Here is a 288,358-nt window from a genome sequence, read left to right as displayed (position 1 = left end):
TGGTATGCGCATTGAGAGAGACAGATCAAAGACATTAGGAGATTTCGGAGGTCTTTTGGAGGGCCTTTTGGAAGAGAGAGGAAAATAAGCTCCTCCAATGAGAGAAGAGCCTACGTTACGTAGAAAAATAGATTGATATTAACAAAAATATAAAAGGTGTCCCTCTCCTCATTTAATAATCTAGTGGTCCTTGAAGACGAGCACTCTCTTTCATTTAATGCGAGCACCTTTTTCATAAGGTAGATGCGGTGCATTTGATACGGGCTACGTCATCACTAGAACTCAAAAAGTCACAAAACTATCAAGTGGTGGAAGATTTTGAAACTTTTTGATATTGTCAATGTGTCCGGAACGCACATATCTCCTAGAAATGAATGTCTAATTGCCTCGCTCAGACATCCAAAGAGGCAAAAAAATGTCAAAAAGCCCTAAAGGAACATTTTACTAACGGCGCGCGAGGGGCCATTCCAAAATTTTGTAATGCCTCTTCGCGCGCCGTTAGTAAAAAGCCCCTTTTTTCTCTTTTTAGGGAGCTTTTTGAGAGAAAAATGTCCAAAAACTTCTAAAAAGGGGCTTTCTAGAAAGATAAGTGTCAAAAAATCATTAAAAGGAGCTTTGTACTAACGACGCGCAGAGGGGCATTCTAGAATTTTGGAATGCCTCCTCGCGCATCGTTAGTAAAAAGGCCCTTTTTCCTCTTTTAGGGAGCTTTTTGAGAGGAAAATGTCCAAAAACCTCTAAAAAGGGGCTTTTTGGAAAGATAAGTGTCCAAAAATCACTAAAAGGAGCTTTGTACTAACGGCGCGCAGAGGGGCATTCTAGAATTTAGAAATGCCTCCTCGCGCGCCTTAAGTAAAAAGCCTATTTTTTGGGGTTTTTTGACATTTTTTGCCTCTCCGGTTGTCGGAATGAGGCAAGTAGACATTCGTTTTTAGGGTATTTTGGCGTTCCGGACGCATTGGTGGTGTTAAAAGCCTCAAAATCTATCACTATTTGATAGTTTGTGAATTTTCAACTTTTAGTGATGACGAAAGCTGCATTGAATGCGCCGCACCTGCCTCCTGAGAAAGACGCTCGCATTAAATAAAAAAAGTGATCGTTTTCAAGGACGGTTGGGAATATAAATCTACTTTTTAGAGTGTCTGGTTGTCCTTTTGGACGTACTCACAAGGTGTAAGTGCATTTTATAAAAAGTTTCTAGAGAGAGAAATACAATTTCTTACAAGGCCCTCCAAATGACCTACGAAATTTTCTAATGATTTGATTTGGTTATCTCAAACAGAGTATATTGACAAGGTTTTGCAACGTTTCAATATGGAGAAGGGAAAGGCATTGAGTGTTCCATTGCCACCATATGTGAAACTTAGCAAACAAGATTGTCTTGTGTCTGAGGAAGAACAGGCTGAAATGGATAAGATTCAATATGTGTCTGCAGTGGGTAGTTTGATGTATGCAATGATTGCTACTCGCCCAGAAATTGCATTTGCAGTGGGAGTAGTAAGTCGATACATGTCAAACCCATGCAAGAAACATTGGGAGGTAGTGAAAGGAATATTGAGATACCTGAAAGCTACAAAGAGTATGCGTATATGCTATGGGAGTTAGGATCTAAGTGTAAAGGGTTTTACAGACTCAGATTATGCAGGTGACTTAGACAACTGAAGGTCTACGTCGGGGTATGTCTTTACATTGGCTGGTGGAGCAGTATCATGGCGTTCTAGATTACAAGATTGTGTTACTCAGTCTACTACAGAGGCTGAATATGTTGCATCATCAGAGGCATGCAAAGAATCAATTTGGCTTAATCGACTAGTAACAGATTTGGGAATCAAAGAAGAGATGCCTGTGTTATATTGTGATAGTCAAAGTGCTATACAATTGGCTCGCAATCCAGTTTATCACTCAAAGACAAAGCACGTGGATGTGAAGTATCATTTCATCAGGGAAATGCTCGAGGATAAGCAACTTCAGCTTGTCAAAGTTCACACCACAGAAAATCCTGTTGATCTACTTACAAAAGGACTTCCCTCAGAGAGCTTTGCGCATTTTCGCAAGCAGTTAGGTGTAGGGTAGTACATCACTTCTCTACATCCCTTGTATATTAGCTTGTATAGTAGCTTCTCTCACACTTAAAGTACCACATTGGACTTTAAGTGGGAGGTTGTTGGGGTATAAAGCCCAATGTGGTCGCCCATGTAAGTGGGCGGGCCGCCAGGTATGTACACATATTCTTTTGTAAAAGCCTGATAAGAACTCACTATGCTCTACACATTACAGTAGAGCGAGTTCACCATATCATCGTGCTCTTCTTATCGCACTCTCTCTCGCGTCACACTTCCGCTTGTACTCCTTCAATTTTATTGTAGATGTAGTGAGAGCCACGCATAAATTGTCAATCCATGGGACCAAGCCGAATCGACTAGTGCATAGAGGCTACAAGAGGTTGTCAATCTCTTGGAAAACAACAAACAACTAGCATTTAACTCAGGATACACTCAAGTGACTGAAATCACCAAAAGCCAATCGCTCATTGGAAAACAAATCATGTCCGTTATAGCATCAAATGACATTTAAATGTAGTGAAACTTCTAGGACACCTTTATAAGACCTAATCACACATGCTTATGGTATTGAATCTCACTTTAGGTAAAGTGAAAAAATCATGATAATTAAGAGCAGTGGATTTTTGACCTAGTCGTTTTTGAACCAGAATGCATCTAAATGCTTAGCAATGATGCCTCAATACCCTGCCTAAGCTTAGTTATTGATTTTGAAGTTAAAATTCCTACTTATGATGAAAGTAGGCCACAGGTTGGCGACGCCAAAAGCTACAAAATATCGTGAAATTCTTACATCAATGTGTAGAACTCTTACCTGCGATTGCAACGCAATAGATGCAGCTGCAATGTGACAACCGGGGAGGGAGTAGGAAACATGAGAAGGAGAGAAGTGAGCATAGTTAGCTCACGCTGTGTATTTTATTATCCAAAGCTTAATAATAACTTACAAAAATTGGCTTTTATATCTTAGCCAAGGTTTTTGGTGGTCAAAACTAATAATCTGGGAGCTCTAACTAAAGACAAGTTGATACAATCTTGAAGCTTGTAGCCCCAGCTCATTGATTATAAAGTTTATCCGCAAAATAAGAGTTACAATATTCCCAATTCATCAGAATAATAATTTTTTTTACAAAGAGAGCTCCAAAAAATGATATCCAGGTCAGCTTGCTTCTAGCATTCCCCCCCCTCCTCGCTTGTGTCGTCCCTTGACACAACTTTATGGACTAAAATCATCTTCGGGTTGATGGCTGGCGAGGCAGTCTTTAAGTGCATGGAGTGCCTTCTCATATCTGATATTTCTTTCTTTGTCTGGAACCTGCAAAAATTGCAAGTGACTCTGTTCTTGAGCTCGATGGCTGAGTAGCCTACAAATCTGGAAGCTAGGTTGCTAGTCATTGGCCGAAAAATCTTTGTTCGCCAAGTGAGAAACCCTATATAGAACTCTTTCTCAAATGCCAACATATAATGAGATGGCAAGAACATGCAATGGGCGTAGAAGCCATGAAGGACTTCTTTGGAAGTTTGGCCGCTTAGTTCGTAGCATAAACCCTTATTGCCCTTGAGGAACGATATCCACGGGGCCTCTGCTTGCTCTGGCTCATGAAAATCTTCAATGTATGTGAGCAGCATTCGACAAATTTTGTATAGCATAGAACATGAGAGATCAAGGAGACTTTTGAAGAATGCCATGGCGCCCTTTAGGGTTTTCACCATGTATTCCTCTGTCGGCATTCCCTTTTCTGGAGCTGGCAATCTCGAATAATTCAGCCATGTAGGCCACTTCTTTGTCATTGCCTCATGTGCTTGCCACGTCCTTACTCTTGGTACAGGACAAAAAGTCGGGTCTTTCTAAAGTACTGCAGGTGCTCTTGTGAACTGAATCAAGTATCTGGGATTCTTGTTCAGCCAGCTCTTTCTCCACTTGGGGTGGACTTTATTTGTGTCTTCTGCTTGCATGTCTTTATATGGTCGTTCCTTAACCTGTAGCACCTCTACCTTGATCAATGGATATGGCAGTGATTGTTGATGCCATTGTGCATTGATTTGGTTGAGAGTGAGCTGAGTAACATTGACTGAATGGAGAACTCTCAACTCCCAATCCATCGTTGCTTTCCATTGATCATGTGTTTCTTGAGCGACCTGCACCTTAATTGCATCTTCTTCATCTTTTGACAGCTTGGACCATGGGCATTTGATCAGCATCTGTGATTGGTACCTAAAAGTCTTCTTCTCCTCATGGCCTTTCTCTCTGTTGTGTTTCCATCTCAGCAAAAGAGATCGAGGGAATCTCAATGTGAGGTTGTTCTAAAGTACCTGCTTCCTCTTGCATCTCTTGTTGTCTGTCTCATAGTAGCTGATTAACTCTCTTGAGCTCTGCTATCTCCTTAAGAAGCTCTTCTTCTCTTTATACCTGCATTAATGCAAGATCTCTATGTTGTGACTGCTCTAGCTTTAGCTCGATCTTGAGATCTTTATTCTTCTTTTCGAGTGCTTTATAGACTTCATCTGTACCTTTGATCAAGGCAACTGCGGTATTTTCTCTTATCTGTCACAAGAAGGCTGCCTAATCATTGATCCTTTTCTCTAAATATTGTAATGAAGCATTTTCCATGTCGAGATGCACTTGGATCTTTTGAACTGACAGAGTTGTAGTTAAGAGTTCGTTGGTAACCTCTGTCACTTGTTTGTCTTTGTTCTTACAGGCATTTGTTAACTTCGTGAGAAGTTCACCTAGCTCTTCCGTTTCCTTTTGTTGCTTTTCTCTAGCCAGTTGGTGTTGTTCAGCTTCAGCTTTGAACTCTTGGATTTTTCTTTGCAAATCAGTGATGACAGTCATCATGTCCTCTAGTTCTCCTTGTAGAGCATCTATCACCATCTCCAACTCTCTAGCCTTAGCACTACGGCTAAGTGCTGCTGATTGCATTTTCTTTGTCATTTCCTGCATCTTCTTGGCATATTCATTACTTGGAGAATTACTTCATCATTTTTCTGCCAGTCTTCTTGTTTTGTGAGTTGCCTAGATGTTTCACCAGTCTCATGTGGTTCCTTTTGTGGGCTCGTGGTTGCTTCAGCTCCTTTGTCTCCTTGAGGCTTTGTGGATGCCTCGGCCATTTCATGTTGGGTGGTGGTAGATGGGGTGGCCTCTGTTTCTTGTATCTTAGGTTGCTCAAAATTGGCAGTCTCTTGTGGTTCAAGACTTGATACCCTTTCCGGATCTGTCTCTTTTAATTTGGCTTGCTTGGAAGTAGTTGTTTCCTGTGTTCAGATCCCGCTGCTTCTTTTGGTTTAGGATCCTTTTCCATGGTTTACTTGCCCTCAGAGAGTCTAAGTGTTGGTGAAGGTGGAGGGCTTGGAATGGGGTGGTCTTGTTGTTGCATAGTAGGTGACAATGGTCTAGGAGACATCTCACTTTTTTTGTGCTCGGCCTCACTTTGTTGGGCCACTTCAGCTTGTCTCTACTGCTCTCCTGCATCTTCTTGTGCTTTTCTTTCAACTTCTTGAGCTTCTTTTAGCTTTAACGCTTTTGCTTCCACGTACATGCGTTCAAGAAATTCAATGGGGTCCTTTGCCTCTTTCCTTATAAGGTTCTTTGTTCCAAGTCCCTTTATCTCTTTTCATACCCACTTTCTAGTCCTCTCCTACAGCTTGGTGGCTTCTTTCGTAGTTTTCTCTTTCTCTTTCAAACCTTGCCTTTTTTTTGCTGAGGCTCTTCTTGGTGTGCAGCCACTATCTTCTTCTTCATCTCTTCAATCCGGGCTCTTCTTTCTTTGTTATTTGACCTTTCACTACTATGTGCTTCAGACGAGCTCTCTGCAAATTCTTCATCGGATTTATAAACTCTTTTTGTGGACCTTGTGGCTCAAGGAAATGGCTACGCAGACACAATCCATGTGTTTTGATCTGGGGTAAGCAAAAAATTGTTTTCCATGCCGATAGCATGGTATACTATTCTTGTGAGTAGCTCAAGTGCTCCTAGATAGGTGATCTTGCCCTCTTTCTTGGTACCCTTTAGCATGGATAGCACATACTATGCGTAATCAATGGGTTGCTTGGTTGTCGACTTCAACACTTGTGTGAAGGTAGCCGCAACTGCGTGATTGGGTGTTGTGTACCTTGGTAGTCTCTTTGCTAGAAAGTAGAAGTGCTAATGATATAAGTGTGCTAGTTATTCCACCTGTTTTTGGATGAGATAAGCAAAGGTAGGCACAGCGGTTTCCTTGGTGAAGGTACCTGATATCTTCTGTCTCTAGCCCTCATTGTCATCCCCTCTGTTGGAAACTTGAGAGCCTTATCCACAATTTCTTTGGTTATTATCACTTCTACCTTCTACTATTGCTGGTCAGTAATCTGGGTTGATCAGTCTTCCTTGATTGTAGACAAGAGCTCATAGGCTTTCTGAAAATCTACACCACATGTCTCTTAGTCGTAGAATTCTCTCAGTCCAAGCCTTCTGTTAGCTTCTTTTGTTTTAGAACTCTTTTGGAAACAACTGTAGTTCTACCTAATGTCCTTCTTCACTTTTAAAATTACCTGTAAAAACTGTGGTGCTGTTTTCTTCAAGATGTTCTTTGGATAGATATGTTGCCTTGGATGTCTTTACTAAACTGGGGTCCAGTTGGTATGGTGGCAACTCTTGGAGCTTCTCATTTTGAGTGACCCTCTTCTTGGCCTTCTTCGCAGCTTCGCAGCTTGCATTGCTCCTGTTAAGTGAATTATTGCATAAAATTTTGCAAAAAGGGAGGATACTTCCTTGAATATTGTTCAAAAAATCCTTTGAACAAGGGAAAAACAATAGTGAATGTAGTCCAAGTGATACCTAGTAGCTCATCTGAGACTGAATCGATTGTTCCAATCAAGGTAATCACCAGAGCCCAAGCTAAGAAAAAGAAACATAACTCCTCTAATGACTCAGAGAATACAAAAAATTTCTCTCAAAAGACCAAAAGAAGAAGAAACAAAAGGTATGAGATGAGAAAACAGAAACAAAGGGCTGAAATTGCGGAGAAAGAAAAGAAGTTATTCTAGAAAAAAGGTGAAAGAAACTGGAAACAAAATCAAGGAAACCACCTTGAAGTTTGGAGGATCAATTTTGATTGATAAAGTTTTTGAGACTATTAATGCAGCCTTGGAATCTTACCAAGCAGGACTTAAAGCAGGCCAAAACATGGAAAACAAATGGGAAAACTATCCTTCTCCAGACATGGAAGCAACTAAGCTTAAAGCCTATCAAAATTTGGTAAGAATCACACAAGATATGCTAGAAAAACAAAAACCCAAGCTCAAAAATATCGCAAAAGTTGAGGAGCTTGTGGTAAGATCCAATAAAGAAAAATCCGAAGTGGTGGTAGAACCCCACCTTGAAACAAAAGAGACAGAACTTATAGTTCCGGTCAGCGAAGAAGCCTTAGACGGAATTCCATTCATAGAAGAAGACTAGCCAAGACACTTATGGGAAAAAGTTAGAGAGATTAATGATGGGAGCTTAACTCTGAAGTCAGCTCCTATAGAGGAATTTTTGCTAGACAATATAGCTCCTGATATAAACATGGATGTACAATCCTTGTATGGGGATTGCGGATCTGAAGCTTTGGGAAGGTCTAAATCTTTGACCTTGAAAACATTACCCTCTTACTTGGGAGATAATGAAGATGAATCCATAGTGTGTCAAACCACTCAAGTAAAAAGAGTTGAACAGACCCTAGACATAGATAACATCTATTCAATCATGTCTACAGCCATCCAATGCACTCTTACTTTAGGAGAACTCCTGAAAAGCCGGCCATATTTATGGAATGGTTTACAAAAAACCCTAGAGAAGGCGGGAATAACAGGGTTAATCACAAAAAAAGGGGAAATTGAAACATTAAATGGATAACAAAGAGATTAGATTTGTTCCAATGAACAAAGTTGGAGAATACTACGAAGGGAAAGAAGCAAACACCACCCTTCCAGTGAGATATAATGATATAGAAACCATAACAATACTCTATAGTGGGCAGGCATAGCCATAGACACAAAAATAGTATGGGAATCCTAGGGACAACCAGCCATTAGACAAACTCCAATGAAATTGCAATTGGCTGATGGACATATCAAAAGACCCTTAGGACTGGTTGAAAAAGTGATAATTCATGTGGGATTAAATATCAACACACTTTTGCCATAGTAGAGTTTGGGAAAAAACTCAATTACGAAATTATCTTGGGAAGACCCTTCATGCGTCAAGTACAACTCATCCAAGATTGGGGAAACAATTACCTGTACTTGAAACAAGTGGGATCAATAACAGGAGTTAATCTAAAAGTTCACACTTAAAGAGATGTCATGAAAATGTCCATACAAGGATTCAATCTCTTTGGTTGAAACTAAGCTTCCATCTTGGTTGAACAAAGACACACCTATTTGGATTTGCGGAGCATAAAAAAACGGGAGCTTAAAACGAGAAGAATGTATCTTACAGAGGGATTGCACAAATGAAGCCAATGTACCTAACCCCTTTTCCGAGCATTTTTTTGAGCCATTTGAGTGAACTCAAATCTTAGCAACGATGGATGTATGCTTAAATACGTCTATGCCTACTCAATTTTGCAATGAGGATCACTATGACATAATTCCCATACAAATGATTTCAACCCTTCACATTGAAGATGAAACTCATGAACCGAAAGACTTGATGAAAGCTCAACAAGTTTTTTCAAACCTCTACTATGATGCAACTGATGAGTTAGAAGAACATTGAGCTGCCCCAGATGATTTGGGGTCAGAAAAAGAACATGTGAGAGCTAAACTGCTCATAAAAGGTGGAGAGGAAAACTTTTTTGACTTTACAACCCAAAAACTGAGAAAAAAAAAATGGTATAGACGAAAAAGAGACACCAAAAACGTGAAAGCTAGACCTATGCCATCGCTCTCCAATAGAACACAGTTCCTGATGCAAATAGATGCACAGGATTGTGTCAAGAACAAAATCACGGGTAGATATCCTTTAAACAAAGAACATGAAATGACAAAAACATTAGGAAAAACGAGAAAGAAAACTCAAATAAAGCCTAAAAACCAAGACAAGGGTTCAACCATGACATGAGTTGAACGGAAAAAGAAGTATCAAGAGTTGAAAAATGCTCTGAAGGAGATATATACGACAAAAATGGAAACCATAGAAGAGGATGGTACAAACGTAATGAGCGTTCCATCCCATTATAAGAAATATACTCTCCAAGATCAAAAAATCATAGTCAAACAACCTTTCAGGAAACTACAAATACAGGGTGAGTCCTATGAAGAACCTGAAAACACAAAAAAGATAGATCTGGCCAAGCCAAGAGAAGATCCTAGACCAAACTACATTGAAAATGATCTTACAGAAGAAGAAGAAGAGAGTTTTTTAAGCTTATTGAAAGAATACCACAATATCTTTTTTTGGTCTTATAAGGATCTCTAAGGATGTTGATCCAGAAATCTGTCAACATACCATACCCATGAGAGACGATACAAAACCAAGTAGACAAAGGCCATACACATACAATGAAACATTTACCAAGAAGATTAAAGAAGAGATCAAAAAACTAAACGAAGCTAAATTCATTTATGAAATTGAACACATAGATTGGGTGAATCCATTGCGGTAGTACCCAAGAAAAATGAAAAATTAGAGACAACTTTCCTCTTCCAATGAATGTAGCTACCATTAGAGACAACTTTCCTCTTCCAATCACTGAGCATGTTTTAGAACGAGTTGCACGAAAATAAGCTTACAACTTTTTAGATGGCTTTTCGGGATACAATTAACTTTTGGTTGACCCAAAAGATCATCATAAAACTGTCTTTGCAACAAAATGGGGTATTTTTGCTTATCGGGTTATGCCTTTTAGGTTAACTAATGCTCCTGCCACCTTTCAAAGAAATATGAGCCATGCTTTTAAATAATATCTTAGGGATTTCTTGGAAGTATACATGGATGATCTATGCATACATTCATCAATCCGGGCTGATCATTTTGAACACCTCAAAAAGGTATTCGGGATCAAATTCATGTTATTACTTATTTTCCTAGATCAACAACAGTCAACGGTGTTCAAGCCTTCATGGGACATTGTGGATATTACAGACGGTTCATTTACATGTACGCTATAATTGCAAAACCCATGTATAGCTCAATTACACACTTTGAAGAATCCTTCATGAAGCTTAAGCAAGCTCTCACCCAGCTCCAATATTGAAAGCACCAGATTGGAATAAAATATTCCACATACATGTAGATGCTTCCAATTTTTCCATCGGATGTATACTAGCTCAACCAGGAGACGGACAAATTGATTTTCCTATTTCTTATGCTAGCCGACAATTGAACATGGTAGAAAAGAATTATATCACCACCGAAAGGGAAGGATTAGGAATGATTTATGCCATAAAAGAGAATAGACATTACCTTTTAGCAAACAAATTTGTACTCTTTGTGGACCACCAAGCCTTATTGTACTTGGTCAACAAACCATGCAACACATGTAGAATAGTGAGATGATTCATCATTCTTCTGGAATTTGATTTCACTGTAGTTGTAAAAAGGGTACTACTCACCAAAGAGCAGATCATTTGTTGAGGATTGTTTCAGGAGAACCATTGAAGAGAGTTGACGATGATCTACCATATGCATATCTGTTCTCCGTTGAAATGATACCTTGGTGGTCGCAAAATATGGTATCATTGATTACCATAGCTCAAGTGGATTCGCAAATATCACTTTCTATTACAATTGGATTAATTGAGCAATTGTCTATGTATCAATTACTAGCTGGAAGGTTACACAAAATAAATCAAGATGGAATATTGTTGTTGTGCATTAATCCTGAGGAGAAAACCCAATACCTAAGTCAATCACATATGACCATAGTAGGACTTTACTTTGCAGAAGACAAACTATGCAAAGGATCTTGATACTTGGAGTATTTTGGCCAACTATGAGGAGGGATGTTCATTATTTTGTGAAAGGTTGTCCTCAATGTCAAAAACAAACACCCATCCCTCATGTAACATTGTTCCAAATGTCACATGTTCCTAAGTGGATTAACTATCTAGTTACTTACATATCGGGCCGACATTTCCTGAGGATATGAGCAATTAAAATGGAATCAAGATACTATGCTTTTATCGAAAACCCATTGTATTGGAGAGGTAAGGATCAACATTTGCATCTTTGTACAAATGAAGATGAATACATTCCTATTATACAACAAGCACATGCTGGATTAGCTGGAGGTCATTTTTCTAGTGAGACCATTGCAAGAGCAATCTTAATGGCAGCATATGGTGGCCAACACTTTTTGTAGATGCCAAGGAGTATGTTTGGAGGTTTAATGCTTGCAAACGAGCAAAAATGCCAACCCGTGTTGATAGCATTCCCTTCAGACCAATGATGGGAGCTAGAGATTTTTCAAAATGGGATGTAAATTTTGTTTGGACAATACAGGCACCAGCTTAAAGAACCCAAGCTCAATATATCATTGTAGCTACGGACTATTTGACCAGTGGACCGAGGCTAAAGCAAATCAAAAGAATGATGCCAGAACCACTGCCGCATTCTTATATGAGTATGTGTTTACAAGATATGGACTACCAATAGAAATTGTCAGTGATAGGGGAGCTCATTTCCTAAATGAGGTAATTGAGTATTTTCTTAATGAATTTATGGTCATCCATAACAAATCAGCTCCCTATCACCCACAAGCAAATGGACAAGTTGAGCTTATGAATAAAATTCCTAGATCGGTATTGACTAAAGTGGTTAGTTTAGAAGGACAGGTTGGGAAATGAATCTCCATGCAGCTCTATGGGCTTATCGAGTTTCATTCACAACAGCTTTAAATGCTACACCCTTTAACCTTGTTTATGGTCTTCATGCTATACTCCCAATAGAATTTCTATTGCTGACATTAAGGATAGCTAAGGATCTTGAGTGGACTGAACATGAATTGTCAGAGATACTTGAAGATTTAGAAAAGCTAGATGAGAAAAGGCTAATTGTTGTAGCTCACATCTATGCAAAAAAGCAGAAACAAAAACAATTTTCTGCTTCCCATCTAATTACAAAAATCTTCAAAAAATAGGGACTTAGTTTTAATCTATTCCCTTAAGCAACACATTCCCATGTTTAAGAAAAAGGAAAACGGACCGTTTTTCATTGAAGATGTGTCTCCAAGTGGAGCAGTTAAGTTTTTTACCCTAAATGTTGAACCAATGTCCAATTGGATTAGTGGATGTCGTTTAAAGAAGTGCAATTTGCCACTAATCAATGAATTACTAGAAAGGATGCATGCAGCTAAGGAAAGAAAGATAAAATGACAGCAGGTTATTGATGCAGCCCAAGAGGAAGCTCAGCTTTGGGTACTAGAAAGAAAAGTTTCTCTCAAAGATCAACAAATACCTATTCCCATCAACACTCTGGAAATAGATGACCGACAATAGGAATTGTAGAAAGATGCAGTGTCAACAGATGATGAATGGTTGGATGGAATGGACCTTCGCATCAAAGTACAGCTCAACCATCATAGCACAAATGCATTGGTCAATACAGGAGCGCGAGTAAATGCAGTCAGTTATTCCACATACAAGAAAGCAACAAGTCAGTCATCATTGACAACATGAATAGCGACTATCAAGGGATGAAACAAGAACCCAACACCAACATTGGGAATAGTCAACTTGAATGTGATAGTACATGGATGTTCATTTCCTCATCAGTTTGTATGCTTACCAGATGAACACATGAATGAAGAGACAATGATTCTTGGAATCCCATGGATGCAGACTTACAAGACAATACGATATTGGGATACCAATCAGCTCAAGCTATCACCTAAAGGCGGACAACTCATTATTCCAATTGCACCAAGCAAGGAGGAATGGAAAGGAAATTACAAGGAGAGCAAACCATGAAGCAAAAAATATTGTCTATCCTATTGACAAGGAAATGCTAAAAGTAGCATGCAAGCAGTCAGGTAAATTTGGGTACCAAAAGCACAACTTAAGGATAAGCCGATTTAAATTTTGGGTGCCCAAATCATCATCGACAGTACCAAATACGGGTCCAGGGTTCAAAACACAAAGAGGAGCATCTTTGAACGGGATCCCTAACATGAAATGGATTTGGAAGAAGAAGGAGCATTTAAGTTCTCCGAAATTAGTCAAACCGATCAAGCAATGGAGAGTAAAGTCTCAAAAGACTCCACCACACCATTCTGCTCAAAGCAAACCAAGATATCAATGGCGGGTAAAAGCTAAACAAGAATCATAATTGATAACAATAGCTCACGCAATCAGCTTGCCAAAGCATCTTGATGGTACAATCAAGCAAAGAGCACACAAGTTACAGGATTTTCTCTTTGGAAGACAGCATCAGAAAACCTCGACATCAGAAACCATTGAGTTTATTACTCAAGACCCAACTCTTGCACATCATAATGGTTTGAATTGCATTGACCTTCAAAGCATGGTAGAGCCAACCAAGGCTATGCATAGACACGCTTGCTCAACCCATGCTCGGAGTATGCCATCTAGAAGGGGTGGAAGAGAACCAAGTAATTAAGGTCAATGTTTGAAGAGGGAGGAAAAAAGTTTGATGTTAACATGTGATTTTTTGCAAAATTACCTAATAATGCCCTTATAAATTATCAATAGGGGAAATTTAACTAATAACATCTTCTCGATGAGTGTAAGTAGTGTATATACTATCAAAGAATCATTAAAAAATAGTCTTTTTTGGTTAGTTTTTATCATTTTTCTTGATATTGGGACTTAAAAATGGAGAAATCCAACAAAAAACAATAAAGTTGTGTTTGTTAATGAATTTTCTTAATTATTGGATTTTGACTTTGCTTTTTTAGCACAATTTATGTTTTCTTTGATTTTATTAATAAACAGGGCAAAAATTAATAATAAATAGCAAATGAGCTCAAATGGAAAAATTGAAGATACATTGATGATCAGAAGGACAAGGCGGACAGGCACAAAAAAATTCAATCAAATCGGCAGATGGAAGCGAGAAGCTTAAATTAGGCAGCCATACCTACTTTTGCAGAATCCTTGCAGAATGAGCTACAGGAATCCGATTGGGGAAATTTTGAGTCTAACATGGATTTCACGTCCTAGTAGGACTGACCGAGGAATTTGGGGAAAAATGGTTCGGGAAGTCCGAGTATAGATACCCAAGGTAGTCTAAAATCACCTCATTTCTACTTGGCGCCTTTGGAGAGGGAGCTTTTCGACCTTCTTTGCGTGCATTTTTTGGAGTCCATAGTTGCTTGCTTTTAGCGTCGTCTCACACGAGACATGAAGAGTAAGTTCCATACTTATCAATGATCCATTATGTACGGCCGGTAGCTAATCTTAACCCCAAGGAAAAACCCTAGAATCCGAGCAGTGCACGAAGACCTACAACCAAAAATTGACTATAGCGGCTTGTCAGCTCAACCAAATCAGACGAGACTTGAAATGTACCATGCCCCTAGATGACATAACACTTCTATATCAACAGTTGACCATTCCGCAAGGGTCGAGGGGGGTTCCATGTAGAAAAGCTAGGTTTTTAGCAAATGCCAGAATTGGATTCTGGCTCCAAAGACAGCTTCTAGACTAGGTCTATACACAATGTATATGGTTGGTTTTTTATAATTGATCAAGGAAATCACTCAGAAAGCAGAAAACAGCTCAAAGGCTACAAAGCGTCAAATCTGAGATACGAAGTCAAATTGACTCCAAATGGGCCAAAATTGGATGAGCTGCTCAAAAGTGACTAACCAACTCCACAAGATATGTAGTCACAAAAATCGATGATTTCAGAGTCAACAAAGCACAAAGTGATGCCGACAACACAAAACTTTACCAAATTCAATTTAGGACTTGTTTAGGTGTATAGAATATGTTTAGGTCAAATTTCTCAAGTTTTGCAAGAAAAAGTTGACTGCTGTAAATAATCGCGATTATTTACTTCTGTAATATTTTGACTTGAAAATGATACCATCACTTCACCTATCACTTGTGCACACCTATTACATGCCACATTTCATGTATGAGCTAAATTGATCAATGATAACTTGAAAAATTGCCAAAAAAATGCACAAAAATCATTTCAAACCAATTTCTGAGTTATCTGCCACATTTTTTGATTCAAATCTCATACACAGGGTCTACATCATGCCTAGAACCAAGTTGCACAAAAAATGTACATTTTAATGAAAAAGTTAATAATCGCGATTATTTACTTTTTTGCCTAGATGGGGAGAAAATGCAATTGTGCCTTCATGGGACCAAAGCACATGGTGTCCTAAGCCCAGTGACCAAGTTTGAACAAATTTGGAGCTCAAAATCTCAAAATTCCTTTATAGCTACTGTTTCAGAGACGGAAAGACTAAATTTGGCATCATTCTCACCCTGTGCACTCAAATGAGCCCACACTTCACTCAGAGTATCTATTTGATGCCTAGTTTAAGCCCATGATGCCAAAATTGCAAAAATTTAAAAAAATTCACCACTTGTTAATAATTGTGATTATTTATTTTTGTTGCAAATTTTTGCTTGGACTTCAATAATTTGATCTTTACATGTTTTATGCATCTATGCATGTTCAAAAATTAATTTGAAGAAAATTGTACTCAATTTGTCGGCAATTCAGACAGAAGGACATTTCATAGCGAAATCTGCCAAATTTTCTAACTTTGGTACTCTATGCACTTAATAGGAGCCATGCAAGCTGCGAAGAAGGCCAAGAAGAGGGTCACTCAAAAAGAGAAACGGCAAGAGCTACCACCATACCAACTGGACCGTAGTTCAGTAAAGGCAGCCAAAGCAACCTATCTGTCAAAAGAACAGCTGGAGGAGAACAACACAGCTATTTTCACAGGTAGATTTAAAAGTAAAGAAGGACATTAGGTTAACTACAACTTCTGCCAAAAGAGGTCTATGATGCCATGGCAAAGCCCGAAATGAAAGAAGATAATAGAAGGCTTGGACTTAGATAATTTACGAACAAGAGCCATGTGGTGTAGATTTTCAGAAAGCCTATGAGCTTTTGTCCACAATCAAAGAAGATGGAACAACCCAGATTACTGACTAGCAAGGGCACAAGGTAGAAGTGGTAATTACGAAAGAAATAGTGACTGAAGCTCTCAAGTTGCCGACAAAAGGGATGACCATGAGAGCTAGAGACAGAAAAACAACAGGTACCTTCACCAAGGAGACTACTGCGGTAACATTTGTTAATCTCACCCAGAAACAAGTGGAAGAGCCAGCACGATTGTATCACCAACAGTTCCACTTTCTAGCAAAGACACCGCCAAGGTACACAACACCCAATCATGCAGTTGGGACTACATTTACAGAAGTGTTAAAGTCGACAACCAGGAAACCCATTGATCATGCATACTATGTGCTATCCACATTGAATGGAACAAAGAAAGAGAGAAAGATAACCTATCTGGGAGCACCTAAGGTACTTACAAGAATAGCATACCATGATATCGGCCTGGCAGACAATTTGACACCTGCCCCAATCAAAACACATGGATTGTGTCTGCACAGCCATCCCCTCAAGCCACAAGGTCCACAAAAAGAGCTTACAAATTCGATGAAGAATTTATCGAGAGCTCTCCTGAAGCACATAGCAGCCAAAGCTCAGACAATGCGGAAAGAAGATCTCGCATTAAAGAGATGAAAAGAAAAGCAGTGGCCACACATCAAGAAAAACCTCAACAAAAAAGGCTAGGTTTGAAAGGGAAAAGGAAACCCACAAAAGAAACCGCCAAGCTACAGGTGAGGACCCTAGAAAGTGGGTACCAAAAGAGTTAAAGGGGACGATAACAAAGAACCCTGCACGGAAAAAAGTAAAAGGCCCAAAGGATTTTTTGGAAAGAATGTATGCAAAAGCAAAAGCATTAAGCTAAAGGAAGCTCAAGAAGCTGAGAGAAAAGCTAGGGAAGATGAATCCGAGCAAGAAAAACAAGCTGAAATGACAGAACAAAGTGAGGCCCAGCACGAACAAAGTGAGTGTGAGGTCCCTGCCCCTTTTTGAGAGGAGCGGAGTACCTTTGATAGGTCTCCAATCTTGAGAAAGAAAAACCAACGGACATTGCCTTAGCTACTACGTAGCCACGGGCATGAACCGTTAGCGAAGGATTGCTCCTATCTCGCTATGGCGGAGCGTGACCACCATAACCCTATCTAAAAACTATCTATAATCAATTATACCTAAAAGTATAAATCTTAGAGTGACCAACCTGTGCGCTTTTTTCCCCATGTTTCAGAAGCACAGCCGCCGAGGTTTGTCTCTTTTAAGATTTATGACTAATAAAAAAACTTCTAGCGTTGGAAAGTTACCCGACTCATCGGGTCCACCCGTCCATAGAATGATACGATCCGGGTATCATTCTCTCACTTTCCACACCACACTCACCCTTATTTTGTTATCTAATTACTACCACACTGTTAAAACATACATGTTCCTTTATTTTATTTATGATACTAGTTCGTTAAAACAGTCCTTCAAACAGTATTACAAACAATTGTCAAACAAGAAGTTGTCCAATTTTAAACCAACAACCCTTGGATTAGGTTCACTCAAGAATCTCTACTGGCGCTATTATGTCCGATCGGTATATACATTATTTATAAAAACCCTTGTCCTCATGAGCGTCCCATACCGCTCGACAAGTACTCGTTGTGCTAATCTGGACGTACTCCCGTCACAGCAACAACGGTGCCAATCTGGGTGTCATCCTCACGCCACGGCAAAACAAAACTGCAGTATCCAGCTGGGCTAATCTGGGTGTACTCCCACCACAGCATCAGCGGTGCCATCCTGGGCGTCATCTCACGCCTCGGCAACTGCCACATAATACCAGCGCTAATAAGTAGAGAGACTTGAGAAAAACCATACCGAAGGTTTTGGACAAACATTCTTTCCTATAGCAACCAGTTTAACTAGACAATCTTTCCTACTTGTCAAACATATGACAAGTTTCTTGGGGTTAAGCCCCGTGGTTTCGGTCCGTGTTTTCTTTTCATAAGGTAAATAATATATTCCTATGGTCTCGCATATGCAATGATGCATAACTTAAAACTGCAATACTAACCTGTACCATAGCTCCGATTGGTCTGATTGGTGGAGACATAGCATTTTCCGCAGGGATTCCACCGTTACTTGTACCAGCTTCATGATCATTAGCGCCTTGTGTTCGAGCACGCTTTGGAGCCATTTTTTTATACTACACTTATGTTATACACTTAGAACTTTAAATTGGTCAATTTCCCTAGTAATCTCCTTGTTTTCAAAGAGAGTCTGTAATTTGAACCCTCGCCAACTCAGATTCACACTTAGTGTTATTGTTCTACATCTAATTTCTATACATCAAATATTTGCTAATCTTAATTAATCAAAAATTAAGTGTGTAAATTACGAGTGAAAGTTTAGGAATGCATTACTTTTATGCATGACATTTCTAATCCAATTCTAACTTCATTTCTATACTTCAACTAAATCAATTTTTAGTATTATTCAAAATTCTATTTAACCTAATTGACAATAACATTGGTGAATGAGAATTTCATCATGTATAATAAGAATATGATGAGTTCTCTTATGTATTAACTTTCAATTAAAAATATATAAGTTAATAGTGAAGATGTACTAACTAGAGAGAGTAGGTATACTTAGAGATATTAGAGTAAGAGAAAACATACACACACATCTTTTCAAAGTTAATTGAATCTTACTATCCATTAGAAAGATTAGAGTAAAAGAGAACACACACACATACTTTTCTAAAGCTAATTGAATCTCACCAATCTATCAGAGAGATTAGAGTAAAAGATAACACACACACACACACACACACATATCCTTCTTAAAGCTAATTGAATCTTACTAATCTATTAGAAGATTAGAGTAATAGATAGAACACACACACACATAACTAATTGAACCTTACTAATCTATTAGAGAGATTAGAGTAAAAGATAACACACACACATATCCTTCTTAAAGCTAATTGAATCTTACTAATCTATTAGAGAGATTAGAGTAATAGATAGCACACACACACACATAACTAATTGAATTTTACTAATCCATTAGAGATTAGAGTAAGAGATAGCACACATACACATAGCTAATTGAATCTTACTAATCTATTAGAGAGATTAGAATAAGAGATAGCACACATACATCATTCCTAAAGTTAATTGAATGCTTAATTAATACGCACCTTATTAGTCCACTAGAGTTTTTGCTCTCTTAGTGGTTTGTGGACGCCTTCTCTCTAAGAGAAGCGGCAGCACTTCGTGAGCGCTATAGAGACAATCTCTATGTCTAAAGTGTGAGCATGGATGCTCTATTTATAGCAGAAAGAAAAACGTCCAACTTTTTTTTTCAATTTTTTTTAATAAAAAATATTTTTTTATTTTTTTTATTTTTTTCCAAAAATCATACCCGCGTTTTTGGTACCCTTGTGGTACCCATGAGCTTGACCACTTTGTCATTATCATCAAAAGATAAGGCCACACAAGCCCCCGCTCATTAAGATTAGTCAAGAGTAGCCTCTCCTTTTTCATGTGACAGTGTGTCCCACTTTGTCCCCTCCTATGTGAGTCCATGTGCCTTCATTTGTCATCCCTGTGTATTCTTTTTTCTTTATAATTATTTTATTTATTTCCTTAATGATAATTTACTTTACATTTTTAAGTTAAACTTTACAGTCTTATATTAACTTTACAGTAGTAAAAGAAAATTCTACAATCATTAAATAAGTCTTGCAATAAGTTAGTTAGTGATTCATATAGCTAAACATGTCAGAATTTTGTAGCGTAAATTTTAATTTCTAGGTTTTCTCAACCTACGATTCATAATTTGAACTCGAATATCTTAAATAAAGAGTGATGGTTCAAAAAATACAAATGCGTAATAGAACTTGTGTGCAATTTGAAAGTAGAGACCTTACAATCTCCCCAACTTAGAATTTGAGATGCCCTCATCTCAAGAACAGTGAAGGGTAATCCTTAAGAAGGGATGTCTCATCTTCCCAAGTAGCATCTTCTATAGGGAAATCCTTCCATAAGATAAGATGTTCTTTGATGGATCTATTCCTAAGCTTTCTCTCTCAAGTTTCTAGGATAGTATCAGGTTGGAGTTGTAGGACATCTTGAGCAGGTAAAATGATTTGCTCATCATCAAGGATATGATCAGGGTTATATACATAAGGTTTTAACAGACTTACATGAAATACATCATGCACTTTGAGATGAGAAGGGAGTTTTAGTCTATAAGCTTGATCACTTACAACCTTGATTATTTCGTAAGGTCCACAATATCTGTAGCTAAGCTTCTTATACCTTTCGAGAGATAGATTGCTCTTTTTGGGTTTTACTCGTAAGAAAACTTTGTCACCTTCTTTGAAAATCCGATCAGATCTTTTTAAGTCGGCGTACATCTTTTGTCGATCTTGAGCCGCTTGAATATCCCTTCGAATAGCTTTGGTTTGAGCTTCCATTTCTTCAAGCATTTTCTTTGAGGCTTCTACCCTTATAGTGGGGTCAGAAAAGTTAAGAGGTGATAAACATTCTTGACCATAAAGAGCATTAAAAGGTGTCATTCCAATACTTCTATGAGTAGAGGAATTGTATGCATACTCTACCAAGGGTAAGTATTGAATCCACTTGCGAGGTTCTCTATTGCAGTAGGCTCTAAGGATGTCTTCAATTACTTGATTAACTCTTTCATTTTGGCCATCAGTTTGAGGATGATAAGTAGCACTAAAACATAATTGGGTTCCAATAGCTTGAAATAATGATACCCAAAACTTTGAAGTAAACTTGGCATCACGATCACTGACAATCCTCTTGGGTAAACCATGAATTCTGAAAACCTCCTTCAGAAACAAACGAACCATATCTGAAGCTGTAAAGGTTGTCTTGACTGGGATTAAGTGAGCCACTTTAGTAAGCAAGTTGACTATGACCATGATTGAATCATATCTAGCTTGGACAGAAGGAAACCCGGTGATAAAGTCCATGCTAATACATTCCCATTTCATTTTGGGAATATCTAAAGGATTAAATTTACCTGGAATCTTTAGTCTCTCTGCCTTAATCCTTTGACAAGACAAACACTGCTTGACATAGCGAAGGACATCACCCTTCATACCTTGCCAATAGTAACTTCTGTGAATTGCATTGATGGTTTTGGCATAACTTGGATGTCCTGAAGTTGGGCCATCGTGTGCTTCATATAGGATAGCATTCCTTAGGGTAGAATCCTTAATTATGCATAATCGATTCCTATACTAAATTTTCCCATCTTCTAAGGAGTAATGTAGAGGTTTAGGCTGATTTAATGATACCCTCTCTTCACGTAGGATACTAGCAAGCATCTGGTAATCTGTATCTCTGACAGCAGCATCCAAGAACTTGTCTAGAATAGGGTTGTTAGCCATGGAAATTGCCCCCAGAAAAGCTTTACGGCTTAGGGCATCTGCCACAACATTATCCTTACCTGGTCTAAATTTAATATCAAAATCATATTCGTGCATGAGCTCTATCCATCTCCTCTGTCTCATGTTAAGGTTAGGTTGGGTAAAAATCCACTTAAGACTCTTGTGATCTGTTACCAACTGGCATTTGCGTCCCAATAGATAATGTCTCCATAGCTTGAGAGCATGAATAACTGCTAGCAATTCTAAATCATGTGTAGCATAATTCACTTCATGAATCCTAAGCTGAAGTATAAGCTACAGGCCTTCCTTCTTGAGTAAGGACTCCTCCTAATGCAAGGTTACTAGCATCTGTGATCACCTCGAATTCTTGGGTGAAGTCTGGAAGTTTTAAGAGAGGTTCTGAAGAAAGATACTCCTTAAGCTGTTTGAAGCAAGATTCATGTTTTTCTTCCCAAAGTATCGTTTCTCCTTTCTTTAGCAAGTCGGTTAGTGGTGCAGCTTTAAGAGCATAGTCCTTTACAAAGATCCTGTACCACCCTGTGATACCTAAGAACCCTCTGACTTCGGTTTGTGAAGTGGGTTGAGGCCATTCCACAATATCTTTGACTTTGTCAGGGTCAACAGAGACTCCTTCAGGTGAAATGATAAACCCTAAGTAACAGACCATAGGGGTAAAGAAGGTACATTTGCTCTTCTTTGCATACAACTTATTTTGGCGTAAAATCTCTAACACTTTCCTAACATGTCCTTCATGCTCTTCCTTTGATTTGGAATAAATTAAGATATCGTCAAAGAATACTAGGGAAAAATCGTCCAAGAATTCTCTAAAGATATCGTGCATCAGACGATTGAAAGTTGCAGGAGCATTCGTAAGTCCGAAAGCCATCACTGTAAATTTGTAATGACCATAACGAGTGTTGAAAGCTGTTTTGGAGATATCAGCCTCCTGGATTCGAATTTGATGATATCCAGATCGAAGATCGATCTTTGTGAATATTTTGGCTCCATGTAATCTGTCTAGCATCTCATCAATACGAGGAATTGGATATTTATTCTTGATGGTAACCTGATTTAAGCCCCTATAATCTATGCAAAGTCGAAGAGAGCCATCCTTTTTCTTTTGGAAGAGAACAGGTGCACCCCATGGAGATGTACTAGGTTGGATAAACCCTTGCTCAATCAACTGTTTGAGCTGCTCCTTGAGTTCTATAGCCTCTGGAAGTGACATCTTGTATGGCGCTCTTGAGATTGGTTCACTACCTGGAAAAATTTTGATTTCATGGTCTACCTCCCTAGGTGGTGGTAGTTCAGAAAGTTCACTGGGGAAAACATCGGAAAATTCTTCTAGCCACATTGGTTTAGGGTTGGAAGAAGATTTTTCTACTTTGTTTAGCTTGACTACAAAAATTTGTTGACCCTTGCATAACCCTTTCAAAAGATGATTAGATTTGACCAAGTAAGCTTTTGGTCGTCCATTCTGGCCTTGAATAGTGACTTCTTGACCTAGGTTGTCCACAAAAGTAACACTTCCTTGGTGACAATGGATATTGGCACTATGACCAGCTAACCAATCCATTCCAAGAATTCCGTCATAGATTCGTATGGGTAAGGTTCGAAAAGTAGCAGAAGTAGAGTATTCTCCCAACTTGAAATCTATTTTGCCCACAGTGTACTGAGATAACACCTCCTTTCCATTGGCTAATTCAACTCTCATCTTTCTTGTAGGATGTTGATTAAGTCCTAACCTCCTTAAACATTTTGGTGACAAGAAAGAATGAGTACTACCACAATCAATAAGAAGCTCAAATTTTTCACCTTGGTGATTTGCAGGTGTTTGAATGACAGCATATTGTTGTCTTTCTCTTGGGTTATCAATTGCAGCATGTAGAGTTTCTCTTTCCTCTTGTTCTTCTCCCAATGTTGGTTCTCCTATGATAGCATTGACTCTGGCAGCCATTCCGCGCCCTCGACCTCGTCCTCCATTTATTCCTCCACGATTTATTATTTGGCCTCGTCCTCTAGCTCGATTAGGTGTATTTGTTGCGGAGACTCGCCTAGGACATACATTCCTGAAATGTCCTAGCTCGTTGCATTCATAGCATCTAAGATCTGCATTTTGAGCTCCATTTGCTGAAGCTGCAACTATTGGATGAGTTTGGTGAACTGGGTAAACTTGCCTTTGGTCCCACATCATACGCCGTCCTCTCCTTCCAGCATTCCTTAAATTTCCATTTCGTACCCTTTGAGAGTTTGACACCTCTTTAGCTAAGGGTTTAGCTCTTAAAAGAGCATCTTGCAAATTTACAGGCCTCATGGCTTCTAGACGAGTATTTAAAGGAGAATTTAGCCCTTGGCAGAAACGGGCTACTTATTGATCTGCAGTCATTGGCGGAGCATAGCGTCTAAGAGTTACAAATTTGGAGTAGTATTCTTCCACTGTAAGATGAAACTGACGTAAGTTGAAGAATTCATTCATCTTAAGGGATCGTGTGCAGGTGAAAGATAACGTCCTTTGACAGCATACTTAATGTCTTCCCAAGTTTGAGTGTTTTGAGCTACTTGATTATCTTTGCAGTGTTGTTTCCACCAAAGCTTGGCATCCCCCGTGAGACGAAACATAGCCAACATTGCTTGGTTATCGGGAGTAGTACTAGCAGCAGAAAAATAATCCTCCATCTCTTTGAGCCACACTTCAGCATCGCTCTCAACTAGGGCTCCTTCCCCTTTGAAAGAGGGAAGTTTATCTTGCTTGAGAAGTAGCTTTTTCTCTTGAAGAGATGTGTACACCGCACTCTGTGCAATATAGATTAAGTGAAACTTTATTGGATACTCTAACTTTAATCCACTTTAAGGCAAGACTTGATCAGACAATAATACAAACAAAAGATAATATTAATCCAAACTTTATTTATATACACATTATTTACTACCAAGGTTGGTAGTCTTTAGGTGCAAGGATTGTAATGTATCTATATTTTGAGTTTAGTGACTACAAAAGGATAGGCTAAAGGATCAAAATAATAAGTTTCTTTTGCCCCTTGAAAGCTACGAGATACACATATGGGTCGAATCCTACCACCATGGATAACTTTTGTAACTTGGTTATAGACCCATTGAGTCTGAGATATCTTTTCTCCTCCCAAGGTAATGGTAGCATCCGGATTCTTAGTACCAATGAAAAGATAAACTTCGATGACTTTTAACTCCTCTGCCCATCGAAGTTTCTTGAGGTTGGTATCCATGCACCATATCTTGTCAGCATCGATGGTATAGATTCCTCCAGATGGAGTCCAGTTGATACCCCATCCTCTATGCACCCTTGGAATAGGTGGTGCAAACACCCTATCCAAAATCATCATCACCCTTTTTCGAAACTAATAATTCGGTGATTGGCATGGATTTTCAAACATGATGGTGAACACCTGGAATTTCTGGTAGGCTGAATGAACATTTTCCTGTACCAGGAAAGTTCAGTCTTCGATACCATATAAAAACTCAAAACAATTTTTCTAGGTTCTTCTATTATTTCAAACATTCGCATCCTTCAATATCCGAACATCAATCTAAAAATCTCCCCAAGCTTTAACCTAGGCTCTGACACCAGTGTGAGGCTGCCCCTTTTTGAGAGGAGTAGAGTACCTTTGATAGGTCTCCAATCCTGAGAAAGAAAAACCAACGGACATTGCCTTAGCTACTACGTAGCCACGGGCATGAACCATTAGTGAAGGATAAAGCAGTACGAGCGGAAGTGCGACGCGAGAGAGAGTGCGAGAAGAAGAGCACGACGATATGGTGAACTCGCTCTACTGTAATGTGTAGAGCATAGTGAGTTCTTATTAGGTTTTTACAAAAGAATATGTGTACATACCTGGCGGCCCGCCCACTTACCTGGGCGACCACATTGGGCTTTATACCCCAACAACCTCCCACTTAAAGTCCAATGTGGTACTTTAAGTGTGAGAGAAGCTACTATACAAGCTAATATACAAAAGATGTAGAGAAGTGATGTACTACCCTACACCTAACTGCTTGCGAAAATGTGCAAAGCTCTCTAAGAGAAGTCCTTTTGTAAGTAGATCAGCAGGGTTTTCTGTGGTGTGAACTTTGACAAGCTGAAGTTGCTTATCCTCGAGCATTTCCCTGATGAAATGATACTTCACATCCACATGATTTGTCTTTGAGTGATAAACTGGATTGCAAGCCAATTGTATAGCACTTTGACTATCACAATATAACACAGGCATCTCTTCTTTGATTCCCAAATCTGTTACTAGTCGATTAAGCCAAATTGATTCTTTGCATGCCTCTGATGCTGCAACATATTCAACCTCTGTAGTAGACTGAGTAACACAATCTTGTAATCTAGAACGCCATGATACTGCTCCACCAGCCAATGTAAAGACATACCCTGACGTAGACCTTCGGTTGTCTAAGTCACCTGCATAATCTGAGTCTGTAAAACCCTTTACACTTAGCTCCTGACTTCCATAGCATATACGCATACTCTTTGTAGCTTTCAGGTATCTCAATATTCCTTTCACTGCCTCCCAATTTTTCTTGCCTGGGTTTGACATGTATCGACTTACTACTCCCACTGCAAATGCAATGTCTGGGCGAGTAGCAATCATTGCATACATCAAACTACCCACTGTAGATGCATATGGAATCTTATCCATTTCAGCCTGTTCTTACTCAGACACATGACAATCTTGTTTGCTAAGTTTCACATATGGTGGCAATGGAACACTCAATGCCTTTCCCTTCTCCATATTGAAACGTTGCAAAACCTTGTCAATATACTTTGTTTGAGATAACCAAATCAACTTCTTTGATCTGTCTCTCTCAATGCGCATACCAAGGATATGACTTGCCTCACCCATGTATTTCATGTCAAACGATTTTTCCATCTTTGACTTCAAAGCTGAAATTTCTTCCAAGTGCTTGCCAGCAATCAACATGTCATCCACATACAAAATAAGGATCAGCCAACTACCATCCTTAGCATTCTTTGTATATAGACAGTGATCGAACTCACTACGTTTGTAGCCTTGAGAAAGCATAAACTTGTGGAATTTATGGTGCCATGCCCTCGATGATTGTTTTAAGCCATAAAGACTCTTTAACAACTGGCATACCCAATCTTCCTTGCCTTTCTCAACAAACCATTTTGGCTGCTGCATGTAAATTTCCACATCTAAATCACCATGCAAGAACGCTGTCTTGACATCCATTTGGTGCAACACCAAATCTAATATGGCAACCAATGCAAGAAAGCATCTCAATGTAGTCATCTTGACCACCGGAGAGAAGACTTCATCAAAGTCAATGACTTATTCTTGCTTAAAGCCCTTGGCAACAAGCCTTGCTTTTTACTTTGGCTGACTATCATGAGCGGTGATCTTATACCTGTAAACCCATTTACAAGGTAGAGACTTTTTGCCCTGTGGTAATTTAACTAGTTTTCATGTCTTGTTTTTATGCAAAGCTGTCATCTCTGATTGCATGGCCAATTGTCAATTCCCGGAGTCCTTCATTTGCACTGCTTCCTTGTAACATGAAGGCTCATTGCAATCAGTCAACATGACATAGTTCATAGATGGAACAAACCTATCAGGAGGTCGTGTGACACGTCCAGATCTACGCACAATAGGTGGCTCAGGCTCAGCCACAACCTGTGGTTCCACTCTATCCTGTCCTTGCTCCTCTTGAGCCCTGACATTTTGTCTTGCACGTGCAGGTCCATCTTCTTGGAAGACAACTCTTCTAATCTCCTCAACCCTCTCTGGTTTAGAATGATATTTGGATTCATTAAAGTGAACATCATTGCTGCGGACAACCTTTCTGGATTCGGGATCCCAAAGTCTGTACCCCATCTCACCAGAATTCCCATAGCCTAGAAAGATGCACTTTCTACTCTTTGGCTCAAGTTTGTTTCTAAATTCCTTTGGAACGTGAGTATATGCCTCACAGCCAAAGACTCTGAGATGCTTGTATGAGGGCATTTTGCCTAACCATACCATCTCTGGCACGGAATCCTTCTGCAAAACCTTGCTAGGAGATCTATTTACAAGATGAACAGTTGTTGATACAGCTTCAGCCCAAAACCCATTTGGCAGTTGTGCATTAGACAACATACTTCTGACCTTCTCTTGTATGGTCCTATTCATCCTCTCAGCAACACCATTTTGAGGAGGATTTTAAGGAGCAGTAAGTTCACGTTTTATACCTTTTGACTCACAAAAGTCCTGAAAGGCCTTTGAAACATACTCTCCACCATTGTCAGTGCGTAAGCATTTAAGCTTCTTGCCACTCTAATTCTCCACAAGTGTCACAAAAGTTTTGAAAACACTAAACGCTTCATCCTTGTGCTTGAGAAAGTAAACCCATACTTTCCTCGAGTAATCATCTATAAATGTCATAAAGTAAGAAGCTCCCCCTAGAGATAGGTTGGAGACAGATGAAGTGATGCCCCTGAGTCTATAATCCAGTCACTCAGTGCATTTCCATCAGATGCTGTAAGAAGAGCTGAGTCCATTGTATTCTTCAAGAAGTAGATGTCTCCGGACACTAGACTGTCATCCTCTGCAACAATGTTTGTCACATTTATTTCTTGAATCTTTATTGAGGACTTGTTCTTCTCACCATGGTCTTCAGCTTTCTCTTTGCCTTTTTCTGCTTTCCATTCTCTGCAGTCTCTTTTCATGTGACCCTTCTTGCCACAATGGTAGCATTCTATGTCACTCTTGCCTTTAGCACTGCGGGACTTTCTACGAGACTGATTCCTCTTTCCACCTTTGTACTTTTCTTTGGTCCTTCCCCTGACAACTAAGGCTGTTCCTTTGCCTTTGTCCATTGTCTTTCTATTGGTTTCTTCAGTAAGCAGACTTCCTTCTACACCTGCTATGTTCAAACCATCTGGAGGTGCAGAATTACTCAAAGCTGTGCGAAAAGTGTCCCAACTTTCCGACAATGTGATCAACAGGAACATAGCTCTAATAGGTTCATCAAACTTGACACCTTGAGCTGACAACTGACTATAGATTGTGTTGCATTCATTCAGATGATTGGATATAGGTGTCCCTTCTTTCATCTTCAAGTCAACAAGCTTCTTAAGCCAGTATACTTGTGAAGCTCCACTCTGCTTCTCATAAAGATCACTCAGCTTTAACCATGCTTGATAAGCCGACATCTCGTCTACTACATTGAAGTAAACGCTTTCTGCCAAAGTCAGTATAATGGTAGAAAGTGTCAATTCACCCATTTCGCTCCATTCATCTTCGTCCATATCTTCTAGTTGTATCCCCTTGAGCTTTATAGGTTTTATCTGCTTCTTTTGTACCAACACGTGCCAAATCTGCTTCTTCCACAATGGGAAATTGGTTCCATCCAGCTTCTTGATATTGCAAAGAGCAGTGTCCTGTGATCCAGCCATAGCTACGCTTCACAGTAGTTTACTTTCCTGGGAAAAATTCAGCAAAGTTTCCCCTGTAAACTGACCTTTGAACCAATATCAACCTGTCAAATGAACCAAGAAAGCTTCAAATTCTGCATAAATTTTGGCAGAGTCTCCTTTGTAAAATGGCTCTGGTGTACTCAAAAAACAGACAGAAAAACAGCTCAAAAAAACACTGTCTCTCTGACACTGTAAGCTGCGGGTAAACCTGTCCTGCACCTGTACTGTCTCTCACTGTCCTGTCACTGTCCTATAAGCATAGATTGTGACAATGCCTCAACGGCAGTAAAGCAAAGATGCAATCCCAACTGTCTAACTCACAGTCAATACATCCTAGCTGCCTATCTAAGGGTGCTCGAGGGATCGCTCCAAAACCTGTATCACCGAAAGGATCTCAACATTCGAGAATCCCCCAGCTCAATAAAACCTCACTCAACCCTCAACAAAGGCTGCAGTAAATCTGACAGTACATAGACTTCCCACAAAGTCATACATCCACAAATTTCCCACTGTATGCTGTAACCGCTACGGCGGTTGTTTGCTGCGTGACTCACAACCAGCAAACCCTCAACAAACATACATCATCTCTGACAATACATCCCATGTGGAAGCACCTGCAATGTCAGGATGAAATCTGGAATATCAAGCAGTAAACACAAGCTACCTGATGAACTAGTGGATATCGCCTACAGTCTATGTGTAGATGCGCCCGTGTCGTATGTGACACGCCTCCAAGAACTGTGAGCCTTCCTTCGATGTGTAGACAACCACAAATCAACACTCTGGGAGTGTCGATATCCTCAGCACCTGCAGTCGTAGGCTGAAAACCCCAAATTTGCAGAGTTGGATCTGCACTCGCTGAGACCACGTAGTCGAAAATGGCATGCGCAGAACTTTGTCGAAGCCGAACGGTGACCGAGATGACCTCAGAATGAAATTCTGAGCACACCAAGCCCTATGGGCTTGCCCACGAGATTTGGGGCCGTGTCTTCGCCTATCGAATTTCACTCCAATCTGAGTTGGTGACTCTAGCCTCCTACAGTGCTGCCTCGAGCCTCGATCTGAGCTCTGATACCAGTTGAAGGAGTACGAGCAGAAGTGCGACGCGAGAGAGAGTGCGAGAAGAAGAGCACGACGATATGGTGAACTCGCTCTACTGTAATGTGTAGAGCATAGTGAGTTCTTATTAGGTTTTTACAAAAGAATATGTGTACATACCTAGCGGCCCGCCCACTTACCTGGGCGACCACATTGGGCTTTATACCCCAACAAAGGATTGGTCCTATCTCACTATGGCGAAGCATGACCACCATAACCCTATCTAAAAACTATCTATAATCAATTATACCTAAAAGTATAAATCTTAGAGTGACCAACCTATGCGCTTTTTTCCCCATGTTTCAGAATCACAGCCGCCAAGGTTTGTCTCTTTTAAGATTTATGACTAATAACAAAAATTATAGCATTGGAAAGTTACCTGACTCATCGAGTCCACCCGTCCATAGAATGATACCGTCGGGGTATCATTCTCCCACTTTCCACACCACACTCACCCTTATTTTGTTATCTAATTACTACCACACTGTTAAAACATACATGTTCCTTTATTTTATTTATGATACTGGTTCGTTAAAACAGCCCTTCAAACAGTATTACAAACAATTGTCAAATAAGAAGTCGTCCAATTTTAAACCAACAACCCTTGGATTAAGTTCACTCAAAAATCTCTATTGGCGCTATTATGTCCGATCGGTATATACATTATTTATAAAAACCCTTGTCCTCATGAGCGTCCATACCCCTCGACAAGTACTCGTTGTGCTAATCTGGACGTACTCCCGTCACAGCAACAACGGTGCCAATCTGGGCGTCATCCTCACGCCACAGCAAAACAAAATTGCAGTATCCAGCTGGGCTAATCTGGGTGTACTCCCAACACAGCATCAGCGGTGCCATCCTGGGCGTCATCTCACGTCTCGGCAACTGCCACATAATACCAGCGCTAATAAGTAGAGAGACTTGAGAAAAACCATACCGAAGGTTTTGGACAAACATTCTTTCCTATAGCAACGAGTTTAACCAGACAATCTTTCCTACTTGTCAAACATATGACAAGTTTCTTGGGGTTAAGCCCCGTGGTTTCGGTCCGTGTTTTCTTTTCATAAGGTAAATAATATATTCCTATGGTCTCGCATATGCAATGATGCATAACTTAAAACTGCAATACTAACCTGTACCATAGCTCCGATTGGTCCGATTGGTGGAGACATAGCATTTTCCGCAGGGATTCCACCGTTACTTGTACCAGCTTCATGATCATTAGCGCCTTGTGTTCGAGCACGCTTTGGAGCCATTTTTTTGTACTACACTTATGTTATACACTTAGAACTTTAAATTGGTCAATTTCCCTAGTAATCTCCTTGTTTTCAAAGAGAGTCTGTAATTTGAACCCTCGCCAACTCGGATTCACACTTAGTGTTGTTGTTCTACATCTAATTTCTATACATCAAATATTTGCTAATCTTAATTAATCAAAAATTAAGTGTATAAATTACGAGTGAAAGTTTAGGAATGCATTACTTTTATGCATGACATTTCTAATCCAATTCTAACTTCATTTCTATACTTCAACTAAATCAATTTTTAGTATTATTCAAAATTCTATTTAACCTAATTGACAATAACATTGGTGAATGAGAATTTCATCATGTATAATAAGAATATGATGAGTTCTCTTATGTATTAACTTTCAATTAAAAATATATAAGTTAATAGTGAAGATGTACTAACTAGAGAGAGTAGGTATACTTAGAGATATTAGAGTAAGAGAAAACATACACACACATCTTTTCAAAGTTAATTGAATCTTACTATCCATTAGAAAGATTAGAGTAAAAGAGAACACACACACATACTTTTCTAAAGCTAATTGAATCTCACCAATCTATCAGAGAGATTAGAGTAAAAGATAACACACACACACACACACACACATATCCTTCTTAAAGCTAATTGAATCTTACTAATCTATTAGAAGATTAGAGTAATAGATAGAACACACACACACATAACTAATTGAACCTTACTAATCTATTAGAGAGATTAGAGTAAAAGATAACACACACACATATCCTTCTTAAAGCTAATTGAATCTTACTAATCTATTAGAGAGATTAGAGTAATAGATAGCACACACACACACATAACTAATTGAATTTTACTAATCCATTAGAGATTAGAGTAAGAGATAGCACACATACACATAGCTAATTGAATCTTACTAATCTATTAGAGAGATTAGAATAAGAGATAGCACACATACATCATTCCTAAAGTTAATTGAATGCTTAATTAATACGCACCTTATTAGTCCACTAGAGTTTTTGCTCTCTTAGTGGTTTGTGGACGCCTTCTCTCTAAGAGAAGCGGCAGCACTTCGTGAGCGCTATAGAGACAATCTCTATGTCTAAAGTGTGAGCATGGATGCTCTATTTATAGCAGAAAGAAAAACGTCCAACTTTTTTTTTTCAAAAAAATATTTTTTTTATTTTTTTTCAAAAATCATTCCCGCGTTTTTGGTACCCTTGTGGTACCCATGAGCTTGACCACTTTGTCATTATCATCAAAAGATAAGGCCACACAAGCCCCCCCTCATTAAGATTAGTCAAGAGTAGCCTCTCCTTTTTCATGTGACAGTGTGTCCCACTTTGTCCCCTCCTATGTGAGTCCATGTGCCTTCATTTGTCATCCCTGTGTATTCTTTTGTCTTTATAATTATTTTATTTATTTCCTTAATGATAATTTACTTTACATTTTTAAGTTAAACTTTACAGTCTTATATTATCTTTACAGTAGTAAAAGAAAATTCTACAATCAGTAAATAAGTCTTGCAATAAGTTAGTTAGTGATTCATATAGCTAAACATGTCAGAATTTTGTAGCGTAAATTTTAATTTCTAGGTTTTCTCAACCTACGATTCATAATTTGAACTCGAATATCTTAAATAAGGAGTGATGGTTCAAAAAATACAAATGCGTAATAGAACTTGTGTGCAATTTGAAAGTAGAGACCTTACAATCTCCCCAACTTAGAATTTGAGATGCCCTCATCTCAAGAATAGTGAAGGGTAATCCTTAAGAAGGGATGTCTCATCTTCCCAAGTAGCATCTTCTATAGGGAAATCCTTCCATAAGATAAGATGTTCTTTGATGGATCTATTCCTAAGCTTTCCTTCTTGAGTTTCTAGGATAGTATCAGGTTGGAGTTGTAGGACATTTTGAGCAGGTAAAATGATTTGCTCATCATCAAGGACATGGTCAGGGTTATATACATAAGGTTTTAACAGACTTACATGAAATACATCATGCACTTTGAGATGAGAAGGGAGTTTTAGTCTATAAGCTTGATCACTTACAACCTTGATTATTTCGTAAGGTCCACAATATCTGTAGCTAAGCTTCTTATACCTTCCGAGAGATAGATTGCTCTTTTTGGGTTTTACTCGTAAGAAAACTTTGTCACCTTCTTTGAAAATCCGATCAGATCTTTTTAAGTCAGCGTACATCTTTTGTCGATCTTGAGTCGCTTGAATATCCCTTCGAATAGCTTTGGTTTGAGCTTCCATTTCTTCAAGCATTTTCTTTGAGGCTTCTACCCTTATAGTGAGGCTTCTCAACCTACGATTCATAATTTGAACTCGAATATCTTAAATAAGGAGTGATGGTTCAATAAAATACAAATGCGTAATAGAACTTGTGTGCAATTTGAAAGTAGAGACCTTACAGTGAGATGTCTCCTAGAACATCATCACTTGCTACGGAACAACATGACCACCCCATGCCAAGCCCTCCACCATCATCGACAAATACCCACAGAGGGCGAGCACACCAAGGAATAGGAGCCTGAACCGGAAGAGGCAGAAGAATATGAACAATAGGTAGCAACTACTTCCGAGCAAGGCAAAGCAAAAGAGCCAGAACCAGAAAGAGCAGCAAGTCCTGAACCAAAGGAGGCAACAAGTTTTGAGAAACCAAAGGTACAAGAAACAGAGGCCACATCGTCTACCACCAACCAGTGGGAAAAAGCCAAGGGATCCACGAAGCCTCAAGAAGACAAAGCACTAGAGGCAAAAGCACAATCTCAAGGTGAGAAATAAACCCAGCCAATGGACCTTGGAATCCGGCCATTGGACCTTAATATGTATTGACCTTGCATGTGCGAAAGCAACTAAGCATGATAATCTCAGCCAAATGGAAGAGAAGTTATCACTCTGTATAAATTTTAAACGAGCACCAATGTACATTCACTACAACACGGTGCGCAGAAATCAGTGCAAATACTGACAAAATAAAGTTAGTTTTAAAACTAAAAGGCGTCGAAACAGGCCTCGAAAGAGACGTCAGTATCGTGATGTCGGTATAATTACCGGTATATTATGCATCGGAATAAACTTTGAAATGTGGATCGAAATACGCAATGAAATAACCGTCGTTAATACTATAGCATATTCCGACGCGTCTATCAAAGTCTATATCGACGACCAAACCTGCAATTTTTTTTTTGTACATAGAGGGTTGGGAACTGATGCTGCATGTACTGCAGCAGAAGAAAACAGCCCTCTCTGCCCAAAGGAAGAGTGCACAAGCAACCACACTCCACCTACAAGCTGACGCTAAAGAATGAGTGTATGGCAATTAGCAAAATTGTAAGAATAACATAACCACAACATCAAAAGCCTGATCATGGCATAACGGCATAAATATTTTATAACCATAATTAAAACATGTGTCGATGATTGCAAAACCATAAACATAACCTATTTTCCATACCATAACCATTACCATAACTTGCTTGTCATACCATAACCATAATAGCCATACCATTATTGCACAACCATAACCATAACCATAACCATAACCATGACCATGACCATAACCATAACCATAACCATCACATGATTTCCATACCATCATAGCAAAACCATAACCTTAACTTGACTGCCAAACCTTAACCATAACATCTATGCCATACTATAAACATAACCATAAACATAAGCACTATAAAAATGTACATATGCAAACAATCACTGAGTGAGAAGACCCTCATGGTAATGCCTCCCAGTCAACTTCCTCTCCCTCCTCCTGCAGCTGGGTCAAAAGGGCCACAAGTCCATGCTTGTACCCATACTTCTCCACTTGATGTGTCGAAGGGCGCTTCACAGAAACTTCCTAAAAATTATGGTTTAATCATTAGATAAATCTTCAAATAACATATATTTTTTCAATAATTTAAAGCGTATAATACTTACAAACTCATGCCGAAGCGTATCGTAGCCTCCACTCCCAAGATGTGATACTCCAACAGACTCCAAACGTGCTCTAGCTGCATCTAAGCTACTGAAATTTCTCAGGATTGTCTTGTGTCTCTTGTGCAATCCCCACCCACTCCGCTGCATCTAACTATGCCGGCTTGGGACTGCCGTCATTGTACTTGTCTCTTGCCTCGTACCAACGGTGTGACATTATGGACTTCTCCACGCTCAAAATGTAGGGGTTTGAGACTGGATTGTACCCCTTTGTCGGCATGTACTCTTTGTGAATCGCCTCGATGATGTAATTCTTTCTTTCAACATTGAGATTATCCCAAACCTCCATCACAGAGTGACCAAATTGAATCGTACAGAGCTGTCAAATCCTCTATCACATGGCCTTTTTGACCCTATCTGCCACAACAGCCCATCCCTGCTCTTGTATACATTGCTAGGATCATGCTCGTGTGATCCCCAAGGTGTACGTGGTGTGCCAATCAATGAACTATCTACTGAAGATGGTGGTGGATGCTCTCTCGGTGGTGTGGACACATCGGTAGAACCGCTACCATAGCAACCACCGCCTCAAGAATGATGCCTACCTCGTCTCGAGGATGAACCACCCGACGATGTAGGGGGCACACGAGTCCTAGGTGTAGGGGGCACACTAGACTGAGGTGTGGGGCCACTCGATGTACGGACCACACTAGTCCCGGGCATAGGGTTGGCCGTAGTAGGTCTAGAGGGACCTGCTGCCCAAAGGTGAGTCCAACTGCTCGTGTGACATGTAGGCCGGAGTGAAAGGAAAACTAAAACTAGGAGAGTATGGCTCATCGTCATCGGCCATGGCTAATCATACACAAACAACACCCACAAAATATATTAGTTTATAGAAGAAATGCCTAATCAATACAAATAACAAATCAACAAAGCAGCTACACAAATGAATGAATCTAAAGTGTATTGTAGATTAATAGAAAGAGTTTTACAAAAGAGTTCCTAGCAAAACTCATTAGTTAATCTCTCATCCTCTATGAGATTTGATGCACCAAAGATATCTATCTCAGTCTGTACTTCTGCATCTTCGTCATCGAACTCTACTTCTTCGTTGCTCTCCACATGAGCTTCAGTATTTGACACCTCATCTCTACATTTAGACAATTTCTCACTGCTGACATCCACCTCAAAATCTAAACTTAAAGTTTCCATCGGTCCTGCGCTTTGTTCATGAACCACCTCTTCGACCTCAACATCCAATCCTTCACACACTTGCTTGCTACGTGGAGCAACTTGAACGACATAGAGCCAACATGGTTTAGACAGATCATTCTCATCATTTTTTTCCCATAGTGGATCGTGTATGAACACAAGTTGTTTACAATGCTGCGAAAGTACAAATGTATCCTGCGCATCTGTCCACACCTGCCTAGAGTTCACTTGAATCAATCCACTCTTGTCTTTATGCACAGTTGCATTAGGGTCGTTGATAATAGCTTTGAACCACTTGACATCAAAGATAAACATATCAAACTTTCTAAAGCTAATCTTCAAGATTTCTTGGATGTAGCCAAAGTATTCAAGTTGGCTAGTCTCTGTATTCTCATCCCTCGCACTACTTCTACTTTTTTGGATGGAGCTTTCCCTAACACCACTATCAAAAGTGACCCTTTGTTTGTCGATCCGTTGCACTCTGAAGTGGTTTCCATGTGACCACAAAGCTCCATATTTGTGATATTGCAGCCACAAAATTGGAATAGACTAAAAGTTATTAAAGCAATGTGATAATGTGGAGCTCAAAAAGGAAGTTGTGAAATATACATGCCAATCACAACCCCTTCACATCTCCTCTTCCTCTTCAATAATCAACACTCCATTTCTCTTGCCTCTGTGATTGTCACATCTAACCACCATCCAGTTGGAAAGTCAGGCAATTTTTGAAGATGATCTCGAAAAGGAAGGTTTCTAGTGGCACAGCTGCGCTTGAATTGAAGGTGATTTATCAAGCGTTATTACTTTTCCCCTTTGTACCTCTCTAGCCACTTTTGCATGATGTCTGAGTCAAGAAGGCAAAATCTCATAACCTTTTCTCGCATTGTGTTGTCCATCTTCCTAACGATGCCTTGTCCCTGCGGCTCGTCCCCTGTCACCTTGACGTTGACCTCAGTAGTCCACATTGGCATCTCTAGATTCATTGAGACCAAAAATTCACTAATGAGGACAAGAGACTCTTGTGCAAGTTATCCTTCGGCCATGCTACCTTTGGGGCGAGCCCTTTGATGAACAAACCCCTTTAAAGTCTTCATAAATCTCTCCTTATGATTTCGAGCTCTTCTATAAGTGGTGCCAAATAGACTTCCATGTACTTTGCTTTGTACTTTCCTGGGATGATCAATGACAACAACAGATGGTCCTTCTTGATAGCGAGCCATGGTGGAGGATTATAATTAACCAGACAAATAGGCCACGTACTCCATGACAAAATCCATAATCCAAATAGGTTTACTCCGTCCATTTCCATACCAAAGAGGATACATCAAATCTTGTTCTTAAATGTAGGCAAACTTTCCTCTATGTGCTTCCATGCACGAGAGTTAGCAGGTACCCGTATCACATCATCTGTCGATCTAGTATTTGAGTGCCATGTCATCAAAGCGGCTATGGACTTGCACCTAAACATGCTCTTTATTCTTGAAATGATAGAAAGTGTCAAAGGACCTTTGCAAGGATAAATTTTCCTTGTGTGTCCTCCCTGTACCTGTTTGATCCACAATTGGGACATTGTTCCAAATTTGCATACTCATTGCAAAAAAGTATACAATCATTAGGTCATGCATGTATTTTGTGATAATCCAAGCCCAAATTAGTAAGAAACTTTTTAGCATTTGGACGGGTAGGGGGCATGTGATTCCCTTTGGGCAAGATTTTCTCATTGAGAAACCTGTCATTACATGAACAAGTCAGCCCCCTGATCACATTATTGAACTCTAAATTTTCACTTTATCATGCTTAGGATACAATGTATTTACCAAAAAAGCTCTGTGATTGAGACGTCAGACCAATCGTAGACAGACTGCAAATTAAGCATTGCCAATGTGGTACAAAGAACTGAGATTTTTGCACCACTATCAAGCAGCATGCGTGCAAGACTTTGCAACATATCGGCCTCTTTATCATTGCTACCGTCAATATGAATGGGATGATTGAGGTTGGTCCGTAGTATTGCGTTCAATATTGTCGTCTTCCATGTTTTCAATGATGGGATCCATGTCAAAGAACCCGTTTAACATCTGCTCCATCTCTACTTCTTGAAATGCCACATCAGGTATTGGTTGGGAGGACTCAGTCGATGGATGTTCGTTTGAAAATCGTCTTCTCTGGGATGAAGTTGAAGCAATATCTACTTGCAGACTTTGACCTTCAGTCTCTAGACCATGAGATCGATAATGCAGGTCTTGTAGTTGCTCAATAGGAAAGATACCGTGATTGCGTATGTGTTGGTTGTAGATTTTTTGTTTTTGAAAAATCGTATGCTTGCAATGCGTAGAAGGACATGCCATCCTACCGTCCATACTTTATCTACCAATGATGCAACAAATAATTAAAACACTCTAGTTGTTATAACTACACACTACTAAGTACATGACAATACATGACAACCTCCCATTCCCGCACACCTCGATCTAGAGGTGCACAGAGATTAGGACCACAGGGGAATAATCTCGTCTTTATTGGTCAATAATTATATATTACGGTTCTTGAAGTATGTATGCACTTTGGAAGTTCAATTGCATTTTTTCAATTATTTGTTGCTAGCTCTAAAAACCTCACATTCTCTAGCCAGGCCTGATCCCCGCACACCTTGGTCTAGAGGTGCACAAAGATTAGGACCACAGGATAATAATCCCGTCTTTATTGGTCAATGACTATATATTAAGGTTCTTGAAGTCTGTGTGCACTTTGGAAGTTGCTGCTAGCTCGAGCTTTAACAATCTCACATTCAACTATTTGTTGCTAGCTCGAGCTCTAACAATCTCACGTCCGAACCTAGCTTATAATCTAACCTAACGTAAACTAACATATAACCTAAGCTAATTGAAGTCCGTTTTCATGTTCAGAAGTACACGAGTCATCTTCGAAGTCCGTTTGCGTTTTTTCTACTATTCATTTGTCGCTAGTTCTAACCTAACGTATAACTTCACCTAGCCTATAACCTAACCTAACCTAACCTAACATAACCTATAACCTAAACTTAACCTATAGGCTAACCTAACTGAAGTCCGTTTGCGTTTTTTGAAGTACACGAGTCATCTTTGAAGTTCGTTTGCATTTTTTTTACTTTTTGTCGCTAGCTCTAACCTAACCTATAACCTAAACCTAACCTAACCTAACATAACGTACAACCTAAACCTAACATATAGGCTAACCTAACAGGAGTCCCTTTGCGTTTTTTGAAGTACATGAGTCATCTTCAAAGTCCGTTTGCATTTTTTCTACTATTTGTTGCTAGCTCTAGCCTAACATATAATCTAACCTAAGCTATAACCTAAGCCTAAACTAACCTAACTTAACCCAATCTATAACCTAAACCTAACCTTATCGAAGTCCGTTTGCGTTTTTGGAAGTAGACAAATCATCTTCGTGTGGCCGCTAATAGATGGACGTTGTGTTTCGACAATTAGAACTTATGGTATGGTGTGTAAAGCCCCTTAGGTTAGGCTGCTTCAAATTGGATTAGGATAGCAATTAGCCATTTCAATCCGCTTAGGTAGCCACCTAGGGTTAATGCCTTAGGACTAGTGTTGGTTTAACCGCTAATAGATGGCCGTATTTTGGAGTGTTCGGGTGCACTATGTAAAGTTTCTTAGGTTTGGCCATTCCAAATTGGATTAGTGTAGCATTTTTATGCTTCAATCAGCTTAGGGCTAGCCGCTTAGGGTTCTATGGATTCTGGTTTGATCGCTAATAGATGGTGCACCGTGTTCGAATGGTGCATTAGGACACACTATGTAAAGCCGCTAAGGTAAATCTCTCTAAAACATATTAGGGTATCGTTAAGCCATTTTGTCTGCTAAGGGTTATCGGCTTTAGATTAGAGACTTTTGTTTTTGCCGCTAATACATTACTATATTTAGAGCATTAGGGTAGGATATGTAAATCCATTTAGGTTTGACAACTTTTGATTTGGTCGCTCCAAATCCAATTAGTACTGTAGCGCTTGGCCATTTCAGTCTTCTAATAGGGTTAGACACTGGTAGATGGTCGTGTTTGGACGTTTCACCAATAAGTATAGATTAACATAAAAGTACATAAGTTCTAACTATCCAAACACAACGTCCATCTATAATCTAAACATGAGTTAACTTAACAAATAATCTAATCTAACTTTTTATATACAACCTATAACCTAACCTAACCTAACCTATAACCTATCTTGTTGCCTAAACCTAACCTATAATCTACCTAACCTATTCTATAACCTATAATCTAACTTATAACCTAGCTAATTTAACCTTTAATTTAAACCTAACTACTTAGAACGTAACCTAACCTAACCTAACATGATTTAACGTATAACCTAACTCATAACTTAACAGATAACCTATATATACCCTAACCTAACATATAACCTAAACTAAGCCTAACCGAAACCTAAAACATAAACTTCATCAAGCGCATAGTTTCAAAAACCACATGATTAAACACAAAATTTCTTCAAAACAGGATGTTTTCATAGACCAAATTTTTCCTAATTCAAAACAAAAATCATAATTTCTTTTAAAGTATTGAAAGTTTAAAGCATGAAATTTTCTTTTATCAATATACAAATTAATTTAAATAAATTTAATAGGCATTAAAAGTACAAGCACTCACATGCGACCTATTTGAGCAAGAAATGGTAAATGTCCTTGAACCTGCAAAAACACACACACACACACCATGTTAAACCCTAAACCTAAACCTAAACCTACAAGTAAACTTGAAAACAATCTCACCTTAGTGCTATAGAGTAGTCCACGAAGATTAGCACCTCCAACAACTTGTTTTGCACCAGATCTGCAAGAGGTGAGGAGGAAGAGAGCAAGAGAAAAGGCAAAAGAGTAAGCGAAATGCGTAGGGAAAGCCCGTGGGTTCATTTTTTGTAGGGTTCAACGGTACAAAAATCGGTATAGGCGTCGGAACATGTGTCGGTACAGACGTTCGAACACTCGGTAGAGCGTTGGAAGAGGCATCGGTATACGCTTTGGAAATTTTAAAATGATTTTTAAACAAAATTGCATCGCCCTCCATACTTACCAACACATATATCGACGCCCGTCATTAGCGCCGGTAATTTGACGTTGGAATTTAAGTAACCTCTTGTAGTGATTGAAATGGTTGAGCAAAAGGTATGGATGACAGAGCTTCAATATAATGCACCATTGGAAACTAAATGGAAATATTTCAAATATTTATTAGTTCTTGTGCCTAAGAATTCTTTTCTATAAGCATTTCCATGTTATCAACAAAGATAGATCGCGCAAAATGTGGCGCTTGATAAAGAATGTCAAGATGCTCAAAAGTCCTTGATAAAGCTTCATGCAACTATGGACAAAGACAACTATCAAAACCATTTGCATACATAGAAGGCATTGTTTCAAAAGAAGAGAAGAAGATGGAAAATAAAGCAACAATATTTTCAATTCCAAGAAAAGACATGTGCATGTGGAAGATTTTGGAGAAACTTGAGGGACAAGAGGGTTGAGAATTCTGGTAATTAACTTGAGTCTTGTGGATATGTACACACATTGTAGGCCACCATATGAGCAACCAAATGCTGAAAAAATGTCATTTAATGGTTCACTCTCATGTATACCCTTTTTTTATACTATTGAGGATGTATGTGATGGGCTTGAAAAGTTGGGCACTCTTGCAAAGTGGGAGATCTTGAAGGTATCAAGTAGGAAATGATTAAATGGATGGGAGATTTTACACATGAGTGATGTGTAATATGTTCAACCTTGTACTTTAACATGCTCTGCCTTATGATTGAAGTACTAGTTGGGTCAATCCTTTGCATAAAGGAGGGGATGCAAAGAATGTAAACAACTAGTATTCTTTGCATAAAGGAGGGGATGCAAAAAATGGACTAACTTTTGCTCGTATAGTGGGCTGATTGTGAATGAATTCAAAACAAAGGTTATGCTTGTGAAATCAACCATAAGGAAAAGCCATGCATTGTGTACAATAATGAGACACTTGAAGTTGTTGAGAGCCTTAAGTACCTTGGCCTTGAGGTTCTGGCCAATCAGAGGTGGCATGAATGTGTTATGCATTGTTTGGAAGCAGGAAAGAGAGAATACTATGTATTTGAGAATATGTGTAATGCGGTAAACATCAACATTAGGAAAAATTTGGACTCTCAAAGGGGCCCTATAAGGACTTTGACTTTCTCTCTCTTGTCCAAAACGAGCACACGGTAAAATTTTCACAAATGAAACTAAAACTTGTCGGACATTTTGGATTTAGAATGTACTCATCAAGATCTATCCATTGATATATAGCATGCCATTACATTCATTATATTCAACAAGATTCCATTTTTTGATGTGGCAACTCCATCTTATAAATGGAATCTCTCCCAGCATTTCAGCTTCAATAGGAAGGCCATAACTTCTACAAATTTTCCGAAGTTTGGGGATTTAGAACCTATTTCTAAGATCTTTCCAATGATATGTTGGTTCATAGGGTTTTGTACAAAGCGTTTATGTACTTCATCGGGTTGCCCCCTATAAGGAGGCAAAGTCAAACCTCCTTATATGGCCCCTTTGAGAGTCCAAATTTCCCCTAGTGTTGTTGGGTTCTCAAGAATTACCTTTTTCACACCTTGGTGACACTGATTCTTCTTATGGAGTTGAAGTGTGGGGTGGAAGCATCTCAAAGTGTACTTGGAAAGAGTTTGAGAATGTCCAAAAGCGTTTTCTTACAAGATTTCTCTAAGTTAAGACACAAACACCATACATTCTTACTTCTTGAGTTAGGATCTCTTCCAACTGAGGTTATGGGCATGGAAAGGGTTGTGGAGTACATGATGAAGATGCATCAAAACCCCTCACAATGACTTCCTACAATTGCATGGGAAGCAAGCAAAAACATTCAAAAAACGCATAGAAGCAAAATCTTGAGCACGGGATGGATGCAGGACATAAAGAAGTGGTTTGGGAGATGGGATGAATTATACTTTCTACACGATGCCTCACAATTGACTTGCAAGTGAATGAATATTTTCTACAATGCCAATGAATTACGGGTTGGGAAGAATCTGATATGGGGGGTCACACTTCAAACATTACACCACCCATATTGCCCTCAACTACAAAACCATGTTCTTTGTTGAAAGGGAAAATCGTACTCACACTTACATGCTTGAGCCTATCCCCTTGTCAGTGATATGCACTATTGCAGCCATTCGGCATAGCTCCCACTCCTTTTGATGTGAGATAGGCCATTGGGGAAATAAAAAAGATTCAAATCGATTGTGCACATTATGCTCACTGCAAGTTCGAGAGTTTGAGTACCACACACTACTAGAGTGCTCAGCTTTTGGTTACATCTGAACTTGCTTCCCTCACATACTACATCACATGTAGCTTTTGTTCCATAGGTCATATTTGACCTCCAAGGACAATAATAAAATCTATCTATCGATCTATCTCTCCTCTTTCCTCTCTATCTCTCTATCTTGCTATCTCTCCCCCTCTCTCTCTCCCACTTTGCTCTATTTCTTTCCCTCTTTCTCTTTCTCTCTATCTCTCTCCCTCTTTCCTCTCTCTCTCTCTCTCTCTCTCTCTCTCTCTCTCTCTCTCTCTCTCTCTCTCTCTCTCTCTCTCTATCCGTTTTCCTCTTTTCTCTCTATCTCTCTCCCTCTTTCTATCATTGCATGAGACCATAAAAAAACAAGGCAAAGACTACGAGCACTTGCAATTGAGAAAGGCACACTAAGGTTACTTGTGGTTGAGAATGAGAATCTCAACAGAACACTTGAGATGCAAACAACACGTTTGATGCAACTTGAAGAGGAAATGTAGGAATGTAAATTCTCTCTTGTGGACTTGAATTCTTTGAAGGAGCGGATGAGAAAAGTAGAGCATGACCATGTATTGAAAGAGGAGAAATTTGACACCATGAGCCTGGATGTATGCGACATGAAAAATATATGCACAAACAAGTCTTGGGCTGATGTATGTGGTAGCAATGTGGTTGCTAATTCCTCACTCATGCAAGATATGGCTCAAACAAAGAATGTTGAGAATGTGGATGTGGAGGATTTGAAGGAACGGGAGAGCGTTCCAAGAACATTGTTATTCGTGGAATTCCCGAAGAGAAGCTAGAGACACCTCCTTCTCTTGCCATTGTTATTAAAGATTTCTTCAAAACCCACTTTGGCATGTCTGGAGTTATGGTCTATGGATCACATAGAGTGGGGAAGCAAGGAGCTCCTCGCTCGGGAGAATGGCCAATTGTATGCACCATGCCGGATGAGACCAAGCAGAAGATTATCCTTGATAATAGTTGGATCTATGTGAGGGATACAAAATGTTTTGTGTGTGAAGATTGCACTATTAAGCAACAAAATATGCATCGCGAGGCATATGAGGAAAGAATAAGAAAAACAAGGAAATCTCTCATGAAGAAAATGTGCCCAAGGAGGAGGCAAGTACCTCGAGCAAATGGGGATGTGTGACCTATGAGACCGAGTTACAATTGAAAATATGCTTTTGGAATTGTAATGGATACCCATGGGGGTTGGGATTGATGAACAAATAAGCAAAGCCGATGTTGTACCTCTTGTTGAAACTTGGGAGCATGATACACAAAGGATTAACCGCTTGGCAAATTACAATGTACATTCATTGATGTGGTCAAAGAATCTTAAGCAACAAGGAGGACAAGGAGGGGTAGCATGTATGGTTAACAAAGGATTGGAAGATTTTGTATCAATTGTGAAAGATGACAAGTACAAACATTATGTATGGCTGAGAATTATGACACCAAAAAGAGCATCCATTTTTGTAGCCGGTTTCTACATTCCTCATCATGATGTTACCATATACATGTGGTAGTGATATGTGTGAACACACTAGGACCGCCGGGGCATTTTTTCCCTCTTTAGGAGGTCTTTTCCCCCGTGCATTGTATATACGCCCATCACTCTAGGGCTATCTATCTTTCCATTGCACACCAAGTAATACATTCTCCATTGTGTGCCTTGAGCTTCCTTCATCTTCTCCAAGCTGTGTGTGTTTCTCTGCAACCCTAATTCCAACAATTGGTATCAGAGCAGGTCACGCCCTCCCAGGCTTAGTCGCCAGCTGCTCCAGCACACGCCTCCTCACTTTCTCCAATTTCAGTGAGCTTTGGCGAGCGTTCGCAGGTCGACAAAAATTTTGGGTGAGCTCGAAGAGCTCGGACTGCTCAGAATTTTGATTTGGGCTCATTTCGGCCTACGTTTCCACTACAGGCAGTACTGCACAGGCTATTTCGTCATTTTGTGCAGAATTTCTGTCAGTGCCATTTTCTGCATAACAAGTGCCTTATAGTCTTCTACGGTTTGTGCTATATAGCACACGTTGTTCCCGCTCCGTTTCTCCTATTTTCGGGCAGTTTTCACATCAGGTGCAGCATTTACCATGGCTGACAACAACAACACAAATGTGTTCAAGATGTTTGCTGCTAAGGACAGGTTGGATGGGGACAACTACCCTATGTGGGCTTATATGATGCAACATGTTCTTGTGTCAAAAGGTGTGTGGAACATTGTGCAGGGCATTGATGTACGTCCTGGTTCTGAGGATGTAGGCGATGTTGAGGATGTTGCAGGTCTTGCTGCAAGGATTGTAGCTATTAGAGTTGTTTTTCCTACGGCAGAACAAGCTCGTTGGGATGTTAAGGATGCGCAGGCTCATGCATTGATTGCGTTGTCTGTGAAGCGCACCATTGTTCCTCACATCCGTTCAACAAAATCTGCAAAATAGGCTTGAGATATTTTAGCAGGTCTTTATGCAAGCCGCAATGAGGCTAAAATTGCTTTGCTGCGTAAAGAGCTGGAGTCGAAGATTATGAATGAGGAAGATGATATGGACACTTTCCTTGCTAGTGTCAAGGATATCAATGAGCAGCTTATTTCTGTAGGTGAAGTCATTTCAGACAGTTCCCTTGTGCAGACTGTTCTTGATGCCTTACCAAATTCCTACCAGACTTTTGGTAGTACTTGGAGACTGATGACCCAAAGAAATCCTGAAGTTGTCAAGTTTGATGCATTATGCACATTGCTGTTGCAAGAGTCACTTTCCAAAAAAAACAGGATTAGGCAGAGTGCAGGTGAACAGGCTTTTATTGCTTCTCAAAGATAGGGTGGTAACAGTAATGCAGCCACTTCTTATGGTTCTGCTGCGAGTAGAAAAACTTATGTTCCTAATGCTTCTGCTCGCAGCACTTCGTCTGGAAATTCTAGTGATAAGGGCAAAAATAAGATGCGTTGCCATTATTGTAAATCCAATGATCACTTGATCAAGTCGTGTCCTAAGTTGAAGGCCAAAGAGGCTAAGAAGAAAGAGGGTGGTTCCACTCCAAATGCTGGTTCCACTACAAATGCAGTCATTGTTGAGTCTTCTGTGAAAGGAGACTGTGTTGCTGATGTTGATGCAGAATGGGCTTTTATCGCAGAGTGCACTTACAATCCTGCTGTCCATGATGCATGCTTGTCAGTTGCTACAGATTCACATGTGTGGTATTTCGACAGTGGTGCTACAAAGCACATTACCTCACATCATGAATTGTTTACCTCTCTCGAGTCAGTCCCTCATGGGAGTTCAGTCACTTGTGCCAACAACGCCTCTTATCCAGTTCAGGGAGTTGGAAAGATTATGCTCACTGCTGCTAATGGCACTTCCTTCACACTTGTTGATGCACTTTATGTACCTGGGATCAAGAAGAATCTCTTGTCTTTATCCGCACTTGCTAGACTTGGACTTGTAGTCAAATTTGTGGATGACAGATGTACAGTTCATGATCTCAGTTTTGGTGATGAAATTGTTGCATGTGGCCTTTTGTTCCGTGGGATGTATAAGCTCACTTTGTATGACTAGTGTGGCTAAAATTTTGCAAATGCTGTTGCAGATTCAAGGGCTATTTCAGATGCAAAACATTGGCATGCACGTTTTGGTCATCTAAATTTTGCCAGTTTGCTGCGTTTGCAGAAATCTGATATGGTGGCTTCTTTGCCACCTCTTGAAGCACCTGTCAAACATGTTTGTGAAGGCTCTATTTTGGGTAAGATGCAGCGTTCTAAATTTCCAAAGGATGGTTCAGTTCGGGCCACATGCAGGTTGCAGCTTGTGCATAGTGATGTTCGTGGGCCCATGCAAACTCCGTCCTTGGGCAATTACCTGTACTTCGTGACTTTCATTGATGATTACTCCAGGCATGCATGGGTATTTCCGCTTAAAGCGAAGTCCGAAGTTTTTATGTGCTTCAAACAATTTCTGGCTATGGCTGAAAATGTCTCGAAATGTATTATGGGCACCCTCCGTTCCGATCGAGGGGGGAAGTATATGTCTCATGAATTTAATGCATTTTTGGCTAGTCGTGGGATAAAACACTAATGTACAGTGCCTTATACACCTCAGCAAAATGGTGTTGCTGAGAGGAAAAACAGATCACTGCCGGAAATGGCACGATGTATGGTTAAAAGTCAAGCTTTGCCTCATTCATTTTGGCTTGAGGCCATTACGTGTGCCACTTATGTACTTAACAGGTGTCCTACGAAAGCTTTGCAGTCTATTACTCCAAATGAAGCATGGCATGATAGAAAACCTTCTATTGAGCATGTGCGTGTTTTTGGCTGTTTGGCATATGCTTTGGTGCCACAAGTGCAGCGCAGAAAATTGGATGATAAGGTTGTCAAATGTCTTTTTGTTGGTTATAGTGCTGAAATCAAAGGTTATAGGTTGTATCATCCGCAAACAAAACGTATTCTGGTTTCTCGGGATGTAGTGTTTGTGGAAGATTCTGTTCAGCCCTTGTTGTCATGTACTAGAGACAGTAATGTAAGCTCACAGGACATTTATGACACTTTGTTGCCTCTTTTCAATGGTGGAAATACGAATGTAAGTTCCAATGAGGCAAATGTACAGCCTATGGGGGTTTCTGAAAATGTTTTAGATCAGCCTATTACTGATGCAGATGTACATGATGTACTTGATGAGGAAAGGGCTGAAAACGAGCAGGCTAGAGGTATGCCAAAATGGCTGGTGCACACTTTGCGTGACAGTAAATTGGATGCACCTTTGTCTAGTCATACTCGTTCAGGCTCTCGCCATGCATCTTATGCATTAGATTGTTATGCTTTGGCTGTGTCTAGTTTACATGATGTTGAGGAGCCTCTATCTTTTGATGAAGCACAGAATTCAGAAAATTGGATGGCTGCCATGCAATCAGAATATGATGCACTTAAAGAAAATGACACATGGACTTTATGTGATTTGCCTCCTGGCAAAAAGGCCATTGGTACGAAGTGGGTTTACAAGTTGAAACGCAAGCTGGATGGTGAGATCGATAGCCATAAGGCTCGACTTCTTGCAAAGGGTTATGCACAGCAAAAAGGCATCGATTATGAAGAGACTTTTGCTCCCACTTGTCGTATGACTACTGTGTGTTTTCTATGTGCATTGGCAGCTCATTTTGGTTGGGTGTACATCAATCAGACATTGTTACTGCTTTCTTGAATGGTGACATATTTGAGGAAGTTTATGTAACGCAGCCTCGCGGTTTTGTCGTAAAAGGACAAGAGGACAAAGTGTGCAGATGTAAGAAGGCTTTGTATGGGTTGAAGCAATCTCCTCGTGCTTGGTATGAAAAAGCTGACACTCATTTGGTCAAACGAGGCTTACGTAATAGTCCAACAGAAAGAACATTGTATGTAAAGCATGAGGGTGATGTACTTCTCATTGTGGTTCTTTATGTCGATGATTTGCTGATCACTGGACCAAATGAGAGAAATATTGCTCAATTTAAGGCTGATTTGAATGCTACTTTCAAGATGAAAGATTTGGGGCTGTTGCATCATTACTTGGGTATACAGTTGAAGCAGTGTGATGGTGGTATTGCCTTGTGTCAGAAAAGTTACATAGAGACATTGCTATGTAATTTTGGACTTGAGGATTGCAAACCTATTGCCACTCCCATGGAAACAGGTTTGAAGTTGAGTCTACATAATGCTGGCGATTCTGCTGATGTCACTCTTTACCAAACTGCTGTTGGTTGCCTCATTTATGTATGCAACACAAGGCCGGATATTCAATTTGCAGTCTCACAGGTCAGCAGATTTATGCATAGCCCAGGGTCTAAGCATTGGCAGGCTGTCAAGAGGATTTTCCACTACCTTAGTGGCACTTTACATCTTGGCTTGTTTTATCCCAAGGGGGGATCATTGCCGCCAGACTTACATGCTTTTTCGGACTCATATTGGGCTGGTTGTTTTGACACGAGAGTGTCCACAAGTGGTTTTTGTTTCATGCTTGGCAGTTCATGTATATCATGGTTGAGCAAGAAGCAACCTACTGTGGCCACTTCGAGTTGTGAGGCTGAGTACACGGCAGTCTTCACAGCTACGGTTGAGTGTGTATGGCTCAGACGCCTTATGGCTGATTTGGGTGTTGGACAGGACACTGTCAACACTATCTACACTAACAGTGAGAGCGCATTGGCAGTTGCAAGGAACCGAGTTTTTCATGCTCGCACAAAGCACATTGAGATGCATTACCACTATGTAAGGGAGAGGCTCTCAGCAGGAGAGATCAGCTTGGCTTATGTGCCAACACAGGACAACCTTGCACATCTTTTCACAAAGGCATTGTCTCGTGAGAAGCTTGAAGCTTTCCGAAAATATTTGGGCTTACTCCCCTTTGTGGACTGATCGTGTCCTCAGGGCATGGAACTTCCCTTTACTCATGTGCCAGCTCTCGTTCACCGCATCACTCCAGGGGGGACTTGTTACCATATACATGTGGTAGTGATGTGTGTGAACACACTAGGACCGTTGGGGCATTTTTTCCCTCTTTAGGAGGTTTTTTCCCCCGTGCATTGTATATACGCCCATCACTCTAGGGCTATCTATCTTTCCAGTGCACACCAAGTAATACATTCTCTATTGTGTGCCTTGAGCTTCCTTCGTCTTCTCCAAGCTGTGTGTGTTTCTCTGCAACCCTAATTCCAACACATGATTCTCCCTTTTATGCTTGCATGGATAGAGATCAGCCATTTTTTGATTTAGAAGAGGACATTGCTTATTTCAAATGTGAAGGTGATGTTCTTGTATTTGGGGATATGAATGCTTGCACAAAAACATTGCAACATGATACTCAACAATTTGATATGCCATACATTTCAAGGGAGTTGGAGGAAGTTCACTTGTATGATCGTGTTTCAACGGATGAAAAAGAGCCGGATCACTATCAAAAGTTACTTTTATACATGTGTAATAGCACGGGTATGCTCATTGCCAATGGTGTATCTTTGTGGAGTGGAACCAATGGATTTACATGTAGGAGACATAATGGGGATAGTGTGATTGACTATATGGACCCCGGAATCTAACCATTGCACCTTATGTATTGACCTTTCATGTGGAGAAGCAACTAAGCATAATAATCTCAGCCAAATGAAAGAGAAATTATCATTATGTATGGATTTCAAACGGGCACCAATATACATTGAAATGGTTGAGAAACATTTATGGATGAAGAAGCTTCAATATGATGCACCATTGGAAGCTAAATGAGAAGCTTTCAAGAAAGTTATTTGTTCTTGTGTCGAAGAATGCTTTGCTATAAAGCATCTCCATGGTATCAACAAAGATAGATCATGAAAAAGGTGGTGTACACACATTGTAGGCAATTATATGAGTAAGAAAATGCTGAAAAAATGTCATTTTATGGTTCACTCCCAGGTATGCCTTCTTTTTTTACTATTGAGGATGCATGCGGTGGGCTTGAAAAGTTGGCCACTCGGAAAGCGGGAGATCTTCAAGGTATCAAGTCGGAGATGATCAAATGGATGGGAGATTTTACCCATGAGTGGATGTGTGATATGTTCAACCTTGCACTTCAACATGGTATATTTTATGATTGGAGTATTAATTGGGTTAAGCCTTTGTATAAAGGATGGGATGTAAAGAATGTAAACAACTACGGGACTATAATGATAGGGTCTCTTATGGGAAAGTTGTTTGGGTGCATAATGGAGATGAAATTGAGTGATTGTGTTGAAGATAATGACAAGCGTTCAAAGGGACAAGCGGGTTTCTGTCGATGCCATAGCACCATTGATCGTCTTGTCACTCTTCGTGTTCTCATGCAGGAAAGTCGGTTGAAAGGAAAGCAATTGTATTGTTTCTTTGTAGACTTTAAGAAAGATTTTTTATGATTCCACGTAACAATTTGTGGAGAAGGATGGAAGAACTCCAAGTGCCAAGTGTGTTTATGCTTGCGGTTTCTCGAATCTATGAGAAGGTGATTTGTCAATTGCGCATGGAAAGAGAAATTTCAGAATTTTTTGTAAGCACTATTGGGGTTAAACAAGGATGCCATTTTCACCAACTCTCTTTGGTCTATGCATCGATCAATTCGAACAAATGGTACTTGACTTTATGTAAGAAGAAGGCATTGAAGAGGTCACTATTTGCAATGCGGTAATCGTGCTTTTGTTGTATGCGGATGATGTAGTGCTTCTAGCACACACTTTAGAAGATGCACAAAACCTTATTGTTGTCTTTGAGAACTTTTGCTTGCATAGTGGGCTGATTGTGAACGAATCCAAGAAAAAGGTTATGCTTGTGAAAACCAACCATAAGGAGAAGCCATGCATTGTGTACAACAATGAGACACTTGGAGTTGTTGAGAGATTTAAGTACCTTGGCCTTGAGGTTCCGTCCAATCACAAGTGGCATCAATGTGCTATGCGTCATTTGGAAGCAGGAAAGAGAGCATATTATGCATTTGAGAACATGTGTAATGCCGAAAACATCAAGTGTTCGGTTCTCAAGAAGTATCTTTTTGATGCATTGGTGACACCGGTTCTTCTTTATGGAGTTGAAGTGTGGGGAGGGAGCATCTCAAAATCTACTTGGAAAGAGTTTGAGAATGTCCAAAAGCGTTTTCTCATAAACTTTCTCCAAGTGACGACACAAACACCATATATGCTCCTACTTCTTAACTCTGGATGTCTTCCAATTGAGTTTATGGGCATGGAAAGGGTTGTGGAGTACATAATAAAGATGCGTCAAAACCCCTCACATCGACTTCCTACGATTGCATGGGAAGCAAGCAAAAAATTTCAAAAGACGAATAAACGCAAGATCTTGACCACGGGATGGATGCAAGACATAAAGAAGTGGTTTGGGAGATGGGATGCATTACACTTGGTACATGATGCTTCAATTGACTCCCAAGTGAATGAAGCTTTTCTACAATGCCAATGTATTACGGCTTGGGAGAAATCCGGTGGGTCACGCTTCATACATTACACCACCCATATTGGCCCCAACTACAAAACCATGTTGTTCGCTGAAAGAGGAAACCGTACTCACAATTATATGCTTGAGCCTATCCCCTTGTCGGTGATATGCACTATCGCAGCCATTTGGCCTAGCTCCCATTTCCTTCGACGCGAGATAGGGTGTTGGGGCAATGGACAATAGTCAAATCGACTGTGCATATTATGCTCACTGCAAGTTCAAGAGTCTAAGTACCACACACTACTAGAGTGCTCAGCTTTTCGTCACATCCGAACTTGCTTCTCTCACATTTTTAGCCATAACTTAGACATACACACTTTCCTCTCTCAGCCAAAGTGTGGGCTCTCCATTGCGACTATCATCACCACAATTTTGGAGCATCGAGAGTCACTCATCACCCATACACATACTACATCACATGTAACTTTGGTCCCATAGGTCATATTTGACCTCCGAGGACGATAATAAAATCTATCTATCTCTCTCTCTCTCTCTCTCTCTCTCTCTCTCTCTCTCTCTCTCTCTATATATATATATATATATATATATATATATATATATATATATATATATATATATATATATATATGTATGTGTGTGTGTGTGTGTGTGTGTGTGTGTGTGCGTGTGTGTGTGTGTGTTGTCTCTTCCTCTTTCTCTCTATCTCTCCCTCTTTCTATCTCATTGTCTCTCTCTCTCTCTCTCTCTCTCTCTCTCTCTCTCTCTCTCTCTCTCTCTCTTCGTCTCTCTCTCTCTCTCTTTCCTCTCTCTACATTTTCACTCTCTACCCTTTTTTTCTTTTTTATAAACTCATTTAGTATTTTTTTTCACTCATTAGTCATCACTTAATGGTCACTTTTTCAATTTCCTTTTCTGAACTAAACCTATTTATTTTCACTCATTCATGTTGGAGCTATATATGGCTCACTCTACTTATCACCTATATATATATGTATCTTGTCCTCAATATGAATCAATCTTTGGGAGTATACATGGTGTGTCTCTTGTCTTGTCTCTCTCCCTCTCACTCTCACGCATGGTAATGGGTAATTGTTCTTAACAATGACCGCATTTCAGCCATGGTAGTCTACGCACATGCACATACTACCATCTTTTTTCTTCACCAATAGGGATAGGAGAAGCCCATGGTGAATAACTCCATTGAATAAACCCTCTGCTAAGATAGTCAGCAAGCTGACCTTCCACCTCAGCAGCCTCATAATGACTCATTCTATAGGGTGGTTTACTAACTGGTTTACTACCTGCAACCACGTCTATGCCATGTTGCACAGATCATGTCGGCGGTAATGTTGATGGTAAATCATTAGGAAAAACATCTTGATATTTTATTAATAAATCTTTTAACTGACTAGCAACCTTTCCTTGTTGAGAAGAGAGAGTAGTAGCCATTGCTAGAAGAGAAGAGAGAGAAGCATGCGGTGTTGAGGAATGATCAACAAATTCAACATTTGAAAGAAAATGACACAATGAGTAGCACAAGAAAACTTCTTCTATGTCATTATTAGAAGTGAGCTTTATAAGCTCTGTTGTATATATCAATGGGGAGGAAAGCACATCCTTCTCTCCTAACAATGACACATGTGCGCCATGGGATTCAAACATCAGACTGTTGTGCACGTAGCTACACTTCAGCGATGGTCCTAAGCTATGCAACCATTCTCTACCAAGGACCACATTTGCCCTCTCCATGTTCATAACCTGGAAATCCAAGGATGTGGACTAGCCTTGAATTTCCAACGGTACAGCTCTCACTTGAGTATCCCACACTTTGGCATTATTGCTACCTTGTAGTGATGGAAACTCAAAGTTTGGGTAAATTTGAGCCTTTTCACTAATGCGTAGTTAATGAAAATGTGAGTAGCACCATCATCTACCAAGATACGCACCTTGTGTCCTTGAATAGATCCTTGCATACGCACTAGTCCATGTGGACCAAAGGTCTGTTGCCACATGGAAGCTATGATATAGCATTCATGTACCACCTCGGTGTATGTTACCTCCACCTTGGATAAATGTGAAGAAGAGTCAAGAGGAAACAGCTGCATCAGGTGCACTGCTTTCTCCTTGCCTTGAGCAACAGATTGCCCCTTGGGACAATCCTTTTTGCCATGACCGCTTCCCAAACATTGAAAACATAACTTCTCATTTTTAGCCTTCTCAAATTCCTCAGTAAAGAGAGGTCCACAAGACCCCTTGGGTTTCTTAGCTGCCTTTGAGTTGGCTACTATAAATTTTCTTTTATTGTGCCCATTCTATGTGCGTGTATTATCATGTGTATTAGCAGGCACGTGAGTACTATGTGATTTCTTATCATATGGATCATCATGAATGTGAGCTTTCACTATGGCCTCCTCAAGTGTATTAGGGTCCTGAGTCTTGACGTGCTTCTTAATCTCTGGCGTCATACCACAGATAAACCCATATGCTTGTTGAAAGGTTTCTAATCCTTCCAACTTGAGGATAACATCCTGATAGTGCAAGATATATTCAAGCAATGATGGGTGTTGGTGCATGGAACACGTGTCCCAAGCCGTCCAATTTCTATCTGCCTCATTTGTGGGCAGGAAACCTTTTCTAAACTTAGCCTCAGAAGGTGCCCAAATCTGTGGTATGATGTTCTTCTCCTTGAGAGACATCTGGCATTTATAGGCCTTCCTTCTAGAGTCATACTTGTCTGCAGTGCCTTGACTGCATCCGGAGTACGCCGTAAGTCATGAATTCTGTCCCACTTGCTGAGAAAGATATTCATTGCATCCTTATTGCACTCTCGGTCCTCTCCCTTAAAAGTTAGTGTCTTTGTATTTTTCAACAACTTGTCCACCTCCTTCGCAGTGAGAGAGTGCAGAGAATCGGGAGGAGGACCCTGTCCCTGATCGGCTACGTGCTCATGCATATGTGTGTCAATAGGACCCTTGGCCTTCTGTTGCATAGATTGTACCACTAAAGTCAATAATTTACTAACATTTTCATTTAGTGATGAAAAATTCATTTCCATCATAACACATATGTGCTTGAAGTGCTCGAAATTCTTGAATATCAAGAAATTCGTAAGCAACATCTCTTCCCGTAGCTTCGCGGATACACTCTGTGAGAGTACCCGATCACGAGCCATCATTAGGAGGATCGTGAATATGGTGCTCGAAATCAAAAGTCATGTTGATATGTGAATCTATGGCGACTGTGCAGTGCTAGGAAAAGAAGAATACCTAGCTTCAAAAGATGTGATGTAAATCCAATGTATTAGTCGCCGCTATCGTGAATCACAGCTAATTAGCTTTGCTATGACGTGATTTTTAGGTACTTGTGTCCCTTCACGTTCTTTCCTGATGACGAGCAAGTCGAAGAGTCCAAAAATTGCCGCGGTTGCAAGCAACTAACCGTGTTAATTGATTCGGTACGTATGAGGTAAAATTCTGAAAATTCTACTTGATGTCAATAAACAAAATCCCCTTTTCTCAACCAAAATTTTTTGAAAATTTTTCTACAGAAAGTTGATGGTTTGCTGACGATGTGTCGAAAAACTTGCCAAACACTCTCGAACCCTTATCGAGCAGCTCTAAGTTGCAGCTTGAATGCCATGGGCACTTGCCCTTAGATCAAAAAAGTCCTTTCCCTAAGACCAAAGGCCTTTGGGCGCTTATGTATGAAGCGAACAATGGCGGTGGCGAGCAAGCCGCACAGAGAGAGAGAGAGAGAGAGAGAGAGAGAGAGAGAGAGAGAGAGAGAGAGAGAGAGAGAGAGAGAGAGAGAGAGAGAGAGAGAGAGAGAGAGAGAGAGAGAGAGAGTTATGTTGCTTCCCGGGCACCCGGCCCTATGTTAAGATTTTCTCCCCCGCCTCCTGTGACCCTCTAGAGGCGCTTTATGAGCTTTGTGTAGTCCTTGGCCCTCCAATCTCCTATTCCACACAGGCAGTCGGCCACCTGACCGGGTCCATGACCCCCTGGGGGTATGCCCTTGGCATGAGAGGTTTCACACAAATGAGGTGCTACAATGCCTGCACCCCAACAATCCTCCCCTTGTGGGTATTATTGTGAATAACACAAAAGAGATAGCACTCACACAAACATCCTCCCCTCTATTGGAGTAAGCCTAGCTTATGCCCTAGTATGGAGACTCTCCCTAAGTGCACATCCATGATTACATATCCAAAATGATGCCCACATGTGTATCTATGACCTGGTTCAAAAGCAGTCCCAAAAAGGTGTGCACGCATTTGGCCACTTGATACTCTCCTCTTGGGCTGATTTGAATGATTTCCCACACCTCATTGATGATTTCACACAAGCTACCACTTTTTATCCTATATTTTGAGCCCGTTTCTATGCTCAATTACACAAGTAACTTCATGCTAGAGTGAGAACTTAACCATTTTAATTCTATACTAATTAGGATTAGCGTTGTCCAAACATGAATGGGACATTAACCCGTCCTCGTTAAGTACGCTAATCTTATCAAGTGGTATCAAAGCCCATGTTTAAAATTGAACCCAATTAGGAATTCATCATCCTCTCCAAAGCTAGATCAAATGACCCTTTATCACTTGATTGATTCAGTTTTATTTGCATTTGCATGTTAGAACAATAATCTAGGCTAATTAGTGCTTAGGTGTGTACCCTAATTGTGTCACTATCCTATACTAAAAAATGCCTAGATGATATTAGGGGATTAAGGTTTTTTAGATTTCATCCATATTTAGTACAAGTAGAAAAGCCACTTGGTCCAAGTTCTAAGGTTGTGCAAATGCCCTTCACCAACATTGGAAAGGAATTCATCAAGAAGGGTAGTGGTTGTATGGAGTCACCATGAACATGTCCAAGATTAAAACCGAACAATGATTATATTACTTATTAGAAGGGGGGAATCAATTAGCGAGACAAGGTGTACAACACACAATGTCTAGCATAGAAAGAATGACTAAATGTGGATCGATTAGTGTGATTAAGAAGTGCTAATCACTAACCACATGTGATACCACTTGAAAGGTTAAAGTGTATTAGTTAGAGAGCCATTCATGGCTAATATATGTAATTAGTATACTAGTAGCACAAGATTAAGGGAAAGAGAGAGTGCTACTGCAAAGTAGACTTGATTTATGGTTGGTACAAATTGTGTGAGCCAAGGATTCTCTTAAGTAGAGCTAAAGAGGTATCCCTACACACACATGGATGACATCACTAAATGCTTTATCTTCCACATTTGTTGTGACCAGGTTTGTTTGCATCATTATCGCATGGCTTGCTACAGACGGGAGCGTAGAGAGCCCTGCAAAATACCGAAAACAATATACTGCAAGCCATAAAACGGAAAAATCTCCATACTTGGCGAATCCACGAGCACATAATTGACGCTATACGCGAACAGAGAGAGATAAAGAGCGGAAGAGAGCGAAAGAACATGCCCAGGCGCACCTCCGAGAGCGGAGTGCTACGCCTGGCATGGCGAGAGAGAAGAGGGGAGAGGAGAGAAGAAGTACACAGGCACTAGGTGCAATCTCCCCCCGTGCAAGAGTGACCATTTCCCTCTTGTACGTATTTGTTTTGTAGATTTCTTGAATGGTCAAATTGAGTACAAACTGGCCGGCCGGTCATAAATGGCCAAAGCTCATAAACGAGCACTTGAATAATAAAATGTACAATGTATATAATTTCATTCGCATAGGCCTAGCTCGGTCCCAATCTTTTTCCACCTGTCAGCTGCAATAAATAATAAAATGTCAATTCTATAACATACCTCTCCGTTGGAAAGCAACTGTCCTCAGTTGCGAATACAAAAATCTGCAAACAATACTTGTCAAAAACAGTGATTAGTATGTTGTGTCAAAAACATCACATAATAAAAGAAAAATTTATGAAAGTAAACAACATTAGCTTATGCCTGCCGTCACCCACATACTACCTATTCTAGTGTCCCATACCACTAGAATAAGCAGTATATGTCATACCCTGATGAATCAGGATATCATTGGTCACACTCATCATTAATCTCATAATGTCAAGTCTCATCACATAAACACTGCCATAATAATCACCAGATATCAAATTCCAATCCAATTCCAATTCCACAATATAAGTCCAAATCCAAATCACTTTCATTATGTACCCGGGTAACAAAATCATACCAGTTGCAGTGGTGGCCATCCACTGCAGCATGATTTTGTGATTGGTGTTGCCTAAATCGGCGAATCTACACCAATAAGACGTGCTACCTAAATCGGAGAATCTGCACTAATGCTGCCTAAATCGGCGGATCTGCATTTTGTATAAGTTTAAAAATCATGAATCTGCAATTGATCAATGTGCTACCTAAATTGGCGAATCTGCACTACGATGAGCATTTACACACTGCCTAGACCGGCGAATCTGTGTGCTTGTGACCAATGGACTAGACAAGACATAAAAAAAAATAAGTATATTTACTACATTGTCGACATCACAGTGCAGTAGCATTGTAGGAAAGAAAAAAGAAGCCGATAGGACACATCGATGATATTTTCTTTACCCTAGAAAGACAGTTGATTCCTACATCGAGCTGCTCTTTTGTCAAATCATATTCACGATATGTGACCATGTTTAGACAACTAAGAGTGGGTTGAGATAGGCAATGACGTAATGTGGGTTGACGACGTCACAACGCTAAGGGGCATCTTGGGAAGGTGGCGCACGAGCATTGGTGGAGGATAATTCCCCGGACCCACCTGGAAGGATGGGGTTCAGTTCTTCATAGCAAGCACCTTGAAGACGCATGTGTTCGGCATCGCCCGCATCTTGTTGGCAGAGATTCAAGAGGAGGGCCTGTTGAATCGCGTGGAGGTGCAATTCCACATATAGATTGCTGGCCTGGCCTCTTTCCTACAATATGTGGCTATCTTGCTTCTATGTGTGCTCTCTTTCGTACTGCAACAAACTCCTCTCTCTGAGCGCCACCATGCCTTGTCTATCTCTCATCTCCCCCTTTTCAGTTCCTTCAGAGCATGGTATGCCATCTGCTCTTTTACAAAGGCCTCCGTTGCACCATCGTGATACAAGTTGAAGGTTTTGATAGCAAGGGGCACTCCAATGGCAGCTTTACCTTCAAGCACACTCCTGTGACACGACCTATAAGACCAATATCTTTCATGTTGTACACAGGCAGCTTGTGGAAACTCTCAGATGTGAAGACATCCGTGTAGCAATTCGATACATCAAGGTGGCCTCTCAAAGACATACAAGAGTGCAGCAAAAGGAGCCCAACAACCCCTCTACATGGTACAGTGACGGAATGCCCAAAATATACCGATAAGCCATCTGACCAAAAATGGGTGGAGAAAAATGGCGAGGCAAATGTAGAGCAGTGTCCTCTACAAGAAGAGGAACATGAAAGAAACCACCCACTTGGGCCACCTCTCTCGGAAGCATCTTATCTCTCTCCCTCTTAGAGCTACGACGCAAGAACAAAGTCTCTCTCTCTCTGTTCGTGTACCTTGCGATCATGAGACCACGTGATTGTGCCAGATATGCCGATTAGCCTGTTTTATATTGTTTATTGTGTTATATCGGGTATTTCGCAGGGCAGCCACGCTCCCGTTTGTAGCAGTGGTATCAGAGCATGTTATAGAATTGACATTTTATTATTTATTGCAGCTGATAGGTGGAAAAAGACTGGGACCGAGCTAGGCCTATGCGAATGAAATTATATACATTGTACATTTTATTATTCAAGTGCTCTTTTATGAGCTTTGGCCATTTATGACCGGCCGGCCAGTTTGTACTCAATTTGACCATTCAAGAAATCTATAAAACAAATACGTGCAAGAGGGAAATGGTCATGAATGCAAAACTCATCAAACAAATTTTAGACACCTCTCTTGATATCTTCATCTGATGTAAAAACTTTGACTCTACTTCTTCTTCGTCATTTGAGTTGATTGTTTCTCTGATGCATGAAGCTTTTCTTATTCTTCGTTCCATGCTAATTTGTATTAATTAAACTCCCAATCAAACTAATCTTATTTTAATTGAATCACATAACCATTTTATGCACAATCATGTTAAGCATTATGCTAATAAAAGAAGTAAAGTAAACAAACTTAGCTGTGGGACGTGATCCATCACCATGCTCATCGTGAGCATGTTTCTAGCACTGCCAAGAGCGTTTTTGCAGGCTCTGATACCACTGCTACAGACAGGAGAGCCCTGCAAAATACCGAAAAAAATATATTGCAAGCCATAAAACGGACAAATCTCCATACCTGGCGAATCCACGAGCACATAATTGACGCTATACGCAAACAGAGAGAGATAAAGAGCGGAAGAGAGCGAAATAACATGCCCAGGCGCACCTCCGAGAGCGAAGTGCTACGCCTGGCATGGCGATAGAGAAGAGGGGAGAGGAGAGAAGAAGTACACAGGCACTGGGTGCAATCTCCCCCGTGCAAGAGTGACCATTTCCCTCTTGCACGTATTTGTTTTATAGATTTCTTGAATGGTCAAATTGAGTACAAACTGGCCGGCCGGTCATAAATGGCCAAAGCTCATAAAAGAGCACTTGAATAATAAAATGTACAATGTATATAATTTCATTCGCATAGGCCTAGCTCGGTCCCAGTCTTTTTCCACCTGTCAGCTGCAATAAATAATAAAATGTCAATTCTATAACATGGCTTTGGCTAATATGGTTGAAAAAAAGGATTGTTGACATGGAGAGGTATTTCACACAAATGAGGTGCCACAATGTCTGCATCCCAACACATACAAGCACAATTCGCATTCAAAACCCAAAACTCTTTCATGGAATCTTGTAGCCTTGCTTCTAATTACATAGTTGTAACTTCAAATTGTTGAAAGAAAATCATGAGCTTCCACCTTCACATCCACCATTTTCTGATTTTGCAAAGATTTAAACTTCCATATGGAAGCCCACACACCATTTTGATTTAAGGGAAACCCGAGTTAAACTCACATGCCTAGATACAAAATAGTAGAGAAATGGGACTACACTACACTCTCATAGAGAAACCATGAATTGAATGCACAGAAGGGAAACAATTACATGTTGTCAACCAAAATCAAGAATCCCCCTCACTTACAAACTCGTGCAAATTGCTAATGCATGTGTCAATTTTTGGCCATTTTTTCTCGAATTGTTTTTTACCATTTTTGGTCCAAAAACGACCACTTTTTTAGCATTAAACACCCAAATGAGCTAGAACAATTTTGTGTTTTTGTGGGATACGTCCCTTGAGCTCAAATTGCATGTTAAACATCAATTTTTCACTTGTTATGGTCACTCGACTCATTTGGCAGTCTCACCTACTAATTACTATTTCTGACAATTTTTGTCCGCATTGAAGTTTGTAAGCGAGACGAGTGTGACATCATGTACTTGACATGTGTATATTCCCAGATCAAATTAAGTATGGTATAAAGTGAGAAAACATGCAATTGGCGCCACATCTAGGGCCATGACTCTCCAGATAGATATGTACATGAGAGCAACCGTAGTACCCGCTTTCATATATATCACACTATGTGCATTATTGCTTTTATTCCCATGCATCAAAAAGTATAAAAAATTGTTGGAATTACGGTTGCAGAGAAACGCACACATCTTGGAGAAGATGAAGGAAGATCAATGCACACAATAGAGAGTGTGTTACTTAGTGTGCAATGGAAAAATAGATAGCCCTAGAGTGATGGGCATATATATAATGCTCGCGGGAAAAAACCTCCTAAAGAGGGAAAAAATGCCCCGGAGGTCCTAGTGTGGTCACACACATCACTACCACATGTATATGGTAACAAATCCCCCTTGGAGTGATGCGGTGAACAAGAGTTGGCACATGAGTAAAGGGAAGTGCCATGCCCTGAGGACATGATCAGTCTACAAAGGGGAGTAAGCCCAAAGCTTTGTGCAAAGCTTCAAGCTTCTCACGGACAATGCCTTTGTGAAAAGATCTACAAGGTTGTCATGTGTTGGCACCCAATCCAAGCTCATCTCTCCTGTTAAGAGCCTCTCCCTGACATAGTGGTAATGCACCTCAATGTGCTTTGTGCGAGCATGAATAATTGGGTTCCTTGCAACTGCCAATGCGCTCTGACTGTCAGTGTACATAGTGTTGGCAGTGTCCTGTCCAAAACCCAAATCAGCCATAAGGCGTCTGAGCCATACACACTCAACCGTAGCTGTGAAGACTTCCTTGTACTTAGCCTCACAACTCAAAGTGGCCACAGTAGGTTTCTTCTTGCTCAACCATGATACACATGAATTGCCAATCATGAAACAAAAACCACTTGTGGACACTCGCGTGTCAAAACAACCAGCCCAATCTGAGTTCAAAAAAGAATGTAAGTTTGGCGGCACAAGCCAAGATGTAAAGTGCCACTAAGGTAGCAGAAAATCCTCTTGAAACCCTGCCAATGCTTAGACCCTGGGCTATGCATAAATCTGCTGACGTGTGAGACTGCAAACTCAATATCTGGCCTCGTGTTGCATACATAAATGAGGCAGCCAATAGCATTTTGGTAAAGAGTGACATCAGCAGGATCGCCAGCATCATGTAGACTCAACTTCAAACATGTTTCCATGGGAGTGGCAATACGTTTGCAATCCTCAAGTGCAAACTTACATAGCAATCTCTCTATGTAACTTTTCTGACACAAGGCAATACCACCATCACACTGCTTAAACTGTATGCCCAAATAATGATGCAACAACGCCAAATCTTTCATCTTGAAAGTAGCATTCAAATCAGCCTTAAATTTAGCAATATGTCTCTCGTTTCGTCCAGTGATCAACAAATCATCAACATAAAGAATCACAATGAGAAGTACATCACCCTCACACTTTACATACAATGTGCTTTCTATTGGACTATTACGAAAGCCTCGTTTGACCATATGAGTGTCAGCTTTCCCATACCAAGCACGAGGAGATTGCTTCAACCCATACAAAGCCTTCTTATATCTGCACACTTTGTCCTCTTGTCCTTTTATGAGAAAACCACGAGGCTACGTTACATAAACCTCCTCACATATGTCACCATTCAAGAAAGTAGTAACAATGTCTGATTGATGTACATCCCAACCAAAATCAGCTACCAATTCACATAGAAAGTGCACAGTAGTATGACAAGTGGGAGCAAAAGTCTCTTCATAATCTATTCCTTTACGTTGTGCATAACCCTTTGCAACAAGTCAAGCCTTATGGTGATTGATCTCACCATCCACCTTGCATTTCAACTTGAAAACCCACTTCGTACCAATGGCCTTTTTGCCAGGAGGCAAATCACATAAAGTCCATGTGTCATTTTCTATAAATGCATCATATTCTAATTGCATGGCAGCCATCCAATTTTATGAATTCTGTGCTTCATCAAAAGACAGAGGCTCCTCAACATCATGTAACCTAGACACAGCCAAAGCATAACAATTGATGCATAAGATGCATGGCTAGAGCCTGAAAGAGTACGACTAGACAAAGTTGTATCCGATTTATTTTCAGAAACCCCCATAGGCTATACATTTGCCTCATTGGAACTTACATTCGTATTTCCACCACCAAAAAGAGGCAACAAAGTGTCATAAATTTCTTATGAGCTTACATTACTGTCTCTAGTACATGACAGCAAGGACTGAACAGAATCTTCCACAAGCACTACATCCCGTGAAACCTAAATACGTTTTGTTTGCGGATGATACAACCTGTAACCTTTGCTTTCACCACTATAGCCAACAAAAATACATTTGACAGCCTTATCATCCAATTTTTTGCGTTGTGTTTGTGGCACCAAAGCATATGTCAAACAGCCAAAAACACGCATGTGCTCAATAGAAGGCTTTCTATCATGCCATGCTTCATATGGAGTAATAGATTGCAAAGCTTTCATAGGACACCTGTTTAGTACATAAGTGGCACACATGATGGCCTCAAGTCAAAAAGAATGCGGCAAAGCTTGACTTTTGACCATACATCGTGCCATTTTCGTATGTGACCTGTGTTTCCTCTCAGCAACACCATTATGCTGAGGTGTATAAGGCACTATAGATTGGTATTTTATCCCACGACTAGCCAAAAATGCATTGAATTTATGAGACATATACTCCCCCCTCGATCAGAATGGAGGGTGCCCATAGTACATTTCGAGACATTTTCAGTCCTAGCCAAAAATTGTTTGAAGCACATAAAAACTTCAGACTTTGCTTAAGCGGAAATACCCATGCATGCCGGGAGTAATCATCAGTGAAAGTCATGAAGTAAAGGTAATTGCTCAAGGACGGAGTTTGCATGGGCCCACAAACATCACTATGCACAAGTTGCAACCTGCATGTGGCCCGAACTGAACCATCCTTTGGAAACTTAGAACGTTGCATCTTACCCAAAATACAGCCTTCACAAACATGTTTGATAGGTGTTTCAAGAGGCGGCAAAGAAGCAAATATAGAAAACTGGCAAAATTTAGATGACCAAAACGTGCATGCCAAAGTTTTGCATCTCTGAAATAGCCCTTGAATCTCCAACTACATTTACAAAAAAATTTCCACACTTGTCATACAAAGTGATCTTATACAGCCCATGGCACAAAAGCTCAGATGCAACGATTTCATCACCAAAACTGAGATCATGATTTGTACATCTCTCATCCACAAATTTGACTACAACTCCAAGTCTAGCAAGTGCATGTTACCATATACATGTGGTAGTGATGTGTGTGAACACACTAAGACCGTCGGGGCATTTTTTCCCTCTTTAGGAGGTTTTTCCCCTTGTGCATTGTATATAGGGCCATCACTCTAGGGCTATCTATCTTTCCATTGCACACTAAGTAACACACTCTCTATTGTGTGCCTTGAGCTTCCTTTGTCTTCTCCAACCTGTGTGCATTTCTCTGCAACCCTAGTTCCAACAATTGGTATCAGAGCAGGTTACATCCTCTTGGGCTTAGTCGTCAGCTGCTCCAGCACACGCCTGCTCACTTTCTCCGATTTCAGTGAGCTTTGGCAAGTGTTTGCAAGTCGACAAAAATTTTGGGTAAGCTCGTAGAGCTCTTTCTAGTCAGCTTTTTTATTCGGGCTCAGTTCGGCCTCCATTTCCACTGCAGGCAGTAGTGCACGGGCTATTTCGTCATTTTGTGCAAAATTTTTGTCAATGCCGTTTTCTGCAAAATAGGTGCCTTACAGTCTTCTACGGTTTATGCTATATAGCACGTGTTGTTCCCGCTCCATTTCTCCTATTTTTGGGCAGTTTTCACATCAGGTGCAGCATTTACCATGGCTGACAACAACAAAGATGTCTTCAAGATGTTTGTTGATGAGGACAGGTTGGATGGGGACAATTACCCTATGTGGGATTATATGATGCAACACATTCTTGTTTCAAAGGGCGTCTAGAATATTGTGCAGGGCATTGATGTCCGTCCTGGTTCTGAGGATGTAGGCGATGTTGAGGATGTTGCAGGTCTTTCTTCAAGGATTGCTGCTATTATAGTTGTTTTGCCTACGGTAGAACAAGCTCGTTGGGATGTAAAGGATGCGCATGCTCATGCATTGATTGTGTTGTCTGTGAAGTGCACCATTGTTCCTCACATCCGTTCAACAAAATCTGCAAAACACGCTTGGAATATTCTAGTAGGTCTTTATGCAAGCCGCAATGAGGCTAAAATTGCTTTGTTGCGTAAAGAGCTAGAGTCGAAGATTATGCATGAGGAAGATGATATGGACACTTTCTCTGCTAGTGTCAAGGATATCGTTGAGCAACTTATTTCTGCAGGTGAAGTCATTTCAGACGGTTTCCTTGTGCAGACTATTCTTGATGCCTTACCAGACTTTTGCTAGTACTTGGACACTTATGACCCAAGGAAATCAAGAAGTTGTCAAGTTTGATGCATTATGCACATTGATGTTGCAAGAGTCAGTTTCCAGAAAAAACAGGACTAGACAGCATGCACTTGAACAGGCTTTTATTGCTTCTCAACGAAAGGGTGGTAACAGCAATGCAGTCACTTCTTATGGTTCTGCTGCAAGTGGCAAAACTTATGTTCCCAATCCTTCTGATAGCAGCACTTCGTCTGGCAATTCTGGTGATAAGGGCAAAAGCAAGATGCGTTGCCATTATTTTATAGCTAATGTTCACTTGATCAAGCAATGTCCTAAGTTGAAGGCAAAAGAGGCTAAGAAGAAAGAGGGTGATTCCACTACAAATGCTGGTTCCACTACAAATGCAGCCATTGTTGAGTCTTCTGTAAAACGAGACTGTAATACTGATGTTGATGCAGAATGGGCTTTTAGCGCAGAGTGCACTTACAATCCTGTTGTCCATGATGCATGCTTGTCAGTTGCTGCAGATTCACATAAGTGGTATTTCGATAATGGTTCTACAAATCACATTAACTCACATCGTGAATTGTTCATCTCTCTTGAGTCTGTCCCTCATGGGAATTCAGTCACGTGCCAACAATGCCTCTTATCCGATTCATGGACTTGGAAAGATTGTGCTTACTGCCGCAAATGGCAGTTCCTTCACACTTGTTGATGAACTTTATGTACCCGGGATCAAAAAGAATCTCTTGTCTATATCCGCACTTGCTAGACTTGGACTTGTAGTCAAATTTGTGGATGACAGATGTACAATTCATGATCTCAGTTTTGGTGATGAAATTGTTGTATTTGGCCTTTTGTGCCGTAGGCTGTATAAGCTCACTTTGTATGACAAGTTTGGACAAAAAAATTTGAATGTTGTTGTAGATTCAAGGGCTATTTCAGATGCAAAACCTTAATATGCACGTTTTGGTGATCTGAATTTGACTGCGTTTGTTGCAGAAATTTGATATGGTTTCTTCTTTGCTGCCTCTTGAAGCACTTGTCGAACATGTTTTTGAAGGTTGTATCTTGGGTAAGATGCAGCATTCTAAGTTTCCAAAGGATGGTTCAGTTCGGGCCACATGCACGTTGCAGCTTGTGCATAGTGATGTTTGTGGGCCCATGCAAACTCTGTCCATGGGAAATTATCTTTACTTCATGACTTTCATTGATGATTACTCCAGGCATGCATGTGTATTTTCGCTCAAAGCGAAGTCCGAAGTTTTTATGTGCTTCAAACAATTTCTGGCTATGACTGAAAATGTCTCGAAATGTACTACGGGCACCCTCCATTCCGATCGAGGAGGGGAGTATATGTCTCATGAATTCAATGAATTTCTGGCTATTCCTAGGATAAAACACCAATGTACAGTGCCTTATACACCTCAGCAAAATGGCATTGCTGAGAGGAAAAACAGGTCACTTACGGAAATGGCACAATGTATGGTCAAAAGTCAATCTTTGCGGCATTCTTTTTGTCTTGAGACCATCATGTGTGCCACTTATGTACTAAACAGGTGTCCTACAAAAGCTTTGCAGTCTATTACTCCATATGAAGCATGGCATGATAGAAAGCCTTCTATTGAGCACATGCGTGTTTTTGGTTGTTTGGCATATGCTTTGGTGCCACAAATGCAGCGCAGGAAATTGGATGATATGGCTGTCAAATGTATTTTTGTTGGTTATAGTGTTGAAAGCAAACGTTACATGTTATATCATCTGCAAACAAAACGTATTCTGGTTTCACGGGCTGTAGTGTTTGTGGAAAATTTTGTTCAGCCCTTGTTGTCATGTACTAGAGACAGTAATGTAAGCTCACAGGACATTTATGACACTTTGTTGCCTCTTTTCGGTGGTGGAAATATGAATGTAAGTTCCAATGAGGCAAATGTACAGCCTATGGGGGTTTCTCAAAATGTTATAAATCATTCTATTACTGATACAGATCTACATGATGTACTTGATGAGGAAAGGGCTGAAAATGAGCAGGCTAGAGGTATGCCAAAATGGCTGGTGCACACTTTGCGTGATATAAATTGGATGCACCTTTGTGTAGTCGTACTCATTCAGCCTCTCGCCATGCATCTTATGCATCAGATTGTTATGCTTTGGTTGTGTCTAGCTTACATGATGTTGAGGAGCCTCTGTCTTTTGATGAAGCACAGAATTCAGAAAATTCGATGGCTGCCATGCAATTGGATGGCTGCCATGCAATCAGAATATGATGCACTTAAAGAAAATGACACATGGACTTTATGTGATTTGCCTCCTGGCAAAAAGGCCATTGGTACGAAGTGGGTTTACAAGTTGAAACGCAAGCTGGATGGTGAGATCGATAGCCATAAGGCTCGACTTCTTGCAAAGGGTTATGCACAGCAAAAAGGCATCGATTATGAAGAGACTTTTGCTCCCACTTGTCGTATGACTACTGTGTGTTTTCTATGTGCATTGGCAGCTCATTTTGGTTGGGTGTACATCAATCAGACATTGTTACTGCTTTCTTGAATGGTGACATATTTGAGGAAGTTTATGTAACGCAGCCTCGCGGTTTTGTCATAAAAGGACAAGAGGACAAAGTGTGCAAATGTAAGAAGGCTTTGTATGGGTTGAAGCAATCTCCTCGTGCTTGGTATGAAAAAGCTGACACTCATTTGGTCAGACGAGGCTTTCGTAATAGTCCAACAGAAAGAACATTGTATGTAAAGCATGAGGGTGATGTACCTCTCATTGTGGTTCTTTATGTCGATGATTTGTTGATCACTGGACCAAATGAGAGACATATCGCTGAATTTAAGGCTGATTTGAATGCTACTTTCAAGATGAAAGATTTGGGGCTGTTGCATCATTACTTGGGTATACAGTTGAAGCAGTGTGATGCTGGTATTGCCTTGTGTTAGAAAAGTTACATAGAGACATTGCTATGTAAGTTTAGACTTTAAGGATTGCAAACCTATTGCCACTCCCATGGAAACAGGTTTGAACTTGATTTTACATGATGCTGGCAATCCTGCTGATGTCACTCTTTATCAAATTGTTGTTGGCTGCCTCATTTATGTATGCAACACGAGGCCGGATATTCAGTTTGCAGTCTCACAGGTCAATAGATTTATGCATAGCCTAGGGTCTAAGCATTGGCAGGATGTCAAGAGGATTTTCCACTAACTTAGTGGCACTTTACATCTTGGCTTGTTTTATCCCAAGGGGGGATCATTGCCGCCAGACTTACATGCTTTTTCGGACTCGGATTGGGCTGGTTGTTTTGACACGCGAGTGTCCACAAGTGGTTTTTGTTTCATGCTTGGCAGTTCATGTATATCATGGTTGAGCAAGACGCAACCTACTGTGGCCACTTCGAGTTGTAAGGCTGAGTACAGGGCAGTCTTCATAGCTACAGTTAAGGGTGTATGGCTCAGACGCCTTATGGCTGATTTGGGTTTTGGACAGGACACTGCCAACACTATCTACACTGACAGTCAGACTGCATTGACAGTTGCGAGGAACCCAGTTTTTCATGCTCGCACAAAGCACATCGAGATGCATTACCACTATGTCAGGGAGAGGCTCTCAGCAGCAGAGATCATCTTGGCTTATGTGCCAACACAGGACAACCTTGCAGAGCTTTTCACAAAGACATTGTCTCGTGAGAAGCTCGAAGCTTTCTGCAAAGCCTTGGGCTTACTCCCCTTTGTGGACTAATCATGTCCTTAGGGCATGGCACTTCCCTTTACTCATGTGCCAGCTCTTGTTCACCGCAGCACTCCAGGGGGGATTTGTTACCATATACATGTGGTAGTGATGTGTGTGAACACATTAGGACCGCCAGGGCATTTTTTCCCTCTTTAGGAGGTTTTTTCCCCCATGCATTGTATATACGCCCATCACTCTATGGATATCTATCTTTTCATTGCACACTAAGTAACACACTCTCTATTGTGTGCCTTGATCTTCCTTCGTCTTCTCCAAGCTGTGTGCATTTCTACGCAACCCTAATTACAACAGTGCTGATACAGACAAAAGATTCTTCTTGATCCCAGGTACATAAAGTGCATCAACAAGTGTGAAAGAATTGCCATTAGCAGCAGTAAGCACAATCTTTCCAACTCCCTGAACCGGATAAGAGGCATTGTTGGCACAAGTGACTGGATTTCCATGAGTGACAGACTCGAGAGAGGTGAACAATTCACGATGTGAGCTAATGTGCTTTGTAGCACCACTGTCGAAATACCACACATGTGAATCTGCAACAACTGACAATCATGCATCATGGACAACAGAATTGTAAGTACACTCTTCACTAAAAGCCCATTCTGCATCAACATCAGCATTACAGTCTCCTTTTACAGAAGACTCAACAATGGCTGCATTTGTAGTGGAACCAGCATTTGCAGTGGAACCACCCTCTTTCTTCTTAATTAGCCTCTTTTGCCTTCAACTTAGAACACTGCTTGACCAAGTGATCATTAGCTTTACAATAATGGCAACGCATCTTCTTTTTGCCCTTATCACCAGATTTGCCAGACGAATTTCTACCAGCAGAAGCATTGGGAACAAAAGTTTTGTCACTCGCAGCAGAACCATAAGAAGTGGCTGCATTGCTGTTACCACCCTCTCTTTGAGAAGCAATAAAAGCATGTTCAACTGCACATTGTTTAGTCCTGTTTTTTCTGGAAAGTGACTCTTGCAGGCTGCATTAGCAATGTGCATAATGCATCAAACTTGACAACTTTTGGATTTCCTTGGGTGATAGTCTCCAAGTACTAGCAAAAGTCTGGTAAGAATCTGGTAAGGCATCAAGAACAGTCTGCACAAGGGAACTGTTTGAAATGACTTCACTTGCAGAAATACGTTGCTCATTGATATCCTTGACACTAGCAAGGAAAGTGTCCATATCGTCTTCCTCATGCATAATCTTCGACTCTAGCTCTTTACGCAGCAAAGAAATTTTAGCCTCATTGCGACTTGCAGAAAGACCAGCCAAAATATCCCAAGCCTGTTTTGTAGATTTTGTTGAACGGATGTGAGGAACAATAGTACACTTCACAGACAACGCAATCAATGCATGAGCCTGCGCATCCTTTACATCCCAACGAGCTTGTTCTGCCGTAGGCAAAACAACTATAATAGCAGCAATCCTTGCAACAAGACCTGCAACATCGCCTACATCCTCAGAACCAGGATGTACATCAATGCCCTGCACAATATTCCAGACGCCCTTTGACACAAGAACGTGTTGCATCATATAAGCCCACATAGGGTAATTGTCCCCATCCAACGTGTCCTCAGCAGCAAACATCTTGAAGACATCTGTGTTGTTGTCAGCCATGGTAAATACTACACCTGATGTGAAAACTACCCGAAAATAGGAGAAACGGGGCGGGAACAACACGTGCTATATAGCACAAACCGTAGAAGACTGTAAGGCACCTGTTATCCAGAAATCGGCACTGACAGAAATTTTGCAAAAAATGACGAAATTGCCTGTGCTGACCTGCCTCTAGTGGAAACGGATGCTGAAATGAGCCCGAATCAGACATCTGAGCAAACTGAGCTCTACGAGCTCACTCGAAATATTTGTCAACCTGTGAACGCTCGTGAAACCTCACTGTAATCAGAGAAAGTGAGCAGGCATGTGCTGGAGCAGCTGGCGACTAAGCCCAGGAGGACGTAACCTGCTTGATACCAATTGTTGGAATTAAGGTTGTAGAGAAACGCACACAGCTTGGAGAAGACGAAGGAAGCTCAAGGCACACAATAGAGAGTGTGTTACTTAGTGTGCAATGGAAAATTAGATAGCCCTAGAGTGATGGGCGTATATATAATGCTCGGGGGGAAAAACCTCCTAAAGAGAGAAAAAATGCCCCGGCGGTCCTAGTTGTTCACACACATCACGACCACATGTATATGGTAACAAAAATGAGGTAAATGTTTTTATTTCACATTGTATATGTGCCACAACACGACAACGTTTAAGGAGTGAAAAATTGCTACTACGTCTAGAGAGGAAGTTGACATGGCAACCAAATTATACTCTCAACGTTGATTCCTTAAAGAAATATTTAAGCGTACTTTGTTGCTTGCATCCCAATTTCCCCACATGCTAAGTCCCTTATGTGAACGAAAAACTCTAGTCATGGAAGAAGCTTGTGCTGCGGCAATGCCGCTCAAAAGCCAGAAGCAACTTTTACCTCTCATGTACGAACCCTTAAAGGATGCCCACTCGGTCAGGAAGTGTTCTCCTTTGAAAGGAGATCATCTTTTGTCATCGATGACTAGCGGTCCACCATCCATGTCCTAAGGCCTCCATCCAACAATGTGAACGCTACCTAAGAAGCGTTCAACTTACTTCCAAATGAAAAAAAAGTAATTGTATAAGCTAAGAAGTGGCCACAATATCGTTCTTTCAAATCACAACCAACCGCCGTAGTAGGTGGAGGATGTTGGACTCTTAAGGTGAGTCTTCTCAGTCGGATAAGGTTGGCCAAACATTATGAGTTCAAAGGTGGTGGGTTGAAGAGTCTTTTGACTGTTGGAAGACATCCTCTCTCTCTCTCTCTCTCTCTCTCTTTCTTTTGGCATAAGCACATAGGCTCCAGAAAGCCGGCTAAATGAGGATTGCAGGTGCGAGCAATGACATGGCAAGCACTTTTTTGTGGCTGGACCATGGCTGGCTGGCCGGTGTAGCCCAAGGCTCACCCTCCCCGGCAGGCTTTCGGCACGTAGTGCACTCTCTTCCCGCGTCGTTCTCTCCTAGCTGTCGTTTTCTGGGCCTTTGATCCTCCGACAAGCAGCCTTGTACTTGTGCTCAAGATCAACACGAAGGCAGCCTGCTTCTCCTCCTTGCTGGCTGGCTGGCTGCACCGGCTCCATGTGCTCTCTCTCTCTCTCTCTCTCTCTAATGCGAGAATTATAAAGAGAGAGAGAGAGAGAGAGAGAGAGAGCAGCCTTGTGAGGGGGGCATTATAGAGAGAGAGTTGTGAGGGGGCAATATATATATATATATATATATATAGATATATATATATAGAGAGAGAGAGAGAGCAGCCTTGTGAGGGGGGCATTAGAGAGAGAGAGAGAGAGAGAGAGAGAGAGAGAGCTGTTCGTGAGGGGGGTATGAGAGAGAGAGAGAGAGAGAAGGTAATGCCCCCCTCACAAGGCATTAGAGAGAGAGAGAGAGAGAGAGAGAGAGAGAGAGAGAAAATCAGTAAAATTTTACAATAATATTGTTGAGAGAGGGGGAGAGATTATTTCAAGAGTGGAGCTTGGAGCAATCCGCAGGAGAAACACCTAGGCGATTGTGAAGCCTGTCAAACTCTACGTGAAAATTCTGCTGCAGCAGATTTCCGACAACCGAGAAACCCCCCGGCGGCACCTCCTGCATTGCCAGGCATGTGATTCCAGGTGTGGCCTCTGTGAAATAATTCTCTGTAGGCGGCTCAAAGACAAGGTCCCTATCAAATACAATGGTGAAACTCGGAAAGCTTGTCGAGCCTGTGTTATTCGTCGCATCTGTCCTGTAACACAGATCGAGCCCTGGAACCGAGTTCTCATCTAATTGTGGCATGCCATGGATTGCTTCTTGAAAAGCTTGCCGGATTGCTTCGTATGCTGGCTTTGCGAATTGCGCTAGCGTCGTGCCTGAATCCACAACTGTGCCTCGATTCCCCCGTGCATCGATTGCCCATATGTATCTCGGGATGTCGAGCGCAATGCCACCCACCCTCACCTCCTGGATACTCACATAGTAGAAGCTCTTTGCATATGGATTCTTAATCAAAGGGGTGTACTTGAGAGTTGTTTGCAACATGGTCTCTCCAAATGCAAGAGAACCAGAGGTAGAGGAAGGGCCAAGAAAGTCTGCTAAGCAGTATGAGAACTTGTTTGAGTAGGCAGACCGGGCAGCCAGCTGCGAGGTTAGCGACAATGAGCCTTGCCCGAGGCCCACAACTCCCCCTGACTTTTCGAAATTCGGCCCTGCATATTGTCGACCGCATCCTATCACCACATTTGCATGCTCGGCCTCGCCAAGTGTGATCGATTCGAATGCAATCGAGCCTGTGACGGAGGATTTGTCAGTATAGGAGTAGGAGAATTCACAATTGCGAGATAGGCCCACCTCGCAAGTGGGTGGGAAGAACCAAGATTCACAGTCCTTTGAGATGCATGAGATTGCCGAGAATGTCGACGAAATGGTCTCATCAAAGCTCTGATTTGTGGGGATTTTACCATTTTTTGTTGATGCAAGCGGAGGCTGTTGCGACGACGAGTGACACTTGACCCACGTTAAGTCGCTCCCTGTGTCTGCAATCAAGAAGAGCTTCTGCGGGGGTGTACCGACCAATACAGTTGCAAAATATTCCCCAGATCCGACCGACGAGCCCGAGGTCACATTCAAACTTGCTTTGCCCTGTCCAGAATCGGGCCCAGATGCAGGTGCTGGGGCAACAGTATCATTCGTCTCCGCTAAGACCCGTCTCTCGAGCTGCACCCGCCTCGCAAGATCTCTCTGTATTGCATTCCTCAAAGCCTGGTACCTGTTTGTGTATGACCCGGGGATCCTCTCCAGCTTCAGCTGTCGAACACCATCAAATTGAAGAAATCTGCGATGTGCCGTCGAGCGCTCGCTTTGACCGAATGTGCAAGAAGAGAGGCTCACACAAGCCAGAAGCCAGAAAAGGAGTACAAGCTGCCATGCTTGTCTACATCTGAGCTTGCATAAGACAAGGCTATGTAAAAGAAGCATTTGTGTGGGTGGAAGGATGCTAGAGGAAGGGATGGTAGATTGATTTACAAGAGGAAATTTTGAGGCAAGATTTGTAGTTGTAATAGATTTGTACAAAGGGAAAGGGCTGTGTGTGTGTGTGTGTGTGTGTGTTCTCTCCCCCTCTATATTATACAACAACCTGCAAATGGGCACTTTTTGATACATGATCCCATGTATATCTACTCTTTACAGAAGTCAAAAACCTTTGTGGGCACTTTGAGTGCAAAAGCAATGCCTTCTCTTGTTGTAAAGGATGAGAATACAAGCTGTCAACAGGTGAGCATGTGAGAGGCAATGATAAGTGAGAACTCTTTGTACAAGATGGATTGGATGGAAAGCCAAAACGTGAGAAATGGGGCGCTTAGCCTAATACACTCAAAAGAAGCAGAAATCAAAGGGATAACAGCTAAGAGAAGGTGAAAGGCGCATTTAGGAAAGGGATTCCTTTAATTAATCATGTTAATACCTGGCTAATTGAGGGGAATAATTAACACTTTGCTTGCTTGCATGCATGCCAGGCAGGCAGGCATTATACAGTGCGATTCTACCCATAGCAAATGAAGGCTCTCTCTCTCTCTCTCTCTCTCTCTCTCTAATGTGCTGTCCAGCTCACCGTCCACTGCTCAATCACGCGCTGCTTGGACGCGGTGCCATGGCATCCGGGCGCTTGCGCATGAGAGAACGAAGTCGCAATTGGGATTAAGGGAAAGGCGGTGGTGCAGCTGCTGGTGGGCGCCTCCTGCATGCCTTCCTTTTCCCACCCTCCCTAAGATTTATTTATTTATAACACAAGGCGGCAACACGTAGGTTAAAGTTTCCACACTAAATAATCTTCTCTAGATTGAAAGCTTGTTGCACGCAATAATTTGGGGACCATAGAATACGGAAAGGACCAAGTCCTATTCTTTTTGGCTTTGTAAAAGAAGCCTTGGAGCAGAGTTTGGAGGAGAGTTTAAGCATACTTTCAATGTTTTCGGTAATGATTGAGAATGTTATTTAGGTTTTAAAATATCAAACGAATCTTTTTATTTCACCTTTCATTTCATATGCTTACTTGGTTTGACCTCTCTTGCATTCCATTCTTTTACAATATTGATTGAAGCTTCACCTTGCATCATTCTCGTAAATTCTATACATATACTTATATGCACACACATATATAAATTAATGATATTTATATATATATATATATATATATATATATATTATTAATGAGTTTTTTATAACGGTCGGTCGTCTTCGACGGTCTCTCTCTCTTCCCTTCTCTTTTTTTTATCGCGTGTAAAAAAGTTTTTTTTAGTTTTGAACTTTAGCTTTCAGGTCGCAGATTGTGACACGTGTAAAGGGCTCCCCCTTCCGTCATATTATGCTAGTAGATATATTAATGAGCAAACCATGATAAAAGGAAGAAAAATCGATGAAATATGTAAGAACTTAGTTCAAACATTCTGCTTGTATTTACAGTGTGCTTCTTTGCGAGAAGAAATCTCAATCCCTTAATAAAAGAGACATTCCCGAACAATGCTTCTAATTCTAGTTAAACTCAACCTAATGATTTTATCACTTTTTTATTGTTTTAGAAAGCCACCGTGTCCCTTTCACTTGTTTCTTTTGAAATTATGTGAAAATATACTACAAAAAAAGATAAAAGTCTTGTGTGTAGTTTTATGAACCCTAGCAAGCAAACTAACGTCAACCTAAGCTTGCCTTTTCCAACTTGCTCTCATTTGCACTCTGATAGCCAATCAAATAGAAAGCAGAATTGCGAGATTGCTTACAATGAACCAAAAGAGATGTTGTAATGAAAATGGCCTATGAACTTTGAGAGTAGCGGAATTAGGAAATTAGATGGAGCACTTTTGTGAGGTTACTTTGTGAGTATAGCGGGTGAACTTAATTAATGGTAGCAACATAAACATGGTACTTAGTTAACTTGGCATGAACAATACTTTTGCAAGAGAGATAATTTAGAAAATATAACAACAGTTGAGGACCGGATTCACACGTAGCCGGTCCCCCCTCCAATAGGCATTTGTATTATAGTTTCTCCCATCAAGAGAGACTTGGTACAATACAATCTTTGTGTTCCTTGTGACCTAGGTGATGCAATGAAGATTCATCCATCACAAGCATAACATAAGCTTTGTAGAAAGCATTAACTATCCCAAGACTCAGTCTCAAGGTCTCAAACACCTTCGAAGGTGGAGAGTGCTAGCGGGGAATGAGGATAGGAAAGAGGAAGAAGAAACATTTCATTGGAGAAAGAAATAGTTCCTCACATATCATCACTCTTCTTGCTAGCATCCATAATAGCACAGTAATGAAGATGGAGAAGATGGCAAGCTTAAGCATTGAAGCATGGCTCTTGGTTTGATTTGCATTCCATAGCCAAGAGTGTTGGTGTAGGCTCTCACTTCTCACAAGCTTGGAGAAGGAGGTGGAGTTCCTCAACTTTCACTAAGTGAAAATGATCCACAAAATGAGTGTGTGTGTGTAGCGTATACCCCCCTAGTACCCCCCTTGCTTGCTTGGGGCGAGTTCTAGCCTTTCCACATGCTTCAAGCTCATTGGACCCCTCTCCCCATAGCCAATCACATACAGCATGCATTCAAGTATATGGGTAGTCTTTGGAAAAGTGTCCTCCTTACCCCTTAGAGAGAGAGAGAGAGAGAGAGAGAGAGCTTGAAAATATCTAGATATTTTTTGGATGGAACTAGAAGCTCATTGGACCCCTCTTTAGCCCAACCAATAGCATTCAAGCACACCATGTGGCTAAGCATAGGGAGACTCTAACATGTGTCCCATGTGCCCCTTGAGAAAAGGGGTGCCCTTTGGGTGAGTGGGAGGTTAAGTTAAAGACTCCCCTAACTTTGGGACTTTCCCCCTCCTTTGTAGGGTCTCTTTTTGACTCAAGCACCTTATGCCCCATGCATGGGAAGCTTCTCAAGCACCTTCCTCATTAAGTTTGTAGGGTCTCTTTTTGACGCAAGCACCTTACACCCCCATGCATGGGAAGCTTCTCAAGCACCTTCCTCATTAAGTATGACAAGCACCTCAAGTACCTTAGTCATCAAGCATGACAAGCACCTCAAGCACCTTAGTCATTAATTAAGCGCGACAAGCACCTCAAGCACCTTAGTCATCAAGCACGACAAGCACCTCAAGCTTAGGTTGGGTTCCCACCTCAAGCTCAGTCCTAGCTTGCCTGAAGTCAAAGGACTTTTAACACTTATGACTATTGGAGGTTTTTAATGAAGCTAACCCTAAGGTCTTTTAAGCTCCATTAGATGTACGTTTCTCTTTGATAGACTACCTGTTTTTGGATACGTATTGAGATGTAGCCATCTCGCCTCTTGGTCCCCTGCTGATATAAGTCTAGAAGCACTTATTACACAATGCTCTTTGGTAGACCATCTCCTTTTGGATCCGTATTGAGATGCAACCATCTCTCCTTTTGGTCCCCTGCTGAGATAGGTCTAGAAGCACATGTCTCTATTCTAACTCTTGTTCTCGTTTATTCTCCCACATTAAATGATCAGTTTAATATGAGAATATCATTTGGGTAAGATAGATATTAGATTTTATGCCCATTACCTCTCTCTTGAATCATAGTCGTCCTCAACTATGAGGTAGAGAAGATAAAGCCTAGTCATTAGTCCATGTTTCTTAGCGGGTAGAGAATCCCTTTTTACCCTACGACATCATTCCAAGATGAATGACTAATCCATTTGGTGCTTGAGAGACGTAGCTCCTGCAAGCATGTCTGCTCATTAGTCCATATCATACTTCCAAAGCAGAGTGACAAGTAAGTTCTACTTGGTGTTTGGGAGACATCGTCACCACAAACATGATCCTAAGCATTCATACTTCTTAAATTGTGCACAATAAAAAGAGAACTAGTCTTATAAGACAAAAAAAAAATGCTCATTTAAAATGCATTTTCATATGCTTATTTTAAGGCATCATTGTAAGTATTGACAAGGTGCATATTATCCTTAAGCTAAGTTCTTTGCATCCATCTAGCATCTTTAAAAGAATAACTCTTAAACTTAATAAGATATCATCAGATAATCTTACCGTTTCTTAATACCTTGTCTTCATGTCATAGGATGGACTCAGATTGAAGGACTTGATCTCCGATTTTTGGAAGGTCTCCAACTATTGCTTCTTTTGATGGTGCTCCTTTGTAAGGCTTACGTAGACTTTCATGGAAAACATGCTGCATGAGCCAATGGTTGTAGAAACTTTAATTGATAAGCCATCTCATTGATTGGCTTAAGAATTTAAAAAGGAACATGATATCTTTTTGCTAGTTTAGCATAGTACTCTTGGTGGACCATACGATTCTTGCCCGTAGTATGCCTTAGACGAGCCTTGACAAACTTTAGCAAGACCAAATCATTTTACTTAAAGGATAAGGCTCTTCTGTGCTTATTAGCAGCAGCTCCTTTTGCCTTTGCTTCGAGATGGATATAACCTCTTTAATTTTTGGAAAAGATTCTTGTGAGTCTCGGCTATATTCATTAGTAGCAAAGATCTTCCCATGTACTTTAAGTAGTAAGGGACTTTTGGATCTTCCCTCTTTAACTTCGAAAGGTGCTTTCCCCATAGAAGTATGTACAATGTCATTGTACGCATACTCTATAAGAGGTAGGTTTTTCTCTCATTAAGAACGTTGATCTACTTCCATGACATAGGCTTTTAGTACATCAAGAATCATTAGATTAGTATTTCACTTTGGTCATCCATTTGTGGATGATAGGCCGAAAGAGAAATTAAATATACTTCCTAGATTCTCAAAGAGATTCTTCTAGAAATTTTTGGTCATTCTAGGATCTTTGTCCCACACTATGGACGTTGGCAAGCCATGATACTTGAAAATTTGAGATCTGAAGAGGATTGCCATTTTATGTGCCTTAATAGTCTTTTTGACAGGCATAGAGTGTGTTTTCTTGTCAAGCCTATCAACTGAAACAATCCAAGTTGCTTCCCTCGATCAAATTTCAATTTTTGGTATACCACGCATTTTGAAACATACTCTTGTATGTTTACTTTTCATGGTAGACCAACAGAAATACATTTCTACTCCTCAAAGAGTAGACTATGGAATCCCTCTTTGCCCCGCATAAGGAGAAGTATGGGATTCATACATGACTTTCTTATTGTATGGGTGATTAACACATAGCCTACTGCCGTTTGCAAGATAACCATCCTTCAAGGTGAATGGTTCTTTTTTCTTCCCTAATGCAAAGGTTGTAATTACATACTTAAAGTCTCGGTGAGTAGCATACTCATCTATCATAAAAGAAGATCATTGTGAGTTGCTATAGACTCCATATTTACCCTTGGTCGTTGTGAAAGTGCATCGACCACTTGATTGTGCTTGCCAACAATGTGAGAAATATGAAGATTTAAATTGCAAAAGAAAATTTTTCCACCTCATTTGTTTGTTGGAGAGATCTGTTTACGTCATGAAGTTCTTGAGGCTTTGTGATCCATTCGTAGGATGAATGGAGTCCCCAAGAGATAGTGTTTCCACGTATTTAGGGAATATAGAATAGCTAGTAGCTCTTTTTCGTATTTGCCCAATAGTCACTTATCGAAGTTGAGTCTTTGACTCTCATATGCTATGGCATGCCCTTCCTAAAGCAAAATAGCTCCAAGGAAATTACCACAAGCATCACATTGGACCTCAAATGGCTTTGAGAGATCTAGTAGTGTGAGCACACATTGAGAGATAAGATTCTCCTTAAGCTTCTTCAAAAGCTTCTTACACTTTTGCAGTCCATGAATACTTAACGTTCTTTTTTTGTTAAGTCATGTAATGGGCTTGCTATTAGCGAGATTTTCTTTGAATGACGCATCTATAGTATGCACACATACCTATGAAGCTTCGTACCTCCTGTAGATTCCTTGGATTAGGCCATCCTTTTATTATCTCTAACTATTGGATCCATACGGGTGCCATCTTTAGAGATAATGTGACCTAAATATTGAATCTCTTGTAGGTAAAATTCACTTTTCTTTTGATTAATGAAAATCTTATTCTCTCTCACAACTTGAAAGATTACCTGGAGGTGTCGCTTGTACTCTTCAAGAGAATTTGAATGGCCTGAAGATTTTTGTCCATCATGAGTTTGAATGCATCTAGAGCATTTGTCAGGCCAAAACTTGTAAATTATCAAATAGATCTTCTACCCGTGGCATGGGAAATCTGTTTTTGATAGTGATCTTATTTACTGCTTTATAGTCGACACACATGTGATATGTGTCGTCTTTCTTTTGCACTAAAAGCAATGGTGAACAAAATGGAGAGGAGCTAGACCTCACCATCCCTTTTTCCACCAATTCATGCACTTGACTCATGATCTCCTCTTGTTGAGATTGTGAAACTCGATAAGCAGGCTTGTTAGGCAGTGAGCCTCCTGGTAGAATCTCAATTGCATGGTCATCATCTCTCATTTTAGAGGTAGCTAGGCTAGGTATGTCATCAATGTAAACATCTTGTGATTAATTTACGAAATTAGACAACTCTAATTCCTCTTGATTCCCTTTATTGCAAGGATATGGTGTTCCCCGACTCATTAGCATCTATGTGCATGCTCTCTTTCCTGTAGGTGAAGTAGATTCTCCTTTCAGGGAACTTCATGCTGGAAGCCATGTGGTTAAATCATGGTGCCCCAATGATAACATTCTCATGTTTGAGAGGGGAGATGAAGAAATCCTTTTGTCCACATAGCTTTGTACATGAAGCCTTAATTTACCAATTAAGGAAGTAACTGAGACGTCTTGTCCCTTGATAGCTCCATTGGCTTTCAATGCATCTCCCATCTCGTGGGCTTGTATGCCTAGCTTAGTGGTCAACTCCGTGGATATGAAGTTGTGAGTTGCACCAGGCTCAAACAATATAAAGGCATCATTCTCTTCCATCTTTCCCCAAGCATAGGAAAGTAGAAATCCTTGGCAATGAGAATCCTCTGTTGGAGCTTCAAACATAGAGGCTCTAGGAGTCTCATTGCGGGCAATTCTCTTGGGGCAAGGATGATAACCATGGTCTTGCTCCCCACACTTAAAACATTTGTGGTCCTTACGGAAAGCTTCTAGCTCTTTAGGAGAGAGTTTATATTTACCTTTGTAAACTCCCTTCTCCTTGGACCAATTGTTGGTGCTGTTGGAATAGCCTTGGTAAGAATTTTGGGCATTGGTTTTCCCCTTGGCATCACTTTTGTCTTTATTTTCCATGGGCTTGACATTCCGTCTAGCCCCTTGTTGGAATGATGCGCGAAGAACCATGGTGTGGTGAATTACTTCGATGATAGAACCAAGCCGTTGTGAGTTGACATACTCGGTCATCTCTCTGGGTAATCCCACACAGAATTGTTGCTTTTGCTCGGCGAAGTCTATCTTTTGAAAGATAGTAGCCTTGAGATGTAAATCTTAAAACTTATCCACATATTTGTGGATAGACTCATGAGAGAGAAGCCTAAAACTCCGCCATTCAATGAGCACTTTGTCCTTTGGATCGCTTGCAAGGAATTGCTTTATGATGGAAACTCGTAGAGTCTTCCATGTTTTTGGGGCTTCGTCGTTGCCACGAAGGCTAGCCCACCACCATTCACGAGCCGATTTTTGAAAGTGCATAGCTACATGGCGTAGCTTGGAGGACTCCATGAAGCTCTCGTCTTCAAAGGCTGCATCAAATTGTTGGATGAAGGCCAATACTTTGTCGGTAGCACCAAAGGTGCCATCATAGGTGAGAAAAGAGATACTCTTTCCTCCCTCTTTGACCTTCGCCATGCAGGGTAAGATTTGTGATGTCCTCCCCTCTTGTATTCTCTAGGAGAATAGCCATAGCTTTCGTCAAAATAGGAGGAAGGACTATGGGTTGACCGTTTCCTCTTGGGAGGAGTTGGCAATCATCTAGACCGCCATCTTCATGGAGCCACATCTTTTGAGGAACTTAGAGATTCATTACTTTTGCGTTCTTTGGATTCCTCCTCTTGTATGGGAGAGAGTCTTCTTTTGGGGGTCTCATCAACAGGCCTCCTAAGATCTCTCTCCTTTTGGAGAGGAAAGGAAATCCCATAAGCACAAAGTTGTTGAGTAACTTTGGGTTGCAAAGCTGGGATGCCCATATCTTGTTGCAACCTAGTAACAAGATACTTAACAAACATGGGGGCATTATCATTAGCACCTTCATGTGCCAAATCAAAGTTATCAATGTTCATTCTACTCTCTTGGTTATTGTCATCCATGTTAGTTAAACTTATGTGTTTACTTAATGTATGCTTTGGCAATTCAAAACCTTAGTTGCTACTCCTCTTAGCCTTTGAAAATAGGCACTTAAGTATCTACACCCACAGCTCGAATTGGTTAATTATAAAGAGTAGTGGAGTGAGTCTAACATAGCGAATTAGTTGCCGAGAGATAGCTCCTTTCGGACTTCTTATGGCTCAATAATGGTAAAGCCGTAGGCAAGTCTAAAAAGACTCCATTATTAAGACCAAAGCTCCCAAGTTATGCACCATATCCCACATAGTGGGCTCAACAAAATTGATAATAGATCCGAGTCCCACTTACCCTAATATAATCAAGAAAATCAGTCATTAATAGGCTACTTAAGGACCTCTCTTCTTAAGCAAGAAAAGAAAAACCAAATGCTCTGATACCAATGTAATAGAACTGGCCTATGAGCGTTAAGAGTAGCGGAATTAGGAAATTACATGAAGCTCTTTTGTGAGATTACTTTGTGAGCATAGCGGGTGAACTTCATTAATGGTAGCAACATAAACATGGTACTTAGTTAACTTGGCATGAACAATACTTTTGCAAGAGAGAGAATTTAGAAAACATGACAATAGTTGAGGACCCGATTTATACGTAGTAGCTGGGATCCCCCCTCCAATAGACATTTGTATTATAGTTTCTCCCATCAAGAGGGACTTGGTACAATACAATCAAGAGGGACTTTGGTACAATACAATCTTTGTGTTCCTTATGACCTAGGTGATGCAATAGAAAGTTTATATTGTAGAAAGCATTAACAAAGTTTATATTGTAGAAAGCATTAACTATCCCGAGCCTCAGTCTCAAGGCCTCAAACACCTTCGAAGGTGGAGAGTGCTATCGGGGAATGAGGATAGGGAAGAGGAAGAAGAAACATTTATAGGAGAAAGAAATAGTTCTCACATATCATCACTTTTCTTGCTAGCATACATAATACATAGTAATGAAGATGGAGAAGATGGAAAGCTTAAGCATTGAAGCATGACTCTTGATTGGATTTGCATTCCATAGCCAAGAGTGTTGGTGTAGGCTCTCACTTCTCACAAGCTTGGAGAAGGAGGTGGAGTTCCTCAACTTTCACAAAGTGAGAATGATCCACAAAATGAGTGTGTGTGTGTGTGGTGTATACCCCCCCTAGCACCCCCTTTGATTGCTTGGGGTGAGTTCTAGCCTTTCCACATGCTTCAAGCTCATTGGACCCCTCTCCCCCTAGCCAATCACATGCAGCATGCATTCAAGTACATGGGTAGTCTTTGGAAAAGTGTCCTCCTTACCCCTTAGAGAGAGAGAGAGCTTGAAAATATCTAGATATTTGTTGGATGGAACAAGAAGCTCATTGGACCCCTCTTTAGCCCAACCAACAGCATTCAAGCACACCATGTGGATAAGCATAGGGAGACTCTAGCATGTGTCCCATGTGCCCCTTGAGAAAAGGGGTTCCCTTTGGGTGAGTGGGAGGTTAAGTTAAAGACTCCCCTAACTTTGGGACTTTCCCCCTCCTTTGTAGGGTCTCTTTTTGACTCAGTCACCTTACCTCCCATGAATGGGAAGCTTCTCAAGCACCTTCCTCATTAAGTTTGTAGGGTCTCTTTTTGACTCAAGCACCTTACCCCCCCAAGCATGGGAAGCTTCTCAAGCACCTTCCTCATTAAGTATGACAAGCACCTCAAGTACCTTAGTCATCAAGCATGACAAGCACCTCAAGCACCTTAGTCATCAAGCATTACAAGCACCTCAAGAACCTTATTCATCAAGCACGAAAAGCACCTCAAGCACCTTAGTCATCAAGCAGGACAAGCACCTCAAGCTTAGGTCGGGTTCCCACCTCAAGCTCAATCCTAGCTTGCCGAAAGTCAAAGGAATTTTAACACTAACTATTGGAGGTCTTTAATGAAGCTAACCCTAAGGTCTTTTAAGCTCCATTAGATGTACGTTGCTCTTTGATAGACTACCTCTTTTTGGACCCGTATTGGAATGTAACCATCTCTCCTCTTGGTCCCCTGCTAATATAAGCCTAGAAGCACTTATTGCACATTGCTCTTTGGTAGACCATCTCCTTTTGGATCCATATTGAGATGCAACCAGATCTCCTTTTGGTCCCCTACTGAGATAGGTCTAGAAGCACATGTCTCTATTCTAACTCTTGTTCCCATTTATTCTCCCACATTAAATGATCAGTTTAATATGAGAAAATCATTTGGGTAAGCTAGATATTAGATTTTATGATAGATTTAGTGGTTAGATCTCCTGTCTCAATTGCAATTTGTTGAGGGCATGGGCATGGGCTCGAGCCATGCCCATGTTTCACGCTAAAAAATGTGAGGACATAGTTTTGTTATGACACTATGAGGCTACCTGCATCTTTGATGGGTTTGTAAACTGCACACTTCACTTTGAACTAATATACTTTTTCCAAATCAACACAACGTCCCTTCAACAATTGATTTTTTGTGCGTTGTGAAACCTGCCTTAGCATGTATGTATACATAGGCATTATGAGTAACCCTTCGATTGACATGCATATCTCTTGGCCAGGGTGTCATGCCCTTGTAAAATCAATGCAAATGGGTTGTGCATCGGACTCGATGTGTTTCAATGCAACAAGTTTGAGACTATGATCCATCTATTATGCATTGAATTGCTATCAATCATAGTCCATCAATATGTGTGGACCAAAGAACTATGACTTGGCGTATGTAAGCAACGTCCATCTTGTGTATTGAATATCATCTACTTTTAATATGTTAGGAATCTGAGAATGGACGTTGGGCTACAATTTTGTAACCTACAAGGTGCATTCAAAATCTACTCAAACTAACTATGGGCTCACTATGGGGTATATGTCCCAAAATTATCTTCGAGTTTCGATATTGGACAAGGTGGGCAACGACCCTCAACCGACGAGCTAGAGGCTGATGACTTGATTATCACAATCATGAACATAGAGGGGCTAGCATGTGATAACATGAAGCATGAGGCGGAGAGACCTCTCTATGAGGGAGGAAGGGTGTCCAACTTCAATATTCTCCTTCTCCTTCTGAACATGCAAGAAAAGTTCAGATGGAGTGACACTAGCCTTTATGAAACTATTTAATTGACTCTCTAAGATTCGTTCACTTCATTGTGCAATGTTATTCTTCAAAGATGTCTTGTTTACTTGGCTAGCCTAAGGCCTTTTTTTAAAATGAGTCCCCACATTACTAAATCTCAGTTGTGGAGCACGTAATTCAATTGTACATTATCTGCTGCAGCGTAATGCTTTTGACCCTCCCCTCAATATAGCCAACTCTATGTCACTTGCTATTTTTCACAGCCTATACAAATTACCTCATCACTGAGTCAATAACATTTTCTAAGGGTTATTCTCCAACTCTCCACAATCTAATCATCACAGCATGCGTTCTATGTTCTCTTATGTAATGGAATTAGGCTAATAACATTGATTGTAGTGGAATTAAAATGACAATAGTGAGCATTTCACTCTCATTTCATTAAGAGAATTCCTAATGAAGATAGAGAGGAAGTACTTGATTAAAGATAGCAATATAAAAATGACACCTAGTTAGCTTGGCATGAACAATACTTGTAAAAGAGAGAGAATTAGAGAAATTGACAACAATTAAGGACTAGATTTACTTGGAGCCGGTCACCCCTCCGAAAGGCTTTTGTATTATATGTTCTCCCATAAACAGAGACTTGGGACAATACATTCTTTGTGTTCCTTGAGACCTCGTTGATGCCATGAAGATGGAAAGCTTCATGCACCAATATTATGCCCAAAACAACAATTAAACTCACTTGCAATAGCATAAACTTGTCCCCGGCCTCAATTCCCAAGACCTCAAATACCTTCAAAGGTGGAGAGGGTTGGGAGGATCAAAATGTAGCATACGAGAAAGAAGTATTCTCCTTACCAAAGATTAATCTTAGAGCTTAGCTTAGCATAGTAATGAAGATGGTAGAGAAGATGAGCATGCCATTGAAGCTTGACACTTGCTTGGATTTGCATTCCATAGCCAAGAGGTGTTGGTGTAGGCTCTCCACTTCTCAAGATTGGAGAAGGAAATGGAGTTCTTGCTAAACACATGAGTTGTGTGAGTGTGTGTGGTTGAGTATGCAAAACATGAGAGCCTCCTCTTGCTTTGGTCGACCCCCCTCTTGAAAATACTCATGCTTGCATCCTATTGGTCCATGCCAAGGCTTAGCCAATGAGAGATAACAAGCGAGGTGTGTATCCTTGTGACAAGTGTCCTTCCTTCCCCTTTAGAGAGACTAATAAATATTTAAATGAAGCTAAATTCTTATCGTACCTCTAAATCAACTAGCGAATAGGAATTAAGCTAGATTATGGGTTGCTTAATTCTCATTGGACCCCTTGGTAGACTATCCAATAGGATTAGGGGGATCTCATTTCTCATTGGTTCTTTTAATAAGATTAAAATGTTAAAGCTCAATTGACTCAAGCTTAATATTCTAACTCTTGCTCCCTTTTATCTTCCCATATTAAATGATCAGTTAGTATAAGAGAATCATTTGGAATAGTTACATATTAGATTTTATGACACTTACCTCTCTCTTGAAATCATAGTCGTCCTCAAGTATGAGGTAGAGAAGGTAAAGCCTAGTCATTAGTCCATGGTTTGCTAGCGGGTAAAGGATCTCTTTATACCCTATGACATCATTCCAAAACGCATGATTATTCCATTTGGTGCTTGAGAGATTCAGCTGCTACAAGCATGTCTGCTCTTTAGTCCATATCATACTTACAAAGTAGAGTGACAAATTCTACTTGGTGTTTGGGAGACATCATCAGCACAAACTTGATCCTAAGCATGCGTACTTGTTAAATTTGTGCACAATTAAAGGAAAAGAGAGAGTATTATAAGACAAAAACATTGTTCATTTAAAATGCATTTACATTTTCTTAGCATCCATCTAGCATTTGTGTTCTTTGCATCCATCTAGCATCTTCAAAAGGATGACTCTTGAACTTAATAAGATATCGTCAAATAATCTTACCATGTACTCGGTCTTGAATGTTCTGACTCTAAAATTGTGTTATCTCTCAATTCATGAGGCTCATAATCAGTTTCACTTTGGGATTTAGTCTCTGAGTTGCATTGGTCAGAGTCTTTTATAGAGTCATCAGTGGCACTGTCAGGTTGGTCTAAAAATTTCTTACCCTTCGAGGATATATGAATTTCACTTATCATGTTTAGGTGTGCAACCTATGGTAACTCTTCCGCCTCTGGTGTGAGCCAAGTGGTTCCTCTGTTTCCCCAGGTGTCTATGGTTGCAGCTAGGTGTATCCAATCAATATTATCTGACTCTGTCATACCCTGTAACACATCCATATAAGGAGAATCTTGGCCAATTTCTATATCCTTCTTACAAATATAATAGTATTGTAGTGGGGTTGAGTGAATTATGGTGTCAGAACAATGATTGATAATGGCTCTACTTTCTAGGGGATGTACTTTATTGGTCACCAAATCCACTCTAATGACAAAGTCCTGGAATTGCATATAGACATGGTTTTTGGACCAATCATGGACCATTTGTGCTTCCCTCCTAAAAGATTGTCCTAAGATCATTTCATATGACATAGGGTGCTTAGAGAAATCCATCAAGATGAAAGTATGTCGTACCCTGTGGCCTAAAACTTTGATTTTAAGATCCCTGAGCATCCCAATAGGTTTTGCAATGGTACCATTGGCCATCTTTACCACAATGTTTGTAATGTTGAGGTGGTGTTTTCCCATGGATACCCAACAATTTTTAGTAACAATGATAACTCCTACACCACCATCAAGGATTCCCTTTACAGTTAATCCCTTTGTAGTGATAGGTAGGATTGCATTAGACTTGTCACCTTCAAAATACTACCCTAATTCATTGATGGGTACCTCAACAACAGGCTCGTGTCCATCTAAGTCAGGTGATTGCACTTGACTCTCCTCAACACTCATAATCAAATCATGCCTATTCATTTGCGGTAATCCAACTTGTATCTCCCCATTGAGGAATGCTCAAAGGGAAAAGAATAGCTCAAGATCTCCATATAACTTTGCTATGATAGTGGTTCGGACCTCTGAAGACATGATGTCTTGTCCTCACTCTCTTCTCAGATGATACTGGGTATGGCTAGCAGTCTATGGTTCATGTGGTGAGGATGGACTTGCGTGGGAAACACTGTGTCAAAAATCTTCACATGTCTAGGTTCTGGTTCTAGATTTCTTTAAGTCTCCTCCACCAAACCTCTTAGGTGTTGAGCTTGCTCAATCTCCTCTATTGGGTTTGGGTAGGTCCCAAACTTTTCTTTTCAATCTTCCTCTTTTGGCCCTCGAGGCTTATCTTGGGGGTTCCTGATTGGACTTGGAAACACTTGTTGCATTTTCAGGGCTTCTTTATGGCTCTTCCTAACTGGGTTTCTATTTGGCTCTGTCTCATCGTGTTCTTTGTTGGCTTTTCCCTTTGGGGTAATGGTTTTGGTTTCCATTGTTTTAATTGAATCTGAATCATACTCGGAGTCGTTCATATACACGGGATTATCTCATGTCCCTATGTTTGTCTTGGAACTCAGTTTTGAACTTTTGGTATTTAGCAATCTCTTCCTTCGTGTTTTCTTTTCTTTTTCTCAGGAAATCGATGCGGTATCTTTCTCTTCAAGGATATGGTTTTAATTTTGGAGCATTGATTGTGAAATCACATTGGTCGGTACAACGGGTGGTATTGTTGATGTCCCACTACCAATTTTGATCAAATTCAAGGGTCTCATCTTGGGTGTATTTGGTTTATGGGGACACTATGCAATCAAATGATCTATGCGACAACAATTACATGTGAGTACTAGCATGTGAGTACTGGCATTGCAGACGTGAGTACTGGCATGTGATTACATGTGAGTACTCGCATTGCAGACATGCTCCCCTAACTGGTTTGCACTTGTGTGGCATTCTTTTGTAGCCTAATAGGACATTCAGCTATCCAATGTGGTCCACCACACTTGTAGCATTGAGGAGGTGGTCTCGTAGCCATGAGGTTGATGTTTTGACCTCTTGCTGCGAGAGCAGATGCTTGATAAATAGGATTGACTTGCCCCCAACAATCTTCCATGAAATGTATAGGACACTCTTCAAGAGTATCCATCCCATAGGAAGTACTAGTGTCTCTTTCTTCCTCATAGCTATCCAAACAAGCATTAGATGTTTCACAACCTATATGATTCACAGGGGTGACTCTTGGATGTGGGCCTACGGTCCTACCACTGGAGGTGGTAGAGGTGTAGCTTGAACAACATATTGGGCTCTAGGGACCATGTATTGCAATAGTTTCTCAATAGGTGGGGCAAGCATCAATGCAAGAACTCGAGGTAAATTCGTCCAAGCCAAAGGTGGTCTATTCACCATCACATATTTTAACATTATGCAATCCTTATCTTGATGATTGTACCTACCACTTGCGTTGAAATTCCCATTGAGTTTTACTCTAAATGCGGGGCATTCACTAGTGCTATGTGGACCAAAGCAAGCTGAGTACCATTGATGTTCCCTTCTTGGATACAAATGATTTTTTTGTGGAGCACGATTATCTCCAAGGCTTTCTTGAATGGCCTTGGTGAGATCTACCAAAGTCATCTCAGATATCTTTGGTTGTTTAACAATAGCTTTATGGTCATTGGTTCATGCCCCGATACTTGTGATCTACTAGACTTTGGCTCAAAGGACACTCTTTCACCTGCAATCATTAAATTGTCCTCCAATTGGATTGCATTGGTAGTGACTACCTCCCAAGTAGTAATACCTCTAATGACTAGACCATTATAGATATTTTCATGTTTCAATCCTTGGAGTAATCTATCAAGAAATTGGTTATTGTTGAAACTCTCATATATGACACCAAGAGTTTAAGTACTTTAGACGGTTGATAAAGCCTCTCACTGACTCGCCTTCCTCACGTTTGGCCTTTTGTAGCTGAGATGCTACACCCTAAATCACACCTTCTTGTATGTACTCTTTTAGGAACAATCTCCAAAGAGTAGGGTAAATAATTTTCTCTTCCATCCTTAAGGTCCTATACCAATCCCCTTCCCACTCAAAGTTAAGCTTAAACTATTGCACTTATGTAGTTCATTGTGTTCTCCTAGGAAATCACATACTTGTTTAAATACTTTGATGTGATTTGGAGCATCTTTTTCCCCATTGAATTTTTATGTAAGCTTTGCAATTTGTACTGCTTTACTCCTAGGTTTTCTCTCAGGTGCATGACGCATATTCTCTGCAATAGATCAACCTATCGTTTGAGCAAATGCTACCAAATCACCTATGTGAGGAGGTATGGCCGGTGGACGCACTCCTGGAATCATATGTGGGGCGGGGGTAGTTACTGGCCCTGGCATATATGTAGCCGATGTAGGATATGGAATATGACTTGGCATAGACGCACTCAGATAAGGGCTCAAGAATGGAATATGACTTGGCATAGACGCACTCAGATAAGGGCTCAAGAATGGAATATGACTTGGCATAGACGCACTCAGATAAGGGCACTCGTGGAGCATATGCGATTGGTACGATTGGTTTAGGAGCCATGTGTGCATAAGTGTCTACAGGCACATATGATTGAGGCCTAGTGGTAGGTACTACGCCACTAGGTAGTGGTATTGCACTATCCCTAGAGGTCATTGGTGCATTCTCTGTCAGGTCCATCACTGGAGTAGGCGTTGGGGTTTCTCTGAGAGGAAGTTGAGCCAAACTGGGAAAATTAAAGTTGTTGTTCGTGGGCTCGGACTGCATCGGGACTCCAGGCAAAACGACATATGAGGGGTCCATGGGACTCATCATAGGAGTCTCCATTTGTGATAGAGTAGGTGGTTTGGCCTTGCTTGTATCCAAAAATCTCATGGGATCAGTTGAGGGTACGTTTATGACTTGATTTTGCCTCTCCGAGTGGATGATGTCGTGGATGACATTACACATAATTCTTTGTTTCTCCTTGATATTAATGGTGCTAGATGTGAATTGTATAATCTCTATCCAACTTACATGGTAGGAATGTTTAAAGTATAGATCCTTCAACATATCAATGTGGAGGTCATATTTCCAAGTTTCATTAACACTAGGTTGGTAATGGGACACTTTTATGTCCTGGGACACTTTTATGTCCTGTTAAGTGACCATTTTCCTTGAATTATGTCAAGAGTTTCAAAATGGATTTTGAGGTGCTATCTATCTAGAAAGTTGTCTCATGAGCTGAAAAAAACTCGACATTTTTTTGGAATATCAATTCCATCTTTAACCTAGTCCTTGCACAACATTTCACAACCTAAACTGTGTGAAAAAACGGGTCCTGTTTTTGGCTTTTTTCAACTTTTTGTAACTATACCACTCTAGAATTCATGTTTGTGAGGTCTATAATGCTAGAGAACTATCTTTAGTAGTCCTCAACATGTCCTGATGCTTCTAGGGAGAAATAAATGTTAAAGCAGTAAGCTATAACCAAATTACAAAAATTGTCAAATCCTGTTTTTTAGCCAATTTTAGCTCTTCTATGATTTTTTTGGTGGCTTTCATGATATCCAAATGCAGTTTTGATTTTCTATGTTGCATATTGTAACATAAAGCTATTAATCCTTGAGTTTTGGGGCACCTAATACCCTATTTTGCATAGTAGACAACGATGGTTGATTTTTTCAATTATAGAAGAAAACGAAACATTCTAGTATATCAAGTATATCTTTTTCAATATTATTAGTTCCTTGTGACAACTACATGCATTTTGTAGGTAGTAACCATATCTAGTCATAAGGATCAAATTTGGCTAGATATTGAATAGTTTCTATGGGATTCTGCAACTCATAATGTTGAACCCAGTTTTTTCATGTTTGTTGTATTTAGCACTTCATCTTTGTCCCCAAGATTCCCCTTGGTAAGAGATGTATTATTCTTTTGACATTCTCCATGGCTTCTTATGAACCTAAAGGACAATAGGGAACTAAGAAAACATGCATATATTATTTGTATTGAGCGTGGCTATAGAAACTTTGATGATAGGTTTGCAGAATGGTAAAAATTCAACTTTTTTGTACCTATTTCTTTTGGCAAAACAAAAAATAGTGAGTGAGAAGAAATCATATGTTCTAATCACCAACCCATTGAAGTTAACTAGGGAATTTCTCTCAAGTCCTACAAAAATCCCTAATCTTATTTTTATGCAACAAAGCGTAAGAAATGACTGTTTTGATGAAAATGTACTGGTCCATCAACTTTGGAGGGTTGGTGTGACCAAAAGACGAGAAATTTTACAAGTTTCTTATTTTTTCCATGTGTAGTAGGCCTTGAACTATAACCTCATGAAAGGATTTTACAAAATGAGTGGATCTACTTGAAGGAGTACGAGCGGAAGTGCGACGCGAGAGAGAGTGCGAGAAGAAGAGCACGACGATATGGTGAACTCGCTCTACTATAATGTGTAGAGCATAGTGAGTTCTTATTAGGTTTTTACAAAAGAACATGTGTACATACCTGGCGGCCCGCCCACTTACCTGGGCGACCACATTGGGCTTTATACCCTAACAACCTCCCACTTAAAGTCCGATGTGGTACTTTAAGTGTGAGAGAAGCTACTATACAAGCTAATATATAAGAGATGTAGAGAAGTGATGTACTACCCTACACCTAACTGCTTGCAAAAATGCGCAAAGATCTCTAAGGGAAGTCCTTTTGTAAGTAGATCAGCAGGATTTTCTGTGGTGTGAACTTTGACAAGCTGAAGTTGCTTATCCTCAAGCATTTCCCTGATGAAATGATACTTCACATCCACATGGTTTGTCTTTGAGTGATAAACTGGATTGCGAGCCAATTGTATAGCACTTTGACTATCACAATATAACACAGGCATCTCTTCTTTGATTCCCAAATCTGTTACTAGTCGATTAAGCCAAATTGATTCTTTGCATGCCTCTGATGCTGCAACATATTCAGCCTCTGTAGTAGACTGAGTAACACAATCTTGTAATCTAGAACGCCATGATACTGCTCCACCAGCCAATGTAAAGACATACCCTTACATAGACCTTCGGTTGTCTAAGTCACCAGCATAATCTGAGTCTGTAAAACCCTTTACACTTAGCTCCTGACTCCCATAGCATATACGCATACTCTTTGTAGCTTTCAGGTATCTCAATATTCCTTTCACTACCTCCCAATGTTTCTTGCCTGGGTTTGACATGTATCGACTTACTACTCCCACTGCAAATGCAATGTCTCGGCAAGTAGCAATCATTGCATACATCAAACTACCCACTGCAGACGCATACGGAATCTTATCCATTTCAGCTTGTTCTTCCTTAGACACAGGACAATCTTTTTTTCTAAGTTTCACATATGGTGGCAATGGAACACTCAATGCCTTTCCCTTCTCCATATTGAAACGTTGCAAAACCTTGTCAATATACTCTGTTTGAGATAGCCAAATCAACTTCTTTGATCTGTCTCTCTCAATGCACATACCAAGTATATGACTTGCCTCACCCATGTCTTTCATGTCAAACGATTTTGCCATCTTTGACTTCAAAGCTGAAATTTCTTCCAAGTGCTTGCCAGCAATCAACATGTCATCCACATACAAAATAAGGATCAGCCAACTGCCATCCTTAGCCTTCTTTGTATATAGACAGTGATCGAACTCACTACGTTTGTAGCCTTGAGAAAGCATAAACTTGTGGAATTTATGGTACATGCCCTCGGTGATTGTTTTAAGCCATAAAGACTCTTTAACAACTGGCATACCCAATCTTCCTTGCCTTTCTCAACAAACCCTTCTGGCTGCTGCATGTAAATTTCCACATCTAAATCACCATGCAAGAACGTTGTCTTGACATCCATTTGGTGCAACATCAAATCTAATATGGCAACCAATGCAAGAAAGCATCTCAATGTAGTCATCTTGACCACCGGAGAGAAGACTTCATCAAAGTCAATGCCTTGTTCTTGCTTAAAGCCCTTGGCAACAAGCCTTGCTTTGTACTTTGGCTGACTATCATGAGCGGTGATCTTATACCTGTAAACCCATTTACAAGGTAGAGCCTTTTTGCCCCGTGGTAATTTAACTAGCTTCCATGTCTGGTTTTTATGCAGAGCTGTCATCTCTGACTGCATGGCCAATTGCCAATTCCTGGAGTCCTTCATTTGCACTGCTTCCTTGTAACATGAAGGCTCATTGCAATCAGTCAACATGACATAGTTCATAGATGGAACAAATGTATCAGGAGGTCGCGTGACACGTCCAGATCTACGAACAATAGGTGGCTCAGGCTCAGCCACAACCTGTGGTTCCACTCTATCCTGTCCTTGCTCCTCTTGAGCCCTGACATTATGTCTTGCACGTGCAGGTCCATCTTCTTGGAAGACAACTCTTCTAATCTCCTCAACCCTCTCTAGTTTAGAATGATATTTGGATTCATTAAAGTAAACATCATTGCTGCGGACAACCTTTCTGGATTCGGGATCCCAAAGTCTGTACCCCATCTCACCAGAATTACCATAGCCTAGAAAGATGCACTTTCTACTCTTTGGCTCAAGTTTGTTCCTAAATTCCTTTGGAACGTGAGTATATGCCTCACAGCCAAAGACTCTGAGATGCTTGTATGAGGGCATTTTGCCTGACCATACCATCTCTGGCACTGAATCCTTCTGCAAAACCTTGCTAGGAGATCTATTTACAAGATGAACAGTTGTTGATACAGCTTCAGCCCAAAACCCATTTGGCAGCTGTGCATTAGACAACATACTTCTAACCTTCTCTTGTATGGTCCTATTCATCCTCTCAGCAACACCATTTTGAGGAGGATTGTAAGGAGCAGTAAGTTCACGTTTTATACCTTTTGACTCACAAAAGTCCTGAAAGGCCTTTGAAACATACTCTTCCCCATTGTCAGTGCGTAAGCATTTAAGCTTCTTGCCACTCTGATTCTCCACAAGTGTCACAAACGTTTTGAAAACACTAAACTCTTTATCCTTGTGCTTGAGAAAGTAAACCCATACTTTCCTCGAGTAATCATCTATAAATGTCATAAAGTAAGAAGCTCCCCCTAGAGATAGGTTAGGCATAGGTCCACACAAATCACTATGAACAAGTGCCAATTGTGTATCTCTTCTACTGCTTCTATGCTTATGTGGCTGCTGTGTTTGCTTACCATACAAACAATGTTCACAGAATTCAAAATCATTAAATGAAAAGCCAGGCAAATAACCAGAACGAGACAAGATTTCCATTCCCTTCTTGGACATATGTCCTAACCGGCTATGCCACAAAGAAACGTTCGGCTGCTCGGTTACATTGATTACATTTTTAGAGACATTTGATACATAAATCATGTAAAGTCCTCCAGACTTTACTCCATGTGCTACTCTCATAGAACCCTTGGATATCTTCCACATGTTCTGTCCAAAAGTGGTGACGTAGCCAGCATCATCAAGTAAACCTGTGTTGATCAAGCTCTTTGTAATTGTGGGAACATGTCTCACATTCTTCAGCGTGAAAGAAGAGCCATTCTGAAACTTCATTTGAACATCTCCAACACCTAAGATCTCACATGTCTGCCCATTGCCTAGCCGAACATGATCTTTAGTGGTCACATAAGAGGTAAACCACTCCTTGTTTGGAGACACATGAAGTGATGCCCCTGAGTCTATAATCCAGTCACTCATTGCATTTCCATCAGATGCTGTAAGAAGAGCTAAGTCCATTGTATTCTTCAAGAAGTAGATGTCTCCTGACACTAGACTGTCATCCTCTGCAACAGTGTTTGCCACATTTATTTCTTGAATCTTCACTGAGGACTTGTTCTTCTCACTATGGTCTTCAGCTTTCTCTTTGCCTTTTTCTGCTTTCCATTCTCTGCAGTCTCTTTTCATGTGACCCTTCTTGCCACAATGGTAGCATTCCTGTCAAATGAACCAAGAAAGCTTCAGATTCTGCAGAAATTTTGGCAGAGTCTCCTTTGTAAAATGGCTCTCTGGTGTACTAAAAACAAACCAAAAAACAGCTCAAAAAACACTGTCTCTCTGACACTGTAAGCTGCGGGTAAACCTGTCCTGCACCTGTACTGTCTCTGACTGTCATGTCACTGTCTTGTAAGCATAGACTGCAACAATGCCTCAACGGCAGTAAAGCAAAGATGCAATCCCAACTGTCTAACTCACAGTCAATACATCCTAGCTGCCTATCTAAGGGTGCTCGAGGGATCGCTCCAAGACCTGTATCACCGAAAGGATCTCAACATTCGAGAATCCCCCAGCTCAATAAAACCTCACTCGACCCTCAATAAAGGCTACAGTAAATCTGACAGTACATAGACTTCCCACAAAGTCATACATCCACAAATTTCCCACTGTATGCTGTAACCGCTGCGGCGGTTGTTTACTGCGTGACTCACAGCCAGCAAACCCTCAACAGACATACATCATCTCTGACAATACATCCCATGTGGAAGTACCTACAATGTCAGGATGAAATCTGGAATATCAAGCAGCAAACACAAGCTACCTGATGAACTAGTGGATGTCGCCTACAGTCTGTGTGTAGATGCGCCTGTGTCGTATGTGACACGCCTCCAAGAACTGTGAGTCGTCCTTCGATGTGTAAACAGCCACAAATCAACACTCTGGTAGTGTCGATATCCTTAGCACCTGTAGTCGTAGGCCGAAAACCCGTCGAGACCACGTAGTCGAAAATGGCCTGCGCAGACCTTTGTCGAAGCCGAACGGTGGCCGAGATGACCTGAGAATGAAATTCTGAGAACACCAAGCCCTTGGGGATTTCCCACAGGATTTGGGGCCGTGTCTTCGCCTGTCAAATTTCACTCCAATCTGAGTTGGTGACTCTAGCCTCTTGCAGTGCTGCCCCGAGCCTCGATCTGAGCTCTGATACCAGTTGAAGGCGTACGAGCGGAAGTGCGACGCGAGAGAGAGTGCGAGAAGAAGAGCACGACGATATGGTGAACTCGCTCTACTGTAATGTGTAGAGCATAGTGAGTTCTTATTAGGTTTTTACAAAAGAACATGTGTACATACCTGGCGGCCCGCCCACTTACCTGGGCGACCACATTGGGCTTTATACCCCAACACTACTATGGTTTTGGAGGTTTTTTTCAAAACCCTGAAAGGACACTTTTATGTCCTGTTAGGTTACCAACCTAGTGTTAAGGAATAACCCTTCTAGACTTGACGTGTAGAGGTCCCTTGTGGGGTAGAAGCAATGTTGCTTCCCATGGTTTTGCCTTTTGTGGTCGGTACTTTAGAGGGAGCTTCCAAGGGAGGTAGCTTGATAGGGCCTGCATTGAAGGAGGTAGGCAGAATATCCACATGGACACTCTTAGGGGGTGTGGGCAATGTGAGATGTGAACAAAGAATCTACTTTCCCACCCCCTTCATACGCTTCATTGGCCTCCGGTTCGGAGCGGGTATCTCTACTAAATGTCTCCATAAAACGGCTATACATGCTAGCACTGGGTTGTGGATCTTCGGTGGGTCTATACTATGACTGAGGTATGAGACCTGGGCCTGGGCCTAGGCTTGGGGAGTGATCCCAATCCCGATCACTCTTTTAATACACGCTTTTCTTCTTTTCCTCTTTTATAAGAATTTTTCTTTAGCATTTTTCTTTTTTGCGTTTTTTCTTTTTTTGATTTTCTTCCTTTTTTATTCCGCATATGCCTGCGTGGTCACTGGTTGCACGTGCACAAAGTTGTGTGTGGCTGTGTCCACGCACAGATCTACGTGTCGTACACAAAACTGAGCAATTGCACGCGTGGACCTAGCAGAACTAGGATAGAATGACGGAACTAACAAAACAAAGCTAAAACAAAGCTGATAGAACCAGTGAACAGATCTTAACACAACAAATCTTGACTAAACAAAATAGAATAGAGGTTAACATAACTAAACTTCCTACCATTCCTAACAAACTTGTACCTAAAGCACAAGCACGCACCTCCTCTACCTTTCCTACATGCACTGAGTGACTTCACGAGGCAGTGTAGAGTGCTTCTTGAACGTGGTACAAGGCAATTCCTTGGCAGCGTTGCAAAAAATGTGTGCATCTACCACATATGTTAGAGCTAAGGACTTACCGAACACCTTGTGTGAGACACAGATGGCTGCAAGCACCCAACCAAGCTACCCTAGCAAGCTCAAAGAGAGAAAGGGTGTGTCACTCACTGCTCTACACTCACCATCGTGAAGAATTCCTTGGTGCGAATAAGAGGGAGCCTCCGCTGCCACGCATCACAATGGACCTCAAATGGCTTTGAGAGATCCGATAGTGTAAGCAGAGATTGAGAGATAAGCTTATCTTTGAGCTTGTCAAAAGAATTTTTCTATTTCACACTCCATGTACACCTAACGTTCTTTTTTGTTAAGTCATTTAATGGTCCTGCTATTAGCGAGAATTTCTCTATGGAGAGTCTATACTATGAACACATACCAATTAAGCTTCCTAGCTCGTGTAGATTCCTTGGATTAGTCCATTCTTTTATTACCTCTAGCTTTTGATGGATCCATTCGAATGTCATCTAGAGAGATAATGTGACCTAAGTATTGAATCTCTTGGAGGAAAAATTCACTTTTCTTTTTATTAATGAAAAGTTTATTCTCTTTCATAACTTGAAAGATTACTTGGAGATGTTTCTTATGCTCTTGGAGAGAATTGGAGTAGATGATGGTATCATTGAAAGAATACTCCAGTAAACTTGCAGTAGGGCCAAAAGATTTTCTCCATTAAACGGTTGAATGTGGCCAGAGCATTTGTCAAGCCAAAAGGCATGAGAAGGTATTCATAAATACCAAATGTCGTGCAAAAAGTGATTTTTATACGATATCTTCATTGACTACCCTTATCTCATGATAGCCACTTTTAAGGGCAATCCTACTGAAGTAGGTGGACCCTTATAATTTATCAAATAGATCTTTTACTCGTGGCATGGGAAATCTATTTTTGATAGTGATTCTATTTAGTGTTGTATTGTTGACACACATACAATATATATCGTCCTTCTTTTGGACTAGGAGGACTGGTGAGCAAAATGGTGAAGAGCTAGGCCTCACCATCCCTTTTTCTACCAATGTCAGGGGATTTATGTAAGCTCCTTACATTAGTTTAATCTGCCTTAATTGGCCTGCCAAGCTTTCCTTTATAATATTCCTCTCCTTCGTTCTTCCTCTATTGCTTTAAGATTGTGTGTGTGTGTGTGTGTGTGTGTGTGTGTGTGTGTGTGTGTGTGTGTGTGTGTGTGTGTGTGTGTGTGTGTGTGTGTGTGTGTGAGAGAGAGAGAGAGAGAGAGAGAGATCCCAGGAAAATGATTAATTATGGCTTATGGAAGAGATTTCGGCTTGGGTTATGGCTTCTTTGATTGCTATGGAAGCTTGGAAAAGAGTGGCTATGGAAGCTCGGAAAAGATTGGCTATGGAAGCTTGGCTTAGAATAAGAATGCTCAAAGATTATGCCTTTTTTTCCCCCCCAATACAACAAAGAACAAAAACTTAAATATCTCCTAAACGTTGCAGAATTAGCCCTTGTGTGTGAGACGCAAAAATGCTCAAAACGCCGTTTTCCTTGTCCTAGGAAACCCATGTCTACAAAAAACCTGTTTTACAAAAAATTTACAGACTAAGACTTTTTCAGCCTCCCTCATGCATAGGTGTGAAGTCGCTCACACACTTTCCTTTTTACCATTGACCACATGTCTTCCTCCACCCAAGTTTCCGCGCATGTCCTACGAGCCTTTTCACATGTAGCAACCTTTTCTTCAAGCATGAAATATCTATGCTTAGGCCTTCGTAACCACATAAAACATACACTTCCTGGATCTCCCAACTTGTTCTTGAGCCCTGGTCACTGCTCAATAAATGTGTAAGCTTCAAATAGACTTTTTATGCTTCCCTTTGCTCCTTTTTTCATCATGGAAGCAGAGCTACACGACATCCACCCCCTTGGAACCTGCACAGCCTCTAGTCTATGCCAATTGCACTTACTCAACATCATCAAAAGCATCATCAAACAGATTGTTCGATGCATACATAACATTATCCTCTGGAGGTTGATTTGAATTGAGATCTTCAAGAACAATCTCGCCTTGTGGATTCTTGAATAGCTTGATCCATTTTCTTGCAATAGGCACCTTGAGGTAATTGATATGTTGCATTATCAAAAATATGTAGCACCATATATGGTCCAAACCACCATTTAACCATTTTTCGAAAAGTAGTATATTGATTCTCCAAGCTACTATACCGAGTCGCAGTCTTTGATAGCATGAGGTCGTAGTATGTTTTTTCCATCAAATGTTGCTTTATTCTTCAACCTTGCCTCCTTAAGCTTCTCTTTAGCCTGTTCAATATCTTCTTGACACCTCTCAAGTTGGTGAATACGTAGAGCAAGCAAATCTTCTGTAGACACACCCTCTTCCCATGGCATTATGGTCCAAGTCATAACCGCTTCCTCTATAGGCATACTGGGTTTTACATCAGCTCAAACGGCATAAAACCTGTAACAGAATTGTGTGTAGTGTGATCAGCCCGCCAAGAAAATGGTAAAAGCTTAGGCCAATCACCAATATGTCATTGACATGCCTTCGCTAAAGCTTTAACAATAGGTGGATGTCCTCTTTCACTTTTCCCATTACCTTCTAGATTGTATGATGTGAGAGCCAATTTAATGTCCATAAGAGAAAAAAACTCTCGCTCCTCATTTGCATCGAGCTCTCCTCTATCAGTAGTAATTATGCCAACACATCCATACCTGGAAATAACTTCCTCAAGCAAGAACTTGCATACAAAACTGGCAGCTTTGGTACACAACGCTTTGCCTTCAACCTGGTTAGTAAGATCTTCTTTGGCAAGAACAATATACCTCATCTGCCACACTCCTACTGGCATTGTAATAAGGTCCACCACCCACTTGTAGTGCATAGACAGTGGATAGGTGGTGCAATCCATCTCTATGTCGCACATGAGAATATTGTTGGCATAATAAGCATGTTTCCACAAATTGAGCCACATCTTTATACATACCTTTCCACAAGTATCGGTCTTTAATCTTGACAAAAGTTGCCTAGACTCCTCTCTGTCTAGCCCATTACCTTGCATGAAATTCTTTGATAGCCTACTATTGAGTTGCTTTATCACAAACAACATGTTGCGGTACCCCTTTTCGGCACTTTGGTTGCTTCCATAAATGTCCATCCTTCAAAAAATAGGCGTAGCCCTTTTCCTGATCCTCTTGTAATCTTGGTCACTCCATCCTTCTTGTCTAGTGAGAGTGCTAAGGTAGCGGCCAATCATAAGCCCCTCTCGCTCATATAATTCTTCAAAAAATACCTCAAAAACATGAGCAATATTACCACAATCTGCATGTAGATATGAAGATGTATAGAACTTCAAGCCAACATCATCACTTGTGGTCAGCATCTCTTCTTCATCTTCAAACCTAGCTCTTGATAACATATCTTCATCAGGATTATCTCTCCCTACAATATGACAAAATCCAGGGTTAAGAGACTTAATATAGGCTATCCACCGTAGCATCGCAATGTCCGGAGTAGAACAGTTTGTAATATCCCTATCAATGGCAAGAAATTTTTTTCCACCACGATTGAAGCTCCAATAAAATATTCTTTACCACGCCTTAAAGCAGTAACAACGCCCCAAAGTTCTCTCTTAACATGTGGATAACCTCGTTGACGAGCATTGAGCACCTTGGGTCCAAATTGAACTACATATCTATGTCCTTCTGCATCATCTTGACCTATAGCCCATCCAATACCTTTTAATCTAGTGTCAACTGCTAAAATAGCTGGCCTTCCGCATTTTGTAGTCGACTTTCCTCAAGGTTGGATCCTCGAGAAGCGTCTTCTTTAGTTTCCTGATAGCTTGTGTGTGAACTTCTTCCCAAACAAACCTTTTACCTTTTGTTAGCAATTGATACAGCACCTCTGCAACATGAGCAAAGTGTGGAAACCATATAAGGTAGAACACACACGCACCCATAAATCGATGAAATTTAGTAGCCGAAGAGCATGTTTCCTTTGTCTTTTGGATAGCTTCAACTTTAGTTGGACTTGGCCTTCTACCCTCAGGACTACATATATGCCCCACAAATTAAGACCTCCTTAGCACCAAAAGTTGATTTTTGACCTAAAAGTGTTAAGTTCTTCAAGCCTGGATAAAATAGCATCACAGTCAGCATAAATCGTCGACACCCCCCTTTGATCTTTTACCTTGTCTTTGGATACTTGTTCACATCCTTTAATTGGTAGATCATCAATGAAAGGCATAGTAACATGAGGGATAAAGTCCCTTAATACCTTATTCATGTCATTCATCATATGAGCTACAGAATTAGTAGCACCATGTGGTAGAGTGCACATCCTTATCAAACCAAGAGGAGTACGCATTGTAGTAAGATCCTTGCTCTCAAAAGCTAACTAGAATTGATCGTATCCAGAATAAAGATCACCCATGGAGTAAATATATCTACCTGCAAAGGCCTCAGCAAATTCATCCACAATCAGGCCAGTACCCACATTGCAGATTGTTACCTTATTAACCGGCTGCATATCCTGAATGAGCCTTAATGTACCTTTTTTCTTCGGAATAGTTAACCATCGATTACAATATGGCACACGTGATGGCTCCAAAATTCCCATTTGTATCTTTTCATTAAGCAAATTGATAAGGTTTGGCAAGTGAGCTTTAGGAATCGGAATGGGACGTAAGCTCCATGGCATGTGAGGAACGGTGAATATAACCATAGGTAAAACAACACACACCCAATCTCACTTGGCTCAAAAGCAAAAGATTTACCGTGTTTTTTGAGCATACCTTGAAAACACTTGATTTCCTCTTTGTTGAGAAAACCATCTTCTCCAACCTTCAGCTGTTGCAATGTCTCCTTAGTAAATTTATGCCCAATGTTCTTTGGATTCCTGAGCATAGGCTGCTGAGAAGCTTCTTTGATCACCTTATCACTTCCTTCTGGTATAGGTGTAGCCACTGGTCTCACTTTGTTTGCAACAGTCTTGTACTTTGTCTCTCCTCTGCTTCAACTACTTTACCTAAATCATCCTCAATATGCATAAGTGCTTCATATATACCCAACTCTTCATACATATCCATTGAGTGGACCTTAACCACTTCAGTTCTGCTTTGTAACCTGTATTGTCTCATCTCCAGAATCTCTGACATAGTATCTACATAAGATACCTCTTCAAAGATCCCTGAAATCACATCATCTAATTCAAGCACATCACATCCCTACAATTCACTTTGGATACTTGAACATATTGTTTTTCCCACTTTGGCAAATCATTAAATTTTCTGTAAGATAATGAACCGTCAGATGCTAACCCCAAATATCTTGAAGAGAAAGCTTCTCTTTGTAAGAACTTCTCTTCACTTTTACCACCATAGTCCCGCTTTATAGTGGCACTCCAAGAAAATCCTATGCAAACCTGTGTTCTTTAAACTCCTTGTATATCTTTGGCAGTGGATGATTACATAAACTATCTTTGTTCCTGGCATGATCAACACATACAGTCAAGAATTGAACCACTTTCTTACCATCTCGGCTCCAAACCCTGGCATAGGCTGAGCCATCATCCAGTACCTTGCTTTCCATCTGCACAGCTGTAATGTAGGGTTGTCCCAAAATCAATGGATAAGAGGAATGCTCCTGTATAAAGAAATTTTGCTCATCACAGACATGCCCTACAGTTAACATTTGCACATGCACCATAGAGGTCACCTGGAAGCATGTTGATAGATCGCATTCGTGAACCGTGGTCCACATCAATAGGCCATTTCCCTTTTTTGTGTAAGCATTTTGCCATCAAATTTATCTCCAATCCATGATCTACTAGTGTTAAGATTGATTCTTCAATGTTGCCAAGCTTCACAACAGTTTCAGTTGTTGCCCTTGCCTAATGAGTCCTTGAAAAGTGACTCTTGGGTATAATTTCATTGTCTTCGTCATCATTAAAATTAACATGTCTTACCTCATGTACAATTGGGTTTGCAACCACCACAAACCTCAACTCCTCTTCTTCAAGATCTACCAAATATTCTTCATAATCATCCAAAATTGCTTCAATGTGCCAAACTGTCTAGCTCTTAACTGATTTTGGCTCTTGCTTACTTGGTAGCTGCCGCTTCCTCTTGATAATATCAGTAATCTCCTCATGGAACTCGCATTTGGCAATTCCTAGAATATCACCCAATGTGAGCTCCACTTTGCTATTCAGAATGTGCTCTTCAAATACTTTCTTTAGATCTGTAGCTAATTCAATATCGGATTTAAGCTTATACGAGGGTTCTCTAGGCTTACCTTGCTTTTTGTCCTTGGGTGCCTCCTCCATAACCACTTTAGGAGTGTGCTTAGCGGTAGGACCTTCTTCTTTCTTGCTACCAGATCTCATTGCCCTTTTTGATGTCTCTACAAATTCTTCATCCCTTTTTTTCTTTTCTTCCACCATAGCCTCATTAGCTTGAGACTTAGCAATGAAAGCGTACACTGAGAGGGAATCCACTGGATCATTCCACCTTGTGGTTTCTTGAATAGAATTCCCTACTTTTTGTAGCTTCCCATAAGTTACCTTACCTTCTTATGCTGTCTTCAAAGCATAAGGCCACAATTGACCCTTTTTACTTGCACCATCATGATCACTCTTTCTGCAAACCTGCAGCCCATATGTAGCTACTTCCACAAGAGCATTATTATGTTGTATTTCTTCAACTAGATTTTTCCTGCCACCCTACCAAAGTTCAAGCAGAGCATCTCACCTATTGCCCTGAGGTGAATCTTCTTGTCCTTCCAGAAAACAACATTCCTTTTGTAATCTTCATCAAACTCATCACATTCCTAACATACCTACGGTCTTCACTATTGCACCACATGCATCAATCCCAGCCTTTGCATGGAGGTTGCTGCCTAGGCTCAAAAGTAGACCCCATTACAGCTAACCCTTCAAATCTTACAGCTTTGAAATTCAAATTCAGCTCTCGAATACCTTTCACCAATTTGTCGAGAGTTGGCTCCTCCACTTTGGGTATTGTTGACATTGAATTCTCCTTAGTTTCCTCTTCCACAACATCCATGACATCAGCCACAATCAGCTTATCAACTCTCATATGTCATTTCACAATTATATTTACCACTTTAGTGATTATCTTCCAATCAGACGTTAAGCCCTGTTGAATCCTCCAGCAATTGCATTAGGCTCTTTTGAAACGGTGGATCAGCAGTGTGAATGAATAGTTCAACCTTCGGATCCTTCATCGAACGTTGCTCTGTCGAGGACAATTGCTCGAATTTCTTTTCAAACTCCCGTAACAACTCTCATGCAGATAAATTTTTATTTTTCTTCTGCACCCACTTCATGAAGCTCTGGCTGGTTACCCTTTGTGAATCCTCAAGAAAATATTCCTCCTGTAGTGCCTTCTTACATTCCTGCCAATTTGGGCCTTGCGCCGCCTGAATCTCTTTAATTCGCTCCCTAAGTTCTAGCACCGCAATTAAATGAAACCCTTCCACTGCATTCTGATCATCAATTCCATTATCTTCCATTGACTGCTCGTACCTATTGCAAAATTTGCTAATATTCTGGCCTTCGAATCGCTGTAATTTATCTCTAACTGCTTGCCGAGCTTTATGAATCCGCTCTTACAAATTATACTGTTGCTGGGAAATCTCTTGTTGCTGCATATATGTTAAAAACTGTTGCATCATTTCCTACATGGCTGCCTCTTGCGGTGTCAACATCTTCCTCAACAAATTATTCCCACCACGGGTCAGTTTCACGTTGGGTTCACCCAGAATGTCGGGGTATTTGTGTTCGAAAGGTGAGCCGCGAAGGCGCAGCACCTCTGGCTGTGAGAGGTGTGAGAAAGAGAGTTGCAACAAACACAATTAATGTAGATAAAGCTTAAAACTAACAGCTTGAACAAGATTTTGAAGCTTGATTACCCAAAGCGGACAATTAGTAGTACCGCTGCTTAAATTAAATGTCAATTGTGGAGTTTAAGCTCCTTACATCGGTTTAATCTGCCTTAATTGGCTTGCCAAGCTTTCCTTGATAATATTCCTCTCCTTTGTTCTTCCTCTGCTGCTTTAAGATCGAGAGAGAGAGAGAGAGAGAGAGAGAGAGAGAGAGAGATCCCAGAAAAATGATTAATTATGGCTTATGGAAGAGATTACGGCTTGGGTTATGGCTTCTTTGATTACTATGGAATCTTGGAAAAGAGTGTCTATGGAAGCTTGGAAAAGATTGTCTATGGAAGCTTGGCTTAGGATTAGAATGCTCAAAGCTTATGGATTTTTTTCTCCCTAATATAGCAGAGAACAAAAACTTAAATATCTCCGAATCGATGCCAAATCAGCCCATATGCGTGAGATGCAAAAATGCTCAAAACACGGTTTTCCTTGTCCCATGCAAACTGCGTTTACAAAAAACTTGTTTTACAAAAAATTTACAGACTAAAACTTTTTCGGCCTCCCTCATGCAAAGGTGTGAAGTCGCTCACACTCTTTTCTTTTTACCATTGACCACATGTCTTCCTCTACCCAAGTTGCCTTGCATGTCCTAAGAGCCTTTTCACATGTAGCAACCTTTTCTTCAAGCATGAAATCTCTACGCTTAGGCCTTTGTAAACACATAAAACATACACTTCCTGGATCTCCCAACTTGTTCTTGAGCCCTGGTCATTGCTCAATAAATGTGTAAGCTTCAAACATACTTTTTTGCTCCCCTTTGCTCTTTTTTCCATCACGGAAGCAAAGCTGCACGACATTAGTTCATGGACTTGCCTCATGATTTCCTCTTGTTGAGCTTATGAAACTCGATAAGGAGGCTTATTAGGTGGTGAGCTTCTTGGTAGACGCTCTATTGCGTGATCGTCATCGCCTTGTCTTGGAGGTAACTTTCCAGGGATATCATCAATAAAAACATCTTGAAATTTACTTAAGAAATTAGACTACTCTAATTTCTCTTGATTGTGACCATTTTTATATAGTAAAACATTAGGATCATTTAGAGATTCCTTAACAAAAATCATGTACATGAAAATTGAGCTTTTTATTGACGTTGTTGGAAAACAAGCAAACCGGAACACCTCTATAGCGATGTCACCCAAGAGCATTGAAAGAGCACTACAAGAACACAAAAATATTTGGGAAACCCCTTTGAAATACCACAAATCCAACAAAAGTAATCCCCTTGGGAATTTACTGGCCGTCGTCCACCCAAGAGACTATATCACATAGGAGCGAAACCCTATCAAAGCACGGATTTACAGCACACGCCGACCAATGCATATGAAGACTAGGGCCTCCCCTTTCACAATTTAACATCACAAACCCATAGTTTCAACATCAACTCCACAATTCATAGATACATACCCTTCCAATCTGTCTGCACACAATTTTCCACTAGGCTGCCATAGCCATAACCCTGTAGAGAACTAGTCAAAGAGCACAACTCCAATTGGGGCACTTCAAAGCTTGAGATAAATCTTGAAAAATGACTAGAAAAAAGGCTGAAGATGACCAAAATTGAATCTACATGCTTCTACATGCAAAATTGATGCTAACAAAGAGCTATCTCGACATGACTACACATAGAGCAAGCAAGGCGAGGCAAAAAACTGCATCAAAAACCATCAAGGAGGCACAACGAGCTACAACCTGCAAATTTCTGATATTTTGGTTAAACATTTTTTACTTTTTTACATGATTTTTAGTTATATACAAGTCTCACTTCAAAATACTCACTAACGGGCACATACAGTAACCCGACAGCTGGCGCTATGCTAGTGACTTGCCCTGCATGTACATGTGCTTGCAAAAGCAATCACAAAGACCCACAAGAGCATGTCCAAATACTCTAATGAAATTCTATCTCAAGCCCATAGGTACATTTTCACAAAAAATAGGGTTTTCAAAATACGTGCAACACAGTTTGCCAACCCCCCAGTCTACTAGAGCATTCATGCTCAGCAGTAGCATAGACATGTTTTCCACCTGGATCAAAAGTCCATTTAACATAAACACAAACCTCATGAAAAATCATCAGCCATATAATTTCTTCAAACATCAAAGCATTAACCATGTGTAGAATCCAAATTCTCTTTAGGCATAAAGTACTCTCAACAAGTGTCATATAGAGACACCGCTTCATTACTATAGCATGCAAGGAAGCCTTTAATATCTTATCCAAAATGCCTTCGAGTTTTACCTCATCCATTTGCATATCCTCATGCATATCCATCTTATTATCTCCACTCTTCACTAAGCATACATCCAATTCAACCATGCCATGCTTGATAGGTAAGACATCTTCTACACATAGCTTCCTATCCGCAGCATAAGGATCAAGCAAGGAAGCATCAACCATCTTCACATGAGATATAACAAGATTATTTCCATTGGTTTCCATCTCCTCCAAAACTTCAATATTCCCTTCATCAATTAAGGTAGGATCACCCACACCATCATGCACATCATGAAGTTCCTCATTGATAGGGTCCTCATCTACAACACAAGTAGCAGACTTAGTTGTTTCATCACCCTTTGGCATACATTCAACCATAGAATATTCTGGAGAACCCTCTTCATATGCATCACTCTCTTTGAAAATATTATCTTCCTTGACCTTCATCATGTGATCCTGAACTACCTCATCTACAAGAGAAGAGCTCACAACAACAACATTGGTATCAGAGGCATACTCCTCCCCATTGTAACATATATTAGATGTGTTAGCCATGTGACTTGGACCTTCAAAATGATTATTTATTTGCATTTGAGACTCATTCATGACCATGGTAGCCTTCTTGCCTACATCCACCTTACTAGCATCATCGTCTTTGATGTGAAGGTTGACATCAAATTGCTTAAACAAAAAAGATGGCATACATTGAGCATTCCTTGATCTCATTATGCATATGATATTCATTCTTCACATTCTCAAGGTAATGAGAAACATGGAAGTTTTCATTACATACCTTTTTCATATTCATATCTAGAATGCGAGACACATTGGCCTTCACATCTTCTTGCAATCCAAGCTGTCGCACTCTCTCTAGCTTCCATTCCCTATGCTTTGCAACCTTCACTAAGGTCTTTGGTCTTTTAAGCTCAACCTTTGACCTCAAATTAGCCCTCAAACTTTGCATGAACATAAACTTCTTAAGCATAAGAGGAGGACCATCACGTCCCAAAGCAACACACCATCTCTTCCGCAAATCATTAAACTGCTTCACAAAGGCACCTACACTTTGATCATCACTCTGCACAAGTCCTTCAATGGAGTGCCATACATTTTTTGGGTCCTCTACCTTCCTAAACCTCTCAAGGAAAGCCTTCTTGACCTCATGATAAGTCATCACTTGCAAAAATTGAGATGATTTCAACCAAGACTCATGCTCATCATACCATATCCTTGCATCCTCTTTCAAGCAAAAGAACAAAATCTTGAGCATAATCATTGGATCTTCCTTATTTGCAATCAAACAAGAAAACTCAAATTTTCAACAAAGTTCTCAGCATCTTCATCCACATGACCATAAAACTTTGGAAACTTTGTCATTATAGCCATCAAAGCTATGAATTGAAGGTCACTTGAAGAAGATCCTCAGTGGAGGGTACCAAAACACTGCTAGACAAAAGAAAAAGTGGGACACCTCTATAGCTATATAGCCCAAGAGCATTCAAACTCCAACCTGAGCACCAAAATATATGCCAAAACCATTTGGGATGCAAACAAGCCATAATTTTTTCCAATTTAAAGTACTCACCACCATTAGCCAATTGCATGGTGACTACAAAATCCCTCCAGCATTCCTCGAAGTGGTTGAGGAAAACACCAAACTCCTCGTTCACATCTTGCTTCAAATTCTTCAATCTGGTATCCAAATCAATAGGGGACACCTCTTCACAAAAATCATGTAAAAATCAGGCCTGCAAATCCGGCCACATAAGTCTTGGTTCCCCTTCCAAAGAATAGAACCACGTCTTTGCTCTTCCCCACATCAGAAGCGGAATCATATGCATCTTGCTATCTTCATTTGGCATACGAAAAAATAGCATATACAGCTCAAAATTGGTCATCCACTCCTCCGGTTCTTCTTCTCCAATGAAAACTGGTCCATGGCTTCGTGTTGTCCTCTCTCCTTGATGAAAAAAACCTTCCTTGATCAAACCGATGAGCAATCAGCTGCTCCTCAAAGAGGGCACTAGAAGATGGAGAGGGGGAATGGGGAACACATCCAACACAGAACAAAATGCCTCCATATAGCTCAGGGCATCCACAACACCCCTAACCTATTAGGTAACACCTTCAAATTGGCTAATTTGCACTAATGGAACAAAGCTTGCACACAAAACAATAATCTCTTGCTATGAAAAAACACTACTCAGCCCGAATGCACCCCAACGGCTCAACTCGCCTTTCTCGACTCACACAACACCCCAATTCTGCCCTCTTTGCACCACACTATGATCCGCGGGCACACACCTCCTCACGCACCAACATGCATGCAAAGAGCGAGAGAAAAGGCAGGGGAGGGGGAGTAATGACACAAGGAAGTGGGGCAATGGCTTAGTATTACTTAGCAAAGAGATAGTACAACCATTCCAAAGCTCCAATGGCAAGCTTTAACACAAAAAACTCCACATCGAGAGTCTGTAGGCCTTCCCCATGCAAAAAAAGCCCCCACACACGTGCATCTCCTTTTATAGGGGTGACTAAAGACCAAAAAAAGAAAAATATTTGAGCTTTTTAGCTCGTGCAGTTTATCTTGAGCTTTTTACATGCTCTGCACACATTTGACACCTCAATCTGGGTATTCGCTTGCATGAGGACTTTTGCGGGATGCCCCCCAAGCACTAGCAAAGTTGCTAGTGGGGGATCCCCCTTGCTCTCAAAAAATTGGCGGCCTCGGGCTCGTGGGAAATTGGGCTACCAAAACTACCACGCCATCACAGCCGCTCACCACCATGGCCACAAACGACCACTGCCGTGCCACTGTCACAGGGCGCCTTTGCTGCCAAAAGCCGCCAAGAACTGCCCAAGAGCCGCCCACACAGCGCTCGTAGGGCAACCTCCATAGCCACATAGAGAGAGTTCTCCCTCATCCTCTTGTTATCCTATAATGGGTCTCACGAGCCAGGTATTATACGTTGTCATGCAAGGTGTGAGTTTTGCCAATGGGACAATCTTCCCACCACGTGGCAGTCTTTGAGCGCCCGAACCCCCATGACTTCAAAATTCTCCAAAGTTCTCCAAAATAACCCTTTGTCATTCCCCCCCCCCCCCCCCCCCCCCCCCCCCCCCCTCCACCCACCCAACTTCAAAGCCCTACAACATGATGCATGGTGCTTAGATAGCCAAGCCGATAGAACCACTTGAAAACTCCCCTTTGCAACTCCGATCTACCTGGTCCTCACCACAAATTGATTCTCTCAAGGCCAAAAATGGAGGCCGTGAAAAACGTAAAAAAACATCAGAGCATTCCTAATAAAGGTACCCACTTTCAATCTTGGCATAACTTCTCGCCTGTGCTTTTGATTGACGAGCTATCAAATCCCACTGACTTCACTTGCCATGTACTACCTTCTTGAACTTTGGAAAGCCTCAAAAAACACCCGATTGCATGATTCCCAAGCAGTCAAATTGTCACACATCTAGCCGTTGGCAAAACTCCGAAGCTCCATATCTTGATATCCGTGACTCAGATTGCCGGTCTGAAAAGACCAACTGGATCCACAAATCCATTACTACACATCTATCCACTCAAACTAGCTCTGACTACTTGGCATCACCTACCCTGTCTGTCTCACATCTGCAATGCATTGCACCTTCAAACTTAAATATCTTGGGCTTTGTAGCTCCGTTTGAAGAGCCGTTTGGACCTGGTCCTTTAGCAACTCAAGCTCTTCCTTTATAGGCACAAATATTGAAACTTGAACCTCTTTTATCTTCCACTCAAATTAGCCATTTATGGATTCCCTCTTGGCCTATAAACCGTATCACCCACACACATCCGCTGGTACCTGCGTGCCCACAATCTTTGTAGTTGCTCCTGTTCTTTGCCATGCTTCTTCAAGCGTGTACATACATGCCCATGCCATCTTCTATGGTCAACCAACTTTGGCTGCACCAACGTGTGTGTGTGTGTGTGTGTGTGTGTGTGTGTGTGTGTGTGTGTGTGTGTGTGTGTGTGTGTGTGTGTGTGTGTGTGTGTGTGTGTGTGTGTGTGTGTGTGGCTATTTGAATCTTAGATAATAAGACATAATTGAAATTTACATTCAAAGGACAATTGGCAATGGAATAAAGAGCAGATAAGTACAAAAACAATTCAGTATTAGAATCATTTAAGTACAATGTTTGTAGAAAGAGATACCCTTTCAGTACATAGATAGTAAAAGAACTTCCTAAATCATAAGTGGGTGTTTCATCCAATGTAGGACAGCTTGCCAAAGTCAGAAAAAAACCTCCAAGATAAGATAGAGTCCTTACCTACATCCATCCAAACAAGACAACAATTCAGTTAGCCTTGGATGTGTTTTACAGGTATCAATGGATCATATCAGTTGTTATCCATGTCCATCTTATAAACTTTTTTTAAACTTACAAGCTGAGTCCAAAGTATTTATGTAAGAAATGTTCCTCTTTTTTTTCATATATGAAAAAACCAAAGTCTCTAGCAAAAGAAGATCATTTTGATTAGAAGGCCATCACCCCTTTTAATCCAAGTGCCTGAAACATCCATTAATACTTTTATCAGTTTATAAGTTATCTTTCTAGATTAATAAAAGCTCCACCATATGAGTTTTAAAAGAAGTTTTTTAGACAATTCCATTTATAGTTCTTCAAAGCATCAAGCTTGTTTTAGTTTTAGGTCAGATATAGTTTAAGCCCATCATGGTATATGGCCTCAAATCATCCCCCAATACTTACCTTATATGTCTCTTTAGTAAATCAAGTGGCAATGAGCCCTTAGCAGACCTTGAGTCCAACCAAAAAAAACACCATCTAATAACCGTATGTAGCCCAGCCAAGCCCCGATTTACCATAAGCCAAAAAATAAAAAACCATATCCGCCGAGTGATTTGTAACACCACATCCAAAAAATTCTAACTCCAAGATAAGTAGTCGGGGCAAACCCCCAAAAAAATATCCAATAACCGTTGGAGAGGGGGAATGGGGGAACACGCCCGGCACAAACACAAGGGCCTCTCTATAGCTCAGGGTATCCACAGCACCCCTATCTTCTCAGAAAACACCTTCAAAGAAACACTCTACACTAGCAAACCAGTGCCTGCTCAATTGCCACTGCTCACACACTCTACAAATCTGCCACACAAGACACACGTGCTACCACTACCTGTCTCCACCCTTACACACACACACACAGCCACTCAATCTCACTCTCTCACTCAAAACGGGGGGGCACACACTTCCACACAACCGGCACCGAGGGGAAACACCAGAGCAGGAGAAAGAGAAGGGGAGAAGGGGAAACAACAGCAAGAAGGGGCAACAATGGCTAGATTGCACTTTGCAAAACACGCACACATGCTTACACTGCCATCACCATGGCGATTTTCACAAGAAAATACAAAGGGATTTGACAGGCACACTCCTCTATTAGAGAGCTCCACTTTGTAGGCTTCAAACGGCACCAAAAAAAAGGAAAAAAGTCGAAAAAGCCCCTAATTTGATTCAATTTTGACTTTTATAGGGGGGGCCTTTAATTTGGGAATTTACATTTTAATCTGTCCACTTGGCACCTTCAATTGGCATTTTTGGAAAAGGGGACACCGCCTTGTTCTATCTACTCTCTTCTTCTCTCTTTTGTACTTGGGGGTGGGCATTAGCGATGTCGCTATTGCCCCTTGGCTTTTTTCCTTTTATTTTTATTTTACATTTTTTTACCCCTGTGGGCTTAACCTTTACACTGCTCTACATGGCTTGACTTTGACCCTTTCTCTCTATGCGACTCCTCCTTTGCCTCTCTCTTCTTTTCTCCTCTCCATTTGGTCCCCTCTTTGGTCCGCCTTGGCTTGGCTTTGTCCTTTGCTTTGTCCGGACTTTAGAATGGCCCTTGCTCTAGTAGCTCTCGGGCTCCCTCTCCCTCTCTCTATGCTTATTATCCACGTTGTGGGATCCTCCCCTTTTGATATCAATACCGAGGTTGCTATTGGCAAGGGGGGTGGACCCTCCTCTTAAAAGTTTGGGCCTCGAGGGTCGTGTGAATGACTCCCTACGCGCCTGCCACATCATCAGTCAGGCCTACGAGCACCGACGCCTTCTCCTCTCTCATGCGGGTGCGCGCCACCACTTAGCCCCGCCACTGGCCAAAACCGGCAGCAACTCCTCCCCGCGCCACCGCGAGAGACCAGAGCAGCGCCCCCTCGGGGTTCCGCTAGCACCAACGGGAGTCTAAGCTCCATGCTCCTTCGCTTCATGCCATAGAGTGGGCACGCCTTAGCTCAAATATTCCGCAATCGGATTGCTACCGCGCGCATGTGGGGTTAACCCCATGCCATGTGGTGCTCACTGACTCCATGGCTTCAAGGCCTTGCAAAATTTTGAAAACATTCCCATAAAAATCCAATTTTTCCCCTTTGCTTGTCTTGCTTGCCAACTGGCGCCCAATGATCGGATTTTGGGGCCGTAGGGTTCAACTGATGAAGCTAGTTCCCGAATTTGAACCCCCCCCCCCCCCCCCCCCCCCCCCCGCATGCTCACTACACTCTTGACTTTGCCAGCTTGCGACCCGAGGTGGCCAAAACTTTAAAAAACCATCTCCAACCACTTTCCTCCCAACTGCTCAGGATTGGCTATACCGTGACTCAGTGTTCGCAACTCAGAATCACATGCGGTCAATTCCGACTAGCTCCACATGATGCATACCACCATTGAGAACCTGGGCGAGGTCGACACGATGCCAGATGGCGCCTCCTCCAATGTGGTCAAATGGGCTCAGACCCGGCCCCCGAAAAAAATTCAACAGCTCATAACTTTTATACCGTGAATCCGATCGTCACCCTGAAAAGACCGACAGGCTCCATGAATTGAGCACTTCAGCCCTATCACTTCATATCCACTTCTCTAACCTAGCCACACATGTCCATCCCATCGGGAATCTGCAACACCTTTTAACTTTAAACTACAATATCTTGCACACCAGGGCTCTGTTTGACAAGCCGTCTAGACCGGCTTCTAGAGTGCACCAAATACTACATCCCAGATCACTGACTTGACATTTTGGGCACCTTCATCTGCCATCCCATCTGGATCATCTCGTAGCACTCTTGGCCTAAAAAGCCGCTTTAAGCATACATTCCCGCTACCCTTTGGCTGCCTAGGGCCTCGGCACCTGCCCTAGCCTTCTGCACTGCACTTACCAGCTGCCTCTACCTGGCATAGACCATTTCCTAGCTCGGACCAAATTTGGCTGCACCACCGTGCGTAGCAGGTTAACGCCATTAATTTCACATAGCAACCCCAAGTGGTGGGCTTTTACCATACAGTATACCATGTTTAAGTGTTAGTACCAAGTCAATATCCAAAGCTACAAAAGGAAATATATCCGCGAGAATGCAGACAAAGTAATATAAAACCCTATCCTAATCAATACATTAATGACCAAGTACAACAGCATTGTGCAACCGGGCCTAACACCCCTATGAGCCCCCCCCTTTTTTTTGAAACATTCAATATCAATGTACAAAAGGTTAGAGAGCCCCACCCCCCTTTTTTTAAAATTCCCATATCGAACCAATACTCAGGGCCTAATCAGGCTACAGTGATCACCAACCAATGAAACAAAATGATAGTATTAAAGCAAGTCTCAAAGTATTTTGATGAGCATCAATGGTATGCCCGCTACTCTTGACAGAGTATTGCCTTGCTAAGTCAAGCGGTAGCAACCCTTAAAAAATCACCTGGCTACAGTAGCCTTAAAAAACCATAGTTTCAACTTAGATACCCCAGTATCCACTACTCCCCATTGCTTCCGGTGTTAATACTGCCAAGATCAACCCCATTTCATTTTTACAAAAACCAATCAGATGGTATGAACAGACACAGTTTGCAAACGGGAAGAAAACCTGCAGAAGCTAAGAAATTCCAAGCTACCATGGTAATACCAATACCACATATTAATCATAGGAGCGGTATTGACTTCTGCTGCGCATAGCATGACAGTAAAGCAGTTAACGACAGCCGTAACAAAAACCAGTCCTTACACCACATGATCACAAGCATTAGATGCCTAAGGCAAGGTATAAAACCGCCACCAAGCCATGTGTCCAGCATTCATTTAACACTTACCTTACTATTCCAACCAACAGATGAATGCTCAATGTAGAATTTTACAGCAAAAATTTCAACACAATCAGTAGCAAAGCAAGTAAGGGTAGAAAAAAACACCTGAGAAACATGAGTGGTGAGCTCCATAGCTCCTTTTGTGAAGCAAGCAGTAAAAAAAACATGACAGAACAACCCTGGCTAAGTGAAAGGCAGAGCTGCGCCCTCACCTGTTTAAATAGTGGAAGGAGGAGGGACCGCCAGTCCTCTGAGCAGGAGCCATAAGTGAGCCGGCGGCCCGCCTTCCTGGAGAATGTGTGTGTGTTTGTTATAGCTCTATCCGGCGTGCAGATACCCATGAGTGGGGATATCCACGGCAAAGATGGAGCGGCCGCCTTCACGGTGTAATGAAGAAGTATAATGCAATCACGCTCGGCCACGCCAGAGAAGGAGATCTTTATTATAAAAAAAATCCTTAGTTTTTAATAACAAGGGCTATGCCCCAAGGTCTTGCTAAAAAGTAGTGGTATTTTAAGTGGTGGTCCTAATGTACCCCAGTTGTTTTCGGGCTAGAACAAGGTGGGGGTGGGGGGGAAGAAGAGAGGGGGGTTTTGTTTTGAAAACAACAAGAATAATATAGTACCATAGTGTGTGTGTGTGTGTGTGTGTGTGTGTGTGTGTGTGTGTGTGTGTGTGTGTGTGTGTGTGTGTGTGTGTGTGTGTGTGTGTGTGTGTGTGTGTGTGTGTGTGTGTGTGTGTGTACCCGCCCTAACCCAGGTGCCACACACAATGGGTTGGTAGTAGGCCCATTGTGTATGGGCCTACTACTTAATTAGAGAAATGAGATTCTCTTTATTAAAGTGTAACCCATGCCAATTGTGTTGGGTGAGAGCTTGTATAATAGTGTTGCAGATCTGGTTTCTATTAAACCCGTCAAGGCAATATTTCTTGATTAGTAGATTAACCTCCTCCCAGGGAAGAAAAGAGGTAGAGGAAGAATAGCAAATTAGATGTAGCAGGCTGATGCAAGAGCCAATAGCAGCCTTATGAGGCCTATTTGCTATTCTTTTTTAAGAACTCCACAAGTGGTAGTTTCAGGAGATCCCTTTGCCAACAAACCTTATGTCAAACTCACTGACTGACGGGATAGGAAGGGAGATAGAAAGGTTAAGGAATTGGACTAATGTGAAAAAAGCCCCATTGGGTGAGATGATCTCAAGGAGAGAAGTGGGTTCAATTTTAAGGCAGTGAGGATAAATCAGACAAATCTCTTTGAGAAAGTCTCTATTGTTGATACTAAGTAAGTCATCCATATATCTATAGGTATATATGAACTATGAAAGCTTGTTTTTGAAAGTTTCCATGGTTTTGATACACCACTTGTACTCAAAGAAAGCAAGATAAATATTATACATAAGTGGAGAGCATGAGATGGGGATGCCTAGGCATTGGTTAAAGCAAAGACCGCCCGAAACAATAGTGCAGTTACAAAGCAGCCAGGAGATGTAACCGCAAAGCTTAGCTTCATTAAAGTTTAACACTAGGTTGGTAACCTAACAGGACATAAACGTGTCCTTTCGGGGTTTTGAAAAAAACCTCCAAAACCATAGTAGATCCACTCATTTTGTAAAATCCTTTCATGAGGTTATAGTTCAAGGCCTACTACACATGGAAAAAATAAGAAACTTGTAAAATTTTTCATCTTTTGGTCACACCAAGCCTCCAAAGTTGATGGACCAGTACATTTTCATCAAAACAGTCATTTCTTACATTTTGTTGCATAAAAATAAGATTAGGGATTTTTGTAGGACTTGAGATAAATTCCCTAGTTAACTTCAATGGGTTGGTGGTCAGAACATATGATTGCTTCTCACTCACTATTTTCTGTTTTGCCAAAAGAAATAGGTACAAAAAAGTTGATTTTTTACCATTCTGCAAACCTATCATCAAAGTTTCTATAGCCACGCTCAATACAAATAATATATGCATGTTTTCTTAGTTCCCTATTGTCCTTTAGGTTCATAAGGAGCCATGGAGCATGTCAAAAGAATAATACATCTCTTACCAAGGGGAATCTTGGGAACAAAGATGAAGTGCTAAATACAGCAAACATGAAAAAACTGGGTTCAACATTATGAGTTGTAGAATCCCATAGAAACTATTCAATATCTAGCCAAATTTGATCCTTATGACTAGATATGGTTACTACCTACAAAATGCATGTAGTTGTCACAAGAAACTAACAATATTGAAAAAGCTATACTTGATATACTAGAATGTTTTGTTTTCTTCTGTAATTAAAAAATCAACCATCATTGTCTACTATGCAAAATAGGGTATTAGGTGCCCCAAAACTCAAGGAATATTAGCTTTATGTTACAATATGCGACATAGAAAATCAAAACTGTGTTTGGATATCATGAAAGCCACCAAAAAAATCATAGAAGAGTTAAAATTGGCTAAAAAACAGGATTTGACAATTTTTGTAATTTGGTCATAACTTACAACTTTAACATTTATTTCTCCCTAGAAGCATCAGGACATGTTGAGGACTACTAAAAATAGTTCTCTAGCATTATAGACCTCACAAACATGAATTCTAGAGTGGTATAGTTGCAAAAAGATGAAAAACGCCAAAAACAGGACCCGTTTTTTCACACAGTTTAGGTTGTGAAATGTTGTGCAAGGACAAGGTTAAAGATGGAATTGATATTCCAAAAAAATGTCGAGTTTTTTTCAGCTTATGAGACAACTTTCTAGACAGATAGCACCTCAAAATCCATTTTGAAACTCTTGACATAATTCAAGGAAAATGGTCACTTAACAGGACGTAAAAGTGTCCCAGGACATAAAAGTGTCCCATTACCAACCTAGTGTTAAGGAGTGTAAGGAGTGAGTTACTTTTATCCACCTAGGTTTTTTGGAGAGAGAGAGATGTAAAAGATTTTCTTCTTTCTAGAATTAGAGAAGGCCATTTTAATCACCTTGGCTAGAATAGTCTTAAGGCCAAGATCCCCCTCAAGGGGAATGTTTTCATAACATTGTATGATGTCAGCAGTAATAATGTGGAAGATTTGTTGAGGAAGATTAAGCGAGACTTCTGTAGAGTTTTTTGCAATCCAAAAGGGAATATACTGAATATGTAAGAAATATTGGCAGATTTTCTGTTTAGTGGCACAAATAAGCTCGAATTCGGTTAGTATAAGGTCGAGGCATAACGCAATATCCTTAGTGATATCAGTGAAGATACTATTGGAGGCATTAGATATCCATCTGAACTTATGCTTTATGAATTTTGTAAGTGGGAAATAATACAGGTAACTTAGTGTATAGAACAGGGTAGCGTAGATTTCCCAAGTACTTTGCAATATTATTGGTAACTGTTTGTAATGAAGAGTTAACAGTACAAAATTCCTTTCCAAATACTTGATTGTGAGCAGTTTTCCAAGCAAGTTACTTGCATAGAATAGTGGGACAATTAGGGCTTTTGTCTAGCCCGACAACAAACCATTTATCAGATGTTTTTTGAAATTCGAAAGTTAGTTGAGATGTAAGCCAAGATTCATCAGAGGATAACCATTTTCTAGGTAGTTGTGAAACTTTGAAGGAAGCATTCCTTCACAACTTCCCTTAAGTCTGGTAGGACTGTCTTCTCCATTTGGAGAGCACTGACAAGGTCAGTGAGGCAGCTTAGTATAGCTGATAGAGCAAGGTAGGGGTTTTTGGGAAAGTTAGGTATATGATTGAGCCCTTTGGCCAAAATTCTACGTATTTTTGTATTTTCAATAATGCTAAGATCACAGGTACAAACATGATTACCATAGGCCTCAAAATTCCTGCAAAAGGTGGTAAACTAAAAGCATGTACAAAATGGAACAGAATCCTGCCAAAGAAAGTCATTACTATAAGTTAACTTCTTTATGGGATTTTGATACTTCCATCCTATGCATATATTGTCGATTAATTTTTGATTGCCAAAAAATAGATCAAAGCACTCACAAAAAAGATTTTTTGGTTGAATCCAATCGAGGAGTACATTGTGAAAGAGATAGTGTATGTAGATGAGACCTTTGTCAGGAACAGCTTTGTCGAGAGTTCTTCTTCTGCAAGGGCTTGTAGTAACCTACAATATCACCAAGGTTTAAATATCAGGGAAGTTCTTGATGGGGGGGAACCTGCCTCTTCTCCTTGTGTAGCTACAACTTTTCCCGGCTAGAGGATGAGCTAGGTGTTAGGAAGGAAGTAAAGGAGTTGGGGGTAATCAAAGAGTTGGATTGTTTGAGAGTAGGGGAGTCATCCTCATCAATACAAGGTTTAAATAAATTAGATGATCTTAACACCTTTAAAATTAGCATAGGTAGTTAAGTAAATTCCAGGCTCATCAGATTTCAACTCTTTCAGGATGTCCAGCATTAGTCCACAAAAGATGTTGAAGGCAATCTGTGCAATTAAAATTTGCTTAGCTAGGCCACCTAACCAAGAGAAAATGACGGAGAGGTGAAAATCCACAGATTTTTCTGGGAAGAGTAAGTCCAGATGGTTAAGAATAAACCAAACGGTATGATCAAAACACATGATGCTAGATTCACAAGAGGCTTTAGGGTCAAGAAATCTGTAGGCACATTTAACATATGGTCGAAAGACATTCCAGATGGACTCAGTGTAAAAATCCGGATTACTGTTGGCAAATTCCATGTTTCCTTTAGTACGGATGTAGAGGCCCGAATTAGAGGGGTATTTGGAGTGGCCGATGAGATTGAGATTGAAGGGTGCTTTGATCAGCTCCCCTTTGTCCAAAAATTGCCCTCCTTTTAGAATCTGGAGTCTACAGTCTTCCACAGTAGAGGCAGGGAGGTTGGCAAGGTAAACCCATGTTTCACACAAAATGGGTGCCAAGAAAGCTTTATTGGGTAGGACCCAAAGCTGATGGTCAACCCCAAGGGATTCAATTTCAATTTGTCTAATAGGTAAGACAGGAAAAGATTTGGATACTTTAGGCACCATCTCCAAGACGTTAGAGTCATTGAGGGAGCAGAGATTACTTTGAAATTCCTTAACTGCTTCAAGGGCTGCACTATCTCTACAAAAGATTCCACCAGTTTGTGGAATAGTTGGGGTGGCTGGTGTACAAACAAAAGAGGGATTGAGACCACATAACTTCATAAGAAAGATAGCTCAGCACTAGAGGAGGAAAATAGGGCAAGCTCTTGTTGGTATTGTGAGGAACCCCTTCCAAGGAGTCTTTATCCAGAGTAGCCAAAATCTTGACCCAATCATTAAACGATAACATATGTAAGAAAGATAATTTTTTGTCAGAAGTAAGAGCCGAATCATATATTAGTTGAGAAGCATCCAAGTTGCTAATACATCTGAGCACAAAAGATGTGGCCACTGAGAGGGGCTCCGAGGACAATTCCAATCCTTGTGAGAGAGCAAGAGTCTGCAATATTTCAAAAAAGTGTGGTGAGGTTCACTTATTCTTACCATAGTAATTAATACAATCTTTGGCCTTCCTAGAAAAGAAGGATCTAGTTCTAACTGCCAAAGCATTCTTTGGTTTACGATCCTTAAGGTAAAGCTTAATCTGTTCGAGAATCTTTGCATGATTCTCAGGGTTGTGATTAGTGCTCATGCGGGTTGTCTTTCTATATGGTATGCAATCCTGAAAAAGGAACAGTATAAACATAAATAAAAGTAGAAACAGTAAATGTAGTTATTTGGACCTGCAAACCTTAAACCGGCAAAGTCAAAGACTACAATAGCCATGAGTAGGGGACCAAAAATAGAGTCTAAGAAGGACCATTAATACCAGTTCAACCGGTCAGGAGATTATTGATTGTGGGTCCAACTTAGAACTCAAATTTCGAAGAAAATTTCCAAAGCCAGCATCCCGGTTTATCTAGAAAGAGAAACCTTATGTATAGGATGTGTTTGTAACTATTCTAATCTTAGATAATAAGACAAAATTGAACTTTTACATTCAAAGGACAGCTGGCAATGGAACAAAGAGTAGATAAGTACAAAAATAATTCAGTATTAGAATCATTTAAGTACAATGTTTGTAGAAAGAGATCCCCTTTCAGTACATAGATAGTAAAAGAACTTCCCAAATCATAAGTGGGTGTTTCATCCAGTGTAGGATAGCTTGCCAAAGTCAGAAAAAACCTCCAAGATAAGATAGAGTCCTTACCTGCATCCATCCAAACAAGACAACAATTCAGTTAGCCTTGGATGTGTTTTACAGGTATCAATGGACCATATCAGTTGTTATCCATGTCCATCTTATAAAAAATTTTTAAACTTACAAGCTGAGTCCAAAGTATTTATGTAAGAAATGTTCCTCTTTTATATATATATATGAAAAAACCAAAGTCTCTAGCAAAAGAAGATCATTTTGATTAGAAGGCCATCACCCCTTCTAATCCAAGTGTCTGACACATCCATTAATACTTTTAGAAGTTTATAAGTTATCTTTCTAGATTAATAAAAGCTCCACCATATGAGTTTTAAAAGAAGTTTTTTAGACAATTCCATTTATAGTTCTTCAAAGCATCAAGCTCGTTCTAGTTTTAGGTCAGATATAGTTTAAGCCCATCATGGTATATGGCCTCAAATCATCCCCCAATACTTACCTTATATGTCTCTTTAGTAAATCAAGTGGCAATGAGCCCTTCGCAGACCTTGAGTCCAACCAAAAAAAAACACCTTCTAATAATCGTATGCAGTAGAGCCAAGCCCCGATTTACCATAAGCCAAAAAACAAAAAACCATATCCGCCGAGTGATTTGTAACATCACATCCAAAATATTCTAACTCCAAGATAAGCATTCGGGGCAAACCCCCAAAAAATATCCAATAACCGTGCGCAGCAGGTTAACGCCAGTAATTTCACATAGCAACCCCAAGCGGTGGGCTTTTACCATATAGTATACCAGTTTAAGTGTTAGTACCAAGTCACTATCCAAAGCTACAAAAAGAACTATATCCGCCAGTGAGAATGCATACAAAGTAATATAAAACCCTATCCTAATCAATACAGTAATGACCAAGTACAGCAGCAGTGTGCAACCGGGCCTAACACCCCTATGAGACCCCCCCCCCCCCCCCCCCCCCCCCCTTTTTTATGAAACATTCAATATCAGTGTACAAAAGGTCACAGAGCCCCACCCCCCTTTTTTAAAAATTCCCATATCCAACCAATACTCAAGGCCTAATCAGGCTACAGTGATCACTAACCAATGAAAAAAGTGACAATATTAAAGCAAGTCTCAAAGTATTTTGATGAGCATCAATGGTATGTCCGGTTACTCTTGTGACAGAGTATTGCCTTGCTAAGTCAAGCGGCGGCAACTCTTAATAAAGCACCAGCTACAGTAGCCTTAAAAAAACATAGTTTCAACTCAGATACCCAATATCCACTACTCCCCATTGCTTTCGGTGTTAATACTGCCAAGATCAACCCCATTTCATTTTTACAAAAACTAGCCAGATGGTATGAACCGACACAATCTGCAAACAGGAAAAAAAACACCTACAGAAGCTAAGAAATTCCAAGGTCCCATGGTAATACCAATACCACATAATAATCATAGGAGCGGTATTGACTCCTGCTGCGCACAGTGTGACAGTTAAGCAATTAACGACAGCTGTCGTAACAAAAACCACTCCTTACACCACATGATCACAAGCATTAGATGCCTAAGGCATGCAAGGTATAAAACCACCACCAAGCTATGTTTCTAGAATTCGTTTAACACTACCTTACTGTGCCAACCAACAGATGAATGCTCAATGTAGAATTTTACAGCAAAAATTTCAACACAATTAGTAGCGAAGCAAGTAAGGGTAGAAAAAAACACCTGAGAAACCTGAGCGGTGAGCTCTATAGCTTCTTTTTTGAAGCAAGCAGTTAATAAAACATGATAAAACAACCCTGGCTAAGTGAGGGGCAGAGATGCGCCCTCACCTGTTTAAATAGTGAAAGGAGGAGGGACTGCCAGTCCTCTGAGCAGGAGCCATAAGTGATCCGGGCCACCTTCCTGGAGAATGTGTGTGTGTGGTAGCTCTATTCGGCGCGCAAATACCCATGAGTAGGGAGATCCACGGCAAAGATGGAGAGGCCAACTTCACGATGTAAGGAAGAAGTATAATTCAATCACTCTAGGCCACGCCAGAGAAGGAGATCTTTTTTTTTAATCCTTAGTTTTTAATAACAAGGGCTATGCCCCAAGGTCTTGCTGAAAGTTAGTGGTATTTTAAGTGGTAGTCCTAATGTACCCCAGTTGTTGCCGGGCTAGAACAAGGTGGGGGGGGGCACAGAAGAAGAGAGGGCGGTTTTGTTTTGAAAACAACAAGAATACTATAGTACCACTGTGTGTGTGTGTGTGTGTGTGTGTGTGTGTGTGTGTGTGTGTGTGTGTGTGTGTGTGTGTGTGTGTGTGTGTGTGTGTGTGTGTGTGTGTGAGTGTGAGAGAGAGAGAGAGAGAGAGAGAGAGACTGCATGCAATATTCACAAAAAGCCGACCTTTGATGTACTTGTTGTAAAGGACATAAATTGATAATTCTTGGCAAGTTTGAAGGGTCACCTTGATGAAAAATGACTAAATTTGGAGGATTTCAACGTAAAAACCGATAAAAACCTTAAAATTTTCACAAGAAATCGAGAGATTTCCAATGCTCTCCTTTTTTCCATCGATTGCTAAAAAAGGTTTTGGCTAACATCGCACTGCAGTGTTCACACAAAACTGGCCACTGTATTGTTAAAGGACAAAACCTAAAAGGTCCCGGCTAGTTTGGAGGGTCACCTTGATGGAAACCAACACAATTTAGAGGATTTTAGTGTACAAATTGGAAAACCCCCTAAACTTTTCACTAAAAACCAAGAGATTTCCAATGCTCTCCTTTTCTTCATTGGTTGCTATAAAAGTGTTTGGTGAACATTGAGAGCAAGAGAAAGAAATGGACACTAAAATCAAACATCTTCAAGTGGAAACAAACAAAAGCTTACCTATTCTGAAGAAATTCTATGTCATAGCAAAAACAAAAGAATTTCTTATGTGGAACTAAGTCCACTGTACGGACACACTCAATGCATACTACACAACATACTTTGATAAACCCTTGGACACAATAAAGTGCCTACCTTTATAGTATTAACCAATACCCTAAAGTTCCTTGAGGCTTGAGCTATCAAGAAATCCAATTCCCATGAACATATCATGGACATGGGGTAGAAGCCTTACTTTCGGTGAAAGCCTAGTTGCTTGTTTGGTTTTTGTTGTCTAAAAATACAAGCATAAGTTCCTGGTTGAGAGAAAAATTCAATTTAGTTTTGCAATCCTTGATTGAAGCTGGCTCATAGCCATGATTTTTGAAGTATGCTACTTTGACTCTGGCTACTAGCCATGGGTTGTGCTATACTTAGAACTCGTCCTACATAGTTGTAAGCCCCTTGGCTTTGTGCATATTAGCACCCAATGAATTTTGTGCACATACAATTGTAAAGCCCCCAAATCCAGATGCTCATACCATCTCCCATACTTTGGAAGGTGTTATCCCGGGGAGGTCACCTAATAAAAATGTAACCTATCACGTGAGTTCAACAGAAGGGTATTTAAAGTTCCTGAAACTTACAAAAATATATATACATAAGGGCATTATTTTTTCAAATTTGAAAAGACTTACAGATTTTAAAAGAAAAGGGTACATTATATTCCGAACAAAATTCACAGATAAGGGTTTTACAAACATGTCTTGAACGCACGTGATATGGTAGTTTTACACATAGTGAACCCCCCGAGGGTGTTATGCCATAGTCACCAAACAGGAAGCCTTGCTTTAGAGAGTGACATTACAAGAACAAAATTGTGCCCAGCTACTGTGCCCAAAGGTTTTTTTTTTGTCAGTAATTTTATATAATATCTAATTTTAGTAGACATGCAGATGTCATGCATTAAAGAACTCTCAAGGGCCAACCCTTGAGTTTCATACTAAATGCAAACTAATGTAGGAATCCCAAAATAGAAAAGATAATGCAAACAATGCAATGTACATTGTCATCGAGGTAAAATATGCGGTTCATCTTTTTTTGCAAAGTTAGTGACCCTTGCTCAACAATCAAAACATCACCTTGGAGGCCAATTGAGCCTTGCTCCATCATAAGAAGTGACAATTGCATAATTGGAACAAACCAAAAATGAAATTGCAAAAATTATGCATAGCATGTTTTCCACATGTTGTGAGAACCGCCTCACTGGTTGTGATCGATAATCAACATCAAAGAAAGTGAGATTCTTTAAAGAAATCCAAAAATTTGTCAATGCTTCCATGGGTTTTTCCAAATCATGTCAAGACGTGCTATTCTATAAGACTTGCATAAGAGCTGAACACATGCCTTGATAGGTCATTAGCATGTTTATGGATATAATCCTTTGGGGTATGTGTTTACAGACACCAAAACAATGCAATAAACTTCAATGCATGATTGTGCCCTTGGATTTTATTTTAGAACTTTCTAAGTTACAAGTTCTCAATGGCATTGAGAGGTTGCTCGCAAGGTAGTCATCTCACAACAGGATTAAGATACTATTGGCAGCAGTTCATCAAATCTCACAGGTGCAAGGGAGTCAATGGGAACCACCTTTGGTATCTTAATATCATTGTTGAACCCTTTTAGCAGCCAAACTTCTATTGCTAGAAGCTTTGGGATTTCTGGATCATTCATAGAAATATCCTAGTATCTATGGAGACAAGCTTTGTGTGTCATCTGTGAGAATTATAAAGTTTAGGGTTTAGGGTTTAGGGTCGATATTCAATTTTGACACCCATAATAGTTTAAGGGTTACCTTAATTACCTATTAAAATTTTGTTTCATCCTTTTGCATTTCGTGATAATCATTGGTTTCCTTTTTTCAATGCAGACACCATGTCGTAGCAGTTAGAGCATGGAGGTGGTGCCAATGCCCCCTTAGTAGCTGGCTCCCCCACAATAGCCACAACCACTAGATTAGGCATTAACAAATCGTGTTCCTACACCCTCTCTAGCGGACATACACACTTTGGCATAGGAGTTGTTTTGTGGGGCAAAGCGCCTTCGTAGTCTTTCAACCTGCCCAAAGTCTAGGTCAGTAGCAGAGGCCTTGGAGGCTACCGTGGCCATGTTCGTCATGATGCATGACCCCTGTGCCTTCGAGGAATGGGCAATCATGCACGGTGTTGGGCATGTAGGCTTGTCATGGCATTAGGTGGAGGCCCTTTCTTCAATACACTCACTCACTTTGCAGCAATTTCGTCCCCGACTAGGAGATTTAGTGGCATGAGCACCCTTTTTCATAGAGGACTGTCTACACCCTAGCATGAGAGAGCTTGCCCTTCTATGGTACATGACATACTATGATGCCTTGCCTCACCATTTGGAGGTGCCTACCTACGGGCTTGACGTGCCAACTACTTGCCAGGAGGGTGTCATGGTTTTGGTAGGCTAGGCCAATAGTAGAGGCTCTCGGGGACAATCGAGTTCAAAGGCCGTCCGATTGGTCGACGTCAGGTAGAGCTGATGGTCCTTGGAGCTTAGTCTAGGGGCTCGGCACAATGCTTGGATGGGAGGTTTGATCCATGGGCAACACACCCAGCCACCTCTCAAGCGGTTTGCACAGCTAGGACTCCCTTCTAAGGTAAATTCAAGCATCTTTACTTATGAATATTTAGTTGGTAGAGTGGTAGGTAACGCTTTCTTTTTATGATTTACTTTTCTAGGCACCATTACATACTATGCTTGCTAGCCCACACTAACAGGACCATACTGTAGGCGCTACATCTGACATGGTTTACTAAATCTTCCCACAATTTGCTTCACTTTATTATGGATGCCATTCATTATGCTTACTACTATTATATTTTTGGTTTTTCAAAATTAGGCCACTTTCTCTACACCACCGGTGGAGCCACCTCCATCGACTAGACCTTTGATATCGTTAATGCCCACTTCTGCTAGCACAACTGCACAGGTATAGTCACCCACCTACGGTTTTAATAATTACAAACTACTTTTTAAAAAGTTAATTTTCTAATTGTGTGTTGCCCCCAATTATAGACTTTGTAGACCCAATACTTGTTGTAGAGCTCTAGGCAGTAGAGGAGGGTACTCACTTACAATTTACCTTGCGAATATATGTAGATTTAGGGATTTGGGAGATGGGACAACAGGCTTATTGCATGTTAGCCAACCAAGAGCTGGTGCTCACCAAGATTTAACTCCAGTGCAATAGAGATCATGCAGAGGCTGGAGAGTCTTCAGCTGCTGCAGATGAGGCTCGCATCGAATAGATTGTAGCACTTGGCAGTTAGTGCACCATAGCACAGAGAGTAGTGCAAGCCCCCCATTGCTAGGGTGCAACTGGCACCGTTTATAGAGCATGTAGCTTCAGACCCTGATTTAGATTGATTTACTTGTACATATTTTACTGTTTGTTGGATTTTCTTTATGGTTGTAGTCGCCATGTTCTACTTTTTGTAGTCCATTTGTACCATGTATCTTTATGATTTTAGTCTACTTTATGCAGTACACTTGTACCACACATTTGTAGGATGTGTCTTTATGAGTGTATTTGCCATGTTCTACTTGATACAATCCATTTGTACCATACCTTTGTACAATGTGTCTTTATGATTGTACTCGTCATGTTCTATTTTTTGCAGTCTCTTGTACCACACCTTTGTACGATGTGTCTTTATGAGCATAGTTGCCATGTGTTATTTTATGTAGTCCATTTGTACCAAACCTTGCACAATCTGTCTTTATGATTATAGTTTCCATGTTCTAGTTTATGCATTTCACTTGTACCACACCTTTGTACTATGTGTCTTTATGAGCATAGTCATCATGTTTTACTTTATGTAGTCGATTTGTACCAAACCTTTGCACAATGTATCTTTACGATTGTAGTTGTCATGTTCTAGTTTATGCAATTCACTTGTAGCACACCTTTTGTACGATGTATCTTTATGATTTTGTGTCTATAGATGATAGTTTATCACGATCACTTGTACGCGACATAATGTTTATATATGTTGATGATGATATACTTATATTGAAATGGATAGTCATAAAACTTTGCTTGGGTGGGAGAAGCACACTCCCCCCTACCCTTACAAAGTTTCAAGGCCATCGCAAGTGTTAACCTCTGAATGTTTTAACATTTTGTACCAAACTTGGGTTATTTTGGGGCTATGCATGGGCATTTTAGCTGCATTTGCATGTATGAAGCTGCAATAGTGTGTATGCTTGTCAAGAATTGGTGCTGATTTCATATATGTGTGTTAATGTGCTAATCAATTTCAGTATACCATGGTTGATAAGCTAGTCTGCATTATTAGTTTTGCTAGCTTAAGTGAGTTTGAGTCTGTCAAGTTAGTGATTGTAGCCTAAGGGAACTGATGTGGTTTAATGTAACTCGGTAGACAAGACTTTGGAGATAGCTTAATTTAGGCAAAATATCCTAATTTAGCCCTAGTCTAGAGTTCAAGATTTTCTAGAATAGATCTTTTAGGTTTAGAGACAATTGTCTATGCGATGTTAAAATTATTTATCTTCTTTAAATGACTAGTGTGGGAAAAGGTCCTTGAAAGGCTTAGAAAAAAATTAATAAATTGATTTTTTTTCCAGTTTTGTAATACCTAATGAGATGTAACGTGCACATGAGGCGTTCATGGTGCGATCATTGGCACTATGAACGTGCTCAAACCGGCTGTTGCTTTGCACACATGATGGTGACCGTTCATGCAGAGCTACAGATGATGTATTGCACACCTTCAAAGCTCAAAGAAAATAGGCAATAATGAGCTCCACAACAGCGATCGCAGCTTTGGTAGGTCTTCAACGCATGTACGATACTTCCCACCAGCAAAACGCAATGAACGTTCACTAAATGCATTGAAGGGGGGGGGGGGGTGCAAGGGTATGGTGGGTCTTGTTGATGTGGAGGTTCCTTTTTCACTGAATGGGAAAGATGAATGCTCCATATGTGCAGCATAAGAGAGAGGGAGGTCTAGAGCGACGTGGGGTCACCAAGAGAGGTCTTGAAGTAGTGGGATTGAGACGGTAGTCCGTGGGTGTCACCAGATGGGAGAGATGCGAGACAGTTGCAGGAGGGAGAGAGCACCAAAGTAGAGAGAGGGAGCTAAGGGAGGGCTTCTTGTGTATGTATGTGTCAAGGAGAGAGAGTCCTTTTCTTAGCGCCAGAACCAGAGAGAGAGAGAAACCTTGACTGAATGTATGTGCAAGAAGTAGAGAGAGAGGATCGACCTAGAGCGTAGAGAATAGAGAGAGACAAAGTTTGTGTAGTTTGTAGTGTGTGTGTATTGAAGGTGTAGGGAATGGTCTCATGAAGACCATTCCTTGCAATAACAATGACCACGTGGCGATCGACGGCGGAGGGAATTGTTATTATATAGGAATGGTCTCCGTCCAGGGCGAGGGGCCCCAGAAAGCAACCTATGTGCACATTTTGAGCATTGAATGCGACCCGGGGACATATTTTGCCCAACAAAAGCAATGTGGGGACAGATTTTGTGCAACAAAAACGACCTTGCGATTACAGATTGTTGATATGCGGGTCAATGATTGGCTTTAAAAAAATTAAGTTTTACAAATTTTGCAGGCTGATGTGGTAGGTATCTAACGGCTTGAGAAGACAATTCTATATTTTAATTGCTAGTCAGTGGAGGGCCACGATCTGCAACCCCCCTCCCCTGGACTTTGATGAGAGAAGGAATCTGTATCACAGCGTTAAGTTTTAGAGAGAGAAAGAGTGAATTTTTTTCTGTTGTGGCGCTAATCCAAGGGGGGGGGGGGGAGAGAGAGAGAGAGAGAGAGAGAGAGAGAGAGAGAGAGAGAGAGAGAGAGAGAGAGAGAGAGAGAGAGAGAGAGAGAGAGAGAGAGAGAGAGAGAGAGAGAGAGAGAGGTTGATTGCAGAGTATATAGAGAAAACTTCTTATCTTTAGTGCAAGAGGATTGAGAGAGAAAAGGAGATTGACAAGGAGGGAAAAAGATGACTTGCAGTAAGTGTTAGTGGAGACCTAGAGAGAGAGAAAGAAATTATTCAATATGGGTTTCTAAGGAAGAAAACCATGTTGTAGCGTATTAAAATTGAGAGAGAGAGAGAGAGAGAGAGAGAGAGAGAGAGAGAGAGAGAGAGAGAGAGAGAGAGAGAGATTATTTGCCTACACAAACGGAGAGATAAAAAGAGAAAATTTTTGTTCATTGATTGTATGAGCATAGTTAGAGAGAGGGAGATTGAGTCAAATTGAGAGTAAGTGTGGGGATTAGCTCTATTGCAGAGCACATTTGAGAGAGTTAGAGAGTGACAGAGAGCGAAAGATCTCAAATTTAGAGTATTCAAGCATCGAGTTGAAGAGAAAGGGAGTTCAAAACCATTACGACAGTTGAAATTGTGAAGTGATCCGGGTTAGTCAAAACATTTCTATAAAAAAAGAGAAAGGGAGTTTGAAAGCATTACGACAATTGAAATTGTGAAATGATCCGGGTTAGTCAAAACATTTCTATTAAAAAAAACTGTTAACAATTTTCATATTCAAAAAACATGTCAGCTTTAAAAAGTTGTATCGATTTCATCATTCCAAAAAAACAAAAAAAGAACTTTAAAAATAGTCATTTGTGGACCATTTTCCCATGACATACCACCTACGGCTCATACAGCTCATCATCTGGACGATCGGTCGTTAATTGCTCTTGATTTTGTGATTTTGGCCTATCCTAAGTTAGTCCAAATTTTGACATGTGCCAAATCCTTCCATGCTTGACAGCTCAAAGCTCTTGCTTTGTAGGTTCAACATTTCCTTTCAAAACTCAAATCCAGCTTTCCTAGCTCTGTTTATTAATTTTTGATTCCTATTAGATGAAAAAAGAAAGAAAATTAAATTATTATTACTTGGCAAAAGATTTGCCAAAATTATTCCTCACACTTGTATGTACATACTCTCACTCTAGGCATCTCACCCGTCAAAATTTGTCAATGTGGCTCATTATTATGCCTGATAAGAGGCAAATTCTACTAAAAAGCAATAAAAAAGCAATCAAAGCACATTTTATACATTATACATATGATCTTTCATCATCTTACAACTTAAGATCTTGCAATATGTTGTTCCATTTACTGTTACTCCCTCCTTCCCATTCTGCATCGCTTGAACGAAGGTTTTTCAATGTGCATAGGATGTTCAAGAGCAAGCGTTGTTTATCACAACACAAACCATGAGATTTTGTTACTTCAAACATGCTTGAAAGGCAAGGAACTGTCAGATCTTTGAGAACACCATGGAAAGGTCTAACTTCACAGAAGTAAACCAAGAAAGCAAAGGATGATCATCGCCATTGGGAAACACATAAACCTTGATGAGTGAAAGAGGGTCATGGGCACTGCAATTACTGACTTGCATGGGTAAAGGTGTGGGCTCATCCATTGGCGTGGGATCGATTCCTTGTCAACCAATGTATCTTTGATCCTTTGAAGATGTCATGGCTCTTCACGAGCATGGCAAGAATTTGTAGTTTTTTGGTTACCCTAGTATAATCTACTCACCATTGTGAGTTTGAAAAACAAAAGATGTGACAATAGGTATGGAAAACACGTTCAAAACAAAATACTTGCTGCCTTAGGATGTTAAATAGATATGACAAAGGTGCACAAAGCTCATTTCATATCTCATTACCTTTGCACAATTGCCCTTTCTTCTACGAATTCTCTTGAATTACATCTAACAAAGTTTATTGGAGATTTATATGTGCACTTGGGTTTGGGCATATGACTCCTCATTGGTTATCCCTATCTCTAATCCAGAGAAGTCCTTGTTTCCTCAATGCATGCCAAGTTGGTTGTATCTATCTATATATATCAGGTGTGAGATATGTGTTGTGGCTTACACTTCATTTCTTCCATTGTCTTGTGAATTGATGTGGGAAGCCCATGTCAATTGCAATATAGCTAAGAAATGAGGTCATACATCATATATTCCATAGTCTCACTTGCATCTAAATGTAGAGATAATAGGTATCAAAAGAGAAAATCCTTACTCGTGGTCAATAGCTAAGGAAAATTTTGTGGTTGTAGCTTAAAATGCTCTAGATTAGCCCCACGTACATCTAGCATAGCATGCCTTTATTCAATATTGCTAGAACTCTATGTTGTGTTGGGTATGGCTTGTCCTATATCTTACCCAATGATATCCATCTCTCTCTCTCTCTCTCTCTCTCTCTCTCTCTCTCTCGCCCCTTTTGTCGTAATTGCTATATTCTTAGCTAAATAAATTAGATCTTTCCCCTTTTGTCATAATTGCTAGCTCCTTACCTCAATAAATTATATCTTGCCCCTTTTGTCATAATTGCTATTTTCTTAGCTAAATAAATTTGATCTTGCCCCTTTTGTCATAATTGCTAGCTCCTTACCTAAATAAATTAGATCCATAATGTAGTCTCAATGTAGTCCCCCCTCTCTCTCTCTCTCTCTCTCTCTCTCTCTCTCTCTAACCACGCTTGTCATGCATGCCATCAAGTTTACCAAACCAATCATATTCTCACCACTTTGTTTACCCATGTAACCACCATTCATAATGCCAATCAAAAGTAGACATTACCTACTAATTTCATCGTGGACTTAGTTTCCCCAACCTCTTGAAATATGGCGATGCGAGGCAAAACAGTCGATTGGCTTGGAGAGAGGTACTTGCCTCAAGCTCACTACAAAAAATGCGCTCAAAGTGGTTGTGAAGTTGTGTACTTTTCTTTTTGGCTAGCTAAAAATAGGATGATTTTTTTTGGACTGTTATTGGTTTCTGAAGTTAGTGGGCCATTAATAATAGCATGGATTGAGCTATAAAGAGAATGATTGCGGGGATCTCAAAATCATGATTCATCGTTAGGAGTGTGGTTTATTGGCTCTAGCTATGAGCATCGTTAACACATGCACATTGCCATCAGCGCTAGAAAAAAACACTTTTCCTAACCGAGACCCCGGTTTTTTTTCTCACACTGAAATTTGCCATGATAATTGTGATCTCAGACGACCACGGCCTTCTCCGCGCGCTTCTATCCTCAAACCTCTCGTAAACACCTTGCACTCTGTCACAGATGCAACCCCCGTTGTGCATGACTTGATTTGCACTGACCTGTGCATGCCAACCTTCATCTGGCGGTGTCTTTTCTCTGCAGTAGTCAATCCCCGTCTCTTGTATGTCCTACAACAATGGTGATTGCAGCCTACTTGAGCTACCTCAGCTTGCCTGCACTACTCTAGATGTGGACTTTGGCGTGGATGATGACACTGTGGCAAGTGTGGAACTTACAAGGGAAGACAAGGGTTTAGGCTCTCTATGCCTACGTGGGGGCAAGGATGTGGTGGCATCATCTCGATAGCATTCGCCTCCATTACCGATAAGTGGATGAGAGGGCTCACGTCAGCATGGATTGAAAACCAGTTCTACTCATGTGCGAGGTGTCCTTATATTGTGTGTATGTGAGTGTACAGATTTGAGAAAGTGTGAGAGATAAACAAGCAAAGTGTATGAGCATGCATGGTCAACAAGTAACCTTGAATTAAGCAACCAACTAAATGGAAATTACCATCAGTTAAATCAATGATAGATTTCTTAAAATTGAACTTCATACTCATAAAAAACAAGAAATAAAAATAAAAATATGTTCTCATCATAGAAAAATATGTCTAGTTGCACTAGAGGAAAATTTTCTAAAATATAATGACATGGATGCAAGAAGCCCAAATCTCCTCTATGCATCATTGTAGCACAATCCTCCATGTTGACTTCAAACCATTGCACATCAAATATCTCTAAGCCAAACCCTCTATAATCCACCCACAAGGTTGCTTGCAACATCCTAAAAGACACATTTTTTGCCACAACCGGCTCCCCATGTGAGATTTTCCATCCACTAGCCTAATTGGCTCCACATGTGACAACCACCATCCACTAACCTAATGGAAGTAAGCAATGACTGCACAATCAAATGTGAAAATCACTTTGTGTAACCCAGTCTACCTTAAGTGTCGAACTTTGTCTTTAGACCAAGCTACTATGTACGGCTTGTACTGGATTATTATTGTTATAGGATAATCAATCAAGTAGCCAAGCAAATCTAAGAATTATTATTGTTGTAAGATAATCAATCAAGTAGACAAGAAAATTTAAGAAATGATTTAGAGAATAGAGAGCTTTCTTAGGGTTGCAACCTCAAGAAAACTCCTACTCCTCATATGTCAATTGTACACTCGTTGTTGGGACCTCAACAAAGCATTGTGTAGGCATCTTAGACTCATGAAAGAAGGCAATGCCTCAAACTCCCTTGGGTAGTGCCTCGGTGGTCATTTGTGCATTCTAAAGGTATGCCAGACAAATTCTCTCTCTCTCTGTCTCTCTCTCTCTCTCTCTCTCTCTCTCTCTCTCTCTCTCTCTCTCTCTCTCTCTCTCTCTCTCTCTCTCTCTCTCGTTTCATCCTTGTAAAGGGCAAGTCACTTCTCCATCATTGGTGTATGATGCATACAAAATTGTTCAATCTTTTCCCCTAGCTCCATGCTCATTCTCATTTCCATGCTTGGTCCCACCATAACAACTCTCATTTGTGCTCATCATCCACTGTCCTCCATAGTGTCTCATCTCTATGCTCAACCATAAGGCCACTTTTGAGTGACTCTAGAACTAGCTAACCCTTAGCCATGCTATCGTTTGGGTGCACACTTCGATGCACGTAGCCCTTCAACATCTTCATAAAGTGATATGGGGAAAAAATCCATCTAGAATATGATGTCCCCACTATTTGAACTTTTTCAACTATGTGCAATAGGAGATGGACTTGAATGGTAAGCATGGCCATGGGGATGTGTGTTCAAACATACAAACCACTTCTGCTAGAGTATGCTTTGTGGAAAATATGGAGGATGTGTCTATCTATTTTCGCAAAACCCAATGAACTAACGTTGTGATCTTGTAAATGGTGGCATGAACACTTATGGAAAAAGAGCCATAAATGTTCACATGCAAACTAATTGTAAACAACAAAGTTAGAGCCAAATGTAATATACATTTAGAAAAAAAGTGCCATTGAAATCGAGCCTAATTATTGATAAGAAGCTCAATCGTGCAACTTCAAGCCGGCGAGCTTTCCATTTTTCCATGAATGTCATCCTAAAAGAATGCATTAACCCTAATGGAATTTTAATATAATCCCTTTCACCTTAGCCAAAACCTAAAGGGCTCAATGCAACTTCATTGATGTGTTCACAACTGTACACAACCAATAACCCTCCATCTTGCCAATACCTCTCGTCCACCTTGGCATCAAGTGTATCCTTCTTTCCAATGAGATGGTCCCACAACAAGCTTCCCACATTCTTGAAAATCTACATTGGACCCAATAGGTGGTTGATTTTGAATCTCATTGAATACTACAACAAATCAAAGAATGTTAAGAGCCTATTAATCACCTACGGAAGACACATATCATGAAGCTCCTTTTGCTCCAAGCACTCTCAAATGAACATCCTTCAAGGATCACTTCCTAAAAAGCCCTCTCATACATGATGGTTTTCTGGATGAAATTCCTAGTGATCGACCTTCATATGTCATTTTCCTCAATGTTGATGATTGACGAGCACACAACCTTGGCCAACACACAAGGCATGTAATGTAGCCACTAGTCTTAAGTCCTACACATGCACACAAAAAAACTAGCATGAGGTGCATACTTTGTTTAGATGGAGTTTAGGGTGTTACCCTGAGTGTTCTCCATAGCCGGTATACTCATGCATTGTCCACATGAGAAGTCCTTTGATGAGGTGTTACATTGACCTACATGTTTTCCTTGGGGATTCCACTATATAATCATGTTAATATACATCAAAAGTTCATCAAGAGTAATTTTTATTTTTGAGAATTTAAGAAATCAATAGAGACACATTAACAAGAGGGGTTTCTTAATACATACTATGTTAAAAATAGCTTAACAATAGGTACATTAACAAAGAGGGTTTTTTTAATCCATTTTGTTAAAAGAACCATTATTTCATTAAAAATGAGGGGACAATATATTCACGTCAACATTTTAACAAAGGCGGTTTTAAAGTACCCTACGAACATTTTTGTAGCTATTCAAAGAGAGAACAAAGATATATGCCCATGTTCTTCACTCTATATCGGCCTGATACAATCAACCTTATGAGCAAGTGCCCCTTGTTTGTTGCTAGACAAGATGGATTATTGTAGTTGACAATGATGATTTCCCTTATACTCTAGGTTGGGCACGTTGCATGAATGGGTTAACATCGTCCATAGCCAAGCAGAACCACATATTCCTAGGATCTTAAATGAAATCTTGCCATGTAACATCAATGTGCTTCCATGCCATACAATTCACAAGAATCCTTAGCATGCCATGTGTTGATTGTTGTTGTGCCGTGATGCTAGAAAAGCCATTCGTTTGCATTGAAAGGAGTGATTGATGCGAGAGACGAGCAAAAAATATTTCAACACTTTTTGTGACAATCCTTGTCCTTACAGATCTTTTTGATATCAATCCAAACCACACATTTCAAAAAACATATCTCCATTTCTTCATACTCACCTCGGAAAAGAATGCAATCATTTGGGCAAGCATGGGTTATCATCCATCCCCAACCTCCATAGAAACTTATGTGTGTGATCCTATGATTCTCGCATTGCGTTGTTTGTTGGCATGATATGCTCTTTAAGCACCAAATAAACAAACTAATCTTTCTTGGATGGCTTTGCCAAAGAAACTTGCTAATATAATTCAGTGTTGATATGTTGCTATGGTTAAGTATTGATGTGTGTTGTGAGTCATAAACAGTTTGTTTACTGATAGTAGATTTTAGTGTAGAGAAATTATGCAAAAACTAACTTGGGCGACTAACTTGGTCATTGAATAGGCGTCTCGACAAAGATTGTTGACCGTCCATTTGAGGATGCTCGAATTGTAAATTTTTGCATGTTCTTATGTATTGCTATAACTAGTTGATTTTGAGCTTATAAACAAGAAAACTTTTTCATTGCTCCTATATTGATAGCATTTGTTTCCTTATCAAATGAATCATTTGACATGTCATATGCAAAGAGTCGTACATCATGAAGGTCTTGAGAGAGATGTTCTCCTATTTCTGGCATGGGATCTTTCCAAGGATGATTTAAATGCTTCAGAGTTGAATCAAGCATGGTCCTTTGCTGCTACTCTCACAGCTCTCTCCTCTCTTTGGATGAAGCATGTTTTTTCATTGCAGCTCTTTGAAAGTCCACAAGGTACTAAAAGCAACCATGAACCATGAAAAATGAAATGCTACCTTGATAAACATTGATAGCTCAGGCTCAAGTGGTTGACACCCTTTTAAAAAGCTAGGGTTTCTTTTATTTTGATCCCTCCTACTTTGGTCTCTACGTTCATCATCATCATCATTGTCAACATATCCATTTTGTCTATCCCTATGATAATCATGCTCTCTACGAGTTCTTTGATCACCTTCCCCGTGGCTACAATCCGTTCTATATTCATACTTTTTGTCATGATCTCTTCATCTTTCATATCTCCAATATGTCTACGGCTATGTATTAGCAATCACACGTATTGAAATTTGTGATACATGCCCAATCTCTTCCTTTTGATCACAAATGCTTGCAAGATGCACTTGATGCCGTTTTGAAGAGTTGGTATTTCATTCATCTCAATTTCTCATGCTCCAACCTTTATGTCCATCCTCGTCGTCACTATGAGCTTATTCATTGTATCTATCCTTGCAATCATCATGCTCTCTACAAGTCCTTCAATCATCACATTCATGGGGCTATGATTCATTCTACATCCATGCTTCTTATCATGGTCTTTGTATCCTTCATAGCTTCTCTCATACCAATTTTGTCTACCCTGATTTCTATCATTGTGTTGATTATGTCTATTGTGATCTCCATCATCATGTATTATGTAGCTTTCGTTACCATATACATGTGGTAGTGATGTGTGTGAACACACTTAGGACCATCCGGGCATTTTTTCCCTCGTTAGGAGGTATTTTTCCTCGTGCATTGTATATACTCCCATCACTCTAGGGCTATATGATCTTTGCATTGCACACTAAGTAATACACTCTCTGTTTTGTGCCTTGATCTTCCTTCATCTTCTCCAATCTATGTGTGTTTTCTTGCAACCCTAATTCCAACATTGATATCAGAGCAGGTTGCGTCCTCTCGGGCTTAGTCGCAAGCAGTTCCAGCACACCTGCTCACTTTCTCTAATTTTTTTGAGCTTTGGGGAGCGTTAGCAGGTCAACAAATACTTTGGGAAAGCTCATAGATCTTGGTGTGCTCAATCTTTTTATTCCAGCTCATTTTGGTCTCTGTTTCCACCACAGGAGGTTCTGCGCAGGCTATTTCTTCCTTTTGTGCAGAATTTATGTCAGTGATGTTTTTTGCATAATAGTTTCTTACAATTTGTGCTATATAGCATGTGTTGTTCTTGCTTTGTTTCTCCTCTTTTTGTGCAATTTTCACATCAGGTGCAACATTTGCAATGGCTGACAACAACACAGATGTGTTCAAGATGTTTGTTGTTGAGGATAAATTGTATGGGGACAATTACCCTATGTGGGCTTATATGATGCAGCATGTTCTTGTATCAAAGGAATTTTGGAATATTGTGCAGGACATTGATTTGGTTCTAAGGATGTAGGCGATGTTGAGGATGTTGCAGGTTTTGGTGGCAGGATTGCTACTGCTAGAGTTGTTTTGTCTACAAATGAGCAAGCTCGTTAGGATATAAGCAAGCTCGTTAGGATATAAAAGATGCACAAGCTCATGCATTTATTTCATTTTCTGTAAAGCGCTCTATTACTCCTCACATTTTTTTAGAAAAATTCACAAAACAGTCTTGGGATATTCTGGCTGGTCTCTATTCAAGTTACAATGAGGCTAAAATTTCATTGTTGCATAAAGAGATGGAGTCGAAGATTATGCATGAGGAAGATGAGATGGACACTTTCCTTGTTGGTGTCAAGGATATCAATGAGAAACTTATTTTTTCAGGCAGTCATTTTTTATAGTTTCCTTGTGCAGACTGTTCTTAATGCTTTGCCAGATTCTGACCAAACTTTTGCTAGTACTTGAAGACTTATGACCTAAGGAAATCCTGAAGTTGTCAAGTTTGATGCATTATATACATTGCTATTGCAAGAGTCACTTTCTTTAAAAAAAAGAGGGCTAAACAACATGCAGTTGAACATGCTTTTATTGTTGCTCAAAGAAAAGGTGGTAACAACAGTGTAGCCACTTCTCATGGTTCTTCTACAAGTGGAAAATCTTTTGTGGCTAATGCTTTTGTTGGCAGCACTTCGTCTGGGAATTCTGGTGATAAGGGCAAAAAGAAGATGCATTGCCATTATTGTAAATCTAATTGATCAAGCCGTGTTTATAATTGAAGACAAAAGAGGCTAAGAAGAAAGAGGTTGGATCAACTACATGGTCCAATACAAGTGCTACTACTATAGAATATTTTGTGAAAAGAGATTGTGATGCTGACATATATGTAGAGTGGCTCTTAGTGTAGAGTGTACTTATGATCTTTTGTCCATGATGCATGCATGTCAATTGTTGCAGATTCACATGTGTGGTATTTTGAAAATGGTGCTACAAAGCACATTACCTCACATCGTGATTTGTTTACCTCTCTTGAGTGTGTCCCTCAAGGGAATACTGTCACTTGTGCCAACAATGCCTCTTATCCAATTCAGGGAGTTGGAAAGATTGTACTTACTACTACAAATGAGAGTTCTTTCACACTTGTTGATGCATTGCATGTAGATGGGATTAAGAAGAATCTTTTGTCTGTATCTACACTTTCTAGACTTGGTCTTGTTGTAAAATTTTTGGATGATAGATGTACAACTCATGGTCTTAGTTTTGGTGATGAGATTGTTGCACCAGGAATTTTATGTCGTGGGTTGTATAGGCTCACTTTGTATGACAATTATGGGTAGAATTTTGCAAATGCAATTGTGGATTCTAAGACTATTTCAAATGCAAAACTTTGGCATGCATGTTTTGGGTATCTAAATTTTGCCAGTTTGCTGTGTTGAAAAAATATGATATGGTTGCTTCTTTGCCCCCTCTTGAAGCACCTATAAAAAAATGTTTGTGAAGGTTGTATTTTGGGTAAGATGCAGTGCAAAGTTTCCAAAGGATGGTTCATTTAGGGCCACATGCAAGTTGCAGCTTTTGTGCATAGTGATGTTTGTGGGACCATGCAAACTCCGTCGTTGGTCAATTACCTTTACTTCATGACTTTCATTGATGATTACTCCATGCATGCATGGGTGTATCCGCTTAAAGTGAAATATGAAGTGTTTATGTGCTTGAAACAATTCTTGACTATGGCTAAAAATGTCTCAAAATGTACTATGGGCACCCTCCGTTCAAATCGAGGGGGGCAGTATATGTCTCATGAATTTAATGCATTTTTGGCTACTCGTGGGATAACACACCAATGTATAGTGTCATATATTCCTCAACAAAATGGTGTTGATGAGAGGAAAAACAAGTCACTTATGGAAATGGCACGATGTATGGTCAAAAGTCAAGCTTTGCCGCATTCTTTTGGATTGAAGCCATCATGTGTGCCACTTATGTACTTAACAGGTGTCCTACAAAACTTTACATTCTATTACTCCTTATGAAGCATGGCATGATAGAAAGCCTTATATTGAGCACATGAGTGTTTTTGGTTGTTTGTCTTATGCTTTGGTGCCACAAACGCAACACAAAAAATGGATGATAAGGCTATCAAATGTACTTTTGTTGGTTATAATGCTAAAAGCAAAGGTTACAAGTTGTATCATCCACAAACAAAATGTGTCTTGGTCTCACAGGATGTTGTGTTTGTGGAAGATTCTATTCAGCCCTTGTTGTCATGTACTAGAGACAGTAATGTAAGGTCATAAGACATTTATGACACTTTGTTGCCTCTTTTAAGTGGTGGAAGTTTGAATGTAAATTCCAATTATGCAAATGCACATCCTATGAGGGAATCCAAAAATGTTACATATCAGCCTATTACTGATGCAGATGTACATGATGTACTTGATGAGAAAAGGGTTGAAAATGAGCAGGCTAGAGGTATGCCAAAATGGCTGGTGCATACTTTGTGTGATAGTAAATTGGATTCACCTTTGTCTAGTTGTACTCGTTCAGGTTCTCGCCATGCATCTTATGCATCAGATTGTTATGCTTTGGTTGTGTCTCGCTTATGTGATGTTGAGGAACCTTTGTCTTTTGATGAAGCACAAAATTCAAAAAAATTGGATGGTTGCCATGCAATCAGAATATGATGCACTTGTAGGGAATGCCACATGGACTTTATGTGATTTTCCTCCTTAAAAAATCCATTGGTATGAAGTGGGTTTACAAGTTGAAATGCAAGCCGGATGGTGAGATTGATTGCTATAAGACTTGACTTGTTGCAAAGGGGTATGCACAACAAAAGGGCATAGTTTATGAAGAGACTTTTGCTCCCACTTTTTGTATGACTAATGTGTGTTTTCTATGTGCATCAATAGCCCATTTTGGTTGAGATGTACATCAGTCATACATTGTTTTGCTTTCTTGAATGGTGATATATTTGAGGAATTTTATGTAACACAGTCTCGCGGATTTGTCATTAAAGGGCAGGAAGATAAAGTGTGCAAATGTAAGAAATCTTTGTATGGGTTGAAGAAATCTCTTCGTGCTTGGTATGAGAAGGCTGACACTCATTTGGTCAAACGAGGCTTTCGTAACAATCCAACAAAAAGCACATTGTATGTAAAGCATGAGGGTGATGTACTTCTCATTGTCATTCTCTATTTGGATGATTTGTTGATCACTGGAACCAATGAGAGACATATTGCTGAATTTAAGGCTGATTTGAATGCTACTTTCACGATGAAAGATTTGGGACTATTGCATCATTACTTGGGCATATAGTTTAAGCAGTGTGATGGTGGTATTTCCTTGTGTTAGACAAGTTACATAGAGACATTGCTATGTAAGTTTGGACTTAAGTAATGCAAACCTATTACCACTCCCATGGAAATAGGTTTGAAATTGAGTCTTTATGATGTTGGTGACCTTGCCGATGTCACTCTTTACCAAACTACTAATGTATACCCTTATTTATGTATGCAACACGAGGACGTATTCAGTTTGCATCTCACAGGTTAGCAGATTTATGTATAGCCCAGGGTCTAAGCATTGGCACTCTGTCAAGAGGATTTTTTACTACTTGAGTGGCACTTTACATCTTGGCTTGTTTTATCCCAAGGGGAGATCATTGCCACTAAATTTACATGCTCTTTTGGACTCAGATTATTGGGCTAGTTGTTTTGACACGTGAGTGTACACAAGTTATTTCTGTTTTATGCTTGGCAGTTCATGCATATCATGGTTGAGCAAGAAGCATTCTACTGTAGCCACTTCCAGTTGTGAAGCTAAGCTGCGTTGCATTTATACGTCCGTACCAAAAAAATACGTATAAAACGCCATTATACATCGAAATCCCGCATAGTCACAGTATAGCCGTTCTATTTCTTTTTGATTGAAATATCTATCAATCAAAAATATCTTTTGATCAAAAAGGCTTTTGATCAAAAAATATTTTATATAAGAACCGTCGTCGCCGATTTCGCTCAAAAGCAGTGCCAGAGCTTGAGAAAGATTTTGGGACAGGCAGAGCTTGAGGTAAAATTTTCAACTTGTCCTCTTCTTTTCTAGCTTGTTTTTGTCTATTGTGATAGACTCGTCTGGTGCAGTTGTTTTACTCTCACCACAGATTTGGCTTGCAGGTTATCGGCCACTTCGTGGTGTGTAGCCATCCGGCTCACTCTAGAAGTGTGTAGAAATTAGTCACTTTTCTCGGGTTGTTTAGCCACTTGCTCACTGCAAAGAAGGTTTTTAGGACAGACTTAGATTCTCACTCGTGTGGTGTAGTTGTCTATCTCTCACCACAGGGCTGAGTTTAAGATTTAGTGGTCAACTCATGGAGTGGAGTAGGCATGATGCTACACCTCTCACTCGAGAGTGAACTATACGTTGCTCAATTTTAGATCAACTCAAATTACCATTTGTTTCGCGTAGACACACAAGACTTATGCTCGTCAAACAAAGAGTGGAGAGATGCATAGTTTATGCCTTCTTCATCTTTGTGTGACCTCCAAGGACACATCATTGTTCATCACTAGATGACTTGGTGTTGTCGTGGATGTAGATACATACGATATTTGGCCTGCATCTGAGATTGTTAAGTTTTCTAATGATGTTTGTGCTATGATTTCCACACACTTCATCAGGGATTGGATTAATTCACATCATCATTCTTACTACATAGAAATATGAGGTATACGTTTGTCTACATAAGAGTGGGGAGATGCATACCTATGCCCTCTTCATCTTAGCATGACACGCCTTGCACTTTCTAATTTGTAGATACGCTGCTCATTAGTAGATGACTTGGTGTTGTCTTGGATGTAAATATGTACAATTTTTGACCACAATCTGAGATTTTTAAATTGTCCCCGTTGATGGTTGTGTTGTGCGTTGCACACACTTCATCAGGGATTAGATTGATTAAACTATCAATCAACATTACAACAACGTCCAATACTTGTATTGAGTGTACCTCACACAAGCTAGGTTGTTCACATTCATACTTTGATCGTTTACATGTATTATGTAATGCACATAACAGGGTCCAATTCTTGTGATGAGCGTACCTCACACTCTTGGCATGTTCACCTCTCTCCATCTCTCTCTTTGTGTATTCTCTTCTCTATTGTACAATGTAATGCAATCATAATATATTGTCGTTTTCTATGAATTAAGTCAAATTGTGTATGGAATTGTAATTAACAAACATGACATGAATTTGATAATTTTCCCTCTTCTCTGACAATATTTATGTTATAAAATTATATCTTGATACGGCGGATATTAATCTAGCAAAACATCAATGAAAGTTTGCTTTCGAAGTGATAGTACGTCACTTTCATCACATGTCAGAGCCTAAGCTTCGTTGTTGCCTAAACCCCTCTGCTCCAAAATAGTATTACCAATTCACAGAGGCCTTAGTGAAGTCTATCTTTGAGCAGCTTCAGCATGCATTTACACCCGCTGCTTTTGACATATCTCTAATGGCATCAGGTTCATTACATGGTCAAGTAGTCTATTGGAAAGATTGCAAAGATTTTTCAAGATCTAAAAAAACTTGAAATCATTACTTTGCCAGGCATAGCTACTCGCATACAACTTGTGCGACAGTTGTATACTGAGTTTAAGACTAGGGGAAAGCTAGAAAGAGTAGCAAAGCGCACAAGAGTGGAAGTCAGCTCTTTGATGCTACTGTAGAGCCAAAAACTATGGTTAGAATAGAGTCTGTTGCTAGTGCCGCTCTCGCTTTTGATCAGTCTTAGCTCCCCCTATATTACATCTTTTGCCAGAAATTGCAAACTTCAACATACAGGCTCCACAGCTAGGAGAAGGGAGATGGGCACACGTGAAGCGTGTAGGTGTCACACACCCCTGCATTTAAAGAGCCAATGTATGTGGCAAGAATCTTCAAAGTCCACTTACATGGATCCACAATGGATCAGTAGGTCAAGGACGAAGCTACAGCTTTGGACATCACTCATCACGGCATTATTTATCAACTTGATACAGTCCGCCACATAGAGCGTCCAATGCTCATTTCACATTTTTGGAATGGCGGCCATGTGGACAAGAGAGTGCACTGCAGATGGCAGTCAACCTGCCATTTGCGATTATGTAAACATAAAAGGAACAATGGAGTTATTCCAAAATAACATTTTGCAGATAATAAATGCTCTTCTTCTGACCCTGAAGTATCTACATGTGCATGACTATCTCCACAATGATCTTCACTCTTGCAACATGATGCTTCACTTTGGACAGAAGGGGGTCTATGCAGGCATTGTGGATTAGGGGTCATGTACAAAGACCAGAACAACGACATGCTTTCCTCCTCTCTGCAACTTGCAAATAGAAACTAGAAAGCAGAGCAAGAGAGATTTTCCATGGGCTTCCCCAGAATGCATATCTACTAATCCCCCTCCCTAGAATAAAGCCATGGATATCTACTCCATGTGTCATACTGGTAAACAACTCTTGAAGTGCATGGAATTGCCACAATAGCAAAACAAAAGGGATTTTTTAGGCAATGTACTTACCCACCTTGAGAGTGGCAAGCAAAACAATCCCTTAGACCTAACGCTTTTGATCTTTCCCTATGTCTAAACGGTACCCATAGAGTGGGCTATGACATTGTAATGATTTTTGGTCTATGACCAACGGATGATTGAAGTGACGAATTATTTATCATTTTTTTTTGTTGCACTTGTAAGTTATATAATTAGTCAAGTTATCTTGTCTCTTTTCAATGACATGGTGAAAAATATTATGTCTCTTTATTGCTGCAAGATTAAGTTATCATTTGTGATAACCTGTTAACTTTACAACAAATCTCTCTCATGATGACATGTTTGCTTGATTGATAGATATGGAAGAATAACTTAACCACGCTGAAGCACAAGCCATCTACAAAGATGAGAGAGAGTGTTAAGGCCACGAGAAAGATCTCAAATCTATTGCATGGATCGAAGAGGACAATTCTGGGTTGCAAGGCAAGCCTCTCAGCCTTAAGGAGTGCAGGAAGCTATGTCCAAGCTACTTTGTGCCTCAACATTTATTTTGAATCAGCGACAATGCAAAGGAAACAGCTCCTATAAATCTATGGGATTTGCAGCACAAAGGACTCACACAAGTGTTGCTACAAAGAATCATACATCAACAGAGAGTTATGCCAAACAACAACCAAATGGCACAATCCTTGAGCTTGAGATAGAGCTATCAGAGGCCCAAGCCAAGCTGCAACAATATGCAACACTCTACAGACCATTGTCAGATCAGGCTGGTCCTTCACAGCAAGGACCTCCAAGCCCATCTCCTACGCCTGAAAGTGTTGAGTTCGACTTAGATGAACTACTCAAAGAGCTAACTCAATCTTTGGGTTGAGCACTTCTCTCACTTTACCCCTATTTTTTTCTGCAAAGGGCTACAGTTTTTGTAATCACAGCTTGTGATTTATCCCCTCAGCTATCTAACTTTGTATTCTTGATCAAACAAATTGTATTACACTTCATCTAACTATAATTATGACTCTTATTGCAAAAGTCACTTGAGAGAGAGAGAAAGAGAGAGAGAGAGAGAGAGGTGAACATGTTAGAGTGTAAAATGGTGATGTGTCATAATTTGCACATACTCACAGCAAGCAAAACTTATAGACCTTAAGTCATACATCTTCATCTCCATCAAACACACCAATCCTATCATCTATTTCATCCATATCAGGGCATTCTAAAGCTATCTCCCATTCCATATAATTGTCATTGTCTACTTCCACAGCTATAGCTTTATGGGTTTGAAAAACACCATAGTGCTTTTGTGTTGCTCTTGTCGCAATGTTCAACGGCTTATGAACGAGTCTCATGTTGGAGAAAACATAAACCAAATTAGCAGCACGTTGAGGATGAAGCCGGTTTTGTTTCTTAGTATGCATAAAGTCAAAAGCGGACCAGTTCCTCTCACAATTTCCACTTGATGCTACAATAGATAGAACCCTAACAACAATGTGTTGCAGCTCCACTTTCTCCCCACCATGCTCCTTCCACCATAGAGACGCACCTGTGTGTGCAATGGCATCTATATGCCATGGATCCTAGAACATGCCAGTTCTATTAGCATAATAAATTTGCTGATGAAAAGTAGTATTCCCATCCTCTTGTCCTTATAGTTACAAGCACACTGTTTTGAAGTCACTCATGACTTCTTTATTGGACAATTGTTGGTGCATTTGAAATTTAGGATCTAATACAAATGCAACACCATGCAACGGTGTATGCAAATGCACCCATCGCTTATTGGCAGCTGTGATTATGGAAGCTTTGTCCTTTGCACCAAAGTTAGCATGCTCTCTTACTTTGCACAATGCCTCTGACATATACCAATAGAATCAATCAAAGACAAAAGAGTCTTTGTCGACTATTCGCAAAAGATCTATAAATGGTTTGGCCAGGGTGACAATTCTCTCTACATTGCGTCAAAAAACTTGCAAGTTCACAAGTTGTACACACCTTGTAGCTGCCTCTTGGTAGCTAGGATACTTGCTGAGCCATGCATCCCAGCATCTATCAGCTACTATTTCAATCAATGCAGGCTTCACTTCTTGCAAGGTGGCAAGAACATAACATGCGGTTGCAAACCTTGTCGCACAAAATATTTGCAAAGATTCGTTGGGTGATTTAAATCAAAAAAGAGCATACAAAAATTGATGCTCTCTAATAAATTTCACCACATGATTGGCATCCAACAGTGTTTGTTTTATGACGACCATTTTTCCAATGTCTTTTAATAGCAAATTAAGAGTATGAGCAAGACATGGCACCCAAGTAATTTCTGGGTACTTAACTTGGATAGCCCTTCCTGCAGCCTTGTAATTGAATGCATTATCTGTGACAATTGCAATCACATTCTTTGGTCCACCTTCCTTTGCTATGGCACGCTCATATATTCTTGCTAGATAATCTGTGGTATTCTCTTTTAAAGAGGTGTCAATGGCTTCTACGAACATAGACCCTCTAGGATTGATAAGCATCACATTTATAAGTGGCTTCTTTTGACAGTTGGTCCATCCATCCAACGCTATGGTGCAACCATATGCAGGAACAAAGTCCACCACCATGCGCTTGAGGATGGCTTTAGTACTCTCTTTCACTTTATCTAGATACTCTGTGCGCATCTTATTATAATCAGGAAGCACAAACCCTTTTTTGGTTGTGCTCATTAAAGCATCTTGAAATATGGGGTTACTCATAGCATTGAATGGTATAGCACATGACACAAAATCTTGCATCCATTTCAAGTGCAACTCAAGCAACCATTGCTTATCTATCGGTTCATATAGCGTCTGGCCATTGGATGATGTGTTACTAACTTTAGTTGAGCTAGGATTTGTTGTTGCTGATGTTGAAGTATGTCGGTGAAAAGGAGTTGACTGGGGAGTGTGATCATTTGCTTTCGTAGGCACATGCTCTATCCTCTCATTGACATTAGACATTTCAACATCCATTGCATCTTGTTTGGCATTAACACTTTTCTTTCTCTGCAATGTGAGCGTACTTTGGCAATCTAGCATGAATATCTCTTGGCGGTATCGTACACTCGGACACATTATTAGAGACTTTAAACAAATGCTCTTTGATTCTGGTCACGTTACCACTGAACTCATGGCCACATGTCTTGCATTTTAATCAAAATGTATTCTTTCCAGGACGCAGCTCGTGGATGTAACTCCACTCATGTCCTTTCACCATGTTGACAGATAAATTTAAGCTGCCAGATCAACAAATCCACTTGTTAATTTCGAGGTCAAAATTACTTCAAAGCAATAGACTACACAAGAAATGATCTATTGATAAATATAGTGATCAAAATATGTCCACATTATCAATTAATCTCGCGCTACACTATCAATTAACAATAGACAATAATAGTCTTTGCATAGGCTTCAATAAACTCATGTCAATCAAATCATATTTTGATGCAGTACTAAATAACTTCATCACTTCAAACAAAACATTTCAATCACATTGCACTATATCGATTCATCTAAAGTGCAAGCTTTTGGTTTTCACACATTACAATAATTAATAATTTTAATCCATTGCACTCTATCGATTTACCTAAAGTGCAAGCTTGAAGCTTTCACACATTACGATAATCAGTAATATTGATCAAAATCTTGCAATTGATTCTCAATGGAAATGAGGATTAATTGCAATCTTTGACGATTGTCATGTCTATCTAAAGTGCGAACATGAAGTTCTCACATCTCACGATATATCTTTGAAAGCTTATCTATCTGCATTTGATACACGTGTACAATCACACATTATGATAGACGTAGCAATCCAAATAAAGATAATGTAATATCAATGTATTTGGACAAGAGATTCCTAAATTTTGATTCCAATGAGAGCATAGTGTGATGGCTCTACACAGGACAACAAAATTTCTATCTATGTTCACTTTGAGGTGAGAAAGTATCTACTCGTCAAAATCGAACTTACCAAAATAAAATTGACCTCTATTCTATTATATTTTGTTGACAGATAACCTCATGTGTGATTACACTCTGCACACAACAGTAATCTCTAAATTATATCACTAATTCACTTCCACGTGTCAGTAAACTAAGACGTAGCAAGTGATTCCTAAAAATTAAACACCTTGTATGAGTGAGAGTTTGAGCTCTACACAACATACAAAGTTTACATAATTTGATTTTAAAACAAATAATTAATAAAATTTTAACAAAACATTAAATTAGATTTAATCAAAAATTTAAAAAATTTTGGATTTAATTTTTAAATTATAAACAAAAAAAAAATTTGTCTCCTATTGACATGGAATACCTTTTGTGAGGAACACTAGTCTCAACAAGGCGCATTGCGAGTTTTTTTTTTTTTCGATTAATACATCTTTCGATCGGAAAAAATTTGTCCTAAACATCTTTCAACCAAAAGATACTTCAGTAAAAAAACTGAGAAAATAAAATGTTGCCCGTTTTTGTTGACGTGTCATCGTAAAATACGCCCGTCTAATATGGGGTCAAGTAAAATACTCCCGTATATGATGTATTATACATTTCTCATATAATGTATAATGCAACTTAGAGGTTGAGTACAGGGTAGTCTTCACAGCTACAGTTGAGTGTGTATGGCTCATACGCCTTATGGATGATTTGGGTGTTGGACAGGACACTGCCAACACTATCTACACTCATAGTTAGAGCGCATTGGCACTTGTGAGGAACCCATTTTTTCATGCTCACACAAATCACATTGAGGTGCATTACCACTATTTCAGGGAGAGGCTCTTAGCAGGAGAGATTAGCTTGGCTTATGTGCCAACACATGACAACCTTTCAGATCTTTTCACAAAAGCATTGTCTCGTGAGAAGTTCAAAGATTTTTGCAAAGCTTTGGGCTTACTCCCCTTTGTGTATTAATCATGTCCTTAGGACATGGCACTTCCCTATACTCTATGTGCCAGCTCTCGTTCAACGCATCACTCCTAGGGGGGATTTGTTACCATATACGTGTGGTAGTGATGTGTGTGAACACACTTAGGACTGCCGGGGCATTTTTCCCCTTGTTAGGAGGTTTTTCCCCGTGCATTGTATATACGCCCATCACTCTAGATCTATTTGATCTTTCCATTGCACACTAAGTAATACACTATCTGTTGTGTGCCTTGAGCTTCCTTTGTCTTCTCCAAGATGTGTGTGTTTTCTTGCAACCCTAATTCCAACAGCTTCTACCCTTGTGTCAAGTGCCCAACTCACTTCTGCTTTGATGTCTACCATCTCTACTAGTTTGTGATCTTATTCTTCTTCTTTCAACTTAGCATCATGCTCACTCTCTTTTTCTATTCTCAACGGGACTGAAAGGAGAGATAAAGCTTCTTTAAAAAACAGTCCAAATGGAGAGAGGTCTACCAAAGAGCAATGTGCACTTAATGTAGCTTTAAAAGACCTTGGGTTAAGATTGATTAAAGCCTCCAAAGGTTAGTGTAAGAAGCCTTTAGGTCTAGGAGCAAACGGGTGACTATTGCCTATGGTAGGTATTTTAGGACGTAATTTTTTGGCCAGCATTTTTTTATGACCGCTTTTTTGGAATCCAACGAGTAGATTCCAAAAAGGTTCTTTTTCTATATTCTCAACTTTATTCTCTCTTGTGATCCTCTATCGGCCCCTCTCTCTCTCTCTCTCTCTCTCTCTCTCTCTCACACACACACACACACACACATACATTGGAAAACACACTCCTTGATCAAACATTCATAATTTTTAGATCTCTCTCTCTCTCTCTCTCTCTCTCTCTCTCTCTCTCTCTCTCTCTCTCTAGCCTCTCTCATGTGCTCTCATACAAGAACATGGTATTCTCAAATGTTGTGATATATGTTGGGCAACAAGCTTAACCACCAACATGGTAAGTGTCCTTCTATTTTTTCACGCTTGTGTGCACTCACAAACATGCACATTTGTACACGAACACGGAAAGTATACCCATAGTAGCAGAGTACACATACTCTTTTTTTTTACACTTGTGTGCACTCATGAACATGCACATTTGTACACAAACACGGAAAATATACCCATGACACTCTTTTCAAACACCATGACATACACCGTGCAACATGATAAGCCATCAACCGGACAATGAAACATGCAAAAAAAAAGTTTTCAACAAATCAATCTCAATGGTTAACACTCCATAATAATGAAATTCAATTTTGAACAACATTTGAAGACTGCAATAAAGCACCCACAGACTAATATTTAAAGGGTTTAAAGTATACAACTTAAAACAACAACAATACGATAGATATGGACCAAAACAAAACAGTACAATATGCTAATATAGTGTCAAGGCCTTATTTCTTTAACATTAGCAAGGAAAGGTGATATCTAGTTGTTGTTGGATTTGTTGTTGATGTTGACTCCATTGGCTTATCCTTGCGTAGCAATGTATGCCATCCACACTTCTACCCAAGCCTCCACATGTCGTTCGAAGGATGCACACTCCTATGGGGTGGAAAAACCATGTTCCCCCCAAACCATGTTTGCATTGTTGACTAGTGTGGAAACTTGCTCAATGTCCCCTTCGGTTGGATGTGCATTGAAATCAAGGTCTTGAATGGCATTGAATATGGATCTTGTGGCCTTGTTGATTGCATGAAGAGCGTCCGTGTAATTGTGTGCACTCTGTGTTGTGCATACAACATTCATAGCATATACATTGTTGAGAATGCAATTGGCATGCACATCCTTGATGGGGTCAACACGGGGGGGGGGAGGGGGCAGGGGGAGCGGGCGTGTTGAGCACGCTGATCGCGTTGTTCGCGATTTCCCTAGGCATGGTAAATATGTGAATGAGAGAAAACTAAAGGAATAAATTTTTAGATAATAGATACTTAGTTAGAGAAACTTGCGAATGAATGAATGAATGGAACTAGTGTTCTTTTAGCTATTTCATCAAACATGATCTGGCCGATGAGGGCTTCACGGAGTCCTCTAAGCTACGACATGTAGCCATGCATTTTCAAAACTCCACCAGACAATGGTGGACTTGTCTACGAGCTAATGACAAAGCTCCAAGAATGTGGAAAGCCCTAAGAGCTTCCATAATGAAGCAATTCCTTGCAAGCGATGCCGAAGACAAAGTTCTTACTAAATGGCGAAGTTTGAAGCTGTCTCCCTATGAGTAGTGTGGAAAAGTTTTGGAATTTGCATCTCAAAGCCACTATCTACAAAAGGATAGACTTTGGAGAACAAAAACAATAGTTTTGTGTTGGGCTATCTGAAGACATGGCCGAATATGTTAATTCTCAAAGGCCTAGGACCATCTCTGTGATCATACATCATATTGTGGTTGCTTCATGAATTAATTTCCAACAAGGGACTAAGAGTAATTCTAAGCCCATGGAAACTAAAGACCAAAATGAGTTGAGAAGAACAATGCTCAGAATTCTTCTAAAGGCAACTCTAGCAACAACAATAAAAAAGCTAAGGAGAAAGGAGTCTACAAAGGTAAGAATAGACTCTCCCTTGAAGAGCTAGATTGTTTTTGTAAAGAAAACAAGTGCTTCAAGTGCAAGGAGCAAGGACATTTCTATCGCACTTGCCCCCAAAGAAATGTGTGGAATGAGCCACCTAGAGCTTCTATGATTGAAACTTCAAAAGGGGACTCTCATTGCAAATGATTTCCCCTTTCCTATGTTTGGGGAAAGGTGAAAGAGCATGATGCCTTTATCCTTTTTGACCCTGGCTCAACTCACAACTTTATATCAATGGAGTTGGCTACCAAGTTGACATACAAGCTTTTGAGATGGGAGACACTCTGAGTGCCGATGGGGATTTCAAGGGACAAAACGCCTCTGTTACTCCCTTGATTGGGAAATTGAGGCTTCATGTCCAAAGCTATATCGACAAAGAGGACTTTGTCATCTCCCCTCTCAAGCATGAGGATATTATCCTAGGGGTACCATTGTACCATCGCATAGCTAACAATATGAAGTTCCTTGAAAGAAGAATATATTTCAAGTACAAAAAAAAAAATAACATGTACATAGATGTTAATTAGTCGGGTAACACCATACCCCTTGTAAATATGCCTGCTTTTGATACATTGTTGGACGCATTTTGAGAACCCCGTTTTTTGTGAAAATTGTACATATGGGCTTGATATAGAACTTCATTAGAGTGTTTGGACATGCTCTTGTGGGTCTTTATGATTGCTTTTGCAAGCACATGTACATGCAAGGCAAGTCACTAGCATAGCGCCAGCTATCGGGTTACTGTATGTGCCCCTTAATGCGTTTTTTGAAGTGAGACTTGTATATAACTAAAACTCATGTAAAAACTACAAAACGTTCAGTCAAAAGATCAAAAATTTGCAGGTTTTAGCTCGTTGTGCCTCCTTGATGGTTTCTGATGCAGTTTTTGCCTCACCTTGCTTGCTCCCCGTGTCGTCGTGTCGGGACAGCTCTTTGTTCGAGTCAATTTTGCAAATCGCGGTGTGTAGATTCAATTTAGGTCATCTTCAGCTTTATCGCCAGTCATTTTTCAAACTTTCTCTCAAGATTTAAAGTGATCAATTGGAGTTGTGCTCTTCAGGTTATGACTAGTTCTCTGCTTGGTTATGGCTATGGCAGCCTAGTGGCAGATTGTGTGCATACAGATTGGAAGGGCATGTATCTATGAAGTGTGGAATTGATGTTTAAGTTGGGGGTTTGTGATGTTCAATTGTGAAAGGGGAGGCCCTTGCCTTCATATGCATTGGTTGGCGTGTGCTGTAAATCCGTGCTTTGACAGGGTTTTGCCCCTATGTGCTATGGTCCTTTGGGTGGGCGTGTGCTGGTAAATTCCCAAGGGAGCATAGGCCTTTTTGGTTGGGGTCTACTAAGATCAAGCAAGGTGTTCTCGGATACGAGGCGATGATTCCCAATCCTAATACAAGGAAGAAGTTTAAGTGGAGAACCAAGAAAATCGAGGGGTGGCCACCATTCCTCAATAATGGGTACGTAAGGTTCAAGATTTATCTGAGAAAATGCAAGAATTTCATTTAAGTGTTATGGACAAATGCCAGGCAAGGGCCAAAAGAGTCAGGGCTAGGCAACTGCCTGGCAGGTGTTATAATTGTGGAGGCGAGGACACTATGCTCCAGATTTCCCTCATCCACCGAGAGAAAGGGGCGGCATGTACCCTCTGTTTGGTCGAGGTAGGGGGCAAGCACAACTTAATGGTCAAAGGAAGTAGAAAGCAGTTGAAAACCAAGCACCACTGGCTCCATCAGGTAATCATGAAGTGCAAAGGGTTAATATTATTGGCGATGACAAGCAAGAGGTTGATATTATGGCCAACAAAAGATCAAGAGGTGAAAGAGAGGCTTAGATGGAATGGGAAACTAGAGCAAGGAAAGGTAAAGAGAAGATGAACAAAGGCCGAGAGCAACCAAAGTCAAGCAAGAGAAGATGAAGACGAAAGATTACACAAACGGATTTTCAGTTAGGGCATGGTAATCCTAAATACGACCAGGTAAGAGATGTTCAAAATCAAAAAGCTAACATCACTTTTGTTACCATATACATGTGGTAGTGATGTGTGTGAACACACTAGGATCGTCGAGGCATTTTTCTCTCTTTAGGAGGTTTTTCCCCCGTGCATTGTATATACGTCCATCACTCTAGGGCTATCTATCTTTTCATTGCACATTAAGTAATACACTCTCTAGTGTGTGCCTTAAGCTTCCTTCATCTTCTCCAAGCTGTGTGTGTTTTCCTGCAACCCTAATTCCAAGAATTGGTATCAGAGCAGTTTGCATCCTCCCAGGCTTAGTTGCCTACAGCTCCAACACATTACCTGCTCATTTTCTCCGATTCTAATGAGCTTTGGTGAGCGTACGTAGGTCGACAAAAATTTTGAGGAGCTTGTAGAGATTAGTTTGCTCAGATTTTTGATTTGGCTCATTTCGGCCTCCGTTTCCACTACAGTCAGGTCTGCACATACAATTTTGTCATTTTGTGCAGAATTTTTATCAATGGCAAATACTGCATAACAAGTCCCATACAGTCTACTACGGGTTGTGATGTATAGCACGTGCTAGTCTCACTCAGTTTCTCCTCATTTCGAGCAGTTTTCACATAAGGTGCAGGTATTTTCCATGGCTGACAACAACACAGATGTGTTCAAGATGTTTGCTGCTGAGGACAGATTGGATGGGGACAATTACCGTATGTGGGCTTACATGATGTAACATGTTCTTGTGTTAAAGGGCATCTAGAATATTGTGCAGGGCATTGGTGTATGCCATGGTTCCGATGTTGAGGATGTGGTAGGTCTTGCTGCAAGGATTGCTGCTATTAGAGTTGTTTTGCCTACGGTAGAACAAGCTCGTTGGGATGTGAAGGATGTGTAGGCTCATGCATTGATTGTGTTGTCTGTGAAGCGCACCATTACTCCTCACATTACTCCTCGTATTCTAACTGGTCTTTATGCAAGCCGCAATGAGGAAAAATTTGCATTGCTTTGTAAAGAGTTGGAGTCAAAGATTATGCATGAGGAAGATGATATGGACACTTTCCTTGCTGGTGTCAAGGATATCAATGAGCAACTTATTTCTGCAGGTGAAGTCATTTTAGACAGTTCCCTTGTGCAGATTGTCCTTAATGCCTTACCAGATTCTTACCAGACTTTTGCTAGAACCTGGAGACTTATGACCCAAGGAAATCCTGAAGTTTTCAAGTTTGATGCATTGTGCACATTGATGTTGCAAGAGTCACTTTCCAGAAAGAATGGGACTAGATAGCGTGCAATTGAACAGGCTTTTATTGCTTCTCAAAGAAAGGGTGGTAACAGTAATGCAACCACTTCTTATGGTTCTGCTGCAAGTGGAAAAACTTCTACTCCCAATGCTTTGCTGGCAGCACTTTGTCTGGCAATTCTGGTGATAAAAGCAAAAAGAAGAGTTATTGTAAAGCTAATGATCACTTGATCAAGCAGTGTCCTAAGCTGAAGGCCAAAGAGGCTAAGAAGAAAGAGGGTGATTCCACTGCAAATGCTGGTTCCACTACAAATGTAGCCGTTGTTGAGTCTTCTATGAAAGGAGACTGTGATGCTGATGTTGATGCAAAATGGGTTTTTAGTGCAGAGTGCACTTACAATCCTGTTTTCCATAATGCATGCATGTCAGTTTGCTATAGAGTCACATGGTGTTATTTTGACAGTGGTGCTACAAAGAACATTATCTCACATCGTGAATTGTACACCTCTCTCAAGTCTATCCCTCATGGAAATTCAGTCACTTGTGCCAACAATGCCTCTTATCCAGTTCAGGGAGTTGGAAAGATTGTGCTTACTATTGCAAATGGCAGTTCTTTCACACTTGTTGATGCACTTTATGTACCTGGGATCAAGAAGAATCTTTTGTCTGTATCTGCACTTGCTAGACTTGGTCTTGTAGTCAAATTTGTGGATGACACATGTACAGTTCATGATCTCAGTTTTGGTGATGAAATGATTGTATCTAGCCTTTTGTATTGTGGGCTATATAAGCTCACTTTGCATGACAAGTGTGGACAAAATTTTACAAATGCAGTTGCAGATTCAAGGGCTATTTCAGATGCAAAACTTTGGCATGCACGTTTTGGTCATCTGAATTTTGTCAGTTTGTTGTGTTTGCAAAAATCTGATATGGTTGCTTCTTTGCCGCCTTTTGAGGCACCTATCAAACATGTTTGTGAAGGCTATATTTTGGGTAAGAAGCAGCGTTCGAAGTTTCCAAAGGATGGTTCAGTTAGTGATGTTTGTGGGCCCATGCAAACTCTGTCCTTGGGCAATTACCTTTACTTCGTGACTTTCATTGATGATTACTCTCGGCATGCATGGGTATTTCTGCTTAAAGCAAAGTTCGAAGTTTTTATGTGCTTCAAACAATTTTTAGCTATGGCTGATAATGTCTCGAAATGTACTATGGGCACCCTCCATTTCCATCAAGGGGGGGAGTATATGTCTCATGAATTTAATGCATTTTAGGCTAGTGGTGGGATAAAACACCAGCAAAATGATGTTGCTGAGATGAAAAATAGGTCACTTACAAAAATAACACGATGTATGGTCAAAATTCAAGATTTTCCACATTCTTTTTGTCTTGAGTCCATCATGTGTGCCACTTATGTACTTAACAGGTGTCCTACAAAAGCTTTGCGGTCTATTACTCCATATGAAGCATGGCACAATAGAATGCATGTTTTTGGTTGTTTGGCATATGCTTTCATGCCACAAACACAGCACAAAAAATTGGATGATAAGGCTGTCAAATGTATTTTTGTTGGTTATAGTGCTAAAAGTAAAGGTTACAGGTTATATCATTCGCAAACAAAGCGTATTCTAGTTTCGGGGATGTAGTGTTTGTGGAAGATTTTGTTCATCCCTTGCTGTCATGTACTAGTAGAGATAGTAATGTAAGCTCACAGGACATTTATGACACTTTTTGCCTCTTTTCAGTGGTGGAAGTTCGAATGTAAATTCCAATGAGGCAAATACATAGCCTATTACTGATGCAGATGTACATGATGTACCTGATGAGAAAAGGGTTGAAAATGAGCAAGCTAGAAGTATGACAAAATGGCTGGTGCATACATTGCGTGAAAGTAAATTGGATGCACCTTTGGCATCGTTCATGCATAAGTTAAAAAATATATGTCATGTTTTTTTGGATGTTGTCCCAGTATGTTTATCCTCTTCAAAAGAGAGCTCAATAGGTACATGGACTTCAATGGGATGATGAAGCTCAAGAAGTGTTTGACGAAGTGAAGGGTATTCTATTTCAGCTACCTATGGTATGCCCTCCCAACCAAGAGGACGACTTCTATATTTCTATGACGGTAGGTACAATGGCTATTGGAGCAGTATTGTTACAAAAGGTGGGAAGAAGCTACAAGCATGTTTACTTTGAGAGCATGCTAATAAGCCTGGGAGAAGCTACCTATATGGAAGCGGACCAGTGGGTGATGGCTTTAGTCTTTGCCTGCAGGAAGTTCAAAGTGTATTTGATCGTTCGTAAATTTTATGTATTGACGGCTAATAATCTTTTTCCTGAAGTGGTGCTACACTTGAAGCCAGGGAAGCGGATCATGAAGTGGGTGATAGAGCTCCATGAGTTTGAGTTCGAGTTCAAGGTCGACCACACTAGTCAGTCTCATCTGGCGGATATCCTAGTCAACAAAGAGGTTGAGTTACCAGTTTATCCAAGGGTGGTGTGAGAGGAAGATAAAGAGGAAACAGACTTGGTAGGGGCCTTCACTATGTGGTTCAATGGAGCTTACAGAAGGGTAACACAAAAAGTAGGTGGAGGTGTGGTGATTCAAGATCCATACGGCACAAAAATATTTTCGAAAGCTTACAACTTGGAAGATGCCCATACCAACAATGAGGCAGAGTATCTTACTTTACATTTGGGATTGAAGCAGTGTATTGAGTTTGGCATATCAAGGTTGATAGTAAGAGGTGATTCTCTATTGGTTATCCAGAAACTTTGGGCCAATGGCAGGTAAAGAGGGACTCTCTCAAGGATTGGTTTTTTTCTATAGAGAAGTTGTTAAAGTTTTTTGAAGAGGTGCAATTAAAACAGCTAGAAGGGAACAAAACCAAGAGGTAGATCGGTTGGCTAGCAGACGTGTGCAAACTCAGGTGTCGAGTTTGCATGTGGCACTGGCGACTTATGCAGGTACGGAGACTTTGAAGGAAATTGATGATTTCTTAAGCACAGGTCAACGTTCGGAAGGGATGTCAAAGCTACAAAAGAGGAGGATTGTTTAGAAAGCTAGAAAGTTTACTCTAGTGGAAGAAGATCCAATGACGCACGGTCGAGATGGAGTGTTGCACAAATTCCTTTACAAAGAGGAGATTGGTATGGTATTGGAACAGTGCCATGAGGAGAGTGGACATCAAGGCAAGGATCATGTACTATTTTGTATATTGAGAAGCAGGTTTTGGTGGCCTTCTGTTGTGCGGGATGTGCACTATTGGTGCAAAACATGCCATCAGTGCAAGTAATGGGTGAAAGATGATTGGTAGCTGAGCAGCAAGGGGATATCATAGCACAGAGGGATGCCTTTGAAAAGTGGGGGTTGGATGTTATTGGTCCATTCCAAATTAGCCAGCGGAAAGAAGTATATTGTGGTGGCCAAATTTGGTCGACCATAGAAGATGGCATGGGCAGATATTTGATTGCTATTGTAGAAAGTCTGGTTGAAGAAGTAAGACAAGTCATATCATACTTGATTGAGGCTAGAGGCATTGACCTAGTGAAGAAGCCTCAACTGCATATTCTTTAGCACTAGGATGCAAGGCTTGCCTCATGACATCCTTGTGGCTAGCCTTATTTGCATATTGTATTGTAGCACTAGGGTGTAATGCTAGACTCATGACATCCTTGTGGCTACTAAAGAAAAGAGGCTTGAGCTTAAGTTCGAGCCTCACCTAGATATGTTAGTATAGCACTATCATGCAAGTCTAGATTCATGACATCCTTTTAGGATTCATGCAAGAATAGAAAAACACTTAGGATTGAACTTAAGTCTAGCCTCATGACCTCCTTCTGGTTACCAATGCCAAGAGGCTCAAACTTAAGTTCGTTCCTCACTTGTATATTCAATTGTAGCACTATCATGCAAGGCTAGCTTGATGACATACTTGTGGCTACCAAGGGCATAGAATAGCACCTTTAGGCTTGAGTTTGATCCTCAAGTGCATAAGGGAATAAAAAAACACTTTTACGCTCAAACTTAAGTTTGAGCTTCCTCTCCATATGCTAATGTCGCACTAGGGTGCACCCTAGCCTCATGGCATCCTTATGGCTAGAAAATTTATAGATCTTGACTTTCAGGCGGAGAGACCATCACAGGATTAGACAGCTACCAGACAAAAGAAGTCAACTCAATGAAAATGTGAAGATAGCTAGATGGAAGAAAGATCTTCCAGTTCAGATTTTAGTTCTTGTAATGAACAGGACAAGATATATATTAAGGTATGTGAGCAGATCCAAAAGTTGACAGTAGAGCTGGATGACATCAGACACACGTTATAAGAAGCTGAAAAGTTCATTAGACAGAAGAGAAAGACAAAAGTTGAGGTAAGAGCAGTGGACTTGGCATCCATAAGGGATGATGAGGTCCCAATTATTCAAGTCAATTACAAGCTCAAGAAGCAATAGGAACCACTATTTGAAGTAATACTAGATGGGAGGTTGGAGTTAATATCCTTGAAGAACATTTGTGACAAAAAATGTGGACTCGCAATTTGAATCTAGCACCATTCAGAGTACAAATGGTTAACCATAGGATAGTTCAAGCCACAAGTCTAGTTGAGAATATGCAAATTAGAGTGGGTAAAGAGAAATTTAAGACCAGCTTCTTAGTTTTGGATGTACAGGGAGCGTATGGAATGCTTTCAAGCAAATCATGGCTCACAACTACTAGTGCAGTGCATGATTATGTTAACCAAATATTGACAATCCAAGGGTGCATCAGAAGAATCCCAATCAAGACAGACAATACAAGGAGCTAGAAGAGCTTTGTAAGAAACATGGAACCAATAAAATTGAGAGGATGCTAGCTTCAATGAATATCTTTCCACTTAAAGAAATAGACCTGATTGTTGTTCTGATGGACAAAGAGTGGGCTGATAGGCAGGAAAAACAGTACCCACGTCAGTTCACAAAGTCGCATTGGGGAAAGGATAGCTCAGCTAGATGGACGTGCACTAGAATAGGCAGTGTCAAAGAAGTTTAATTTCAGATCCGCAACGGAGCCCAATCAAACGAATAAAGAAAGGCATATCAAACTACTAGAAAAACAGACATGGAGCTTGGATTGGCAGAGCTAGGTGGTCCATTTAATGAATGTTGGGGTATTTGTATTGAAAAGGAATTAGCCAAGTGAAAAGGAGAGAGTCCAAACTGGTTACTCCCAGATGATCAAGAGGTGGAAGAATGGAATCTCGCCATAGATGAAAACCCTAAGATGGTCAAGATCAACAAGCATCTGAAGCCACTGATTAAAGAAAAGTCCGGCGCTTTATTTGAAAAATACAAGGATGTATTTGCTTGGGAACACACTAACTTGGAAAACGTTGATCCTGAAGTGTGTCAGCATAGGATACGATTGAAAGTCGATGCCACACCAGTCAGACTACAAAGATACACATTAAACCCTAACTATGCTAAGAAGGTCAAGGAAGAGATTGACAACCTCCTAAAGGCAGGGTTCGTCACTAAGGTTGCGAGCAGTGACTAGTACTTCCCAATTGTAGTGGTTCCAAAGAAAAAAGGGATGTTAAGGGTGTGTGTCGATTACAGGAAGCTCAATGCTCAGACTATCAAAGCCGTCTTTCCACTCCCATTTATAGATATGATGCTCGACAAGATTGCTGGTCACGAGATGTATAGTTTTATGGATGGCTATAGTGGCTAGAATCAACTAAAAATTGCACCAAAAGATAAGGCCAAAACAACGTTCAGCACTAAATGGGGAGCATTCATGTACATTTGGACCCCAGCCACTTTATAGAGGTGTATGATGTATATATTTAGTGAATTTTAGCACACGTTCTTGGCAATATTTATGGATGATTTCACTATCTTCCCTAGTAAGGAAATGCATCTACTCTTCTTGGAGATGCTTTTTGAGAGATGCAAGGAGAAGAGGATTTGCTTGAACCCATTTAAATCAATTTTCATGGTTTGGAAAGGCCAGCTTCTGGGATATATCGTGTCTCAAAATGGCATTGAGATGGCCAATGATTAAGTGTGTTCAATAATCCCAAGCACCGACAAATGTATTTGAATTGAGTTCTTTCATGGGATATGTTAATTTTTATTATAGTTTTATCCATATGTTCGCGGCTAAGGCACTTCCCTTGTATGAATTAACCAAGAAGGAAAAGAAGTTCAATGTGAACAGAGTTTCCAATGCTTGAAGGAGACAATCAACACGAAGCTAATCCTTTGCCAACTAGAATGGAATGTAATTTTCCATGTGCATGTGGATGTGTCTGGCATGGAAATGGGAGCTATACTGGCCCAGCCTTATGGGAAGACAGACTATACAATCTACTTCGACAGTTGTCGATTCAGCTCAGTTGAACAAGGGTACTCCACTACAAAGTGAGAAGCATTAGGAATGGTTTTTAGTGTCATAAAGCTCAAACTCTACTTGTTGGACAAATTATTCCACTTCTATGTCGATCATCAGGCACTCCTCTTTCTAATCAACAGTGATCATTCGAGGCAGGTTGATTAGATGGGGATTAGATGGATGATATTTTTTAAGGAATTTGAGTTTTTTTTTGTCAAGAAGTATAAAGGGCATCTTAAACACATCACTGAGGGATGAACCAGTAGATACTGAGCTATTTCAGAATGCAACAATCGAAGGACCGGATCCGAAATGGCAAGACGTGTATGACTTCCTTCAATTCAATTTTTTTCCAGAGGATTAGTCCCACACAAACAAAACGGCATTGATAATAAAGAGTTTGTAGTTCACCATCATTGGAGGAGCTCTACAAAAATTGATTATTGATGGGGTCCTTTGCAAATGTGTGTCTATGCAAGGAAGGATGCAAGTTATCACAGAGGCTCATAATGGGGATGCAGGTGGGCACTTCTCCATTGATATTACCAATAAGAAAATACTGCATGCATGCCTCTAGTGACAAAGCATGATGGCAAATGTCAGAGCATTTTTCAAGACATGTGATATTTGTCAGCGGATGGGAAGACCGACATCAGCTGACATGACACCTCAGACTCTAGCCACTGGGAGTGTTCATGAAGTCGAGGATGGACTTCATGGGTCCATTCAAAAAGATCACTACAGCAGCTGACATGACACCTCAGACTCTAGCCACTAGGAGTGTTCATGAAGTCGAGGATGGACTTCATGGGTCCATTCAAAAAGATCACTCCTAGAAAGAACACCTACATCATCATATTGGCTACTTGCTATGTGAGTAAATGGGTCGAAGCCAAGGTATCATCAGATAACACTGCAAATACAACAGCAGTCGTCTTCTTGTATGAGAACATCATTTGCAAATATGGGTGTCCCATCGAGACAGTCTCAGATCAGGGTACACACTTCATGAATGAGACAATTCGGATACCGGCTGAGACATTTTCAATTAAGCACTGGAAATACACGCCATATTGTGCCAGGTGCAATGGCCAGGTAGAGAGCAATAACAAAATTATAAAGACGATGCTGACAAAGATAGTCCAGAAGGAGCCACATCAGTGGGAGCAAAGCTGCAGACAACATTATGGGCTTATAGAACTGCCTACAAAGTCATCATTGGCATGACACCCTTTAAAATGGTCTATGGCATAGAAGCAATAGTCCTAATGGAGTTTGCAATCACAAGTCTCAAGCTAGCAGTGGAACATGGTATGGACTTTAACACAAATCTCAAGCAACGCTTAGATAAATTATTGTGTGTGGATGAGATTAGGCAGTGTGCCATGCTGGAACAAGCGATAGTTCGACAACACAGAAATCACTGGCATGACAGCAAGATCAAGGTCAGAGAGTTCAAACGAGGGGACTTAGTGTTGTCGCACTAGTCTAAGATGGGCCCTAAGGGATTTGTCACGAATACTATTGCCCGAGGTCTACAATGGCGCTAAGATCAAACTGTATTATGCCAAGTCAGATGCAGCACCACCAGCACCAGTCCCAAAGATCAGTACAAACTCTAAAGAAGAACCTTGGAACTTGTTTCAGATTGGCAAGTATCAACCATTAGAAATTTTGGAAATATTTCAAAATGCAGAGGAAGGGGGAAAGGAAATGTATATAGTGGGTACAGTCCCTAGACAAGAATCCAGACTAACAGCTGTGTTGGTGATTACCAAGCCAGTATTATGGTAACTGCACAGTGGACAGTCAGCTAGAGACCCAATCTAGCACCTATAAATAGGGTCCATTACTTCATTTGACGGGGGATTAAAATGCACCTTGTAGATTTCATTTATGTTAGCATCATGCATGAAAGAACAACTTGTGATGTGTGATTGAGATTATACTCTTACGTTTGGTTGTATGAGAGGTAAGTCTAGCACTCGTGAAGACTTGGTATGTGAAGACTTGGAATGTAGAATGATTTGGATGCATTGGCTAAGTCTACAATTAAAATGCACCTTGTAGAGTTCATTTCTGTTAGCACCATGTATGAAAGGACAACTCGTGATGTGTCATTGAGATTATACTCTATGTTTGGTCGTATGAGAGGTATGTCTCACACTCATGAAGACTTGGTATGAGAGGTATGTCTCACACTCATGAAGACTTGGTATGTTGGCATTGTGGTTATCAAGGACACATTAGGCGACGGTGTTGTTTCAAGCTTATGAGGCAGGCAACATAAAAGATAGCAGAAGCACCTTGTAGAGCAAAAGAAAAGGAGCTCTAGTAAGACACATGGTAAGAAAAAAGAGTGTGCAAAGGCTGAGGATGGACATATGCATGCTATCTTGAGTGATGGCGAGCGTGTTTCTCGCTTTTGGATGGAGTTGTATTTATGCATCTACATACCCACATGCTTTTTTGCTAGCCATGGATGATGGCTTTATGCGTAATTGGCTCTTGGATCTTAGAGCATCCTTTCATATTACTCTGCATCAAGAGTGGTTTGCATCGTATAATGTGATGAGAAAGGGGTTGTTGAGATTAGATGATTAGTCATGCAAAGTTGCGAGTGTGGGAGTAGTCTATTTGGCATTTCCTCATGGCTCTTCATTGGTGTTGAAGGATGTTAAACATGTACCCAGGTTTTCAAAGAGCTTGATCTCAATGGATCAGTTGGATACTTTGGGTTATCAAGTGTCCTTTGGCAATAAGTCTTGGAAGGTCTCTCGAGTCTCTTTGGTTGTAGCAAGAGGTAGAGTTGCAGAGTTTCAGAGTAGTGATACCCCATTATGTGATCACTTTGGGATGTTGCGTTGTGAGGCATTGATGGTGTACTAGAAAATACAATGAGATGTTTTCTCTTAGGATATGTACGTAGCCATGATGGGATCTCATTTGAAGCATACATGACTATACAAGAGTATGGTCAAACATTAATGAGACCTAGTCTTAATAACTAGAGTGATAAGGTTGTGATGATGCAAGTGATGATGTATTGCAACCTTGGCCATTGGATGGAAACACTCGACCTCTAAATTTAGGTTCAAGTGATGTTATTAGGCTTGGACAACAAGACAAGGTTTCAATGAAGGAGTGCGTAGGTTTGTGCATGTACCTAAATCTATTGCCATGTATGGTCCACGTATGCATAATGTCAGGTTGACAGCTAGTGGATTGACCTCTAGTGATAAGGCTATGTTGTCAGTGCCAAGCTTCAATGGGAGAATGACATAGATACAATGTAATTAGGAATAGCTTTTGCAGTGAAAGCAATGATTCGACACATGGCTAACCATGATAAGAGGCTATGAGAAGTAGTGCTTGACCTCTTTAGATATTTGGATGATACTTAGGTGTTGTGCACTGTAGACATTAGATTGTCTACTTCTAACCTTTGATGGCTTCTACGTAGCGATGAGGTGATGAACATTGGATGAGATTTCTCATCATTGCGCTTGCTTAAAGGCACATTGGCCTTTAAATGGAAGGTTGTTGGGATTAAAGGCTAAGTGCTAGTCACCTAGCGTAGAGACACACATACTCATCACATATACACACATAGTGTATTCATTCTTTGGTAGGCTATGGAATAAGATTGGAGGAACTCGGCATTTGAGCTCCAGCTACACATCATCTCTCTCTCTCTCTCTCTCTCTCTCTCTCTCTCTCTCTCTCCCATGCACGTATCGCGTGTGAATCAAGTCGATTGTACTCATGTCCCCATGCTCAATTTTTTGCACTGGTTTTTCTAGCATCGCTTAGTTTTTCACGCTCGCCTTTTAACTTTCCAGTCTTTAGTCTCTCTCTCTCCATTTACTTCACTTGTTTTAGTATGGAAACCATGTTTGGATGCTTGCAGTACGTTATGATTTCTCAAGCACCAAATAGATTAGCCTTCTATGTAAAATTATGTACATCTCAACGTTTTCATAACATGCTTGCAGAGAGTTTAAGTTGCAAACAAAGTGGGTGAAATACCTGGAACCAACATTCCTTTAAGTTGAGTGCCTGTAAACACTTCTTTTGGCAAGCCAAATTTGATGTACATCTCACCGAAGACCCCCCAAGAATGGTGTCAATGCAATCACCATGACAAGACATGGTGACACACTGAGCATCACGAATGACTCTAGCTTCTACCCGCTTAGGCACAAACGTCCACATTAAGATGTTTGCAATTCATTTTCTGACTGCATCCGAGTGAGCATCGGACATACTCCGGTTTCTTCAGGTGGAGAAGAGATCAACTGACTCAGGTTGTTGGGAGACTAGCCCTTTATAGAGAAGAGCCTTGATAAGCTCGACATAGCAAGCCTGAGGATCGCTGAGGTGCTATGCGTGGCATTTCGGGTGAAATAGATCACTCATCAACAAGAGGATGAGGAATGAACGAGAATGACACAACGAACGGCATAGGAGCCCTCCTCAAAACACCAGCCCTTCCATCCATGTTTTCTAGGCCTCTGACACTGCGTCAGCTTTTTAGCACAAAACAGGTGGCTTGTTTCTTGGCATCATCAAGCCATGCAAAACTATCAGTCAAGGGGCACGGCATCTGAGCTATGCATTAACAGCAGCATCCACGACGGGAATTCATGGATGCAGGCAACTGATGTTGGACACATCAGCAGTCGTCATGGGATTATCCCTCCTCCAATAGCATCGTTGCAAACTTAGGTGGAATTTCGGCATGCTGCCAATAAAACGTGCCCACCTCATCACATGAAATTTCTGTACCCTGCTGCAATGAGAGCACTTTCAACTCAGGAGCCAGAATTACGCATGCTGATGTGTTGAAATCCGACAGACCTGCACAGTGCAGGTCACACGTGCTTGGGTCCCCCTCCCCTCGACTGTGAGGGCCAGGAAAAACCTCCACTGTCCTTTCCCACGTAATTAGTGCTCCCACCATGGCTCACGGCCTCCGCGCCCCTGGCGGTCACACTAATTACATGGAAAGGACAGTAGAGGTCCTTTCGCTACACCATAAAGTGGACAGTTTATTACTAATGCAATGCAAACAAAGAAACGACTAACCCCCCCCCCCCCCCCCCCCCCAAAAAAAAAAAAAAAAAAAGAAAGCCGATTCCTAAAGCCCTCAGATCACTTCTTCAGCATGAAGAACAGACATCAAGGTCCTAAGAGAGAGAGAGAGAGAGAGAGAGAGAGAGAGAGAGAGAGAGAGAGAGATTTCATCCACAGAAAACATCCAAAGACAAGGCACTCCCCATCACTTTCTTCACAAATGGGATCGCCAACATTTCGGTATGCCGACCATGGCACTTTACAGTGTACACATTTACTTACGACAAAGCAGACCATCCTCTGAATGAGCAAAACAGATAGCTGCATGACTACAAAATATAAAATAATATTATACAATGTTTGATAAACTCGGATACCCACCAAGGGTATCAATGATATACAAAAATGAGACTCAACCCACAAATGGGGTGAAAAGCATAGGAAGGCATTGAAAGAAAAAAATAAATCTGATTCTCAAGAGACATGCATTCCTGCAGCGGCGGCCTTATCTGCGGTGGCAAAGGATGATCGAGGGAACCTTCACAGCAAGCCGAATATAAAGATAACTGAGAAGCATCAGATGATCTTCTGAAAATATCTTAACCCTCAATGAGTGCATGGGTTTTATGTGCATAAGTAAGAAATGCGATTAGCCATCTTCAAATGTTGTCAGGCTTCTTCAACCAGTGACCAGGTTGCTGGAAAAGTTCTTCCCTAGCTTCTTGTTGAAAGGTAAGCAGGCATCCATGCTAAGGTCCACGGCGGCTGCTAAGGCCATAAAAACAGCTGCATCTTCAATGCAAGTCACATGTCGCATGGCCAATTCTACGCAAGGCTTGCTGCACTTCCCCTCGCCTTGAATGTCTGCTCTCATTACAAAGCCACCCACAACAGGAACCCCAAGACTAAAGTAGAAATCTCCACTGCTATGAGGGCTGTCAACAGGCGAGGCTGAGGTAGGCGTCTCAGGCTTAAACTTGGCGGTGTCAATAAGAAAACTGCCACCTTTCTGCGAGTTGATAACCATCTCCGTCACAAGTACACCACTGTTCACACCAGCAACTCCACCTCCCTCAGCCATTAGCTGAAACCGACACCCTAAACCTGCCTTGCTGCCTCTCTCGCGCCATGCCTCTAACCGCCCCCACGGTCTCCAGCTGTTCTCACCTTCAGGTCCAGCCCTCATAATGAGCCATGCTCCTGGGTTGGATCGACTAACACGCTGAGACTTCAATGTGGGTACAAAGGGGGTAACCATTGATGCTGCGGCAACAGGGGATCCTGACAAATCGTGAATGAGAACAAGCCATCCTTTTCTCTCCTTCCTTTCCCGGTCACTATCTCGAGCTGATGACCACCCATCGAGCTGCCCATTTCTGCCAAACGAGAGAAAGCACCCGGGTCAGACATCTCCAAAACATACAAGGAAATCAATATAAAGCATCTTGGCCTCACTAACAGAACATTGTTGCAGATTGTTACAGAAGTAGGACTTTTTCCAATACACAGAAAACAGACGCACATGTCATCATGTATTCATTGTCATTTGCATCTAATTGGTACCAGATGCCTCTGTACGAGGCCACGTTGAACATACACAAAATGCGCCTATAGACGTGAGAATTGATATCAAACTGTGCCCTTAGATGGAAGAGGGTTCCCTAGACCCTGTGCCTGAGGCACCAAAATTTTCCAAAAGTAAGCTCTGCTCCCATGTATCTACACACCTCCATGCCAAGTTCTAGCATTTGAGATACAAAGCAGATTAAAGTAGAAAACACGAACACGACAAGCTAAAATTTAAAATCTGTCAACAGCTGAACGATCAATAATAAAAGCACAAAAGCAGTAGCAACACCAATAAAGAAAGGCAGCTGAGCTGACCTAGACCGGAAGCTCCTATCGCGTGTGAATTTGCAGGTAAAGATGGGCTGCCTGATGTTGCCTTGAATCTGCACCACCTGCGGGCTCTGCTCTGGCTCCCCATCAAACTGAAAAATGTACCTTGGGTCAGGCTCCGCCTTTACATTCAAGTGTAGTTCTGCTCCAGATCCCCCGCCTTCGGATTTAGAATTCCCAATAGACACCCAACCGAGGTGTAGCTGCAAGGGCTTGGAGGTGACCCAATCCGGACCAGCAGGGAGAGAAAACTTCCCCAGAAGTTTGGCAGTGCCTACAGCTCCACAGCAGGATGAGCCCTGCCTCCCTGTGTAAACAAGAACCTGCAATGTAGGCGGCCTTGCAAAGCATGTCGCAGACGAGTGTAGGAGGGCTTTGAGCGCAGGCTCGTCGAGGTAGAAACTGGCGGCGACAAGGTGGGCATCGGGGTCAGATCGAGAAGAGGGGGAAATTAGAGGAACAGGGGCCGTCTGGATCTGGTGGCCTGACAGCTTAATTTCACAGAAACAGGGCGAAGAGGAGGAATGTACTCCTGCGTTAGGGGTTGCCTTGGATGCATGCGGAATGCGGAGGCCCAACCCTGCAACAGAGACGCGTGTGAAGGGGCGAGGCTCCATGGGATAATTTTGCAGAATACGAGGGGACGCAGACCATGAAAGCTTGAACCGAGCTTTCTGATGAGGAAACGGTATGAAGGCTGTGGAAGGGGTGCGCGCTTCCAAGCCTTTCTTTTTCCGCTCGGGTTTTCTGGCAGCTCACATCCAGCGGGGTACAGATGAGCTATGGCGGAGCAGAACACACCAAAAGCTTTGCTGGAGGGCGAGGGAGGAGACGGGGACCCAGCTTCGTTCTTTCTGTCCGTGTGTGTGTGTGTTGGGGGTGTGGGCGTCCAGCCCCCACCGGAAACCAGCTACTCTCCAGCCTGTCATCCTTCCCTTTCTATGTTGGGTGGAGCAATGTGCATTGAGAGCATCTTTTTTTTTCTTTTTTTGCAAAACTCACAATTGTGAGTGGATAGTATTAAGTTGGGAAAATTCCCAAAATACTCCTCAAATTTCAAAAATTCCCAAAATGCCCTTCAAATTTTCCAAAATTCCGAAAATACCCCTGGTTGTGAAATTAAATTTCTCCAAAGATTAAAAGATTTGTAGCTTTTCATAAGAAGACTCATTGCTTATCAATATAAGATGCTAAATCCAAAATTTGAGTTGATTATGTAGGCTTTGGAGATGAATTGCTTCATTATCTTTAGACATGATTGCCTTTTGTAATTTGTGACAAATTAAATGCTAAGCACACAAAGCAGATCTCAATTGTCAAAAAGGAGTAAAGATTAAAAAATCTTGAGCAATCCAACCAAAATAGATACAAGGGTATTTTGGGAATTTTCACAAATTAGAAGGATATTTTGGTAATTTTCCCTATTAAGAACATCAGAAATATACACCAACCTCGAGCTCAGACCGAGACTTGAGGGTCAAAGGATTACAAGTTTTCTGCTTGACAAAGAAACCACAACTACTCCTAGGCTTTACTTATTACAAGATGTCATCATGACCTATATTGTTCCAGACCAGTCCTCTAAGGCTTGTTTGCCTCCGATCCTGTGGATCGTCACTCTGATCTCTTGTATGATTTCACAAAAGCTTGCCATAGCCAGATCCCCCTCAAACACGCGGCGGTTCCTTGCTTGCCAAATATGGTGAAAGAAGTAGTACTTGATTATTTGAGTGCAGACAAGAAGAGCAGGACTTCCCAACCTATTATTACCAAAGAACAGATCAATCTTGAAGAACTTAATTTGCCATGTCCTTTGAATCCACTTGCATATTTTCCCAGCCATGCCACTGATTGCCTGGCATCCCATGAAAAGGTGGCCTAGGTCTTCACTAGCTATTCTGCACCCCGAGCAACGATCGCACCCGATTCCTAATTCTTGTATCTTTACGCCCGTCGGCAGAGCACCCCACATCACTTTCCACAGAAATATCTTCATATACTGAGGCCACCTTGGCTTCCAGATGTTCTCCATGACTCCCTCCCACCGTTTTTCTGTCCAGTGCCTCTTCCATAACTTGTTGAGGGGGCTACACCAATTAGCCTCGTGCATTAATGCATGGTAAATGCCTTTAGAATGTGGTTTCTAAAAGAGGGTACTCCCGGGCCATCTCCAAGCGTCCCATTCAAAGTTGGATTCACAAATTGACATCACCACCTTATCAAGCTCTTTCATCACCCTATAGACTAGTAAGATCTCAAAGCCATTCATTTGAAATTGGATGGCTAAAGAGTCAGCAGTTTTCCAGCACTTCCTGTTGCCATCCCAAAATTGCTCTAGTCGAACGAGCCCCTTATTATTCACATTCCTGGCCATTTCTATCCAATAGGGGCTTTGCATCGGCCCCAATATTTTAGAGAGCCAAGGGGACCAGTGCAATATGGAGTTCTTAAAGTATCTGGTTGCTTCCCCCCATTCCAAAACCGCAGCTTCTCTTTTGCACTTCCTCATTAGCTCCCCTGAGAGTCCACCAGATCACTTCGGGGCGAGAAGTTTGTCGTGCATCACAACCCCCTTCCACTTTCCCCCTTTTGATCCCAGTTTTACTGCATCAAGTATTTCCTTGATCATGATAGCCCAAGCTTGGTCCTGATTAGCCAATGAGACCATAAATTTGGCACACAAAGGCCTCAGCATGGGATACAGGGTTAATAATGTCGAGCCCTCCTTGGTCTACCGGGCGAGCAACTACGTCCCATCTAGCCCACTGCCATGGCCGGGAGGTTTTCGTGTTGTTCTTCCAAAGAAACCTTTTCATTGGTTTTAAAAATTCTTTCCAGTTACACTTAGCAATCTTGAGCACGGGGCTGAGGAAAGCAATATACGGGATCATAAAAGCATTAATCACTCTAATCCGGCTTTGGAAGGGGAGGAGAACAAACTCCCATCTTCTCATTTTTTAGCTTATTTTTTCAAGGACCCATTAAAATCTTTGCCTGTGGGTTACATCCACCCCTACGGTTACGGGAGCTCCCAAGTGTCTGAATACACTCCCTTTGGAGATAATGTCTCCTGTCCAGACTACAGGGTCAAAAGAGTCGTTCTCCGACAGGGAGATGAGCCTTGACTTCTCTATATTGCACTTGGATCCAGAGGCCACGGCAAATGTTTGCACAATCTCCAGAGCTCTCCTGACAACTTGAGGGCACGCCTTCAAGAGTAGGAGCATATCATTTGCGAACATTTTGGCCGTAGCTGGTCGTTGCCCAGTAATGCCAGACCTTGAATCTCTCCCCGCACAGCACTGGCTTCGAGCATCGTAATGAGAGGATGCCCCGATGAAGGGGGCCAGGGGAGATCCTTGCTTTATAGACCTTTTAACCTCAAAAGAGCCCACAATTCTGTCATTAAATAGGAGCTCTGATTGGCTGCCAACACCTAGTGTGCGTATGAGGTGACAAAGGCGAGGCCCAAAGCCCAGAGCTCCCATGACTTCTTCTATATAGGACCATTCTATTCTATCATAGGCTTTGTCGAGGTCCACTTGTAGCAAGATGCACTCTTGCTTGGAGAAGGATGCAATACTCTATTCCTACCATTGCTGCCAAGATATTGTCATATATAGATCTCTCTTTAATGAATCCGTGTTGATGGGGAGAGATGATCCGACTCAGGAGGGGGACAAGTCTAAGAGCTACCGCCTTGGCAATAATTTTGTATGCTACTGACATCATCGTAATGGGACGCCAATGTTTAAGTTGAGAGCAGTATGTTTGGGGATGGGCTTGATAAGCCCTCTCTTAACACTTGCATCTAATGACTCTTCGGAAACAGCTTGATTGGCCATCCATGTGACTCGGCCCTTGAGATCATCCCAAAATTCCCTGAAGAATTCAGCCATCAATCCATCCCAACTGGGGGACTTTTCATTGCCAAGAGCTTTTAGTGTCGCTGAGCATTCCTCCTCAGAGAAGGCCTTTTCCATGCGGTTGGCTTCTGTCAGGACACGGGTCCTACGGGCAAGGCCCTACCCTAAGGGGGGTCAAGGAACCCGGCCATGGGCCAACTAGCAATGTGGAAAGGGGATCCTAGGGCTAAGAGCCTATAAATACGGGCGGTTGGGTGGAGGATCCAAGTCTCTAGCTCCTAGGGTTCTTACATTGGTATCAGAGCAAGGGTTTCTAAATTTGGGAAGGCACAGTCGTGGTCTTGCATGCTTTTTGCATGTCAGGGTCACTGAGGGCGTGGGGACCATCTCCTGTGAAGGGGACGAAGAGGGCTGTACTGCGTGGGCAAGCGCCCTTGGCAAGGAGAAGTGCCGAGTGAAGGTGCACCATATCGATTGCGGGCCGGCTCAACAGGAGCGCCCCGGGATTTTGAGCATAGTTCGACACTGCAGCATCTCTGATTGCTGCTCGCAGCGCTCCCCCTCACCTCCTTAAGCTATCGCGCTCCCTGTCGGGCCGCCATTGTTGTGTAAGGATCTTTTTTCTTTTTTTTTTCACACCATGGGCGCCCAACCCATTTGGGGTTGAGGCCAAGGGTTTTGTTTTTACCATCCAAGGGACGGTACCCACAGCGGGGTACCCCCCCTCCCTCTTGGGCAGCCGGGCACAGCTCGGCATACCGACAAGGGTCCTGTGGTCGGAAGGCCCCTATTTTCTGCAGAAATTCTGAAATTGCAGAACTTACAATTATCTCCCCTGCATTTGAACGCATGTTCACTTGCTATTTTTGGACACTCTACGGGCCCTGAAAACCGAAACTTGTGGACCAAAATTTGGCAACCAACATTTGCAAGCTCCTTCATCAACTCCGCATACGGTGACTTGCAACTTGAGGGACTGCATCCACTGCCAGGGCGTTTATTGGGAAGCTCAACTTTTGAGACATCTTCAAGGACATCGGCAATTTGAAATTCCTCGGCGATTGAGATGTCGACGAGCGACAGTTAGTACGGCTCATCACCGGCCTCTGTGTTCGATACGGCTATGTCATAAAATCTAATATCTAACCAACCCAAATGATTTTCTCATATTAAATTGATCACTTAATGTGGGAGAATAAACGGGAACAAGTGTTAAGATATAGATATGTGCTTATAGATCTATCTCAACACGGGGCCAATAATAAAGGGGCCCAAATGGGAGATGGTCTATCAAGAGCAAGGCTAACCAATGGAGCATAAGACCTTAGGGTTAGCTTCATTGAAGACCTCCAATAATGTGTGTAAAAGTCCTTTGACCTTAGGTAAGCTAGGGTTGAGCTTGAGGTGGGAACCCGGCCCAAGCTCGAGGTGCTTGACCTGCTTGAGGTGCTTGATTTAGGTGCTTGAGGTGCTTGACTTACTCCATGCTTGAGGTGCTTGACTTGCCGCTTGATTAAGGTGCTTGAGGTGCCTTGACATGCTTGCCTGAGATGCTTGTGGGAATACCCCCTAGTCCAAGTGCTTTGTCATGCTTGATGACTAAGGTGCTGGAGCTCCTAAAGTCAAAAGCATCCCTACAAGAGGGGGGGCGAGCCCTTTTCCTAGGGATTAGAGAGAGAACACACACTCACACTCACAAGGGAAGCCCCAGCTTGAAGAGGCAGCAAGGACACATGTCAGGTCCCTACCCATGTTACCTTCATGTGTTGCTTGAAACCTATTGGCTAGGCTTCAAAGGGGTCCAATGATAAATTACTTGAATTATCTAATTGTTTTTGCATTTATCAAGTCCTCTCTCTCAAAGGGGAAAGGGGGACACTTGTCCCAAGGCTACCCATGTTGCTTGTAATGGCTCCTGCTTGCGATTGGCTAGGCCTGGAGGGGTCCAATGAGCTTCAAGCATGAGCTACAAGGGGGGGTCGACCCAAGCAAGCTAGGGGGGTGCTTAGGGGGGATACTCACCCACACACATTCACAAACACTCTCATGGTGTACTATGCAAAGTGCAAGAGCTCCCTCTCCTTCTCCAAGCAAGTAGAGGTTGAGAGCCTACACCAACACTCTTGGCTATGGAGTGCAAATCCATCCAAGAGCCATGCTTCAATGCTTGAGCTTGCCATCTATTTCTTCTTCATTGCTATGCTATTATGTATGCTAGCACAAGAGTTATGATAAGTGAGGAACTAGCTCTTTCTTGTATGAAATGTTTCTTCTTCCTCTTCCCTAGCTACCCTCATTCCCTGCTAGCTCTCTCCACCTTCGAAGGTGTTTGAGGTCTTGGGACTGAGGCTTGGTATAGTTAAAGCTTTCTTCAAGTTTAGGTTATGCTATGATGGTGATGCATGAAGCTTTCCATCTTCATTGCTTCACCTAGGTCACAAGGAACACAAAGAATGTATTGTAACAAGTCTCTCTTTATGGGAGAAATCATAATACAAATGCCTATTGGAGGGGGGACCGGCTCCACATAAATCCGGTCCTCAACTGTTGTCATGTTCTATAAATTCTCTCTCTTGCAAAAGTATTGTCCATGCCAAGTTAACTAATTGCTATAATTATGTTGCTATCTTCAATTATGTCTACCCGCTATGCTCACAAATTCATTTCTTGAAAGTACTCTCATTAAATTCCGCTACTCTCAAATTGAATAGGCAAATTCCATTACACGGCTACGAACTTTTTTACACTCCAAGGTACTCTTTTCTCTTTTGTTCGCACTACACAGATTCACAATGAGTGCGGAACTTGATGATAATCACCTGTTTGACTTCGAATACTTGGAGTCTGCTTCACCGGTGGATGCCATGTGGCCGGATACTATCACGGAGGGTACCCACGTGGCAACCAGGATGGACGATGCATACTCAGGCCGTCTATCTTTCTCTCCGCGAGTATCTACAACTCCTCCTCACAGCGTCTTTGATATTCTCGAGGATGATAGTAACTTGCCGGATCCTAGGGAGTTTGTCACTCGACAGGACTGGCAAGCTTTTGATGCCCGATTTCGCAAGCTAGCTGTAAGGGTACAAATATTGGCTACGCAAGTGGACAACCTCGCACGATTAATTTACAATATGTTACCAGAATCAGCTTCTCACTCGCCAGCAACCCACGGGGTTGTCTGCCCAACAGTTATGCCCAAAGAGGTCCAGAAGGTACAAGAGAACTCGGCGATCGATACAGATTTGGTCGTGACCAACGTGGTCAGGAAACGACTCTCACAATCAAACTTCCAACGGGCAAAGCGTCAAAAATTATGCTTTTATTGCTTCGGAACACATCAAAAAAAGCAGTGTCCACATGTCTGACATACTTAAGCATGATGCATGAGTTCGTGATTCCCAAAAGCCTCTACTTTTTGTGCAGGGCACAGTAGTTATATGTTTTTGAACATGTTATACTTATACTTTTTCAAAGTACTGTATGTTTTTGCATTGGGTAGTGTTATGCCCATTTCTTGTTTGGTATCATGATTTTTGGTACGACTAGTTTATATGATCAGTTAAACACATTGTGAGTTGCACATTTACAATGGACAGTATGGGTTGCTGTACAAAACTAATGCTTGACCAATTTTATGAGAAGCAAGGCTTCCACTTGTGCTACGATTGACTTGGCGTCAATAGCAGTAGCAATCAAGTTTGAGGCATTTATGTTACCACAACATTCCCAATGACAACAACAAATGTGCGGGTAAGTTCTGACGGCATGGAAGCAAGGCGTAAAGGCACGCCATATCTTGCCATGAGTGCTCATGCCTGTTGTTGGAGATGGACACCATGTTACTCCACGTCGTCACGCAATTCATGAGGTATGCAATTGTTTTACATTTTTGATTCGGATGTGATTGCTTGCTATGGCAACACCAAGGTCTAGAATCTCAAGGAGATTGGCACAACCTGTTGAAGGGGGCCGAGGTTATGTTAATCGTGTTATCATCTCACCGAACTCCTCCCAGTTTCGCTCGTGCACGGCACTTATGTATTGGTTTTTATGTTTAAGGCCTTCACGGTAGCCAAAGGGCTTCCACTTTTGTATGCACGGCATGCTACCCAGGGGGTATAAAATATGTTTTTGCTCTTACCCAGCCACTCTGTCAAGGACAAGCTGAGTAATGGATTGTTTAACATACTTGCTGGTTGCTGTCAACACACAACATGCATGTTCTTCTACTCTCTCTCTCTCTCTCTCTCTCTCTCTCTCTCTCTCTCTTTAAGGGAATAATGAACATTTTATAACAATTTTTTGATACATGTTTTGCTAGTGAGTCAGCTTGAGACAAGGTACTCTAACTCTCACCTAGAAATTGGGCAAGACGCCATCTAAATTAGTCTTCATAGGTTCCTCGATTGAACACTAATTGCCACAAGGGCTATGAGCCACACACACTGGCTAAGAGTCATTGTCCGATCTTGGGTAAGACCCAGCTGTTGGTATTCCTTGGTAGATTGTTCTCCAGCTCGAACAGATCTACCCAGGGGAATACACGTCGACGTTAATGGACAAGCAAGAGTCTTGTCATCACGGACGTTTAGGGTGTCATTTTTGCACTACATATTTTCACTGCGACACTCAAGTTGAGTTTTTGATCATCTTCAACTCACAGCAGCTGATCTCTACAAGAAAGTATAGATGTAGCAATCAATTGTGATAGCATGACTATCTATAAGAGCCAGGCATTCCACTTATGTGGATTTCTTGCTCTCACTATAGCTCTACGGCGTGTCTATGGATATACTTTTTGGGGTAAGACCCGGTGGGTGATTGTTACATCACCCCATAGGCATTAAGGATCACAGTTTGATCTCTCCCAGTTCGAAAGAATTCTACCACGCGGTAGCAGACAAATTCAACTTTTCAAGTTGATTTCAATCATTACGTACACGGTTAACTATGTTGGTTACTGTTACCTGCTAGTTGAGCAGTTTCTACAAAGGGTCTTACCAAAGGGTTTGACTATGTAGATTTTAACCAAAGGGGTTGGATTGCGAGGGCAACACCCATGGTTCCCAGTGAAATGCTGTTTGTTTTTTCAGGTAGGAGACGTGCTCCTCTCCGTTTGAATACGGGTAAGTGAACATTACGTTCAAATCTCTAGGTACACATCTATTGATTTGGTGTTATTCAATATTTAGTATGCTTTGCTTGGTTTTTCAAGACGTATAAGTACGCTTGAATGTTACAGAGCCATGCCAAGGGCATGTCGGCACAAATTATTTTGGGCCAGGTGTCCAATCTATTTTTCAGCCTTATGCTGTTACGAACTTGCTTGTAGGGTTCAATTTGGCACATGTTGTCACATGGGATACAACATGGTCTAGGAACTCCAGGAGTTAGGTTTCGCCAGTGTGGAGCAATGAATGAGGGTCCCTCTCACTCTTGTCGCAGAGTGTTTGCAGTTACCTCCACACACAAGTACATCTCGTACTTGATGGATGTTACTTTTCTTGATATCCTTGTTTAAGACATATTCCACATGTGGAGAATATGAGTCTCTGGGACTGGCACTGGCGCAAAATTTCTACAAAAGTGTCGCGACGAAGTCCCTAGGTGCTGGTCTTATCCATTGGTTCGACCATTTTGAGCACACAGTATCCGGAGCAATTTCAGTGGCCAGAAACTGTCGGGTACTAAGTACAAACTTGTTACGATTACAAGTGCTGTGAAACCACCTTAAAGGAGGGTTGTTTGTACATATAGCTAAGTATGCTATGTTCATGAGAATGTCTCATGGTTGGTACCTAGGTGTGACTGGGTTGTCACATTCTGTTATGGTCCAACTTTTGTTGCAAAGTATGCTATGTTCATGAGAATGTCTCATGGTTGGTACCTAGGTGTGACCAGGTTGTCACATTCTATTATGGTCCAAAGTCTCGTCATGGAATTGCGGTTCGGATATGTTTGTGTTAAATGCATGCACACTAGGTGTTATGGGCCCTAGTGTTTAACACACATTTATTCGGAGTGGCATGCAAATTCATGGACTTTATTCTTTCTGCACCCTTTTGCACTGCCAGTGCAATCTCTCTTGCAGATTTCGTATAAGTTTACACCCTACCATATAAGGTGATGGCTGCGTATGAGTGGTTGTGATTGGCTGCTTCAAACTCCAATCTGCTTTCAACCTAGTTGGTTGTCTCCATTCCATATCGAGTATATGGCTGGATACTCAATAATTGAGTCATAGTTTGTCATCAGTCGTGGGCGACTTTCTGTAAGTGGTTGGGGGAAAGCACCTACTCTTACTACTACTATTTATCCCGCGTAGGATGGGCAGTTTACAAGCATTCTATTTAGTGCTACAGCCTGAGGCGTGGAGAGCCCTGCAAAATACCGAAAACAATATACTGCAAGCCATAAAACGGACAAATCTCCATACCTGGCGAATCCACGAGCACATAATCAACGCTATACGCGAACAGAGAGAGATAAAGAGCGGGAGAGAGTGACCGAACGCGTGTAGGCGCACCTCCTAGAGCGGAGTGCTACACCGGCACAGCGAGAGAGAAGAGAGGAGAGGTGAGAAGAAGAACACAAACACTGGGTGCAATCTCCCCCCGTGCAAGAGTGACCATTTCCCTCTTGCACGTATTTCATTTATAGATTTCTTAAATGGTCAAATTGAGTACAAACTAGCCGGCCGGTCATAAATGGCCAAAGCTCATAAAAGAGCACTTGAATAATAAAATGTACAATGTATATAATTTCATTTGCATAGGCCTAGCTCGGTCCCAGTCTTTTTCCACTTGTCAGCTGCAATAAATAATAAAATGTCAATTCTATAACATACCTCTCCGTTGGAAAGCAACTGTCCTCAGTTGCGAAGATGAAAATCTGCAAACAATACTTGTGAAAAACAATGATTAGAAATCTGTATCAAATAGTAAAAGAAAAATCCATAAAAGTAGATACATTGGTTATGCATGCCGTCATCCACATACTACCTATTCTAGTGTCCCATACCACTAGAATAAGCAGTATATGTCATACCCTGATGAATCAGGATATCATTGGTCACACTCATTGTCAATCTCATAAATGTCAAGTCCCATCTCATAAACACTGCCGTGACAAAATGATCATCAGATACAAAATTCCAATCCAATTCCAATGTCACAATATAAGTCCAAATCCAAATAACTTTCATTATGTACCCGTGTAACAAAATCATACCAGTTACAGTGGTGGCCAGCCACTACAACATGATTTTGTGGTCAGTGTTGCCTTATCCGGCGATTCTACACCAATAAAACGTGCTGCCTAAATCGGTGAATTTGCACTAATGCTGCCTACATCGGCGGATCTGCATTGTATATTGTTTAAAAATCATAGATTTGAAGTTTATTATTGTGCTGCCTAAATCGGCGGATCAGCACCAAGATGAGTATCTACACACTGCCTAGATCGGCGAATCTGTGTGTGCGTGACCAATGGACTAGGCAAGACATAAAGGAAAAAAAAATTATTTACTATGTTGATGACATCACAGTGCAGTATATCAAAGCACTTACAAGTTGTTGTGCACTATCTCAGAGACCTGTAGCTCACATGAGTAGTTGCATAGCTTACTGACAAAATTATCTCACAAAAATTGCTTTGAATTCAATTAGAAGGCATGATCTTTGTAGTATTTGAGTATGCAGCTTAAATACAATGCAGAGACAAATATAATGCAGAGAAAAGAGGAGTAACGTATTCGAGTTACATATCAGCAAGATCCAGAGTGGCTACTTGATTATGCGTGTCAAGAGAGTTGTGTTGTCTCTTGGAATGGTATCAGTAAACATAACTAGGAGCTTGGCACAATCTTGTATGACAGAGTTAGTATAATCAAGCAGGAGGTAGTCAGGTTTAGGTGAAGATAGATATTGGATCGATAACAGAGTAGGGGGTATCATAAAACTCGATAAAATATTGTGAGAAGATTAGTACGGAAGCCGTAAGTTAAAAGATGACTTATCTGACGTCCTCTCATTATGGTCTGCATCAGTTTTTGTGAATCTTTAAATAAGCTAGAGAAATGTAACAAAAACAGATGAGAAAAATCATTTGATTAAGGTCAATCAAGGCAGAGACTTGTATTGCCAAAATAAAATAAAATTGTGCAAAACCTAAGAAAGGTGAGGGTGTTGATCAATGATATGTAATTAGCAACTAGTAAAATATAACAAGGAGCAAGAAAATCTTCACTGTTTTATAAGTGCAACAAATTTTAAGTCCTACAAATGAGTTTATGACAGTTGACAACCTCGGTAGATGGAAGGAGGCACAAAATAATCATGTAGTATGAGTCATAGCAGTAACTATATGAGTTTGCAAAGGTGGTTATCACAAACCGCTCTTAGAGTAGGAGCGTGTGTAGATATGGTCGTACAAAATTTTGTATTTAACCCAATCAAAAGTGTAAATCAACTTCAAATACAATGCTGACGAGATAGCTAAAAATGGGTGAAGTATTTGGGAAAATCGTGCTGCATACTCATTGGGGGGAAAAAAAAAATGGAAATTGTGCCATAAGAAGTCACAAATTATAAGTAAAATGACTACGTAAAAAGATCAATAAGAGCCTAATACTAGCTATCGAAGAGAGTGATTGAATTATTTGCTTTTATCAATACACATTAATATTGCCTAATTTCGAAGTCTAAGGACAATTGGGCATCTTAGATGCTAATTCAACATTACAATGACGAGCGCGAGGGAATAAAATGGTTTAATACATTGTAGTATCGTGCCATGTGGGTGAGGCCAATCCTCTAGAGGATTTTGTAGCTTCATGTAGACCTTGCTGATACACTCCTTGTGGATCTAATCCAGAGTTTGGGCACTAAATTAAAATGAGGTGTCAAAGAGTGGTGCACACTTTGTGTGCTACCAGATCTTGAGGAGGGTTACATGGCAGAAGATGGGTGGGAACCACTAGTGGTTCAAATTATTAAAGGGGGAAATGGAAAATTTGTTTTTTTTTAAATTTATATAAGTTGCTTGCAATGGTGGCGAGGGTATCGCACACGTGGAGCCGTCGTCGCAAAAAAGGAAACCAATGCCAAAGGAAGGGGGAGCAGAAGAGGGGATCTGCAAGAGAGCAAGGGAGCTTCGATCAGAAGGGGCCGTTGGCGGCCAGCAACTCAGCAGGAGGGCATCAAAGGGCTGGGGGTCCGCCAGTTATCAGCAAAAGGGTGGCTTGAGAGAATCATGGATATGTGCGTGCGTGTATCTCGATTTGAGTGTTCCAACAAGACCTGTGTGCCTTTGCTTCCAAGGCCAGGTTGGCGGTATACAAGGTGTGCTGGCCAGGGGGATGCTACGATGCTGACATCCTGACGGCCTTTGAGGAGAGAAGGGCTGAAAGCGGCATGCAGGGCCCAATTTGCTGTGAGCATCAACCAGGTGCATGCTTTTGGTGTGCACTGCCTAACGCATGCTGCAACATCAATTTGTTGTGAGCAGCAACCCGGTGGATTCTTTTGGTAACCTGGCCACCCACGTGTTTCTTAATTAGGTTGATGACACTGCATGGATATCCTCTGAGAAGCCTCTTATAATGACAGGTGTAAATGCTGGAGGTTGAAAATTCTGCTGAGGTGTGTACTAAGAGCGCAAGCAACTGTGTGTGGCTGGCAGCCACCCCATGCAACCAAAAAGGGTGTGCGTGTAGTTGTTAGGCGAGGAAAGGGAGAGAGAGGCGAGCACGGACTGCGGCTTGCTAAGTGACCACGGCCGCAAATGCCGCATGGCGGCTAGTGGAGGAGAGAGTGAGAATGAGAGGGAAGTTGTCCAGTAATTAGGACGTTCTGGGCGCTCAAACAGATTGAGGGGTGTGAGCCATTTTCTCTGGCGCGGCTGAGGATAGAGGTGACTGGTAAAGAGTGAGAGATTGAGGGTTGGTGATTAAAAAGCTACGGCCGAAGTGTTGCATGGATGGGAATGCATCTCCGGTTTGCATGGGCACACGAGTGGTGCAGGCCAAATGACAGCTTCCGTCCCATGCTTATGCTTAGGCTGTAGTGCGTGCACCCTCCGGCAAGCCAATGGCACGGACGTGAGGTAAGGGAAGAGGGTAGCAGAGGCGGATGCGAAGTCAGGGAGTTTGCAAGATGTGCCACCCACAGAGGCTGACAACTCCTTGACTTGCTGCTCATTCATATACAAAGGATGCCGCCACGGACCTCCCCTTCCGTGAGCCTCCGGAATGCAGAGACCTTCCACTCCCTTTCTGTTGCTCATGAAGGCAAGAAGGAGCTTATAGTCTATCAGGCTGCGTCATTTCACAAAAAAAATTATGCGCGCCTTGTACAAGACATGGTCTCCTAGCTACGAGCCAACATCATCACTATTGCCCTTTGACACAACCATTTTTGGATTTTGTGTTAATGTGATCCCTCGTAATCCTTTGAAGACCTTAATTCGCTGCTAATCTTAATCAATCTCTTAATATGAGTGTTTATGGTTCGACAATATCATAGAACATTGAATTTTCCTTTTTCCTTTCCATATCTAATCCTATAATATGATAATGTGCTTCCCTTTCTTCGATTGACATCTCCATATCTTGGCAATTATATGAAAACCTATTACAACTTGACGATTTCTACACTTCAAACACCTACTGTTTTCAACCCACATGTAAGCACTCAAGGTAAAATACATGTTGCTACTATTATGTTAACTAGTTTTTATCGATATATTTATTTGATGTGCTTATTAAATAAAATATTGTTACTTTTGCTATCTAATCGAATCTCTAATATTAATCACAAATTAATGAAAGATTAATGTTAAAGTCTTCAAAGATTTTGCTAGAATCAAAGAGAGATCAAACAACAAAATTTAATGGAGTAGAAAAAATTAAAGAAAAACTTATCTGTAGTGCAAAATTCGCAAGAATCTATGTTCCTCGAAGAAAATCATAGAACTTGCTCGGATATCCAGTTGTGGATTCCTTTGATTTGTTTGTTACCTAGAGCGTGGCCTTGAGCTCTGATACCACTGCTACAGCCTGAGGCGTGGAGAGACCTGCAAAATACCGAAAACAATATACTGCAAGCCATAAAACGGACAAATCTCCATACCTGGCGAATCCACGAGCACATAATCAACGCTATACGCGAACAGAGAGAGATAAAGAGCGGGAGAGAGTGACCGAACGCGTGTAGGCGCACCTCCTAGAGCGGAGTGCTACGCCGGCACGACAAGAGAGAAGAGAGGAGAGGTGAGAAGAAGAACACAGACACTGGGTGCAATCTCCCCCCGTGCAAGAGTGACCATTTCCCTCTTGCACGTTTTTCATTTATAGATTTCTTAAATGGTCAAATTGAGTACAAACTGGCCGGCCGGTCATAAATGGCCAAAGCTCATAAAAGAGCACTTGAATAATAAAATGTACAATGTATATAATTTCATTCGCATAGGCCTAGCTCGGTCCCAGTCTTTTTCCACCTGTCAACTGCAATAAATAATAAAATGTCAATTCTATAACATTTAGTACTAAAGGATATGCAAAGTGCATACGTTAAATCACGCTAAAGGATATGCTAAGTGCATACGTTAGCAAGAAGTGAAACAACTGGATCAGTTACCTTTCTAGTTTGGAGTTTGCTTCATATGATGAAAGGCATGTTACGGCTAGTTTTCGTCTCTGCCTGTTATTCTCAAGTTATCAACCTTAATCATTAGTTTTGATACTGTTGGCTATTGGCAAGAAACAATAGCAAGTCAAAGACTTGGTTGCTGCTGATGAGTATGTCAGCATAGTACTTTCATGGAAAGATGAGCCGAGGGTATATTGCACATTCAAGTACCTTCAGAAAGTCTGAAACCTGGGTTTGCATTTAGACACCTCTTAGTTATGATAACTCGTTTAACATACTCAAGTGAGTTTTAAATGGACTCTTCACATTATGTTGGTTATGGGTCGGTTAACCAAGACGGTTGTACAGGGACAACAATGTGGAAAATCAAAGATGTTATTCTTGATTTCATTGAACCTCCCAATGAACCGGGTTCCGATTCAACAAACCGTTGGATCCATGAGGGATGCCACGGTGGAAAAAATTAGTGTTCTTATGAAGATACCACCACTTGTGTTTTCGAGGACAAAAACTCTTCCAAAGGGGGGAGTAATTTCAGGACACGGGTCCTACAGGCAAGGCCCTACCCTAAGGGGGGTCACGGACCCCGGCCATGGGCCAGCTAGCAATGTGGAAAGGGGATCCTAGGGCTAAGAGCCTATAAATACGGGCGGTTGGGTGGAGGATCCAAGTCTCTAGCTCCTGGGGTTCTTACAGCTTCCTCTTGGGGAACCTTCTTTTCAACACTCCCAAGTAAAGACGCTCGGGCTTCTTCCACTTCCTGAGATTGGGTCTCTCGTTGGCCGATAATCTGGCTGAGAAATTGAGCATAAGTCCAGCCATCTCATCTTGGTTTTGAATTGTATTCCCTTTCTCATCATCGAGAACTTGCATGCGGCCTCGACTCTTCCTCACTTTCAGAGCCCTAAAAAATGTGCTTGGTTACAAGGCTCTGGTTGAAGGAAAGTTTCTCTAGAGAGCAATCTCGCCCTCTTGATTTCCTCCAGCTGTTCGTTGGCCAAGTGAGAGTTAGCTTCAAGCCATCGCTTGTGCTCATCCTCGGTAGCTAGTCCGGTAGCCTTCCTAGAGACTAATTGTGCTACCTCCTCTGTGAGATGTTTGATATGTGCCTCATTGGCTTTTTAAACACGAGGACCCGAAGTTTTGATAGCTTTTTGTACACTCCGAACAAATATATTCTAAGCACTATATTTATTCATCCCCACATCTTTCTTGAGCTTTTCCAACGCTTTCTTGGTGATGCTTCTAAAGAGAGGGTCTTTGAACAGGTGTGTCCTTGTAACCAGAAGTTTTTTCTCCCCTCTCGAGGATTGCCCCCCCCCCCCCCCCCCCCCCCCCCCGCCTTTATTTTTCTTGAGTTGTAAGTGTAATGACATGTGATCAAAGAGGCTTTTTGTTGAGATTACCTTCATCTCTAATGTCGATGATATCCAATCAGCTTGATGAGAGCAATAGCATTTGTCCAGTCGAGAGGTAGTGCGGGCATACTGCAAGCTTGTGTAAGTTAATTCAGGCATGCTGCTCCATGGGCCCACTTCCCACAAGTCAATCATAGCCCACTTCTCACATAAGCTCAGCCATTTAGACTTTTCTGAGCCAGCCAGTATACTGGCAGAGCCTGTTCTGTCCTTTCTTTTCTCGACCATATTGAAATCTCCAACCATCAGCCACTCCCCTTCGATCAGAGTATCCCTGAGTTGCATCCACAGTTTAGCTCTATCCTTTGCGTTGCAAGGGCCGTAAACATTTACCTATACTCGGCCTTTGTGCTTGATAAAGCAATCGTAGACTGCTTTTTGCTGCTCCAAGTAACAGTAGCACTCCCAAAAGAGAACATGAAGCCACTCGTAGATCTCCTGTCAACAATGCTACCTGCCCAATCTGCATCTGTATACCCATACAATGCTAATGGCGCATCTGGTGCATAGAAAAATGTGTAGTCAAGAGTCCCTTGCACATACCGAAGTGTGCATCGTACTCCATCCAAATGTGGCTTCCTCGGAAGCTGCATGAACTGACTCTCCAAGCCTACTGTGTAGCTCAAGTTTGGCCTCGTGATAGTTAAGTAGATTAGACTACCCACAATCTTCCTGTACATCTTGACATCCTCAACAACATCACCCTTCTCTGCACTCAGCTTTGCATTCACATTCAAGGGAATAGAAATTGGCTTACAATCAGCCATACCATACTTTGACAACATGTCCAAAGCATACTGTCTCTGTGACAGCCATACACCCTCTGGAGTCCTAATCACCTCAATGCCAAGAAAGTAGCGCAACTCGCCCAAATCTTTCATTTCAAACTCTTGTTTGAGAAGACCCTTCACATGGTCAATGTCCATAGCATTGTCACCCACAATAATAAGGTCATCTACATATATGGTAATGACCACAATCCCCATATCACTCTCACGTACATAGAGTGAATGATCAGCATGAGCTCTCCTAAAACCAATACTGACAAGATACTTGGCAATCCTGTCATACCATGCTCTAGAGCCCTGCTTCAAACCATACAAGTCTTTGAGAAGCCTGCATACATAATCTGGGTAACCTGGATCGACATAACCAGTTGGATGATCCATATACACTTCCTCTTGCAACTCACAATTCAAGAAGGCATTCTTTACATCCATTTGATGCATAATCCATCCTCTAGATGCAGCCACTGCTATGACAGCTCTCACAGTCATCATCTTTGCCACTAGAGCAAAGGTCTCCTCATAGTCTATGCCATACGTCTATGCATAACCCTTTGCAACTAGCCTTGCCTTTTGATGCTCAATGTTACCATCAGCCTTATGCTTGGTTTTATACACCCATTTACAACCAATAGCTTTCTTGCCACTTGGCAATGGCACCAACTCCCATGTGTTGTTTGCTTCCAATGCAGCCATCTCTTCATTCATTACATCATCCCAATGCACATTTCCAACTGCATCCTCAAAACATGTGGGCTTCACATCCTATATCACCTTAGCCATGTAGGCTTGGTGATGTGCTAGATACCCATCATAAGTCAATTTCTAAATTGGATTTCTAACTCTATAAGATCTGCGCAGTCCTGGGTCACTCTTTTGCCCTCTAGCATCTCCTTGTACTTTCCTTACACCAGATGTCCTGATAGCCGGAATTCCAAATTCCTCATCAAGACTTTGTTCAGAACCATGTGAATCCATGTCTATATGTGAAAAACCTGATGATGCATCAGCCATAAAGGGAGGTTCATCAACCTTTTCCTTTCCTTTTTGTGATACATTCCCTGTACCTGCTGGTGGAGTAACCTGCGTACGTAGTCTACCATTCCATGTCTTCTCAACAGAGCCACAAGAAGAGGACTCTTATGGTCCACGCAAAACCTGTGACTGTGGCCTCACATTTTGTACAACCACATCATCTTTTACATCAGTCCCAATAGTGCCATGTGCACTACTGTACCAGCTGCTCATCTCATCAAAGACTGCATCTCTGCTTACTCGTAATTCTCGCGTAGTAGGATTGTAGCACCTGTACCCCTTTTGTTCAAGGGAATATCCCACAAGAATACATTTCTCTGCTTTAGGATCCAATTTCCTATGCAACTCATTTGGTACATGCACGTAAGCTATGCAGCCAAACACTTTCAAGTGTGCCAAATCAGGCTTTGTACCTATAAAATTTTCCTTAGGTGTTACATCATGCACCGCAGCTGTAGGTGTCCTGTCCATAATGTACACAACTGTATTTATAGCTTCAGCCTAGAAATGATGAGGCATGTTCTTCTCATTCATCAATGCATGTGCAACCTCTGCAATGTGCCTGTTTTTCCTTTCTGCGACCCCATTCTGCTGTGGAGTATATCTGCATGTAAATTGTCTGCGTATACTATACATTTGCAGAAAATCTGAAAAATCATTGGAGAAGTACTCTCCCCCTCCATCTGACCTCAATGTCTTGATTTGCATATCTGTCTCCTTCTCAATCATGACTTTGAAGTCCTGAAAGTGACCAAACACTTCACTTTTGTTACGCATGAAGTAGACCCATACTTTCCTTGTATGGTCATCAATGAAAGAGACATAATACCTGCAACCATGTATACTTGCAGTATCGGTTGGACCCCAAACATCTGTGTGCACCACCTCAAGTGGCTTTTTACATACATTTCGCTCATGTGGAAATGAGCCCTTTGACTGTTTTCCAAACTGGCATGCTACACACACTTTATGCATACCATCCACCTTGAATTTGGGCAAACCTTTTACAATCTGTTTTGATTGCATGATGCACAATATCTGCTCATTGACATGGCCAATGTGTTTGTGCCAAATGTCAACATCAGCCACAACACCTATGCCCTGTGCAAATAATGCAGCTTTTACCTCAGGCATGTCTACATTCAGCGTAAACATTCTGCCCACACATTTGCCCTCTGTGATCAGCTTACAGCCATTCTGGAAAGCTTCTACATAACAGCCATTCAGATTGAAGCGAACCTGCAAACCCTGCTCAACCATTTTTCCAACAGAAACAAGATTCTTTGTAATATTTGGGACATGAAGTACATCTGCTAAGTACTTTGATTTCCCATTCTTTGTATGTCCCCTACATGAGCAATGGGGTGAGCTGTGTCATCTCCTGTCTGCACATAGCCTGGCACATCTGGTTTGCGCATATCTCTAAACCACTCTCCACGAGACGTCTGTGATTAGAGGCACCTGAATCCACATACCAAACATCATCTTGGGTGGAATTCTCTGCAGTCATTGTATTCATTACATGCTGCATAACAAACATGCGCTCACTTCTGTTGTCATCTGCATCTCTGCTAGTAGATGCATAGTTGCCCTGTTCTCTCTTTCCACTTGCTTTTCCCTTTGGACAGTCACGTGACATGTGACCTTTTTCACCACAAGTCCAACATTCTCTACTATCTGCAGTATGTTGCTGCTTGCTTGATCCTGCACCACGACCTCTTTGACTCCCCCTGCCTTGAGACTGGTTTCCCCTTCCACATGTATTGTTTTGATTTGATTGACCTTCTCGAGATTGGCCCTTGCAACCACTTGGGCCTCGACCACGACCTCTACCTCTACCTCTACCTCTGTTGGAGTTAGAATAGAAGGCCTGTTCATACTTATTTTTGCCATCAGAAGAAGATGTGTCAAGACCAAGGTTCTTCTCCTCAAGAATAAGCATAGAAATAAAATCTTGGACCACGGGGATGTCGTCTCTTGTATTCATGGAAGACCTGAAATGTACATACTCATCTCCTAGACCATCCAAGCATGCACGGACAATGTCATCGTCTTCCACTGAGACTTTAATAGATCCAAGAGCCTCAATGATACTCTTGATCTTCAAGGCATAATCATTATGGAGAGGTTGTTCCTCTTAACTTGATTTAGCTCCAACTTTAGTTGAAGCTTCCTGGCCTTGGTGTTCACCTCGAACACTCTACCTAAGTTTTTCCATGCAATGGCGGGGTTTTCAGCATCCTGTAGATAGCCCATCATGCCATTTGTGATGCTCATAGAAAGCCAATACATCACTTTGCTCTGGCCTTGTTGCCAGTCCCTCAAAGCTTTTCTTTGCTCTGCTGTAGCATTTGCCTCAGGATTCTCTGGTTCCTTTTCATTGTCTCCTTCTACATAGTCCCAATAACCTTTCCCTTTTAGGAAATTAGTTATTCTAAACTTCCATGCAGGGTAGTTATTTTTCTCAAGCTTCTCACTAACAATCTGACTGAAACCGTCAGACATCTTGAAGCACTAAGACAAAATAGCTGCAATCTGCAAAAACCTGCAAATCTGCTGAACCTGCTATTGTGGTACTTGTAACACTTTCTACACTCAACGAGTGTCCACAATCAAGCGTAAATACAACCACTGTACTTGTACAGTAAATCTCTGTATACTGCACTTTGGAGACCCGTTCAGAAACTTGTACGAAAAACTTAATTCATTCATAACTATGTTTCAACGTGCGAAGCACTATGTTCTTGAGTAATAAGGAAGGGAGGTGAGGTGGGGGTGGGCTATGGGGAGGTGCGGTGTGGGTGGGCTATGGGGTACCAAACGCATTTCGCTCCATTGAGGAGCTCATGAGTGGTAGGAGAAAGGAGATAAAAGGGGAAACATGGGGGAGAGGGTGTTCTTTATGTAAGAAGGAGGGAGGGGGGGGGGGGGGGGGGAGAAGGAAGTGTACTTTTTGAAGGGGTTTAGTTAGGGAGTTAGTTCCACTAACTGAAGGAAACGAATGGTGTATAGTGTGGTGTAGAGTCCCCATAGATAAAAATAAGGGAAGTCTTCATTGATTGTTAGCCGAGGAGCGGTTTAAGTGAAGGCGGGGCCTGATAATATGGGAAAAATGGTGGGTGGGTGAATGGGTGGGGGAGGGGGGGGGGGGGGGCGTCGAACGCAATACAAGGGGGTGTATCCCTCAAGGGGGGTTAAATCCTAAAGGGTACTAAAATAGAAAATAAGGGGGGAATAGAGGGTAAGGAGGTTTCTCAAGCATAACACGAAGGGTAGTGTTACTAAGAAAAGGCGATGTTGGGTCTCAAAAGAGTATATAATCCAAGACTGGGAGTGTAATGTACATGACTGGGTGTAAGGTGTACACCGGGGGGAACACGGGGGGGGGGGGGGGGGGGGGGGGGGGGGGGGGGGGGGGGGGGCTTGAGGGCTTGAGGAGCAAGGGAGAGTATTTAAATTCATAAAAAGGTGTTACAAGAGTACCATTCAAAGGGACAAAAATTTGGAATGTAAGCTCCAAAGAAGAATGGGGATTTTTAGGATAGGAGGGGTCTTCGTCGTCGGTGAGGCAAAGCTTTGTATAATCCAAGATGCGGTCATCTAGATGGAAGGTTTAGATACTATGAAGAAATGCAGCCACATGGTGCGAGGGAAGTCTGAGCCTGAAGATGATAGAACGCTAACTCGACACAGATTAGGGAAGCAGAGGGAAGCGGATCCGCAGAAGCCCTAGGTGACGTGCATTTTGAAATGTAGGGCTCAGAGGGAAACACTAGGGCGTTGGAGGTTGCTGAGGCAGCACCTTCGATGGCTTTTTAAAACACACCCATCGTTCGTGCTCCCCTGCTTGAGTTTATCGACCATCGTCATGTGCTGGGCTTCACGCTCACAGTCAATAATCGCGCTTAGAATTGTAGCCGTGGTAATAATCGCGTTGAGCCTAAAGTAAATAATCGCTTGTGCCTAGTGCCCTACTCTCTAAAGTAAATAATCGTTTTTACTTTTTGGAAAAACAAAGGTGGTGCTTGTGAAGGCAACCTACGCTTTGTAATCGAGGTTAAGGTTTGAATAGAGGGAGGGGGGTGTCAGTGAGGCCTTCCACCGCGCCATGGAGAGTTTCTCTAAGCCATCCTACGCTGAAGCAGTGGCAGGAAAAGAGCAGCCCGACGCTATGAAGGCTATCGACTTTTCTGCAAAATCAGGCGCCGATGATAGCGGTTAAAGCTCCCTTACTAATCTGAGTAAGGAGGAACTGAAACAAAGAAAGACACAGGTGAAAAAAGACCTAGTGTTATTCCTTTCTGCACTATCATTGAACAAAAGGTCGTGCAAAGATTCGACAACGCAGGAGGATGCTGCTGAAGTGGCCAAAGGGGACAGAGCTTTCCAAGCACTCAAGAAGGCGCTCCCACAATGTGTCGAGGTGGAAGATGTCGTTACGGGTGTTGTTCCCCCTGCCATTGTGAAAAACCAACTTGCGGAGGTTGCAAATTCCACTCTGGTCTTCGGGTTTATGGGGAGAGTTCCCAATAGAATTAGAGGGGTATTTTGGTAATTTTCCCTTCTTCTTTATCACGTTAATCCTAGGGGGTTAATTCGTGAACACTTAGGGCGCTTACACACGGACTTGGGCAGGAAAGTGTGCGTAGCAACGTGGATCCCAATCGGAATGAATGTGGTAGCAAAGTGGGCCAAAAAAAGCCTTGCTAGTAGAGAGTACTAGATAGTAGAGGCTCCCATAGTCCAAAGTAGGGCACACCACCATTTGGAAGGGAGGGGGGGGGGGGGGGCATACACATTAAATAGGCTAAAGCACCTTTCTATGAACCCTACCTAGTCGAAACACATTTCACTAGACTAAAGCACCTTTTTGTGAAGCTTGCACTATCAAGACTCATTTATCTAATTGATTTTTGCAGTGTAAAGCCTTCCAGCCCCTCCCAAAAAAATATAAAAAAAACAACACGAATGGGCATTGCTTGGTGTAGAAGTCTACTCAATATGGGCATAGGTCCAGTTAGGGTTCATTCAAGGGAGTACGCACCATCATCATAAATGCATTCAAAGTGCTCCTCCCACAAACATTACAACATGTGCCAAATGTCAAAGGCCTTCCAAAATTGAAGGGCCTCAATTACTTTGTTGCAGCCCCACTCGCCTCACATGGCCCTGTTTAAATTGGTTGTGCAATCGTCAATAGGCAAAATTGGTGGTACAACTCAAAAATCCTTCAAAAGTGATGCCTTTCAACTAAAGTTCAACAACTACTCCAAGTTTGGAGCCCTTTGCAACATTTGGGAGCTTTCAAAGGACAATAAAACAATGTACTTTGGACAACGGGAGTATGCATACCTTGGGACTTGAGTGTTGCATAGCATCCATGGGTAAACATGAGAGAGAGAGAGAGAGAGAGAGAGAGAGAGAGAGAGAGAGAGAGAGAGAGAGAGAGAGAGAGAGAGAGAGAGTGAGAGAGAGTGGAAAGAGAGATACAAAACTAGGGCAAACACTACTCCCCCTCACATGGATGTCTTAGGCCCTTGTCACACTCATCCATACAGACGAGCAGCAGAATGAGTTGGGTGAATCACAATCAGTGCCATGGAGTGTTGCACTCACACTGAGTAATGGTAATGCAACACACATCATGACATGGTCATGGGCATGGCAAGTGAACCTACATTTGAGGGGTCATGCTCGACCATCAACACCCAATCGAAGATCCAAACAATCAACTTTTCAGTCATAGTTGATAAACTTGTAAAACAAATAAAGTTGGCGTTGTTTCGTGTGACATGCTAACCCGCACGGACGTGAGTGTGGTCTCATTGCCATGTGGACATTTTAGGCAACATCACACTTGGAGGCCACCCTTGTGTGACATGGGCTTAATTGAAAACGTAACATCTCAATCATTATTTGTATGTAGTTTAAGCATGAATCGCTATTGTTCCATGTATATTCATAAAAAAACTAGTAGTTACAACATGTAAATTCTCTTGTTAAATTAGCCATGTAAAGATCAGAGAGCAAGGATCCATAGTTATAATTATGTGGCCTGCTCTTTCTCTCTGACAGCTCCAGAGAGTGTGTTGATCTTAGGCAAGTTTGGATATAAACTTAAAATGGTATCAAGAAAGGATTCTCAAAAGATTGCTTTTTGTGGGATTCCAGTGATTGACCAATTGACCATACCTAGTGTTCCTAGTGTAAGCCTAGAACCAAGAACTTTAAAAGCCAGAATTGGATTTGTTGAAACACTGACAAGGCTGAGAGTACAACCGAGCATTTTTAGAAGAATAGATTCTACCATAAGAACAACCAAAGTGGAGGAAACTCATCCAGAGAGAACTGTAGATAGAGGTGTCTTTACAACCATTACAAGGTCATATATGCCACACCATAATGAGCAAGTAGTGCCAGATGTGACTATGAGAGAAGTACCGAGAGCTGTACCTAGAGCACTAGCACCTATAGTGTATGAGGATACATTCCTAGGAGCTTCGGAGTGATGAGATATGTCATTGAGCCAAGACCTATACGTCAGTCTCAAGTTGCAAAATGCATGGCATCGAAGTATAATTGATCATGGGATTCCCATGCACATTTCACATCATTTAAACAGGTGTTAAGAGCTGAACACGTAATGAATTTTCATATTCTGTTTGAAGGTTTTGAATTGACTTTGGAAGGAACTGCCCTTACATGGTTCCAACCTTTGAAAAAGGAAGACTATGGAAACATAGAAGCACTATTGCAAGACTTTGTGGAGGAGTTTTCCATGCGAGGAATTTCATAAAATATAATATCTAATCAACCCAAATGATTTTCTCATATTAAACTGATCAATTAATGTGGGAGAATAAACGGGAACAAGGGTTAGGATATAGACATGTGCTTATAGATCTATCTCAACACGGGGCCAATGGTAAAGGGGCCCAAATGAGAGATGGTCTATCAAAGAGCAAGGCTAACCAATGGAGCATAAAGACCTTAGGGTTAGCTTCATTGAAGACCTCCAATAGTTAGTGTTAAAAGTCCTTTGACCTTAGGTAAGCTAGGGCTGTGCTTGAGGTGGGAACCCGGCCCAAGCTTGAGGTGCTTGTCATGCCTGATGACTGAGGTGCTTGAGATGCTTGAGGTGCTTGTCATGCTTGATGTTACAAGAGAATCTATGGAGGATGCAGACTGTGGGGAAGAAGAGCCATGGCGAGAGAGAGAAGGTGCAGAAGCGAGATTGAACGAGAGCAGAGAGAGATAGTTGACACAAATCAAAAAACTCGTTATGCTATGTTGATTATTATTCTTTGTAAAAACCTTACAATATAAAGGAGTTTGGCCATGCAAACTGCTTCTCTTAACTGCATGCCGGGGAAGATGTTCCCACGGGCTTGGAAACCCAACAATCCCCCCCTCAAGCCCGAACTCGACAGACCACTCTCATGATACCTCGAGTTTTTGTATACTCGACAACCGTGAGTTTTAGGTTCTCTCACAACCAAGGATTTCTGGTGTATCCATAACCTGGCGCTATGATAGTAAACCCCCCCTTAAACAGATAGGATGTAGGTCAAAAAATTAGCTACCAATAAATGTATGTGTGGGTGGAGTTTTGGTTCACTCTCAAACCTTGGGTTTAGTATACCTAGTAACCTCTTGAGAAGTAATAAAAACAGGCTGAGAATCGACAAAAAATTGGGAGGTCTTACCATTTATGTATGGCAGTGTCTATATCCCATACAAATTTTTACATGGCTGTGATTGATAATTTGATAGGCTAAAAACAAAGCTTTTGACAAAATATAACTGATAGTTGATAAAATTGAATGACAACTAAGAAAATATGATATAGAACATGGTAACAACCTTTTGAAAAATGTTTTGATGTTCGAGTACTCCAATCAAATTGTTGCATGAGTCTTCACTTACTTTCTGTCTGCATGAGCTTTGAATTTGAAGTCGTATACTACGTCCTTGAAGCAGATCTTCGTGCATGATAGCCGATGCTTCATAACAACATGGCTGCAAAAATTTCCTCTCTTTCATGTGCCTCGAAAACAACCCATATACTAATAGATAAATTTTGGGAACAACCTTCAACCCATATAGGGCATGTTGTTTTTGCCAATCTCTGATGTCTTGCCAGATACTTGGGATCCTCAAGTCATCCTTTGCATCGCCGTTGGTGATTGGTAGCATTTTCGAGGTGGTACTCCTAAGAATATTTAGATGATGTGCCTTGTTGTCTGTGAACAACATTGCGAGATGCTTTGCCTTGCAGTGTTTTGAGAGGCGTTAATACTGCAGCTCGGAGCCCTTTTGAGATGCTCTCCTGTCGGCTACATATGTTGAAGCCTTTGGTGTGAATAGGTACTTGATTAAATCCAAAGGGTCAAATAAGGAGATAAATCACATTAAGTGAGTAAACTAAAGAAAAATGGAAGAAAATTGAAGCTTTCTACAGCAGCTGAAACAACGCGATGGCGAGATCTGCTTGTAGCGGGTTGTAGAGTGCGGATTGGATGGCGAGAGCGTGTCGTAGTGTCACCAAAAGGCCAAGTGAACAAGCTGTAGGTGGTTGTGAGCGAATCCGTGCAGGTTGTGCTCATGTCCTTCCCCTTCATAGGCGACCTTTCCCACGCAGCGCTTCGAGCACGGCCCTTGAGGAGGCCTCTGATACCAAGTGTCAGGAGGGAAGGTATGGAGGATGCAGACGGTGGGGAAGAAGAGCATTTAATGAAATTAATTAATTGTTTTAGCATTTATCAAGCCCTATCTCTGAAAGGGGAAAGGGGGACACTTGTCCCAAGGCTACCCTTGTTGCTTGGTATGACTCCTGCTTATGATTGGCTAGGCATGGAGGGGTCCAATGAGCTTCAAGCATGAGCTACAAGAGGGGGTCAACCAAAGCAAGTAGGGGGCGTGCTTGAGGGGTATACTCTCCCACACACACACACACACACACCCTCATTGTGTATTGTGCAAACTGCAAGAGCTCCCTCTCCTTCTCCAAGCAAGTAGAGGTTGAGAGCCTACACCAACACTCTTGGCTATGAAATGCAAATCCAACCAAGATCCATGCTTCAATGCTTAAGCTTGCCATCTTCTCCATCTTCATTACTATGCTATTATGTATGCTAGCAAGAAGAGTGATGATAAGTGAGGAATTAGTTCTTTCTCCTATGATGTGTTTCCTCTTCCTCTTCCCTACCATCATTCCCTGCTAGCTCTCTCCACCTTTGAAGGTGTTTGAGGTCTTGGGATAGTTAATTCTTTCTACAAAGTTTATGTTATGCTCGTGATGCATGAAGCTTTCCATCTTCATTGCATCACCTAGGTCACAAGGAAACACAAAGATTGAAGGTGCCGCGGGAAGCGTGTGCGAGTGCAAGTGCGAGAGAGAGAGAGAGAGAGAGAGAGAGAGAGAGAGAGAGAGAGAGAGAGAGAGAGAGAGAGAGAGAGAGAGACCTACTTTGGGTGAAGCGCACAGTGCAACGTTATCCTGTTGCAGCTCCTTATTCTGTTGTATTAAAGAATAAGTGTATAATGGTTAAGTTAGTAGATAAGTTAGTTGTAAGTGGTATGTCTGGCCAGTTGGCCTGAATCCCAACAAACTCCCACTTGAAGGCCAATGCAGCCCAAGTGACCTGGTATGTACAACCGTGAAGCAATCTAGTGGCTTCAACCTATACCCATCAACTCACTGCAATGTGTAAACCGTTCCAAAGCTAAGCCTTTTGTCAAAGCATCCGCTGGGTTGTCATCAGTGTGTACCTTGACCAAATCAATGAGCTTTTTGGCCAAGAAATCTCTCACGAGATGATACCTAACTTCAATGTGTTTCTATTTGGAGTGAAACACGGGATTCCTTGCCAATGCAAGAGCACTTTGACTATCACAATATATCACTGGAGTCTCATCAATGCCAAGATTTCTGACTAAGCAAGATAACCATACATCCTCTTTACTTGCATCCGACAATGCAATGTACTCTACTTCCGTAGTGGAAGACGATGTACAATCTTGAAGACATGACCTCCAAGATACTGCTGCTCCAACAAATATGAAAACATAGCCAGATGTCGATCTCCTATTGTCGACACAACCCGCATAGTCTGCATTCGCATAACCCACAATGGATGCATCACTATTCCCGAAGTGTAAACACCTGCCGACCGTACCTTTGAGGTACCTAAGAATGTGCTTCACTACTTCCCAATGCTTGCTACCAGGATTTGCCATATATCGGCTCACCACTCCCACTGCAAAAGCAATGTCTGGTCTTGTGGCCACCATAGCATACATGAGACTGCCCACTGCCGAAGAATATGGTACCTTAGCCATTTCAGCTTGCTCGGCATCAGATTTGGGTGCATCTTCCTTGCTGATTTTCACGAATGCCTGCATTGGGGTACTCAATGCTCCCCCCCCCCCCCCCTGCATATTGAAATGCTGCAAAACTTTCTCAATGTATGTTTCTTGAGATAACTCAAGAATACGACGTTTGCGATCTCTTTTGATTCACATGCCAAGAAAGTGTGTAGCACCCCCCAAATCTTTCATTGCAAAGTTATTGCTAAGTGTTTTCTTCAAGTTGGCAATTTCCACAATGGATTTCCCAGCTATAAGCATGTCATCAACATACAAAATTAGATAATGATCATCGAGCCATCATCTAGCTTTCTTGTGTACAAGCAGTGATCCTCTTCACTCCTTTTATATCCTTGAGACCTCATACATGCATAAAATTTATGATACCACTATCGTGAACCCTGTTTTAAGCCATAAAGTGCCTTTTTGAGCTTACATACTAGCTCCTCACGAGATGCGTTCTCCTGAACAAACCCTTCAGGCTGCTGCATGTAAACATCCTCATTGAGATCCCCGTGAAGAAATGCTATCTTCACATCCATTTGGACAAGTTCCATGTCCTCAACCGCTATAAGAACAAGTACGGTTCTAAGCGTTGTCATCTTGAACACAGGCGAGAAGATTTCATCAAAATCGACTACCTTTTGCTGTTTGAACCCTTTGGCTACAAGTCTACCCTTGTACTTTGGATTTGGATCACCTGAGGTAAACTTCTTCTTGTAAACCCATGTGCAAGGTAAAGCTTTTGCATCATTTGGCAGTTCTACCAAGTCCCAAGTGTCATTAGCCAGAATCGAGTTATACTCAGATTCCATAGCCTGCTCCCACTTCATCACATCACCCATCATCATGGCTTCTTGGTAGCAGCTTGGCTCACCAAAATCGGTCAACATGATGTAATCAAGACCTGGCTCGAAATGCGTAGGTGAACGAGAGACTCTAGTATACCGTCTCACTCCTTGACCATTGCTATCCGCTTTCTGTGGAGCATTGCTAGTGGAAGGTACATCACTAGCCCGCTAAGTTGATTTCACTGTCTCTGAGGCAACATCCTCAAAAGTGACTCTCCGAATCTCTATTTCCTTGATAGGTTGTTTATGCATCTTTGACTCATTGAAGATTACATCTGAACTACGGATGACTCGACAAGATTCCGGGTGCCAGAGACGATATCCCATCTCTCCATCTGCACCATATCCAATGAAAATACATTTGTGTGACTTTGGCTCTAACATCTATCAAAGATGTTTAGGCACATGAGCATAAGCTTCACAACCAAAAACACATAGATGCTCATAGTGGGGCTTATGTTTAGACCATAACTCTTTTGGAATCTCATATTTCAATGGCGTACTGGGCGAACGATTTATAATGTGCACTACAGTCAAGACGGCTTCGGCTTAAAAGCCTTGTGTGATATTTGCTCTAGAAAGCATGGTTGTGACTCTTTCCTGAATCGTATGATTCATGGCTATGTTGTGCACATGAATGATTGTGTGAAAGCATTGAGTATCCCAATGCAGGCATTATTGAAACTCAACAAGGAAGATGCATCCAAATATGATGTTGAGCGAGCTGAAATGGCTTTGATACCAGTTGAAGGTGTCGCGGGAAGCGTGTGCGAGTGCAAGTACGAGAGCAGAGAGAGAGAGAGACCTGCTTTGGGTGGAGCGCACAGTGCAACGATATCTTGTTGTTGCAGCTCCTTATTCTGTTGTATTAAAGAATAAGTGTATAATGGTTAAGTTAGTAGATGGGTTAGTAGTAAGTGGGATGTCCAGCCAGTTGGCCTGAATCCCAACAAAGATTGTATTGTAACAAGCCTCTCTTTATGGGAGAAACTATTGTTGGGTATGCAAGCCCAAGTTGCAGTGGCATCTGTCTGTGGGAAACACCCTCACAGTGCATTCAGTTGTAGGCCACCGGTTCAGTTTGCATGACACTTTTTTTAGCTTTATATACAATGTAAGTTTAAGCAATCATATGATAATTTAGTGTGTTCTCTTTTACTGTGTACCGAGTGCTTTCTCTCTCTCCTTCTTTCTCGCTCTCTGCTGTAGCACACCATGCCACCATAGCCCAAGTCTCAACAACTATAATACAAATGACTATTGGAGGGGGGACCAGCTCCAATAGTCATTTGTAGGGGGGACCAGCTCCACATAATACAAATGACTATTGGAGGGGGGACCAGCTCCAACTATAATACAAATGACTATTGGAGGGGGGACCAGCTCCACATAAATCCGGTCCTCAATTGTTGTCATGTTCTCTAAACTCTCTCTCTTGCAAAAGTATTGTTCATGCCAAGCTAACTAAATGCTATGTTTATGTTGATATCTTCAATTATGTTCACCCGCTATACTCACAAAGTGATTTCTCAAAAGTACTCTCTCTAATTTCCGCTACTCTCAAGTTAATAGGCCAATTCCATTACAAGGAATTAAGCAAAATATAGTGTTGCAAATCCATTCTTTCAAGGAGAAAGTCATTGAGAGAGTATGAGAGGTTGCTTTCCAATTTAAGCAATGTATTGAGAGATATCCACCACGAGTGACATTAGATGAGGTCATGATAGAATCTGTCTATTTAGTCGACAAGTGAACGATCTATGGAGAGGTATCATAGGATATGGATATAACTTCAAATGACTCATGAGCTACAACTTGTGATGCAAATATAGTGAGGACAACATCGATATAGCAACAAGTGAATATGGATCATGTTGCAGATGAACTTATGAAGAGAATGAATCAGACTTTGAGACTCCAAAACCATAGAATACCACCATTTAGACATTGCTTGACATGCGGAGGAGATAATCTAATGACACATTAGTGTCTCGTGTTGCCATAACAAGATCCTAAATAGGAGTGGTGTGCCATTGAGAATAAATAATGGACAAATCATACCACTAAAGAACATTACTACAATAAGGGTCAAGTTAGGGAAAAGCCTTATCAGCCTAACCCACTAGTAAATCCTCAATATCAATAGAATAGGCCACCACCACCACCATTGAGATTTGTTTCAAGAACAAAAAATCCACAGCTAAAAGTTGAAAGATCGAGACCAGTGTTGAGACACCAACTGCCACTGCTAGGTGGAGACTAAGCAGCTATGAGGTACGTGTATCTAAACCACCCAGAAAAGAATGCCTTAGTGCCGGTGCAATCGTATTATGAAGAGGAAAGCTATGGGTACCATCATGCATATGACCCTAACCCACCAATGATTATGGAGTCATATGACCATGAGAATATTGCTTCATTCTCTAATAATTTCCAATCAAGGAAGTAGCGTATCTTTGAGTGAAGGGTTTACATTGATTTAGGAACACTAATGTTCATAGCTAATTAAGGAGAGGCTAAACAAAATGCATATCCCATAGACCATATTTCCAAAAATCGAGAAAACAAAGAACCTTAGGACCTTGTTTCAAGTGTCAAGGAGACCATTTAGCTAGGAATTGTCCGATCGACCAAGCTAATGATGCAAACAATGTTCCTAATGTGACTGGTAGTGATAGTGGGTATTGTGGTGATTGTGGGTAAAAACACTTGTACCAAGGTCCTCAAAACCTAGATAAGGAAGGAAACGTGATGGTGAAAATTGTAGAGGTCATGACCTCATCAAGTGGTTCTAATTTTGATGCAAAAGTGCCACTGAAGGTGGTAACGAGAGCGCAAGCAAAGCAGAAAGCGACAAGTGAGCAGGTAACGGGTGACTCTAACAGATCCGTGACTGTGAAATCGACAAAGAAAGCAACAAGAGATATAGTTAGAGCTCATTATCATAGGAAGATAAAGGTTGTTACAGCTGAGTTGTCACAAGCTCAAGAGCAATTACAACAACTGACAAGATCTTCATCTAGTGCCATCCTAGAAGAAGTACCCAGCATCGAACAAAAGCCAAGCGGAATGTAGCCAAAAGATGCTAGTTCAGGAGGTGTTCTTAGTCAATAAAATATTTGAGCCATTGGAAGCAATTCTAAAGGCATATAAAGCGAGATTAGATAACCTCCAGGCATTGACGGATGACTTATCCTAAAGCAGAGTTGAAAAAGATGAGGTTGGAGATATACAAAATAGCTGAGGTTGGTGATATGTAAAGAGTTGATTGAGAGTGCTCAAGCACTTATGTAATTTCCACCATATATGTCAGCCCAAGCTAGGATAATATCTCAATCACTTGTTAATTCTAAAGAAACAAACAACAGAAAGTAAGAGAGTTTAAATGACACGACTGAACAAGAACTGGTGAAAAAGGTTGATATTTCAGCTACAAACAAGAGAGTTCACAAAAAGATCTCAAACGAGAAAGGTGAGAAAGAGGATAAAATAGGGGTCCAACATCCTCCCAAGGATGAGGAATATGATTATATGTGGAGAACGAGCAGTTGAGCAAGTGGTACAGAACACAACAAATGAATATATTTACTATATACCTCCTACCATGTTAGAAGTCAAAGGTGATTGTCTTGAAGAACTTTGGGATGCAGTTTGGAAGGCTAGAGATGGGTGTCATCAATAAGAATCGGCACCTATTGTAGAAATTGATCTTGACAAGGATAAGATGGACTTCGAGTTGTATTCCATGTATGGTGACCAGGGAACAGAAAGATCAAAAGATAGTAGGGAAGAAACCATTAACGAGTTGCCATTTTAATTGGGACCATATGAGGAAAGATCTGATGTTATGGTCTTGCCATCTCAAAGAAAAGCTCATAAGCTAGTCATAGATTCTCAAGGATTGCAAGAATTTATACCAATGCCCGTGAGATGTGTGATGATGATGGTTGAGTTGTTTAAAGTCTGGCCTCAGATGTGGAGAGATATCAGTAGTTGTCTTGAAAATGAGAATCAAAAATCCTGTTGAAAGAATACTTCAAGAAGTGGAGGATTGGAACAAACCCAAAAAAGATACTAATCCAGCCCCCATAAACAAAGTTAGGGATTATTGTGAAGGTGAAGATGGAAACACCACATTGCCTATAGAATATCAGGGAACAAAAACCATAGCTATTCTAGACAGTGGTGTGGGTGTTTCCATAGCCACTAAAGGTATTTGGGAAAAAAGAGGAAAACCAACTCTTAGGCAGACATGAATGAAATTACAGCTAGCGAATGGTCATATCAAGAAACCTATTGGATTTCTAGAGCATGTAGTGATGACTTCTTATGGAATTGAGTTTGAGCATACATCTATCGTAGTAGATTTTGATGCCAAGAATAACTATGATGTTAATCTAGGAAAACCATTTATGTGCCATTTAAAAATGGTTCAAAATTGGGGCTATGACTACATCTACTTGCACCACATGGATACACTATGCAGATCAACTTGAGGGACCATAGCTACAGAGATGTAGATAAGACTCCGGTAGAAAAAAAGGTTTCGACCTTAATTGTGGAATCTCAAATACCAACATGGTTCAATTATAAAGCTCACCTAGGGATGTGTGGAGCTGAATGTGAAAGCTTTACAAAAGAGGAGTGTAAAGGGGATAGGTCATTCAAAGATTTTGATTATATACTTGAACCTTTCCCAGAAGAAAAAATGGAACCCCTGGAGTGGACTCAAATTTTGGCCACCTTAGATATGTGTGTCAAGGAGATCACCCCTAGAAAAGTTTGTCACGAGAATGGTTTGGACTTGATTCCATTTTGCATGATAAAGGGGACTCAAGAACAAGATGATCATGAAAGGAAAATGAATGACAATGTAACACAAGAGCTAGAGACTAGTGTGTAGTGTTTGTGTATCCAAGATGAATTTTCTACTCAAAAGGGATGCACGAAAGAGTTTCATGACAAGCATGTAAAATCCAAAGACTTTGCACTAGGATATTATGTGCTTCTTTATATCTTAAACAAAAAAAGAAAAAAACTAAAAAAGTGAATTATGGGACCATTTGTGATTCATTATATATCACCAAGTGGAGCCAGAAAAGGTACTACATTGGATGGATAGGAAATACCCAATTGGATTAGTGGCTGTAGATTAAAAAAGTATCACTTATCATTGACTCAAGAAATGCTTGAAATGGCACATGCAGCTAAAAATAGGAAGGATAAGCGTGATAAAGTCATTCAATAGGCAAAAAAGAAGCCAAAGAACGAGCCACAAAGAGGAAACAAATGTTGAAGGACTTTAGGAAGCGAAAGGCTATTTGGATTTACCAGCTAACGAGCATCAAGGAAGACAAAGAAAGTTTGGATCCTTACATTTCTATAGAGCTAGGAGCCAATGTGTTACCTATTCAAGTGATAGTAGATTTTGGTGCACATTTGAATACAATTAGTTGGAATATGTATCAAAAAATGAAAAATTTGGTCCTACAACCATTAAAAAGGATGTTCACAAGATTCAATGGGACTGTGAGTATTGCCCCACTCTATGTGGAGTTCATGCTATACATTAAAGGATTACCATGTCCCCATAAGTTCTTTGTACTACCTCCAGACTCCCCTGACAATTAGCTACTATTGGGTACAATCATGGCATGCAAATACAAGGCGTATATACAAGGGGGAAAAAATCAAATGTATTTTATAGCAGAACATTGAGTACGACAAATCACATTTGCTTCCATGGAAGATACCAGGTATCTCTTCAAGGATGATGACAAAAGCATCAAAGAGTCAACCAATAACTTCAACGCAACATACGCACAATGAAACATTGCAATTGTCATGCCAAAAACGAGATGTTGGAGAGGGGGAATGGGGGAACACACCCGACACAACAACAAAGGCCTCTCTATAGCTCAAGGTATCCACAACACCCCTATCCTCTCAGAAAACACCTTCAAAAACACACTTCTCACTAGCATACCACCACCTTCTCTTTTCCCAATGCCTACACACTCCACAAGTCCACCACACAATGCACACCTATTGCCACGATCGATCTCCACCCTTACACATGCACACAACTGCTCAATCTCACTCTCTCACACAAGACACCGTTAGTCCAGGGGGGCACACACATCCACACTACCAGCATCGCGGGGGGACACAAGAGCAGGAGAAAGAGAAGGAGGGAAGGGGAAACGGCAGCAAAACAGGGCAACAATTGGCTTGATTATGCTTCAAAAGGCATGTACAGAGCTTGCAATGCCATTACCATGGCCATTTTCAAGAAAAATTACAAAGGGATTTGACAGGCACACTCCTCTGCTAAAAACTCCACTATGCAGGCTTCCAATGGCACACAAAAAGCCCCCATTTCATTAAAAATGGCTTTTATAGTGGGGGGTCTTCAACTTTGGAAACTGCACCTTAATTGGCCCATATGGCATCCCAATTTGGAAACTTTGGAAAGGGGGAGCCGCTTTGCTTTCATCTACTCTCTAACTACTCTCTTTGGTTTGTGCTTGAGGGGGGGTGCACTAGCAATGTCGCTAGTGCCCCTAGGCCTTAAAAAAAAAAAAAAAATATTTTTTAAAAATTTTTATTCATTTCTTTTTCCCCATCCTTACCTCCTTTCACCTTTGAATTTACCCCTCTAGGCCTTTACTCACTTTCTCCTCATCTGCCTACTTTTGGCCGCCTCTGTCTTTGACCCAACCCTTAACCCCACTTAAACCCCCTTTTGCTATACTTCCTTTGGAAATGCCCATTTGACCTCCAACCTCCCTTTGCATGGTCCCCTCGACTGATCTTAGTCCGGATTTCTCGATCGCTCCTTTGATGTGATGCGCCCGGCTTGGAAAGGCCAACCTCTAACTGTTCAATCTTCTCTTGCACATGGCGGCTCCCTTGGGGGAGCTTTGAGCTTTCTCTCTCTCTCTCTCTCTCTCTCTCTCTCTCTCTCTCTCTCTCTCTCTCTCTCTCTCTCCCCCCTCCTCATTCTCCCATGGGACTGCCCCTTACCCTACCACTAGTGATATTGCTAGCGGGGGGGGGGAGATGCTTGACCTACTACTCAAAAGGGCCCCTATGTGGACGCGGGATTTAACCCCTACAAGGTGCATGCCACATCAGCACCACGAGCGGACCATGGCCAACCACCATCATCCGCCACCCATTGTGCCTCCAAAACAGGGCCGACCTCACCCCATACGCCATCGTGCAGAGCCGAAACAACGCCACCACCAGGCCCGCCATTGCTGAGCATATCATAGCCACGCAAGGGAGAGCCTTTCTCTCCTCGCTTCATGAATCTCAAAGGGGCTCCTGACCCGGCTATATACACTACATATCCACCTCGAAATCCCACATGTGGGACTAGCCCATTTTCACATGGCAGTTGTGAGGGCGTCGCCCTTGGAAATCCTCCCAAGATTCCCAATAAAATTCATTAAAAAACCTCTTTGAACTGGCTTGCCTCCAAATTTCTCGAATATCCCACTCAGTGATCGGATTTTGGAGCCATAAAACATGACCAAGAGCTGATGACTTGAACTTCGAGCTCGTCAATCCACGTCGTCCTTCAGGATTCCTAAGACCACGAGCCAAGGTCACTAAAAATCAAGAAAAAACATATGTATGCACTTCACTGCCAAATGCTTGTTGGAATTAAGGTTGCAGAGAAACACACACAACTTGGAGAAGACGAAGGAAGCTCAAGGCACACAATAGAGAGTGTATAACTTAGTGTGCAATGGAAAGATAGATAGCCCTAGAGTGATGGGCATATATACAATGCACGGGGTACAAAACCTCCTAAAGAGGGAAAAAATGCCCCAGCGGTCCTAATGTGTTCACACACATCACTACCACATGTATATGGTAACAAATCCCCCCTGGAGTGATGCGGTGAACGAGAGCTGGCACATGAGTAAAGGGAAGTGCCATGCCCTGAGGACATGATCAGTCCACAAAGGGGAGTAAGCCCAAAGCTTTGCGGAAAGCTTCAAGCTTCTCACGAGACAATGCCTTTGTGAAAAGATCCGCAAGGTTGTCCTGTGTTGGCACATAAGCCAAGCTGATCTCTCCTGCTGAGAGCCTCTCCCTGACATAGTGGTACTGCACCTCAATGTGCTTTGTGCAAGCATGAAAAACTGGGTTCCTCGCAACTGCCAATGCACTCTGACTGTTAGTGTAGATAGTGTTGGTAGTGTCCTGTCCAACACCCAAATCAGCCATAAGGCGTCTGAGCCATACACACTCAACCGTAGCTGTGAAGACTGCCCTGTACTCAGCCTCACAACTCGAAGTGGCCACAGTAGGTTGCTTCTTGCTCAACCATGATATACATGAACTGCCAAGCATGAAACAAAAACCACTTGTGGACACTCGCGTGTCAAAACAACCAGCCCAATCTGAGTCCAAAAAAGCATATAAGTCTGGCGGCAATGATCCCCCCTTGGGATAAAACAAGCCAAGATGTAAAGTGCCACTAAGGTAGCGGAAAATCCTCTTGACAGCCTGCCAATGCTTAGACCCTGGGCTATGCATAAATCTGATTACCAGTGAGACTGCAAACTGAATATCCGGCCTCGTGTTGCATACATAAATGAGGCAGCCAACGGCAGTTTGATAAAGAGTGACATTAACAGGATCACAAGCATCATGTAGACTCAACTTCAAACCTGTTTCCATGGGAGTGGCAATAGGTTTGCAATACTCAAGTCCAAACTTACATAGCAATGTCTCTATGTAACTTTTCTGACACAAGGCAATACCACCATCACACTGCTTAAACTGTATACCCAAGTAATGATGCAACAGCCCCAAATCTTTCATTTTGAAAGTAGCATTCAAATCATCCTTAAATTCAGCAATATGTCTCTCATTTGGTCCAGTGATCAGCAAATCATCAACATAAAGAACCACAATGAGAAGTACATCACCCTCACGCTTTACATACAATGTGCTTTCTGTTGGGCCTGTTACGAAAGTCTCGTTTAACCAAATGAGTGTTAGGTTTCTCATACCAAGGACGAGGAGATTGCTTCAACCCATACAAAGCCTTCTTACATCTGCACACTTTGTCCTCTTGTCCCTTTATGACAAAACCGCGAGGCTGCGTTACATAAACTTCCTCAAATATGTCACCATTCAAGAAAGCAGTAACAATATCTGATTGATGTACATCCCAACCAAAATGAGCTGCCAATGCACATAGAAAACGTACAGTAGTCATACGACAAGTGGGAGCAACAGTCTCTTCATAATCTATGCCTTTTTGCTGTGCATAACCTTTTGCAACAAGTCGAGCCTTATGGCGATCGATCTCACCATCCAGCTTGCGTTTCAACTTGTAAACCCACTTCGTAACAATGGCCTTTTTGCCAGGAGGCAAATCACATAAAGTCCATGTGTCATTTTCTATAAGTGCATCATATTCTAATTGCATGGCAGCCATCCAATTTTTTGAATTCTACGCTTCATCAAAAGACAGAGGCTCCTCAACATCATGTAAGCTAGACACAGCCAAAGCATAACAATCTGATGCATAAGATAAATGGCGAGAGCCTGAACGAGTACGACTAGACAAAGGTGCGTCCAATTTACTGTCACGCAAAGTGTGCACCAGCCATTTTGGCATACCTCTAGCCTGCTCATTTTCAGCCCTTTCCTCATCAAGTACATCATGTACATCTGCATCAATAATAGGCTGATCTAAAACATTTTCAGAAACCCCCATAGGCTGTACATTTGCCTCATTGGAACTTACATTCATATTTCCACCACTGAAAAGAGGCAACAAAGTGTCATAAATGTCCTGTGAGCTTACATTACTGTCTCTAGTACATGACAGCAAGGGCTGAACAGAATCTTCCACAAACACTACATCCCGAGAAACCAAAATACGTTTTGTTTGCGGATGATACAACCTGTAACCTTTGCTTTCAGCGCTTTCAGCACTATAACCAACAAAAATACATTTGACAGCCTTATCATCCAATTTTCTGTGCTGCACTTGTGGCACCAAAGCATATGCCAAACAGCCAAAAACATGCATGTGCTCAATAGAAGGCTTTCTATCATGCCATGCTTCATATGGAGTAATAGAATGCAAAGCTTTCGTAGGACACCTGTTAAGTACATAAGTGGCACACATGATGGCCTCAAGCCAAAAAGAATGCGGCAAAGCTTGACTTTTGACCATACATCGTGCCATTTCCGTCAGTGACTTGTTTTTCCTCTCAGCAACACCATTTTGCTGAGGTGTATAAGGCATTGTACATTGGTGTTTATCCCACGACTAGCCAGAAATGCATTAAATTCATGAGACATATACTCCCCCCCTCGATCGGAACGGAGGGTGCCCATAGTACATTTCGAAACATTTTCAACCATAGCCAGAAATTGTTTGAAGCACATAAAAACTTCGGACTTCGCTTTAAGCGGAAATACCCATGCATGCCTGGAGTAATCATCAATGAAAGTCACAAAGTACAAGTAATTGCCCAAGGACGGAGTTTGCATGGGCCCACAAACATCACTATGCACAAGCTGCAACCTGCATGTGGCCCGAATTGAACCATCCTTTGGAAATTTAGAACGCTGCATCTTACCCAAAGTACAGCCTTCACAAACATGTTTGACAGGGGCTTCAAGAGGCGGCAAAGAAGCAACCATATTAGATTTCTGCAAACGCAACAAACTCGCAAAATTCAGATGACCAAAACGTGCATGCCAAAGTTTTGCATATGAAATAGCGCTTGAATCTGCAACAACATTTGCAAAATTTTGTCCACACTTGTCATACAAAGTGAGCTTATACAGCCCACGGCACAAAAGCCCAGATGCAACAATTTCATCACCAAAACTGAGATCATGAATTGTACATTTGTCATCCACAAATTTGACTACAAGTCCAAGTCTAGCAAGTGCGGATACAGACAAGAGATTCTTCTTGATCCCAAGTACATAAAGTGCATCAACAAGTGTGAAGGAACTGCCATTAGTAGCAGTGAGCACAATCTTTCCAACTCCCTGAACGGGATAAGAGGCTTTGTTGGCACAAGTGACTGAATTCCCATGAGGGACAGACTCGAGAGAGGTAAACAATTCACGATGTGAGGTAATGTGCTTTGTAGCACCATTGTCGAAATACCACACATGTGAATCTGTAGAAACTGACAAGCATGCATCATGGACAGCAGGATTGTAAGTGCACTCTGCGCTAAAAGCCCATTCTGCATCAACATTAGCAACACAGTCTCCTTTCACAGAAGACTCAACAATGGCTGCATTTGTAGTGGAACGAGCATTTGCAGTGGAACCACCCTCTTTCTTCTTAGCCTCTTTCGCCTTCAACTTAGGACACGACTTGATCAAGTGATCATTGGATTTACAATAATGGCAACGCATCTTCTTCTTGCCCTTATCACCAGAATTGCCAGACGAAGTGCTGCCAGCAGAAGCATTAGGAACATAATTTTTGCCACTCGCAACAGAACCATAAGAAGTGGCTGCATTGCTGTTACCACCCTTTCTTTGAGAAGCAATAAAAGCCTATTCAACTGCACGCTGTCTAGTCCTATTTTTTCTGGAAAGTGACTCTTGCAACGGCAATGTGCATAATGCATCAAACTTGACAACTTCTAGATTTCCTTAGGTCATAAGTCTCCAAGTACTAGCAAAAGTCTGGTAAGAATCTGGTAAGGCATCAAGAACTGTCTGCACAAGGGAACTGTCTGAAATAACTTCACCTGCAGAAATAAGTTTCTCATTGATATCCTTGACACTAGCAAGGAAAGTGTCCATATCATCTTTCTCATGCATAATCTTCGACTCCAGCTCTTTACGTAGCAAAGCAATTTTAGCCTCATTGCGGCTTGCATAAAGACCTGCTAGAATATCCCAAGCTTGTTTTGCATATTTTGCTGAACGGATGTGAGGAACAATGGTGCGCTTCACAGACAACGCAATCAATGCATGAGCCTGCGCATCCTTAACATCCCAACGAGCTTGTTCTGCCATAGGCAAAAAAACTCTAGCAGCTGCAATCCTTGCAGCAAGACCTGCAACATCCTCAACATCGCCTACATCCTCAGAACCAGGACGTACATCAATGCCCTGCACAATGTTCCAGACACCCTTTGACACAAGAACATGTTGCATCATATAAGCCCACATAGGGTAGTTGTCCCCATCCAACCTATCCTCAACAGTAAACATCTTGAACACATCTGTGTTGTTGTTGTCAGCCATGGTAAATGCTGCACCTCATGTGAAAACTGCCCAAAAATAGGAGAAACGGAGAGGGAACAACCTGTGCTATATAGCGCAAACCGTAGAAGACTATAAGGCACCTGTTATGCAGAAAACGGCACTGACAGAAATTCTGCACAAAATGACGAAATAGCCTGTGCAGTTCTGCCTGTAGTGGAAACGGAGGCCGAAATGAGCCCAAATCAAAATTCTAAGCAGACCGAGCTCTTCGAGATCACCCAAAATATTTGTCGACCTGCGAACGCTTGCCAAAGCTCACTGAAATCGGAGAAAGTGAGCAGGCGTGTGCTGGAGCAGCTGGCGACTAAGCCCGGGAGGACGTGACCTGCTCTGATACCAATTGTTGGAATTAGGGTTGTAGAGAAACACACACAGCTTGGAGAAGACGAAGGAAGCTCAAGGCACACAATAGAGAGTGTATAACTTAGTGTGCAATGGAAAGATAGATAGCCCTAGAGTGATGGGCATATATACAATGCACGGGGTAAAAAACCTCCTAAAGAGGGAAAAAATGCCTCGGCGGTCCTAATGTGTTCACGCAAATCACTACCACATGTCCCTCCTTGAAGTCAATCTTGTGCTCTACCCCTTTTGCACCACGCAAATGCTTGTATTCTATCGCAAATAGGTTTGGATAGGACTCACACCAAAGAACATAATTCTCCTTCTCACCCTTGGTCAAATTCTCACTCAGCATGCTTGAAACCTCCTCTATGCTTAAACCATGAGCTTGATGATGCATACCTTTTTCTTTAGGAGGGGAGTAATCTATGGTGACTCCGAACAAATTCGCATCTATCTTCAGCGTGTCATCCTCACTCTCCTCTTCCTCTGTGCTACTGTAGGCTTCATCATAGGCCGTCTCCGTCTCGTACTCGTAGCTCATCATGTAGCCTTCATCTTTAGCTACCATAGGATGAGAACTGCTCGCTTTGGTCTTCAACTGTCTCCCCTTCTCTTTGTCAGGCAAGGTGAACACTTTGCCTGACAAAGTGTTCACCTTCTCCGTCTCCGTCTCGTACTCGTAGCTCATCATGTAGCCTTCATCTTTAGCTACCATAGGATGAGAACTGCTCGCTTTGGTCTTCAACTGTCTCCCCTTCTCTTTGTCAGGCAAGGTGAACACTTTGCCTGACAAAGTGTTCACCTTCTCCGTCTCCGTCTCGTACTCGTAGCTCATCATGTAGCCTTCATCTTTAGCTACCATAGGATGAGAACTGCTCGCTTTGGTCTTCAACTGTCTCCCCTTCTCTTTGTCAGGCAAGGTGAACACTTTTCTCTCCCAATCCTGCTTAGCACCTATTGCCAAAAGCCACGGACTACCCAAAATGATTGGACAATCATTATCACATGCCTTCATCACAAAAAATTCTATCAAGCACTCTATGCCCATCACCTTGACCTTCACATCGTGAGCCACACCCAGACACCTAGCTTTAGTATGGTTGGCCATCATCATGCGCACATTTGACTTGGCTATAGCCTTAACTCCCGTCTCCTTCATGGCCGCTTTCGTCATGACACAAACCTGTACTCCACCGTCTATATAGGCATGTACCTGCATCCTTTTCTCTATAACAACATCCACCAGTGGAAGGACATCAGTGGGGCTACCTACTCTCAAAGCCATGCTCTGTACCACGTGCACATTCCCCTTAGCTCTTGGCAGCTTGGTGCCAACACTCTAGACCACTGCCTCCTCAATTTTGGATTTAAAGATAACAACTGACCAAAAGTAATGTTTGCTTTATGATTTTGAACATCACTTACCAGGTTGTACTCCAGATAGTCACGTCCCAATTGAAAATCCACTTGCTTGATTTTGCTGCTCTTTGCCTTCATACACTTTCTCTTTACCCTTGCGAGCTCTAGTTTCACGATCTGTCTCTGTCTCCCTCTCAGCTCTTGCCCTCTTGTTGGCTAAAACTTCAATATCCTGCTTATCCACCCCGATGATATTCACCCTTGGGACTTCGCCTCCGTTTGGAAGAGCTGGATGCATAGGATCTTCCACTACTTGCTCTCTTGGACCATCGAACTGCCCTTGACCTCGACCTCTACCAAACAGCAGGGAAATGCCTCCTCTCTCTCTTGGTGGCTAAGGACAATCAGGTGCATAGTGCCCCTCTTCTCCACAAATGTAGCACCTACCTAGCAGCGGCCTTGCCCTGCCCCTTGCTCCTCTTTCCATCACGCTTAGCTGCAACTCTTGCATTTGCTCAAACAAATCCTGCACCATACGTACCCAATTTTGCGGCACAACGACTACTCCTTGGTTTTCGTGATTTTCTTCGTGCATAGCCTCCCTCGGACTTGTAGCCCAACACACCCTACTCTATCTTTTTCTTTATCTTTCTGCTCTTTGATCGTGCAATTGCTACCACACCATTGTAGTTTTCTGGGCTTTCAAATCGACCTTCTCTCTCACTTTAGGGTGCAGACATGCCATAATTTTATCGAGCTTAAAGTAATCCCCAATTGCATGGTTGCCGCTAACTCTGCCAAACACTCTTCAAAATGACCTAAAAATGGATTAAAATCTTCACTTACATCTATTTAAGTGCCTTCAACTTCGCATCTATCTCGACTGGGGACGCCTCCTTGAAAAAGTCGTAAAGAAACCTCGCCCATAGAGCTGGCCATGCTTGCCTCGGCTTGCCTTCCAAAGCTTCGTACCATACTTTAGCTTTTAAGGAAATGTTTGCATCTTGCTATCCTCGTTCGACATGCACAATGATAGCATATACAGCCTAAAATCCGACATCCACTCATCAGGGCCCTCCTTGTCTGTGAAAATCGGCCCATAGCTTCTATCCACCATGACTTCTGATGCAAAAAACTGCTTCTTTTTTATCAACTGGAAGCAATTAGTGTGCTCCTCAGTGGGGGCACCAAAAGATGGAGAAGGGGAATGGTGGAACACACCCGACACAACAACAAAGGCCTCTCTATAGCTCAGGGTATCCACAACACCCCTATCCTCTTAGAAAACACCTTCAAAAACACACTTCTCACTAGCAGACCACCGCCTGTTCTTTTCCCAATGCCTACACACTCCACAAGTCCACCACACAATGCACACCTATTGCCACCACGATCGGTCTCCACCCTTACACATGCACACAGCCGCTCAATCTCACTCTCTCACACAAGACACCGTCGGTCGGGGGGGGGGGCACACACATCCACATTGCCAACACCGCGGGGGGACACAAGAGTAGGAGAAAGAGGAGGGGGGAAGGGGAAACAACAACAAAACAGGGCAATAGTGGCTTGATTATGCTTCAAAAGGCATGTACAGAGCTTGCAATGCCATCACCATGGCCCTTTCCAAGAAAAATTACAAAGTAATTTGACAGGCACAGACCTCTGCTAAAAAACTCCACTCTACAGGCTTCCAACGGCACACAAAAAGCCCCCATTTCATTAAAAAAATGGCTTTTATAGGAGGGGGGTCTTCAACTTTGGAAAATGCACCTTAATTGGCCCATCTGGCATCCCAATTTGGAAACTTTGGAAAGGGGGAGCCGCTTTGCTTTCATCTGCTCTCTTTGGTTTGTGCTTGAGGGGGGGTGCACTAGCGATGTAGGTAGTGCCCCCATGACTTTTTTTAATTATTTTATATATTTATTTTTTACTAATTTATTTTTCTCCCATCCTTACCTCCTTTCACCTTTGAATTTACTCCTCTGGGCCTTTATTCACTTGCTCTGCATCTGCCTACTTTTGGTCGGCTCTGTCTTTGACCCAGCCCTTAACCCCACTTGAACCCCATTTTGCTATACTTCGTTTGGAAATGCCCATTTCACCTCCAACCTCCCTCCTCGGACTTCCTTTGCTTGGTCCCCTCGATTGATCTTTCTCGGCTGCCCCTTTGATGTGATGCGCCCGACCTTGGAAAGGCCGCCTCTAAATGTCCATTCTTCTCTTGCACATGGCGGCCCCCTTGGGGGAGCTTTGAGCTTTCTCTCTCTCTCTCTCTCTCTCTCTCTCTCTCTCTCTCTCTCTCTCTCTCTCTCTCTCTCTCTCTCTCTCTCTCTCTCTCTCTCTCTCTCTCTCTCCCCCCCCCCCCCCCCCCCTCATTCTCGCGTGGGACTGCCCCTTACCCTACCACTAGCGACATCGCTAGCGGGGGGGGGGGGATGCTTGCCACGACACTAAGTAACACATGACATTAAAGAGAGGGGGGTGATGGGATCGACGGCCCGGAAGTGGACGCGGGAAGCCCGAGGCAGATTAAACCCGGACGCGCAGGAAGCCCGAGGCAGATTAAACCCGGACGCGCGACAAGTCAACGCGAAAATGTGGACGGGCGTCGACTTGATTTGAACCCAGGGCCTCGTCGCCCAGATTGAGACGCATGGGGTAACCATCCCACCCGCGCGCACATGTTGTTACCATGGCCCGTTTTTTTTGGGTTTTATTATTAAAACATAGACGATGGCCGGGTTTAATCTGTGGCTGGGTTTAGTTTTTAAGTGTCCATCTACGGCTGCAATCTCCCCGATTTTTGTGCACGCACTTCTCTGTCCTCGATCCCCTTACCACCCCCCCCCCCCCCCCCTCTTTAATGCTATGTGTTATTTAGTCATGAGGGGATGCTTGACCTACTATTCAAAAGGGCCCCTATGGGTGTTGGACTGAACTCCTACAAGGTGCATGCCATGTCAGCACAGCGAACCGCCCATGGCTAGCCACCATCATTTGCCACCCACTACGCCTCCAAAATAAGGACGACCACACCCCATGCTCCACCGCGCAGGGCCGGAACAATGCCACCACCAAAGCCTGCCATCACTTAGCATATCAAAACCACGCAGGGAGAGCCTTTCTCTCCTCGCTTCACACATCTCTAAGGGGCTCATGACCCCGGCTATATATAGTGCATAACAGCCTCAAAACCCCGCATGTGGGACTAGCCCATTTCAACGTGGCAGCTGTGAGGGCCTCACCCTTGGAAATTCTCCCAAGCTTCCCCAAAAATTCATTAAAAAACCTCTTTGAACTGCCTTGCCTCCAAATTTCTCTAATATTTCACTCCATGATCAGATTTCGGAGTCGTAAAACATCATTGAGAGCTGGTGACTCAAACTTTGAGCCCGCCGATCCACATCGCCCTTTAGGATTCCCAAGGCTGCGAACGAAGATCACTAAAAATTGAGAAAAAACATCTATATGCACTTCACCGCCAAAGGCTCCCAACTTCACCATGCCATAACTCGATGCTTGAGGCTCAGAATCACAAGCCGTCAATCTGTGTTGACTCCAGACGGTATGATCTATCTGCTTGAACCCTATTGAGACCTAAAAAAACACCAGATGGCATCATTCCTTGTGCGGTCATCCTGGCCCATAATTGGCCCCTGACAAAATTTCAACCGATCGTAACTTGCTATCCAGAGCCCTGATCTGCAATCCAAAAAGACAGCCGTGCTCCATAACTCAAGAACTACGCGGCTATCCACTAATATCCACTTGGGCCATCTGTCCCCAACCAGCAGTTGCCCTATCCATCGGGGACCTGCTATACCTTCTAAATTTGAACTGTAATATCTTGAGCACCTGAATTTGATGAGCCGCCTGAATCGGCTTCTAGAGCACCTCGAACTCAACATTTTAGAGCATTGAATCAGCACTTTGAGCACCTTGATCGGTCATCCCATCTAGAACAACATCTTTCCATGTAGTGGCTACTACCATAACTTGGGCATTGAAAAGCATTATGCCCAAAGAAGTGGATTACGCCCAATATCTGCATGAGCAAGTGGTCAACATGGGCATAGAAAAGCCAAAGTACATTGGAGGTGGAGAAACACTGACAAAGATTTCTTATGAAGCTATCGACGCGAGAGGACAGTGGCCCGATCCACCAACACAGAATGAGTGGTTCAAGTTAAAGCCAAATACAAAAGATGAACTAGTAATTGCAATTGCCCCACCAGTCACCACACAACTTCGGATAAGGTTAGAGACAGTACCAGAGGAGGAGCCTTACGAACTCCAAAGAAGAAGGGAAATATGGCAGTGACCAAAGAAACAAGGCCCAAAGAGACACACAACCAAAAAGCCGCTCTGATTGAGAGGTTGATTGAGCAGTTTATGGTAGAACGAGCACTCAAAGGAGACTTGGAGGAGTATTGGGTACCAAACCCACCAAAAGTCAATGGAAGTTCCTTGAGACCTCTAGAAGGTCAATTCGATCACTACATCCGAGCATATGAAGAAACAGAAAAGGTGCTCGAACAACAAAATTTAGAGCCCTTCACAATGGAGGAGGTACAGGACATTAAGAAAAAGCTGAAAGAAACATTGGAGCCTCCAGCTAAGAAGGGTCAAGAAGATGACCAAGCAAAAAACAAAACCCCACCACCTTCACCACCAGGCTCCACTATCCTCCAAGTCCAAAACCCTCTAAATCCAACCACAACCCTCACCAGAAAGGACAGAAGAGGCAACACCTCCACCAAGAGACAAGGAAAAAGAAGTAAGAGACACCTATGAAGACCTACTTCAAGCTGGATTTACAATGGCAGAGGCTTCTACTGTAGTTTACGGCACTCCAATTCCACCATGGGCTGCCAGACAAGATCTGGAGAGACAGGAGATCCTTACTGAGCAGATGAGAGTTGATAGATCCAAGGACCACATCTAGACCAAGAAATGCAGAGAAGAGCTCAAGGAAGGAATTCCCCATAGCCTGGAGTGCCAGGGTTGGTCCACATGGTCCACATCCCGCAAGCGTCACAATGGAGACCATTGGCTAGACCGTGGAGAGCACCTCCAGTAGGGGTCATGTTGAGTATGGGACATCAGGTTCCCTTTTTTGGCCCGATCAATAGGCCATCAACCAAAAACTTGCTTGTAGCAAATGAAGATGACGTAAGAGCCGCATATCAGATACTTGACAGAGTTAGAACGCGGTCTTTAACACTTGCCGAAGAAAATAGTATGTTGCGTACCAGAGAGGAAACTATGCAAATGGAACATGATAGCCCTTCAAAGCATGATCTAATTTACCCACCTGAAATCTGAGGAAGCCAAAAAAGAGCTTGAGATTCTTAGTGCAACACTAAGAGTGAACAAGATGGTCTAACACTAGAAATGGCAGAGGTTTTGAGAGAGGTAAAGAATCTTCAAGAAGAAAAAGAAAAAGTAGAAAATGAGTTGGAGGCAGTGAAAGATGAAGTACTGGAGCTAAAAGCAAAATTAGAGCTCCAAGACTTGACAATCAAGAGACTAAGGGCAACCCCGAGGGTTGCACGGGCAAGTACAGGGGCAGATAGTCAAGCTATTCAAGCTTGGAAGCACAAATCACTGCCCTCCAAAAGGAATTACGGCTAGAACAAAGACAAAGAACGCATATGGCAGAAGGATCTCTAACCGTGGACAAGAGAATGAAGGCTGAACACCAAGAGCTTCAAAAAGAACATGAAGAGCTCCAACGACAATTGGCTACACTGCAAGAGATGTTGGTAGACCAAGTAGAAGAAGCTACTAAAAAGGATGTGCTTGCTCAACAACAAATAACAGAATTACAAAAAGAAATAGCCTAAGCAAGGACACGAAAAACTGAATCGGGGCCCAATGATATAGGGACTAATGCCAAAGATTGTTACGATATCCAGCTCTTTACGCAGCAAAGCAATTTTAGCCTCATTCCAGCTTGCATAAAGACCTGCTAGAATATCCCAAGCTTGTTTTGCAGATTTTAGTGAACAAATGTGAGGAACAATGGTGCGTTTCACAGACAATGCAATCAATGCATGAGCCTGTGCATCCTTTACATCCGAACGAGCTTGTTATGCCGTAGGCAAAACAACTCCAATAGTAGCAATCCTTGCAGCAAGACCTGCAACATCCTCAACATTGCCTACATCATCAGAACCAGGACGTACATCAATGCCTTGCACAATGTTCCAGACGCCCTTTGACACAAGAACGTGTTGCATCATATAAGCCCACATAGGGTAGTTGTCCCCATCCAACCTGTCCTCAACAGCAAACATCTTGAATACATCTGTGTTGTTGTCAGCCATGGTAAATGCTACACCTGATGTGAAAACTGCCCGAAAATAGGAGAAACGGAGCTGGAACAGCACATGCTATTGATAGCCGTTTTTCGGCTTTCCATAATTGCCATAGTAAGCTACCTCACCCTATCAAATCACTCAAACATTTTGGTTATCCCTATCACTTCACTGTACATAGGCGTGTGTGAGTTAGGGGACTTTTCCCATATCTTCTTAAAAACCCTCAATTAGCTAGTCACTAGGCTAGTTGAGCCAAAATAAAAAAATAAGAAAAATTATAAGTATATTATGGTCCATTTGTGTGTAAATATTTCATTGTATAAAGGGATTAAATAAAAGGATTTTTTATAATTATTTTGGTATTTATTTAAATATTTTTACCTATGGTGTGTTATTTATGCTATGTGCATTGACTCACCATTACCATATTTTTTCTTACCATTTTGCATACTCTTTATTCCATATAAAAATAATTTCATGCAAGCTTCTCTTATTTTTGGTGTAACTCCATCCCAACAAAAATCCAAAGAAACTAGTTCTATTTATGTGTATATTTTTTCACTATTGTGATTTTTTCCTTCCTACATCTATTCTCTATTACTCTCATAAATTAGACCACCAAAAATATTCATCGTTTTATGGTAGACTTATAATGAGAGAGATTTATTTTGACCCCTTTATATTTTTTCCACCTATATTATTTATATTTGACATATACATATTTTTTTAGACCCCTCAATATTTGATTTTCTTAGTTGTACTATTCACTTATATAATGATCTCGACAATATCTTCAATGATAGACCTACCAAATAAGGTCAAGGGTATGTGGAATGCATGCATGCACCATGGGGAGCTCACTCTTGGAGGTATTCAAAAGAATCATCCAAAGAAGGACCTCACAAGGACCTTGTGCAGTGGAAAAAACAGTCGGTTTTGCTGAATTTTTAAAGATCACATGCTCCCCGAATTTGAAAAGTTGTAGCTCGTGAGCTGAACTTTTACCTCAAATTGTTTCATATTTTTTTGAGCTACGAGCTGTGAGCTATGATTTTATTGGTCGACCTCAGTTTGCCCATGCTATGCAGCCACACTCCCTCTTCCACTTTATCATTTTCCTCTTTCACACACACTCCTCCCTCTCCTTCCCACTCCCAAACCTGCAACTCCCATGTCCTAATTCACCCTCTTCACCATTGCCACGTCTCTCACACCTCCATAGCCTTCATCCTCCATTTCTACACCCTATGTGTCCCCCTTTCTCTCTACATATATGTCCATATTACCATACTCTCTTCAGCTTTGTAAAGAACTTCAAAAAATCAGCAAAAATCCAAGGATAACCTCCGAAAATGAAGGCTTTTATCATGAATTTTCCAAGGTTTGAAGATAACATAGCTTCATCGACACATGCTACTTCGCCATGCTGACCGCTTCTTCTATTGGTGCTGTAAAGAGGTGAATGTCAACTTCTCCAAGCTTCAACCTTGCTTTACAAGCTTATCCCTTCTCTAACTTTTCTCATCATATATCTCACCATTTGGTGAATGATTTTGTAAATATTTTTTAGTGATAATTACTAACTACTAACCACTAACCTTATTGTAAAATGCACCCTCTACTAGAGTAGGCCCTCCCAAATTATTCACTCAATCCCTCTCTCCTTTCATCCTCAATAATTCTCTTCCCTTGAGCCCACATCCATGTGACTCAAAGAACAAGAGAGACCCACCCTCATTAAAAAAAATAAAAATATGCATAATCTTTTATTCCTTCAAATAAACTTGATTAGGCCTAATCCAAATTGGGGCTTCTAAAACCTATAAATAGAGCCCTTCTCTCCCTTGTAAATCATCACATGATCACACTACACCACACCATTTTCAACACATAACACACCACTCTTCAAGCTTAGTTATGTAGAGTGTGTGCATCGTGAGTGCTCTATTCCATCACTACACATAGGTGCATGGAGAAGCTTGAAGTTAGTTATGCCATCTAGAGGAGTGGAGTGTATGCCATACTTCACCACACTTGTAGCCTACTCTTGTGCATAAATAAGATTTATAGTTTTGGGTGCAATTGTATGCTGCAACTACGACTCTTCTCTCCAAATTGACTTGATAAGTGGGCTCATCAAGTGGTTGAAGGTATATTGTCCTTGAAGTTTGTTGTGCCATTTCATGCTTGGTGGTTTGAGGGCTTGTTGAATTGTTCGCCTAAAAGGTCAATTGTAAGAGGGTGCTCGGTGAGAGGGCTCCCGTGACCCTAAGACAATTTTTGTATTGGCAACAAGGTCAAGTTTTGTGTTGTCTCTCTATTTCTCATCAAGCTTGTGTGCATCTAGTCTTTAAGGCTAAGACTGAGTTGCTCAAGTTGATTTGTGCGCTTTACCTTTCTCTGGCGTGGTGAATGTTTGTGTTTGGTGTGTGTGGCTATCTTGCATTCCCCTCTCTTTGTGCGTTTGAGTACAAGGAGATATCACGTGCGTCCTAGTTCGCATCTACAACTAGGTGGTGCCCCTTTTTTTGTTTGGTTTTTGACTGTGTGTTGTTTTTGTCTCCGATTGTGCTTGCCCCAGCCCCAATTGAGCAGCACGGGAGCCTCGAAGGGTGTTTAGAGGCCGCTCTTCTTGTTGCCCGCCCCGGACCGCCTCAAATTGGTGCCCCCACTGAGGAGTGACTTTGTGCTTATTGTTGTTGTATTGCATGAATGCTTGAATTTTAACATAATCAAGAAGATTATATGAATCATGAAAACTTGTATGATTGAGTTTAATTTCAATGCAACAAAAATTGATCTAGAATATGGTTTGGATTAGCATAACATAAGAAAGGAAAAAACATTTTCACATAAGAATCTAAAATTCATGTTGAAAGACCTTTCAAAACTTTGTGTAGCTAGTTGATGTCATGAGAGAAAATGATTGTTTGGAACTAATCTTTGTGTGTTTCTAGCATTGAGAGACTATGACACGCTATACCTTTGATGATATCCCAATCTTCTTTGAAAATCTAGAAGAAGATGTTGATGATTTTCTTGTTGATTTTAGAATGGTTTGTCGTATCCTTGGTAAAAGGGATGACATTGAAAAAGGGGATTTTCTATTGCTATGCCTTAGAGGCAACGCTGAGCAATGGTTTTGGAGTATGTCTTCTCAGATTGAAGATGGGTATACCCAAATTTCCAAAGCTTTGAAGAGCAGATTCTCTAAATTTTCAACAACGGAGAAAGCATGGGCTTCATTAGGGAGACTTCAACAACATGGTGAAGACTACTATGCTTATGAGGATATTTTTTCTCGTCAATGGGGAGGATATGGGTTTAGTTCTACATTTCCAGATTATGTAAAAATGGAGCAATTTATGTCGGGTTTGTCTCCTTTTCTAAAGACTAAGGTTACTTGTAGTGGACCCTCTACCTTTGAAGAAGCGGTCGCTATTGCCCAAAGGAAGTTTCACAAGTACTTCTACATCAAAAATGGTTTCCATCATGCTGGAAGAACCAACCATCATGAAAGTGTTTCTATCAAGGAGTCATCTCCTTTGCCATACTTGTCTTCTTCTACTCCGACAAATGTTGAAGAAGTTACTTACATGCCAGCTGATTATTCAAGTGCTAAAGTGTGTGGCCAAGATTCAAATGTGGAATCTCTTTCTTCTACCTTTATCACAAGCATGCAAAAATCGACACAAGATATCTCAAATGGCATTGATGATTCAGTAATGGATACATCCAACCTTTTGGCGGAGGATCAATTTCTAGTCCAAGCAGACGAAGCTTTTGTGCAACATGACTCTATGGAGAATGAAGACCTTGAAGGTAACCTTGATCTTATGGAATGTTCTGAGAGTGTAAAAGAAGAGAGTGAAGAAGAAGATGAAATCATAGGTGGGGAGATCATAGAACACATTGATCATAAAGAGATGATTGTGTACATGGAATGCCAACTCCAAAAAAAAGTAGAAGAGTGCGAGTTGAATCCATGTGAGGATAATCTTCAAGAAGTGTTTGAGGATGTTGAAAAGCATTGGTATGACCCATGTATATTAATCATGGAGGAACCTATCATGCAAGAAGCCAAAGTTTTCACAAAATCAAACAGTAATCCATCTTACTTCAGCTTATGAGCTATATTTTCTCTTTTGGACATATCCTCAGATTCGGAGCAGGAGAGGGTGCCAAAATTTGAGCAAAAAGCTGTCCTTGCAGCACCTCATAAGGCTTGAAGTGGGCCACTATTTTATTCTTTTTCCTTTGTAGCTTCCAAGTGAGCCCCCCATACATCAACCATGACCTAATTTTGCCAAGGAGCTTGCACACATGTATGGTATAGGACAAGTATCAAATATGATATATATTTGTGGGTCAAGAAGATAGGTTAGCTAGTCATGGATCTTATGAAGAAATGGACACATGGGATGCATGGTGGCAACTACAAATATATATGTGAAAAATAAAAGGAGGAAAATCATGAGGGAAGGGACCCTCAATTATTCTCTAGTTTGAGTGATTTATGGAATTTATTTGAAGATAAAACCTATGTACTTGTGAATATTTATCTGGGAGGAATGGAAAAATATGATGGAGCCGATAAGGTGATTGGTGAATTTTTAAGGTGAAGTCACACAAAGTTTTTTCAAGGCTTGTGTGAATAGAGTTTAAGGGATAGAATGATAGTAAAACATGTATAAGGAATGACACGCAATGTCATAAAATCTAATATCTAACCAACCCAAATGATTTTCTCATATTAAATGGATCACTTAATGTGGGAGAATAAACGGGAACAAGTGTTAAGATATAGATATGTGCTTATAGATCTATCTCAACACGGGGCCAATAGTAAAGGGGCCCAAATGGGAGATGGTCTATCAAGAGCAAGGCTAACCAATGGAGCATAAGACCTTGGGGTTAGCTTCATTGAAGACCTCCAACAATGTGTGTAAAAGTCCTTTGACCTTAGGTAAGCTAGGGCTAAGCTTGAGGTGGGAACCTGGCCCAAACTCGAGGTGCTTGTCGTGCTTGAGGTGCTTGATTAAGATGCTTGAGGTGCTTGATTAAGATGCTTGAGGTGCTTGACTGGCTCCATGCTTGAGGTGCTTGACTTGGTGCATGATTAAGGTGCTTGAGGTGCCTTGAGAAGCTTGCCTGAGATGCTTGTGGGAACACCCCCTACTTCAAGTGCTTAGTCATGCTTGATGACTAAGGGGCTTGCTCATCCAAAGTCAAAAAGATCCCTACAAGGAGGGGGGCGAGCCTACAAGGGGGGGGGGATGAGAGAGAGAACACACACACACACACACACACACACACACACACACACACACACACACACACACACACACAAGGGAAGCCCCAGCTTGAAGAGGCAGCAAGGACACTTGTCAAGTTCCTCCTCATGTTGCCCTCATGGTGTGCCTGAAACCTATTGGTTGGCCACCCAAGGGGTCCAATGATAATAAAGGATATTTAATTAATTGATTTTGCATTTATCAAGTCCTCTCTCTCAAAGGGGAAAGGGGGACACTTGTCCCAAGGCTATCCCTGTTGCTTGTAATGGCTCCTGCTTGTGATTGGCTAGGCCTGGAGGGGTCCAATGAGCTACAAGGGGGGGTCGACCCAAGCAAGCTAGGGGGATGCTTAGGGGGTATACTCACCCACACACACTCACAAACACTCTCATTGTGTACTATGCAAAGTGCAAGAGCTCCCTCTCTTTCTCCAAGCAAGTAGAGGTTGAGAGCTTACACCAACAATCTTGGCTATGGAGTGCAAATCCATCCAAGAGCCATGCTTCAATGCTTGAGCTTGCCATCTATTTCTTCTTCATTACTATGCTATTATGGATGCTAGCACAAGAGTTATGATAAGTGAGGAACTAGCTCTTTCTCGTATGAAATGTTTCTTCTTCCTCTTCCCTACCCTCATTCCCTGCTAGCTCTCTCCACCTTCGAAGGTGTTTGAGGTCTTGGGAATGAGGCTTGGTATAGTTAAAGATTTCTTGAAGTTTAGGTTATGCTATGATGGTGATGCATGAAGCTTTCCATCTTCAGTGCTTCAGCTAGGTCACAAGGAACACAAAGAATGTATTGTAACAAGTCTCTCTTTATGGGAGAAATCATAATACAAATGCCTATTGGAGGGGGGACCGGCTCCACATAAATCCGGGCCTCAAATGTTGTCATGTTCTCTAAATTCTCTCTCTTGCAAAAGTATTGTCTATGCCAAGTTAACTAATTGCTATGATTATGTTGCTATCTTCAATTATGTCTACCCGTTATGCTCACAAAATCATTTCTTGAAAGTACTCTTATTAAATTCCGCTACTCTCAAATTGAATAGGCAAATTCCATTACACGCAATGGAAGCTAGCATACTTAGGCCTGATAATGCACACCTATGAATATATATTTACATAAATACAATTAAAAAAAAAAAAACCTTTATACTTAGGTCCTTTATTTGATGGATAATATTTACATATAAAGAGGAGCGTAATATTATAAATTCATTTTTCTGTCTCCTAGCCAATGAGTCGCTCAATGATTCAATAATAAATGTGATAAAAACCCTAATCATACACACGCTATTTACAATGAAAAAGTGAGCCTAGTCATTGTGCTAGGGTGTTTTGTGGGGTGAAGTGGCTTCTTAAAAGATTTTATGAGAGCCAAAAAAACGGCTATCATTTAGCCCCCCCCCCCCCCCCCCCCCCCCTAGATGATGTTACATTCATGTACCATCAAAAGACATATCTTCCAATGAGAGTGTTTTTCCATCTTTTGTGATATTTGGTGCCTCAATTGCATCTTCATCTTGTAGTGCCAAGCTCAAAGACTTACATGGTATTGTAGTTGTTCGATGCTCTTGTAGATCCTCTGGTAGAACGCGACTCAAGTAGGGCTTTAGTCGATACCCATTCACCTTCTCGTGGTGTTCCTTGCCATCCTAATCCATGAGTTGATAGTAGCGTGAGTAGTAGGCCTTCTTTACAATGTAGGGGCCCTGCCATCTAGTATTGAACTTCACATCAAAGCGATTGTCAAGGTGATTATCGTGCCTTAGCACCAAATCTCCTTCCATGACCCCTTTGTCTTTCACCTTTTTGTTGAGCTTGTCCTTTATTTGCGTAGGTTTTCTCTTATAGCACTCGTAAGCCGCCTCTCATTTCCATTCTAGTTCTGCTAGGGTGAGAAGACAATCTTCCCATGCTGCTTCTTATCCTTGTGCCACCTTTCCATGAAGTTGCATCATTGGAATGTTGAGCTCAATGGGTTGCAAAACTTCTTGACCATAGACTAGGTGGAAGGGTGTGAACTCTGTCGCTTCCTTATAGGTAGTCCGATAGGCCCACAATGCTCCATCCAAGAAGTCATCCCATAGCTTTGTCTTGTTCTTTACCATCTTCCGAATGATTCCTACAATGATACCATTAGCCTTCTCTACCAAACCATTTGGCTGAGGATAGTAGGGTGTGCCATGCCGATGTAGAATGTGAATCTCATCACAAACTTCTGCGAGCAAGCCCTTTCTAAATCCTGGACCATTATCAGAGACAATCTCCAAAGGTGTGCCAAATCTGCAACAAATGTGAGTGTACACAAACTTGCTAACTGTCCTAGCATTGACTCTTGCCACACTTTGAGCTTCCACCCACCTAGTCATGTAGTCTATGGCCACCAAGATATACAATTTTCCATTTTTAGTCCTAGGCAATGGACCCATAGCATCAATGCCCCATTTTTCAAATGGACCATTTGCAAGGACTAACTGACATGGACCATGCAACATGTGCTTGTTTCCATTAATCTGACAATTATGGCAGCTTTTTACACCAAGGTTGAACATCAATGTGCAAGCTTGGCCAAACATACCTGGCAAGCAAAATCTTTTTTGTAGTGAGTTCGTGTGCAAAATGACCACCACATGTTTCCTCATGCAAACCTTCAAGAATGGTTGGAATCTCCTTGGTTGTCAGTATTCTCCTGCAAACTTGATCTTTTCCTCTTTGGTAGAGGGCACCTTCCAAAAACAAATACGAACTTGCCTTCTTAATGAGCCTCCTCTTTTGAGCCTTTGTGAAGCCCTCTGGAAACTCGCCCTTTAAAATGTAGCTCACAATGGGAGCCAATGACTCCATCCCCTGGTACCTTGGTTGCTTTATCACTGCTGCTGCCATGATGACCTGCACTTCACTCTCAACACATGCAACTACTTTTTGGGCAAGCAAATAAGCATCTTCATTTTGTTTCCTAGGAATATGATACAATTGTATTTCTTCAAAATGATTGAAGAGTCTACGGATGGCATAAACCTTTTGCCTTAGCCTTTCATTCTTACAAGCCCAAATATCTAGAATTTGCTTCACAATGAGAAGTGCATCCCCTTTTACCATGAGACGACGTATCTTTTGAGTAACACACATTTGTAAACCATGGATTAGTATGTCATATTCTGCTTCATTGTTGCTCGTGTAACCGGGAAAATTCACATGCTCTTTCATAACAACCTCACCATTTGAATCAAGCAACACAAGCCCTCCCCCTGCTTTTCCTATAGCCTTCTTAAATGCTCCATCAAAGAACAAGGTGAATGCATTAAGAAAATTCCTCGATGATGGTAAGGGTAGGGTTTTCACCTCAGGCACCTTGATGTCCCTTTCATGCACTCTATAGGTGAGAATCCTTGCTAATTGTGCATGTGCACTATCTTCTACTCTGAACGAGTATTGGAACTCTTGAAATTCCATGATCCTTTTGAAATCCTAGGACTTAGTGTCATTTGAGATGACACCCAAGGAATCAAGTTTTTAGTAGTGATTATGATAAAGGGTTTTGGCAAGAGGTAGGATCTAAACTTCCTCACTACAAACACAAGAGAAAGCATCATAGATTCTGCTTCTATGTAATCCTTTTCAAGTGCATTCGTGACCCGGCTAGCAAAGTAGACAGGCCGCATCCTATTGCTATGAGGATCTTGCTGCAACAGTCCTGCACCTAATATCTCCTTACCCACACTTGAGCTAACAAAGAATGTAAACTCCCAACGTGGAGGCATGAGCGTCGATAGTTCGACCAAAACCATTTTAATATAAGAGAAGTACTCTTCAAGCTCATCATACTATGCAAACTCTACATGTTATGTCAACTTTTGAACGGGGTGAAGTAACTCCGATGCCAAGTGAATGAAGCGTGACATGTACTTCACCTTTTGAATAAATGAAATTACCTCCTTAAGACTCTTTGGTGATGGTAGCTCAATGAGAGCTTTTGCCTTTGCTGGATCCACCTCAATGCCTTTGGAAGAAACCTTGTGACCAAGCATGATCACTTCATCCTCACCTATGTGGCACTTGTCGGGATTGAGTTGACCTCCCATATCATATAGCTTCTTCAAGCCTTCTTCTACCTTCTGTAGATGCAATGATTTAGAGCTATAGATACAAAAATCATCTATGGATACTCTAATAGACTTCCCAAAGAATGCTTGAAACACCATGTTCATGAATAGTTGAAACGTTGCTGGAGCATTTGTCAAACCAAACGGCATGACTCTAAAAGAATAACAACCCCAAGGGGTGATGAAGGTTGTTTTTAATTGATCCTCCAATGCAATACCTATTTGAAAGTAACCAGAGTAGCCATCACATACCGTGTACTTTTCTTTACCTGCTACCTCATTAAGAATCTCATCTTGAAATGGGAGGGGAAAGTGGTCCCTTTTTGTTGCCTCGTTGAGTGGACGACAATCGACACATACCCTCCACTTGCAATTCTTTTACGGAGTGACCACAACTGGAGTGACCCACTCAGAATTCTCTACAGGGTAGATGAACCCTGTTGCTAGAAGCTTCCTCACCTCTTTGAGTAGTGCTTTCTCTTTGATGACTCCTAACCTTCGTAGCTTTTGTGCTTTAGGTTTGGCTCTGGCTTTAGCTCGATCTTGTGTTGAATGGCATCCACTCCACGTACATCTGTGTAATCTTTAGCAAAAAGCCTAGGAAACTTTCTTAGCACACTTTTGAACTCCTCTCTTTCCTCCCAAGTAAGAGTCTTTGACAACATACCATCTAGCATTTCTTCATCATGCAAACTTTGGTTCTCCTGGGGGCCTACCTCTTCTAAACCTTGGCAAGATGTCTCTTTGTTATTTGGCCTAAAATTTACACCCATGACTTCAATGGATGACTCCTCCTCCGTAGTGCTACCACTGCTTTCTTCTTTCGAGGTGTCATCGGTCCAATCATGCCCGCTTTCACTTTGAGAAGATTCCTCATGGAGCTCCTCTTAACGTTGCTCCTTCATGTCAAAGACAAATTTCTTGTGATTGTCATTTCTGCAAATCAACTTTTCACTTTCCCAATCCTGCAAAGTTCGCATTCTCATTAGCCACGGTCTATCTAGGATAAACGGATAGCCATTTCCCTTTGTAGACATAACATAGAAATCAACAACCTTCTTAATGCCAAAAGCTTCCACAGAAACATTCTTACAAACTCCCAAACACCTAGCCTTGGTATTATTTGCCATTTCAACTTTGATTTCAGGCATCTCATGAATGTGCATACCTAGTCTCTGCATAACGTCCTCTGTCATGATGCAAATTTGTGCGCCCCCATCCACTAAACCCTTCCTAACTAGTTTTCCCTTGATATAGCAATCTAGCACAAGTGTAATATCCTCATTAATTTGGGCATGTGCAATTTTAACAATAGGAACATTTTCTTTCGTCCTTCTCCTAGTGCTAACTGCCTTTGTTAACTCCCTCCTAACTTGTGGGAATAATTCAAGAAATTGAGGCCATGATATGCTTGGACCCTTACCTCTCATGTCCTCCATAAGGTTGTAGGGAGCCATACCATGTCCAACAGGGAAGTCTTGAAGGTTGATGCGGCGCCGGGTCCTCTTGGATTCCTTGGTTCCTTTGCTTTCTTTCCTCATCCATGGTCACTTTGTGATGTTACTCCTTCCTTTTCCCCGACCATGTTTGATGCCATTTGCTTCAATGTCACCCTCTTTGGATTGTGTGACTTCTACAACATTGACATTCGGGTCAGGCAAAGGTGGTATTCCCTCTACTTGCCATTGTGGAGGTCGAGCAGCATTTGATCTCTGCAAAAGCACCGATTGTTGACTAGTGCCTTCACCTGCATTCATCACTGGGTAATTCAAGTTAGGTCTCCCTGGCTCCCCCCAAGGCCAAGGACAATTATACATCCCATGTCTAGACTCTCCACAATTCCAACATTGCAAGGGGATAAGGGTGTTGTGAGATCACTGGGCTATAGAGAGGCATTTACTGAGTGTGCTGGTGGTTTTCTGACTTCCCCCTTTCCATCTTGTGGTGCCCCCACTGAGGATCCATTGATTGCTTCTGACCAAGTGTTCGTGAATCAAGATGAAGCAGGAGTTTGGTCCAGTGTTCAAGGGAGATGAAGATGCAGATGATTGGATTGCCGATTTTGAGCTATTTATGCTGGCAGTATTGCAGATGCCAGGTGATGAGGCAAAGCTCCGGACTCTACCTTTGGTGCTGCGAGGTAAAGCAAAAGTTTGGTTCGATGGATTAGAAGATGTGCACAAGCAGAATTGGATTGGATTTCAAGAGCACTTTCTACAAAGGTATCGAAAGGTGGTGTCGGCTTCGGAAGGAGATGCAAAGATCAAGGGGTTGCAGCAAGACATAAGTGAAAATTTTGATGCTTTTGTTGATAGATTTGAAGCTTATTGGGGGGATTTTGCGGCTGCTACCCAAGCAACAAATGCGGGATATTTTAAGCGGGAAAAGTTTCTATCTTGCTTGCATACCTATGTTCGTGAGAGAGTGGAATATGAAGATCCAAGGACCTTTGATGAAGCTGTCAAAGTTTCCAGAGCAAAGAGTCAAAAGATGAAGAAGAAGATGGAGGCAGGATTGCTACAGTCGGCAGTCATGGCAGCCAGTGGACCTAGGCCCAAACAGATTGATGAGCATCAAGAGGTAAAAGCTCCTTTTTTTATTGATATGAATGTGATCAAAGCACGTGAAGCTGATGCCATGCTAGAAGAGGTAGAACAAGTACCAGTAAGGCCTCAAAAGGTGCAGAGAGGCATGGTCAGGGTGCCACCCAGTTTGCTTCCTCAAGAGGATAAGGTGACAAAAGACTTCAAAGACGAAGTGTTGGTTCCAGAACCAGCAACGAGGAAGGTAGAAGTGGTCCAAGAATTAGCAAGTTCAAAAGAGGAGTCCGACAATTCTCATAGCTCCAGCAGCAGTTTGGACACAGACAGCATGTGGGAGACAGAATCTATCTCTTCTAGGTATGAAAGTTATGATGTTTTTCATGTAGATGAAGTTGAGAAAGATGTATGCAAGTTGCCTGCCAGTCATTTAAAGGTTGAAGAGAAGTATAGTGTTATGCCTTGTGTAAACCGGCCAGTCGAGCAGCCCTATCAAATGTCTTGTGATGGTGAGTCCCTATTGGAGGAAGAGGTATGGTTTGATTGTGCATCAAACCTAGTTGAAGAGCAGGTTCGAGGATGACTTGCAGGAGCTAGAAACAGAAGCAAAGGTATGTCAAAGTGATGCATCTATGCAGGGGGTGGGGCAACCTTGCCTTGATGGGCATGTCGAGGTGCACAATGTAGTTTCAGAGTTTGTGTGTAGCCGTGGAGAGCTAGCTCCGACAGATGACTCTATGGGAACTGATACAGGTGCAACCTATGAGAGCGAGGCTCCATACAACAAGGAAGGTGCCGCCAACCTTGCAGGTGATGAGGTATTTGAACAGGTTGAAGCTTTAGCAGGTCATGCTCTTGAGTATGAAAAGTTGGCCTTGGAGCCATTTACAGAGGGTTTGTGGATACAGGTTTGCAAAGGGATCATGTTTGCTAGGCTATGCAGCAGGTGGAGGCAAATTGCAGGGTTTTGCTATTTTATGTGATGCTATGGATACATGTGTTATTGGAGGTTGCTTTATAGGTGTCTTTGTGTCAGTGGTGAGGTTTTTTTGAAGTGGACTATACCATGGAGGGTTCTGTATAGCAGATGGAAGGATGGTTGCTTATGATTCAGGTTTCTCAAGTGATGGCAAGTATGCTTATAGTGGACACGAAGACTTGTGGATACAGGGTGCCAAAGCTCCAAGCTATGAAGAGCTGAAAGGGTGGCATGTCTATTGGCCTACGAGTGCAAAGAGGGGCTTCAATGTGAATGCTTTATAGGTGGATGGCAATGGCCAATGTTTTATTTTTGATCCAGGTGGACTCTATGCCATGCTTGGGGATGCTTCGAGCTTTCCATTTGACCCTGGAGGGTGATGCAGTAGCAAATGCTTTCTTCTGTATCTCCATCCTATCTATATAGCCGCTATATTTTTTCTTATGCAGTCTATGTAGCTATTTTATATCATTCTCTCTATGCAATACCATTTTACCTAAATAATACTATGGTTGAGCATAAATGCTCAACGAGGGGGTGGGCAATGATGGTGCAACCAGATTTGGTCAACCCAGGAAGAAGCCAATAGCAGGTGTGTGGAAATCAGTAGGTTGATGGCGGTACTCTTGAGCAGCTACTTGATGCACGGTACAACAAGCATGGTCGGGATATGTATGGCAAATTTAGCATTTTGCAGGTCAAGTTGGGGATTTTGAGCTCTACTGGCCGATGAGCTTGAAGGTTATCAACACATGGAGATGGCATGTTATGTATACAATATGAATGCTCCATTTTGCTGAACTAAAGGCTTTTTTATACCAGAAGGCACTTGTCCAATGGGGAATTATGGGAGCACAAGGTGGTCGATGGTCGTATCGATCCTCACAGCTCCTGCAGGCGAAGATCTCGTCACCCGGGAACCATTTTTGTGGAGCGGGCCTTGAAACTTTGTTTTGACATTGCTAAGGAAAATTAGTTGAATTTTCTTCGCATTGGTAGATAATCGGAAGCATGCAAGCGTGTGAAATGGGGCCATGACACCCAAGGTTTTTTAATGCTATTAATTAAAAAAACAAACAACAAGCTGCAGTTCAAGGAGGTGGCGGACTGCAGTTCATGGGGGAAGGAACGGCATCTGGAGGAGGAGAAGACGACCAATTGGGGAGAGCCAAGGATGGCAAGTCGAGGAGGGCCATTGCAGAGTAGGGAAGGTAGGGCCGCCAGAGGGGTCGCCATCAGGAGGTGGAGAGGGTGCTGCAGGTCTGCAGATGGGGAGGCCGAGAGCCGCATGGAGGAGGTCCGCCTTTGAGGTGCAGTAGACGAGGAGTTAAAGCCGCCAGGGGAGCAAGTTCAAGGGTTATTAGAGAGGAGTTGAAGGGCTGCCAGTTGCAGTGTCAAGGACTGCCGAGGAGAATTGGGGGGCTACATAAGCTGGATCCTCAAATTAGTGTTAAGGCGAAAGTCGACACTGCAGGATTATTGAGTGCTGTTCTTGAACATGAACTGAAGCCACTTGTTACTATCGAATTATGTGCAGAGTTTAATTGCCGGTCTTTGAAATTGTCTACATGAGGTTAGCTCAAATACATTGTGGGCTCTGAATGTTGATTTTCAACCTGAGGAAAAATTGGGAAGATGAGATTGGGGGGCTGCATGAAGCTAGGTCTGCAAGGGCTGATAAGGGAGGCCGTAACAGGTGGGCGATGGCTGTGGGTTGAAGGCCATGAACACAAGGCACCAAAGTAAGGTATCTAGGGTGGCCGTCAGTTGTAGGTTGGTGGACGCCAAGAGAGGACACAAGAGATGCTGCGGGAGCTATCTAGGTGCATAAAGAGGTAAAGATGCAAGCTATCTAGAGCCGGGCCAAAGAATTGAAGGGTTGCAGGAAGAGGAGGAGGGAAATCGGGCCATTCTCTTAGAGCCGGGCCAAAGAATTGAAGGGTTGCAGGAAGAGGAGGAGGGAAATCGGGCCATTCTCTTACTCATAATCCACCAAGGGCTCGTTGAAAGCTTCGCCAAGGAGCATGTCTTTTTGAAACCCATCAGTATAGTGCTTGCTCTAATTTCAGCCAATTGAATTATCTCTAGTCTCCATATGCTTGTTGTTTTCGTGGACATATATCATTTGTTTTTCCCCCTTGCACATGCTTATGTGGATGTCATATATGTGAGTGGATCTTGTGTGTGGGTACTCTCTATCTAAATGTGGCGTATACCAGTCATTTCAAAGTGTCTATGAATGCCAATGGTTATGAAAGTATCCGTATGTGCTGGCCTACTCTTGATTACATATTTATGGGATCGGGTGCTCTTAAGGGTTGAGGCTTGGTGCTATGATTGCATGATGGGAGGTTGGGTATGGGCAGTCGGGGATGTTCAGGTCTGAGCAAGTTCAATAGTCAATTGCAAATCAGGTTTCTAGTTGTGTGTTTGCTAGGGATAGGGGTGCTGTGAGATCACTGGGCTATAGAGAGGCATTTACTGAGTGTGGTGGTGGTTTTCGGACTTCCCCCTTTCCAACGTGTATGATAATCAGGAAAATATGCAAACCCCTCCTGGCTTGCATTGAAGTGTTCGCACCGTCCAAAGCTACGGACTCAACCCTCCTGTCAATGGACTACACTATCACCACAATGACATTTGATTTGTCAAGTGGGCCATCCTCAGAATTGTTACATCCTTTATATCAAAGGGTAATGTTCTGTCCAAGCTACCACATGCAAACTTTTGAGAAAGCCTTCTACACTGGCTTCTTTACTTATGATAGCAAAATATTCGGCCCCACAGTCACCTTGGGCAATATAAGGTACAAGTCATACTTGAAGTTGTTAAAGCCCCAAGGATTCCATTTGTAGGGTTAAGGTGGATAGGTTAGTGTGCCATTCATGGCATAAGCATGCTTGGAGAGGTTAGTGTAGAGCTTGAGAGAGAAACTATTGCAGAGTACAATATAAACTGTACTTGCAAATGATAAAGCTTAATATTATTCAACAGAACCTACCTCTATATAGGCTTTACAAATAGGCAGCCTTTTGACACATGAGCACAAAAGGTGGCTGCCAATGCACAATACAAGTGGCTTTCTCTTTACAAAGGTTACAAGAGGCTTTTCACATGGCTTGACACATAAGGCTTTTTCTAGGTGGAAGAGACTCTTCACATAAGAGATGCAACAAAAACCTCACATCCCATCAATCCTCCCCTATGTGGGTTTTTTTGGTTGTATATCACTCACACAATCTCCCCTCACAACACACTAGGGTGAGGCACACAATTCACAAGCCTCCCCTTGAACAAAAAATTGCATTCCCTGGACACAAAGGGTGTAGGCACACAAAACATCAGGGTGTAGGCACACAAAAGCCTCCCCTGGCACAGATAGTGGGTAAGGTACACAAGAGATAATGCTCACAGCACATCATCATAAACCAAGCAAATATTGTTGTAGTTATCTTCGCTAGAATCTTCAGTGGTGGCAAGGTTGATTTTTGCTTTTGGTTTATCCTTGAAATTCTCTTTGTAGTTGGTAACCTCTGAACATTTATCTTTGAGTCTACAATATTTTGTAGCATGGTTGTTTTTGTCACAAATGTGACAAGGGTTGATTTCATAGCAATCCTTTGAAAGGTGATTTCTTCTGCCAGAGTGTGTGCACTTTAAGTTGCTTTTGTGATTGGGATTGTAGCGGTTGGATGAGACCACATAAGCACCACTTGATTGTTGTTGATTGCCTTTGAGTTTCTTTTCGTGCTCTTGAAGAGAGTTTATTACATATTCTATTTTAGGGATTGAGTCTTCTCTTTAAGCATTGTTACAATTTTGCCAAAATCTGCATCTGGTACTGCTTTGAGAAGCACAGCAATTTGGTCTTCATTATCTACATGGCATTTTATATATGTCAATTGTGTGCAAATACTTTTTAGCCTATTGACTAGAGATGACACATCTTCTCCAGGCTCTATAAGCAATCCATAAAGTTGCATTTTTAATGCAATTTTGGAATGCTTGGCAATAGCACCAAAATGTTGCTCGAAAGTTATCCATGCATCATGTGCAGTGGTGCAATTATCTAAATAATGCACAAAGTTGTCCCAAGTGAAGTGAGTAAAATGTCGAGAGCTCGCTGACTTTAGTTGCAAATTGTGCTAAGCTTTGTCGTGTTTTGATTCTATCATCGTCATTTACCGGCTTAATGACAGACCATAGTTCCTTTCGCATTAAATAGCCCTTGGTTTTTGCTTACCACGTGTGGAAGCCATGCCCGTTGAATTTGTCTATGTTTTTATCTCCCGCCATGATGATGCGCTGCCGTGTGCGGTGAGAGGAAGGTCTTACCCCGGTGACTGGGCAGTGTCTAGTCCTCGTGAGCACTTGCTTCAATGGTTTTTACAAATTCTTCGTGAAGTTACTTTCCAAAATGGAGCACCTCTTCACCAAAAATAAAAATAAAATTGAAGTTGGAAAAAAAAATCCTTTTGAATTCGTAATGGAGAGCCTCTGAATGCTCGATGATTCTTTGAGGATGTGTAGCTGACGCACGGCAATGAAAAACAAAGCTTGGCCAAGTCGTAAGAGGACTTTTAGGTTTGGATGAGAGCTAGTTGGGAACAACTGCTTTGCTTTGTCAGACCTTATGCGTGTGATTAGCCTCTTAGGGAGATAAGGCTTAATGTCAAAAAAATAAAGGCTCTGCAGTAAACGAGGATGATGATTGGGTCGATGGAGGAGATTGGGGCGGGCTTAGTGGTGTGTGGCACAGCAGCAGCCCATGGTGAGCAGGGTTTAGCACAGATGATGACGTGAGCTGCACCGCGAGGAGCACACGATGCCTTGGTGTCTCAGAAGGTGATGACGCACGGCAGTACAGAGGACTTGATTGGGGGGGAGGCAAGTGTCAGTAGGTCAAAGAAGGTGGCCGATGATGTGAAGTTTGTCGTAGTCTGACGACTGGCAGGTGTTGTTACCATAAGACTGTAAAAGTAACTTATGATTTTAGTAAATGTGGACTTCCTTTCCACCTACCTCTATTCCCTAATTTCCACATGGACCCCTTTTACCTATGCAAGCCTCAACATGTGTCTATTCCCACCTACCTATAACTCACATGTGATGGATAATCCTCACTCCCTCAACTTGTATATAAATCCCATTAGCTGTCCTCATTTGTAACAAGGTCTTCACTCTCCATTCAAGTGCAATCTATTGTCATTGCTCTATTTCTATCTTGCACTCTCTTATGTATTGACATTAGCATATTAATTAATAGTGATATTAATCACATTTAAGTTAATCTCTAAGTTCTCACATGGTATCAGAGCGATAGAGCTTAAGATTAATTTTTCTAATTAGCGCTAAGAGTCTTCCATCTCTCTAGCCCACACTCGAAGCCTCACTCTCCATTCTTTTCAAGGAATCCGGAACCTTGAAAGATGGCCGAGTTAGCTTCTTCATCTTTCGCATCCACCTACAAACCCCGCTACATTATCGACAAGCTTAACGGCACTAACTACCAAGTGTGGAATATTCGGATGGAACTCTACCTCACGCAGCTGCAACTTTGGGACGTCACGTCAGGAGTCGAAGAGCAACCTGACCACCCCGAAGACCCCGAAGACAAAGATTCAACATACTTCATCGACACCTATAATACTTGGCATAGTAGAAACAATAGTGCCAAGATGGATCTCATTCTCCATTGCCAAGATCGGCAAGTCCAAATGGTGAAAAAGGTAACTACTGCTAGCGCCATTTGGAAGTTCTTCGAGAAGAACTACGAGCACACTGACCTCGTCTACCAAGTTTCCCTGATCAAGAAATTGGTAAACACTACCATGCAAGAGGGTCAGTCATCCTCCAAGTTTTTGGAGATGTGGCAAATACTTCTAGATGGAGTACTTATCTTAGGGCTTGCCATCCCTGAAGAGCTTCAAAGTATGCTCTTATTGGCTTCTCTACCTGCATCATGGAGAGCCTTTATCACTACACAAGCCACTACGGCTAACTTGCAGCTACAAAATCTTGTAGCCAAGATCCATCAGGAGGAAACGCTTCGCGACCACACTAACAGCTCGCAGAAGTCCACAGCACTTGTCACTATGACAAGAAACTCACACCCTTACAACGGCAAGAAGCCTCAACATTCGGGCCCTCCTTGACAACACAATAATTCTGGAAGAAAGTCGCAATTTCAAAGCAACCACAATCACCAAAATTCAAAGCAATGCGCCAACTGTCATCGCTTTGGACACCTCACAAAGGACTGTCGGCAACCACGCAATCAAGGTAATGTTGACGGCCTCACCCACACACACACCCATGCAAATTTCCCACCCTTCTAGGCACAATCTTGAGCCTCCCTTCACCATCCAAAGGCCTTTCCTCATCGCCCATCCACCTCCTTGTGTCTCGCATTCTCATGCACAACCAATCGGCAACACTCCTGCACCACCTCTTGCACCCATCTCCTCAAAGTTGACACCATCACCAACACCGTCCGTCCCGACTACCGCTACTTCCATCACACCACAGACACTCGGTGCTCCACCTCGTGAGATCCCATCACCTTCGCTACCGGTCTCACCTTCACAATTGCCATCTTTTTTCCGCAACTCCCACGAAACCTTGCCAGTTACTCCCATCCTGGCAGATGTCGCCGAAGTCGAGCCTCATAGCTCTACTTCTGCCACCTCACCATTGCAACACACTTCGGCTATACACTTGGACCAAGCCGCCTCTAGTTTGCATGGCCGCACCCGCTCTCTTCGCGAGATCTATGAAGCCACCAATTTCTCTGTTGTCCTCAGTGATGAAATGATTCTTGAACATCCACCAGAGCCTCTTGAAGATTCCCTTCCCCTCTCTGTTCTTGATGCCCTTACTTTTAGCGAGAGCAAGGAGTGGCATGCTGCTATATTGGATGAACTCCAAGCCCTCAAAGAAGCTAACACTTGGGAGCTTGTGCCACCTCCTAAGAATCATAACATTGTCTCTTGCAAATGGCTATTAAAGAAGAAATACCACCCCAACGGCTCAGTTGATCGCTACAAGGCACACCTTGTCGCTCGCGGATTCACTCAACAACAAGGTGTGGATTACTTCGACACCTATTTGTCAGTACTGGGTATGACTACATTTCGGCTTCTTATTGCACTTGCTGCTGAGTTTAATCTTCTTTTACATCATCTTGATATAAAAACTGCCTTCTTACATGGCTTGCTCCAAGAGCTCATCTATATGCTACAACCTCCTCATTTTGAAGACCCTCACCACCCTGATTATGTATGTAAATTGCATAAGCCCATTTATGGCTTAAAAAAGTCTGCACGAGAGTGGTACATCCGCATGCACCACTACTTGCTCAAATGTGGCTGGGAACGTCTTATGGCAGACTACAATATCTACATATGGCAGACCTCTAAAGGCATGGCTATCTTAGGCCTCTTTGTGGATGACATTCCTCTTCTTGGCACATTAGAGTACATGTTTCTACAAGCAATTGATTGCATCTCTCATGAATTCCCAGTAACTGACAAAGGACCTATGACTTATTTTCTCAGCATTGAAGTCATAAGAGATCCAGCAGGTAAATTTATCCAATTATCCCAATCCAAATACATTGAAGAACTCCTCTTCTATGGTATGTCTGCTTCAACCCCTGAGTTTACCCCTTTGCCTGTTAAGCACAAGCTTGCTCCTGAATTTCATGATTACACTCACACTGATGCACTCTACTGTCCATCCTTTCATTTCCCAAAATTCTGCGGACAATTACGTTATCTTATCTCTTGCACCCGTTTCGATCTTTCCTACACAGGCCATATCCTCTCTCGCTCTATGTCAAAGCCCTGTAAAGTGCACAAGCAAGCCGCAAAGCGCACCCTTCGCTACTTACGCACCACTCAACAATATGCCCTCACTTACTATTACGACCCCTTAAGCCCCATCTCTATTTCAGGATATGTTGATGCCAACTGGGTTGACGATGACCCTCGATGTTTTTCTACAGGGGGCTATGTATTCACTTTGGCTGGTGGTCCTATTTCTTGGCAAACCAAACGACAATGTTCTTCTATTGCAAGTTCTTCTACTGAAGCGGAATACGTTGCTGCTGCTCTTGCCTCCCGCGAGGCTCTTTGGATCTCTGAATTGATCAACGAATTGAAGCTACCCTTCAATATATCGACTGATCCAATCACTCTTTTTTGTGATAATCAGTCTACCATCGCACTTACAGAATCACCTTCGATCCTTCTCATCCAAGCTCAAACACATTAAGATAAGCTTTCATCTCTTGAAAGAATTAGTCGTAAATGGCTTCATCAAGCTAGTGTATGTTCCATCTGCAGAAAATTGGGCAGACTTTCTCACGAAGTCTGTGCCCGCCACTAAACAAACAGCTTCATCGCGTAATTTGAGTTTGATCCCTACCGGATGAACTTCTTATTGAGGGGGGATAGCATGTATCTACGACATGGCTACTTCACAAAGCTCTTTTGTTCATCAATCTCAATGTTACAACGAGAAGTCCACCCTTAAGGAGGGATGTAAAAGTAACTTATGATTTTAATAAGTGTGGACTTCCTTTCCACCTACCTCTATTCCCTAATTCCCACATGGACCCCTTTTACCTATGCAAGCCTCAACATGTGTCTATTCCCACCTACCTATAACTCACATGTGATGGATAATCCTCACTCCCTCAACTTGTATATAAATCCCATTAGCTGTCCTCATTTGTAACAAGGTCTTCACTCTCCATTCAAGTGCAATCTATTGTCATTGCTCTATTTCTATCTTGCACTCTCTTATGTATTGACATTAGCATATTAATTAATAGTGATATTAATCACATTTAAGTTAATCTCTAAGTTCTCACAAAGACAACAGCTTTTGCAGGGCTTTGATTGGTTGCAGGTGGGCTACGGGCTGCTCTTAGCATGGAGATGTAGGAGGGGCCGAGGCTTGGGCAATGGTATAGTAGCAAGTATCAACTTTTGTGGACCTGAGAGAGGTTTCTGAGTAGGTGTGTTGGGGTTGTGGGGCCAGTGGCAGGCTGGAGGTGATGACGAGCACATACAGAGCTAGCCGGCAATGGAGGCTACGTTGCAACGATTTGTAGCGGTGTGAGTGGGATGAAAACACACACAGCGCCTCTATAACGACCCGACACACACTCTTGGGAAGATACACACACACACTATGGGGCACCACTCGGCGTAGACAACACACCTGGCCGAGACAGGGAACACACCTCTGGAGTGAGAGGAGAGAGACTATCCACTTGCCCACTCCACACAAACACACACACACACACACACACACCCAAAAAACTCAGCTCAAAAGAGGAGAATTTCTGATTTTTAGATACAAATGAGCTTGGGCCAACACCAATGGGGCAAACAGCCCACACAATATGGGTAAAAGATACCAGATACAATCACAAACTGGAGCAGAAACTTCGCTCATAGGAGAAACTTACACAGAAAAACAACAGAAAAAGAGTGAGTAATTTGGCAAAATGGATAGCGCCATCGCGTCCAGAACGGCCCAAAACCCCAGTCTACAATGTCAAAGTGCTCAAATCCGACCTCGGATGAGCAGTTTACGGCCAAAATAGGCTCCAAAATGGGCAAAAACACAGTTGCGGCTGTTCCTCCTCTCTTCTCCACGTTTTCTCTGGTCTTCTCTCTGTTTTTTCAGTTCCCACACTTAGCTTTATTAGTTGGGCACCCTTGGCCTTTTAGATGACCTCAAACGGACCCCGAACAGGCCAAAAACTGACCTCGCAGTGCATAGTTGTTACCTTTTTGCATCATTCGCACACCTGGCACTCAGCTTTTTTCCACTAATGCATCTCGCCACCACGTGAAGTGGCCCCAAAAAGTGGTCCTAATGATGACCTTTCTGCATAACTCTCACAAGAAAACACCCACGTTGTGTTCGTCCTCATCCGCGTGAAAATATTGACCTCGTTCGCCCTCCTGACGCCACTAGATGCCATCTGATGCACCTGCTGACCTCACGTCGTCGGCCCGCGGATAGCTTCATCGAGAAGTTTTACGCGCTATAAACTCCTCATTATTGTAGAAAAAACATACTGGTACTGGTGATAGTGAAAATCGATGAACTATGTACATGCTGTCCTACCTGTACACATGTGGGCCCCACGTAACCACGTGGCTAAGGAAAATGGGCAATTCTTTATTTGATGCACCATGCATGTGTATGTACATATGCGCAATCCCTTGCTCCAAAAAACTCCTGACATAATTTGCCCACCCCCTAGCCTGCTAGATCATTCATGATCAGCAGCAGCAAAGAGAGATATGAGACTCGCCGCATCACAGGTCTCCTCATCCCTCACAGACATCACTCGCTCTTCAGAAAACTCATCTTGCTCCACCATCATCAACCTGGCATGATACAACTTAAGACGCAACCCATTTACCCTTGACTTATGTAGAACACCATCCAGGTTAGCCAGCTGATATGTGCCATTTGGAAAACACTCTACTACCTTGAAAGGGCCTTCCCACTTAATTTGAAACTTCTTTTGGAAGGTGCTGTCCAGCTTACTGTTGTAGCGCAAAACCAAGTCATGTTTCTTGATACCCTTACTTTTGACCTTTTCATTTATCTTTGCCAAAGCCTTATCCTGCATCTGTCCATAATGCTCCAATGCGCTCATCCTATCCAACTGGACCTCTTGTAACTGCAAGAGCCTCTCTTTGAATGCATCACTAGGCGGCCCAAGCAACTTCTCTAACATCTTGACCGCAGGCAACTCTACCTCCACAGGCAATAGTGCTTCCTTTCCATACACTAAATGAAATGGAGTAAACCCTGTACCTGTCTTCACTGAAGTACGATAAGCCCATAATGCACTAGGCAATTCCAAATCCCAATTCTTTCCTTGGTGCTCTGTCACTTTAGAAAGAATTTGTACCAACTCACCATTGAACCTTTCATTTAAGCCATTACACTGCGGGTAATAAGGAGTGGTATGCTGGTGCCTAATCTTCATCTTTGTGCATAAGAAGTCTAGCAGTTTAGCTCTAAATCCTGGCCCCTTATCTGAAAGTAGCTCTAATGGCACCCCAAACTTGCAACATATTTCATCATACACAAATTTTGCCACATCCTTTGCAGTGATCTGTTTTACTGCTATAGCCTCTGCCCATCTAGAAAGATAGTCCACTGCCGTCAAAATATAGCTTTTGCCCCTGCTTGTGATAGGTAACAGGCCTATTGCATCAATCCCCCACTTTTCAAACACATCAAACGCCATAATGGTTTTTCGTAGCTCTGGCTTCAACACTCTCTTCCCAAATGCTTGACACCTATTGCAAGACCTACACCAATGGTGAACATCCTTGTGCAAACTAGGCCATACATACCCCTCTTGCAAAATCTTATGCAAGGTGATCTTTAGAGCAAAATGGCCACCACATGCGCCTTCATGGTTCTCTTCCAACACTCTGTAAAGCTCCTCCCGCCAAGGTACACGCCTCAACACGAGATCAGCTCCTTTCATGTATAAGACATCGCCAATCAATTTGTACCTGTATGCTCTACGCACAAAGCCATACTTCTTAGACTTCTGAATCTCCTTTGGAATGATTCCTGTTAGCAAAAACTCCTCTTCTTGAGCCAAACTTTCCCGACCATGATAAAAAGGTAAATTGGTCCTTAACACGAATAGCTCCCCAATCATGCCTTGAGCTGCTTCATGTGCCTCTCCATTTAGAGCACGTTCAATGTGTTTGATGCTCCATGCTTCAAACTTTTTTAACAGGCCTTTAATTCTAAAGCACATTTCCTTCAATGAGGTGTTCTTGCTCTTCCACACACCCAGCACTTGCTTCACCACTAACAAGGCATCACCTTTTATGCTCAACCTTCGAACCCCATGCTTCAAACAAATGTGTAATCCGGCTTCCAATGTAGCATATTCAGCCTCATTGTTACTATGCGCATCCAATTTGAACCCTCTCTTGCATACTAGCTTCCCCTCTGGATCATAAAGTGCTATACCCCCTGAAGCTGCATCGTGGCTCTTTCTGTATGAACCATCAAAGAACAACACATGTGCATTGCTGATCTGTGGCACTTCTTCAACTACCTTTCTCACCACCTCTTCCTTAACAATAAGGGGATTCTCCTTGTAGGTCAACAAATCAGCTAGGGTAGCCCTTGTACTATCTTCCACTAGAAAAGAGAACTCAAACTCTTGCAGCTCAATTACCCATTTCTTCACCACATTTGACAAGTTAATACCATTAATTAATTGTGGCAAAAAGGCATAACTCGTCAAGAAAACAAAAGGCCGTGGTAGCAAGTAATGACGAAATCGTCGACAAGCAAATATTACACTGGCCATCACTAGCTCTACTTCCGATAACTTTCTCTCCGCTACCAACTTCACTCGGCTTGCACAATACACTGGCCTCATATAATGGTTGCCCTTCCCCTTTTGCAATAGCATGGCTCCAATGGCATCATCCCCTACTGATGGATTTACATAAAAAAATTTCTCCCAATCAGGAGCCTGCATGGCTGACAACCCCCCTAACACCTCTTTTACCTCTTGAAACACTTCTTCACACTTGTTATCCCATTGCAATGGATCATGCCTTGCCACTTGCTGTAATGGATAAAGAAGCTGCGAAGACAATGGAATAAACCGTGCCATGTACTTCACTTTGTGTATAAAGGTTGCCAATTGCTTCGTACTCATAGGTGATGGAAGAAGAATAATAGACTTCACCTTATCTGGATCAGCCTCAATGCCATTTTCTGACACCATATGGCCCAATAACTTCACCCTTGGCTGTGCTAGATGACATTTCTTTGGATTTAGTTGTCCTCCACATTCATCATATCGAGCCAATACCATCTGTAGCTTCTCATGGTGATCAGCCCTACTGCTATAGACACAAAAGTCATCCATAAAAGCTTTAACACAACTACCAATGAATGGTTCCAACACCCAATTTTCTCTCTCTTGATAGAAGGAAGGTCCATTTGACAACCCAAATGGCAATACTGTGTAGCAATAGCAGCCCCATGGCGTAATAAAAGTTGTCTTTGTGCGGTCTTTAAGAGCAATCTTCAATTGAAAATAGCCTGAAAAACCATCACACACACTGTACCTCTCATAACCTGCCACTGAATCCAAGATCTGATCGATGAATGGAAGAGGATATGGGTTCTTCTTAGTGGCTGCATTTAAGGGTTTAAAATCTACACAAATCCTCCACTTCCCATCCTTCTTTGGACTGACTACTACTGGACTCACCCATTCTGTGGTCTCCACAGGGACTATGAACCCTGCCTTCAATAACTTGTCCACCTCTACCCGCAAGGCTTCCATTTGCTCTTGACCCATCCTTCTTAGCCTTTGCCGCACTGGCTTAGCACCTTCTTTCAGCTCTATATGCATCTCTTCACCCTTGAACCCTCTGATCTCTTCATATGAAGTAATGAACAAATCAGGAAAACTAGCCAGCATATGCAAAAATATATCCTTCTCCATAGCTGAGAGGTCTCCACTAATCATTTGCGTCATTAATTCCTGCTTCTTTGACAACTCAACCTTGGTTTGCATCAGCCCTTCAATCACTTCATAAGGCCCTTCACTTTCATCTTCAACCTCATTCGCAAATGCAACTAAACCAAACTCCTGGATTTCTTTGTCCATCAAAAGAAATGCAACATCAGCATCCTCATCACTGCTGGTAGTGCTATCACTGTCCTCATCTGTCACCGTGGAAGAGTCTTCATCACTAGACTCATCCTCATCTTCATAAAGCTCCTCTAATCATTTCCTTGTGTCCATATTATAAAGCTTCTTGGTACCTGTCTTTCCATAGAGGCTAATCGTACCATGTCGCCAATCTTGAACAGCTCCCACTGCACGTAACCATGGTCTGCCCAGTATAATAGGATATGCTCCCAACCCTGCTGGCATCACATGAAAATCAACCACTGCCTTTGCATCATATGCCTCCACTTCTAAGCTCTTTACATTACCCAAGCATTTTACTTTTTGATGGTTTGCCAATCTGATCCGAAAACCTGACACCCCAGCCACTATGAGACCCATCTTCTCAACGCATGAGTGTGTTATGACGCATATTTGGGCTCCGCCATCCACATAACCTTGTCCCAAATTTTTCCTTTTATGCCACACATCTACTATTGGACAAATGTCTGGTAGCTCATCCATTGCCAACACCTTTACTGAACCTCTCTCTGGCTCTTTCTCCATTGGGTTAACCATCCTCTTCCACTGTCGCTTTAGCTTAGGCACCATCTCTATAAGCTGCCCAAAAGTAACATCTGCCTTCCTGCTCGTCAGATCCTCCTTTAAGTCATAGCTTAATTGCCCATCCCCTAGTGGAAAATCTGAAACATGAAACTTTCGACGAGCTCTCCTTTTCCTCTTGGCCTTGACATCCTCGCCTTCATGGCTCTTTCCTTTCTTCTTACTAGGACCTGGGGCACTTCTTCCTTCCTTATCCTCTGTGGTCTTCTTCCCAATAGGCATCACTAATGTATCCTCTAGCTTTGATGCCTTCTCCAAGGTGACTACACTTAGCACTTTTGTCTTTCCCTTTTCCTCCTGGGTCAGTCCACTCGTTCCTTCGTCTCCCTTAATTTCGATGCCATAATCATTTGACCTAGTTAGCACCTGTCTTGGCAATGGATACATGTCTCCCCCCATCCTTGGTGGCTTATCACATTGCGGGCTGATGTGGCCCAACTCTCCGCAATTATAACATGTGGGCGTCTGCCTCCAAAACCTACCATTGCTTTGTCCAACACCATTCCTAGGCCTTTCTTCACCTCCTGGCTGATTTGCAAACCTCCCTCGACCTCGATTATTTCCCACTTGACCTAGCATGTTTAGGCTGAGATTCTTCATCAAATCTACCATTTGCCTCATGTCTTGCCTTAGGCCATCATCTTGCACTGCTGTAGTGACCACTGCTGGCATAACCTGAGTGGTAACAGGAACCACTGGTTCATGATGAACCCCTGATATACGACCTTGTAAAGAGTCCATAGGCTGAAATTCAGACCTCATGGGCAAAGACTCCACCCCTAACTGGCTCATTTTCCTCAGCTTCCACTCTTTGTTCCTTGCTACCTCTAGTGCATCCTCATATGTCCTAGGCTTCTTTAGCTCCACTCTCCAACGTATATTCTCCCAAAGACCAGCCAAGAACCTGTCCTTCTTCATCATGTCAGGCGGGGGTACCTGTGGTGCTAAAGCCTTGCACATTCGCTCCCATGCCAATGAAAACTTACGTATGTACGCATCTACTGGCTCACCTTCCTTCTGCACCAAACCTTGTACTTCTTGCCACACTTTGTCAGGATCTTCTATCTTCACAAACTCCACTTCCAATCCATGCCTTAGATTGTCCCAACTCAATCTTATAGGTGGATCTGCTGCACGCAACTCCTCTTCAAATGCCTTGGACCAAACTCGTGCATCACTCTTCAAACAAATTTGGAGAAGGCGTAACATTTGCGTAGGGTCATGAATCTGGTTGCTAATGCAGGCAACCTCCATCTTTTCCAAAAATTCTTCCACATCTTCATCACTTCTTCCATGAAACTCCGGATAAGAGAAAGCCATGGCTATCCAAATTATGATGCTTTGAGAACCCTTTCGAACACACGTGCAAGAACCCAAAACTTTTCACTACCCAATCCCTAGAAACTTCAATGGAGCTCAGCTTTAGATAAGGACAAACACATGCACATCAAATGAGTTTTCGTAGTTGATCATTGGAATTACAACAGGCAAAGGACATTCCAGGATCTCTCTCAATCTTCTTGGCCCAAACATAAAGACTATGCGCTGCTGGAAAAAGATCTTCCTGGACACATGAACATTAATCTGAATTCTTTGAGTTAAATGAAAAGGAGTGAACTGAGAGCCATTTTGATCATCCATTAAAGCCAACCATGAAGCTCCCAAGAAGGCACACCTGACTCAACCTCTGATTTTGCCAAAATTTCAGGAGCATAACAGCATAAATGGCTAAAAATACCAAAAAACCAGCCATCATAACTTGGGAAAATTTCGACAGAGTTTCCCCAGAAGTAGAGCAGTAGGAACCCAAAATATAGACTGTCTATGTATGCATAAACTGTCAACAATAGAACCCGAGCATCAAGTAGGAATCACTAGTACATAGCCTATGGCGAGGTCACAGAAAGGGTGCTCCAGCTACCTGTATCACCGAAAGGATCTCCACATTTGAGAATCCCCCAGCTCAATAAAAACCTCACGCTATCGACCCTCACACGAAAGCTAATGCAAATCGCATATAGTCAAGTCTCAGAAATGACTATCTTCCAGACCAAGTCTCAGAAATGGCTGGGACTGCCAAATACAACCAAGTATGGCTCCACAAATGCGTACAATGGCAGTTTTCACAAGTAACGTACAATTCAGCAGACAATGCGCTCAAATAGGCGCCAAGTGATGCATTCCCACAACAACTGCAAGTGACATCACTGCTAGTATATCACTGTACTCCAGCTACCTGTACCTGTGTGAATCACCTGTACCTGTACCTGTACCTGTAACCGTAACCTGTAACCTGTAATCTGCAACCTGCAACCTGTAACCCCGAATCTAGAAGCTTGAAGCTCGACGCAGAAGGTACTCGAAGAAGATCCTCCGTGGGGGCGCCAAAAGAATGTGAGCGGGATGAAAACACACACAGCGCCTCTATAACGACCCGACACACACTCTTGGGAAGATACACACACACTATGGGGCACCACTCGGCGTAGACAACACACCTGGCCGAAACAGGGAACACACCTCTGGAGTGAGAGGAGAGAGACTATCCACTTGCCCACTCCACACAAACACACACACACACACACACCCAAAAAACTCAGCTCAAAAGAGGAGAATTTCTGATTTTTAGATACAAATGAGCTTGGACCAACACCAATGGGACAAACAGCTCACACAATATGGGTAAAAGATACAGATACAATCACAAACTGGAGCAGAAACTTCGCTCATAGGAGAAACTTACACAGAAAAACAGCAGGAAAAGAGTGAGAAATTTGGCAAAATGGACAGCGCCATCGCGTCCGGAATGGCCCAAAATCCCAGTCTACAATGTCAAAGTGCTCAAATCCGACCTCGGATGAGCAGTTTACGACCAAAATAGGCTCCAAAATGGGCAAAAACACAGTTGCGGCCGTTCCTCCTCTCTTCTCCACGTTTTTTCTGGTCTTCTCTCTGTTTTGTCAGTTCCCACACTTAGCTTTATTAGTTGGGCACCCTTGGCCTTTTAGATGACCTCAAACGGACCCCGAACAGGCCAAAAACTGACCTCGCAGTGCATAGTTGTCACCTTTTTGCATCATTCGCACACCTGGCACTCAGCTTTTTTCCACTAATGCATCTCGCCACCACGTGAAGTGGCCCCAAAAAGTGGTCCTAATGATGACCTTTCTGCATAACTCTCACAAGAAAACACCCACGTTGTGTTCGTCCTCATCTGCGTGCAAATATTGACCTCGTTCGTCCTCCTGACGCCACTAGATGCCATCTGACGCACCTGCTGACCTCACGTCGTCGGCCCGCGGATAGCTTCCTCGAGAAGTTTTACGCGCTATAAACTCATCATTATTGTAGAAAAAACATACTGGTACTGGTGATAGTGAAAATCGATGAACTATGTACATGCTGTCCTACCTGTACACATGTGGGCCCCACGTAACCACGTGGCTAAGGAAAATGGGCAATTCTTTATTTGATGCACCATGCATGTGTATGTACATATGCGCAATCCCTTGCTCCAAAAAACTCATGACAGCGGCACAATAGCTGTCCTTGAATCCGGTGTACTGCCAAGCTTGACACATCGATGATGGGACAGCAAGGTCGATTGAATTGCAGGCTGTGAAGTTTGGCGAGTTGTGGATGCAAGCGGGGGTAGGGAGGTTGTGGGCGTAAAGCGAGCAGATTCAATGGCTTGGGAGCTGCAAGGCCTGAGCTTGCTTTGATGGCTGAGTAGGAGTCGAATCCAATTGTATGTGTTGGGTGTGATGACGAGCTCTGTAATTATCAGTAAGGCTCGTGCAATTAAGCCAAGCAAGCACAACTTACAAGCCTAAAGGTCTTCACAACGTTGACAAGTTGCGAGGTCGGTTATGAAGGCAAACGGGTTGCTCCAAATAGAATGTTGATAGGAGAAAGCCAAGACACAAAACCTCTATAGCTAGGCCTCTCTGTCAGTTCGGAATAGCAAACATGTATACAGACCCGAAAGACCTGAGCTCTAAATAAAGACTGCTACCAAAGTCACCTTCATATTTCGATTGAACAATTAGATCAACGAAGTAAAAAGATTCAACAAGAGCTATTCCTGTCTTCTGTCACCCCTCACCCCTCAGTTGGGTGCTAGATGAAAAGAGAGAGAGAAAAAAAAGCTCTGACAAGCTGGCAGCCCTTCGAGCTCCAATGACTCCCCTCTTTAATGCAGAGGCTGCTCTTCTCAAACTAATGTTTCTGCCCGCCTCTAATTGTAGTGCTGAGTGCCTTTATGTGCCTTCACATGCCAAGCATGGCCTCCTCTAGCCCTTCAGAAACCACCTGGCATCCCTTCAACTTCTCTGAGACTGCCTTGTTGTCCCTTGGATACACCCTTGAATTCATGGTGGCACCCCGTCAAGTCGGCATACTCACAACCCCCCAGACCCCAAAGGGTAGCACGCAATCCTTCACTTTCTGCATCGCGGCCTCTTTTCTCTCTCTTTCTGCAACGCAGGCGGCCTCTCTTTCCTTCTACTCTGTAGCATTCCCCATGAAAATCATTCTCATACTCAGTGCCACCCCTTTTGCGGCTCTCTTTTTTCAAGCTCTTGGTGATTGCCTTCATGAAACTCCCTCTGCCTACCTCTGTCTTGCACACGGCTAGACCTCTGGCCTCTGGATACACGCACAAACCTGCTCACACCACCAAGTGTACCCCCTTCGCTCAGCCTCCTGTCAGGTTCATGCTGCCGGTTTAACTCCTTATACGCTCTACTTGAGCCCCTTTTGCAGTCCGTGGTTGAGAGCACCAGCCTCCTACCTCTGGTAGAGCTCGATGCTACTCTCTCCTCCTTTGTACAGGCCTTGCACACGGCTAGACCTCCTTTTCAGATGGCGCTCTCCCCCCCCCTATCTCACAGTTCTCCGAGCCCACGTCTGCCCCCTTTGGCTGCTTTGAGAGCCCTCTCTCGGCCTTATCCTGATCCTGCTCACGCCATGGCGACTCCCCCTTCTATCTGCTGCCCGCAGAGCTGATGGCGTTCCTGAGCATCTTTCCTTCACCGCATGCTGGTGATCACATTGAGAGCCCCGAAGCCCATGCTCGCCCTCTTCTGCTTATGAAGTTCGCTGATTACGCGTCCTCACACACCCCGTTGAAGCTTTGCGAGTGTGGTCTCCAGCTCCCTCCACTCATGGAGCACCCTGCAACCCTGCGCCGTTATGGGCAGCCCTTCAGATGGCACCCTCCTTCTTTCTTACTCGGCCCCTCGACTTCCACTCACCCTTTAGCTCCCCTTTGGCATCAAGCCCGGCGGCCTCTGTAGCATGTATTCGAGCTCCTGCCCTGGCCGCTCTTCTCGCTTTGCTTCCCGAGCCTGGCTTCGAGAGCCCCTTTCTCTACCTGCTCTCCCCTGCTTGCCTGTATCGTGCTGGCCACCCCTCCTCAAACAACGCCTCCTTCTTCACGTGCAGGCCATTCCCCTTTATTATTACAGGCGACCCCCTTTAACAAAAAACGCATTTCCTTCCTTTCTAATCATTTAGCCAAGGGTTGGCTCCCACTGAGATAGTACTGCTAACATTTGATTCAATGTTTGAGTTCCTCGTCGTAGCCGCATTGAGCTTGGATCTCACTATCCCTAGCCCTTCACTTGACAAGACCATAGTGTTTACTTTATTGGCTCTACCCCAAGCAATGCACAATGCTAATGAAGCCTGCTGATGTAGCCTTATTCATCACGACCTAAATGATGCTCGACCCTCAGTCGCCTCAAGCTTCAAGTGCATCCATTCTTTGCAAACTTGATCAAACGGCGAGTAGTAGACCATAGCCAGGAGCACACATCCAAAATTGGCATCGCCCAACAATGTACAAGCAACCATATCACACTCAAAAGTGGAAAAAGCGAGCACATCATATATACATGAGCCAGCAAACTTCAAACCAAAAAACTCCTATCATAGTTTGCTAACCCCCCTAGCCTGCTAAGGCATTCATGCTCAACAGCAGCATCACTTTATTCACGCATATTAGCCACACCATATGTACAATATATACAAAAGTATTATTCTTAATCATATACACCCACCTGGGTCAAATGGGTAAAGCATGCACCATCCGCCTGTATAAACTGCTACCATCTTGTCGAGCATTGCATTCATACCGGCTTTCATAATTCCCCTACCATCACACGCATCCATCCAATCCCTTGTGTCCATATCAACCATGATATGTTCTTCGGATTTATTTCCTGCATAGAGTTCAAAATCTTCAGCAAGAGCGTCAACACTATGATCTTTCTCTAGCACATAATGCATTTTCTCAGCTTGTCTTTGAATTTTCAGGTTTCACAACCTCTCTTGAGCCTTTTGGACATAGCCAGCCATAGATAAATTGTCTTCTATCACAGGCTCATCAAAGCCCCAACCATCATCATCATCACTAGCCACAAAAGTCCCATAATCCTCACTTTGACTGCATGCCATGTTTTGATCACAATCAAGAGCGTCACTTGTAGGCACCTCAGTTCCACCAACGATGCCACAAACGTGATCGCTATCCATCTCAGCATCCCAAATGGGCCCACATAGCCACAACTCATGTAGGTACCGTGACAACGCATCAAATGGAGGGAAAAAAACATCATCCATAATATTAGCATGCATGTTCTCTACATCACAACAAAAATCATTCCAAGGCATATAGCTCCAGCACATAGAGCTAGACAAGCCCTCATCTCGACAATTATCCACGCATGGATCCAAACAAGCTATAACATTGCTCTCTTTGCCATACATGTACGCAAAGCTATCCTCTTTCATGATACTGCTCGCACATGACTCCTCATGAAGGTTTACATCATCAAAAGACAAAACCTCATCATAAGCATGTGACTCAACCTCATCAGCACTACTTAAATCATCATAAGGAAAAGAAGAGCTCTCATGTGTAGCCCACAAAGAAGCACAAGACTGATCTACATGCTTAAAGCATCTGTTCTGCTTCAAGAAGTCAACAATGCTCTTCACACCCAATAAATCCGTGCAAGCAACCTCAATGCCCAAGAGTCCTGGAAGAGTGCCAATGAATAAGAATTTCTCTTGCTTTGCATCTAAAACCACATCCTCAAGAAGCTCAAGTTGCTGCTTTAGAGCACAAAAACTCATGCAATGCATGTCCAACTCTGATAGGCAATTCAACTGCAACCGCTGCATGGCATCATTCATCCGAAACAAAGCATCACTGAGCTTAACCATGTTTGCACTTCGCTATCTGACTCACCAAAACTGAAGGTACTTGAGTCCAATGTCCCCAGTCGGAAGGCACCAAAACCATGACAGGAGAAAGCCAAGACACAAAACCTCTATAGCTAGGCCTCTCTGTCAGTTCGGAATAGCAAACATGTATACAGACCCGAAAGACCTGAGCTCTAAATACAGATTGCTACCAAAGTCACCCTCATATTTCGATTGAACAATTAGATCAACGAAGTAAAAAGATTCAACAAGAGCTATTCCGGTCTTCTGTCACCCCTCAGTTGGGTGCTAGATGAAAAGAGAGAGAGAAAAAGAAAGCCCTGCCAAGCTGGCAGCCCTTCAAGCTCCAATGACTCCCCTCTTTAATACAGAGGCTGCTCTTCCCAAACTAATGTTTCTGCCCGCCTCTAATTGTAGTGCTGAGGGCCTTTATGTGCCTTCACATGCCAAGCATGGCCTCCTCTGACCCTTCAAAAACCACCTGGCATCACTTCAACTTCTCTGAGACGACCTTGTTGTCCCTTGGATACACCCTTGAACTAATGGTGGAACCCCTCAAGTCGGCATACTCACAGCCCCCCCAGACCCCAAAGGGTAGCACGCAATCCTTCACTTTCTGCATCACGGCCTCTTTTCTCTCTCTTTCTGCAATGCAGGCGGCCTCTCTTTCCTTCTACTCTGTAGCGTTCCCCATGAAAATCATTCGTCATACTCAGTGCCACCCCTTTTACGGCTCTCTTTTTTCAAGCTCTTGGTGATTGCCTTCATGAAACTCCCTCTGCCTACCTCTGTCTTGCACACGGCTAGACCTCTGGCCTCTGGATACACGCACAAACCTGCTCAGACCACCAAGTGTACCCCCTTTGCTGAGCCTCCTGTCAGGTTCATGCTTCCAGTTCAGCTCCTTATCAGCTCTACTTCAGCCCCGTTTGCAGTCCGTGGTTGAGAGCACCAGCCTCACACCTCTGGTACAGCTCGATGCTACTCTCTCCTCCTTTATACAGGCCTTGCACATGGATAGACCTCCTTTTCAGATGGTGCTCCCCCCTCCCTATCTCACAGTTCTCCGTGCCCACGTATGTCCCCTTTGGCTGCTTTGAGAGCCCTCTCTCGGCCTTATCCTGATCCTGCTCACGCCATGGCGACTCCCCCTTCTATCAGCTGCCCGCAGAGCTGATGGCGTTCCTGAGCATCTTTCCTTCACCGCATGGTGGTGATCACATTGAGAGCCCCGAAGCCCATGCTCGTCCTCTTCTGCTTATGAAGTTCGCTGATTACGCGTCCTCACACACCCCGTTGAAGCTTTGCGAGTGTGGTCTCCAGCTCCCTCCACTCATGGAGCACCCTGCAACCCCGCGCCGTTATGGGCAGCCCTTCAGATGGCACACTCCTTCTTTCTTACTCGGCCCCTCGACTTCCACTCACCCTGGCCGCTCTTCTCCCTTTGCTTCCCGAGCCTGGCTTCGAGAGCCCCTTTCTCTACCTGCTCTCCCCTGCTCGCCTGTATCGTGCTGGCCACCCCTCCTCAAACAGCACCTTCTTCTTCACGTGCAGGCCATTCCCTTTATTATTACAGGCGACCCCCTTTAAAAAAAACGCATTTTCCCTTCTTTCCAATCATGGTTGGCTCCCACTGAGATAGTACTGCTAACATTTGATTCAATGTTTGAGTTCCTCGTCGTAGCCGCATTGAGCTTGGATCTCACTATCCCTAGCCCTTGACTTGACAAGACCATAGTGTTTACTTTATTGGCTCTACCCCAAGCAGTGCACAATGCTAATGAAGCCTGCTGATTCAGCCTTATTCATCACGACCTAAATGATGCTCCACTCTCAGCCGCCTCAAGCTTCAAGTGCATCCATTCTTTGCAAACTTGATCAAACGGCGAGCAGTAGACCATAGCCCAGGAGCACACATCGAAAATTGGCATTGCCCAACACTGTACAAGCAACCATATCACACTCAAAAGTGGAAAAAGCGAGCACATCATATATACATGAGCCGGAAAACTTCAAACCAAAAAATTCCTATCAACGTGAAGACAGAAGATGGCAAGGCCCGTTATTGCAAGCTTTTGAAGAGATGCTCCCTAGATTTCCCTTTCCAAAATAATAATTGTTTATGCAAGGGGTGGCTCCCACTAATAGTAACACACACACACACACACAATTTTTCTTTGTCTCTCATACACACATGAAAGCCCACTTAAGCGACTTAACCTCTTGAGGGCTCAAAATTATGCACTATGAGCATGCACACTCGAGAAATCAAAGAAAGCTCGCAAATTTGTAGTAGACTGAAGCCAAATATGCACACAAAATGCGTAAAATTGACCTAGTTATTGACGCTAATGATGCGACAATCACGATGCAAATACAAACAATCATTAAAATATCTTCGTGATTAATTGGTATGGGTAGTGGCACAAATTATACATATCCCATTACCAAAGAATTTCAAAAGAGAAAAACAACGATGTGATTAACGCCATCATGAGTATGCAATGCAAAGGGGTATTGAGTTAACAATTACAATGGTTACTTAGAGTTATATAAGTGCCAATGCAATCTAGCATAGAAAAATGCATAGGATCTAATTAGATTAGGAGATACTAATCTAAGAATAGATACTAATCTAAGAATAGCTCTGATACCAGTTGTAGGGTTAAGGTGGATAGGTTAGTGTGCCATTCATGGCATAAGCATGCTTGGAGAGGTTAGTGTAGAGCTTGAGAGTAGACTATACTTGCAAATGATAAAGCTTAATATTATTCAACAGAACCTACCTCTATATAGGCTTTACAAATAGGCAGCCTTTTGACACATGAGCACAAAAGGTGGTTGCCAATGGCCAATACAAGTGGCTTTCTCTTTACAAAGGTTACAAGAGGCTTTTCACATGGCTTGACACATAAGGATTTTCTAGGTGGAAGAGACTGTTCACATAAGAGATGCAACAAAAACCTCGCATCCCATCACCATTGACACAAAGACAAATTTTACCAAAAGCAGGAGATCAAGACTTGTCATGTCAGAGACGGCATGAACGCAGAAGGGGACAATGTTGATGGCCAAGCACTGAAGAGCTTTTCTCAACTTTTTGTATCATTATTTTTGAAGCGGAATGACATTTTTTGTAATATTTGAGCGGCCAAAATTCTTTGTGGGAACAAGCCTCTAAGGAGGAGTTGTATATAAGCCAATTTTTGTAACCCTAAGCCAACTTTTGAATGAATCAAATCCCAAGTTAATTGTGCGTTGTCTTTGAGAGAGAGAGAGAGAGAGAGAGAGAGAGAGAGAGAGAGAGAGAGATTTCTTCTCTTTCCTACACGCTCTATGGAACCTCTATTGCAAAAGCGACACTGCCAATGCTTTAGCAATAGCTAGAGCTTCAATCAAATGCCAAGCTTGCACAATTCTGGTGTCATCATGAAGTGAGCTCCTACGAGCTTTTGGGTGAGTTTTCTTGCAAATTATGTGTTCCTTTGGTGATTTCTTTATATGTATGGGTCCACGGTGGCGAGTAGAGCTATGGATTAGGACCATACAAAATGAAAAGTGGTGACCCGCATTTTGTTGCATGTCTTTATACGTGATTGTTGCACGAGGTGGTTTGAGGTAGGATATCAAGTCAGAGTCCATAGGGTAATGATCTCTTGATGAGGAGAGTGTGTCCTATGAGTTTTGTGACTTTTCAAATGTGTTTGGTTTAGTTTTAAATAGCATGAGCATCATAGGCTGAGTTGCTTTCACTAGTGCATCGAACGTTTAGATTTGATTTCCATGAGTAGAGATTGTCTTAGAAGGTTGAGAAGGTGCTTGACATCCACCTTCTTGTTTCCATGCACCTACGGGTTAAGCTTCATCATTGGTTGACATAGAGTTGTTGGTTTAGTTCTTACTATGCTAGTGACTGCTTGCGGCATATCTGCCATCTCTCTCTCTCTCTCTCTCTCTCTCTCTCTCTCTCTCTCTCTCTCTCTCTCTCTCTCCTGCTCACTCTCCTTGATCTCTATGCTTCTATATCATCAACTTTGACATGGTATCAAAGCTCTGATGAAGCTTTGTTCTTGAAGACTCTTGGCAGAGGAAGAGTAGCCATGAGAAGAAGAAGAACTCTTTGTCGCCAGCAATCTTTCCTTTCGGCACTTTAAAACCATGTTTCTCAATGGCATCGGAGACCTTCCCCCTTGCCGCCAACAAATTCTCTCCCCATTGTCTCTAGCATTTCAAAATGCTGCTCAGCAACGTCGATGACTCATAATGCTCGCATTTCAAAACGCTTCCCCTTGTGCTTGATGGCGATCTGGTATCCACCGGTGAACCCCTCTCATGCAGAGCATTCTAAAATGCTACCTATCAATCTTCCCTCTTGGAGACCACATCGACCCTACCAAGCCCCCTCCCCCATCCTGCCCACTGTGTTTTACAACTCCCCTCCATCGGGCGAGACCTCATTACCCACGACCTTCAAATTGGTTAGGGGTGACACTTTGAGAAGGGCACCCAAGGGAACTCGATTAGCTTTGGGAGGTGTGTACAAAATTTGTGACGGGCATTGAGAGGATCTCGGAGGGGTGCTGCGATTTTGTGGTGACTTGAGAAAAGTGCCAATTGGAGCTCAAGAGAGGGATAACAAACTTTGCGGAGCCACTTGGGAATTGGTATGGCTTGGAGAATTTTTTGCTTGGGATTAGTCAGCCACCCTTGGAGTGCAAGAAAGCTTCCCAAATTTCTAGATCTTGCAACTTTAACATGCCCCCCCTTGCTTGAGCGCCAACAACAAATTGAATGGAAATAACTACGATCATTGTAATTGCCTATTTTTTTACATTTTAAAACCCCTCCTATCGAACTCATGTTATACATTAACATGATTACATAGTGCACCCCCTGAGATTGGTTCAAGCTCGTTGGAATGTTTGATCGAGATTCTATGATGCAAACAGTCACCCTTCTTAGACAATTATTTTCCATCTAATTTCCACAAGGAATTTCCATGCAATCATTTCTTATGAAGACTAAAGTTATTCATGATCAACTATTGGCTATGAAAAGTGCACTAGTGAGTACTCAATTATTTGCTTTAGTTCTCACGAAGTTGCTTGAGGTGTGTGAGATGGTGTCTAGGACGCTTTGGCTACAAGTCACAAAGGAAAAGCTGGAATTTGGTGATCTCATATGTTTTCTCATTGAGAAGGAAGCTGTGTTGATAACTCAAGGCAAAATTTAGATTTTTGAGAAAGGTGGTGAAGCACTTGCTGCTTTGGATTCTAGAAAGAAGACCAAGAATCGTTAGTACAATTGTGGAAAGCGTGGTCATTTGGCCAAGGATTGTAGATCCAAAGGCAAATATAAAAATTCTACAAAGGAAAAAGGTTAAATCCAACATCAAGAGGAAAGCAATGACAGTGACTCAGGGAAGGACAACAAAGCGGCTACTACTATAGTGGAGTCTACACTGGCAAGGCCTCCTACCTTCTAGTCACATGGAGATTAGTGTCGCCACTAGCCTCAGGTAGAGAGAGGCTTGTGAGTGGTAGAGAGGGGCAAACGGTGCTCCATAAAATTAATTTGGACCCTTGTGTTGGAGTTCAAGGCACATGCATCTGGAAGGGAGCTAATCAAACATTTCTAAAACACTATGGATGAGTGCACCAATCCATTGTTGTTGGTCAAATTATGGACAGGATGTGTTTCAAAGTTTATTGTTTATAAAGTGTTGGACGTGATGTGTTCATAGTTCATGAATGGGGATTCTTGGATGTAGTATAGTCTATATTTCAAATTTTCCAAAAGAAAACCAATGCTTAAGATGGCATTATTCTAAGGTTCAAAGTTGACGGTAGCAAATCCAAAGGTGTATCCAAGGGAAGGTACCTCTATTGGGGTGTCCATGGTAGCTTCTTCATCGACTTGATCTCATTATTTATATCCACTATGAGCTATAGAGAGGGTGTTAGATTTTTTTCATCTCAAGCGAACTGCCCAATGTGATCCCATTATTTAGTTTGGCTTTTAGGTATTTATTTTACTTATTTGTCAAAGTTTGGGTAGGGCAATTTAGTGAGGTTCGTGTATAAGCAACCCTCAAACCCCCATTGTATTGTACATTTAGTTATTCATTGCCAAGGTTGATTGGTTCATGAGACTCTCTCTCTCTCTCTCTCTCTCTCTCTCTCTCTCTCTCTCTCTCTCTCTCTCCCCTTGGTCTCTATGCTTCCTCATCATGTGATGCACCGTTGGGCAATGACAAACATATGTCTCTTGCACCCTCTATGTCATACATTGAACCATTTTTTAGGCCCGTTGAAGGTGAATTCATCTTGCGAGTTTGATCTTCTTCAGTATTTACCTCTTATGCTTCTATCTATATGCATAAAATCCTTGCACCCAAACACTTTGAGAAATCCATACACAAATTTACATGTCCATGCCTCTTCTAGAACTCCCACATCCAATGCCGTTGAGGGTGACTGGTTGATTACGTACACATACGTACTTACTACTTTCACCCAAAGCTCAAGCGGTAAGCCTGCATGTAGCCGCATGCTTCGTGCTCACTCCATGATTGTCTGTTTATCCTTTCCAAAATGCCATTTTGTTGAGGTGTCCTTTTCCTCCAAGTACCATTGCTAGCATAAAATATTTCAAAAGCTTGGCTACAATATTTGCCTCCATTATCAGATATGAGGCATTTAAGCTTGGTACTTGCTTCATTCTCCACAAAGGCTTCCCATCTTTGAAATATGGAAAACACATCAGACTTATTCTTCATTACATAAACCCATGTTTTCATAGTCACATCGTCTATGAATGTTACATAGTACAATGAGCCACCAAGTGATGGTGTACTTCAGGACCCCAAACATCAGAATGAACCAATTCAAGTTTTTATCTTTCTTTCATTTCTTGAATTTTGAAATTTTACCCTCTTTTGTTTACCGTAAACACATTCTTCACAGAACTCTAAGTCCACTTCTTTCAAACATGGTAGAAGCTTCTTCGATGGAAGGATTTGCACTCCTTTGGCATTCATATTCCCAAGCCGGTAGTGCCACACCGCACTGTCAACTTCTATAGCTACTGCACAAGTTGAAGATTTCATGCTGACAGTACACAAGTAAAGTGTACCAACCTTTTCTCCTTTGGAAACCACTAAAGATCTCTTTGAGTTCTTTCAATGTTTGTTTCTTAATACAATGTTGTGAGTTCACTGTCCAATTGTCCTGTAGAGATCAAATTATTACAAAGAGAAGGAGCATGCCTATCATCTTTAAACTTCCATTTATTTCTATTAGCAGTTTTGACACAAACTGTACCTTTGCTAACAATTTCACAAGCTTCATCATCTCCCAAGTATACATACCCAAAATTACCTTTGGTGTAATCTTGGAAATGCTGCTTGTGCGGTGTCACATGGAATGAAGCCCTAAAATCTACTATCCAAGAATTAGACCTATTGTCTAATGAGAGAATTAGAGCATCTTGCTCTACTTTAACTACCACATTGTTCTTTGGCTTGTTGTCTTGAGACTCTGACTCCTTCTTCTTCTTGGACCAGTGACTCTTGTTGACCTGGCTCTTCATTCCGCAGTTCCAGCATTCAAGAATTGACTTTGTGCATGACTTGCTCTCCCTTGAGTGATCACGACCCTTTTGGTTTTTGAACCTCTCCTTCGATGTTCCCCTTGTATCCACTGACAATGCAACACTTGATGATTCACCCATGCTTCTTCTTAGGAGAGCACCCACAACATTATCAAGCTTTAGAGTCTTTGTGTCAGAGACAAAGTTACTTACAACCATCACAAGGCTATTCCAACTAACATGTAGAGACAATAATATAAGAAGGGCTCGCACTTTGTCGTTGAAATTGACCTTCACGGATCGAAGCTGACTTATGTTTGTGTTAAAGTCATTTGGGTGTTCTAAAACTGAACCACTCTCTACCATTTTTAGATTGAACAAGCGCTTCATGAGAAATACCTTATTGGATGCCAATGGTTTCTCATAGAGGCTGTCAAGTGACTTCATCAAGTCCTCCGCGGTCTTTATCTCCAAAAAGTTGAAGGCCACCATTGACACCAAGCTTAGCCAGATTGTTTCTAATGCCTTTTGGTCAAGGAAAGTCCATGCTTCATCTGCCATCGTTGTGGGCTTCTTTGCAAGACCACCTAGTGGCAAATATAGGTCCTTCTGGTAGAGATAGTCTTCAATTTACATCTTCCAATGTTGGTAGTTTTTGCCGTTGAACTTCTCGATCTTGAGATTATCTTCCTCCGTCATTACTCCCACTCAATTCAAGGAATCCTTTCCTTGAGATAATTCAGCTATTAGAAAACCTTGCTCTGATACAAGTTGTTAGAAAATAGGACGTAGCTAAGTAGGTATTAGAGTAGTTTACTCAATGGAGAGAGATAATGTTCACACACGAGAGATTATAGAGTAGAGAGAGAGAGAGAGCACACACAATATAAGTGGTTCACCCAATGTGGGATACATCCACGGGAAAGCAGTCACTCAATGGATTTAGTAATTCAAACTAGGAGTAGGTTACATAGAGATTATACCCTTAATGGACTCCCGCCTTGCTTCACTCTCATCACCTCACATGCATCTTGCTTCATCAAATGCACAATGCAATATGTGTATAGCAAAAGGCCTCCTTTTATAGGCCAAAAGAGTTGCCCTCTCTCATGAGAGGCAGCCATGTGTAGCAGCCCTTGTGTAGGCAAGTCCAACTTGGACTCTCTAATGCGCCCATGTGTGGCCGCCCTTGAGAAGACAAGTCTGCCTAGAAATTGGCCACCAGCCACCGGCCATTGACTTTTGCCCATCAACCACCGGCCATTGACCACTGGCCAATTGATCGACTGTTTTGACACCACTTTTCGGCCGCCATCCAGCCATAATATTCCGACAAAAAGGGGATATTTCGGTGAACCCAATCTCCAGCAAAGCTCGAGACTGGGCGTAAATTTTTTATTTTTCAGTGAATAATTTTTTTATACGCACGATGGATTCTTCTCATAATGAGGGCCCTATAAATGTGCATTTTAAAGACTAAAAATTACAAGGGGTAGATCAGGCTCCATACTTAACGAGTGGTCCACAATGACTAAGACTATATCAAGTGGCTCAATGTATTAAAACAAAGTATGACAGGTCAGGGGTTCCATATGCTCATGTCTCACTCTTGAAACAAGTTTTGAGAGCTAAACAAACTGCGGATTTTCACACCCAGTATGAGGGATTTGGATTGACTTTGGAAGGAACAGTCTTGACTTGGTTCCAACCACTAAACGAAGATGATTTTTTGAACATAACATAGCTCTTGCAAGAATTCACAAAGGAGTTCTCGAAAAGGGGAATCAAGCACAACACGGTCTCACAAATCTACACTTTCAAAGAAAGAAAGAACAAGAGAGTGAAGGAAGCTTTGCTTCGCTTCAAACAATACATAGAGAGATGTCCTGCACGAGAGTTACCACAAAATGAGAGATTATCAGTTCTTTTCATTGAGAGATTGAGGAACGAGACTCTAAAAAAGGACCTACATTTGAAAGCATGCACAATGTTTGAGCAAGTCACTAGAGAAGTTCTATATCTAGTTGACAATTGCAAGGCTTACGAAGAGGTGACAGAAGATAAAGATAATGCAACTAGTAGTGCCTCATCTCCAAAGAACAAATTTACAACCAAGCTACATGGTCAAACTCCTACAGAACGAAGCATTGATCAAGTGGTCGAGGAGGTGATTAGAAGGATAAACCAAGGCTACATTCAGAACCTGAATGTATGATAGCCTCAATTGAGGAGATGTGAGACTTATAGAGGGGATTATCCCGCCCATGCTGTAATGCTTAGCCAAAGCCACAACGTATGCTAGGGCAAAAACCGCCTCTTTTGAATGATGGTAGAGTGGTATTTAACTACACTCAGCCAACCGATGTGCCACAATCCACGAGAAATTAATATTCCATGGGTAGGAACACGCTGATGTTCATAGAAATCAAGAATATGGTTCAAACCATTCTTACCAGGCAAGAATAACCATCAATTGCACCACCAGCTATGCAACAAGTAGGACCATGCTATAAGTGTGCAGGTGATCATTGGCCAATAGATTGTCCTCATCGGATAAAGAACGTGGATATATTTCAATATTGTCTAGGATGTGCTGTTTCACACCTGGTTCATGATTGTCCAAAACACCCAAACAACAAGGGGAAAGCAACGACAAATGTTATAGGAGTGATGCCTTCTTCAAGAGGATTTGAGGTTATATCAATGATTCCTTTAAAGGTGATGACTCAAGCTCATGCTCAAGAAGCTACCAAAAACAAATCAGAGGACGAACCTGTTTTATATCGGTGAGAACTCAAGGGATTTACAGTTTTTTTTTTGTATGGTACCACGTGAGTGTACAATAGGGGGGTTTTTGGATTTTGTACATAAGCATATACAATAGGGGTAGCCCCTCATTATTTCATACTCATACCGTACACATAAGGGAGGGGGAGGAAGGAGGGTGGTTATATTGGGGCTATATTCAACTACCCGAGCCACCTTAAAAACATCACTAAGCCTCTGTGTGTGTGTGTGTGTGTGTGTGTGTGTGTGTGTGTGTGCATCGATGAATACTTTCATGGCGTGGTGAAAGTAAGGACAAACTTGAAATTTTCTCATTTTTTTGGTCAAAATTAGAAGCTTTTGTCGGTAATTACACTAAAACTTATGCAAATTTCCTCGTTTTCTTAAAGCCAAGCTTAAGCCCCTCTAATTTGTCAAAATTCCCAAAATACCCTTTGAATTTTTAAAATTCCCAAAGTACCCATGTATCTATTTTGGTTGGATTGATCAAGCTTTTCTAATTTTTATTTCTTTTTGACAATTGAGATGCATTTTTGAGTGGTTAACATGTAAGTTGTCACATATTACCTCACAAAACAGGTGACTATGTCCACAAAGATAACATATACGTGTAGTCATCAACAAAATGTCAATCATTGAAGAACAAGAATACATCCTAATTCCTCTCTATCCTGCCACACATTGGCTAGAGAGAGAGAACATATAAGTGTAGTCATCAACAAAATGTCAATCATTGAAGAACAAGAATACATCCTAATTCCTCTCTGTCCCGCCACACATTGGCGAGAGAGAGAGAGAGAGAGAGAGAGAGAGAGAGAGAGAGAGAGAGAGAGAGAGAGAAAGAAGAAGAAGAAGAAGACGAAGAGAGTTTAACATCGTAGGAAACTATCCCAAGATACCTTAAAGATCTAGCCGACAAGGAGAGTTGAACTCAAGACCTGTTGAGAGAGAGAGAGAGAGGGGGGGGATGGAGAATGTTAAAGCTGGTATTTATTATGCTAGTTCAAATGTAGAAATGACACATCGTGAGAACATAGATTTTCACTCTATATTTGTTTCACAACCTTTCATGGCAACATGATGGTGTTCAAGCATTATTGTCTACCTGCACTATTTGAACATAGGGGATGCACAAGATCGATCTTTTCTATCACTGTCGTTTGAATATGGGGCCAGCACAAGATTATCCAAACATCTCTTAAGCGCAAAATGTGAACATAGAGAAGGTTGAAGTCACCTCTAGCCCTCTTCTTTTGTTGCATCATGTGAATCCAGTCTACGTCTAGAAATCTTCATGCAAATTTGACTCGGCAACAAAATTTTTTTCCAAACTTTTGAGCATTTCCAAATGTTGGTCCTTCATTGAAGACGATGAAGAGGCTTTGTACGACATAAGAAGAGAACGGAGTTCTTCTCAATGTTTTTCATACAATGCATAACATCACGAGCTTCTGCTCGAGAGGCACTGCATACCTAGCTAGGTATGCGGCGCCTCCCTCACAAAAGCTCACGATGTTGAGGTAAGTCACAATGTTGGGAATATTGTGAGAATTTGTCCAAAACTTCTTGTGCGAATAGGTACTACCTATTTAGAAAAATCACAAAAAGAGGGTATCTTTAGGAGATCCTAAGCTCAAAGGCAAATTAAGAAAAACGATTATTGACTCTCTCTCTCTCTCCCTGTGAGTGTGTCCATGGGCATGTGCGTGCATGTGCATGCAACTGTCGGATAGCAAATGACATTGGTCGATAGCTGACGGCATCTGGCGGCTTCACGTGGAGTTGATTACCACAGGGTATTCATATCGGGTGTTTTGTATGTATAGCAACAGTGAACTCGACGAGCAGGACCGTGCTAAGATAATCAATTGAAGGAGGTTCGAGTCTTGTACACCGCACTTTAATAAACCAATGTGTGGGATATATTGACAAATCCTAAGATTGGTAGCAGGAGGGGGAAAACAATCATTTTAGCATAGTCCCTCTTTGTAGGTAGGTTTTTTTGTCTCAAAGCGGCCGTGAGGCACCACTAGAGAGAGTGCAACTTCACACACAACCTGGACAAGCACTTGCACAGAGACATGCTCGCAAACAACTGCAATATGTTAGAGAGAGAGAGAGAGAGAGAGAGAGAGAGAGTGGGCATGAGTGGGCATCAGCGACAGACATAGCCAAGGTTGGAAGGTTTTCGTCCTCGCTCTCTCCCCCCGCGAGTTGCAAACGAGCTTCCAAACTCCATAGCCAGTCTTGCAAGGCATCTCTTCCCTCCCTTAGAGCCTTTGATCGAACAAGGTACCGTGCTTTACCTCCTTTTATCATTTTTCCACCTCAGGGCGTGCTGCTTTAACATGATCTGATCAGCAAGCTTTGCCAGCTATTAGGAAGCGGTCTCACTATGGTACTATCTGCCCATGCTCCTCTCGCAACAGAAGGGCGAGCTTGGTCCTCCCAGCTTTGAGCCTCCTCCGTTTACTGTACACACAAGTGCCCATGTGTGTCCTGAGTCCTCTCGTGACCTTAGCCCTCATGGTGCCCCATGCCTCTCTCGACCAACACGACTGATTGAGCTGATTATTAGTTTAAAAGAACTAGTAGTAGGAGATACCATCTGCTAGAAAAGAAAAAACAAAGGGGAATTCTCGAGGATGCTTGCGGCACAATTCTTGCTCTCTCTCTCTCTCTCCCTCCACAGAGTGTTGCCATGTGGATGTGCCCATTCCGTTTCTCTCTCTCTCTCTCTCTCTCTCTCTCTCTCTCTCTCTCTCTCTCTCTCTCTCTCTCTCTCTCTCTCTCTCTCTCTCTCTCTCTCTCTCTCACACACACACACACACACACACACACACACACACACACCTCACATGCCAAGTGCCTCAATGTGCACCTACTTACCTCATAGCGTGTGTGCATGCGCACGCGCGTGTGTGTATGTGTGTGTACATATTTTCTCACAACAGCGATACCTCTCTCTCTCTCTCTCTCTCTCTCTCTCTCTCTCTCAATCGCATAAGGATGGGTCTAAATTGCTCTCTATGTCTCTTGTTGTGTTTTTGTCTTAAAGATGGGTTTGTTTTGGGTTGTGCAGGCTATAGAGGAGGAGGGAAGGGTAGAGGGCTGCGAGTAATGGGGCACAGGACCTCTCAGGCGGTAAGGGAAGGATGTTATGACATTGGGTTTGGGTTCTTTTGTAGAGGGGGATGCCAAGGACAAGGCATTGGGAGGAGGTCGACGGTGGTAGGTTGCTAGGAGGAGGTCAACGATGGTAGGTTGACTAGTGGTGGGGCCAAGAAGATCGCATGGGGGCTTAAGGTGGGCAAAAAGTGGGGGAATCTTTAGGGTATCCATGTATTATATTTAAAGAGTTGCCAGTAGTGTCTTCATTTTCATATCCATTAAATTGTATCTCAGAAAAATAAAAATCATTTCAAAACATCTCAATTGCACAAGTGACGCTGGTAAAAAAGCAGCCAGCAATTTGAATCGTCGTAGAAAAAATCTCGACCAGAGCTTTGATGCAGCTTTGCCATAGACAAGTTTGCTCTCTCTCTCTCTCTCTCTCTCTCTTTTTCTCTCTCTATGTGTGTGTGTGTTGCAGATTGTGTTGTTGTCCCTCTCCCGCTGCCTCCTCAATCCGCCTTCAAGACTTGCATGGTCAATTGATGATGTGGACATGTATGGTCATGCTTGTGGTGGCTGTTGCAATCTAGGGATGGGCCAAGATGCATGACTGCTATTTGGGCCACATAAAAATGCCAGACTAAGCTCATTAGGATCAGGATGGGCCGACACTCGAAATGGATGAGGATGGTCGCATGATGCATGAAGGTGAATGTTGTTTGATCATGTGTGGCAGATGTTGCAAACCGAAGGGAAGGCCATATGGCACTACCGTGGCGGTTCAATAGGAGTTGTTCGGTAGGATCTCCCTAATGCCACACTAAGCTCATTAGGATCAGGACGGGCCGGCACTCGAAACGGATGAGGATGGTGGCATGATGCATGAAGGTGAGTGATGTTTGATCATGTGCGGCATATGCTGCAAACCGAAGGGAAGGCCACATGGCACTATCGTGGTGGTACTAGGAGTTGTTCGGTAGGGTCTCCCTGTTGGTGATGGTTGAGTATGCTGCAGATGCGCTTGCCACCCCTTCTCTGAAATTTGAATCTCTAAACAATTAATGGTTTTAATTTTTTGAAGCCATTAGGAATACCTATTAATTAGGTGGTACCAGCTGCAAGATAATCGAAAAATCTCCAAAATCTTTGAAAATGCTCTCCCAGGTGAGTATGAGGTCCTTGGAGATGCCCTAGTGGTGTAAAACAAAAGAGAATGAAAGCAAAGGTGGAGACTGACGGCAGGTGTCAGGGAGGAGAATACGTTGGTACATCTGAAGATGGCCGACCTATGGAAATGCAAGAAGCCCAGGCATGGAAGTTTGCAGGCAAATGACGGGGGCATTGAACAGGTATTTGATGCCGTCAGGAGACAGGTATACCTAGATGGAGCACTCTCTAGTCAAAAGTGCAAGTGTTTCTTCCTATTACAAGTGACATGATCAAATGCTTATATCACAAGGTTGGAAACGAGGCAAGGGATGCTGGATAGAGGTGCTATGATTTTTGTGATATGGGATTATGGGCGGGATGTCTACACGACACTTTACTGCCTGGATGTGTATGCCAGATGTGGCACATTACAGGTTGGGCCATGATTTTGGGCCTCTAATCATCGGGATGTTTACGAGTACTTGAAGTCTAGCCTCAGTGTACCCTACAGGCTTTTGCGGCTTGCCATTCGGGATGTTTCGAAAACAGATTTGCCAAGTTAAAATTGGAGCCATCGACACCACTTGTGTGTGTTCAAGATGCGGCATCGAGGGCTGCCATCTCAATATTTTTCATGAGTGCGAACCAAATATTTTGCCAATCATCAAGTACGTACTGCATCAAATTATGATTTACTATATGCGGAGCTTCACACGGCTGCCGCTTGCTTTGCTCGCGACAATGCTACCCAATTGGAGGCTTTAAAATTTGAAAAAAAAGGACTTTAAAAAAAAACATGCAACAGAAAAAACGAGCAGCGCAGGAGGAAAGTTGCCAAGTTGCTTGGAGATGGTGGCGCCATCTGGATAGGGACGATAAGCAGCATGCTGGGAGTTTGCGCTAGATGGGTGGACTGCATGGGAGAGAGCACGCGAGTTGCCAGGTGCATGGGGACACCTGTGGATAGGCCTTGAAGAGGAGAGAAGGCCGAGCAGAGCAGGGGTCGGTTACAGGACTGGCATTGAGGAGAAGCTGGGCATGTAGGGGCTGTCCATAGCAGGGTTGCAGACCCAAAGGAGGGTCATATGGAATAGTTAATCCCAGGAGGAGGGGAGGGGAGTACGTTGGATGTAGGGCATTTGAATTGGAGAGAAGAAGAGCTGCCAGGGGGGGCGTTTGAAGGAGAGAAAGGCCATGGGCAGGAGCTACCTACTGAGCAAGGTCACAAGCTACATGAAGAGGGGAGGGGGCCGTCAGGGTCTGGACAAGCATAGTGCGAAGCCAGACAGTAGGGGGAGCTTGACAAGAGCGACTCCATTGCCTAGGATGGGGAAGGAGATCCGCCAGGACTGCAGGAGAGAGTTGAGGGCTGCAGAAGTGTCGAGGGGTGTTGAAAGCCACCAGGGGCCACTTGCATAATGGTGATGTGATCCCATCAGGTGCAAAGGGCAAGAGAATGCAGCGCTGCTGCATTGCATGAAGTGAGGTGGGCCAAGGCTTTGGAGGTCGCCAACTAGGGCTGCAATTGAAAAGGGCTGAGAGACTGCGGATTGGTAGGTGCCGTCATGGCTTTGTGGCGGGCCAGATAACGCTGCAGGTGGCTGCCAGTGAAGGCAAGAAGAGGAATTTAGAGGAGGAGGAGTCCATTGTAGATTGTCTTTGGACTACGCCACATAAAGGCGAGGTCGAGCTAAGCTTGAGGGTCACAAGCAACGCAACGGCGGGCTGCAAGCCCCCAAGGCATCAGAATACAAAGGGGGTAGTGGTGACAAGCCGAGGGATAGGTTCTGCAGTTAAAGCCGCCGATAGAGCTTCTTTGAGAAAGTTTTGAAGGAGATCGCCAGTGCAAAGAGGATCAATTAGCTGCACGAAGCATCTTGCTATGAAGCCGGCAACTATCGAACTCGCCATCATTGTGTTTGATTGTGTTTATGTGATACATAGTTGGATTGTGTTTTTTGTCGAGTTTACCATCAATTTCATCTGCGTCTCATCTTTTGCCGTATACCCGTGACAGCGGTGGCTCCGGGGCAGTGTATGTGTGTGCAAAGAGGGAGGTGGAGAGATTGTGTGGGCAACTTGTATGAGTGGTCGAGGCGTGTGTCACCTCCCTGTGTGAGTGCGTTTACTGATTGGGGAGTTGTATGCATCGATTGATGTTGGGATATGATGGTGTTTTTGATGGGCTTGTGGTGCTGAGGTGTTTATGTGTGAGTGTGTGTGATCGATGATGCTCAAAGGAGAGCCTGGGGGTAGAGTTTTACAAAAAAGTGTGTGTGCATATGAGTTTCTGTGTGGTAGGGGTGCCGGATATTTCCTGGGCTATAGAGAGGCAGTGTAGAGTGTGCTGGGTTTGTTCCTACTTCCCCCTTTCCAACATCACCATGGAGCATAGGGCGAGTAGTGAGAGGCTAGGCGCGACAGGCTTAGAGAGCCAAGCAGGGATGGTGCATGACGAACGTCTTTTTTTTTATAACAAACAAAAGGCATTCACAGTCTAGGCACTTCAATGCACTGGTTAGCCAATATGATTTGTTTATGAGAATTCCAGAGTTCGATTCGCATTCTAGTTTTGCTTGGAAGGTGTGCTGCAAAGGTGAGGCAAAGAACTATTATATAACTCCTTTTAGGAAAGGGAACATAGGTCAGGTATAATATAATGGTTAAGATGATCATATGAGCATATTTAGCTCTCCTTAGGTTAAAAAGATTGTTCATGGTATTCATTGAATAAACGGTCCAAAGATCCTATTTGAATTCTAATTATGTGAATGCTTGATGAGATAGTTACATATCTGGACTGATTGTGACCCCTTTATGTGAGATGCACCACTTGCCTGGCCATTCTTACTCATTACAATTGAAGTATTGATTATTAGTGGGGACGTAGGAAACTTGTTTTTCTTGCTACGATTGAAGTATTGCTTTATATGGATTGCACGGAATGGTAAGACAATTGTATTGCTATAATCTAATTAGATGGTAACAAAGGAATCAAAAGCAAGACGTTTTCAAAATAGTTTTGGCCTTCTTTTCAACTTTGAGTAAAATGAGGACAAAAAAGTGGCAGGCTTGATTTCATGGCAAAAAAAGAAGAATGGTGGAAGCAGGCGGCCTCAACCTTAGGGTAGTCCGAGTGCGCCTCTGAGATCTCTCTCGACCTCATGTGAAAATAGACAAAAAATGAGTAAAAGAGGATAATAAGAAAATAATAGAAGTTATCGCTAAAATATCGTTGCACCCAATATTGTAAGCCAGCATACAATCAAGATCGACAGTGAAAACACCAAACAAACGATGGAGCAACTCTTGACAATTTAAGATATCGGAGCTTCTCATGGCTAGGTGAGGAAAGCTATGAGGTAGCCAATGCACAAAGTCCATGTGGTCAAGGTAGCCCATGCAAATGAGCTTGCCAAAGGCAGGACCTATGATCCACATGGCTGCAAATGCTTGCATCCATGGGATCACAGGTCCTTCCCCATCCCTCCCCTACATTGCGTGGAGTAGGACTATAGTCAATGTGGCCTTCCCCCGCCTTGCATGGCGTATATACAGTATTGTAGCAAGTGAGCACTTTTTTATTTTCCGACAAGCATGGTGCCCATGTCGTTACAACCATACATATACAAAAATAGTCCTATAGTCCAGCCTTTTATTAAAAATTTTGTAGGTCATTTTTCATAAGTTGTTAGGCCCTTTAAAACTAGGTATAGTCCAAAGTCATGAGGTAATTTGCAAATGTCTTTTAGGTTTTAGTTGTGCCTCTTTTTATGATAAAAAGCGTTAAAGTTTTTAAGACTGTTAATTTTCTTTCCATGTAGTTACAAATTCTATAGTCTCAATTTTCCACATGGTCATATGGCTTGATTGGGTGTGTTACCTTGAGCTATAGTTTCTTGCCAAGACACGTCTAGCATACCTTGGGTCTATGTGTCACACATACACAACGTCTTTATTTTGTATATAATTACAAATATAGTCTCAATTTGTCACATGGTCATATGGCTTGACCAAGTGTGCCGTCTTGAGCTATCGTTTTTATCTTCAGTTCTTCTAGCTATCCATATGGCTTGACCGGGTCTCTTGAGCTATCCATTCTTACCAAATGTGTAGTTGTTCCTCTTTTTATGATAAAAAGCATTAAAATTTTTAAGACTGTTAGTTATTTTTCCATGTAATTACAAATTCTATAGTTTCAATTTCCCACATAGTCATATGGCTTCATTGGATGTGTTATCTTGAGCTATAGTTTCTTGCCAAGACATGTCTAGCATATCTTGGGTCTATGTGTCACACATACACAATGTCTTTATTTTGTATATAATTACGAATATAGTCTCAATTTGTCACATGGTTATATGGCTTGACCGGGCATGCCATCTTGAGCTATCGATTTTCACCTTCAGTTCTTTTAGCTATCCATATGGCTTGACCGGGTGTCTTGAGCTATCCATTCTTACTAAATGTGTAGTGGTGCCTCCTTTTACGATAAAAAGCATTAAATATTTAAGATTGTTAGTTTCTTTTCCATGTAGCTACAAATTCTATAGTCCCAATTTCCCACATGGTCATATGGCTTGATTGGGTGTGTTATCTTGAGCTATAGTTTCTTGCCAAGACACATTTAGTATACCTTGGGTCTATGTGTCACACATACACAATGTCTTTATTTTGTATATAATTACAAATATAGTCTCAATTTGTCACATGGTCATATGGCTTGACTGGGTGCGTCATCTTGAGCTATCGATTTTCGCCTTCAATTCTTCTAGCTTTCAAAGTGAAATATGGTATACCAATGTGTCACATTAGGTTAATGCAAGAGCTTTGATGTGATAGTTTGAAATAGAATGTGATAGTAAATGTAAGGTAACTAAGCTGATGGATCCCCTTTTATGTTTTCATTTTGTGTTTGTTTTGTACATGATCGCCTATCGATGTGGACATGGCTTTTTGGTAATCGTGTGATTAGACTATGTGATTGGAGGTTTCCTATGTACTATGATATGCAGGTCATACCACCACTTTGAAGTTAGATTACTTTGACTCTATTGAAAATGTGTTTGATTTAAATGTGTAAGATAATCCTTAAATCCCACGTGGGAGCCCAAGATGAGGTGGACAATTTTTTTGGAAAACGAAATTATGTGATGGAAATCCCATGTGGGAGCCCAAGAAAAGAGTGTACTAATTTTTTTTGAGAAAGAGGTCTCCGTACAAAGGAGGCTCTGGTAAAATTTATTTTATGTACATACTCAAAATTAAATTAAATACAGATGTGCATTCATATCACATATAATCAATTTTATTCAAAAAGATTAATCTTTTAATGGGTTGTTTTGTAATGTGTTTTGATTTGATGAGTGAAGTTTTTCATGGTTGTTTAAGAGTATCATATTATTTGTTTTTTAGAGAAAAATCCATTTCATATGTGTGCCTTAAATCCCATGTGGGAAGCCTACTAAGTAGGTGGCTAGTATCATATGTTTTGAGATTGAGATTTATATTAGTTTACAAGGCAAATGATATTCGTCTTTTGACAAATTACATTGAAACGATTGGTTTATTTTAATTTAGTATTCATTATATTCGATGCTTTTCATGGTTTGTTCTCTTAACATCTGTTGTAAATGAAAACACACTACAATGTACACTTCTGTTCATTTGTAGTTCAACATGTATTTTTGCAAAAGCATGTGCTTCTAAAATTGTTATGTTACTAGTATACATAAAATAGTGGGTCATTACATTCCAAACGAAATCCGTATGAGGGGGGATGGCTCATTGCGAGAACGTCCGTATCTTGTCCATATGTAGGGGGGTAGGTTAGCATGTAAGATATCTTACATAGGGGGGTTTCTCTAATTTTGATGCATGGAGGTGACATCCCCCATTACTAATAGTGAATCCCTCAGGGGTGAGAACTGGAAGAAAATCATGGAAAGTCAAATAGACAAAATGAAATCAAAGAGGCTGTAGGAGAAAACTACTTTGAAAACTGAACTAAACCAAATCAAAGAATGGCTTAAATGTGAGCAAGAAAGTAAGAAAGATGCAAAGGGAGCAAAAGAGTCCAAGACTGACTCAAGTGGTTCGATCTTGGTGAAGAAAGTGAACGACCACTTAGACGCAATATTGCGAGCAACAACCAAACTCTCGAGCAATGACTGTTGACCTATTTGCATCCACAAGATGAAACCAGGAGAATGGAGTATACAAGAGCCTTGTCAAAGCTCCTTAAGCCATACTGTAGCCTAAAGTTCCAAAAACTTATGGGAGGTAGCTCAGAAAAGAAAACACAGGAACACAATGGAAAACTAACATAGGTGAAGAAGACAAAATCAAGGATTTTGTTACCGATGTGAAAAAGATCACTTACTTGTGAATTACACTCAGAATCCAGATAATAAAATAAAGCTTGTGGAAACAAAAAAAGAGGAGCCACTTACTATTGGAATTGTCACAAACACAACAGATAAGGATAGATCTCTAGAGATGCAACCAATTCCAAAAGTAGAAGAACCATGGCTTATGGGAATTGATCAGAAACCAGAAAGATGGTAGTGCTACCTTACAGTCAACACCTATCTCTAAAATAAACATAGATCACAAATTTTTCCTAGGGGATATACGATCTCTATAGGGGATGCCGGGTCTATAGCATCTAAAGAGATTAAATCACATTGTCTACAGACTTCGTCTTGGTACCTTCTAAGTGGAAAGCCACACCAAAGGTGACGAATACCAAAAGCTTACATGAAGTGATATCATCCCTTATAAGATGTACCATTACTCTTACAGAGTTGCTGCTGAAAATTAGACCTCATTTATGGGGCCAAATGGGCAGACACCTAGAACAGATGGGGTTGAAAATCTCTTTATACGACCGACTCGCAGATGACTACATGGATGAAGCTTCACCTTAGAAACCACAGGCAAAGTCTATACCAATAAATAAGGTGGGTCATTACTAGGAAGGCGAGGAAGGAAACACTACCTTACCACTAGATTACAAAGGAGTGAAAAAAGTAGCCATACTTAAAAGGGGATGGAACAACCATAGCTACAAAAGAAATATGGGAGAAATGGGGAAGACCAGCTCTTAGGAAATCACGAATGAAATTGCAATTAGCTTACGGGTATGTGGAGAGACCCTTGGGAATGCTGGAACAAATAATAATATCCTCATGCAGGATAGAATATGAACATACCTTTGCAGTAGTAAACTTGGTAAAATGCAACAACTTTGAGCATATTTTGGAATGGCCATTCATGTGTCAACTCCAAATGGTTCAAAATTGGGGCTATGACCATCTCTATTTATGGCATAAGGTTGTCACAACCAAGGTTGACACCAAGGATCATAGTTACAGAAATGTAAACCAAACTTCAATAGAAGATCTTGCTCTCACTATGGACAATGAACAAAAGTGCCTGCTTGGCTGGTGAAGGATACTTATATATGGATGTTCAGAACATCAGAATGCGGGAGTCTTAGAAAGGAAGATTGCATCCTAGCGCACGCATTAAGGAGTCATTCTTAAAGAAGTTATTTGAACCCTTTGGCTAGGATCAAATATTGGCGACTCTTGATGTCTACATAAATGAATTGACCACAACACCACATTTGCGACAAAAATGTCTATGATATCATACCCTTTCTAATGGTATCCACTTTCCATGAAATCAAAAATATTTTTAAAACAACTAAAATTGAAAAAACAAGCTATTGCAAATGAATAATGGATAAAGCTTCTCTATGAGATCTTCCACATAATGATGAGGGCGAATACCATGATTCAAGGAGTGACAATTTGGGAAACAATACTGAAGACGAACTTTCAAGTGGCTATGATATAACTCCCATATTTACGATAAAGGTGTTGAAGGAAGCTAACAAAGTTTGTGAGTATGAAATTAGAAAAGGTGAGGCAGATAGCTACATCATGGAGCATGGTGCCAAAGTGCAAACAAAGAAAGCAGAGCAACCACAAGAATATGTCATCATTGACATACTTGAAGAGTCAACAAAGGCTTTTTCAAAGAAGCCAACTCTAAAGAAAGCGCAAATGAAAGAAGATGAAGGAGCAAAGTTTTCAAGTTCAACATCAAATTTTCAACAAACGCAAGATCAAGAGAAGAACAAGGATCAGGAAGAAGATCAATGGTCTCTTACGAAGATCAAATTCAGCATATATGGAGAAACATGACTTAAAATCACATTTTTAGCTGTGATAGATCCAAAAGCAACAAAGAATCTAAAGACTTATGGTAGGTGGACCATGATGGAAAAGCCACCAATCAAAGAGCTAGAAGAAATAGTGTAGACTGAAGTCGCGGAGCGGAGCGTGGGTCGACTCTCTCTCTCTCTCACACACACACAGTGAGCTTACACAGTACGCAGAGATCTGTTAGAAGGGTTATCTCCCAAATCCTTAGTATTCACAAAGAATATGTTAGTATATACAAAGAGTTAGAGGTAAGTGAGTTAGGCGGGCGGGCGGCCATATCCGCATAAGAGGCCACTTGGGCTTTAATCCCAACAACCTCCCACTTAAAGTCCAATGTGGCACTTTAAGTAACTGTAAATCTATGAACATAAATGTACAAAGATTTACATGGCTGCCATCTATCCAATGCCCAACAACTCACGACAATGCACAAAGCCCTCTCCTGGAAGTCCCTTTGTGAGTAGATCAGCAGGATTGTCCTTGGTGTGGATCTTCAGCAGTTGTATCTGCTTGTCTTCAAGTACTTCCCTAATGAAGTGATATTTCACATCAATATGCTTAGTCTTCGAATGGAACACTGGATTCTTTGCCAATTGTATAGCACTTTGACTATCACAATATAACTCTGGCATATCTGCATTGATTCCCAAGTCTGCAACCAATCTACCAAGCCAAATAGCTTCTTTGCATGCCTCATTTGCTGCAACATACTCAGCTTCTGTAGTAGACTGCGTAACACAATCTTGTAATCGAGATCGCCATGATATGGCACCTCCAGCCAATGTAAAGACATAGCCTGATGTTGATCTCCTCTTATCCAAGTCTCCTGCATAATCTGAGTCAGTGTATCCTCTGACACTCAAATCCTGACTACCATAGCATATGCGCATACTCTTTGTATGTTTTAAGTATCTCATGATACCTTTCACTGCCTCCCAATGTTTCTTGCCGGGATTTGACATATATCTGCTAACCACTCCCACTGCAAATGCAATATCCGGACGTGTAGCAATCATTGCATACATCAAACTACCCACTGCAGACGCATATGGAATCTTATCCATTTCAGCCTTTTCTTCCTCAGACACAGGACAATCTTGTTTGCTAAGTTTCACATATGGTGGCAATGGAACACTCAATGCCTTTCCCTTCTCCATATTGAAACGTTGCAAAACCTTGTCAATATACTCTGTTTGAGATAACCAAATCAACTTCTTTGATCTGTCTCTCTCAATGCGCATACCAAGTATATGACTTGCCTTACCCATGTCTTTCATGTCAAACGATTTTGCCATCTTTGACTTCAAAGCTGAAATTTCTTCCAAGTGTTTGCCAGCAATCAACATGTCATCCACATACAAAATAAGGATCAGCCAGCTGCCATCCTTAGCCTTCTTTGTATATAGACAGTGATCGAACTCACTACGTTTGTAGCCTTGAGAAAGCATAAACTGGTGGAACTTATGGTACCATGCCCTCGGTGATTGTTTTAAGCCATAAAGACTCTTTAACAACTGGCATACCAAATGTTCCATGCCTTTCTCAACAAACCCTTCTGGCTGCTGCATGTAAATTTCCACATCTAAATCACCATGCAAGAACGCTGTCTTGACATCCATTTGGTGCAACACCAAATCCAATATAGCAACCAATGCAAGAAAGCATCTCAATGTAGTCATCTTAACCACTGGAGAGAAGACTTCATCAAAGTCAATGCCTTGTTCTTGCTTAAAGCCCTTGGCAACAAGCCTTGCTTTGTACTTTGGCTGACTATCATGAGCGGTGATCTTATACCTGTAAACCCATTTACAAGGTAGAGCCTTTTTGCCCTGTGGTAATTTAACCAACTTCCATGTCTGGTTTTTATGCAGAGCTGTCATCTCTGACTGCATGGCCAACTGCCATTTTTTCGAGTCAACCACTTGTAATGCTTCCTTGTAACAAGATGGTTCTCCGCAATCTGTGAGCATGACATAATTTAGAGATGGCACATAACGATCAGGTGGTTTGGAGACACGATCAGAACGTCTCACCACAACTGATTCTGCCTCTCTAGCCACTATAGGCTGTTCTTGAGCCTGACCATGCTGTCTTGATGTGCTAGCACTAGGTCCATCTTCCCTGAAGACAACTCTTCTGATCTCCTCTGTCTTCTCTGGCTTAGCGTGAAACTTGGCTTCATTGAAATGCACATCATTGCTACGAATAAGCTTTCTGGACTCAGGATCCCAAAGCCGGTAACCCATCTCGCCCGATTCTCCGTAGCCAAGAAATATACACTTCTTGCTCTTTGGTTCTAACTTATTTCTGAACTCCTTAGGAATATGGCTATAAGCTTTACAACCAAAGACTCTGAGATGCTTATACGAAGGTGCCTTGCCTGTCCATAGCATCTCGGCCACTGCACTCTTATCCAGAACCCTACTAGGAGACCTGTTGATCAAATGGACTGCTGTAGCCACTGCTTCCGCCCAAAATCCATCAGGCAACTCAGCATTTGACAACATGCTTCTGACCTTCTCTTGTATGGTCCTATTCATACGTTCTGCAACCCCATTCTGTGAAGGATTATATGGTGCAGTAAGTTCCCGCTTAATCCCTTTTTCTTGACAAAAGTCTTGAAAAGCTTTGGAAACGTACTCTCCACCATTGTCAGTTCTCAAGCACTTCAGCTTCTGACCACTCTGATTCTCCACCAGCTGCAAGAATGTCTTAAAGACCTTGAGCACCTCATCCTTGTGCTTCAAGAAGTAAACCCATACTTTGCGAGAATAGTCATCTATGAATGTACAAAAGTACGCTGCTCCCCCTAGTGACAAACTAGGCATTGGTCCGCATAGGTCACTGTGTACAAGAGCTAACCGTTCGTCCCTACGATTCCTCTTTGATCTGTGCGGTTCCTGTGTTTGCTTACCATAAACACAATGCTCACAAAACTCGAAATCTTGAAATGAAAATCCAGGCAAATAACCATAATGAGAAAGTATTTCCATTCCTCTTTTTGACATATGTCCCAACCTACGATGCCACAGTGACACACTTGGCTGCTCAATCACATTAATTACATGGTTTTTAACCTCTGAAACATGTAAAGTGTACAGAGTTCCTGACTTGCTGCCATGTGCTACAGTCATCGAACCTTTGGAGATCTTCCAAGCGCTGTTCCCAAAAACTGTCACATAACCCGCATCATCCAACTTCCCTGTACTAATCAAGCTCTTTCGGATTGCTGGAACATGTCTGACATTCTTGAGCCATAAAGAAGAGCCATTCTGAAACTTCAACTGCACATCTCCCACTCCAAGTATGTCACAAACCTGCTCATTGCCAAGTCTGACATAATCTTTAGTAGCCACATATGATGTAAACCACTCTTTGTGCGGAGAAACATGTAAAGATGCCCCTGAGTCGATAATCCAATCACTCATAGCATGTCCATCCTCTGCAGTCAAGAAAACAGAATCAAGATTGCTTGTAAGGAAGATGTCACCAGCTGCTATACCAGAATCACTGTCTGAACCAGATCCTGTGACATTCACCTCTTCAATCTTCACTGAACTCTTCTTTTCATCTTGCTCAGAACTCTTTGTTTTGCCTTTTTCTTGTTTCCACTTCGTACAGTCTCGCTTCATGTGACCCTTCTTGCCACAATGGTAGCATTCTATGTCATCCTTTGACTTCGAATCATGAGACTTACTTCGGTTTTGTGCCTTCTTACCCTTCTTCTCTTTAAACTGTTGTCTCCCTCGAACGACCAAAGCACTATTGCCTTTGCCTTTGTCAATGTTCTTCCTGTTCACTTCCTCTGTGAGCAAGCTGCCTTCTACATTGGCACTTGTAAGACCTTCTGGCGCGACAGAATTACTTAACGCTGTACGAAAAGTATCCCAACTGTCTGGCAAAGTGATTAAGAGAAACATAGCCTTCACTGAATCTGGAAAGACTATCTCTTGTGCTGTTAACTGGCTGAAAATTGAGTGAAATTCATTCAGATGATTTGACATGGCTGTCCCTTCCTTCATCTTCAAATCCACCAATTTCTTGAGCCAGTAAATCTGAGAAGCAGCACTTTGTTTCTCGTACATATCACATAGCTTTTGCCATACGCCATACGCTGTAGTCTCTTCTGCTACGTTGAAGTAAACATTTTCTGCCAGTGTCAGCATGATTGTGGAACAAGCTAACTCGTCAAGCTCTTCCCACTCATCTTCAGCCATACCTTCTGGTCTCTCCCCTTTGAGCTTCAGTGGCTTCACTTGTTTTTTCTGCACCAAAACCTGCCAAATCTGCTTCTTCCAGAATGGAAAGTTTGTGCCATCCAGCTTCTTTATGTTGTAAAGAGTCTCACTGTGAGAAGATGCCATATCTGCCAAACTGTTTACTCCTGAGAAAAATCCGGCAGAGTTTCCCCTGTAAACTGGCCTCTGTACACAGTAAACAAGCTGTAATCAACAAGCTGAACACCTCTCCTCAGGAACTGTCAGTATTTTGAAAATTTTTGACAGAGTCTCCCCTGTAAACTGAGCTCTGGGAACCAAAAGATAGCTCAAGAAACAATCATAAATGGCTGACCAATGACAAATCTAAAAAATCCCTGTAATATGCTGTCCTGTAAGCATACACTGTCTCCTCTCTGGGCGATGACAGAACCTGTATCTGTCTCAAGACTGAACTCTGAACAATGCCTCAACGGCCTGACGCATAAGATGCAATCCAGTGTCTACACAAAGTCATACATCCTAAGGGATAAAAGTCGCCGAAGAGGATGCGTGTAGAGGGGAACTCCAGCAACCTAATCCACCTCACACTGGGTAACCCAGCCCCCAGTGCTTGGCTTCAAAAAACCTCATACACGACCCTCTCAGATGGCTCAGCAAACTGCCCAGAACTAGCATACATCCTATAATAGACCAATCACTGTCCTATGACCGCTGCGGCGGTCTGTCTGCTAGCGTGACTCACAACTAGCAGACCCACAATCACAGTACATCAATCTGCAATACATGCCAGTGGTGTCAAGCCGTCGTATGGCCACACCTCCCCTGGAACCTGGCAAGCACAAGAAGTAGCAATGCAGACTGCAATATATATATCTGATGATATATATGTGTACCTGGTCTATAGATGATGCTCTGAAGACGAATAAGTGATGTATGTCGATGTCGATATTGATGTCGACCACCTCCTGCTTGCCAATCTACACAAGACGGATTTCTTTGCGGCTGAAATCTATCTTCTGCTGTAGTGCTCAGAACGAAATTCTGAGGGCATAAACGGCTTCGAAAGGGGGGTAAAACTTCAGGTCACCTGCTGGAAACGCTCCCGGAACGCCGAGTGTGAATTTTCGAACTCCGGATCCAGAATCTGCCGGAAAAGTGCGCGCGCGCGCGATTGCGCAAATCCGCACTGAACCAAGGCTCTGATACCAATTGAAGTCGCGGAGCGGAGCGTGGGTCGACTCTCTCTCTCTCTCTCACACACACACAGTGAGCTTACACAGTACGCAGAGATCTGTTAGAAGGGTTATCTCCCAAATCCTTAGTATTCACAAAGAATATGTTAGTATATACAAAGAGTTAGAGGTAAGTGAGTTAGGCGGGCGGGCGGCCATATCCGCATAAGAGGCCACTTGGGCTTTAATCCCAACATAGACAAGTTCGAAAATTCCGATTCCTAGCTTTGACGTGGCAGAAGTCGTACTCAAGTTGAGTATTGGGGAGTTTAAGGATACATTCTACATAATCAACTCCCATCACATCAAAGAGAGTTTGATCCTGACAGAAAGCTGGAGGAGCATCTTCTTTCACCCATAAGAAAAAGATTCAACAACAACACCAAAAGCCCCAGAAAAACCTCAAGTAAATGCAAACAAGAAACAACCAACCATCACAGAGAAAGGTAAAGCTCTTGATCTCAGATTCTAGAGAGCCGGAATCATAGGAAGAAGCTATGCAACACGAATTCAAAGATGAATGGATGGAGAGCATGCAAGTTGTAAAGCCTAGGAGTGACTAGAGCTTGGAATCCACCTCCCAATCTCCCACTATATAGGCAATGCTCCTAGCCGTTTGCCCTAGCTGGATTCCCTTTCCACATTGCCTAGTCGGCCCTTGGCCCAGTCCATGATTCCCTGGCCTTGCCCTTGTCCTGACATTACTTCCCCCTTAAGGAAGATTTTTCGTCCTCGAAAACAAGTAGGAAACTTCTTCTTAAGACCACTAATGTTTTCCCAAGTGGCACCTTCCTCAGGTCGATCTTTCCACTTGATTAAAGCTTGTCGACGTACATGATGACGCGTACGTAAATCATGATAGTCGAGAATTCGTTCAGGTTCATGCGGTAAGGTAGGAGGTTCAATGAAATCAACCAAAATCTGTTGGCCAATGACATTGTCATCCCCATGTAATCGCTTACGTAAACGGCTTACATAAAACACTGGATGAATACGAGAATGTGTAGGTAGCGATAGTTTCTAGGCACAATCACCCACTCGCTTGAGTATTTTGAAAGGCCCACAATATCATGGAGATAATTTAGGTGTTGGCCCAGTTTTTAGACTTTCTGAATGCTCTGGCACACATAAAAATACTTCCTCCCCTTCCTCAAAGGTAACTTGCCAACGTTTCTCATCAGCATACTTCTTATACCGATCCTGCACTTGTTGGACGTTCTGACAAGCAAGTTTCAACATATCCATGTGATCTTGGAGAAAATCCTTAACTTGTTGGAGTTTTTTGATTGCCAACCCCACCGTAACAGATGACCTAGGTTGAAAACCATACATGAGATATCCAGTCGTGGAATGCTTTATCCTTCCCAGTCTGATTTTTTCTTGCTAACGTATGTGCATAGCATATCCTCTAGCACTTGATTAACTCGTTGAGTTTGACCATCCGTTTCTGGATGATCAGTTGTACTAAGGTTTAGTTGTGTACCAAATCGTTTAAACACAACCCTCCAAAAATGATTGTTAAACTTGGGATCATGATCACTGACAATGTTAATTGGTAAACCATACAACTTGTATAGGTTGTCCACAAATAACTTGGCTAATTCTGGAGTCTTAATCGTTGATTTGGTTGGAATAAACTTACATAGTTTAGTCAACTGGTCTACGACCACCCATACTGAGTCATGACCTCATACAGTGGTTGGTAAATCCACAATACAATCCATAGAGATACTTTCCCATTTACCATTGGGAATCTCCAAAGGATGTAAGAGTCCTCCTGCTTTCAGACGCTCTGCGTTGTTAACCTGACATTTTTGGCAATGCAAGGCATAATCTTGAACAAATCCATGTAAACCTGGCCAGTAAAACTGTCATCGTACGAGAGCATAAGTCTTTCTAATACCCGAGTGTCCTGCACTTGGACTATCATACATTCATAAAGAATTTGGCACCGAATGTCTGTGTCTATCGGTACACAAACTCTCCCCTTGTGGAGTAGGCACCCATTGTTGATGGTAAAATTCTTCCATCGTTGTAGTTCATTACTCGACAAAGGAGAACTCTGTGTGGAGGTTTATGCTACACTACCATCATTGGAGTGAGAAGGATCCCTCATTTGTACATGGCTCCACACTTTGGAATATGCGTCATCCTGCTCATATTTTCCCTTTAGAGAATCCAAAAATTCACTACAAAGTTCCATGAACAAGAGAGAATTGATCTCTGGCATATGACTAAGAGTGTCAGCCACCACATTGTATCGTCCTTTACGATACCGGATCTTGGCATCATATTCCTGCAGAATCTCAGCCCACCTGGCTTTCCCCTTCAAATTGGTTTTTTGTATAAACCATTTAATGCTTTCATGCTCAAACACAATCTCAAATTGAGCACCATACAAATAATGTCTCCATGTTTTCAAGGCAGACATTATTGCATAGAGTTTGCATTCATAAGCAGATTAGTTCTGTTGTGCTGCATCAAGCTTCTTGCTTTCAAATGCAATTGGCTGCCCGTCTTGTAGCAGGAATGCTCCAATAGCATGGTCACTGGCATTCATTTCCAAAACGAATGGTTTTAGAGGATCTACAATAGCTAGTATTGGAGTTGTAGCTAATGCATCCTTGAGCGTATCAAAACTATGCTGTTGAGCGGGTCCCCACTGAAAAGCTTTGCCTTTGCCTTTCAATTGGTATGTCATGGGAACAACAATATTAGCATAGTTTTTAACGAGCCATCGATAAAAACCTGCAAATCCTTTAAAAAATTGTAACTGTTCCAAATTTTTAGGAGAAGGCCA

General features: G+C 41.8%; 3 protein-coding genes and 2 pseudogenes across 3 annotated transcripts; 1 reads left to right on the top strand and 4 right to left on the bottom strand.

Annotated features, from left to right (window-relative positions):
* Positions 1 to 54,615: 54,615 nt before the first annotated feature.
* Positions 54,616 to 272,065, bottom strand: LOC147421347 (uncharacterized; annotated as a pseudogene).
* On the bottom strand, positions 73,889 to 75,994 carry LOC147421351 (aspartic proteinase nepenthesin-1-like). The gene has a single exon (XM_086504272.1). The coding sequence runs from the start codon at positions 75,623 to 75,625 to the stop codon at positions 73,946 to 73,948; it is 1,680 nt and encodes a 559-aa protein (XP_086360398.1). The 5' UTR covers positions 75,626 to 75,994; the 3' UTR covers positions 73,889 to 73,945.
* On the bottom strand, positions 170,897 to 173,341 carry LOC147421350 (uncharacterized). Its single transcript, XM_086504440.1, has 2 exons — positions 172,455 to 173,341; positions 170,897 to 171,946 (listed from the first exon to the last, which is right to left on the bottom strand). The coding sequence occupies exons 1-2, from the start codon at positions 173,084 to 173,086 to the stop codon at positions 171,250 to 171,252; spliced, it is 1,329 nt and encodes a 442-aa protein (XP_086360566.1). The 5' UTR covers positions 173,087 to 173,341; the 3' UTR covers positions 170,897 to 171,249.
* On the top strand, positions 234,156 to 235,739 carry LOC147421349 (uncharacterized; annotated as a pseudogene).
* LOC147421348 (uncharacterized) lies at positions 254,525 to 257,653 on the bottom strand. Its single transcript, XM_086504469.1, has one exon. It carries the CDS (start codon positions 257,230 to 257,232, stop codon positions 256,324 to 256,326), a length of 909 nt encoding a protein of 302 aa, XP_086360595.1. The 5' UTR covers positions 257,233 to 257,653; the 3' UTR covers positions 254,525 to 256,323.
* Positions 272,066 to 288,358: the final 16,293 nt, after the last annotated feature.

This window comes from Adiantum capillus-veneris, chromosome 28, assembly GCF_014529385.1.
Source record: "Adiantum capillus-veneris isolate H3 chromosome 28, ASM1452938v2, whole genome shotgun sequence".
NCBI classification, from domain to species: domain Eukaryota; kingdom Viridiplantae; phylum Streptophyta; class Polypodiopsida; order Polypodiales; family Pteridaceae; genus Adiantum; species Adiantum capillus-veneris.
The sequence above is the reverse complement of the archived record's forward strand: the minus strand, read 5'-3'. Positions and strand labels throughout refer to the sequence as shown.

Bases quoted from the DNA above. Each gene is read 5' to 3' on its own strand.
- LOC147421351 (XM_086504272.1), bottom strand. From the start codon at position 75,625: ATGTATCAAAAAGTGCCCATTTGCAGGTTGTTGTATAATATAGAGGGG.
- LOC147421350 (XM_086504440.1), bottom strand. From the start codon at position 173,086: ATGGAGCCTCGCCCCTTCACACGCGTCTCTGTTGCAGGGTTGGGCCTC. The intron at 171,947-172,454 runs GTCAGCTCAGCT...CTCGTTTGGCAG, and splicing joins GATAGGAGCTTCCGGTCTAG to AAATGGGCAGCTCGATGGGT.
- LOC147421348 (XM_086504469.1), bottom strand. From the start codon at position 257,232: ATGGTTAAGCTCAGTGATGCTTTGTTTCGGATGAATGATGCCATGCAG.